Below are 288358 nucleotides of genomic sequence, written 5' to 3' on the forward strand. Positions count from 1 at the left end.
CCAGCCCAGGCCCTAACGGTGGAGTGGAGTTGGGGGGCTGGGGTTGGAGAGAATGCAGCAAACCTAAAGGTCTGGGGTTGAGGTTGCCTTCAAAACGCCAGAAAGTAGCCGCCGCCTTCCCAAGGACTCCATCCGGCCCCCAGCAGAGCTCTCTGGAGGAGTTCTGGGGAAAGCCCCTGGGGTTGATTTGTACACTGTGGGTTAACTTGGAGCTTTGAGAAAAACTGGGAGCAGCCAGGGCCAAGGATTCAGGTTACAGTATTCAGAGCAGAGTAGCTGGAAGGAGCAGCCTCGCGTCTTTCTTCCTGGTGGCAGCCAGTCCAATCACATAAAGACATCCATATGCTACACCAGAGAGTTCATTTTCTTGTTCCTACAAAAGCCAACATCAAATATTTTCATTTATCATTCATTCATTTGCAAGCTTTTGCTAGGCACAGTCACTGGTAATAGCGTGGTGAAAGATGGTCCATAACTCTCATGGAGTTTACAGTCTCGACAGCTTAAGGGAGGAAGGAGACCAGGATGAAAGGAACACCAGAGGCCCAGTGTGTTTCTCAGAATATGGTCTGAGAGACTATACACAAACAGACAATGGCCAGACTGTGTATGACAACAGAACTCTGAACCACACAAGAAGCCAAGGAAACCAAACCACAACTTCTGCAGCAACTGGACCAGAACAGTCAGGAGGTGGTCAATGACTGCCAACTTCCCTATTTTTACCCCTACTTTCAACTTGAGACCAACGCTAGAAAGCCAAATATGCTGCCCATACAAATCACATAAAAGATTCCCTGATTCTAGTAGCTGGCCTCCAGCTTTCCCAGGCCAACAACCCCCTATCCAAGCATACCTGAGACCATCCCCTCTTTTTCCACTTTTATAAAGATTTCCCCCTCCCCTACAGGCCTCTGAGTTTCTATCAAAGGCAACTGATGGTCCTGACTCTCTTGCTATAGCAAGATCTGAATAAATGGCCTCTGTTCTCATTTGGGAGATTTTAGTTCAATTCCACATGTCAGACCACCTCAGCTGAATTATGTGGGATGCTAGAATCTGCATTCTAATCAAGGGCATCAGGTGATTCTCTTGCACAATTAGAAGAATGTATGTTGGGGACTTTCCTGGTTGTCCAGTGGGTAAGACGCCGCGCTCCCAACATAGGGGGCCAGGGTTGTATCCCTGGTCGGGGAACTAGATCCCACATGCGTGCTGCAACTAAGAGCCCACATGCCACAACAAAGATCCTGGAGTGCTGCAACTAAGATCTGGCACAGCCTAAATAAATAAATAAATAAAAATATTTTTAAAAAAAGAAAGAATGTATGTTGGACCCAAAATGGAAGAAAAATGAAAGATTTACTATCTCAACATCTGGTAAACAGTTTAGTAGAGAAGAAAAGTATATGAGATTTTGTTTCAGACTTAAGATTCTTCTCTTCCACTTATCTATCATGTAGCTTAACTAAAGTTCTCTGACTCAGTTTCCTGACTTGTAAAACAGAAGATATCAGTACTTTCTCAACTAACATAAGGTTATTGGAAAGATAAAATTATGACAATGAAAGCACTTTGGATGCGGTATATAAATGTTAACTATTATATTGAAAGGATATTTATACTTAATTCTCCATCACAACCTCAATTTGGAAATTAGTATCTTAACATTTCTTCAAAAATTATGAACTTTGTAGTTAATTGTAATTATAGACAGTTTGTCCTTCATGGATAGTGATGTTATTGTTGGTATTGTCATTCAAGGACACAATTGTGACTGATTGAATATAGGGCATTCTTTCCATGGTTGTCACTGAGTGTGGCAATGGCTGTTTGTGGCTACGATGCTAGGTTTGATGTATAGTAAATATAGGCTCTACCTGACTCAGAGGAGGGGATTCTAGAATCATAACAGCGTGTAATAAATGATTCTTGAATAATAGAATCCACTATATTGTCATTTGTGCAGTTATTTCAGATTGCTGCAGAGCCCAATTAATGCTTTTGTTTTCATTCCCTGATGTTCCCTGGTTATGAATTATGGCTTAAGAGCGTATATCAGGGACTTCCCTGGTGGTGCGGTGGTTAAGAATCCGGCTGCCAATGCAGGGGACATGGGTTCGAGCCCTGATCCGAGAAGATCCCACATGCCATGGAGCGACTAAGCCCGTGTGCCACAACTATTGAGCCTGCACTCTAGAGCCTGCTCACCGCAGCTACTGAAGCCTGCGTGCCTAAAGCCTGTGCTCTGCAACAAGAGAAGCTACTGCAATGAGAAGCCCACGCACTCCAATGAAGAGTAGCCTCCGCTCACCACAACTATAGATAGCCTGTGCACAGCAACAGACCCAATGCAGCCAAAAATAAATTAATTAAAAAAGCCAACAAACACATGAAAAGATGCTCAACATCACTAATCATCAGAGAAATGCAAGTCAAAGCCACAATGAGGTATCACCTCACATGGATCAGAATGGCCATATCACAAAATCTGGAAACAACAAATGTTGGAGAGGGTGTGGAGAAAAGGGAACTCTCCTGCACTGTTGGTGGGACTGTAAGTTGGTACAGCCACTATGGAAAACAATTTGGAGGTTCCTTAAAAAACTACAAATAGAACTACCATATGATCCAGTAATCCCACTACTGGGCATATACCCAGAGAAAACCATAATCCCAAAAGAAACTTGTACCATAATGTTTATTGCAGCACTATTTACAATAGCCAGAACATGGAAGCAACCTAAATGCCCATCAACAAATGAATGGATAAAGAAGATGTGGCATATATATACAATGGAATATTACTCAGCTATAAAAAGGGATGAGATGGAGCTATATGTCATGAGGTGGATAGACCTAGAGTCTGTCATACAGAGTGAAGTATGTCAGAAAGAGAAAGACAAATATTGTATGCTAACTCACATATATGGAATCTAAAAATGGTACTGATGAACTCAGTGACAAGAACAAGGATGCAGATGCAGAGAATGGACTGGAGAACTTGAAGTTTGGGAGGGGCTGGGGGTGAAGGGGAAGCTGAGATGAAGCGAGAGAATAGCACAGACATATATAGTACCAACTGTAAAATAGATAGCCAGTGGGAAGTTGCTGTATAACAAAGGGAGTTCAACTCGAGGACGGAAGATGCCTTAGAGGACTGGAATGGGGAGGATGGGGGGGACTCGGGGGGGGGGGGAGTTGAGGGAGGGAGGGAATACGGGGATATGTGTATAAAAACAGATGATTGAACTTGCTGTATCCCCCAAAAATAATAAACAAATAAATAAAATTAAAAAAATAATAATTGAAAAAAATAAAGTTGGTTCATTTTTTTAAAAAAGTGTATATCAGCTATATGTCAATTATATCTCCAAAAAAAAAAAGACCCCAAAAAGTGCATATCAATATATATTAGACTGTGTCAACCTGCCAAGAGAAGAGCAGGTCCTGAAGGGTATGGACAAGAGCAGTTCCTCTTTACCACATGCTTTAACAAAAGGACCACTGCAAATGCTAATAGATTTGATGCACTCAGAAACATATCATTAGCATTCATAAGTTAAATAAATTAATGACACTGTTCAAGAAAACAGGTATGCTATCTGTGAATCTAAGTCTTAGGGAAATAAAGAGCCACTGTGGAGATGAGACATAAAAGACTCTTGGCAGATATTGAGCTTAGCATGGAGTTGGAGTCCTTTTGACATCATACTGCACTTTTCAAAAGACACTTGGTTTCTAAAAATAACAATTTTATTTGTTGTTTTTGCCTTAGTACATCTTTCTAATAAGTATCGCATTAAAGGTTTGGTATGCTAATTGTGATATCATTATAAATATGTGTAAATGTGCTGGTATATACAGAAAAGTTTGTATATTTCATTTAACATACTAGATAAAACAAGTTGGTGTTAGTAAGAAAATAATAGGATTAAAGACCTATATGTAAGGCCAGACACTATAAAACTCCTAGAGGAAAACACAGGCAGAACACTCTATGACATACATCAAAGCAACATCCTTTTTGACCCACCTCCTAGAATCAGGGAAATAAAATCAAGAATAAACGAATGGGACCTCATGAAACTTAAAAGCTTTTGCACAGCAAAAGAAACCATAAACAAGACTAAAAGGCAATCCTCAGAATGGGAAAAAATAATTGCCTATGAAACAACGGACAAAGGATTAACCTCCAAAATATACAAGCAGCTCAGGCAGCTTCATACCAAAAAAGCAAATAACCCAATCCACAAATGGGCAGAAGACCTAAATAGACATTTCTCCAAAGAAGACATACAGATGGCCAACAAACACATGAAAAGATGCTCAACATCACTAATCATCAGAGAAATGCAAGTCAAAGCCACAGTGAGGTATCACCTGACACCAATCAGAATGGCCATCATCACAAAGTCTGGAAACCACAAATGTTGGAGAGGGTGTGGAGAAAAGGGAACTCTCCTGCACTGTTGGTGGGACTGTAAGTTGGTACAGCCACTATGGAAAACAATTTGGAGGTTCCTTAAAAAACTACAAATAGAACTACCATATGATCCAGTAATCCCACTCCTGGGCATATACCCAAAGAAAACCATAATCCCAAAAGAAACTTGTACCATAATGTTTATTGCAGCACTCTTTACAATAGCCAGGACATGGAAGCAACCTAAATGCCCATCAACAAATGAATGGATACAGAAGGTGTGGCATATATATACAATGGAATATTACTCAGCTATAAAAAGGGATGAGATAGAGCTATATGTAATGAGGTGGATAGAACTACAATCTGTCATACAGAGTGAAGTAAGTCAGAAAGAGAAGGACAGATATTGTATGCTAACTCACATATACGGAATCTAAAAATGGTACTGATGAACTCAGTGACAAGAATAAGGATGCAGATACAGAGAATGGACTGGAGAACTCGAGGTATGGGAGGGGGCGGGGGGTGAAGGGGAAACTGAGACGAAGCGAGAGAGTAGCACAGACATATATATACTACCAACTGTAAAATAGTCAGTGGGAAGTTGTTGTATAACAAAGGGAGCCCAACTCGAGGATGGAAGATGCCTTAGAGGACTGGGGCAGGGAGGGTGGGGGGGACTCAAGGCGGGGGGAGTCAAGGAAGGGAGGGAATACGGGGATATGTGTATAAAAACAGATGATTGAACCTGGTGTACCCCCAAAAAAATAAAAAAGAAAAAAGAAAAAAAAAGAAAAAAAAAAAAAGAAAATAATAGGTATAATTTACACATACAGCTGTGTAAGTTGTGCACTGCACAACTCTAGTTCATTCCACTCAAGTAGAGTGTCATGCACTGTCTCAGGAATTGTACAGTATACAACCAGCACAGGTACATGTGGCTGCCCTGGAGTTGCTATGTCTTGGCAAAGCCTTTTGGGTATGCTTCCTGGAAAATAAACAGTCTGATGACTGGGTAACAAGTATTTTCGCAGGTCAGAGGGTTTCCGATTCCTTGTTTTCAACAAAAGTCAAAGAGCATTTTTGACAAGTAACTTGGAAAGAATCCATGAAATGAGTGGCACTGCTATAATAAAATTCCTCTCATTCCCATCTAGTTGTCGTTGTGAACACATTTTCTCAGGGATTATATCTATAGAAATGAAAAACAGGAATATCACTGATCCTAAATTCTGTCAAATGCCTGCAGAAAACAATACTCAGCCAAGGACATATGGTCTAAATGAAAGGAAAATAGCCAAATTCATCAGATTAAATTTATTTATTTATTTATTTTTGGCTGCATTGGGTCCTTGTTGCTGTGTGCGGGCTTTCTCAAGTTGCAGTGTACAACCTTCTCATTGCAGTGGCCTCTCTTGTTGCGGAGCACTGGCTTTAGCTGCACAGGCTTCAGTAGTTGTGGCATGTGGGCTCAGTAGTTGTGGCTCACGGGCTTAGTTGCTCCATGGCATGTGGGATCTTCCCCAACCAGGGATCAAACCCATGTCCCCTGCATTGGCAGACAGATTCTTAATCACTGTGCTACCTGGGAAGTCCCTGAAATAATTTTTGATAAATTTTTACTTTTGATTTAATGTAAACATTTATGTTATTTGGTCAATTATAATAATAATTGTCTTATAATTACCCCAAATGGTAAAAAATTAAAAAACCCACAAACAGGTACATTTTGTATACATATTTTAAATGAGGATTGCTTGAAATGTAAAAAAATGTATTTTACTCAGCTGTTGCTGCTTCTATTCTTTTTTAAAGAAAGGGAGATTAATTGTATAGTGCCTTGGCTTTTATATAGAGAGAATTTTTAGTTTTGAGTAGAGGCAAAAAGATGAAATAATATTATAATTAATGCTAGATTCTTTACAATTAAAAACAGAATTTGGGAACATATCGAATGAGTATTTAATACTCTAATGACTATGATTAGCATGTTCTTATTTTGTTTTATTAAAATGCCTAATACCCTTAAAAAAATAATTGTAATGTTAATCAGCCCAGAATTTTTTTACTACTTAACAATCAAGGACATAAAGCAATTAAAATTCTACTTGATGTACATTTTTGTTTCAGAGATGCTCAAGATTTTGAAGTATAAAAATACATGGGACTGGGACTTCTCTGGTGGTCCAGTGGTTAAGAATCTGTCTTTCAATACAGGGGATGTCGGTTCAATTCCTGGTTGGAGAACTAAGATCTCACATGCTGTGGGGCAACTAAGCCCTCATGCCACAACTACTGAGCATGTGGGCCAAAACTGGAGAGCCTATGTGCCACAACTTCCGAGCCTGCATGCCACAACTAGAGAGAAGCCTATGTATTACAGCAAAGGCTCCCACATGCCACAGCAAAGATCCTGCCTGCCACAACTAAGACCCGACACAGCCAAAAATAAATAAGTAAATATTTTTTTTAAATATACGAACAATCCTTTTTTTGTTTCCAATGTGCATGAATTTCAGTTACCACCATTTTGTTAAATAACACCAATCCTTCAAACAGGGTTCAAATTTCAATTACTATGGTATATTAACTGTGAGTAATTGCATAAAATAGAAATTTCACCCTCTAGTTCTTTAGTCTACAAATCACTACATAAATAACAGATGAGCATCATGGTCAGTGACCAATCATGTCTCTTCTTTCAAAGCCCTTGGTGATTGGTCTCTGTGCACCTGTCATTCAGTTCACACACAGAGAACAAAGCTTGCAGTTGTCTTACCTCCTGTATGCCAATGATAAATCTACACAGTATTTTGCAAAAATAGATGATTGAAAGAGGGCATTGGCCAACAAAAAATGAAAATGTAGCAAAGAATTAAGCGATAATGCCAAAAGTGGAATTTGAATTGAACATAATGATGCTCTAGAAGAAATAGCTGAGCATGGGGATGTTGACAGTGCCGTCAGTGAAGAGACTCTAGATCTGTAGCCAGGTGAACTTGGTGTAGGTGAACTTTGTGACTTAAAGAGGAAAGTGGTTGTTGACAAAAAGAGTAACGGTGTCCTAGAAGAAGTAATGCTGGCAAAAAATTTCATTTTAAAGGAACTCTTGGAGATACCTCACAACATTGAAAGTGTAAAGGATAAAATGTTGGAAGCTGATCCAAACTTAGAAGTATGGCAATTCACTAAGGCATAGAAAGATGATCTCTCTGTATTGTAAGTTACAGGACATAAAGAAGGTAAAAACTGTTTACTCTTAATAAGTTTTTTACAAAGAAATAAAATACTTTCATTTCTAATGTTTCTAATTTCAGTGTACTAAGTAAATATTGGTCTTACTGTTTTTCATTTTCCTATACATTTATAACTGACAGCAAGACAGTTTTTAATGTTCTGACAAAAAATTTAAAGGTCACAGGACAATCACAATTGTTCTTACTGATTACTAAGATTATTTTTCATGGTAATTTTGCACATTTTTATGCATGGACTGCCTGTATTTTCAGTAGGACAATGTTCTCTGGGAGAAGTAGAATGGAAATATGGGCTCAAGAAAAAAAGAATAAGATAAAAATTTCCCTCTGTTAAAGAACAACTTGTTTATACATTTTTAAATGAATGGTGGTTGGTTTCAAATTACTATAGTTAGCTTTTACTAAATAGATTTTAATGAGTTATATTAAAGCCTACTAAAAAGTCATTATTTACAATATTCTAGAAATTACAACCTTGGCAAATGTTTAAACTCATAATGAAAAGTTTTCAATATCAATCTGAAAATATGGAAGTGAGTGTATATGTTACTCTTGGTACTTGTTCAAAAAACATATGAAAGACCACTGATTTATTCTCAAAATAGGAACTAGGTTACTACTCTTTGGGGGAGGGACATTTAAAAGATAGCAGTTTACTAAGAATATGTTTTTGGATGCCAGAGTTAAAGCTAAATTCCAGATAAAGTTAATACAAGGCAGAAGATAATAAACTGGGACCTTCTACGATTACAAAAAAAATAAAAAATAAAAACCCAATTCTTCTGGTTAGAAACAGAATCAAAGTAAGAGCTTTGGCTCAAATCAACCAAGACAGACTGATACTCTTACCTAAGTCAGAGATGAAAACTCCCCTATCTCATTCAGTAAAAGCCAAAGTACTTACAATGGCCTCCAGGCCCCCTACACCCAGCCCGGCAATTGCCCTCACCAGGAATGACGCTGCCTCAGGGCCTTACTGCTAGCTGTTCCTTTTGCCTGCACTGCTCTTTTCCCCATACTGCTACATGACCTGATCGCTCACCTCCACTTGGTTTTTGCTCAAATACCAACTTCCAAACAAGGCCTGCTTTTTACCAACCTATTTAAATTTATCTCCGTACCCTACCTGTTATTTCTTATTCCCCTTCCCTGCTTTAATTCGTATTCCTTATTACCATTTATAATATCATATATTTTGCACATTTTTCCAGTTCACTGTGGGATTTCTCCCACTAGAATGTAAACTCCATGAAAGCAGTAATTTTGTGTTTTGTTCATGGTATATCCCCAGTTTATTCTGGTATCCCTAGAACAGTGTCTGCTACATAGCAGGTACTCAACATATATTTTTTATATCAGTGAAAATATGAGTGGATTAAAAGTAAGATTTTCAGAAATTTCTTTAAAAATCTGCTCGAGGCTCATAGTTCTCTAAGAAATTGTCTAAATGACAATCTGTAGACACTGCCCTCCTGTACCACATGATCTAAAAGTTTTGTGCTTTTTTTCAATTTCAAATTCAAAGCATCCGGCTTATCTATCCCTTCCTTTCCGTTCTGACAGCACATTTGTCTTTATCACTTCTCACTTGGCTTACTGCAAGATTTTTCTTTGTCAGTCTCTCCCCGCTCCTGCCAAGTTGTATATTACCTTTCATCTTCCACAAACACCGCCTTCTTGACATCACTTCCCTTTATTTGCTCCGAAGATGTACCTGGAAGAAATTCAAACTCCACTGATTAGCTTTCAAACCTGTCCATAAATTGGCCAAATCCTACTTACAAAGCTTTATTTCATTACTCCCCAGTTTAAACCCTTAACTTTATCAGGCCAGCCACACCATCACTATCTCAAGAACATGCTGTGCTCACCCCCATCTTGGCTCACATTATTCCCTTCATCTGGGAAGCTCTATCAAGTCCTTTCCATTTCTCCAAATCTTTTCCATCCTTTAACGTATATGTCTCAGTCTACCTCTTTCATAAAGCTTCTCTTATATCACAATTAATCAACTGACTGAGTACAAAACACAATACTACATGGCCATCTGGTCCTTCCTTGACTTAAGTACTTTTTGTTTATGCTGATTACTAAGATGTTTTATGAAGCATACTTGGGAATTATGAATTACATATGTACAAGTCCCACCTCTTCAATCAAATTGTAAATGCATTGAAGGACATCATTCTTTGTAAGACACAGTCCTACACTTATACTTCCACAAGTTTTTGTTTTGTTTAGATTTGTTTTCTTACACATAGTAGATCCTCAAAATATTTGTTTACCGTAGTATTTTATCACCCAAAATTGTGCAATAGGATATTTTTCTGGATTTAAATCTGAAAAGGGCTAAATTGTTAATAAATCCCTGAAACAACATACTCACATATTTAACTGAGGATAACAAAATATTGCATGGACCAAGTTGTGAGAAGAGTTAAGATTTTGGTATGTAACAAAATCCAGAATATGACTGTAGAGTGGTAGAAAAAAATGTGAATGAACAAGTTTTCCAGTTTGCACTCATTATAATATCCTATCTGGCAAGTGGTAGTTTAATTATAAATATTTTTACTAGTTGTTTAGACCTCCAACTGAAAATTTAGTATTGGAATATAACAGACAAACTAATTTTTTACTAAGTAACAACTTCCATAAACATGGGAGTTTCTAAGAATTTGTGTTAGGAAACATTTATGTTAATATTTTGTTTCCATATGAACCGTCATCACACAGACATTAGTTTGTATGACACAAACAAGTAAGACAGATTTAACTTTTGGCCAGGAATATATTATTCCATAAGCCTTTATAGAGCACATCGAAAGAACTCTCTACAACAGGACTATCACATTGTCCATGTGAAAAAAGAAACCCATCAGGGAGCACAAAATGATAGGGTATTAGGTAAAAGAGTTAAGGCAATTTATTATTATTTATATATTCCCTAAAACTGGCCTCATCTAAAGATGTGCTGCGGGGTTATTAGGTTAGTAAAGGACTCTCCCTCTCATCTTCTGAGGAAAAAAAAAAGCATATCTCATACTAGGGTTAGGAAGAGGCTATAAATTCCAGTCCCATTATCACACTATTAACAGAGCTACTTAATCGATAAACCTCCAGCAAGACTCATCAAGAAAAAGAGGGAGAGGACTCAAATCAAGAAAATTTGAAAGGAAACAGGAGAAGTTACAACAGACACCACAGAAATAAAAAGCACCATAAGAGACTACTACAGCAACTATATGCCAATAAAATGGACAACCTGGATGAAATGGACACATTCGTAGAAAGGTATAACCTTCCAAGACTGAATCAGGAAGAAATAGAAAATATGAACAGACCAATCACAAGTAATGAAATTGAAACTGTGATTAGAAATCTCCCAACAAATAAAAGTCCAGGACCAGATGGATTCACAGGTGAATTGTATCAAACATTTAGAGAAGAGCTAACACCCATCCTTCTCAAACTCTTCCAAAACATTGCAGAGGAAGGAACAATCCCAAACTCATTTTATGAGGCCACCATCACCCTGATACCAAAACCAGACAAAGAGACTACAAAAAAAGAAAATTACAGACCAATATCACTGATGAATTTAGATGCAAAAATCCTCAACAAAATACTAGCCAGCAGAATCCAACAACACGTTAAAAGGATCATACAACATGATCAAGTGGGGTTTATCCCTGGAATGCAAGGATTCTTCAATATGCACAAATCAATTAATGTGATACATCATATTAACACATTGAAGGATAAAAACCACATGATCATCTCAATAGATGCAGAAAAAGCTTTTGACAAAATTCAACACCCATTTATGATAAAAACTCTCCAGAAGGTGGGCATAGAGGGAACCTACCTCAACATAATAAAGGCCATATATGACAAACCCACAGCAAACATCATTCTCAATGTTGAAAAACTGGAAGCATTCCCTCTAAGATCAGGAACAAGACAAGGATGTCCACTCTCACCACTACTATTCAACATAGTTTTGGAAGTCCTTGCCACAGCAATCAGAGAAGAAAAAGAAATAAAAGGAATCCAAATTGGAAAAGAAGAAGTAAAACTGTCACTGTTCACAGATGACATGATACTATACATAGAAAATCCTCAAGATGCCACCAGAAAACTACTTGAGCTAATCAATGAATTTGGTAAAGTTGCAGGATACAAAATTAACACACAGAAATCTCTTGCATTTCTATACACTAACAATGAACGATCAGAAAGAGAAATTAAGGAAACAATCCCATTCACCACTGCAACAAAAAGAATAAAATACCTAGGAATAAACCTATCCAAGGAGGTAAAAGACCTGTACTCAGAAAACTATAAGACACTAATGAAAGAAATCAAAGATGACACAAACAGATGGAGGGACATACCATGTTCTTGGATTGGAAGAATCAACATTGTGAAAATGACTATACTACCCAAAGCCATTTACAGAGTCAATGCAATCCTGATCAAATGATCAATGGCATTTTTCACAGAACTAGAACAAGAAATTTTATGATTTGTATGGAAACACAAAAGACCCTGAATAGACAAAGCAATCTTGAGAAGGAAAGACGGAGTTGGTGGAATCAGGCTTCCTGACTTCAGGCTATACTACAAGGCCACAGTGATCAAGACAGTATGGTACTGGCACAAAAACAGAAATATAGATCAATGGAACAGGATAGAAAGCCCAGAGATAAACTATGGTCAACTAATCTATGACAAAGGAGGCAAGGATATACAATGGAGAAAAGGCAGCCTCTTCAAGAAGTGGTGCTGGGAAAATTGGTCAGCTACATGTAAAAGAATGAAATTAGAACATTCCCTAACACCATACACAAAAATAGACTCCAAATGGATTAAAGACCTAAATGTAAGGCCAGACACCATAAAACTCCTAGAGGAAAACACCGGAAGAACACTCTTCGACGTAAATCACAGCAAGATCTTTTTTGATCCACCCCCTAGAGTAATGGAAATAAAAACAAAAATAAATAAGTGGGACCTAATGATACTTCAAAGCTTCTGCACAGCAAAGGAAACTATAAGCAAGACAAAAAGACAACCCTCAGAATGGGAGAAAGTATTTGCAAATGAATCAACAGACAAAGGATTAATCTCCAAAATATATAAACAGTTCATGCAGCTCAATATCAAAAAACAAACAACCCAATCAAAAAATGGGCAGAAGACCCAAATAGGCATTTCTCCAAAGAAGACATACGGATGGCCAAAAGGCACATGAAAAGCTGCTCAACATCACTAATTATTAGAGAAATGCAAATCAAAACTACAATGAGGTATCACCTCACACCGGTTAGCATGGGCATCATCAGAAAATCGACAAACAGTAAATGCTGGAGAGGGTGTGGAGAAAAGGAAATGCTCTTGCACTGTTAGTGGGAATGTAAATTGATACAGCCACTATGGAGAACAGTATGGAGGTTCCTTGCAAAACTAAAAATAGAACTACCATATGACCCAGCAATGCCACTGCTGGGCATATACCCAGAGAACACCATAATTCAAAAAGACACATGCACTCCAATGTTCATTGCAGCACTATGTACAATAGCCAGGACACGGAAGCAACCTAAATGTCTATCAACAGATGAATGGATAAAGAAGATGTGGTACATATATACAATGGAATATTACTCAGCTGTAAAAAGCAATGAAACTGGGACATTTCTAGAGACATGGATGGACCTAGAGACTGTCACACAGAGTGAAGTGAGTCAGAAAGAGAAAAACAAATATCGTATATTAACACATATATGTGGACTATATGAAAATGGTACAAATCAACCAGTTTGCAAGGCAGAAATAGAGACACAGATGTAGAGAACAAACATATGGACACCAAGTGGGGAAAGTGGGGAGGGTTGAGGGGAAATCAACTGGGAGATTGGGATACCAAATAGTACACTCTAAATATATGCAGTTTATTGTATGTTAACTGTATCTCAATAAAAGTTCTTAAAAACAAAAACAAAAACAGAGCTACTCTACTTGGTCTGGTGCCTGCCTGCAGTTGCCCAATTGATATATCAGCTGTCCCTTGGAAGCTGCTTATGAGACCATAAATAAAAATCTTCTCTAACTCTCCTTCAGGGCTACTATAAACCATAAGCTAAAATATTCAAATGCTATAAAAGTAAATAAATATGTGAGCATATCAGATATTACATTTTTTAAAAAGTAGAATAAAGATGTAATTATAACTTGTTTTGTAAAAGGGTACACTTACACTACAAAAGCAGATTTAACTAATAGATTTGTGCCCCAGTACATATAATACCTGGGTAGGAAAAGAAGCCTAATGAGTATCTAACACAAGAAGGAAGTGATTGAGTTAGGCATCAAAAATGTTTATTAAACACTCAGGTGGTGATTGCTATCATGTGACAAGGCTGTGGACTTGGTGATAAGGAGATTATTATATGGGGGAAATATTTTGGATCTGTGGCTTTAAGAATGGCCGTATTCTGTACGTACAATTGCTATATCTTCACTTGATCCACAAATAAAACATATGGACTTTTAGGCATTAAGTAGTTCTCAAACAGGGATTGTTGGCAATGTCTAGAGATGTTTTTGGTTGTCACAACTTGCCAGGAGAATTGCTAATGGCATCTAGTGAGTAGAGGTCAAGAATGCTGCTATCCTACAATGCACAGGAAACACCCACTGCTCCCCTGGTGCCCAACAAGAAGTTATCCAGCCCAAAAGTCAATAGTGCCTAAGCCTGAGAAAGCCTATACCAGATCCCACTCTAGCAGTTAATTTCTGTGTCTAGTAATTCCTCTTTGGTGATCAAGTGCATAGGAGCTGGGGTAGGCTATTCTGTGGCAGGTAAACCTGCACATCAGCACGCTTTGGCTTCTCATTTAGATGGCACCCAGACTTGACCTATAAGACAGTCAAGATTGCTTTCTGGCTTTTACTGTCTTTATAGGAAATGCTGTTAGATTCAGCAGGTTAGTCAGTCAAGAGGCATCTAAGTATTTGAAGCATTTCATCTTTGAGTGTGTTAGAAAAGCAGAATCTCAAGTCCCACCCCAGACCTATTGAAAACAATTTGCATTTTAACATGATACCCAGAGAAGGGGATCATGTTCCATTATACATAGAGGAAAAAAGGAAGAGAGAAGAAAGACAATGCTTATAAGAGCAAAATGAGATAGATAATCAGTGACTGCATCCTTGAATATAGTACTGTGTCCAGTCCAGGGACAATCTTAAAGGTCAAGAGAGGACTGTGAGTGGGTCAGAGAGTTATGAAAATAAAAACTGCTTTCTGAGGATGAGATAAGGAAGTCATAGTTATCTAGCTCAAAGACGAGAAAACAGCAACATGAAGAGTTCAAACCTGTGATCTATTAATATGCTAAAAATTAAAAGCAAAGCTGACCCCAAAATGGTTTTGCGGTAAAATGAAAATCTCCTTCTAAAGGCCTTAAACGTAGGATGACAACTTTATTTAGAGGATAGGTTTTTTTTTTTCTTAAAATTTATTTATTTATTTGAGGCGTAGCTGTGGCATGGGGGATCTTTAGTTGCAGCATGGGAACTCTTAGTTGCGGCATGTGGGTCTAAGTTCACAGATCAGGGATCGAACCTGGGCCCCCTGCATTGGGAGCACAGAGTCTTAACCACTGGACCAGCAAGGAAGTCCCAAAACTCTCAGCTCTTTTTAATGTATGCTAACTTTTCCTCAAATTTGCTTTATTTCTATGTATCATATCAGTTCATAATAAAATAGAAGGTATGATTTGTTGAGGTGTTATATGCCATGCACTGTGCTGTGATTTTTTTTTTTATGAATTATTTCTTTTTGAGCATTTACTATAGACCAGGCACTGTGCTGGGCACTGGGGATACAGATATGGTTACAGGTTTTTAAATTAATAGACTCTATTTTTTAGTTTTAGTTTCACAGCAAAATTGAACACAAAGTACAGAGAGTTTCCTTATACCCCCTCCGAGTCAGACTCCCCCACCATCAACATTCCACAGCAGTGAGGCCCATTTGTGAGCAGTCGACGAACCTGCACATCATCATCACCCAGAGTCCATCATTTACATTAGGATTCACTCTTGGTATTGTACATTCTGTGGGTCTGGGCAAACATGCAATGCATGTATCCATTGACCATTGTATCATACAGAATAGTTTCACTGCCTTAGAAATCCCGTGTTCTTTCTACTCATCCCTCTTTTCCTCCAAATCCTTGGCAAACACAGACCTTTTTACTGTCTCCATGGTTTCTGCCTTTTCCAGAATGTTATATACTTGGAATCATACAGTTATGTAGCCTTTTCAGGCTGGCTTTTCTCACTTAGTAATATACATTTAAGGTTCCTTCTGTCTTTTCGGGGCTTGGTAGCCCATTTCTTTTTTTTAGCACTGATTAATATTCCATTGTCTGGATGTACCAGTTATTCATTCAATTATTGAAGGACATCATGATTGCTTCCAAGTTTTGGTAGTTACGAATAAAGCTGCTATCATACAGATTTTTGTGTGGATGTAAGTTTTGCACTCATTTGGCTAAATATTAAGGAGTGTGATTGCTGGATCATGTGGTCAGAGTATGTTGAAATAACTACCATTTTGCATTCCCACAAGCCATGAATGAGAATTCCTGTTCTGCTTTTCCCAGCATTTGGCATGTGTCTTTGTTTTGGATTTTAGCCATTCTAGTAGATGTGTAGTGGTATCTCATTGTTTTAATTTGCAGTTTCCTAAAGACAAATGATGTTGAGCCTCTTTTCAGATGATGTTGAGCTTGTTTGCTATCTGTACATCTTTTGTGAGGGGTCCAGAATTTTTGCTTAACTTTTAATGAGGTTGTTAATTTTCTTACTGTTTAAAGAGTGCTTTGTGTATTTTGGATAACAGGACTTTATTACATGTCTTTTGCAAGTATTTTCTCTAAATCTATGGCTGGTCTTATTCCCTTGACAGTGTCTTTCACAAACAGAGGTTTTAAATTTAATGAAATCCACCTTACAGTTATTTCTTTCGTGATCATACATTTGACGCTGTATCTAAAAATTCATTGCCATGACCCAAGCTCATCTAGATTTTCTCCTATGTTTTGCTTTAGGAGTTTTATATTTTGCATTTTTGTCTGTGGCTCATTTTTGAGTTATTTTTTAAGAAGGGTGTAAGAATTTTTTTCTTTTATTTTTGCTTGTGGATATCCAGTTGTTTCAGCGCCATCATTTGTTGAAAAGACTGTCCTTTCTCCATTGAATTGCCTTTCCTTCTTTGTCACAGATCAATCAACTGTATTTGTGTGGATCTATTTCTGGGCTCACTGTTCTGTTCCATTTATGTATTTGTTTATTCTTTCATGTATGTGATTTTAAATTTCTTAATTTTTTTTGCCTCAAAAATAACAAATGCTTGTAAAAAATTTGTAAATGTATAATATGAAAGGAAAAGTCCATATAAGCTCATAAGCTCACCCCTCAGAGATAAACACTGATAAAGGTCTGGTGTATATTTTTCTGGTTTTTTAAAAACAAATGTGTATTCTGATGACTTAAAAGTGGAATCGTGCTATATATGTTCTTCTCAACCTTCCTAGAGGATAGATTTTAAAAGCTCCTTGTAGCCAAACCTAGAGACCACTTGAATTCATAATATTAGAATTACAGAATTTTAGAACTGGAAGGTAGTTAGGGATAATACTCAGTCTAGTCATTTTACGGAAAATAAAATGAATTCCAGAGAAGCAAAATAAGTCACCAAAATCACAGAGCTACTTAGCAATTAAAGCTGGGACTAGAATTCAGGTCTCTTGACTCAACATCACCTAGTTTTGAAGAATTCTATTTTTTTTTTTTTTAATATTTATTTACTGGCTGCATTGGTTCTTCATTGCTGCAAGCAGGCTTTCTCTAGTTGCAGTGAGCGGGGGCTACTCTTCGTTGTGGTGCACAGGCTTCTCAATGTGGCCTTCTCTTGTTGCGGAGCATGGGCTCTAGGCACATGGGCTTCAGTAGTTGTGGCACGTGGGCTCAACAGTTGCGGCTCACGGGCTCTAGAGCACAGGCTCAGTAGTTGTGGCGCACAGGCTTAGTTGCTCTGCGGCAAGTGGGATCTTCCTGGACTAGGGATCGAACCCTGTCCCCTGCATTCGCAGGCAGATTTTTAACCACTGCACCACCAAGGAAGTCCCATTGAAGAATTCTTTTATTACTTAGTTCTGTGACCTCACCAAGCTTGTTTTTTTATATAAAAAATTGGAGTAATATTCCTATTTTGAAAGATATTTTAAGATGAGTTTATACTTAAATTATGTATGTAGTAATGCTTACACCTTCCTAATACAGTAACCATATCACACTTCAGTACTGTCCTCTTATTTTACTATATGAGTTCCTTAAAGTTCCTTTCCCGTCCCTTCCCTCCCCTCCCTTCCACTCCCCTCCTGTGCCCTTCCCTTCCTTTCTCCCTCTTTACAATTCTTAATTTTTTACCTATTCATTCCATTTAAAGTGCAAAAAATGTGTACTTAAATTAAAAATGTTAATCTTAAAGAATATTTATTAATGCAGGTAAATACTTATAATTTTAAGTGACAAAAGTAATATAACAATTATAAGAATAATCCATCTATGTCAGAAAGCACATATATATACATATATACCTATATGCATATATACACAGACACACACACACATGCATATATACAAACACCTTTGGAGAAAATTCTGAAAGGATTTGGTGTATGGTGACATTATGAGCCATTAGTTTGCAGATGTCACACAAGCAGTGAAGAAGCACTGAAACCTTTCGACAGTAAGCAGTGCTTGGTAAAGCTTTCATCTGGAAGTTGCTGGAGAAGGTCTGGGCACAGATCTGGCTTCATGTGTGACCTAGGCAGTCAGAAGGGCCCAACTCTTGGTTTAATGCTTTGCTGGCTTGAAATTCTTAATAAATAAGTTTCTGCAGAAAAAACTGTCACCCTTAAAACTTTCAAAGGCAGAGACATTTTCATGAGCATCTCTTCATACATCATGATGTTCAGTGTCTAGTCAGAAGAATAAAAAGCGATTCATTAATTTATAGTATGAATTGCCAAACACATAATTACAAAATAAGTATGTGTATGAAAATTAGACTATTCCTTGAGATTAACTATTGTGTTAGTTTTTTATTGCTATGTAACAAATTACCACAAATTTAGCAGTTTAAAGCAACACAAAAACACTGTCACAAGTATCTGTAGGTCAGAAATCTGGGCATGGTGTGACTGGGTTCTCTGCTCAGGGTCTTACCAGGCTGAAATCAAGGTGCCAGCTTGGGCTGTGTTTCTCATCTGGGGCTCACAGTCCTCTTCCAAACTCAAATGGTTGGTGGTAGAATTCATTTCCTTGCAGTTAAGTGCAGGACCATGGTCCCTGTTTCTCTGCTGGCCGTCAGCCAGGGGCTGCTCTCAGCTCCAGGGGCTGTCTGCATTCCTTACTATATGCCCTCTTCCACCTTTAAACCAGTCATGGCATGTTGAATCTTTCTTGTGCTTTGAATCACTGACTTCCTTTTCCGCTACCAGCCAGAAAAACTCTCTTGCTTTTAAAGGGCTTGTATGTTTAGGTCAGGTTTGCCAGACAATCTATTTTAAAGTCAATTGTGTCACAAAACATAACCTAATCATGGCAGTAAAACACATCAAATTCACTGTACTGGGGGTTATGCTTCGCATAACCAGACTGTGGGAAATCTCAGGGACTATTTTAGAATTCTGCCTACCATGGCTATCCTAGAGTCTCATTTGAAGAACAGGAGGTTCCTCTATTTCTCTATCCAATGCTGCTATGACCTTAATAGTCTTTTTCAATTCCCATTTTTAACTCTAGCATCTCTATTTTATAAGTTCACGGTTCAGCATAGTAAAACTGGTCACAAAGAATTTGCTTAGCTTTTAGGGGAACACAGAGACTCTTTTGTTTTCAAAGGAAACATTTTGGAGAACAAGAATCTTACATTTTATTGTATAAAGCCTAATTAGTGTATATCAATATATTTGTTTCATTAAATCTAACATTCTGAGACAATAAGGCACATATTAAATTTAGATGTTTATATTTTAAAATAAAGATTAAGACCAGATTATCTAGAAATAATAAAACATAAAATTTAGAAAAGATTAACATGATACAATGCCAACAGTATTTGTATCTTCCATATATGAAGTACTCAGGAGAACACATAAGCAGAACACAAGACCCTATAGAAAAATGAACAAAGTACATGTCCTGATATTTAAAAAAGAGGAAACAGAACTAACTTAATAAAGTTGGACCTCAGTGAACTAACGCCGAGTGCACAGTATATGTGTGAGGTGTTGGCATATATGGCAAGTGCAGGGTTGCCATTCAGACACAGGTGCTATTATGTTTGTGGCCAGCATCCATTCTTGTTTGGTGCTTCTGTTCTGATTGGTTGGTGCCTGTGTTGTAGTGGTTCCTAAATATATTGAATATTACCACTGAGTGTGCTAAATGTTTCATTACCTTGCAGTAGGCTGAATAATGGCCATCCAAAGATATCAGGTCCTAATCCCTGGAATCCATAAATGTTCCTTATAAGGAAAATGGGTCTTTGAAGATGTAAATTAAGGATCTTGAGTTGGGGAGTCTGTCTTGGATTATCTGGATAGGCCCTAACTGAAATTATAAGCACCCTTATAAGAAAGGGGCAGAGGAAGATCTGATGTAGACAGAAGAGGAGAAAGCAATGTGATCATAAAGGCAGAGATTGGGATGATGCAGCCACAAGCCAAAGAATGCTGCCAGCCAACAGAAGCTGAAAGAGACAAAGAACAGATTCTCCCCTAGAGCCTTTAAAGGAGGGTGGCCCTGCTTATAACCCTGATTTCAGCCCAGTGAAATTGTTTTGGATTTTTGGCCTCTGGAGCTGTGAGTGTTTTAAGCCACTGAGGTTGTGTTAATTTGTTACAGCTGCTACAGTAAACAGACTGTCCAATTCAGTAAACTTCACAATCTTAGGAGAAGTGGGTATTATTATTATCTCCATTTAACAGATCAGAAAATTGAGAGACTTCCCTGGTGGTCCAGAGGTTAAGACTCTGCACTCCCAATGCAGCGGGCCTGGGTTCGATCCCTGGTCAGGGAACTAGATCTCGCATGCTGCAATGAGGATCCCACGTTCCGCAACTAAGACCTGGCGCAGCCAAATAAATAAATTAATTAAATTAAAAAAAAAAAAAGAAAATTGAGGTGTTGAGAGGCTAGTAATTTACCCAATCCAGGGCTAGAATTCAAATTCAGGTCTTTTAATCTAGAGCAGAGCTTTTAATCACCATGTTACATTACAAATTAAAAATGAGATACTACAATTTCTGTTTGTGGAGAATGGGGACTGGACTAACCATCCCAGTGTAAACAACAAAAAAACTGAACAAAATATATGAAATAGCAATTTTCAGGCACCGGACAACAGGCAGTGCAGGAATGTGATCCTTAAGAGAAGCGAAGCAAATGAGGTGAGTCCTATAATTGCTTCTTTTCTGCCTGGAGACATTTCCCAACCTGAGGTGCAAGGAAAGGAAATCCCAAACAGACCACGGTAGCTTCACTGAGTTGAGGAGATGGAGGTAAGTTTGGGGAGGCAGAATTGGCTGCAATTTGTAGGACAGAGTACCAGATAGGAAGGAGCTACGTGGAGAAAGAGTTTCAGAAATCTGTAAGAGGGGTTGTCCCCATGAGTCTATCGTTGGATACTAAGACACACATGCACAGGGTGAAATACTAAGTCTGGGCAAAGAATGATCCCAAGAACTATAAATCAAATAGTTCAGAGCTCACATAGTGCTTGAAGATAACTGAGTCCAATCGGAGCCAGAGAAGCACACGGTTTTATAAATTGGGGAGCAAAGAAGGAAAGAGGACAAACAATGCTTATGTTAAAAAAGCAAAAAAAAAAAAAGACAAGATAGATAGAGGAACGGACAGATATGTGATAAAACAAGCAGAGTAAAATGTTAATGGTAATATCTAGACAGTAGGTATCCAAGTGTTAATTGTGAAGTGAAAGGATTAATACAGGAGTATTATGAGAAACTTTATGCCCATAAATTTCACAACTTACATGAAATGGACAAAGTCCTTGAGAGACACTATGGTGGATTAAAAGTATGTCCAACATTCTTTAACTCTCACCTCAAAGGTAGAGTCTAATTCCCCTTCCTTTGAGTGTGGGCTTGACTTTGTATTCTGTTTTAACAAATAGAATATGGTGCAATTGATGGTGTTTGATTTCTGAGACTAGGTCACTAAGGCATTGTGATTTCCTCTTTGCCCTCTCTCTTGGATTGGTCACTTGGCAGGAAACCATGTTTTTAGGACATTCAAGCAATTCTTTGGAGATGCCCATGTGGTTGGAAATTGAGGCCTCCTGCCAACAATCAGCAATAAATTGAGATTCCTTGTAACAGTCAGTGAGAAACCAAGGCCTCCTGCCAAAAGCCATGTGAGCCAGCCATGTTGTAAGCAGACCCTTAAGCTCTAGTCAAGCTTTCATATGACTAGAGCCCTAGCTGACCTCTTGACCCATTAGAGATCCTGAGCCAGAACAATCCAGTTAAGGGCTCTTCAATTCCTGAGCCACAGAAACTGTGAGACAATTAATGCTTAGTTTTAAGCTGGGGTGATTCTGCGGTAATTTATTATGCAGCAAGACATAACAAATACAGTCACAAACTACTAAAGCTTACTCAAGAAAAACTATACACCCTGAACCCATAAACTACTAAAGAAATCGAACTACCTCCCAACAAAGAAAATTCCAGGCCTAGACAGCTTCACTACTGAATTCTATCAAACACTGAAGAAAAAAATAGTATCAGCTGTTAGTTTAATTGTTGCTCCTTTCAATGTCATCTTTTTTTCCCCTCTAGCTGCTTTATGCTTTTTCCATCACTGGTTATTGGCAGTTTTACAAGGATGTGATTTCATGTGGTTTTCTTTTTATTTTCCTGTTTGGGGTTCATAAAGGCTCTTGAATCTGTGGTTTGATGTCTTTCATCAACTTTGTAACATTCTCAGTCTTAAACATTATCTCTTAAAATATTTCTTCATTTTCTTTCTCCTCTCTTTCTGGGGCACCAATTTCCTATGTTAGATCTAGCTATATCTTCTATGTCTTAATTTCTCTTCTGTATTTTCATTGTTTTGTCTCTCTCTGCATTATTCTGGATATTTTCTTCTAACTTGTGTTTATTCACAAACTCTTCAGCTATGCCTGTTCTATTGTCAAATCCAACCACTAAGATTCTAGTCTCAGTCATGCTAATTTTCAGTTCTAGTATTTCCATATTGTTTATGTAATTTTCAGTTCTTTGTCAAAATTCTCATAAGTTTAGTTTGTGTCTGTAAACTCCAACACCTGGAGGTCATGCAGATCTATTTAAATAAAAGCTTCTGCTGGTGTTCATTTATATTTCTCGGCATAGATACTTTTTACCATGTGCTCTACAATGCACTTACAAAAATGTTTAGATTCTGAAGCCTATTGTGTTAATTCTGTATCACTGCAAACAGTATTACCACAAACTTAGCATTTTCAAACAACACACATTTATTATCTCATAGGTTCTGTGGGTTGGGAGTCCAAACACAGCTCAAAGGGCCTGTTTCAGGGTCTTACAAGGATAAATCAAGGTGTCAGCTGAGCTGTGATCTCAGCTGAGGCTCCAATATGAAAGGATACACTTCCAAACTCATGTCGTTGCAGTATTCAGTTCCCTGCAGACTCCTGGACCAAGGACCTATTTCTTGCTATTGGCTAGAGACCACCCTCAGTTGCTTGCTACGTGGACCTCTCTGAAGGCCAGCTCATAACATGGCAGCTTGCTTCTCTAAAATCAGCAAGGGAGAGAGTTCCTTAACAAGATGGGCATAAGGATCTGATGTAACATAACCATATACACATAAATCATACATGCCACCATCTTTGGGAAGCAAGTCATAGATCACCTTCTCCCTACCCTCCCCCCCCCCACACACAAACAGAATAGGAGCTTATAGGGATCGTGGGGGTTACCTTAGAGTCTGCCCACTACACTAAGGATATTAACTTCCTCTTAAGAAAGTTCAGATTTGCTTTAGCCAAGCACCTGGGAGCTCTAAAAATCTTAGACAACTTCAGTCCAATTTCAGGGACTGAGAGTATGTAAAGGTGAACTGCCAGCCCTTTGAAGGCCTGTTTACTTCTGAATCACTCATGAAGGGCAGCCTCTTGGGATCCTTATTCAAAGTAAGGCGAAGGGTTTATCACTTCAGGCTTCATACTCCAGTACCTCTTCTCCCGGGGCACATTAAAATCATCAAGATAGCCACTCAGTATCTCAGACACCACTTACAGAACTAGCCAACACTTTCAGGGAGAAGCAGCTCACCTACCTAAGTTTCTGTGCTTCCCTAGCAATTGTTTATTATTGTCAGTTCTCTCCTGTCTTTAAACATATATTTTAAAAATTTTGTTCAGCTATGAGCTTTTCCAGATGTACTCTATAGAAGATCTGGTCCAAATTATTTGATCTACAACTACTATAAACAAAAGTCTTTTTTTTTTTTTTAACTTCTATAATTTATAATTTGTTACTGGCCTCAACTTGTAGAGAAATCACAATCTATGAGTGTTTCAACATAATCTAACCTATTAATTTAAAGCAAAACAAAGTTTACTCTTCCAACCTGGAAAAAAATAGAGTACCAATTTTTTTCCCATAAAATTACACTGAACATTTTTATTTCTGGAGCTTTCCATATGCAAAAGAAAATACTAACATTACAAAATGGAAATTTATGTCTAAATCATGTGGCCTAGAAATTAACACAGTACTAAAAAACTTTCTAAGTCAGTTGATATTTTGCTAATATCCCTATACAAAACCGCTTCTTAAATGTTGAGTATTCCTACAAATTATATATTGTATCACTCAATACTTTATTGCCAAACAGAAATAACATACTGATTAAATCAGCATTCTGGAGTTATAGTCTGTGATGATGATATAAATTTAAAATACTTGAAGAACACTAATTTGTATTTCATTTCAAAAGGAAGTGTGAAATTAATGAAAACTTGGGCAACAGATACTGCATCCCTATCTCTAAAATTAACTGATTTGGAAGCAGTGTATTCTAATGTGGATTAAAAATTAGGTTTATTTTGAAGATCTATAACTGCTAGACATACTTTGGAAATAAATACCTAAGAAAGTAAAATATAGAACTATTTCTCTCTGGGAATAAATTTAAAAATATAAGCTACCTATTAACCATCTTTGGTAGAGACCACTAGTTGTACTTACCTCAATTTTGTACTCCACTTTTTTCCAATTTTTCCCAGGCATACGAACATCTGGAATAAAAGCTATATTTTTCATCCTTCTTTGCAGTTAGGTAGGAGCACTGTGACTAAGTTTTGACAATGAAATTTAAATGAGAGTGCAACCTTCTCTCTCACTGTCCTCCTTGCTGGCCAGGATGCTGATGTGAGGGACGAAGCTTCTTGGATCATGAGTTGGAAGCAAAGTGCTGAGGTTGGTAGAGCAACACAGAAACCGTTAGATACTTAACTCTGAAATTCTTTTAAGTGAGAGGGAAAACTTTTATTCTTTTTTTAAAGCCACTGTTATTTGGGGTCTTAGTTTTATGCTGCTATATTTAATCTTAACTGATACACATTTCAATTGTTGGCATATTACTCCTTTATTAGAAATTGTAAGTGAGAAATTATTTCAACACCTGAAGACCAAGTTACAACAGAAGACTCCATAGGCTCAAGATTTTGAGACATCCTAGAAAGAGTTTTCTGTAAAGTATATCCTTTCCGTGGCATGGCAACATCACTCTTCTTTAAAAAGGTTACTGGACAGACATCATTTCCACCATCACCTATATAAACAATTCGTGTATAATTCACTCCTTGTTGTAACTGTTTACCTACAAATTCTACCAAAACTACATTTTTGCAAAGATTTTGGGGGCACCTAGTGCAAGAATGAGCATGATAATTTTCCACAGTGAGATGACCATTGCTATCAAAAGCTGCTGGATTTGTGAACACTTTATCAAACACATCATGAAAATTGGTAGCTTCTAAAACCCAATTTATGAAGACTGAATTTGAATCTGAAATAATGATGCAGTCAAATTTATCCTTGTTCTTTCTTATAAAGTTTAAAAGTTCCACCATCCCTGGAGTGAAAGGCATTGACATCATTGCTCTTTTCATTTCATCTTCTCTTACACCTTCATCTCCCAAATACTTAAAGACTCTGCCCATAAATTCTGTCCAAAATCCTTTTTCATAAGAATCTTGTAGTTCAATAGGAAGCTTTTTCTCTGGAGCACACTGTACAATCCAGGTGTCACTATTATCATCTATGATTGTATTGTCAAAGTCAAAAACCAACAAAATTTTCATGGTTCCAGAAACAGATTTGGGTTACCCTGGAAAAGAAGAAATATTATCCCCTAAACATACTCTGTTTTACACATCTAGCTATAGAATCTATTTAACAAAATTACTCTTAATCTGCTAAAACAAAGAGTGAATATAAACAAGTTAAAATGACTAAGCATTCTAAGACCACCATTTAAGCACCTTTTCCTAATAAGCAAAGTTCATATTTGAGTATGTTAAATGAATGGAAAACAGAATACATAAAAAGGATACTAATGGTAATTTTGTGTTCCTGAGGGGGTGATTCTTTGAGCACTCAAACTAGAGCCATCCAATAAGAGAAGTAATGAAACAATTATTCCCTTACAGTTTAATTTAGAAAAGTTATAAAATAAGACAGAAAAAAATGTAGGCTAGTCATTCTTATTGTCTTTAAATTATCAGTCATAAACTTATTAGTTTAAAATATTTATAATAATCCTCATGTTAAATAATAGGTCATGTACAATACAGATTCTCTGTAAACTAACCAAAATTCTGACCGAATATAACAATGTGAAATCTTGCAAGATTTAAATAATTTTTCTAAAAAGGTTTTTAGCTTAAAATCATCACTGCCAATGTTATAACCAAATGGCTACTTGAAGCTGAACTTGAAATTCTAAACAAATTACTTGAACTGGAGGTCAATTAAATTCTTCCAGGCTAAAAGTAACTTTTGTTAACAATTTTCACATTTTTTATATTTTCTCTTGATAGTTTAGCTCTGGAGTGCCAAATAATCTGGATATATGTGAGTAATCACACTGCTTTTGATATGACAATTACTCAAGACTCTGTTTTCATTAAAAGATAATGAAGGTCATTAACTATAAATCTCAAAAGGGAAAGAATCAACAGATGGCATGAATGAAAATTTTCACGTAAAAAAGGTAATTATACAGAATTCCTGGGAAAAGCTACAATTAGTGTCTGTAAACAAAACAAAACAAAACAAATTTTCTTTAAAGAGTAACTGATATTTTTAGAGACATCACTATATGCCAGACACTGGACTAAGAGCCTTACAATCTCATCATCTCATTTAACTGTCATAAACCCGTTTAGTAGGAATTATTATTATTCTCATCTTAAAGATATATAAATTGGAGCTTAAGTATTAAGTTAGTTAAGTATTAATTAAATGGCGGAGCTATAATTTGGACTCAGGTCTGCCGGACTCCAAAGTTCATGCTTTAGTAGCACATTCCAGTGCCTAAGAAATAGAATAAAGACTATTAATCAGTTTAAAAACAAAATATTAAGTAGGTCATTCTGACGAAAAGACACTGAACATGACAACATTCGTTAGTCTCAAAGTACACACTAACCATCTGTGATCCACTTTACAACCATTCTGAGGTTTTAATAAATTCTAAAATGAAAAGTGAATCTGCGTCCTTGTTCTTGTCTTGTCACTGAGTTCCTCAGTACCATTTTTAGATTCCGTATATATGAGTTAGCATACAATATGTGTCTTTCTCTTTCTGACATACTTCACTCTGTATGACAGACTCTAGGTCTATCTACCTCATGACATATAGCTCCATCTCATTCCTTTTTATAGCTGAGTAATATTCCATTGTATATATATGCTACATCTTCTTTATCCATTCATTTGTTGATGGGCATTTAGGTTGCTTCCATGTTCTGGCTGTTGTAAATAGTGCTGCAATAAACATTATGGCACATGTTTCTTTTGGGATTATGGTTTTCTCTGGGTATATGCCCAGTAGTGGGATTACTGGATCATATGGTAGTTCTATTTGTAGTTTTTTAAGGAACCTCCAAACTGTTTTCCACAGTGGCTATACCAACTTACATTCCCACCAACAGTGCAAGAGAGTTCCCTTTTCTCCACACCCTCTCCAACATTTGTTGTTTCCAGATTTTGTGATGATGGCCATTCTGATCGGTGTGAGGTGATACCTCATTGTGGCTTTGACTTGCATTTCTCTGATGATTAGTGATGTTGAACATCTTTTCATGACACAGATGCAGAGAATGGACTGGAGAACTTGAGGTTTGGCGGGGCGGGGGGTGAAGGGGAAGCTGAGACGAAGTGAGAGAGTAGCATAGACATATATATACCACCAACTGTAAAATAGATAGCCAGTGGGAAGTTGCTGTATAACAAAGGGAGTTCAACTCGAGGATGGATGATGCCTTAGAGGACTGGGACGGGGAGGGCGGGGGGGAGTCGAGGGAGGGAGGGAATACGGGGATTTGTGTATAAACACAGATGATTGAACTTGGTGTACCTCAAAAAATAATAATAAATACATTTTAAAAAATAAATAAAATGAAAAGTGAAGAACCCCACCAATAAGAAAAAGAAGAGATCAATTAAAATAGAAAACATGGCATTTATCTACATGTATTCTCTGGTATAAAATGACAAATATCCAGTAGGTGAAACTGAGAATAGAGCTCATGACTCATATAAAAGTACTCTGTGTCTCTCAATTTAGAATATCGGAGAATAACTAACCTAGAAGACGTATCTCCTGTTTTATGAATTTAGATTGTTCAGAATATTCTAATACTCTGGATCCTTGAATCTCTAAATGTCTTATCTAGGTGTCTCTGACTAGCTTCCAGAGATTTAAGTGCAGAAATCACTTTCCCATAGAAACAATGTAATAAATAGCAATAAAGCATAGCTGACAATCACATTAGTACTGCATCTAAGCACATTTTAAATTAAAATGCTTTTTTTCTGAATTTATACATAATTAAAAAAATTTTTCAAATGTAACTCATTGCTGGTTGAAAAGTGTTTCAACCCTAGATTTAATCAGCCACAAGTTACTAAAATTCCTGCACTATTAACCTCCAAATAAGATGTATCATAAGCCTGAAGTTAACAAAGTTCCAACTGTTAAGTTAGTTCCACTGCTGCTTATTAATTTCTATCTACGAGTGTACTTTCCTTAATTTCAGATTTTTCTCTATATTTCTCCCACCACTCAAACCCTTATTTAAAACACTTACCCAATTTAGTATCTCCAAGACAATTAATCTTACTTCAGCATGGAGCTTAGGTTAAATAGTCATGACAATCTTCTGTTTTAAACACCAGCCAGTTTCTAGCCAACATTACTCCTACTCTATATACAGGGGAAGAAGTCTTCTGGTTTGGAGCAAAGGAATGGAGCTTCCTAACTCCTAAAATTAATAAAAGTATTTAAGATATTTTAAAATTTATGTTTTCTAATATGTTTTCTCTTACATCAGAGAAGCACCCATTGGCAATGGGAGGAATAAAATTTTGTTTAAAGAAAAACCTTAAATACAAACAGAGAATGTTATGTGAATATAAGTTCTTATCCAGTGGATAAAATCATAAGTGTGAGGCTGATTATGTTGAGATTTTCAGATTCCAATTTTTCTTTTTACTTATTAAATAACAGACAAAAACTACATTCTGTTTTCAATAAACTTTCAAAGATATAGTGCTGTACTTGAAATAAAAACGTCTCTAAAAATTAAGGATGTACAGAAAGATTTAGTGAAAGTGAATCTATTTTGAAACCAATTTGTTAGAATACCAAAAGCAGTTATTAACTGTTCTCACCATAAGCATGAACAGTCTATATTTTGTATGTCTGCATGTTTCCAGAGTCTAACAATAGCCTATGTGCTTTTTTACAATAATGAAAACTAGAAACTACATAGATATCCAAGAATAGGGGATTGCTTAAATAACATATGTACATGATAGCCATATAACAGAACATTTATTTAGCAAGTAAAAGGTTAAGATGTTCAAATTAAACAAGTCACAAAACAGTGTTTACAGTATAATCTCATTTTTGTTTTTAAAAAAGAAATGTCTGTGTACAGTGGTAGCATCAATTGCAGTGCATTCTTTTTCTACACTGATTTTGTAATAAAAATTTTTCCCCAGAATAATTTAAGCTCTGTTTCAAAGTGCATATGGTACCGTCTTAATTTCACAACAAAGAAAAAAAAAAAAGGAGTGGAGGTCATAGAGGGTAAATAACTAATTCTACAAACATTTGGCTGTAAAGATCCACAGATTAGAGTTAGAACCAAGTGTTGTAAGTCAAATGATATCTGAACACTATGTCAAATTGGCAAATTACTGACAGCAAATATTATAAGAATATTTTTTGTAACCAATTTAGTTGACATACCACAGAATTTTTGTTAGGAGGTAATCTCCATGGGTCTATAGTGGCTCTGAGTATTTTACAAGCAAGGGACACACTGCCTTATGCTCTTGAAAGGCATGCTTATTGTCCCTTATAATAAAGATTTAGGACTTCCCTGATGGTGCAGTGGTTAAGAATCTGCCTGCGGGGACTTCCTAAGTTGCGCAGTGGTTAAGAAGTCGCCTGTCAATGCCGGGGACACAGACTCTATTCCTGCTCCAGGAAGATCTCACATGCCTCTGAGCAACTAAGCTCACGCACCACAACTATTGAGCCCACGCTCCGCAACTACTGAAGCCCGCAAGCCTAGAGCTGGTGCTCCACAACAAGAGAAGCCACCACAATGAGGAGTAATCCCCGCTCGCCGCAACTAGAGAAAGCCTGTGTGCAGTAATGAAGACCCAACACAGCCAATAAATAAATAAGTAAATAAATAAATTTGTTAAAAAAAAAAAAAAGAATCCACCTGCCAATGCAGGCGACATGGGTTTGAGCCCTGATCCAGGAAGATTCCAAATGCCACAGAGCAACTAAGCCCGTGTGCCACACTACTGAGCCTGTGGTCTAGAGCCCGTGAGCCATAACTACTGAAGCCTGTGCCTACAGCTTGTGCTCCACAACAAGAGAAGCCACTGCAATGAGAAGCCTGCACACCACAACGAAGAGCAGCCGCCACTCACCGCAACTAGAGAAAGCCCTCGCACAGCAACAAAGACCCAACGCAGCCAAATAAATAAATAAATAAAAAATAAATAAAATCTGGATGCCCTAAGCTCAGGGTTCCTGTCCTGTAATGCAACACACTCCATGTGACTTCTGGTGCTCTTTGCATCATCCTGTGGTAACTAGGGCAAAATTACTGATATTCTGGTTACTGCTACTGCTGTAATTCATCACTGTTCTAGGGGTCTGCATGTTCTACAAAACTGTGGCAGACTAAGTTGTCAGCATGCAAGTAGGGTAAAATCTCTGTTTCCAGTTCTTGACATTTTTAAAACTATGCTTCCAAAAAATCACCAATGTTGTATGTGCAAAAACTATATTTCTGCCAACAAATATTTTACTAATCCTTTCATACTTACCAGCATTATTACGATGGGTCATCTGATAGAAAACCTGAAGGAAAACAGTACAGCTATGTATTAGAACTTCACTGATTAAAATCTTACATCCTTTCATATTGAGCAAGTCCAATTTGATGCCTAATGTGTGTCATAGCCAACTACCTTGTAATCATTTGTACCTCCATGTGTTAGAAAAGGATCTTTTGAAACAAAGCCCATATCCACTCTTAACAGGTTTTTGTGTCCTTAGAGGTCTGACTGGTCCCCCAAATACATTCAATTTACTAGACTGTATTTACTGGGCAATTAAAGATACCTTAAACGTCCTAACATGAATGTTAAAATCCAAGTTTTAACAGTCTGATTTAAAACAAAAAAACGAAGCCCCAGGACTTCCCTGGTGGTGCAGTGGATAAGACTCCAAACTCCCAATGCAGGGAGCCCCAGTTCCTCCCTGGTCAGAGAATAGATCCCACACGCATATGGCAATTAAGAGTTTGCATGCCACGACTAAGGAGCCTATGTGCTGCAACTAAGGACCCTGCCTGCCACAACGAAGACCTGGTGCAACCAAATAAATAAATATTAAAAAAGTAAAATAAAACAACTAAGCCCCACCTAGCCCGGATCACGCCTTAGAAACCAAAGCTTTAAAAACAGCTTTTCTGTCAATTAACCCCTGAGTTTCCATAGTTGAGGGAGGAGGGCTTTGCCCTTCACCTTCCCCCCGCGAGGTCTATGGGCCACACACGCCAAGCCCAGGCCTCGCTCCCCCACACACCTGCCAGGTATATTGCGAAAACAGGGGCAGGGACCTAGTCGGGGGTCGTTCCCTGCGAGGCGCACGCTGGATGCCGATGGGAGCACCAGGTCGGGCTCTGCCGGGTCCCCAGGGCTCGTCGCTGAGCCGGGCCACAGACCCGCAGCCTTTCCGGCCTCGGCGCCGCTCCCGCGGACTCTGCCCTCCGGCCTGCTCTGGGTGCCTGCCAGGGAGCGCCGCCGCACGCGCACGTCGGGCCTCGACTTCCCGCGCAGGCGCAGCCTCCCTTCTCCAGCCCCACAGCCCACAGCTGAGGGTCCTTCGTTCCTCTACGACGACTGTTGTCACTTCCGGCGGCGTTGCTAAGCAACTGCGCGGGTTGGCTAACACTCCGCCACCTGGAGTCCGCGGAGCTTCCGCGTCGGAATCGCCTCTGTAAGCCTGAGAGCGCCACGGGCACCTCAGAAATGCTGGTGCGGTTCGGAAGGCGCTGTGGACGGGCAAAGGAAAGCACGGGTGAGCTAAACTGGCCCATCCCAGCACAGGAATTATTTCTGGCCCCCAGGCATGGGGTGAGAGGCGAGGGTGCCTCACCTTCCCAAACCGGCTCCGCTAAGTCAAAAACAGCACCGTGGGCGTTGTCGGGCTCTGTATAAATTAGACAGTTTTGCTCTTGGATGAATGGGTGGGTGGGAAAAGTTTACAGGAATAAGAGTAGAGAAAAGAAGTCAGGGACTCCCAGTTGACCAGCTGCGCATTGGCAGCTCCAAGAGTCTGGTGTTTGCTGAATTCTCTAGCACTTAAGCTTTGTTATTCACTGAGTGAATCAGAGTATATTTTGGAGATATCAGTGACCTCATTAGAGTCTTGGCTCTGCTGTGAACCTACTGAGTACTCTTAGGAAAGGGTCTGAAGGAAAATCTCAATTTCTTCAACTCTAAAATGAAGGTAGGGTCTCAGCCTAAGGCGTATAGAGTGTAAAAATAATGCTGCTTAAGGTATTGTAATTCACATGACCTTTAATAAAAATTTGATTTTGTAATAGAAGTAACCTGGTAGAACGTTTAAAGATCTCTATATTAACTCCAGTGATTTTACTTTCTTAAGGCTGTACATTCCCAATGAATGTTCTCATGGTAACAGTTAGAACCTTGGAAACTTGGACTGTCTTCCTGTCATTGCCTGAGCTTCTGTAGCAATAGAGTTCCCTGTGCCAAATGCTGAGTGAGAGCCGGCCATTCTCCCACCAGCGCACACTAGTGGGTATTTATGCTGTGGAGGACTTAAGAAGTAGCAGCAGAGGGTCATGACATGTAGGAGAGAGACAGTACCCGTGTGGCATGTATTGAAAAACCAAAATTACTCTCACATATTCACTTTCCTATATATAAAGGACTGCATTAAGTCAAAAAGAACAACGGCAAAAATTTCCAAAATCAACTTTTTGGGAACTCATGAAACCAAAGGCTTGTCACAACTGGGGAGTGGGTATCAAGAAAATAACTGAATCTTGGTAAGAACAATGAATTTTTTTTTGCATTTTAACTTGTTCTAGTCCCATACTTTCTCCCTGCCCTATGGTAGTCTAGAAAACCACTGCATTCACAGTGAAATCCAGTGGCTTAGCAGCCTGTGGAGGGAGCAAAATAGAATTGAACCCCTTCCAAAGCCCTCTTCCCAAATAACTTATTATTTGACCAGTCTGGCAGTTCCCTGGAAAATCCCGCTCGCAAGACGTGTCTTTACTTGAGTGGATTCAGAGCTCACCAGTTACGTTTGTTCAAACAATCAGTGTCAATTTTAAAAATTTTTAACTGCTTATCTTCTCCAACAACCATTACTAGCATTGTGTGAAAGCCACTGTAAGGTAGGAATCTTGGAAATAAGACTCTGATTACTGAGAACTGAACTGTGCCTCACCCTAGTGGATTAACGCATGGATATGTGAGATCATTCATAGCTCTGATGTCAGTCAGGGCTCTCCTCATCCTCAAAGTTACGAGAGAAGTTTGGCCCAACTTTTGTGGCCTGAGAGAGTGAAAGTCCTCTCTCAAACTTTCCATGGGTTCTCCTATTTTTTATGGTTCATCATCTCTGCTGCTTTTGTGGTTGTTCTCTTGGTTCTCCTCCTGTCTCAGAGTTCATGAAAAGACCTTGAGTCAAATATCTCATGAATGCAGTTACACTACAGAAGATTGGGGTGTCATGGAGGAGGGCTCACATTGTGTACTACATGGCTTTTTGACATCCTGTTTTCCTGCCGCTGCTGCCAAAGCTTGCTCACCACTGTATACTTTGTGAGGAGCAGCTCCTGCCAGGATGGGCTGTTTGGTCTACCAACCCTTGTAGTATTTTGGCAAATTAAATTGTCTCCATTTTATTTCACATATTAAAGAATTAGAATGACTCTTGGGTCAGAGAAAGAAAAGCATTTTAATATGCTTAACAATATGTTAATCAAAAGCCAGGTGATTTAACTTAGTGGCCTTTGTTTAGCCTCAAATTGTAAGTAACACAAACCAAGTTGAAATAGTTTAGGTAAAGCAAAGGAAATTTGTTACAAGGCTATAATGATGTATTGGTCAGGACCCTTTGGTTACAAGTGACTGATCTAACTCATTGTCGTTAAAAGGGGAATATTTTGGCTCACATACCTGTGAATTTAGGTATAACTTGATCCAGGACACTATTCTACTTCTCAGCTTTGCTTATCTTTATTCTGCATGTGGAGACTTGGTATATGGTAAGCAAGATGGTACCTGTGGTTCTAAACTCACATTTTAGGTTAACAACCAAGTTCTTACTCCCATCAACCTTCATTCAAACCCCAAGAAGACTCTAATTGTCCTACTAGCTTTTTTCTCAGTATCTTTCTGGAGCCACAGGATTTCTTGCTTCTGCTTTTCTACTTCTGTTTCATTCTTCTAATAAATGTAGTAAAAATAATAATAACTAATATTTATTGAGAACATATTGTGTGTCAGGCATGGTTCTAAATTCTTTACATATATTACTTCATCTAATTCTTACACCAACTATATAAAATGAAGTAGGTACCATTAGTATTTCCATTTTGCAATTAAGGAGTTAGATTTAGAGGGTTAAATAATTTTATCTAGATTCACATCGTTCATGTGTAGTGTATTCAGAAACGGTCAAGGTCATCTGTCTCCAGAGTCCACAATCTTACCCACTGTGCTTTATTACCTTTGTTAGGCCTGTGACCACCCACCATTATTCAAATGTATTTCCTATTTTGGTAAATTTTACTCCTTCCAAGTCCTACCTCCTTAAAGCAGAAGGCATTTTTTTTCTGCCTCCCTTGCAGCTAGGGTGCAGACATAGGACCAAGACTCAGCTGGTCAATTATATATGTGCTAGATTTATGTCCTTAAGAGAGCATGTGAGAAAAGAAACAGCATGTTGAATACATTTTCTGGGGAGAGTGGCAGCAAAAGTATAGCAAGTCCAGAGTACTCATGAAGGTTCAGATATATAGTGTTTGGTGGAGCAAGTTGTAAGAGGGCTAAGTTGAGGTACCTGCCCAGTGCCGGTTGCTGTGAATCTTCAGTGGAATCTCATGCTGTGGTCTGTGTGATATTCGTATGTATGTATTCTCAGGGTAACTCTCTGGTGCTCTGAGAGATTCAGTAGGCTATCTAATATCCCTTAATGAATTCTTTTTCTGCTTAAATTAACTAGAGTGAGTTTGGTTGTTTATAATTAAGAACTTCAGTTCAGTAAAAGGGTAGGAACATTTCTTAGAAAAGAGCTGTTATGAGCTCCATTGTGTCATTTAGGATGCTTGTGAATTCATTTCACAGACTACCCAACTCAATATACTTAAAAATGAGGAAATTTATTTGCTCATATAGCAGGAACTCCAGGCTTCAGGTCTGATTAATCTAGCAGCATAATGAAATCCTCATTGCCTCAGGGTCTTCCTTTGTTTCTTCTCTGTGGTTCACAGTTAACAGCTTCATCCTAAGGCTGCTTCCTCTTGTGGTTATAGGATGGTTGCTTGTCTGGTCTTCATGCTTCCTTATTCATATCTAGCTTGAGAATCCCTCTCAGATGTCTCTCCCAGAAGTACAAGGAAGAACTTTTCTAAAAGTCTCAAAGCTCTTTTCCTATTTATCTTCTTATTACAGGAATAATTATTGTCAAGGGAGATGCAAGTATTCTTAAATTAATGAGGCCCACCATGGGACTGAGACTTTAGTCAGTTCTCCATGTTACATTGCTGCTACTCAGTTAGGAAGGGGTTGAGTAGCATAGACACACACAATGTCTACAACCCCACAAGATGAGCATTCCCCAAAGTTATCTACTTATAAACTGCTACTTGATTAACTTTGAAAATGCTTTTATAACAACGTGTTGGGGTAGGTATTATTGATCTCAACTTTAAAGATGTTGATACTGAGACTCCAAGAAGTTAAATGACTTGCCCAAGTTTACATAGTAAAGAATTGACTAAGTAAGGACTCAAATCTGTGTCTTCTGACTTCAAGGTCTTGTATACTTTCCACTTAATCCCAGCTGTTCTTAAGAGAACAAGAATAAAATTATTCTTTGAAACAACTTCCAGATATCATGCCAATACAGAAATGTCTGAGAAAAAGTATCACTTAAAATCTTCTTGAAGGTTTTTAATACTCATTTTTAAAAATTTATTAGAAATAAAGAACTGCGAAGAAGATCAAGTTCTCTATCCACCTCTTCTGCCTAGCAAAGTAGATCTCCGGCAGGTCACCATAATTCCACACAATGAGTGGGAAAGGATTCGAGATAGTCTTGACAGTTTGACAAGAGAAGCAGCACATCTTCGTGCAGAAAGAAAGGCAAAGAAAGAAATGCATTTCCGATCCCAAGAAGTGGTAAAACATTGGACTAATACATATGCAGTAAGTATTAACCACCCAGGAGTATACATGCACTGAAAACTTACTCTTGTTTCTTAGTACTCCTTTATAAATATTTTTAACATGTAAAATTTCATCAAAATGCATTGAAACACATTTTCAACAGCTTTATTTAGGTATAAAGGACATATTTAAAGTGTACAATTAAGATTTGACATATTTATATACCCCTGAAACCATTATAATTAAGATAATGAACATATTAATCACCCCAAAAAGGATTCCCCATGCCCCATTTTACTCCCTCTCACTCCTCCCCATGCCTCCTCTGGTGTCTCTTGACAACCACTGATCTGCTGTCTATTATAAATTTTACTCGGCACAATTATTTTGAGATTCTTTCATGTTTTTGTATCAGTTATTCATACATTTTTATTGCTGAATGGTATTCCATTGTATGGATATACCACAATTTGTTTTTCTGCTCAGTTGTTGATGGTTTTTGTTGTTGTTGATGGTTTGACGTCAAGCAAATATTGACATTTGAGCTGTTTCCAGTTTTCAGCTATTACAAATAAAGCTGCTTATGAACATTCGTATATAAGTCTATGTATGGACATATGCTTTCATTTCTTTTGGGTAAATATGTTGGTGTAGAATCATATGATGGCTGTACATTTAACTTTGTAACATTTAACTTCCAAACTCTTTCCCAAAGTAGTTGTAATTTTACATTCCCACCAGTGGCATATGTTAGTTCTAATTTCCTCCATGTATTTGCCAAATTGCTATCATCAGTCTTTTTAATTATAGACTTTCTAATAGGTATGAAGTAATATTTCATCATAATTTTAATTTCTTTAATTACAATGATGTTGAACATCTTTTCATGAACTAATTTTCTACCTGTGTATCTTCTCTGGTGAAATGTCTGTTCAAGTCTTTTGCTGGGTTTGTTTTCTTATTATTAAGTTTAGAGAACTTTTAAAATATTTTCTAAATACAGGTCCTTTATTAGGCATTTGATTTGAAAATACCAGTTTGTGGCATGGCTTTTTATTCCATTTCAGTGTCTTTCTAAGAGCAGAGGTTTTTTTTTGTTTTTTTGTTTTTAATTAACTAATTTATTTATTGACTGCGCTGGGTCTTCGTTGCTGCACACAGGCTTTCTCTAGTTGTGATGTGCGGGGGCTGCTCTTCATTGTGTTGTGCGGGCTCCTCATTGTGGTGGCTTCTCTTGTTGCAGAGCATGGGCTCTAGGCACATGGGCTTCAGTAGCTGTGGCACATGGGTTCAGTAGTTGTGGCTCATGGGCTCTAGAGCGCAAGCTCAATAGTTGTGGCACACAGGCTTAGTTGCTCTGCGGCATGTGGTATCTTCCTGGGGCAAGGATCAAACCCATGTCCCCTGCATTGGCAGGCGGATTCTTAACTACTGCACCACCTAGGAAGTCCCAAGAGCAGAGTTTTTAATTTTAGTGAAGTCCAGTTTATCAGTTTTTCTTGTATGAATCATCCTTTTAGTGACTTACCTAAGAAATTTTTGCCTAACTCAAGATCACAAAGATTTTCTTCTGTGTTTAAGTTTAAAATTTTAGGTCTTATATATAGGTCTATCTTCTATATTTAGAAGTGAGATATGGATTGAAGTTTATTTTTTTTTTGCCTGTGAATATCCAGTTGTTTCAGCACAATTTGTTGAAAAGACTGTTCTTTCCCCCACTGAATTGCCTGTGCACCATTGTTGGAAATCTGGTTGTCCATATATGTGCAGGGAGATTTTCTGGACTGTACTCGTCCATTGATCTATTCATCTGTCTTTATTTCAATAACACACTGTCTTGAGAGTTGTAGCTTTAATAGTAAGTCTTGAGGACTTCATAGGTGGCGCAGTGGTTGAGAATCCGCCTGCCAATGCAGGGGACACTGGTTTGATCCCTGCTCCAGGAAGATCCCACATACCTCAGAGCAACTAAGCCCATACACCACAACTATTGAGCCTGTGCTCTAGAGCCCATGAGCCACAATTATTGAGCCTGTGTGCCACAGCTACTGAAGCCCACGTGCCTAGAGCCCGTGCTCCACAACAAGAGAAGCCATTACAATGAGAAGCCTGCACACCGCAATGAAGAGTAGCCCCCACTTGCCGCAACTAGAGAAAGCCTGTGTGCAGCATCGAAGACCCAACACAGCCAATAAATATATTAATTAATTTAAAAATTAACTCTTGAAATCAGGTAGTACTGGTCCTCCAACTTTGTTCTTTTTCAAAGTTGTTCTGGTTATTCTAGGTCCTTTGTGCTTCCGCATGAATTTTAGAATCAGCTTGTCAATTTCTGTGAAAAAGCCAGCTGGGATTTTGTTTGGGATTGTGTTGAATTTCTAGATCAATTTGGAGAAAACTTACATTTTGACAGTATTGAGTCTTCTAACCCATGAACACAGTGTTTTTTCCATTTGTATAGGTCTTATTTAATTTCTGTCAGTAATATTTTATAGTTTTTAGGGTATAGGTCTTATTCACCTTTTTTTCATATTTATCCCTAAGTAATTACTATTTTTTATTTATTATAAATGATTTTTTGTTTCAATTTGTTATTTATTTTTAGCTATAGAAATACAGTTAATTTTTTCTATGTTGATCTTGTATCCTGCAACATTGCTAACCTTGCTTATTAGTTCTAGTGGCTTTTTTATAGATTCCATCAGATTTTCTACTAGACAATCATGATGTCAGAAAGTAAAGACAGGGACTTCTCTGGTGGTCCAGTGGTTAAGACTCCATGCCTCCACTGCAGGGGGCACTGGTTCGGTCCTTGGTCAGGGAACTAAGATCTCTCATGCTGCAGGGCACAGCCAAAAACAAAAAAAAAAGGTGAAGAGAGTTTTACAAATTTTACTTCCTTCTTTCCAATCTGGGTTCCCTTTTAGTTCTTTTTTTCTTTTTCTTTTTGCCTTATTGTACAGAAATGGATGTTAGATTTTTTTTGGGGGGGGGGGGAGTACACCAAGTTCAGTCATCTGTTTTTATACACATATCCCTGTATTCCCTCCCTCCCTCGACTCCCTGGATGTTAGATTTTTTTAAAGTGCTTTTCTTTTGCTTATTATCTATTGAGATAATCGTGAAGTTTTAATTTTTCATTTTGTTATATGGTGAATTACATTGATTGATTTTCAAATATTGAACCAACCTTGCGTTCCTGGGATAAACATCTGCTGGTTGTGATGTATTATCTTTTTGATAGATTGTTTGTTAAAATGTTAATTTTTGTGTCTGTGTTCATGGGGGGTATTGGTCTGTAGTTTTCTTGAAATATCTTTGTCTAGTTTGGGTATCAGGGTAATGCTGGTTATTGTTATGACAGAGGATTGTACAAAAACACAGGATCTGAAACTGAGGAACCAAGGAGCTTCTTGAGGAATCAAGTCAGCTTCTTTTCAAATGCGTCTGATTTGTCTGTCTTCCTATCTTTTTCTAGAACTAGATATGTCTTTGCTGTGCCCTTCTCTGTGCTTCTGTAAGATTCTGTACCTAAGAGGTACAGTAACTTGCAGTTTAGTTCCATGTACATGAGTGGGAAACTACTTCAAAATGGGAAGATGTCCTCTGACTCCTTTTATTATCTCACCTGGGGGAAAATGCTGGGAAAAGATGTTCTCATTCTCCACTATACTTTCCTAGATCATTTGAGGAAACAAGAAGCAGAATTTTTTCCTGTTTTCTAGTAGAATTTTTAAAACTATGTGCAAGCATAATATCTGTTCAGAGAGTTCTCACCTTTTTTTTTTTTTAACGCGTATTTCCTTTGTTGCAACGTACATTATTTATCTTTGGGAGGAGACACAGAAAGCTTGTGTTACCTTGCTTTAGGAACAGTGTTCATAATTTATTAATTCTCTCTTTTCTAGAAGAGGGAAGAGTAATATCATGACTGATGTCATATATGTAATATATGTAATGTAATATATGACATTCTGAAAAAGGCAAAACGTAAAAGGAAAGAAAACAGTTCAGTGGTTGCCAGGGAATGCAGGTAGTTGACTCTAACAGGGCATGAGGCAGTTTATTTGGAGGATGGAACTGCTCTATAAGTGACTTCATGCATTTGTAAAACTGTACACTAAAAAAGCATATGCAATTTATACCCTAAAAACCTTGATTTTAGAAAAGCCCCTGGTCTATAAATAGGGGAGTAGAATACACCCCCCCTTCTTTTCCCAGAAGTACCATGATATACCTAATACTTTACACCTCCAGGGGTGTTAAAGAAGAAAAAGAAATATAGTAAATGTAGTAAAAATATGATAATAAAATCTGCAATATAGGCACAGAGATTGGCAAGATGATACATATGCAGAGAGAGCCTAGAAACAATCCTATGTTATATATGGGAGCTCGACATATGCTAGAAATGTCATTGAAAATCAGAAGGGAAAAGATGGGAATTCAGTAACAGATACTGAGATGATTGGCATATGGAAAAGATGAAATTATATCCCCATGGTACAGAATATACAAAAATGAATTTCAGCTGGATTTAAGACCTAAATGTGAAAAGTGAAATTGTAAAACTTTAAAAATAAATCATAGGATATCTTCAAGATTTCAGGGTAAGATTTTCTTAAGACATAGGAAGTGTAACCTATAAAGGAGAAAAAGACTTCTGACAGGAGACATTGGCTGCCTCCCCAGAGGTGTAGAAGAACATGTAAAATATGCCATTGTTGATTTTTTAAAGGAACAAAAGTAGTAATATATATATTTGTTACTTAAATATAGAAAAGAACCATGGAAGTAAATGCAAGAAACTAATAATGGTTATCTTTTTTTTTTTTTTTTAATAGTGGTTATCTTAGAGATTGCAGGTGGAAGTTAGAATTGGAAGGAGAGTTCCACTATATACTTTTGTAATATGTGTGTGTGTGTGTGTGTGTGTGTGTGTGTATTTTTGCCCCACCACGCAGCATACGGCATCCTAGTTCCCCAACCAGGGATCGAACCTGTGCCCCCTGCATTGGAAGTCTGGAGTCTTAACCACTGGACTGCCAGGGAAGTCCCCATGTACTTTTGTAATATTTTGGATTTTGAATGAAGTAATTGTGTTAACTACTTAAAAATTCAATTAAAGATTAGCTCATAAGTATAACCTCATATTTATTAATGATATATGCAAATACAATAAAGGCTCATAAGGAAAGCTCAAATTATCATATTATAATGTTAAATTTTGTAAAGTTAAGTTGAAAAATGAAAACAGACTACTGCTTTTTTCTTTTTGTAGGGGATGAAAGAACAGAAACTTGAAGCCAAAAAGAAACGTGATGAAGAAATAGAGGCAGAAAGACAAATTCTTGATGTGGAAGAAGCAACACACAAACAAGGAGAAAGGAAAAAGGCCATTGAATATGCAAAGCAATATCAATTTTACCAGACAGAAAGAGTGAAAAACTTTCATGTACTACTTGAGTTTTCTTGTATTTTTTATATATATTTAACATATGTATTCATAATCAGACTTTATTTTCTTAAAATATTGCAATTTTTTTTGTAGTCAGGACTTCTTCTTAGTAGAGTTATGAAAGAACGTGATGCACAGATTGAATTCCAAAAGAGTAAAATAAAATCTGATAAAAAATGGGAGGAACAAATGAAACTCAACGTTGAAAAAGCTGTTAAAGAAGAGCAAGAAAAAGCAGAAAAACAACGCAGAGATAGAGTGGCTCTTGCCAAAGATCATTTAAAACAGTATGTATACATAAATTACCATTTTTTCTTCCCCCTTTTCTCGTAATGGATATAGCTTTTTTTCCTGATTATTAAAGTAACATATGCTAATATACCTAGTAAGTAGAAAAAAATACAAAGAGGTTAAAAGTCATTATTACCACCTAACCCAGAGATAATATATTAATTACAATTGTTATAATAATAACCCAGAGATAATATAATTAGTTACAATTGTTAACAGACAACCACACAATCTAGTGGCATTCAACAATAAACATTTATTTCCTATGTATCTGTGGGTTGTTTGGGCCTGGCTGGGTAGCTTGTCTTCAAACTTTAGGACTGGCTGGATTTTCTTGTTACTGTGGGGAGGGTTCTGATCCTGTTCCATGTGGGCCTCATTCTGAGGTCCAGGACGAAGGGACAGCAAGCACCTAGGGAAAACTTTTCTCATGATATTGACAGATGCAAGAGAATGAGCCCAAGCTTGCAAGCACATGGCTAAACTCAAAGTCAAAGGGCAAAGAAATACACTTGGCCTACCATGAGTCTAAAGCAAGTCACGTGAACATGCTGACATCAGTGGGACAGAGCAATAGATTCCCATGGAAGTGGGGAATGAGAGAGTCATTCATTTTCAACAATTACCTAATTCACCACAATAATTTGTTGTTTTGGTATGTAGCCATATAGACTTTTTTTGATGTTAGTTGTGGAGAGGGTCACATTCATTGAGGTATAATTTACATTTAATAAAATTCACCTTTTAAAAACCATATTGCCGTATAACCACCCCCAAATCAAGATACAGAACACTTGATTGCCCCAAAAAAGTTCCCTTGTGCCCCTTTGCATTAAGTTCTATCCCCCACCCTCAGCCCTTGGCAAAAAAAAAATCATTGATCCACTGATACAGACTCTTTCTGAACATGTATACTCACATTTTATAAAATAAAGTTGGATCAACAGTATTTTTTCAAATTTTTTTTCACTTACCAGTATGTCATGAATTCTTGCCATGTTGGTAAATAGAAATCAAACGTGATCTTTTTTTAAAAGTAGCTAATACTGTATATATATGGGGGTGGGGGTGTATTTGTGTGTTATTTTACTTACTTTTCTAAATAACTGATGCATGCAAATATGAAAAGGCAGAAAGGGGATTTAGTGAAAAGTCTCTTCCTTGTCCACCAGCCACCTTGTTTCTCTAACGTGAGACCAGTTTCTTCACACTATAGTTTAAATGTATATATATTGTGTAAATGTATCCAAAAAATTAAACTCTGTTGGACACTTTTACCATTTTTAAAGAAAAAATTATTGTTATACTTAAACATTACATCATTAATTTATGATCATTATAGAGTTAAAAAATATGAACTAAAATGAAATATAAATTAAAAATCACCAGAAACTCTGTGATCCAGATTAGGCACTCTTAACATCTGAGTGTACATCTACTTTTCAAAATTTTAAAAAAATTTTACGAATAATAAAGGAACATATGCTTATTGTTTAAAATTCAAACAGTACAACAAAATTTGGAGTAAAATTTAGAAGCTCTTCTTTATTTCCACTCTAGTCAGTGTCTGTCTCTTTAAGTTCCATTTAACTCTTCAAAAATAGCCATTATTAAAAATTTTATAGCTATCACTTCAGAATGTTTTATTGCAGTTACTGATATTTATATTCAGGACATATTTAAGTGTGTATATATTTTTTTAACATGAATGTTATATATTTTTTGTGAGTTTATTTTTTCATTCAACAGTATACTTTGAACATTTTTTATGCCAGAAAATATGGATTTCACATCTTTTAAAATCATATTGTACACTAAGCATGTACATTATTTATTTAACTACATTATTATTGAGGGAAATTTGGATTCCACTCCCTTCCCCCCATTTCTAACAATACTGCAGTGAACATCCTTGAGCATATATCTTTTGTGCAAAGATGTACTTATATAGGATAGACTTCTTGAAGTAGACTTGGATTTACATTTGGAGAGATACTGCCAAACTGCCCTTTGAGAAGCTTTTAAGTATACATTCATTAATGATGTCTGATACAGTTTTCTTTATATTATAACCAATTTGGATAGTATTTTTTTGTGATTTAATGGACAAAAACTGGTATCTTTTAATTTCCATTTCTCTTAATTTCTAGTAAGGCAGTGCATTTTTTCATGTGTAAGTGTTGACTTGTTTGGGGTTTTGTTATCATGAATTAGTTACTCCTTTGTTCTTTTGTGTAGGTTGTTTCATATTGAAGTGTGTGTTTATCAATGATTAATTAAAAACTGACTAATAAGTGGTTTTTATGTTAGATATTAATTTATTAGAGATATTTCAGATTTTTGTCACCTTTTCTGAATGTTTTTCAGTTTTTAGAAAATATTTTTATGTGCTAAAATCTGTCTCTTTTCATTACTATGAAAAAAAGGTTTTGGTTTTTGTGTATATATTATTTCTCAAAATCACAAATGTCTAAGTGACATAGACATCAATTCTTAGCATACATGTGTTGCCAAATTATGTATTCTTCAGTTCTTTTAACCCTTAGTGAAAAGAGAAGGGAAATGTTTGGATTTATTGTTTTTTTCTTTGGCAGCGTAGAGACCCAAGGGTTTGTGCAAGTTAGGGACAGAGCTGTTGCTGGAGGGAGGCAAATGTTTGACCAGTGAGTCACCCTTGAGAAATCTCTCTTCTTGTATTGGCTGTTGCAGCTCAGGGGTAATTACAGGTAGCAGCCTGATAGTCAGCAAGCTACCTGGCCAGTGCTAAAACCTACAGGCCTTCCACCCACATATAGCCTTTGTATGTGGGCTGTGTCTGGGCCATAGGATCCCCTTTCATGTGGTCTTTGGCGATAGGATGGAGGTTCAAGCAAGTTTAGGATTTGTTTTAGTTGTTTCTTTGGATTATGTTCAGTGTATCTAGGAGATATTCATCAGGTTCTGAGGTTAGCATAAATTCCTTTACTTACTCTTCACAGTGGGCTCTGTCTTTGCGAATGGTGGCCAAGTGTTACTTATTCTCTTTACATTCTCAACTGCCCATTTTTTCCCTAAAATTTCTTGAAAATTCAGGTATGCTTTAGTTTCTAGTAGTGGTATAGAATTTTCCCCATTCCAGTGGTTGCACTGTGGGGAATTAGGAGGGGAAGGATATTTGACATGTGAGCTTGGGTTGCCATTTGGTTCCAGACGTCCTGCATCTTAAATTTATTAAGAAACATTCAGAATGAAAGTTCTTTAAAAAAAAAAAAGAAAAGAAACATTCAGGAACTTCCCTGATGGTCCAATGGTTAAGACTCTGCACTTCCACTGTAGGGGGTGCGGGTTCCATCCCTGGTTGGGGAACTAAGATCCTGCATGCCACGCAGCAAAGCCAAAAAGTAAAACAAAAACAAACAACAAAAAAAATTCAACTACAAAATTATCATCATGTTGTATTCTGTTGAATGTTGACGCATGTGTCAGTTATATACAGCTCAAAATGCATGTTACTTTAAAATACTGTTAGGAATGGTGGTGAGCCAGTAAAAAGCCTCTTTAAGACAAAAGTAAAATTGGAATCATAGCACTGGTATTAAGCTGAGTGGAAACAGAGGACTATATGGTAGAAAAGGGAGGAGAAGAAGAGGATTTTTTTCCCTGTTCTTGAATAATAAGAGTTTATTCTGGAGCAGAATTTCAAGATAGGCTATTTATTCATTCAGTCATATTCATTGTTACAAACATTTATTGAGCAATCTGTTTGCCAGCCACTATTCTAGTCACTGAGACTACAAAAATGAATATGATATAGTCTTTTTCCTTAAGAAGTTTACAATCTGGGGAGGAGGCTATAGCTATAAAACAAATAGACTATGATAGTAAATATTTTGGCAAATATATATACAGAGTGTACGGAAGCATATAAAATGGACATCTGATTCGGTCTAGAGAAAGCTTTTCAGAAGAGATCAGCTCCTGTATTTCATTCTGAAGAATGAGTAGGAATAAGTCATGCAAAGAGTAGGAGATGTAGAAGTATTTTAAGCAGAGGAAATGACATGGGTGAAGGCCCAGAGGTGAGATAGAATATGGTGAATGTGGGTAACTATAAGTAGTCAAGATGGCTGTAATATAGAGGACTAAGAGGGCGGTGTTAAAGGTGAGATTGGAGAGACAGGCAAGGGCCAGATCATGATGTGCCTTGTAGGCCATGTGTCTTAAGGTCTCCCAAAATTTGGGATGACTCTCCTCTTTAAGCAGAGACCAAATTTTAATTCTTTTAATCACTAAGAAATGGGAATTGCAGGTTCTAAGAGGCAAGACACTTTTGCATGCCCTTCTAATTATATTACCAAGTGCTACCCAGGTATCATCTGGTGGGCATTTAAAATACATCCACACATTATTTGATATTCCTCCCTTCAGAGGGTAGAGCCTAATTCCTTTCCCTCTCAAGTGTGGGCCATACGTAGTAACTCATTTCCGAAGATTAGAATGAGATAGAAGTAATGGTGTGTGACATCCTGAGATTAGGACAGAAAAGGCATTGTGGCTTCCTCCTGGGCCTCTCTCTTGGATTGCTCATTCTGGGGAAGCTAACTGCCGTATTGTAAGATACTCAGGCAGCTCTGTGGAGAGGTCCATGTGGCAAGGAGCTGAGGCCTCCTGCCAACAGATATGTGAAAATCGGTTCTCCAGCCTCTGTCAAGCCTTCAGATGATTACAGCTCCAACATCTTTTTTTTTTTTTTAATATTTATTTATTTATTTGGCTGCATTGGATCTTAGTTGCAGCACAAAGGATCTTTGTTGCAGCATGTGGGGCCTTTCATTGCGAGGTGTGGGCTTTTTGTTGCAGAGCGTGGGCTTCTCTCTAGTTGTGGCACGTGGGCGTCTCTCTAGTTGTGGTGCACAGGCTCAGTAGTTGCAGCACATGGGCTCTCTAGTTGTGGCACGTGGGCTCTAGAGCACATGGGCTTAGTTGCCGTGCGGCATGTGGGATCTTAGTTCCCTGACCAGGGATTGAACCTGTGTGCCCTGCAAGAAGGTGGATTCTCAACAACTGGACCACTAGGGAAGTCCCCAGCTCCAACATCTTGACTATAATTTCTTGAGGACCACCCAGCTAGGCCACTCTCAGATTCTTGAATCTCAAAAATGGTCTGAGATAATAAATGTTTGTTGTTTTAAGCCACTAAATTTAGGGGTAGTTACTCAACAATAGATAACTAAAACACACTATACAGCTAGCTGCAGGCCCTGTACCTGAAAGTGAGATTTTTTTCACACACTTCTTAAACAGTCTCTGGGCTGCAGGCCTGGGCAGCCTATTTCACTGTTGGTCTTTGAGCAGTATGAGAGTCAGCCTGTAACTCACAGTGGGCATGATGAGGATAGGACAAATAAGGGACTCTAGTGACACCAGAATCCCCTCAAAGAGGGATTTTGACAAACAACTTTAAACATAATTATTGAAAAGACACTTTTAAGAGTATAGACAGTGAATAATTCTATTTCCTTCTGTTGATAGGTAAGCCTTTCTCTAGGAAGGAGCCCATAGACCTTGCTTAAGAACAACTCAGTTACTGTTAATCTCATCAGCTTCCCAAACGAAGGAAAAATCACCATAGGATAGTTGCATCACTTTCTCCTGGATAAGAGAACAGGGCTTAAGTGATCTCATTTATTTCTCCTGATTAAAAGCCATCCTAAATCTTGTAACTTCCAAATTTGTAACTCTAGTCCAGACTCTCCCTTGAGTCCCAGATTCACATATCCAACCACTTTTAAGACATGTCCACTTGGATATCTCTTAGGTACCTCAGATTTAAAATGTCTAACACATAATTATTGATTCTCCACCCCCACGGTGGACTTTCCAGTGGCATCCTTACCACTCAGTCATTCAAACCAGAATGCTAGGAATCCACCTTTATTTTCCTTTATTTCCCACATCAAATCTATCAGCATTTCATGTTGATTTTTTCTCCACAACAAATCTTGAATTTACTGCTGTCATCTTAGTCCAGGCCACCCTCATATCCTGTGGATTGTTGTATCAACCTCTTAACTGACCTCCTATTCTCTCTTGCTAAATCCTTCTCCTTTCATCATCCAGAGAGATTTTATTAAAATGAAAATTGATCATAATATTCTCCTACCTAAAACATTTCAATGGCTTTCCATTCATTTAAGATAAAATGGAAACTCAGCTATCTCTTGCAAGGCCTTGTGTCATCTGGCCTCATCTACTTCTCAGATTTCTTTTCTACCACTCTTTCCCTTAGTTTTATACCTCCATCACCCTGATCTTCCAGGCCTCAGGCTCCTGTCAGACCGTTACTTGCTGCATGGCCTTTTCATATGTTTTTTCTTCTGTCTAGGATTTTACCCTCCCCTTCTTTATCCATGGGCTTCTCAACAGCTCAGAGAGGTCTTCCTTATCTTAGGGAACAGCTCTGTCCAAAGGTATATAAAATAAAATAACTCATTTGTTATTCTTTTTCTTGTTCTGTTATTTTCTTTATAAGACTTACCTGGATTTGTAATTATATTATTTGTCTATTTACTTTCTTTGTTTGTTTTTGCCTGTCTTCCCCACTGGAATGTAAACTTCTTGAGGGCAGGAACCATGTTTTTCTGTTTCATCGTTATAGTAGAAATCAATAAATAGTTGTTAAGTAAATGAATGAGAGGTCTAAAGATTACAGAAGAGTTAAGTATGATTCTTAAGTCTCTAGAATAGGCAAGAGAAAAGAAGTTGGTACTGTTCACCAAGATAAGGACAAGAGACAAAAAGGTTCAGTTTAGAAGAGGAGTATGAGTTTGGTTTTAGACATAGTGAATGTATCTATGTAATAAAATAGTCAGGTGGTGATGCCTGTTGGGTTGTCTCTTTGAGAATCAAGCATGTCTATTATAATATAGACCTCATTTTTGATGTTTGGATGCTGACTTCTTGTTAGGCCTCACCCTCCCTTCCCCTTTGGCCCCACATCTGGACAGGCTAATAAGAAGTCCCCTGGGTTTGCCTCTTCCTTTGTTGCCTGCAGGAAATTTAAATCTCCTGTGCACAGGAACTTTTCCCCAGTTTCACCCCTTAGTGACAATAAAGGCCCAGACTCACTTCCTCTGCCTTGCCCAAGTCAATCCAGACCTACTTATGCCTACACAGCTCTGTTGGGAGTCCCTTGTGTGAGTAATACTTTCTCTCAAATTCTCTTAGTGTGTGAAGTGTCAACTGAACCAAATTTTGGGTAGGGGTCCCTTTTACTTTTATAGGAGGACTATGCAACATCTATGTAAGGTCAAGTCAGATCTGAGCTATATAAACACAGATTTGGGAGCTTCAGAATGTGAATCAGGGATAGCAAAGAGGTTTCATGATACATTCTTCTCTGATTGTTTGGTAGAGGCTGCCAGTGCATTGGGCTGAGAATGACCAGGATTTTTGCATTGATTCTTGTTTTGTGTTGATTATTGATATCTGCTATGGTCATGGGTGTTGGAAGCAAAGATATAAATGTTATGTATTTCTTCCCTGAACTAGAGGATCTGGATTTTCTTCAACGTGGAGACTTTGCATTAAGTTCAATTTATGGAAAATAGTTGAGTAGTCTACTCAAACTAAGGTAAAAGTATTTATTGACAGTCTTTATTTAATAGTTATTTAAAGTTATTTGACAGTTATCTCTGTCAATATTACCTCTTCACTGACACTAGAGACATTTTTTTCTTATTCACTCTCAGAATAGGTAAATTTTTTTTGGCCAAAACAATGAATTATCCAATACATGCATAGGTATATTGTTAGTGATTTCCAGATTTGCTAAGGAATGTTAAATTGCAAATATTTTATACCTTGTTGCTTTCCCTTAAAGTAGCAATTTTAAAACTTCAAAAACTTTCTCAAAATTAGATTCATCTCTTTTTGTTATGTCTTTTTTTTTAAGTTTTTGTTTGTTTTAGTTTATTCATTTATTTTATTTATTTATTGGCTGCGTTGGGTTTTCGTTGCTGCACATAGGCTTTTTCTAGTTGCTGTGAGCGGGGGCTACTCTTCATTGTGGTGCACAGGCTCCTCATTGTAGTGGCTTCTCTTGTTGCAGAGCACAGGCTCTAGGCGTGTGGGCTTCAATAGTTGTGGCACACGGGCTCCATAGTTGTGGTTCACGGGCTCTAGAGCACAGGCTCAACAGCTGTGGTACACAGGCTTGGTTGTTCCAAGGCATGTGGAATCCTCCCAGAGTAGGGCTCGAACCCGTGTCCCCTGCATTGGCAGGCGGATTCTTAACCACTGCACCACCAGGGAAGTCGTGTTACGTCCTTTGAATCTTGATCATTGACTTGTAAATTTGCTTCTGAGATTGGTATACTATTAAATAGTTCTAACAAACTAAACAAATAAATAAGAATTTGAAAACCTAGTATTTTTAAGGCAATCATAAAGCTGATTTAGCTGTGGCCAACAGTGACCTTTTTCTTAGCTCCTCCTAAACGGAGTGACTGTGACTCTAAGTGGCTGCTTACTCACCTGTTCTGAATTGGCTTAATAATACCAAAGAGAACCTACTGGCCCCCTTAACTATATAGTCCTCCGTGGCCCTGGGAAGGGAATTTTCCCCCTCCCGGAAGCCAAGAAAAAAAATGTTTTGATTGGGTGCATATGGAAGAAAGGTTTATTCCTCAGTCTTTTTGTCTATGTCAGTGGGTTGTTGATCCACCCTGTACCCACCTGTTCAGGAAGAAGAAGAACTGGAGACAGCTGATAGCGGCAGTGGAGCAGCCTGCCCCCGTGTTGAGTGGCTGACCGGGATGCCTGGGTGCTAGACACAGACGCCTCGTGCCTGAGCTGTCTTGCCCGTGTGCTGAGGATTGACTGCCAGATGTGGGCACTCAGAGGACGCTCCTGGTTGTGATGGTGGCGGGGCTGGGAGTGTGGATTGTAGAGGCAGAGCTGGAGCTAAATCCAGATAGAGCTCTGCAGTGAGGACACTGCTCAGGCATCTTTGAAGGACTCACGCATAAGCCAGGTCAGAGAACCAGCATTTGATGGCTCACCATTTAGAAGGCATCCGTAGTTCGTCAGTGTTGGCTGGAGTGGATAACAGCCAAACTGGCCAGCTGCGTGAGGAAATTGTCGCCCTTCTTCCGTCAAAGCCCGTCTCCCGAGGGTCCGGATCCATAGCTTAGGTAGTGTCTTCTACAGCTGAAAATGAAAAGCAGTAGGGATTAGGGACTTTTCTGTAAAATACTGCCACCATTTCAGCATACTGTCTGTCATTCAGTTAACTGGTTCTTTCTAAAGGAAAGGAACATTTGAGTTTACTGTAGGACTTAATTTTGGTGAATAGTGAAAGAAATTTTGAAGAAAGGAAACTATTGGCAATCCTGGGTTAACCAAGATTGGATTTGGTTTCAGTCACTGCTCTTTGCCTATCTGTTCTTGTCTCAAAAGAAATCCACAATTTCTCCTTTACAGCTTCAAATCATCCCAGTTAAGGATCTAATTCATTCCTTTAAAGCAGATTCTATTTTTCTGCTTCACTCTCAATTATAATTATTATTTTTTCTTCAGAATAAAGGAACATGAAGAGGAAAAAGAAAGAAGGAGAAGAGAGGAGGAAAAGGATGCTGAGGAAATAAAGCGACAGAATTCATTATATGAAATAGAAATGAAAAAAAAACAAGAAAAGAAAAAAGAAGAGATCAATGAAAGCAGGACACTGTTTTTTGTAAGTTGAAAATACTTCAAAAATATATCTCTTCAAAAAATGTACAAAGTCCCATGCCAAATTTTTAGTATATTTTTAATAGACAATAGTGGAATAGAAAACAAGTTTGCTATTATGTTGGGTTTCTAAGTATACTTGAGGGGAGCTATATTTGCTGTCGTTTCATGTGGCTTGTTCTCTCATTCATGGACAGGAATTAAGAGAATGAGACTTTTTTTCAAATGAATTTTCTTATCCTTAAAATGAGAATTGTTATGAGCAATGAATGGGGTGATACATGTTTGGTATCTCCTGTACCATTAATATGTGCTCAATAAATGGTAATAATTATTTTACGGTTGTTGCAATTTCTTTTGTATTTTTTTATATTCTTTTCTTTAAAGTTATTTTTTATTCTTAAGTAGCATATGCACAGATTTAAAACATCAAACATCACCAAAATGCTTAAAAGGAGAGGAGCAGTCCTTGTTTCACTCCTTCTGCTTCTTAGAAAATTATACTCTAAATAATACATTGATATAACTTTTAAAAATATATTAAGCTTTAAAGGTATGTATCTTGATGTTTCAATTTTAAACATTTTCTGTCTCTCTGCCCTGGTAGTTGAGGATTTAGCTCTTTTTTAATACTGTCCCCTTCCCATCTTCCCCTTCCCCCCACATAATCATGGCATAATTTCAGTTTAATCATTATTATGATTGTATAAATATTGTCCTCTGAAGAGTTAAGAACTATGATTATATTTTTTTGCTTCAGTAAATGTTTTTCTGTGATTAAAATAATTATCATTGTTTTCATTTGCTCTAAAGCTGTATACCTCAAGTTTTTCCATACGTTCTATACATTCTGTCAAATGGATAATGATATTAGTTTTCAAATGTTCAACTAAGTAATATTAAATTATCTATGTTATTGGTTTTCTTGGAGCCCCCCCCCAGACAGAGCCCTCTATCCTCTTCCTTCTGGACTGTTGGCTCTCTAGGCCTGCTGCTCAGCTGTCATTTGGGGGCTTCCCTGTGCCACTTTCCTGGGCTGCAGCTCTTATTGCCTGACTCTTATGGCTTCCTCTTTCTTTGTTTATTCCTTCGTCTTGCTGAAATATATTTTTGAGTAGCCTCTGAAGAAAGGGTATAGAGGAGGTACAATTTTTGATTTCTTATCTGGAAAGGATATCATCTAAAGCAATGCTTGCTTTACAGTTTGGATGTAGAATTCTGGGTTCAGAATTCAGAGTTTTGTATTCATGATTTGGTAACCATCTAGCTTTCCGTATTGCTGTGGAGAAGTGTTATGCCATTTATGGTCTTCATCCTACGTGTGTGATCTGGTGTGTTTTGTTTTTTCTTCCCTTGTCTCTGTTTCTCTGAAAGTTCTGAGGGTCTTCTCTCTGTCTCTGCAGCTCTAAATTTCACAGGGACATACCTTGTTTAGGTCTTTTTCATTTTTGCTGAGCATGCAGTTGATGCTTCAACCCATAAATGCATCAAGTTGTCTTATTTCTTGTATAATGTTTACCTTTCTATTTTGTTTCTTCCATTCTAGAACCCCTTTGATTTCTATTGGACTTTCTGAAGTGATGCTCTAATTTAAAAAAATATTTTCTCATATTATTAGTTAGCGTATACATTATTGACACTGTATAAAATAGACAACTGATGGGAACACATTATATAGCACAGAGAACTCTACCTAATGCACTGTGGTCACCTACAGGGGAGGGAAGCCCAGAAGGGAGGGGATATCTGTATGTGTGCGGCTGATTCATTTTGTTGTGCAGTGAAGGTTAACACAACATTGTAAAGCAGCCACACTCCAGCAAAAAGTTAAAAAAAAAAAAAGACAAAAGTGTGTAACAGAAAACCCAAAATAATGTAAAAAATTACAAAATAAATTACAACAGTACCTTTATTTGAAGTGCAGAGGTAGTCATTCCAAGGCTGATATGGTATCTCCAGAATCAATGGGGAATGAAACAGCTCTTTTTTTGCTTTGCTGTTCTTGGAACATAGGTGGCTTCTGTCCTCAGGATCGCCTCATGGCCTTGAATAGCTGCTAGAGCTCCCACCCTGCTGGCCACATTCCAGGCCAAGAAGAAGAGACAATGAAGGACAAAAAAGACTGTCTTCACCGTCTGTCCTCCTTTTAAGGAACTTTTTCAGAACTCCCACCTAACAATTTCCATTACATCTCATAATGGTTTTAATTTAGTGACATCTAGCTGGAAAGAAAGCTTGGAAATATAGTCTTCTAGCTGAGCATCTTGCCGCTCTGAACAAAATCTGGGTCCTGCTACTAATGCGGAAGAGAAGAAAGACTGTTGGGTAGGCAATTAGTTGTTCCTGCTATTTTTGGTTTTTGTTTGACTTTGGGAGTTATCTTCAACTTTGTCTTCTAAATCTTCTATTGAATTTTTAATTTTAGCTATCAAAGTTTTAATTTCTAAGAGCTTTACTTGTAATATTATTATCCTTTTGCATAAAATCTTATTCCTGGTTCATGGATGTAATATTTTTATCTCTCCAAGTCACTCTGGATTAGAACAGACCTTGTTGTGAATGCTAACTGTGCTGCTTACTAGCTGTGTGATCTTGAGCTGAGGATTTCAATTTTTAAAAATCAGAATTAACTTTGTGTTAACTCTGGGCTTTTCTTATTATAAAAAATCTGTATGAACATTACAGTAAGCCTAGGAAAAAACATTAAAATAAAGTTTTTAAGAAATAATTAAAAAAATTTTTTTAAATTAGAAAAGAAATAACTCAAAACAATCACTTTTAAGAGTTTAATATTTTCATTACCTTTTCATGTTAACTAATATATCTCCTAACCAGATTACAGGCTTTTAAAAGTAATATCCTATGAAATTGAAGAGTACTTAAGAGTAGTAGGTACATAGTAGACTCTGAGTTATAAATATATTGGAATATTAAATATTACACCTAATAACTTTTACCTTGAATTGATTTCTACTTATAGTAATGGAAAGCACTGATATATCTATATATCCAGGCTGTTGTGTTCAAAGGCACGTTTTTCTATGATGGCTAACTCAGGTTGGGTTGTAGAATGTATACTGTTATGAACAGATTTTTATTTTTTGTTTAAAAAATGACCTACTTAAAATTTTTTTATTAGAATATACATCTGTATAATTTTTTGTATATGTGCAAAAAGAAAGACTGGACAAGAAAGTAGTTTCACAGTAATTGAGTCTGGTGGGTGGAATTAGGAATAAGGCAGATAGCGGATGTGGTAGGAAGAACATTTTACACTGTGTTTTTTTAAAGTATTGTAAATTTGTATAGCATATGACTATATTAACTATTCAAACATTAAATGGAATTATACATATTTACTGTATTTTCTCTGATTATAGGATTATTTTAAATTACATATTTGTAAAGAAATGAGATATTTGAAAAGAAATACAGAAAGTTAAGAGGATGTAAAAGTCATCTGTAATCTCATACCCTGGAGATAACTACTGCTAACATTTGATACATTTCTTCCAGTTATATATTCATTGTAAACTTGTACTTGTATATATTTGCAAAACTAAAATATGCCATGGTAGTGCTTTATGTTCTGCTTTTTCCTCCTACTTACTGATTGTTATTTGTATCTTCCCATGTCTTTGAGAGTATAATTTAAACCATTTCTCCATTATTAAATATTTAGAGGTTGTTTCCAGTTTTTCACTATTATAAATAACTTTGAGATGAAGTACATGGTACTTCATGCCCAGCTCTGATTATCTCCTTGGGATAAATTTCCAAGAGAGAAATAATTATATTAAAAGCCGTGACCATTTGACAGATTCTTATTAGGTATCTATATGTTGAAAGATACTTTTCTTTGTCATAGGATAATATGCAATTTTTTCCCCCAAGGAACATTTGAATGATAAAAATATCATCAAAGCTGTAGAACGGCAGCAACAAGAGGAAGAAGATGAAAAGATTAGGAAATTTATCAAAGCAAAAAAGTGTCTTATACAAATGGGGAAAGAAAAAGAAGCTGAAACACACAGGTCAGCTTCTAAAATAATTTTTGTAATTAATAAAGTACTATCTGAAATTATTTTAAGTCAGAAGTTGTGATATGAGAGTAGTCTTTAGGAATAAAGGTCTATTATTTTATATATGTCAGGGTGTTGAGTGATCTAAAACTGATGCGTGCTCTCTTCTTACTGAGTCCCCACCTCCCCTCCCTTGCTGTTTCTCTGCTTTTCCTCCTTTCTCTGGAAACGACTCCTTGGCCTTCATATTATCTTCATTCTCCATTTTAACTATGGATGGTTAACCTTTAACTATGGCTTTCCCTAGGGACTATGTCACCTTCATTTCTTACCTACTCCCCCTAGGTGAGCTCATCTGTATCCACAGTTTCAACTCCCACTTGTATATCAGTGGCTCACAAAGCCATCTCCAGCTCATACCCCTCTTCTAAAGCAGAGATTTTCAGTATTTCCAATCATCTACCACACAGATGTCACCAGTATTCCAAGGGAACATGTGAGTTGGGGTTCTAGATCACTAGAAGGATTGAGATTTTGAAAATGAAGTGCCCATCAGATTTAGAGGTCATTGCTTACCTTAGTGAGCAGTTTGGGATGAGATGAGAGAAGAGACTTACAGTACATTGTGTTTCTGTCTTGACCATGTTTTTCACTTGTGCAAAACCCTCTGATGGCTTTATATCACAAAGTCTTGACTATGGCCCATAAGGCTCTATACCCATCCTAATTCCCAGCTGACCCCAGCCCCCTCTTTCAAACCTCATCTCTTACTGTTCTCTCTTTCTCTTTGTCACTCACATTGGACTTCTGTACCCTCTATGGGGAATGCTCACCTCCTTTAACTCTTGCAGATAATTATTCAAATATTGCTTTCTCATTCAGGCTGCCCCTGACTACGTTACTTAAAATTACAACCTCACACCCTGCGTTGCTTGTCATTTTAACTGCTTTTTTTCCCCTCATTGCATGAAACAGCACTATTTTAATTATTTATTTTGCTTGCTGTCTCTCTACCCCAGCTATTGTGAAAGCTCCATGAAGGCAGAGATTTTTAATGTTTTTGTTTACTGTTACGTCCCGGTACCTGAAATAGTCCCAGGCACATAGTGAGTAATCAATAAAAGTGTTTAAAATACTGTTTTTGAAAGCCTAGATGACATGTCACCTTTTCCATGAAGCCTTCCTTTTTTCTCATTTGCCCACATCACTTTCTAGCTTTCTCATGGCATCTATCACCTTTTGCCTGCATAGTTATTTACATAATTGTCTTTTCTCCATTTTAGGTTGTCATTCCCTTGGGACATGCATTGTTTCCTTTCTCATCGTTTCTCCTGTGTTGCTTTGCAAATTCACTCAATAATCAGTGAATATGTCACAACTAAATTTAAAAAGTATTTTTTGCCCCATTTCCTAAATGAAAATGCCCCCATTCCTTTAACAAATATGTAGTTATTGTTGATGATGTGCCAGGGACCGTGCTTGGCCCTGACCTACAGAGAGGACTTCCCCTGTCTCTGACCTCAGAAATCTCAGTGTAAAAGGAGAATTATTTATCTTCATATAAACAGATGAAGTCAATAAAGTGCCACGAATAAATTGCAGACAGGGCATGGTACGGATGAATGTATTCAGGATTTTGATAACTTTTTCTATTTTTGAGATTATATTTAAAGAAAGGCCTTTGATTTATTCTTATAATCTATGCCTTCAATATTAAAGTCGGGTAGTCTAATAATGTATTTAAAAATATTTTTCATGTGGAGAATTTTACACTTTCTTTCTTATATACACATATACAAGATCATACTATATGTATTATTCCCTTTGGATTTTTAAAATAGACTTTATTCTAAAGTATTAAAAATAATTTCCACTGAATATATGTAAGGAGCGATGGAGCTCCCCTTTAGTCTTGTAAAAGACTGTAAAATATCTGACTCTAAATGAAGTATAGTGGCTCCATAATAAATCCATTCATGAAGACTTGATAAGTGATGGTTATTTTGTTATAGGCTAATGGAGGAACGGAGAGAAAGAATAAATAACTTCCTGAGTAAACTAATGAAAGAGAAATTTGACAATGAAGATTTGATTATTGCTAGAGATATTGCAGAAGCTGAGGCTGAATGGGAAAAAAGAGAAAGAGAAAAGAATGAAAAAAACAAAGCAGAATTAAAAGCAATTGCAGAACATAGAGCTCTTGTGGTAAGCAATTCAGTGATGGCAAATACAAATCAAAGAACAAATTTGAGTGCTTTACACTGTTGTTTCTCCTAACTTACTCCCTCCTAATTTAGTCCCTCTGCCTCCCTGACAAAAAACTAGCAGATATTTGAAAAACAATGTATAAATTATCTTCCTATAGTCTTGAAATCAGATCATGTTTACTTTCTAACAGAAGATGACAGGTGATTACAGATAAGATCTTTATAGATGCAAAGAACCATCCGAAATGCAAAAATGTTATTCATTTAATATACCTTTCATTTGAATGTTTTTAAGACAAATCAAGTAAAAATTGCCCCATTGCGTTTCTGTGTATTTTAGTCCTTCAGAATGTATCTCCTACATGACTGACTGCCATAAGATTTAAATTGGATAGTTTATAAATATTTTAGCAATTAATTTTTACCTACAAATATTTCCCTACTCTGAGACGATCTTGCTTTTCTGTTCCTGTGTTTTTTTTAAACCAGTATCATTCTACTTACATTTTCATTGTGTTTCTTGATATTAAAGAAATAGAACAAAGTCAAAGTAAACTGGCCATGTGGGAATCAGTCCATGTGTGTCCAGTTTTCTGCCCTTGCATTGCTCCTGGCTAACTTTCTGCTTGGAGCTTTCTAACTTCATGCCTTATTGAAGGCTGTTAGTTGCTAAAAATGGTTTTAATTTTTTCCTTTGCCTTTTATCATCTAGATGAAAAATAAAGAGGAAGAAGAAAGACAAAGAAAAACAGCGGCTAAAGAACAATTGCTAGCTATCTTGAAAGCAGACCAGATTTTCTGGGAGCATGAAAAGGAGAAAAAATGGAAAGCTGATAAAGAACGTCGAGACGTTCAAGACGCCCTTATTCAGCAAATGGTAATCATTCCTAAATGTTCATACTTATTTCAGCAATAAATAGGTAATAGAGAGTCCATCATAGTTTTCTGTTTCCCAAAGCAGTTTCCTCTATTAAGTAAGATCAGGTGGTCATTATGATTATGACACTAAAAAATGTATTAAAAATGTGAAGAGTTAGTTTTTGTTTTTATCGGTATTGAAGTTGCTGCTCTAGGTCTTTTGCACAAGTATTTATCCTTCTTTAGTTTCTATTGTGTTTTGATAAATATGAAAGAAAATACAAATGCATGTGGCAGGCCATGATGCTTCTTTTACTTTTTCCCCTCTTTAAAACCATTACCCAGAGAATATGTTGATTGGGATCTCATAGGTTTCACATTTGAGGTGAGTGGAGGTCCCAGAGACTTTAGAACATGTATGGAGGATCTGGCATCCAATCATTTGTGTCTAAAAACTGTTTTCCAGAATAGCTGTACCATTTTCCATTCCTACCAGTAATGTATGCAAGGACAAGTTGCTCTACATCCTTGCTAACACTTGTCATTGTCATCCTTTAATTTTTAACTATTCAGTGTTATCTCATGGTGTTATTTTGCATTTCCCTATTGACTAAAGATATTGAACATCTTTTCATGTACTTTTTAATTATTTGTGTGCCTTATTTTGTGAAGTGTTTATTTAAATCATTTGCCAGTTATTTAGTTGAGTTGCTTTCTTATTGAGTTTTAACTTAGTTTTTTAATGCAGTGGAATATATGTAAAATTTACCATTCTAACTATTTTTAGTCATACAGTCCAAGGGCATTAAGCACATTTACATTGAGGTGCAACTGTTAACACTGTCCATCTCTGTAACTTTTTCATCATCCTACCTTGAAACTCTGTACCCATTAAACAGTAACTGTTCCCCCTTCCTCCCAGTTCCTGGTAACCACTGTTCTACTTTTTGTTTCTGTGAACTTGCTTATTCCAGGTACCTCATATTAGTGGAATGATACAACATTTGTCCTTTTTTGTCTGTCTTATTTCACTGAGTATATGTCTTCAAGGTTCATTCATGTTGCTGCATGTATCGAGTTTCATTCCTTATTAATGCTGAATAATATTCCATTGTACATATATACAATATTTTGTTTATCCATACATCCATCAGTGGATATTTGGGTTGTTCCCATTTTTTGGCTATTGCAAATAATGCTTCTGTGCACATTGGTATACAGATTATCTGTTTGAGTCCCTGTTTATTGCTGGATCATATGGTAATTCTATGTTTATATTTTTTTCAGAACTAGTATACTGTTTTCTACAGCAACTGCCATTTAACACTCCCACCAGCAATGTTCAAGGGTTCCAGTTTCTCCAAATTCTCAACTGTTTTCTGTGCCTGTTGTTGCTTAGCATAATGGATTTGAAGTGGTATCTCATTATGGTTTTCATTTGCATTTTCCTCATGGTTAGTGATGTTGAACAACTTTTCATATGCTTATTGGCCATTTTCGTTCAGTCTGAAGACTTCTTTTAGCACGTTTTTTAGCACAGGTGGACTAGCAATAAATTCTTTCAGTGTATGTTTTTCTGGAGATGTCTTTATCTTGCCTTCATTTCATTGGGTGTGAAATTATTGGATATCATTTTTTTCAGTCTTTTGAATGTTTGTTCCAGGGTCTTCTGGCCTTTGCTGTTCATGACGAGAAATCTGCTCTTCACCATGTTGTTTGTCCCCTACACGTGATGTGTCATTTTTTTCTTGCTGGTTACAAGCTTTTTTCTTTATTTTTGGCTTCCTGCAGATTGACTATGATGTGTTTTCCTTGAGCTTTTCCTATTTAGGATTTGTGCTTCTTGGATGTGCTAGTTAATATCACCAAATATGGGGGGTTTTGACTGTTATTTCTTCAAATATTTTTCCTGCCTCTTTATCCTTTTTTTGTCAGGGACCCAGTTTGCACATAGAGACATCTGATATTGTATCGGAAATCTCTGGCATTCTCTTCATTTTTAGTAAATATTTTTCTCTTTGTTCTTCAGATGGGACACTTTATATTGACCTACCTTCAAATTCATTGGTTCTGATGTTGAGCTCAACTAGTAAATTTTTCATTTCAATGATTGAACTTTCAACTGTACAGTTTTCACTTGGTTCTTTTTTATGTTTTTATATAGTTTCTGTTTCTCTGATTAGATTCCCAATTCACTCATTCAGAGCATATTTCCTTTAATTCACCGAATATATTCATAATAACTGCTTTGAAATCTAATCGCAAAAGTCAATACACAGTTTCATTCAAAGTTAGTTTCTGTTGAACTGACTTTTTTTCCTGAGAATAACATAACACTTTCCTATGTCTTTGCAGGTCTAGTAATTTTTGGTTGAAAACGTGACATTTTATAGAATATGTTGTAGATTGATTTGTTCTGAGAGTTGTTGCTTTTATAGGCAACTGCTTTCCCTGGATGCGAGCTACGAAATCTGTTTTCACAATAGTAGGTAGCCTCTGATGTCTTTGCTCACTTTTTTTAAGTCTGGATTCCTAGGGTTCCTGACTGTACTGGTATTGTTTGACAGTCATCCAGTAATATGGGTAGAGTTTATTATGTTCAGATCCTTTGACCATCGATGCTTTTACTCCTACCCCTGCTGTGCAAGCTGTGTGCAGGTTGAGGCTGGTAGTCCAAAGAACAGCAAACTTTTAATTTCTTCCAGGCCTTTTTTGGCCAGGTTCCTGAGGTCTCTCGTGTGAATGTGTTTTATCAGTTAGGGATGTCTGTAGAATTTATCATTGCAGCTCTTCTCTGTCTCATTCTAGAATCTCCCCCTTAAATTTTTAGCTGCTTTGCCACTCAACCCAAAAAGAATCTGCCATCATTGTCTAATAAATCTGCAAGTTTCCACCATCTGAGCTGGAGGGATAGCAATGCCCTCCAGACAGGAATGCCATGAACTTGCGGTTCGTACCTTCTTAGTAGCAGTTTTTCATGAAAAAACACTTCTCAAGTAGTTGCCTGTAGATGGTCACTTACCAGTGCCCTGAAGTGGTTGATTTTAATAATTTTTAATAATACACTTGTTTTCTGTGGAGAATTGGCCAACCTCCTCATGTGGCCATTATCAGAAGTAGAATCTGCCATGTTATTTTGAAGAAAATTCCAGATATCATTTTATCAATGTGTATTTCAGTATCTATCTCTAAAACTCGGGGACTCTTTAGAAATTAACAAACACAATTATGTTATCACATCTAAAACAACTAACATTCAAGAAATATAAAACAATTAACATTCAGTGTTTAAATTTCTCCCAGATTGTCTCATGAATATTTTTTAAAATTTTTTGTTTGAGGATGAAACAGGGTCCACATATTCTGTTCGATTGATACACCTTTCAAGTTTCTTTTAACCTATAACTCCTCCTCCACCCCATTCCTGTTTTTGTCTTAAGTCCTCCCTCCTTGTCGTCATTATGTTTATCTTGCAACTTATTTGCTGAGAAACAGGGTTTCTTGTCTTTTAGAATTATTAGTCTGGATTTTGCTGATTGGATCCCTGAAGAGTAGCATAGTTCCTTACATTTCATGTAAAACCTAGTTAAGGTCAGATTCAGGTTCAGTTTTGTGGGTGAAGATTCCTAAGTGGTGTTGCATATTTCCATCAGAAGGCATGTAATAACTGTTGTCCCACCTTCCGTGATACCAACAGCCTTTGATGATTGTTGCCTAGATTTAATTCATCAGGTGGAAAAATGTTAGTACTTTTTTCCTTCCTTCTCATTGATTTGCTGAAGTTTTCAAAGAAATGTTCACAATCAGCAATTGGTTTCTCCAAAGTACAATTTTAAAAGACAGGATAAATATTGGATGCTTTCACTTTATTTTTGAGTTTTCAAAATACTTAGCTCTCTAGCCTCCTCCAAAGGTATTTGTTATTTCACCCCCATGTGTTATAATTTTTAGGATTTTAAACCAATATTTAAAGTTTCTTTACAAATTTGCATTTATGCTTAATGTATACAAAGTTTGAGGTACCAGTCATGTTCCGTTATGGTTATCCTTTCCTTCCATGCTCACTTCCTTTCTGTACTTCAGATGTTTCTCCCTGTTCCCTCAATATCTTTCTATGAAACTGCTACCAAACCAATACAGTATATCCCAATTGCTCCTTGTTAAGATCCCAAATTATGGCATTTTACCATTGATGAGGTAGACTTCAGTCTTTTCTGATTTTTTCCTAATGTTATTGAATGTCATTTTCTAGTTTTTCAAACTCCTGGTATCCTATTCCCTATTCAACAAATAGCATGAAAGCCTTAATTTTGAAGTGTAGCACTCAGTAACAAAAATTTGGTATTTTGTATTCATATGGTTATTCTATTTCCTCACAAATTTCAATTCATGGTATATCAAGATTAAGCTGCTATCTTATGCTGAAGTGTTGATTACTGAGTTTGAAAGATATTTTCATGAATTTTAAATAAATTCATAAGTAGAGAAGAATCTTAATTTTTGATACTCAGCATTTCTTAAAATGCTTCTGAGAGGACACAATGAAAAGTTGTCAACCAAAACTTCATAGAAATCTTTAAAATTATGAAATGTTAGTAAACTGGCTTTTGGTAGATTGCTTCAAGTACATTCTACCTAGCTCCTGATCAGTCTACATTGATAAATGTCACTCCTTCCAACTAGTTTCTTAGGAAAGAGAATGTAATTGGCTTAATTCAGATATTCATTGCTGATTTAATCTTATGTGGCTGGGTCACATGGTATATCTGGCTGATTTGGGACAGTGGGTTTGGGTGGGTTCCTTCAGAATAGTGGATAGATGGGGACAGTGATTGGTGTATCTTCTACGCTTGTCAAAATACACATCTTATAAATGGTAGAAACAGGATTTTAAGCTTGGTTATTTGATTTTTATCTTAATTTCATTCTGTATTGTTTGAAGATGTATCATCACATAATATTAAGGTAAGCGTCACTGAGCCACTACTTTGAACATACTATTGTGAGAAGCATGGGAAAATTTCTGAAATAAACTACAGCATATAGCTGTTAAGTCAGGACTTGTCAAATATCAGTGAGTTTATAAAGGTCTATCTACAACTTCAAATGCTACATATATTTAGAAAATTGATTTCTTTTTACCAATATGAAATATATTTTTTCTTTCCTTCCCAAATAGGCCAAAAATAAGTTTAATGCACTGCAAGCAAAACAAGCAGAATTAGAGTATTGCAGAGTTACTGAAGCTCTTGTGGCTGAAAAGGAGAAGGAATTTCAGGATTATGGCAGAGAAGTAATTGAATCTGAGTCTGAATCAACAAGCAAATATATTTATCCTCTTGTAAAAGCTGTACAGGAAGGATCTGGAGGTGGTCGTGGACCAGTTTTTGTGGACAGAGGTGGATTAAGACCCAGCTATCAGGCAAATGATATCACTGGAGTCCAGCTCCCTTTTTATAGCTCTCAGGGATCAAAATATAATAATTTTCAAAAGTCTAAGGGAAGGCTAGGTTTTACATGGTAGAAAACAGTTTATTTTTAAGGTAAAGAAGGCTAAGTTGTAGCTAATATTATGAGCTACAAATTGAAGTGAAGTATATGCTTATAATGTTAATAAAGCTGCTTTTCATCTAAGTACAATTATGCCTGACCTAATTGATTGTTCCCCACTCAAGATTCAGATTCCGTTTTTTTACTTTGATAAAAGACATACACAACAAAATGTATAATTTTAGCCATTTAAGAATATCCAGAAGCATTATGTATATTAATAATATTGTTCAACCTGTATCTATTAGTACATAACTGCTCTAATCTGCTCATTTGATAAAACAAATCATAGCTAAAATTTGTGGCAAAGATGTAAATTGGAACTAGGACATTTTGGGTATTGAGAGGACTTGGCAGTGTGGGGGAGGCATAAAAATTATAAATCGGCACTCAAAAAAGAAATACAGTATTAGGTCAGGAAATATGGTTAGGAAAGAAACCTAGAAAGCAATGAAAATAGAAAAAGCAAATTGAAACTAAAAGTAGTTTAATACACAATTTGCACACAGTCCATATGAAGCAACTCACATTTTACATGTTCTCCTGGCTTAATAAAACATTTAAAAACACTCCAGATTTTGAGAGTTTAATAATATTCAGATGCTAACACATATAAACCACTGAATGGTTAGAATGTTTTTAATTAAGCATATATATTTTCAGTGACTAACTCTCAAGTTAACTAGGTTCATCTTCCCTAAATATACCTAATTTAAATAAAAACAAAAATAAGAAACAAAAAACTAGACAATCTGTTTTACAAAACTCAGTTAACATTTATATGGCTTTACAATGGTAAGTGTTATATTAAAACTGGCAGGCACAGAATATAATACAGTGTTCCCATTGCTGAGAAATTTGGAGGAATTAAAAAGCAAATAGTAGCATTCCAGTAGACAGTAATGCAAATTCCAACGTATAACCTTAAAAGTCTGCCAAGGCAAAAGACACCTTCCAATGTGAAGCATTATGATTAAACAATTACACTAGAACTTATTCCTGAACCTGGAAATTGTCACTGCTAAATTCTTAGAAGAGGTTCAGCATTGTTAAACTCTTTGCTTAGTTTTTTCCTAGTACAATTTCTGTATCCTCATAGGTAAAATAAAAGTATTATTTTAATTGATTTATCTTCATTATTTAGCTTTTAGTAAAAATAAAGGCCAGATAAGCTAATACAATGTAAAAAATACAAAACAAACTGTTTATGATAGTATAGTTTATTTAATACAATGTTTAACTATAAAAGTTGATACAGTTTCAGTTTAAATTCTGTAAAATGCAGTTTGCAGAAAACAGTTTAACAGTTACTAGACTAATGATAAGCAGCATTTTGAAACTAATCATACAACTGCAACAACAGCTTTATTCCTAAATTTCATTAAAAAAATATACATCACAGTGACTTCTGAACTACGAAAAGAAGTGCATTAACTTCATTTGTTTTTCCCTTCCATAAAGAGAGCAGCCACAACTTTTAATATCCCCACATACAAATACCCAATTCCATTTATCCTTCAAAATACTATAAACACACAAAGGGGGAACAAAATATACAGCATGTGCTTTTGGTAAACACAGGAATTTGCTTGAAAAGGGGGCGGGTGTGTGGGTATGTGTGTGTGTGTGCGCGGCAGATACGCAAATCAATCCCACCACTCCCCCCTGTACATAATAAAAACAAACAAAATCCCTCAACAACTCCCTTCTCCAACCTTGCTGATGGAATTTTTCAAATTTATGTGATTTTTCTTTTCCTTTAATATTTACTTCTTGTGTCACACTACAAGCCAGAGTTTACATTTGCCTGAATCCTTTAAAGCAGTTGGGAACTCACTATTAGCCAATGTTCCACTCCTGGAGTTTATTTTTTAAACAAGAATTTGTAACAAAACACATCTTTTCACAATCAACAGGTTAAAACCTACAATCCTTGGGGAGTTCATTCAACAGTAAATGTAGGAATACTATACTGAACAATTACAGTAAATACAACCAAAAGGAGACAGAAAAATAAGCCATATCATTTTTCTTTATAAAAACTATACAGTGTATATTTAAAGTAGCTTCTGGTGAAGGTAAAGGAAACAAGTTTCTACAGAAATCTACTATAAAGGTTCAAGGTGTAATGAAAAAAACTGCCACCTAGTGTAAAGCAAAAATCTACTAAAAAAATACTAATTTGTTCCACACACTAACCTGAAAACAAATTAGAATTGTAGTTAATACTACTCCTCAAAATACCAGAAGCCCAAAGTGTTCCTGTCCCTAATATTAAAGAAAATTTTTACTTTTCAGTTTCATATCTTTCACTGAGTACAAGAATCAAAGGCCATTAGGCAAAGTCAATATGAATCAAGATTACACTTGTGCAAAGATAGATTTATAAGACAAATCCTCTGAAACTTTTGTGAGGGATCTGATTAAGAAACTTAGAAACTACAGTGCTCTACAAACTCACTAACTATAGAGTAATTTAAAAATGTTTTAAAGCAACCTAGTAGCTTCTCTACAAGTTCATTAACATTAATCTCTCTGCAATGTCAATTTCTATAGCAGATGGTTTACCCAAAAAAAGAATTCACATGAAATAATCATGACAAAATTTCTCAGATACTGCCAATCAAGCAAGAAAAACTAATTTAAATATCTTTAAGAGGATATGAAATCAGATACTTTGAGGTAAACTTTAAGCTCAAACATAAGTATTATATCAGTTTGGCAGGAAAGAATTAAATAGTTGACTTCAAAACTTAAAAGATTGCACAACTATTAAAAATGTAATGAAAGGATCATTTGATTGGTGCACTATTCAGACGCAAAGGCAGATGAGGTACAGTTAATGCTGCTTGATCATTTTCTAAATGTTATTTATAGTCTGAAAATAAAATCTAGCTGATTGTCATCTCTTACTTCAACTCCTTTACCATATCTGTTCTATTGTAAAAACAGCTAACAAAGATTTTTTTTTAAAGGCCTATAAATAATGCTTAGCATGGGGACTGCTTTTTTGATAACCAAAACAGAATACTACTTCAAGAAATTACTATTTTTTCCCTCTATGGTTACTTGTCTATAATTCTTAGTGGATAAAGCTCTGGGATCAGACAACATAGAAGTATTTTTACTTAGCATGTGTTTTCTTTTTTTAAAAAATATAATTGTTATTAGAAATCCTTTCTTAAACAGCACCTTTCTTGAAGCTCATATAGTTTATAACAAAGACTTTTAAAATGCAGTTTACTGAATTTAAGACAAACAATAACTAACTTAAAATGTATAACACATTATACAGCTTGGGGACTCAAGACTCAATTATCTCTAAGGTTTGCGGTCAAAGTCTCTAAGGAATCAATCACCCTGGATTATCATAAACATCTATTACTTTTACCATCAGGAAAAAAAATCTGGTAAGACTGCTATGGATATTTGTTTCAAGCTATTGCAAACAATCTTACAATCATTACCCTATTTGTTATATAAATGGCTACCACAATGCCAAATGTATCATTACTGTATTAATCAATAATGGAAAGTATTATGTTTATAAACATTGCTTTGCTCAAGTACAAATAGCACTGAGCAGCTACTGGGTTTACCAAGGAGCTGCCTTGGTAACAGAGTAGCTATTTGATGCTATATTGACAAATATTAAAGTACAAAACACTCTGGAGGTAACTACTAATTGGAATTCTGAAATTTCTTTTCAAATGAGGCAGGTTTTGTGTTTACTGGATGTTCAATATTTTGTTTAGAAGAGAAATTACAGAATAAAAGGCCACATATCACTAAAATAGCAATATACAACACAAAACTCTAAATGGACTTTGGACATCTTTAGTGTTTAACACTGTAAGCTATCAAATTTTGCAACTTTCTACTCTATGTGGCAATGTTATACATGCAAAGTTAAAATAATGATTAACAGTAATGGTATAAAGCCACCTAAGTAGAAAGAAACCAGAGTCACAAACATGCTACAGCCTACTGTGATACATATATAAAAAAGATGCATTTTCTTGCCAGTTGAAACTCACAGTTATGAGAGTTAGAGAAGTCAGTTCAAATTAAAAAAAACAACCATGCAACATTAACACTCAACTCTATACAGGTCAGTGGCCAAAAAGAGAAATTTCACAAGTTAATGTGTCAATACTAACAATTTTTAGAATCCGTCTAACATAAAGACCTGCACAAGTGGTATGTTTTAGTGAGGAAAGTATTTTTTTCATTTTAGAGAAGGGTAATGATAATAATAATAATAATAAAACATTCCCCAAAAGCAAGAGTTTCATCCCTTCAGACCAAAAGCAACATAGAATTGAGAATTACAACTTGTTCTTCAAGGTACAGTTCTTGTCAGATGCTGTATAACAGCAAGCCAACCCCAATCAGTACATCAACTGAAAAAAATACTCAACTATATTTATAGACAGTTAAGTAAAACAAAACAGTAAAAATATTAATATGAAACAAGCTACCGGTAGAACTATAAAGAATAACATAAGTGCAGTATAAATAACTAAGTATCTATTTTAAAGCACAAACTACTACAAAATCAAAAGTGATGACTTAGTGTCTCAAGTTATTAGGGTCCCAATTCTGTGTATTTAAAAGCTGCTGCTGCAAGCCTCTATTATAAATGCAATCAAAAAATCTATACAAGATTTCTTCTATCTAATGGCTTCTAAGGTTACTTTAATCATGAGAAACACAAACTTTTGTAACACATGTATTCCAACAATCAGTTATGCTTGTTTCCAACTAGCTGGTCACACAAATTAGGGTGTAGAATAGCATGTTGGCTATTGGCTGATTGTTGCAACACAAAAATGCATACGTGAAATAGTTAAACACAGCACACAGTATTACACCAAAGTGTTTTTCTCATTTCAAGTTTATTAAAACTTTAGCAGTACAAATTATCCAGGTTGCAGATTATCAAAAGATCAACTCAATAAAGTCCACATTGGGGGGAAAAAAAAAAGGGACAAACATAACCCCAAAACAACGAAAAGAGGAAAACAACATAAAGGAGATTCATCAGCAAGTCTCTAAAACTTAAAATCTGAGACAGAATGGAAGTAGGAAGTTTATATAACTCACTCATCCACTTTTGTCCTCATCTGTTCCAGGGCTTGATTCATGATCAAATTTTTTATTTTTATCATGTGCGTGGTCATTTTCTTGACCCTTTGATTTTTGGTTTTCTTTTTCCACTGAGGATCTGGTCTTCTCATCCTCTTTATTTTTCAAAGTGGAGAACTTTAATTCATTGTCCTGACTACTTTGTTTTATTTTTGAGAATGGACTTTGATCTCTATCAGCCTTTTTTTCCCTGTTACTATTTGAGCTACTATGATCACGGTTTTTAGAGTACATTCTCTTCTCACCCTCAGAATTCTCTTTTCTGTGTGAACTCTTACTTTCTTGATTTCTGTATTTTTCTTTGTTTCTGCTTTGACTTTCTTCTCTCTCTGAGCTCCGTGAATCTCTCCTCCTTCTCCGCCTATCTTTACTTCTTGATCTTCCTGGCGTTGCTCTTCTCTCACGGCTCCGTGACCTTCCCCGTCTCCTGTGCTCCTGCTCTCTGTGTCTGTGATACTCCTTGCTTCGGCTGCGATCTCGGTCATGGCTTCTAGACCGCACTCTTCTGCTCCAGTCCCTACTTCTGCTCCGTTCCCTTGTTCTACTATTGTGACTGTGTTTGCCTTTAGCTGTATCACGTTCTCTACTCCTCGACTGTGCACGTCTGTCCCTGCTTTTATTATGCTCGTGCTCATTGCTTTTGGATTCTAACTGTTTAGACTTCTCATTACTTCTACTCCTTTCCTGATCTTTCCCTTTAGAATCAGACTTTTCTTTTTCTTTAACATTCTCATGATCCCTTTCCTTACTCCTTGACCTCATCATCCTCTTCTCTTCATGTCTATTATGCTTTGTATCTCTTTCCTTACTCTTGGATTTCTCTTTGCTCTTACTCCTACTTTTCGATTTGGCCCTTTTCTTTACCTTGTTTTTATATTTATCATCTTTTTCTGAATTTCTTCTGATGTCTCTCTCTTTGCTGTTCGACTTATGGTCTTTAACTTTCTTCTCCTTTTCACTTTTTCTGTTTGGACTCTCAGACACATGCCTATGATCAGTTATTTTTTTCTCTTTTACTCTAACTGGGCTTCTTTGATTTTCTTTTACTTCATTTAATTCACTCCTAAAATATGAAGAAAAAAAAAAGTTTGGAGGAAACTTTATTAGGGAAAAGAATGGTGTCCATTATTAGCTGATACGATATTCTATTTTCCTTAAGATATTCAGAAACAATTTAAATGACTTTAAGTGAAATAATTTTAAATAGTTAAAAAAATACTTGTTACTACATTTGAAATAAGAGTTAAATCTTACTTATCCCCTTTGATCCATCTTTCACCACTTGATACCCTCATCCTCTGAGCTCTCTGCATCTCCTGCCTCCAATGTGGAGGAGTCTCACTACGTCTGAAACGATCCCTTGATCTGGATCTAGAAGGAGTTCGATAACGCTTTAAAAAAATAGAGGGAAAAAAATTAATATATAAAAATATAAAAGCACTACAATAATCGCTAAAGTGTACATATTTCTAGGTTCAAAAAACTGTCTGATGTTTCCATGCCCTCTAAAATAACTAAAATTTCCCAATCAGGTAGGAAATCAATAAGGCATGACATGGTTTGATATCTTTGTTTTCACTGCTAATGAAATGTGTGCTTAAATATTCTGGTTTTAACTATGTCTTGGGTTTAATGCTATAGCCCATATCAACAAAAGCTCTTTTAAATCAGTCATTTTTAAGAGTGTAAAGAGGTCCTAAGACAAAAAAGTTTGAAACTGCCATGAGAATAGTTAGGAGCCATTTACAGTTCAGAGAATATACAATGGTGAACTGAACTAAGATGGCAGGAGTAAAGCTTGAAAGAAGCAGACAGATTTCACAGTATTTGCGAGGTTGAACTGACAGGATTTGGTGATGTATAAGTTATACAAGGTAGGAAAGAAAGAGGAGAAACAAAATGATTCTTGGGCTTCAGGTTTAAGTAATTGCACAGGTGGTGGTGTCTATCACTGAGACCAGGAACCTAAAGGAAGGTCAGGCCTGAAGAAGTGCTTATGCCTAACACTGTATACGCTGAGTTTGAAGTGCCCATTAGGTACCTAAATGGCTGTCAAATAAGTCTTTGGTGCCAGAAAAGCAGATGACAAACTGACAGTTATCAGCATACAGGTATCCAGTGAAGTTATGAAAGTGATGAGATTGCTCAGTAAGCATATGCAGAGTGAGAAGAATTAGAACCCTGAGGTACTACAATATTTAAAGATCAGGTAGAAGAATATTAACTGGTATTGGAAATTTAAGATAGACTGGCCAGACACAGGAAGAAAAGATGATGGAAGCAAAGGGGAAAGAATATTACAAGGAGGGATATTAAGTAAGACAAAGACTGAAAGGACCCACTGGATTTTGTGACATGGAACTGACCATAAAGCAAGTGCTGTTTTCAGCAGAATGGCAGAAGACAAACTGAAATGGATGAGGAATGAGTAGAAAGTGAAGAAATTATATACCATGTACAGCCATGTTTGTTAAAAGTTTTGAAAACACAAGAAGATATTTAAATTCTGATGAGAATCCAATGAAAAGAAAGAGTATGAAATATGAGAATAGGGTTAGTTTTTCACAGCAGTAGGGACACAGTGGTCAGGAAGTAACAAAGGGGCCCAAGAAAGACCTCAATCGCATTTTATATCATGTGCATGTAAAATCCATTAACATCCCATGGATTTTCAATGTGGAAGAACCAACACAAAGAAGTTAAGATAGAAAGAGAACATATAATTTAATATCCATATATACTCTAAATTTTAACTACTAACGTGTAAAACAATACTTAAGAAACACTGTAAGATTATTTAAGATAAATGCAATACTATTAGGATTTCTGGGAAAAGAATCACCTACCCTTGGTCCTCTTCCTTTAATTTTCCTGCCAGACCTAGTAACTAAAAGTCGCCTCTGGTATGAAGCAGGCTGGGAGTTAGGTAGATTACTAGAAGGAAGCAAAGGGAAAATTAACACATTATTTTATAAAAATAAATCTGGAGAACATAGCTTTACTAATCTAAACTAATAAATTTAAAGTCTTACATATAATCAGTGGTTCTCAACCAGGAATGTTATCAATCCTAGAAGGTATCTGGAAAAGTATAGGAGCATTTTTACAGCTGTCAGTGACTAGAGGGTGCTATTGGTACTGAGTGACCACAAGTCAGGAATGCTAAAATCTTATAATGTGTGAGGATGAAGAACTATCCTGTCCCCAAACGCCAACTGTGTCCTGTTGAGAAACACTGTTATATAATCATTACTAAGATGAGGTCAACTTGATAGTGCTAAAGAACACAGAAGAACTCGGAGTAGGCTTTATGCTGTTGAGAGATCAATTTTAAAGCTATCTGATTCTACAGTACCTGACTATCCTACAAGCAGTTGTTCACTGGTAATAAAACTATAGAGAAGTATAATTAATGTGAATTAAACAGAGACAAGATTGTCTGAATTAGCAAAATGTTTAATATCATGCTTTACACCAAAAAGGGAAACTATTTTCGAATAAGTTAATATTTAATTAGCACTAAAAATATCTGTGTATTATATTTGAAAAATGCATTCAAAAGTAGTTCAAATAGCTTCTCCTTAATATTTACTTCCTTAGAAATATAATTTCCTAATAACTGAGTAAACTCAATCCAATCCATCAAAATTACCCCAATTCAAGTAACCAAGACTTATTTTTATATTTTTACTGTATTGTGACAGTATAGGGGGAATGCTCAGAATTTTATCACTTTTACGTTATTTCTGACCATAAGAGATATCCATCTTTTTTCTATTTTTAGACATAATTATTAAAATGATTCATAAAGAACCAACAGAACTACTAATACTAATAATGTGAACTTACACAGAAAAATTTTAAAAGGACTTGAATATGCTATCAATTTTCATTACCACAATAGTGTAAACTAGGAAAGAAAAACAGCATTTTCCCCCACCAGACAAATTAAAAAATATAGGTTCTTACTTGCTTAAAAGTTTAATGTATACAAATAACAGAGTAAAACACTTGTTTTAAATGGAATTTGCTTAGAATGCCACTTAACATATCTTTTTTTGCCATCTGCAGTGCTTGTTTTTTTTAAAATGTAACTTTTATTCAAAAATTTGTCTGAATTAAGTAAATTTTATCTGTTCAGCAATGTGGTTAGCAAAAAGCAGCTTTGCTAACATTATCCTATTAAGAAATTTCAGTCTTGCGACAAGGTCACCAATTAAATCTTATCTAAAATAAGCAGGGGCTTCCTAGGTGGCACAGTGGTTAAGCATCCGCCTGCCAGTGCAGGGGACATGGGTTCGATCCCTGCTCCAGGAAGATCCCATATGCCGCGGAGCAACTAAGCCCATGCGCCATAATTATTGAGCTTGCGTTCTAGAGCTTGTGAGCCACAACTATTGCGCCCATGTGCTGCAACTACTGAAGCCCACGTGCCTAGAGCCCATGCTCCGCAACAAGAGAAGCCACGACAATGAGCCCACGCACCACAACGAAGAGTAGCCCCAACTCATTACAACTAAAAGAAAGCCCGTGTGCAGCAACGAAGACCCAACACAGCCAATAAAATAAATTAAAATAAAATAAAATAAGCAAAAATGGTTTTTTAAAAAAAGAAAGGTTCTGTGGCAGAGAATGTAGGGCACTTTATAAAATAAACATATTCACATACCACTCTCTCTCTCTCTCCCTGTTCTTCCTTTCTTTTTCATCAGCTTTAGGAGGACTTTTTCTCATCAGGAATCTGTTTTCAGGTATTGGAGGGATTTCTTCTGGACGAACAGTAGACTGGGGTTGTGCTTCAAGATTTTCAGCCTCACTTTCACTAGATGCGCTTAATACAAACACAGAGAACAAGTTCCATTTGGTTATTATATACCTACCCCAATTTTCCAACTGTTGGTATTTCCATTGTAATATGCACAATATACATATCATTCTGTCCCCCATCTCTGACTAAAGATGTGATTATATGGGGAAAATACTCATTTCTCTGACAAACCAACCAAAAACTAAAACCAAAGGTTTCTGTTTTCATATTCTCAAGAAATATTTTCCAATAAAATGGAACCAAAATATGATACTCCGTGTGCAATACACTCTGATAAATTTAAAATACTTTAAAATATAGGTAAAGAAACTGCTTTAGAGCCAACAAGCTCATAAAGACAAGTTTTAGTACAAACACAGATTATTTCAGACAAAACAAAAAAGAGAAATATGCTGACATTATCTGCTCTCTACCTTATGTTCTCATAGGAGGGAAAAAAAAGGACAAAAAAGCAAGAGAGACTGCTATAGAAAATAAGGAAAACAATCACTGGTTTCCTATTGAATTCAGATAAAATGAACAGAATAGTTCTGCTGAAAATTAAAATGAATGTACTCAAATTTAATCTATAGACTGCAGAATATCAGAATGTTGTCTTATACCTCATGCTATGAAATATTTCTCACTATTTTCATGTTCCATATAACGGATCCAAAATCCCAATAGATTTATATATAAATAGAAGGGAGTAAGAATATAAAGTCAGTACTGTGAAAGTAAATTAAGACCTTTTCTTGCTTTTCTTTCTCTTCTTCTTTTCTTTCTTGTGTTTACGAGAATTTTTCCTATGTTTCTTCTTTCTTTTTTTTGATTTCTCTTCAGAAGCACTTTCAGAATCAGAAGAATCAGAAGAGGACTGAGAATCACTTGAGCTATCTGAGTCACTGGATGAGGAGGAGGAGGAGGAAGAGGATTTATGCCTTTTCTTTTCTTCTTTCTTAGCTTTAATAAAAAGCAAAAGTTTGGTCAACACTTTTTTAGACAAACGTTGTAAGTGGAAATTTAGATTTTTTGCAGATTTTCAAAGTCCAGTATTTAACCCTTAGCTCATTCAGCTATTTGAACTGAGGGGTACAGGAAAGGAGTTAAGACTCAAGATTAGAATCCAGATCTCCAGATTCATGGGTTAGAGTTATATCTATATGTGGAAGAATTCTGGAAAAGTAATAGGTAGGTCTAAAACACTAAGTTAATTTTACGAGTCATTTGAATAATATACTTTTTTGTAAAAGCACAGAAATAACATTCAGGGGTCCCAGATTCTAATCTTTTGTAGTTTTCAACTTTTTCTCTTATTATCAATATTGGAAGTAGAACTGTAAGAGGGAAGTAATAGAAAATATACTTTGCATGAATGTGGAAAGGTAAAAAACACGATTCTGTTGCCATGGGCTTATTCAATGCCTGAGCATTCCTCTAATGATTAAGAAATTTAGCTTTAGTTCAAGAGCAGACTCACATCAGGGGGTAGTGGTAGTCATTTGCCAATAATTAATAACTATGTTTTGGGGTCTCTACAAAAAGTAATTCCAAATTTAAATTTTATTTTGGGCTGAGGAAGTTTAATTTAAAAAGTGGTCCCAAAACTCAAATGCTTTAAAGACTAGGAAACTAACACAAATAAGTGAAGTTAACCAGGAATTGGAGAAAGATATGTGAGACTGGATAGAGCTTGGCCCACCACTGTTAAGTGGGCCAAGCTCTATCTTCTAATTTAAACCATGGTGGACTTAAAGCAGTGAGTTCAACAATCTAATTTAAAAAATGGGCAGAGGATCTGAATAGACATTTTCCCAAAGAAGACATACAGACGGCCAACAGGCACACGAAAAGATGCTCAACATCACTAATCATCTGAGAAATGCAAATCAAAACCACGAGATATCACCTCACACCTGTCAGAATGGCTAGTATCAAAAAAACAACACATAACAAACGTGGGTGAGGCCGTAGAGAAAAGGGATCCCCTGTGCACTGTTTGTGGGCATGTCAATTGGTATAGCCAGTATGGGGAATAGCACGGAGGTTCCTCGAAAAGTTAAAATAGCAGTGCCATACAACCCAGCAATTCTACTTCTGGGTATTTATCCAAAGAAAACAAAAACACTAATTCTAAAAGACATAATGCAACTCAACCTTCACTGCAGTAATATTTACAATAGGTCCATCAATAGGTGAAGGGATAAAGAAGATGTAGCCTGCACGTGCGTGTATACACAGACACACAGACACACACACACACTGGAATATTACTCAGCCATAAAAAAAGGAAGAACCTCTTACCCCTTGTGACAACATGGATGAATCTAGAGGGTATTATGCTAAGTGAAATAAGTCAGACAGAAAAAGACAAGTACTGTATGATTTCACTTTTATGTGGAATCTAAAAAATGAAACAAATGAACAAAAGTATAACAAAACAGAAACAGACTCATAGACACAGTGAACAAACCAGTGGTTGCCAGAGGGAGTGGAGATAAGGGGATGGGGAAATAGGTTTAGGGGATTAAGAGGTACAAATTTTCAGTTATAAAATAAATAGGTCATGGGGATGGAGTGTAGAGCATAGGGAATATAGTCAATAATATTGTGATATCTCTATGACAGAGGGTAACTAGACTTATTACGGTGATCATTATGTAATGTATAAAAATATCAAATCACCATGTATACCTGAAATCAACAGAAAATTTTAAGTCCATTATGCCTTAATTAAAAAATAAGTGAATAAGTGAATTCAGGCTCAAGCTGGGACAATACTGACATATGGATAACTACAATAAAGTGGAACACATCAAATATATTAGAATCCATCAGTTCATAATGATATTGGCAAATTAGCTTGTCGTATATGAACTGTACCACTGGCTAACTGAACAAGGGAAGATGCTCTTCATCAAAAGCACTCCAGGAACAAATAAAGAAGGAATTACAGAGTTAGAATATCACCATTTTACAACTCCTAATGAGGCACTGACCACCAACTGCCAGTGCAGAGCACAGAGACAACCTGTCCTAAGTGACTCTTGCTCCCATCAAGTAGAATTTAAAAAATCAAAACTACATCTGATCAATTTTCTAGATCTAACTACAAAGTTATATGAAATAGAAGCATAGAAGGAATACATTGCATAACACAAGGATGCAATCTGTAAAATTCAGTGTGTGCAATATGGGAAAGAAACTGAAGGACAAATGACCTAGCTTGTTCAATAAATCTCAAGAAAACATAAAAAGAAAGGGTGGGATAATCTATTAAAAACAAGAAAAATTACAAGACCAACCCAACCGTTTGCACCTGATTTGGATTCAAACTCAAAGATCAAAAAATTAACATTAACTAAACAATTAGAAATTTGAACACTGTAAGGATTTTTGACATTTAGGAATATATGTGTGTATATGTCTGCATATGATTATGGTATTTTTTTTCCCAGAAGAGTCATCTTTTAGAGATAAATAGTGAAATATTTATCAATAAAATGTTATGCCCAGAATTTGCTTCAAACAGGAAATGGAGAACTGGCCAAGGATAGGTAACATGAGATTGGCCATAAATTAACTGGTAAAGCCAAGTAATGAACATGGGTGATTTGTTATACTATTTCAATCACTACTGTATGTTAGTATTTTCCATAATTAAAAAAAAATTCAAAGAGGACAAAGAAAACATATCTTTAGACTGACTGACTGTTGGCTCTTTGTTTACAGACCTTAATTGAAAGGGCCAACGGCTGGTTTGTAATCTTTCTGTCCTCAGGAACACCTGAGGATTAGGCACTTGGCCAAATTACTTTTGAAACTCTTAATTCAGAATTTATAGGAGTGTACTGAGTTATGGAGATAAATGAGAATCTGGCTGAAGTTACTGTGTACTTGACCAAGGGTCAGTGGTTCACCGTCAAGATTGTTTTTCTAGTACCGGTGAGATGCTGCCGCACTGGAGAATGCGAACAAAGTATAAAAGCTGAAGGAACCCCAGAGGTAATAATAGCTAAGTGAACTAAGGTAGTCCTTCCTCACCCAGTCACGCTCCTCAGGACTATGAGTCTATTAAGCTGAGATGTGTGGGACATATGCAAGCTCTGCCTAGAACTTATGAGACCTCCACTATGATGCTGCTGTTCAAGCCATGCTGTTTCCAGTCCTGTATCCTTTCTTAATGATAAATAAGTGCTGAGTGAAGCCTACCTTGTCTCATGAGTCCAATTGCTAACCTGATCCCAAGACACTGTTGCTGGTGAGGCAGAGTGAGTATGCGAACTGAAAAACCTACTTGTATACACTAATAACTTGAGGGGTGGGGTTGGGAGGAGAATAAAACGTGAAGAAACCTAATGTAGAAAATAAATTCATAATGAATATGAGTAACTCTAAATACAAATATCTGAGACCATATAATATGCAGACAAAATAAAAATATTTCACATTACCAAAGAACACAGCTGTTCAAATTACTTGACAAAACATAGTAAATTTTCCCCATGATTAACAAAGCTTTATTCACCAGCTACAACTTATATTTATTTTGCACTGATTCTCTCCTGAGAAATACACTGCAGCTGGTTTCTTTAAAAAGCAAGTCCACTCTCCCCACCAAATGTATTAAATATTTCAAATAACCATTACTTAGTTTTCATATCACTTTTCATGTAAGCATTTCAGTGAAGCAAAATATCACAACAATATAGAAGACCAGAAAAAGATTTATAACTATTTTTAGGGTAAAATAATCTGCCTGAGTATCAGATGATATGAACTATAAAAGGAAAACAAACTTCTGTTTTTAGGAAAGTTGCCTTGGAAGAGAACTTAGAAAGCTCTAAGGTTGAAAAGGCTCCCTTCTTTTGATGTTTGTCAATATTATTTTTGAGTGAAATTGAATTTATGTCCCCTTTTCCTATGAATCTGCTCAGAAAAAAAGATAAAATGAGAAACAGCAGTTAAAGAACACAAGAGTAAAAAGGAAAAAACAGAGACATGACAATATCAATATTAGTTCTAAGAGAATGTAACTTGAGTTTCAAAATCAGTGTTAACCTAAATTTAAAAATATGATTTAGGCGCACTGTGAATCTCACTGAAATTTTATCCTTCTCAAATCAATAAGTATGTTTAACTGAATAGTACATAGATATACAGTAATTCAACATGATGCCAGGACATGGAGAAAAAGAATTGTAGAGTATAAAAGGGGAAGTTCCATAGGAAACTTCTGCCCTCAGAGTTTACTGTCTACTTGGAAAATAAGACTAATAAGTGTGAATTTAATAGCAAACAGCATCTGAAAATATACACTGAGACGTAATAAATTTTCTAGAAACTGACTATAAATTGTATATGGATTTATTAGTAAGAATGGTCAATAAGGACAAGAGTAAAATAGAAAGGCTTTGGAGAAGCACAGTCAGTTCTGCTGTTACACAACATATGCATTTCTTTTCAAATTTTTCTGGCTCCACCTCTCGGCATGTGGGATCTTAGTTCCCTGACCAGTGACTGAACTCGAACCCCCTGCACTGGAAGTGTGGTTCTTAACCACTGGACTGCCAGGGAAGTCCCCAACAGGTGCAATTCTATAAATCACTGTGCCATGGAAAAACTGTAAAATAAAAACCACATGGCTTATGGGAAAAATGGGGTTAGGGGCACAAAATTCAAAAACACTTCATCAGTGACACATTAAAAAAAAGAAAACTAATAAAAATAGCAGCAAAGCTTTTACGCATGTTAAATAGTTAAGAAATACATAAATACGACAATAAATAAGGCACTTTACTTTGAGAAAGTTATGGGTTTGCTTGTGGAAGTGAATATCAGTAGGGCTACAGCGTGTGAGTTATTGTAAAGTAGTGGAAGGGGGAGTGACAAGTTAGATGGAAAGTTTTCGTAGCAAACTGTACTTACACACAAGTGATGAACTGTGGGAGCTTAGAAGATGTGTGAGGTGCATAACTTTTTTTTTTGTGGCTGTGTCGCACAGCTTGCAGGATCTCAGTTCCCTAACCAGGGAATGAACCCGGGCCTCGGGGCAATGAAAGTGCCAAATCCTAACCACTACGTCACCAGGGAACTTCCCTGTGTATGTGTAATTTTTGTGTATTCCTATAAAGCTGTTCAACTGGGTATGGTTTTCTGCACTCATTTCTTGTAGATAACAGCATAAATAGGCAAAGGTGAAACTGATATTATGTTCAAATTGTCTTCTAATGTATCAGTCGAATGGAACAAACCGCACATGTTTTCAAAACAAGCAGTATAGCAGAACTGACTATATTAGGATTTGAAATAGGGGCAGGAAAAAGCAATGTGGAATAGTAGCTGTAGAGTGCTTACAAAGTGCTAGTAAGCACTGAACAAAGTCCTTTATAGGTATAATTTAAGGATAAGTAGATTCTGGATATAAAAGGGAAGATTTTGTATGACAATTTAAAAGCATAAAGAAAGGAATGGAACAACGAAAAAGCAGAAAGAGAAATTAAGGAAACTCTCCCATTTACCATTGCAACAAAAAAAATAAAGTACCCAGGAATAAACCTGCCTAAAGAGGCAAAAGACCTGTAGGCAGAAAACTGTATGACACTGATGAAAGAAATCAAAGACGATAAAAACAGATGGAGAGACATACCATGTTCTTGGATTGGAAGAATCTACATTGTGAAAATGACTATACTACCCAAAACAATCTACAGATTCAACACAATCCCCATCAAATTACCAATGGCATTTTTCACAGAACTACAACAAGAAATCTTACGATTTGTATGGAAACGCAAAAGACCCCAAATAGCCAAGGCAATCTTGAGAAGGAAAGATGGAGTAGGTGGAATTATGCTTCCTGACTTCAAACTATAGTACAAGGCCACAGTGATCAAGACAGTATGGTACTGGCACAAAAACAGAAAGGAAGATCAATGGAACAGAATAGAGAATCCAGAGGTAAACCCAAGCACATATGGGCACCTTATCTTTGACAAAGGAGGCAAGAATATACAATGGAAAAAAGCCTCTTCAATAAGTGGTGCTGGGAAAATTGGACAGCAACATGTAAAAGAATGAAATTAGAACACTTCCTAACACCATACACAAAAATAAACTCAAAATGGATTCAAGACCTAAATGCAAGGCCAGATAGTATAAAACTAGAGGAAAACACAGGCAGAACTCTATGACATCCATCAAAGCAAGATCCTTTTTGACCCACCTCCTAGAATAAAGGAAATAAAATCAAGAATAAACAAATGGGACCTAATGAAATTTAAATGCTTTTGCACAGCTAAAGAAACCATAAATGAGACAAGAAGACAATCCTCAGAATGGGAGAAAATACTTGCCAACGACGCAACAGACAAAGAATTAATCCCCAAAATATATAAGCAGCTCATGCAGCTTAAGACCAAAAAAGCAAATAACCCAACCCACAAATGGGCGGAAGACCTAAATAGACATTTCTCCAAAGAAGACATATAGATGGCCAACAAACACATGAAAAGGTGCTCAACATCACTAATCATTAGGGAAATGCAAGTCAAAGCCACAATCACCTCACACCGGTCAGAATGGCCATCATCAAAACATCTAGAAACAATAAATGTTGGAGAGGGTGTGGAGAAAAGGGAGCCCTGCTGCACTGTTGGTGGGAATGTAAGTTAGTACCACCACTATGGAAAACAGTATGGAAGTTCCTTAAAAAACTAAAAATAGAACTACCATATAACCCAGTAATCCCACTCCTGGGCATATACCCAGAGAAAACCATAATCCAAAAAGAAACATGTACCATAAGGTTCACTGCAGCACTATTTACAATAGCCAGGACACGGAAGCAGCTTAAATGCCCATCAACTGATGAATGGGTAAAGACAATGTGGCACATATATACAATGGAATATTATTCGGCCATAAAAAGGAATGAAATTGAGCTATATGTAATGAGGTGGATAGACCTAGAGTCTGTCACACAGAGTGAAGTAAGCCAGAAAGAGAAAAACAAATACCATATGCTAACTCATATATATGGAATCTAAAAAATGGTACTGATGAACTCAGTGACAGGGCAAAAATAAGGAAGCAGATGCAGAAAATGGACTGGAGGACACAGGGCTGGCGGGGAGGGGGGTGAAGGCGAAGCTGGGACGAAGTGAGAGAGTAGCACAGACATACATACACTACCAACTATAAAATAGATAGCTAGTAGGAAGTTGCTGTATAACAAAGGGAAATCAACTTGATGATGGGTGATGCCTTAGAGGGCCAGGATAGGGAGGGTGGGAGGGAGTCAGGGGAGGGAGGGGATATGGGGTCATATGTATAAATACAGCTGATTCACTGCGGTGTACCTCAAATCTGGTACAAGAGTGTAAAGCAATTATATTCCAATAAAGAGTTAAAAAAAAAAAAGGAATGGAGAAATTCTAAACAAGATGGAATAGATTCATCTCTTCGTATCCTCCTGCTAAGTATAAGTAGAAATCCTAGACATAATACAAAAACAAAAAACAAAAAATAAAAACAAACATAGGAAGACTCTGAAAGGTAGAAAGAAGGCAGAGTGGCCAGGATCTCTGGATTTGAAGATGACATGGTGTTTTTCAATCTGCTTCCCATATACACTAGACTTCATGCTGGAGAAGCCTGCAACTCAGAAATGCCAATAGGGCACAGGTTTTTAAAAGCCCCAAGAAAAGCCTGCTCTCTCCAGACAAAGGACTAGAAAAAAGATGGTTCAGCATGACAAAAAATTTGTTATCAATACCTGCTTAACTCTAAGCAAATACTAAGGGGGGAAATTAAGAAAAAAAAAAAAAAAAGGTTCACCAACTCCCTCTTGGCTCTATCAGCAGAGACAAAGTAGAGAACTTGCATTTCCAATACGCTCCCCTTCAAGCAGCTTCCCCTTCCCTTGCCAGAGTGATGTCAGTAGAGACAAGGTGGGAAGCCTGGGCTTCAGCTCCCCTCAATATACCAGCAGATGGCACAGATTTCAGAGAGAAGGAAGCTGGAGAAAAAGATTCTTTATAGTTATATACGAAGTCCTGGGGAGACCCCCAAGTTAAACTGACCAGAAACTAATATGGCAAAAGGTTTGAGAATTAAACTGCAATGCTGAATAGCAGCCAGAGGTTTTTAGTAGCATACAAATGAAAAACACCAGAATAGTACTGCAAGGGCTCTGGAAATTGAATTATCACTGAAACCACAATCCACAGAATTAGGCCAGAATCTACCTGCTAAACCTATATAAAGTGACTGCCTGCTAAAAATAGAAAACGTAAACAGAATCCAGAGTCTCATAACATACAACACCCAAAATTTCCAGGAGACAATTAAAGAGCAATCACTAATAATTCCAAGAACCAGGGAAATCACACCTTAAGAAAAAAAACAATCAAAAGATGCCAACACCCAGAAGACTCACATGGTGGAATTAACAAGGATTTTTAAAAAGCCACCTTAAATATGTTTCCACGAGCAATTATTAACATTCTTTAAACAAATGAAAAAAAGTAAAAAAAATCTCAGGAAAAAAGAAGACAAAGTATCAAAAGGAATTTTAGAACTGAAAAATACAATGATACAATAACTGAAGTAAAATGTGCTCAATATCAGAGTGGGGATGACAGAGAAAGTGTTAGCGAACCAGAGACAGACCAATAGAAATTACCCAACCAGAACATCATAGAAAACGTAAAAAACAAACAAAAAATGAGCAGAGCCTCAGAAACCTGTAGAACAATAAACAAAACATCTAACATTTATGTTATCAGAATCCCAGGAGAAAAATTTGAAATTAAAAAAATTTTTAAATAATAATGGAAGAAAATTCCCCACATTTGGCTCAAAGTATAGACTTAGTGAATCAGGAAGCTAAGCAAACCTCAAACAGGATAAACTAAGTAATTCACACCAAGACACATCAAACTCAAACTTCTAAAAGCTAGAAACAAAGAAAAAAATACTGAAAACAGCTGGAGAGGAGCAATATGTTACCTATAGGGGAACAATGACTTGAATGACAACAGACATCTCACTTGAAACCATAGAGGCCAGAAGGAAGTGGCCTAACACTTTTTTATGTGCTGAAAGAACTGCCAACCCTGAATTCTATATCTAGTGAAAATACCTATCACGAAAGAAAGGGAAATAGAGACATTTTCAGAAAACTAAGACAGTTACCAGCAGACCTACCCTTAAAAAAAAGGCTCATTTCACCAAACAAAAGGAAATAAAAGGAGGAGTCCTGGAGTTTCAGAAAGGAAGAACCGAATGGGTAAAAATAGGAGGTAAAGGAATTAATTAACAATCAGCTCATATAAAAATAGATAAAATCACTCCTGAGATGATAGCATCAAATAGCTTAGAGAAATGCTGATTTAAACTAGCTTAAAAATACGAAAAAACACTGTATTATTAGGCAAAGATTAAAGAGTTTGATATTACGTGGCTTTGCAAAGGGCGTAGGGAAATTAATTTTCCTATATCCTAGTGGCAGTGTCTACCAACATTACAAATGCATGACCCCTATAATCTGTTAATTCTATTTCTAGGAGCTTATCTTACATGATCAACATTCACATACGTGTAGAAGGATATACAAAATCTGAGAATGGGAACTGATGGGCAGAGACGGGAAAAGGATGTTTCACTGATTATCCTTTTATGCTTTCTAAATTTTGAGCAAAATGACTGTATTAAATTTTAAAATTGAAGAAATTTTAAAACTCCCAAATCTAACAATTGTTATCACCCCATTCTCCAAAAAACCCTACTTCCTGCCTAACCACTTAAATAAAATCTATTTCAAAAAATCTTTTATAAGCATATACCCATCCTTAAGATAAAATGAAACAAAAGCTAAACACAATGCAAGTTAAGAATCATAATGGATAAAAAGGAATTACAAAGAGCAACACTTTTTAAACTCTTGGGCCACTTCTGGTTAGTTTACTCTAGATTTTGTAGATTGCTTATCAATCCCTATGTAAAAGAATTTCTCAACCCTGGTCCCTGCCTTTGTTGGGAGGGGAGGCAGGGAATGGTGTAATACTAATGGGTACTGACTTTACTAGTATGATGTTAAGGTGAAAAAACAAACTTTCAGAACACTTTACTTGTAAAAACATGGTAAGAAAATGCTGTCTTACTAATTTTTTGAGAGAGATACATTTTATACTGATGAATTTCACATGAAACCGTTATATTGAATGAAACTTCCAGGCCATCATCAAAATAAGGTTTGAAATAAAGAATAGAACTATACCTAAAATAAAGCTCTTTTCATTTCAAAATTACTGGATCTCCCCTCTAAACAGTTTCTAAGTTTAACATCCCACTGCCATCGCCATGGCTCTTAATTCCACAATAAATACACTAAAATGGAATCCTGTCACCATACAAATGAGTCTCTGATCTTTTTCACTGTCTCTTGAGTACAAGATTCATCGGCTGCTTCTTCTGTTGTGCTCTTCTTTCTGTATTGCCAGGCAATCTGTTTTCTACCACATACATGCAAGATTTCTGCTCATATAACTATTTATTTATTGCCACGTTGCCATAACTCAGCACTTGTGTTTCTATGTACTTTGTAATATATCACTGGCCCCATCTCATGTCGCATGGTAAAGGTGGAGAGACCTCTCTTTAACTGCAGTGAACCCTGAAGAGACCAACATGATCTGAGATCATGGTGAGTCCTGAAAAACCAGAAAGTACCTTAATCAGGGTAGTGGTCTGTGTTCTATCCTTCACTCTGCCCCTTGATAGCCTCTACAGGGATGCAGTTTTGATTAGCCTCCAGTGTTCCCCCTCTGCATCTGTTGGAAGGATCTTTCTCTTGACTCTGAACCTTCTCAGGCACATTCAAATAGCCACAAAGAGCAGAATTTCCAGTCTCACAACAGCAAAGGGAGAAAGGCCCAAGATGATTGCCCACACTCACCAAGACCACATACAGGTGGGCCCAGACAGTCAGATTTCTTCAGAAGCCTTTTTGTTTTCTTTCAGGAAGTTAGAAAAAGAAAAAAAAAAGATTCTGTATTTATTTCTTTTTAAACTGGGGTGTGTATCTCTCAAACAAGCTTTTAAATATGCTGCTGCTGATGAGCACCACTGTGTTACACAAAGCTTTTTGACAATTTCCAACTTAAGACTGTAAGAAGGCCAACAAACTTACAAACTGGATGTAAGATATAGCTCTGCCTAAAAAAATGATTACACAGATGCATGACAAAATCCATTCTGACCAATGTTCTGAATGGTAATTGAAGGACTGTAGGGTAATAGGTGCCAAACTGTGTGATCTCAAACATAAAGATCTTTTCCTCTTTCCACAGTGTGATCCAGAACAGAGCAGGCATGGAAGGTACCACTTGAAACAAATCTGACCTTTTCAGTAACTCCTGGGCAGACAGTAACAAAGGGCCAAATCTTCCCCAACTGATGAAACATACGGCAAGATATGCTTCCTTAGCATGAGTCTGAGGAATACACACTAAAACACTACATCAACTTTCAGCACAGCTTCCTGGCCACATGGCTTGGGTAAAATTAGCATTTATCACTTCAGATGAAAATAAAGAGTGACACCCATTCACCGTCTCATCCTTTCAACAAATATTCAAACACTGACCATTTAGTACCAAAAGAATCTTTACACCAAATTTATTAGTCTCTGATAACTTTTTTGGTTTAAGATGTAAGCTTTTTAATGATCTCAATTTCTTTCTAAATATGTAAACCCTATAGTATCCTTAACTTTTATAAGCAGAGAACAGATCCTAACACAAGATCCTTAAAGTCTACAAAACACAAGAAAAAAGTCAGGGACTTCCATGGTGGTCCAGTGGTTAAGAATCCACCTTCCAAAGCAGAGGACTCGGGTTCGATCCCTGGTCAGGGAACTAAGATCCCACATGCCGTGGGGCAACTAAGCCTGCGCGCACTCTAGAGCCCATGTGTACCACAACTACTGTGAAACTAGAGAGAAGCCTGTGTGCCACAAGGAAAGATCCCCCATGCCACAACTAAGATCCCATGTGCCACAACTAAGAACCAACACAGCCAAATAAATAAACATTAAAATTAAAAAAAAAAAAGAAAAAAGCCAAAAAACAGTTAAGTACACAATAAAAGATGAAGATTTTCTAGATGATGTGGGAAGAAATAATGCCTTAAACCAAAATATTCCAATTGTACCAACAAGTGTTTGAAGAATTAAATAGCAGAAGATTCAGGGTCCAAAATTTGCAAAGATTAATACAGATTGCTTTTCAATCTCTATTTTTTCAAAAAAAGGTAAGATACTCAACATCTCATTCTTTCTGAAACATCATGAACACAAGGCATCTATTATAACTGTTGTTTGTAAATAAGGATAAATAGCCAGATCATGAACACAAGAAGTTAAACAGTCCCAGTGTGAGCTGCGGCAATATTCCTGCAGTGGTTTACAAGGTATATATTTGACATAACAGACAAGAAATTGAAATCATTAGAATCAAAGTGGAATGCGGAGAAAGAAAATTAAAAATAAGCCTTCTCCAGGGAATTCCCTGGCAGTCCAGTGGTTAGAACTCGGCACTTTCACTGCCGTGGGCTCTGGTTTGATCCCTGATCGGCGAACTAAAGAAAAGCAAAATAAAATGTGCATATTACAGAGCACATTAGTATACCTAAAACTTGAGAAAAGAATGTTCTACTTAGAGCAATTCTGAAAGGAGTATTAAAGACTTTAATGAGTTAGCAACACCTAACAGAAAAAGCTCTAGATCTGGAGCCAGCAAACTTGGGCCTGAGGTCTAGTTCCCTGATGTGGTAAATAATAATCTCCTTGACTATATCTGTAAAATGAGGAAAATAATATTGACATTATACAGTTCTTGTGAAGATAAGAAAAGCTTATAGATGACCCTCACGTTTGTTAACCATGAAAAACTAAGTACTAAATATTTATTATTTCCTGGATGATTAAGAATAGGAAGACTAGGTCAATTCAGTATTTTACTGCTTTCTACACAGATTTGAAGGTAATCTCACCCCACTACTTTTAGAGTGTCAGACTCAATACCTGTAATAAACAATAGCAGTTACATATTTCATATATAATATAAAGACTTAAAATACTCACTTAAAACAAAGTTCTTACCATTTCAGACAATATCATATAAAACTACCAGTCGTGTTAACTTCAAGTGCTCTTATCTAAGTAAAAGAAGTTTCTCAAATATGCCAGATGCTTCTGAATCTAAGCAGTGCATGAAGGGGAAATAATTTATTCCCATAAAGTTTGTCTATGTTAATTTCTTCAATTGTCATCCTGCCTCCTCCCCACTGTCTATTTCCCTAGAAGAATATTTACTTACCATGCTATTTAGACAACCACACTTTTTAAAACTCCAAAAAACAAAGTGGAAATAGAAGGATGAATTACTACAAATAATTCTAGGAAAGTTAAGCAGTTCCGTGGTAAATGAACAAAGCATGAAGTAACATAAAACACATTTAAAAAATACAAAAATACATTTAAAAACACAAAAACTTCATATTTGTATTCACTTTAGTGTAAAGTTCATGCAACTAATTAGAGTGTGTTTGTTTTGTGTGCATAGGGTTATCAGAAATATATATGTGCTTTTTACCTTTAGATTTGGGAATTAGCTCTCCACAACTGAGTATCCGCACCTCAGCAAATGGTTTGCTAGCTGCGTCTGTTTTCTGGTTTTCTATCTCTCTCACAACTTCTTGACCAGAAATCACTTGCCCAAAAACAACGTGATGCCTAAAGAGTCAAGTAAAGATGATTAAATAAAAGCTTCTTATTTTAATATTAACTTAAAGTAGGTTGTAAAATAAATTAAAATAATCTTTACCCATCTAAATGAGGAGTTGGTTTTGTTGTTCTTTTGGAAGTCATCAGATAGAAGAATAAAAACAAAGTCAGAGAAAAACAAAGTTAGCATCTCTAAAAAGGAAAAGAAAATAACTGCATTGGAAACAAAGTAGCAAATGAAGAAATCATACACATGCTGTCTTAATATTAATAGAACTTATTTACCTTAACCTTAAATAGAATCAAATGCAAGATGCTTTTGACATAATGCATTTTCAAAAACTTGTTCTGAAATACCTATACATTGTTGAAAACTTACATAAAATTAAAGTTCACATTTTGGTGTTATTTCTATCCATCCATGTTTCCTGCATGTAACTGATTTCTTATTGAATATCCATGGTTGTACAATGTTCTACTGTCTGGGCACATCATAATTTATCAAACCATTCCACCAGTTTATGGGTTTAATAACAGTGCTTTTCTTTTTTAAGAACTTTTATTGAGATATAATTGACATACAATAAACTGCATGTATTTAAAGTGTACAATTTGATTTTTTTTTCTTATTAGTAATGTATATATGGCAATCCCAATCTCCCAGTTCATCCCACCCCAACCCCCCTGCTTTCCCCACTTGGTGTCCATATGTTTAACAGTGCTTTTCAATCTTAACATTTTAAACAGTTAAAGCCCAGCTCATATTCTGATGCCCTCACACATTTCTGTTGGACCTGAACAGGAAGTCCATATAGTATTTATAAAATTTTAAATTAGCTGCCAAGACTTAAAAATTTGGATACTTCTATATAAAAATCCAGATTCCAGACCTTTTTGAAAACCTGGAAGATGTGGCACTTGGCAATAATTGGTCAGGCTGAGTATCCCTGTTTTCTCTCATACAGAGATTAATAGTTAAGTTTCTTGTCCCAGCAGTCTTTACTCCCTTATGTTACTTGCCTAAGATCTATTGGTCTTTTGAGTTTGTTATCCCTAACATAAAGTAAACTTCACACCCAAGAAAGTTATCAGCATTAAAATCTGGAAAAAACCTAAAATAAGCAACAAGGAATTTTCAAAAATCTTTTTCTCCACATCAACCTTAAAGCTTTGTAGCTAAGAAAGTTGCTATATGAGTAGCTATGAAGACATACGGTACAATAGACTGAAGATGGGCATTATGTTAGATTTATTATTTTTTAAAAATCTTACCAAAACAGGCATTAGAAATTTGGAAGAAGGAACACAATTTAAGCTAGCCTTTGGTTAAAATTAAAACATATGATACTACTAAAAAAAATTCAAACACATACGTGCATTTTTAGAAGTTCACCTTATTTTAAAAACTAATAACCTGTTATTGTTTTCTCACTATAACAGCTATGATACCTGAACTTGCTAAAACTACCTAGAAATGTAAAAACCTAGGTGTACACTATATCTGTATTTGTGTTATATTCACTGTTATAATTTGCACCAAGATATAGTCAATCCTCACTTCACAGATTACATATCTGCCCAGTGGCTTGCTCACTAGAATTTATTTGTAACCCCTAAACCAATACTTGCAGTGCTTTCACGGTCACTCTCAGATTGGTGAAAAAGTATCGATGAGAATGGAAAAACTAGAACTCTTTGTATAATGCTGGTGGGAATGTGAAATGATGTGGCCACTGTAGAAAATAGTCTGGTAGTTCCTCAAAGAGCTACCATATGATCCAACAATTCTACTCCTAGGCATATATCAAAAAGAACTGAAAACAGGGACTCAACCAAATATACGTGCCAATGTTCACTGCAGCATTATTCACAACAGCCAAAAAGTGGAAACAACCCAAGTGTCCACTAACGAATATGGATAAACAAAATGTGGTATGTACATATAATGGAATGATATTTAATCATAAAAAGGAATGAAGTTCTGATACATGCTATAAAACGTGGATGAACCTTGAAAACATGCTAAGTGAAATAAGCTAGAAACAAAAGGACAAATACTGTATGAGTCCACTTATATATACAGAATAGGCATATTCATAGAGACAGAAAGTAGAATAAAGGTTACCAGGGACTGAGGGGAAGGGAAAATTTTGGTTACTCTATGGAATGATGAAATAGTTTTGGAAATAGTGGTGGTAGTTGCATAGCACTATGAATATAATTAACACCACTAAGTTATACAGTTACAAGTGGTTAAAATGGCAAATTTTATATGTTACCACAATAAAACATTAAAAAAAAAAGATTAAAAACAAATTGTTCCCTTTAACAAACAACAGAACACAGAAGAAGTGAAAAAGAGTTATCTAGAAGTGGAAAGAGGGCAGAAGAAACCAACACTTGGAAGATTCTGAGAATATACATGAAGGATTGTATGAATTTAACACAGGGGTTCTGGTTAGCACAGGAAGCATTTTATTTTAAAAAGTGAAAATAAATAACACTCAGTGTAGCTGAGGATCTGATGAAATGGCACTTACATACTGTTGTTCTAGAGTAAACTACATACTTCCTTTTGAAAATCAATGTAGCAATATATATGGTAAAGCCTTAAAAATGTGTAAACATTTCACTAAGTAAACTTCTAGCAATTTACAGAAAAGAATTAAAAAATGTATCAAACAATAGGTACAATAATGTTCACTGCAGCAGTTTGAAAACAAAAAGCAAACCAAATGTTCAAAACTGAGATTAAATAAAACCACAGTACATTCAAACGGGTTAACATGTACTATTAAAATGTTAATTCATATTTAGTGATGTACAGAGATTTATATTACATCTAAAAGTTGATTACAGAGTATACGCAATTCTCCACCTATATTTTTTATTGCATGGAAAGATGCTCTGGAGATGGGATTGTTTTTCTTTTTATCTGCGTGTTCTAATTTTCCTACAACAAATGTGATATAAGTTGTTTTTATATAAAAAAATCAGAAACACCTATATATAGGCAATTGGCTGAACAGACTACAGTATCCACATACAAGAGAGTAACATGCATCTGTGGAAAAAAATGAGAAAGATCTCTATGAACTGATATGGAATGATTTCTAGGATACATCATTAAGTGAAAAGAAAAAAAAATTTTATACAGTATGCTATCTATTGTGTAAGAAAAAAAGGGAAAATAAGATAAAAATATATATCTGTGCTTATGTTTGTAAAAAGAAATACAGAAAATAAACCAGAAACTAATGAGGTTGGTTACTAATATGGATAGGTGGTGAAAAAAAAGGGTGAAAAAATGGGGGAATGGGAATGGAATGAAGAGTCAGGTGGGAGTGATACTTCAATGGTATTCTCTTTGCTTTGACTCTTAGAATCATGTCAATGTTTTAAAAGCTTAAAAAAAATGGAAAAAAAATAAATCAACCTGTGAAGGAGAACAAATGAATTATAACTGGAAACAAATGAATCTAACATTTTGAGTCATAAAATCATACAAAATTTACACTAAAAAGTACTAATCCAAGTCCTTTTTAATCATGATGAATTGATTACATACCCTCACTCTAAAGACAAAAGTCGCTATAAATAGTGAACTCTAGTTAGTATGGTACTTTTCTCAGTGGTATAGGATGGCAATATTTAAATATAGGATTCAACAAATGAGTAGAAATTTTGAACATAATGGGAAATTTCTCACTGTTGAAGAAGGGAGTTACAAATACGGAGGAGAAAATAGAATAGGCCACATGGTACTGGCAGATTAAGTTCTTCTGAGACCAAAAGAGTTTAGGATTAAAGAGGAGAGCAAATCTTTGCCATGGGACATGCTAAAAAGTATCAACTGCTGACAAGTGCCTTTGTAACAATGTTTTTATAGCCAGAAGTAGAAAACATTAGCTGTACCGACTTTGGGTTACAAATATATTTAGTGAGTAGGCAAATTCACAAATACAGAATCTTTGAAAATGAGGAACAACTGTATTTTACTCTTTATAATTAAGTAATTCATGAAGAGATACTCAATGCAAACATCCTGTTCCTTGTTATTAAGCTTATCCTCTAAATTTACCATTCATAGATAATTCTTTCCTGAATCAATTATTACTGAGATGACTGCAAAACAGGAACATTTCTAACTCCATAATTCCTTTTACATTTATTGGCTGCATTCTACTAAGGAACAGTTTTTCTTTCTCCCTAGTTACTTATTCATTTATCATTTATATGTGAATGGACTCCTGGATTTCTATTTTATTTGGTAATATGATACCGTCATCACTCATTTTCAAAATAATCAATGCTGAACTTGTCCTAATTTGACCAGTGGGAACCCCACCCCTTTAAGCTGGCTCCTGAGTCCTATGACAAAAGTCTTCATCATTTGAAAACTTCAGCAGTACACTTCAACTCCCCTTTCAACACTTCTTTGTTCTTCCTCCTTCAAAAATTCTCCCCCTTATGTCCCTCTCCTATTTATCAGTGATCAGTGGCAGGCACACAGAGAAATGACACACCGAAAAAGGGATATTTTAAATTATCAGATCATAAATTCTTACATGAAGAACTGTGAGCCATTTGTATCCTTCCCTCTGTTGGCCATTGACAAGAGAAATTCTTTGTTGTGTTTGACAGCAAAACTCTCATCTACAGAGGAGCAAAGTTTTCAGTTAACATTATAACTCTCCCAACCCCCTAATTCATTTTCATTCCTCTTCATATCTTGTGTTCACATCATGTGCTCAGGTTAAAAGAAGAGCAATCCAATATTAACCAATCCCCTCCCCCAACTAGTCCTATTAAAATATTTCTAATTTTCAATCCCTTGCTATAAAATCCAAATACTTTTTATCCATCCCCTTTCAATATTATTCTTAGTATAGAGAGGCACTCCTTAATCTTAATCTCTACCACAGTAGAAAGAGCAGCTTATCACCAGAAGAGCAGCGTGCCTTCAAATCTTGGATTAGAATGAGAAAAAACCAGGTGGAATGTGAAACAAAACTTCACCGTCTCCCAAAAGTGAACGATGGGAAATATGAAATTAATTCCACAATCACATGTTTATAGTCTTTCAAATGGTCTTCACATTAATAAAAAATCCCATACAGAAAACTTAAATTTGGGAAAAACATTACAGCCAAATTCAGAATATCAAAGATTAAAAAAATGGACACACAAAAATGTTGATATCGTCACTAAGAAATAGAGCTGAACCTCTTTTAATAAAGATTAAGATCAAGCTATGGAAGCTCCTATTCTAGCACAATTCTAAAAGTTTATTATAGATCATTGAAACCCTTCAAGTAATATGATGTACGAATGTTCTAAACACACAAAAAATCCTACCTTTATACTACATAAAATTTTTCACAAAAAAATTAACTTTCAGTTTAGTTCAAGGTAGCTGGATATTAGTATATCAATAATCTTATTGATTCAATAGAGAAAAATCAAATGAATAAAATACCAGAAAACATTAAAAACATTTTTACCTTCAAAAAATCCTCCATAAATGGATTCCCCTCCTCGTCCATTCCCTAAGAATGAAAAAACATGGACTCTTAGAATTGCTAAGTCAGTAATCTCCTTGAAGGTGCTAACTAAGCAAAATGCTTCTTACAAAGTAGGTACATGAATGACTTTGAATCAATAGTCAAAAATTCACAGCAAATCATAAGACATTAACTTAAAGTCAATACCGATAAGATCCCAAATTATTTTCTCTCCACTATGAGACAACAGTATGAGTGTGACAAAGACTATTAAGATCTGTAAAAAAAAAAAATTCAGATTCTAACAATGATTATGTAGGTCTTTTAACAAAAATTACTAGTAGCTTTTCAAAGTGCCTTTAAAAACGTGGTTTCAATGTTTTTACAATAAGAGAGTAGAGGTAAAAACTATACTGTAGTAAAGGATTACTGGCTGTGACAAAATCAAACATGAACACTGACAGGCTACTAAGAGATGAATAGTGTTTTGTTTTTTATCCAGAAGCAAATTTCTGAAATTAATTCATGTACCAAAGATGAAATTTTTTCCTATGTGTTTCCTTCTTTTTATCTATTTCTATGAGTACTTTTAATTCTTTTTTTTTTTGGCCAGGCCAGGCGGATTGTGGGATCTCAGTTCCCCAATCAGGGATTGAACCTGGCCCTTGGCAGTGAAGCTCCATGTCCCAACCACAGGACTGCCAGAGAATTCCCACTACTTCTAATTGTTTGACCAAAGATTAAGTGTGCTGAGAAAAAAATTGGACTAGTACATCTAGAGACTTGTCTAACTTTAAGATCCATGTATTTAAAAAAATATATAAATATATAATTTTCTTTTGTGGGAATCAAAGCCTTACCTTCACTGAAGTCACCACCTTGAACCATAAAATCTTTGACAACTCTGTGAAAGAGACAACTTTTATAATGTAATGGCTTCTGAGTTGATTTCCCTGTCCCCTTTTCACCTACAGAGAAGAAAAATTAGTAGGTCATTAGGTAGATATTAAGGAAGTAGTATTAAAACAAAATTAATGATGAAATCACAAGAAAAAATTTTTTCCCTACTTCTTTAACTTTGTATCTATATGAGATTATGGATGTTCACTAAACTTACTGTGATAATTACTTTTTTTTTTTAAAGATTTATTTTATTATTATTTATTTAATTTTTGGCTGTGTTGGGTCTTTGTTACTGCACATAGGCTTTCCCTAGTTGTGGTGAGCGGAGGCTATTCTTTGTTGTGGTGTACAGGCCTCTCCTTGCGGTGGCCTCTCTTGTTGAGGAGCAAAGGTTCTAGGTGCACAGGCTTCAGTAGCTGCAGTACATGGGCTCAGTAGTTGTGGTGCAAGGGGTTAGTTGTTCTGTAGCATGTGGGATCTTCCAGGCCCAGGATCAAACCTGTGTCCCTTGCATTGGCAGGTGGATTCTTAACTACTGTGCCACGGGGAAGCCCTGTGATAATCACTTTATGATATATGTAAATCAAATCATTATGCTGTACACCTTAAAACTTATACAGTGGTATATGTCAATTATATCTCAATAAAAGTGCAAGAAAATTTTAAATAAATAAAAAACTTTATTAAAAGTTAAAAAAAATTTAATGATGAAATGTTTTGCTCAGTAAAATATACCTTTCTTGACCTATACAGACTTCTTGCACCCATGCTTTTCTAGTGAGTGTAGAAATCAATCCCAGACACAATCCCATTACAACTAATAGGTCTAAGAATTGTTGTCATGTCTAGTCAATGTTGTATAAACAGCATGCTGGGGAAATAATACTCATGAAAAAATCTAAAACATGTTAAATAAAAAAGTAAAGCAAATTGAAGTCCAATGGGACTACTATTAGGGCAAGTAAAACTGTCAACAAACCTGTACAAAGACAACGAAAGTTCTCGCATGTTTTGGGGCACACATCAGAAAATAATTCAAAGACAACTCTTCCAGCTGAAAAAGAAGGTAGTTGGTTTAAATTTCTTTACTAATTTAAAAATATTAAATACTTATATATATAAATGTTAAATACGGATATTAGTTTCCTTACCAGGTTGATTATTAATGGCGATGTCAAAAAAACATCGAGGACGCTGAACTTTTATTCCCATGGCTTCAATACGTCAATCTATGAGTAAAACACAGTTTCAGGCAAACAGACTAAAACAGCAAAGATTTTTCATAAATTTCTGAAATCAAAACAAAACTCTGTGGAGCATAAACAAGAAACATAGTCTCAACTTATTTTTATATTTACTTCCATGACATAAATCACATGAATTACCCCCTTGTCTTCTAAGAGATTAGACTGCATCTTGTGAAGCAATCGGAAAAGACATAAAACGTTTAGCCAATATATAATACAATTCCTATTCCTAGATTGCCACCTCAAACAGAAAACTGTATGAAGTCTGTACGATTAGTGAACTAATAAACAGGCAGCTTACCTTGAAATAAAGAAAAATCAAGGACAAACTGATCCAATCTTTTTGCTCCTAGAAAATAAAAATAAATTTTGATTAAAATGGTGGAGTTTTTAAAAGAAAAACATTCAAATTCTTAAAAAATGCCAAAAATAATTCCTTGAGGAAGAAAGAAAGTGGGATAATTTAACAATAGCAATACATGGTAGATTTACACTCTGAGTAACAACTACATTACATTTTACATATAAAACTATTTTTTGATCATGAACAATAGCCTTTACTGATACGCTAGTGGAGAAACAAAAAACATCAATAAGTGAGATGCTCTATTTAAGTTTTATCTACATAGCAGATAGTTATTAGTTAAGACATTCTTTCAATAAGGCATTTATTTTAAGGACTTAGAATGTTTGAATTGTAATACTTTGTGGAGAATGACAGGGTAACGTGAAAAGCAGAAGAAACAAAGGCATTTAGTGTAAATAGCATCCAAAATGATGAACTATAAAAATTAGTTTCATCTGTTCAGAAGAGAGGCCAAAATGTTTATGCTTTTCTGAAAATTACAGTATCTAAGCTGATAGCTCAGTAAGCAGTGAATGATTATTTTGAATGCAGCGAAATTTTTAGAGACAATTTTAGATTCACAGAGTTACAGAAAATGATAGAGATACATGTTTCGCCAATGGTAACATTTTACAAAACTACAGTATAATAGCACAACTGTAGCGTAAAAGCATAACAAAGCTGATACAATCCACTTCACATTTCCCCAGTTCTACCTGTACTCATTTGTGTGTGTATTTATTTAGTTCTACACAATTTTATCACATGTATAGGTTCATATATCTACCACCATTCCTTATCAATGTTACACACACCACAAACTATGAGTCAGAACACTCAACAATAAAAGCATGGAAGACTTTGCCCAAATTACCAACAATTTGAAAAATACAAATTCTATGTATTTATTGCATGGAAAGGGGAGGAAATACCATTTTCTTACAACTTGTTCCATTTTTTATTTCTAAAAGATACAATGTATATACAAAAATTTTGTTTCACATGAAATAAAGCAGAAAAGATGTCTTTCAATCCTCCAGGAGACTACAGACATAGACTTCCTGAAAACAATAAAACAAAACTTGGCAATTTTAATATTTGCCAAGTTTGTTGCATTGTTTTTATTTATACAGAATTTCAGTTTATGCACATTTGAAGCTGAGAATACACTGAATCCATAAATCTGAAGAAACTACACTATCTTAAAGAAAAATATTAAATTACTACTTAGTACCTAATTATCTTTAATCTTCTAAATAACTTTTGCAGGCCTTCTTAAATTCTCTACTTTTGGGGGTAGAAGAAGAGAAGAGGGAATTTAGTGATTTATTTTTCTCCAAAAAAACTTCTAAAGTTATTTGTTTAGCCACAATATCCCAGGCAGAGATTTCTTTTCTTACAAAATGAGTATAGTATAGATAGCACTGCCCAAAACATATCAAATTGTTTACAATTACAGTTGATTTCCTATTTACTGTGTTCTTGAAAACAAACTCTCTGTCAAACATACACAGGGAAGACTGTTATTCAGTCACAAAAAAGAAAAAATCCTCCCACTTGTGACAACACAGATGGGCCTTAGGGGCATCAGTTAACTGAAATGAGTCAGAGAAAGACAAATACTGTACAATCTCACACAGGGAATATTAAAAAAAAAAACCCCAAAATCCAAACTTATAAAGTCCCGAGAATGTAAGGTACAGCATGGCTAATAATACTGGTATTACAATATCTAAAATCAAACACAAGACAAACATCTGGTTAATTTTTCTTTCTTTCTTTTTTATTTTCAAGAAAGAGTAAAGAGGACACAATACTGAGAGAAACCAAAAATACACTTTAGGGAAAAAATCAAACCTGTGCAATTTTCAAGTCTATGCAATTTTCAATAAAATAAGTCATAAATTTCCTAAGAATAGTACATAAAGAAAGCTTTCAGAGCAGTAGTCTGCAGGTGACCTATTCACTACAAAGCTGTTTAAATGAGTTGCAGCTATTTCTATAAAATGCAGATATAAATTTTTCTTTAAAAAAATCACCATATGTAGCAACATGTCCCATTCCTATACAGCAATCAGCACAGTGCGCCCCATTAGATGAGGTATACGTTCCAGTTTGAGTATATGTTCCAGTTTGACCGACTTTCCACTACTGCATGTTAGCTGTTACCATTTATCATCTATTTGACCTCTTGCATTCACCTCACCTGCCTGACTCCCTCAGACATGAGTATTTGATACTTAATTTCATCTATTTTATTTATAATAAAAATACTTTTAAAGATAATCAGTAAAATTAATAAGCTCACTGAAAAGAGTATACAAAATGCATAAAATCCTGACACTTAGCTACAACTTTTAATATTTTTATATATATTCTCCTTTCTTCTAAGCAGAAAGAATTACAGTATGTTGTTTTAAATGTTTATCAACACTATCATAGTCATTTTTGTATGTCAACAATACATAATGTAATAAAATTTCAAAATATTACATGCTAGGATTATAAACTTCTGCAACAAATATATTTCATAAAAGTATCAGAGATGTAACAAATGCATAAGTAGAAAGTTTAATCTTATAGTTTCATGCATAAAATAATTTCCAAATTCACCCTAAAGTAACATGAAGGATGGGGGTGGGAAGGCAGGAGAAGGACATAGGCAACTAGTTATTAAAATATATAGTAAAGAACATGGTATTTGTAATTAGGCAATAAATAATGCAGTGACTTTATTACATTCAAAGAATTACTTGGAAGTTTCACACAATATGAGGGAGTCAGCATAATAATAAATCTTGAAAAAGGAGACAGTAAATACTTTTAACCGCTTTCTGATTCCTTTGGCTAATTCCTAAGTGTCCTTAAAGATTCAACATAGCCAATGTACACTCCAGGAGTTTCACCCTCTCTAAAGTTTAAATGATTCTCATTGGTTGAATTTTATCTTCATTATCGTAAACTTGTCTGTAAACTTCTTGAACTCAGATCCTTTATATCTTCAACACCAAGCATAATGCCTGGCCCAGGACTACAAACAGAATGCTAGTTAAGCCATGAGCAGAAGCAGATTCTTACTTGGTGCCTTTTCTCCCATATGTACTGCTTCTTACATGGGATATTGCTAATACATCTCTGCAGTTAGTAAATCCTCTCAGCCTATTCCACAATTGAAATAGTCTATTCTCTAGATATGCCTACCAGGGCTGCATCCTATTAACAAAGTATCTTTTTTCTTTTTTCTTTTTCTTTAAACAGAATCCACTAATAAGAGAGAGCATCTTCAGATCAAGAGTAAGAAACTGAGATGGGAAGTTGTCATCTGCTTAAGTTTAATAAAGCAGGTAACAATTTTCATATAAGACTTCCACCTCTAAGTGCAATCATATTAAGTTTATCTAAAACTATAGCAGATCTTGAAGATTACTTTCAAATTTGGCAATCTAACATTTACATTTTACATTCACTCTTTACCCTACCTTAATGTAGTTCAGAGAGATCAAATGAGAAATAAAAATGGATTGCTTAAAAAACATTTAAAAACATTTATGAATGCCAGATTGCTAGTGAATTAAGTACAACCAAGTTAACACTCTGAGATGTCAGAAAAGGCAACTATGATCTTCCTTACAGTTCCCCTTCCCTTAATGTCTCTGACAGTCACAAACTTTTACACTGGTAAAAACATGAGTAACTGTATAGGCACTTACTAAATTCTTAAATCCTTCAGAAAACTTAAATAGAGAAAAATTGTAATGTTGCCAAGTTCAGTGTTAAATAACTGCACAATCTGAGAAACATAAAAATGTAATACAACTATGCTAGTACCAAACTAAAAAACATATAATAACTGGAAAATCTCTGCTAATAGTCTTAATATTGTACCTGCAATTATTTAAGCTCTTATAATGATAAATTTATCCCACTGGCTCCAAAGGTAGAAACACACCAGCCTAGCAATGTGTTATTCAATCCAGTAACTCCTAAATAAAAAATTACAGACCTTTGAAATTTGAAGGAAATAGATGATCTGGTCCAATCTTCTGATTTTATAGACTGAGAACAAGAGGACGAGAGAGCTGAAGTGACTACCTCAAAGTCACAAGTGGAAAAAAAAGCAAGCATTTTCTGGTGAAGACTACGGCTTCACTGTAGAAACGACCTTATTCGCAAATATTCCAGATAATGGCTTACATAATCTTACTTTTCACCATAGGACCACAATGCAATGATTTAATTATCCATAAACTTTAAGCTAAAGTTTATGTATAATTAACAATAGTTTAATATATAAACAACCAGGCTTCATGCAACTTAAAAATCAACAGGTTAAGAAATCTTTCATGTTTTAAAATTAACCATTTTAATACCAAAAATTGGTACCTATATTTATAAGCACAACGTATTTAAATTTCAAGAACAAGTTGGTAATCATTTTAAGCCACAACTCAAACTAAAAGTGCAAAAGACTTCCTGTCTGGCACTAAAAGTACAAAGTCCCAGTTAGAGCAGTTTTCTCTGAATATTTATAAAACTGCCTGTGGTAAATATCAAGATGCAAGATTTGCTCTACAGAAATAAAAATATAATGCGTTCTTTTGGAGACTATATATGCGTTAAACCAGGTCAAAACCACTGACAAATCAAATGAAAACTGAAACTTGGTGCTAATAGTAAAGTTAAACAACAGATACTACTATGTAGCAGAGATCTGCAACAAACTCCTCAAATCACTTGAATTAATTATCTATGGATTCCAACTACATATAACAAGTAAGAACCTTAGTACATTAGGATACGGAAAATAAACACATTATAATTCTGATGAAATATCCTATAAGTAAAAAAATAAGGGAAAACATCAACATGTATTTCTTAAAAGAGCAACACTTGAAGAATTAATTGCAGATGGTGTCCTGATAACTCATAGAACTAGTTCATCCTACTATGAATGGCTACCAATTTCCCTCTGCATAGAGAATGGATGCTGCCTGACAGGAAATCTAATGTAAAATATGCAAAATATCAAAAGGACAAAGACTTTACTTAGAGGCCACTGATACTGCAAGACCACAGTAACAAGCACGAAAAATGAAAGGCCTTTAATAAGTCACAATAAATGTAACGTATGCTCTTCACTTCATTCATAGGAGAACCGCTAAGTTCTTACAGAAAACTGATTTCACACAGAATTTTAACAAACCTGAATATTTATTTCTGAAGCCCACAGCTGATGAATGTCTGAAATCAAAGTATCATTTTATAGATGAAAAAAAAAATGAGGTTCAGAAAGATGGCTGGGCCGGAAACAAATCCAAAGTTTCTAACCTAGGAAGTTTGCATATTTGTTGTACACCACTGACAGCAGGGGAAGGCAACCTGACAACAGCCTGCAAAGACAAAAACCTTAAAATGGTAAACAAAATTAAAAAACAAAATCTAAACAAACAAACAAAAAAAGCACAGAATCCTACTACAAGAAAAAACCCATTAGGATCTCAGGGCACTAATAATCCTGAATCATAAAGAAAACAATGCAAAATGAGTTCTGTTTAAGACAGAAGTGTGTAATTTCTTACAGAAATAATCCCATGTCAAATGGTTAACCTAAAAAAAAGGAAGGGCGGGAGATAAAACCGGTATATTTTTGGATACGTAAAAAATATGAATGAAACTGCCATTGCAGATAACTGTGCCTTTTCTGGATTTTATATCGCGATTTCAAAGATGTTTACACACGCCCCTCTCCATCATCTGTACAAACCGGGAAGTTACCGGCCATCCTTTGCCAAACGGTAATCCACAGACGAATTCACATACTTCTCTATCTGGTTTTAGCTACCTAAAATGAACGTACCCCCTAATTTCCACAACATTTAATTGTTCCTTGGATGTATTTCTGATCACTACTGCAAAAACTTCGTCCTGCATAAAGTACTGTGGTGGGAAGAAAATAACATCAATGCACAAAATGGTTCTTTTACATTTCCAAAGCGACTGAGAGTTTTCCATTCCCGCAGACCTCGATTCAGCACCTTAAAAGACTAAAAATGAGACAAATTCGCACACTTCCCCCAAGACATATGGAGCTCCGAAGCCATCCCTTCCTCCAAAAGAGTAATTATCTCCTCCTAAAAGGCCTGTGCTGCTCACAGCTCCTCGGCAACGTGGGAGAACTTGCAGTCAGCCCTGGGATGAGAAGGGAAGAGCCTGGATTCAAGTTTTAGGAGAACTAAGTGGCCTGTGCCACTCCACCACGCACGATAACCGCCTGTGAGAGGAAAAGGTCGCAGCAGGGGGGAAGCCTGTCTTCAGTCTAATCTCAACCCCTGAGATCCAGGCTCCTCGCCTGCTACTCTCCAACCCTACTCTGACAGGACGGCTGGTAACGCCCCCCGCTTCCCCACCTATCCTCCCACCTACCCCGCATTCGTGCTTAGTCTTACGATTTTGAAGCATCAAAATCACCCCGGCTCTCTAAGAGTTCAGGCCGCCGTCGCTGCCGCCATATTACAGCTTGTGCGGCAAAATGCGTCAGGGAGGGAGGTGTGCGCCCGAGTGGAGAGGGCGGGGGCTGGCAAGGGGAGGGTCGTTTCCCAGGCCGCGGAGGCTCCACTGGAAGCCTTCTCCAGCCGCAACAGCTGGAAAGCTGGCGCCGCGGTCCTTGGGGGCTCCCTCTAGGACCGGGCATTCCCGATACCACGAGGGGAAGACGGTTTAGTCGGCCTGGGCCTACCGCGCCGGCTCCGCCCCTCGGGCCCTTCCCGCTCTCGTCCTCCGGCACGGCTGCAAAGGACACCACCGACACGGGCCCCGCGCCACCTACTTGCACCAGCACAGGCTCCTCTTCTCGGGGTCCGATCCTTTAAAGCGCTTCAAATCTGCCGCCGCCAGAAAAGGCGCTAAAGCCCACTAACCGCCTCCCTCCCCCCACAACCCAGTCCCGGCGTGGAGGCAAAGCGTCGCGTCGGAAGTACGTCACGGCCCGGTGGCCCGCATCTCCTGGTGATCCCTTGCTTGCGTCACTTCACCCTCCCTGGAGTTCTAGGATTTGGGTGCCTGTTAAACGCCTGGTTTGTAGGTAACTTAATGCTTTCTGCGTGACTTGATTGAGAACGTTTGTGACCATCAGAATGCCATGTCGTTCGTGAAATGAAGTGCTTTACTTAATAAACATTTATTGATCCTCTGCCAGGGTATTGGGAAGGAGACCCTACCTTCAAGGAGCTTCCAGGTCAGCTTCCAATTAACGCTAGGACACAGTTTTAAAAAACAGAAATGAACAAAGTGCTGTTTGAAGAAAGGAGGACATTATAAAGGGCATTGACGCTCTTTGTTGTCTTTTTAAATATTCTCACGGCAACCCCATGATATAGGTTATTATCCTTGTTTCACAGATAAATTGAGGCTCAGGGAAATAAGTGTCTCCTTCCCAAACACACTGTTCCTAAATACCAAAGCAAGGCTTTGACTCCAAATCCAGTGTTCTCTGGGGAGAACACTATTTTAGGACATGTGTTGTTATTTTAATTGTTTTAGCAGGTTAAGAATACCTAAATTGTTAGAATTAATTCCCCTTGCTATTCAGGGGAGTTGGCGGCAATCATTGTGGAGATATGGGGTGAGCGTGTTTTAAAGGAAAGAGCTAAGAGGACTTAGATTTTATTATTGTATGATAAGAACGTTCTTACAATCATTTAAAATTTTCACTCATTTACCTTAGGCAAATTACCTTAGGTAAATTAGTAATTACAATAACAGTTGGGTATGTGGTACATTTAAGGGTCTTCACCAATTTTATTAGCTGTAAAACTGAGAGGACAATCCCTGTCACTTTTAAGCCATTACCTTCATTGCAGGAGACTAGCAGCATACTCATCTTTGAACAGTTCAGAGGTTGTATGAATTTACACTTTGCGATAAGGAGGGCAATTCTGCAATACCTTTAAAAATCCGATTTATAGGGCTTCCTAGGTGGTGCAGTGGTTAAGAATCCGCCTGCCAATGCAGGGGACACGGGTTCCACCCCTACTCCAGGAAGATGCCACATGCCGCGGAGCAACTAAGCCCGTGTGCCACAACTATTGAGCCTGCTCATTACAGCCTGTGAGCCACAACTACTGAGCCCATGTGCTGCAACTACTGAAGCCCACACGCCTAGAGCCTGTGTTTCGCAACAAGAGAAGCCTCCACTCACCGCAACTAAAGAAAGCCTGCGCATAGCAAAAAAAGACCCAACACAGACAATTAAATAAATTTTTAAAAAAAAAATCCAATTTATATCGAGTACAATGTTAAGATAGATTTGTTGAGCGTTGGTTTGTATGATTTTTGTTCAGCTTCCTTCAGAATATATTTTTATTTAGCTATGATATACAGATTTATTTCTTAGATTTCTGCTTACTGGTAGAGGTAATGTGTGACATTGGTGTAACATTCGTATATTCTCCCTCTTTCTCACCCATTCAGTCAGAGACATCTTTGAGGATATACTACAGATTATACCATAGTTAACATTTTGAGATGTACAAAGGTGACATTATTAGTCTTGTTCTAGGATATACTGTCTTTGTAGAGATAGACTTTTAGATGAAGTGACTGAAGAATTATTTAATAATAAAATATTAATAAGTACTTAGATTAGTATACATTTTAAATGGTCAGATTTTAGGAGAGTCTTGTAAGAAGTTTTGAAGCAGCATTACAAATGTCCATTCAGGCACTGGTGGCTGGTGCTGAACCATGACAAAGTTTTCACTGCTCTTTTCTTAAGAAGAGTTGTTTTGGGGGGAATTCCCTGGTGGTCCAGTGGTTAGGACTCAGTGCTCTCACTGTTGGGGCCCCAGGTCCAATCCCAATTGTTTGTCACCTTTTCTTAGATGGTTACAGAAGGTGGAGGGTTTTCTTTCTCTAGATGTCCTTACTTGAACAAATGAAAAATTGGCGTGCTTTGCTGGTTCCCAAACATGTTGATATTTCATTGGTCTGTGAAATCCAAAACTTTTCCAAATAGGATTGGACATGGATTTATTGTTCCAAGAAGGAAGCTGTTGCAAGTAAAAGGAAGTATTGTTATCTCCAACAATATGATGGCTTAAAGGACAAAGGATTTATTTCTCTCTTACATAACAGATCTGAGGTGAGTGGGCCAGATCACAGGGCAGCTCTACTCCATATAGTCATTTAGGAGCTTGAGTTCCTTATATGCAATTCCAACATACTCCAGGGCCTTGACATTGTATTGCCTTGGGTTTCAGCTGGCAGGAAAAGGAAAGAGGTTATCTCTTAAGGCCTAAACCAGGAATTAATACATGCCACTTTGGCTCTAATTCCATCAACAAAAACTTAATCACATGGCCAAAGCCAATTACAAGGTACTGAGAAATGTAGTATTGGCATGTGTCCAGAAATAAGAAGAGTTATTTTAATAGAAAATTAAGTCTGGGCCACATATCCCATTAAAAGATAGTTATTTGCATAATTACTTTGTGTGACCATTCTACACTATGAGCAGACAAGATTTGCTGTGATGTTGCTAGTGTTTTGAAATACATTTAGACTCTAGTACTTATAGGTGAACTGTTACTTAGGGCTCCCCCCCTTTTATTTTTAGAAATTAACTCTTTTTTTTAAAGTCTTTATTGAATTTGTTACAATATTGCTTCTATTTTATGTTTTAGGTTTTTTGGCCAGGGATCCACAAGGCATGTGCGATCTCAGCTCCCCAACCAGGGTCGGGCCCCCCACCCGCTGCATTGGAAGGCAAAGTCCTAACCACTGGACCGCCAGGGAAGTCCCTAGGTCACTTTTATTAGCAGATTTAAAGAAAAAAATTTTGTAATCATTAAAACAGGATTTCAAGGGGGGGACTTCAGTTAGCCCTTAACTTATTTTGTATGCCTTTTTTAAAGGTAGGATTTTAAAACTAAAGTTTAACATATATTCATAAACCATAAGTATAGTTTCATACAGTTTTACAAAGTGAACGTACAGGTGTAACCTTCACTAGATTAAGACATAGAGCAATATCAGCATCCCAGAAGCCCTCCTCATACCTCCACAAATAATGCTATCACCCCACCCTCCCCCACCCATATCAAAGATAACTTCTATTCGGAGCTCCATCAGCATATATTAGTTTTGTCTGTTTTAGAAACTTATATAAATGGAATTATGCATATATATTCATTTTTAGCTGGCTTTTTTGCTCAGTGTTGTGTTTGTGAGATTATCAATATTGCTGCATGCAACAATAGTTTGTTCTTTCTAATGTTTGTATAGTACTCCATTATATGTGTGTATTAGTTGGGGTTCTCCAGAGAAACAGAAGGAACAGGATACATATATAGGAAAATAATTATTATGAAGAATTGGCTCATGTGATTATGAAGGCTGAGAATTCTTGCAATCTGCTGTCTGCAAGCTAAAGACTCTGAAAAGCCGGTGGTGTAATTCCAGTCCAAGGTCCAGATCCAGGGGAGCTGGTGGTGAAAATCCCAGTCCAAGGGCAGAGGATCAATGTCCCAAGCTTAGGCAGCCAGGTGGGAAGCAAAGGGGGTGATTCCCTCCTTCCTGTGCCTTCTTGTTCTGTTAAAGCCCTCCATGGATTGGATAATGCCCACTCACCTTGGGGAGGGCAGTCTACTTTACTGAGTCCACCAGTTCAAATGCTAATCTCATCCGGATACACAGACGCACCTAAAAACAAGGTTTATCTGGGTAGCTCTTGGCCCAGTCAAGTTGACACATAAAATTAACCACCACAATGGGCATTGCACAATTTATTTATCCATTCTACTTTAGATGGATATTTGTGGTTTTTTTGAGTTTTAGATATTATGAATAAAGTTTTTTTAAAAATAAATTTATTTTATTTATTTATTGGCTGCATTGGGTCTTCATTGCTGCACATGGGCTTTCTCTGGTTGAGGCAAGCAGGGGCTACTCTTCATTGTGGTGCATGGGCTCCTCATTGTGGTGTGGCTTCTCTTGTTGCAGAGCACGGGCTCTAGGTGTGCAGGCTTCAGTCGTTGTGGCACTTGGGCTCAATAGTTGTGGCTTACGGGCTCTAGAGCGCAGGCTCAATAGCTGTGGTGCACAGGCTTAGTTGCTCTGAGGCATGTGAGATCTTCCTGGAGCAGGGATCGAACCTGTGTCCTCTGCATTGGCAGGTGAATTCTTAACCACAGCACCACCTAGGAAGTCCATGAATAAAGTTTTTATGAACGTTCTTGAATCTGGTATATTGGAGCACATATATTTTGCATGTATGATGGGAATATACCTAGGAATGAAATTGTTAGATCTTAGGGTGTGGATAGAATCAGCTTTGGTAGATATTGCCAGTGAGTTTTCTTCTTCTTTTTCTTTTTTTTTTTTTTTGTTTATACCTTATTTTAATATTTAATTTATATTATTTATTTTTTGACAGGAATTCCCTTTCTTTTTCTTCCTTCCTTTCTTTCTTTCATTCTTTCTTTCTTTCTTTCTTTCTTTCTTTCTTTCTTTCTTTCTCTCTTTCTCTCTCTTTTTCTTTCTTTCTTTCTTTCTAATTTCTTTCTTTCTTCCTTCCTTCCTTCCTTCCTTCCTTCCTTCCTTCCTTCCTTCCTTCCTTTCTTTCCTTCTTTCTTTCCTTTCTTTCTTTATTGGAATATAATTGCCTTACACTCTTGTACCAGTTTTTTGAGTTACACCAAAGTGAATCAGCTGTATTTATACATACATCCCCATATCCCCTCCCTCCCGCGACTGCCTCCCACCCTCCCTGTCCTGGCCCTCTAAGGCATCACCCATCATCGAGTTGATCTCCCTTTGTTATACAGCAACTTCCCACTAGCTGTTTTACAGTTGGTAGCGTATATATGTCTATGCTACTCTCTGCCAATGAGTTTTCTGAAGTGGTTGTACAATACTTTTGTTGTATGTGCCTTTTGATTCCAGTATTAGTGAGAGCTCTCATTTTCAAATAAGAGAAGCCCAGATTGAAGTAGCTTAGGTAAAATTGGGAATGTATTGCTTCATGAAACAAAACTGTTGGATACTGTGGTGGCTTTAAAAACATGTCCATAAGTTCTTTAATGTGACTTTCTTCCAATGACTAAGTTTGTGATTTTGGAGACTAGGTCATAAGAGCATTTTGATTTCCTCCTTGCTGTGTTTCTTGGATCACTCACTCTAGGGGAAATCAGCTGCCATGTCTTTAAAACACTCAAGCAGACTGTGGAGAGTCCCATGTGGCAAGAAACAGGCTTCCTGGAAAAAGTCATGCAGGAACTGAGGCCTCCTGCCAACAGCCGTGTGAGTGAGCCATTTAAAAACTATCCTGGGACTTCCCTGGTGGCCCGGTGGGTAAGACTCTGTGCTCCCAATGCAGGGGGCCCAGGTTCTATCCTTGGTTTGGGAACTAGATCCCGCATGTATGCCGCAACTAACAGTCTGCATGCTGTAACGAAGATCCTGCGTGCCTCAACTAAGACCCGGCACAGCCAAAATACATAAGTAAGTAAATATTAAAAAATAAAAAAGTAAAAGCAATCCTCCAGCCTCAGCCAAGACTTCAAATAACTGCAGTCCTTGTTGACATCTGACTTCAATTACATGAGAAACTGTGAGCCAGAAGTATTTAGCTAAGCTACTTCCGAATTTCTGATCCACAGAAGCTGTGGGATAATAAATGTTATTTTTTTTCCATTAAGTTTGGGCATGTATATTATACACCAATGTGTAACTAATACAGAGAAGGAAAAAACAGATGGAATGTCATGGAACTTTTGTCCAGTTCTACTTACCTGTTTTTTGACTTCATTCTCTTGACTCCCTCAAGAGGCTACCTCACATCTTAATAATCAAAGTCTCTGCCAGATACAATTACAAAGTGCCAGAGAGGTCTTTGATTAACATTGCAGCGACATCCCCAAAATTTGTGCTTCCACTTACGAAGCGAGGGGTGTCACTGGAAAATGTCTGTCCTGCTAAGAACTGTTTTCTTGCATCTAAGTAAGGATATGTGAATACTTCTCATCAGTGGAAAGTGAATGAAAATGATGTGTATTACATCCAGACCAAGATGTTTATGAAGTGCTATGCCTTTCCATGTCATCTCTTTCTGTTTCCATCAGTTGAATCTGGAATATTTTAAGGCCTTGGGAGATTATTGAAGAAATCTAGTTTCCTGAATCTGTGTGGAGAAAAGTCCTTCACTGACCAGGGATACCCATAGTGTAATGTGATAGGATTGAGAAATCAAATTCTATAGGTTAAGCTACTGATATTTGGCTTTATTCATTACAGCAGACATCATTACCCATCGAATAGGCCATGGGCCTGAGGTAGTACAAGATTTGGTCTAGCCTGGGTCATTTTAGTCTTTGTAGTGTGAGGTATGGAGTCTGATACCAAAAGAGGGGAAGTAGGTGTGCTGGACTACTACAATTAACCTACCTTTACTTTATAACAATGAAGATTTTTGCTTCTACCCATAGATAAGTAAACGATTGTTTGTTCTAATTTTCTATTATATCACCAATATTATGTTTAACTTGTTTAAAATGCATGCCTATTGTCATATATATTTCACAGTAATATAAGCAGTTGTATAAATTTGAACATTCTGTAGAGATTTAAAATTTAGTAATAGCCCCTAACCCTTTCCAATTACATTTCCTTGAGTTATCCAGTGAAACTCTTCTCTATTCCTATTCTAACATTAAAAATCCCTATTTAGTATCCTTCTTTCCTCCCGTTGACAAAAATGAGATCACATCAGACATGTTACATATTATGCTTTCATTTGCATAAAAATATATTATGAACATCTTTGATATCTACACAGCGTTCCATAGTATGGACATACTATAATTTATCTAGCCATTCTCCTATTGGACATTTCAGTTGTTTCAAGTTTTGGTTAATACAAACAATACTGTAATAAACATGCTTTTAGGTATATGCTCATATATCGAGGCTTATAAATCTGTAGGAAAGATAGCCAGAAGTGAGATTATTGGGTCACAGAGTACGTACACTTTTACTTGTGACATGTAGGGGTGATTAGTATCCTGAAAGGTTGTAACACTTCAAGGTTGTATGAAAGTGGCTATTTTCTCCCATGGAAGTTGTTTTTGGTCTTTCCAGTTTTTGCCAATTTAATGGGTGAAAGAATGGTATCATTGTAATTTCCTGATTACCAGTGAGGTTGGCCATTTTTCTATTGAATCCTTTTTTTTTTTTTTTTATACATAAGAAGATTTATTTAGAGAGAAACACACTCCACACACAGAGTTTGGGCCATCTCAGAAGGTGAGAGAGGCCTGAATCCTTTTTTAAAAATTGTAAAATATACAAAACATAAAATTTACCATCTTAACCATTTTCAAGTGTGCAGTTTGGTAGTGTTAAGTACATTCAGGTTGTTATGCAATTAGTCTCCAGAACTTGTTTTTTCTTTCGAAACTGCAACTCCACCTATCAAAAAACTCCCCATTACCTTTTGCCTCCAACCTCTGGCAACCACTGTGTTATTTTCTGTTTCTATGAATTTGACTAATCTAGGTACCTAATATGAGTGGAATCATATTTGTTGTTTTGTGTCTTGCTTATTTCAGTTAGAATATTGTCTTCAAGGTTCATCCATACTGTAACGTGTCAAAATTTCCCTTTCAAGTTTGAATAAAAGTCTGTTGTATGTATATATGGCATTTTTTTATCCATTCATCTGTTGGTGGATACTTAGGTTGCTTCCACCTTTTGGCTATTGTAAATAATGCTGCTATGACCATTGCTGTACAAATATCTGTTCAAGTTTATGCTACAGTTCTTTTCAGTATATATCCAAAAGTAGAATTGCTAGATTACGTGATAATCCTGTGCTTAATTTTTGGAGGAACCACCATACTGTTTTCCACAGTGGCTGCACTATTTTACATTCTTATTGGTAATACACAAGGGTTCCAATTTTTCCACATCTTGCCAACGCTTTTTATTTTCTAATTTTCTTCTAATAATAGCCATGCTATTGGGTGTGAAGTGGCATCTCATTGTAGTTTTGATTGGTATTTTTGCTAATAATTAGGGATGTCGAGCATTTTTACATGTGCCTGTGGCCATGGAGTAAGGTCTATTCAAGTCCTTTGCTCATTAAAGAAATTTTTTTGTCATTGAGTTGTATGAGTTCTTTACATATTCTGGATAGTATTCCCTGAAGATACATCATTTGCAAATATTTTCTCCCATTCTGTGGGTTGCCTCTTCCCTCTATTGATAGTGTTGATGCATACAAGATTTTTTTTTTTTGATGAAGTCCAGTTAACCTATTTTTTCTCTTGGTGCCTATAATTTTGGTGTTATATCCAACAAACACATTTTTTACTGGCAGAATTACTCCAGGAGAAAAAGCATTTGTTAACTTGTGAGAAAAAAAAATGCAGTTCCTGATTCTGGGAAACTGATCTGATGTTCATAGCTAAGCCTCAATGTTATTTCAAACTAATCTGGCACAGTTTAAAGCATACTGTCCTCCTGTGGGAATAAGCAGTCTCATAGAACATTAAGATCAGACAGGTTCACTGTGCAGCACAAAATACCAAAGATTCTGCTCTTGCTAAATGAGTGAATACTACTTCTTACCAATTTTAGCTTTATCCCTGCTTCAGTCAGGCTTCTCTATAGTTAAAATTTATTAAGGTGGCCAATCATATAATTACCCTGTTACTTGACAGCACCCAAGATCAAGCAAACCTCTTTTTTCTTAGGCCCTCCCCAAAATTACCCACCAAAGCCCAAATCCTCTAATAAGTTCTTTCTAATACTTTTACTTAGCTGCCACATGGTTTCGTACAGTGTTCATTTTCCTGAGCTGTAACAAGAAATCCATCAACTGCAGGTTCCTGGTGGTCTTTGGCTGAAGGGCATTAACATTTGCTAAGAGGAAGCTGAGCCACTTTTTGCTAACCATTTGTCAGCCCTTGTAAAAGATGCTTCTTCATGATTTAAATAGCTAAAATGCAATTTTATGGTTGTGGATTTAAATTATTGCGTTAATTTTGTCTCAGGTGTGATTTGTATATAAATATATATGTTATGAGTGCCCTAGACTGCAAGTAAATAAAAAAGTTGCTAACAGTGACTAAACAAAAATGATTTTCTTTTCTCACATGAACAGTGTTTCCAGAGGAAGGCAAGCTGTTGGCATCTGTTTGTTCCTTAGGTTGGTCTCCTTGTAATTCCACAAACAGGTGTGAAGGAGACAAACAGCCCCTAACAAGTGAAGAAACTGTCTTATTATCTTTTAGGCCTTATTGTTGCCAGGAGCTGGTCGGGCATTCATAGCTGAGTCTTGGTATTTTGTTGAATGTAACAATTGCACAGAATACCAACATGAGACAAGGTCACTCTCTGACTGATGGGGGTCAAGACCAAAACAAGACCAGTCCGTAATCGTACCTGAACTCGGACAGAAACAAGAATATTGTCCAAACTGCAAAAAAATGACCACACATCCACCTATCTTGGCTAATATGATTGAGGGGTGCTTCTTTACCAATTACAGCTTCAACCTCACTTCTTCTGCCTTCTAGATAACGTTTATGAAGATACTCAGTAAAATTCTGACAGCAGCCAATCTAGAGAAAAGTCCCTCTCAGATCCCCAAATCACTTAACAAAAGGCCAAATACTATAGTAAATTCTAACACCTTCTTAATTTGACACCCTTTAGGGTGTCGTTGTAACCAATCGGTACTTCCAGGTTTTTTTAACTCTAGGTGTATTCCGGGTGGTAGTTGACTGAAGGGCACTGGCACAGGTCATGCTCAGTCTCATCCCTATGCTTTTTCTCACATTTGTTCTGAAATTCCTATTCTGTGCATGCAGATCAACCTCAGTATTCATATGTATCATCAGCGGATCTAGTTCCCAACAATCTAAATCAGTGCGACTCAAAATTGTGCTCTGCAATTGGTGGTTGCCTAGGATGCTGGGTGGGGAGAGTGACTGCTGAATTGTTACAGGGGTTTTTTTGGAGTTATAAAAATATTCGAAAATCGATTATGGTGATGTTCCACAGCTCTGAATTAAGAAAAGCCACTGGGCTTCCTAGGTGGCGCAGTGGGTTGAGAATCCGCCTGCCAATGCAGGGAACACGGGTTCGATCCCTGCTCCAGGAGGATCCCACATGCCACGGAGCAACAAAGCCTGTGTGCCACAACTACTGAGCCTATGCTCTTAAAAAAAAAAAAATAAGAAAGAAAAGCCACTGAATTGTACACTGGGTAAATCGTATGGTGTGCAAATAATTTCTCGATAAAGTTGTTAATTTTTGTGGTCTAGGACTGGTACCTGCGTGCCACGACACAAGCACAGAAACTGAGAATAGTTTGATGCTTTTATAGCCATTCGATAGTTATTCCATACGTGTTGAACACAAGAAATAAAAATCTGCACGTGTCTTTTCCATGTTTAAGTTTTCAAATTTCATTTTTATAAATATTCATTTCTATTGTATATCATAGAAATATCAGTCTTTCACGGACTGGGAGAAAGTCTTATATAGATGAGAAACACGTGCCCTAAGGACCTGTAACTTAACAACAGGTTAAGACGTGTGGCTCGGGTCTCTTTCAGCGAGGAACTACAATACCCAGAATTCCCGCCAAATGCGTAAGTGTCGTCTATTCCGCCGACCTCGCCGCGACGTCCCCTGGGGCATGTAGTGCGTGCCTTTGGCCGTGCACGCTGTGCTCGCCCGGCCTTATTTTCCTGGTCTGGGAACGGATACCACCGGAGGAAAGGTGATGTCTTTCGAGGAAAGGCTAAAAACTCTGGGATGTGAGGGAGGCGGGAGCGCGACACAGCTGAGCGTGTTGCGTCCCTGCTGGGAGACCAGGAAGAGCCTTGAGTTCTGAGCCCTCGTAACCAGCCCTCCCGGCGATCCTCCAGAAATGTTTCCTGGCGTTGAGGGAAGAACTTGCATGCAAGTCCGGGCCGGGCGGCGGCGATAGGTTTTCTTTTTGCACGCTGCACGTTCCCGGGCCGGGCACCCAGGGTTCGGTTGAGAAACGGAGGCTTCCTTTCGGGTACTGGATATCCAGGAGCACGGAGGACTAGGGCATGGCCGAGCCGTCTCCCTGCCGGCAGCCGGAGTCCACATTCATTCGTCCAGTGTCTCTGCGTGCCAAGCGCGGAGGATGCCCGCCGTTTGCCAAGGGTGTCGCTGTTCACCCTGCACTGCACTTGTTCACGGCGGGTAACCGCCTTCTCATTTATAGTCCCAAGGTCCCTTCTTTGGTTGTCCCTTCCCCAAGGTCGTTTAGCTGGGGACTTGACCTCTTGGTATTCTAACCAGTGAGCTGATTCCACTTTCAGGAGACTGCTTTGTGCAGGGTTTTTTGTGTATGTGTGTGACCAAAGTCAGCTTGGGTCAGGATGCTGTACAGATTGCGACAAAGTAGCCAACATTGTCTGAATATTTCTTGGGTACGACAGCTTGGCGTAGCCATAGAGAGGATTCTGAGGCATACCTTTAGTGTTGGTTGTTCACTACACAACTACATTACTTGATTTCTTCATGTGTCTTGATTGGGCTTTAATCATCTGACTAATTGCTTAAAACCCACATAAGGTCGATAGTAATTAAACTGTTTGAGTTCTTTTAGTGTACAAGGAAAAAGTAGAAAGAAATTATCTTGAAAGCAAATATACCAGAGATTATCCTTCTGAAAAAAACGTTTTTTATTATGGCTCTGGATTAATGGCTACTCTTTGTAGAAACTATAAAGGCAATATATTTACTTATTGCAGTTTTGTTCTTTTGTTTAAAAAGATGCTTCTTTTGATTTGAGATTTTTTTTTCCCTTCTGCTTTTATAGCCAAATTTGAAAATTTTATGTAAGTGTCAGATTTAACATTTTTAAAACGGAGTTCAGAAGGAAACCCCTTTTCCTGGACGTTTAGTTTTGGATCAGATCCTGTTCTCTGGTTCAGGCTAAGAACAAATTCTGTAGAAAATCTTGTTACTTTAATTAGAATTTTGGAATTAATTTGATGTTAATAATATAAGTATAACCATGTTAAACCAATTTCTTTACAGAAATTGCATATTGGAATGGATTTGGAGTCACCATAATGGAAGCAAAATACATGAAGGAAAAAGTTATTTTTATAACAGCATATTGCACCTGACTACTAGTTGCAAATGGTTTTCTTTACCTAAGAAAATTTGTGATGTAAATGAAAAGATAGGTTTTTCTTTCCATTCTGATTGTTTACAGTATGCTTCGCCTAAGAGCTATTTGTCCATTCTCCTGGAGAGTGTTTCAGTTTCGACCCTTTAGTTTCGAACCATTAATTATTCAGATAAATAAGTGTACAGATGAAGAGCAAATATTTGATCTTATTGAAAAAAACAAAGCTATATTTTCAGAAAAGCAAGTGGGATGTGCATTCAGTATGCTTTGGCAATTTCAAAAGCAGAAGATCAGCTTGTTAAAAAATGTGGAATATATCAGAGACCATCCCCAGTTTCTTACTCTTCATAATTTAACTACAACTAAATTGGAATTCATGAATGACGATACCTTGGTAAATGTGTTGTACATCACACAACAGTAAGTAATGTATTTTTAGATTTTATAGAAATGATTGTAGTTTATATTTTAGTTTTCTAAAAATCTCTTTAAAATGAAAAATGATGTTTTTTTTCCTTTAGTTTTTGTGATCATCTAATATTTTAAACATATCTAGAGGATATTCTTTGATTATGGGAATCATTTCACAGCATATATGTATATCAAAACCATTATGCTGTACAACCTAAATATATACAATTTTTGTTAATCACATGTCAATAAAGTTGGGAAAAAATTTAAAAAGAAATTTTACGTTGTTTACAAGGGAATCCAGCCTTCAGAAGAACTGGATGCCCTAAATGAAGGCTTCAGCATCTGTAGAAAGGAAAAAAGAACTCAAAAGTTAAAATTAGTCTGTTTATGTGTCTCATTGGTGGAAATTATCCAGGTTGCAAGGGCTGTTTAAGTAACTATAGATGACAGCACCGAACAAAGCAGAGATACAGTCGTTTTTATTAGGGAGTCAGCATATACAAGAAAGGGGCTTAAGGCTTTACTTATTTTGGGGGTGGTGGTAGACTAAAAAAGAGTGACATCCCCTTATTAGGGGTCTTTCTCAAATTTGTAAAGTTTTTTCTCTGAGGTACATGGTAGGATGGGCAAGATAATCAGTTTTGTTTTCTCAATGGTCATATTAGTTTGGAAAATGCTGAAACAGACAAAATTAAGCAGATCTTTATTGCAGGACTCTTCAGAGCCCTTACTTAATATGCTAATGTATATTGTGAACCTTTAAGCGGGGGTATTTTCCAAAGTTATATAACTACAAAACATTTTGTTGAACACATCACAAGAACACTGCACAGATGGGGAAATGCTGCTTCGTGGTGATTTGCCCCAAAACCGCATTTCTGTGTATCCCTCCTAAGTCATATTTTACTAAGGAAAGGATTTTAAGAGTAAAATATAATTTTGCTTTTAAGTTGTAAAATAGCACGTAGTTCGATTTTGTTTCATGACTCAACCTGAAAAATTTTGACTTTTAGGAGACAAAATAACGTAGCCTTAACATTATAAAGATGTTGAAATCGGTTAAAAAGAGATTTTTATATGTACAACATATATGTTGCCTAATTATGTATAGAAAATATCTATTGTTAGTGAAGGTATATGCTTTGCATTCTTAGTGAAGAAACTGCTATATGCTTCTGGTGGTACAGTATGTATCCAGAACTATAAAAATATCCTTGGACCCAAGAATTTTGCTTCTAAGATTTAGCCTAAGAAAGTAATCTGAGATACATGTAAAGATTCTTGTACATGGTTATTCATCCCAACGTTGTTTATAATATTGAAAAATTAAGATCCTAGTAAGTAGGTGAATGTTTCAATGATATTTTATTCACATAATTAATACTATATGACCATTAAAAATTATGTTTTGAAGAACGTGTAATGATATGAGCAAATGTCCACACTATAATGTTAACTTACTGAAAAAGGCAGGATATAAAAATGTAAAAGAAATATGTATATATCTTTAAGTGTGTAGGAAAATAACTGGAAATAAATGCTCCAAGTTAACAATGGTGGGTATTTATGAGTAGCAGAGTTATAAATGATTTTTATTACCCAATTAAAGTTTTTCTTTATTTTACAAACTTTTTCCTATAAAATATTTTTTGTGGCAGAGCAAAGTAATACATGTTAGGGGTACTTTTAACGTAAAATATATCATTGAATGTTTTCACTGTTCGGTGGAATGCATTGAAATATACAGATAAAAGGATGAGAAGGGTATGGGATTAAAGTATAGGTGTTTATTAGATTGTACCAAGAAATCAGAATACTGAAATGGGACCAGACCAGAAATAAGGACTGATTGTGTAAGAATATAATAACTTGAGGTTCGCTTTTGCATTATGGTTCTTACTACATATCTGTTTTTAATAACTTAAAAGTGTTTCTGCATGGAAAAGTATTTTGTCTTGATTTTTTTGAGGTTTGGTGTTAAGGTCCATGACCCACTTGTTGAAGCGCTAGTTACAGAAGCATGGAGAAGACTAGAAAGGCAAGTACTCTGGGTTTTTCAACTAAGATCAGGGTTATCCTTTTCAGGGTTACTTAGCACAATGAAATCTTGTAGGGAAAGAGTGGGGAACTGCTGCCTAACTATCAGGCTTCATTGAAAAAGGATGTATTTAAACTCAGTTGACTTTGAGGGTTTTTTGATTGTGTAAAGTGTGTTTTTTTAGCACAGCGGAATCTTGTAGGAAAAGAATGGGGAATGTGTTTTTTCCTTAAGAGAGAAAGAGAAATATTTCAAATATTCCCTCTTTAAGGGTGCAGAATGTAGTGTGCTTTTATGCATATATAATTAATCAAAATATAAATAAGGTAGAGTCACTGCTATTCGTGGACTAGGCTTTCTGAATTTTCTTTTCTGTTTTTTTTTTTTTTTGGCACATGGGCTTAGTTGCTCCGTGGCATGTGGATCTTCCTGGAGCAGGGATCAAACCTGTGTCCCCTGCATTGGCAGGCAGATTCTTAACCACTGCGCCACCTAGGAAGCCCTGAATTTTCTTTTCTGAAAGAGTGCTGCTTCAGAAGAAAAATTCTCAATGATAGGCTGTCAGTAAAAACCCTAAATGTTCAGGAGTCATAAAAGGAGAAAGAAGACACAGTTCAGGAGAAAGAAAATTTATATAGGACTTCCCTGGTGGTGCAGTGGTTAAGAAACTGCCTGCCAATGCAAGGGACATGGGTTGAAGCCCTGGTCCAGGAAGATCCCACATGCCGTGGAGCAGCTAAGCCCGTGTGCCACAACTACTGAGCCTGCGCTCTAGAGCCCTTAAGCCACAGCTACTGAGCCCAAGTGCTGCAACTATTGAAGCCTGCGCACCTAGAGCCTGTGTTCCTCAACAAGAGAAGCCACCGCAGTCAGAAGCCTGCTCATTGCAACTAGAGAAAGCCCGCACACAGCAATGAAGACCCAATACAGCCAAAAAATAAATTAATTAAATAATTTTTAAAAAAAAGAAAAGTTACAAAACTGTTTAGCAGCATCTATAGGTACTTGTCTTATCACTCCATCTTTCTGAAGAGGCAGTGAACAGAGCTCATAGGTGTCTTAGAAGCTTTCAAGTCCACTACTATGAATAGTATCAATTCAGATCTCTTTCCTACTCTATACACAGCTATATCTTTAGCATATTGCCATAATCAATAATCACCTAGAACGGGGCATGGCCAGAAAGATGGCTGTCCCCTTGCCCATTCCACACCCCACGTTCGTGGGGAACCTAGTGCTAAAACTGGTGCTAAGTCTTTAAAAACGCTATTAATAATTCTCCTTCCTGCTCTTTTGTCTTGCCATTTACTTGTTGAAGAAATTGGGTCATTTTTCCTATAGAAAAATTTTGAAGTTTTTCAAGCATGATTGTAGTAGAGGTTGTTTTGTTTGTTAATGTACAACCTTGAGTTGAAATTGTTCTGTCCGCAAGAAGTGAATAAGTAAACGAGTCAAATAATTTTGAGTGTTTTTTTTCCCTTTTTAAAATCTTCCAGTAGAATTTGGCTTTTTTTTTTATATAAATTTATTTATTTATTCATTGGCTGCGTTGGGTCTTCATTGCTGCGCACAGGCTTTCTCTAGTTGCTGAGAGCGGCGGCTGCTCTTTATTGTGGTGCGCAGGCTCCTCATTGTAGTGGCTTCTCTTGTGGAGCACGGGCCCTAGGCGTGTGGGCTTCAGTAATTGCGGCACATGGGCTCAGTAGTTGTGGCTCACAGGCTCTAGAGCACAGGCTCAATAGTTGTGGCACACGGGCTTAGTTCCTCCGTGGCATGTGGAATCTTCCCAGACCAGGGCTTGAACCCGTGTCCCCTGCATTGGCAGGTGGATTCTTTACCATCTCCGCCACCTAGGAAGTCCTAGAATTTGGCTTTTTAACTCTTAGCCTGGGTTACTTTTATAATAGTAAATAATCAACATTTTAGTAAAATTCATTTTATGTTAGTAATATATTAGTATTTTTGATTGCTTTTTATTTTATAACTGTATTATGTTTTAAGTGAAAATAAATAGCAGTGATCCCCTTTGTGTATTTCCTTTAATAGGTTTGATATTAGTGCGCTGTCAAAATTTTCCGCTTGCCTGGCAGATCAGCATTTATATTTTAGTCCATTAATGGGAAAAATAGCTGATATTGTGAATAGGAACTTGGAGACCATACAGGACTTAAGGTAAATTTACTTAGGGGCTTTGTGTCGTGGTAGAAAGATTCTCAGCTTTGAATGCACACACACTTAGACTTGCTGATTCCTAACTATGTGACTTTAATCTCTTGGAAATTCACTATCCTCATCTACAAAACAGGAATAGTAGTATCCACAATGTTGCTGTGGGAATTAGAGATAAAATATGTAAAGCATAACACAATGTTGTTGAAATCTGTGATTTTTTTTCTTACTTTCAAGCTAACATGTTTGCCTGCCTTAAGACCTCATTTAACCTTAATTACCTCCCTAAAGGCTCTACCTCTAAATATAGTCACATTGCTGGCTAGGGCTCTAACATATAAATTTTGGTGGGGGTGAGGGGGCCCACAACAGTTTGGTGTATAGCATACACCAGTGTTCATAACAGCATTAGTCACAATAGCCAAAGGGTGGAAACAACCTAAATGTCTACCGACAAATGATTGAACGATCAAAATTTGGAATGGCATATCATTCAGCCTTAAATAGGAAGGAAATTCTGATATATGCTACAACATGGATGACCCCTGAAGACATTATGCCAAGTGAAATAAGCCAGACAGAAAAGAGCAAATATTGTATGATTCCACTTTATATGAGGTACCTAGAGTAGTCAAATTCATAGAAATAAAATAGAATGGTTGTTGCCAGGGGTTGGGGGAGGGGAGAATGGGAGTTCCTGTTTACTGGGTAAGGAGTTTTAGTTTGAAAAGATGAAAAAGTCCTGCAGATGGGTGGTGGTGATGGTTGTACAACAGTGTGAGTGTACTTAATACAACTGAACTGTACATTTAAAACTCTTTAAAATGGTAAATTTTACATTATATATATTTTCACACATACGTGAAAGTAGCTTATAAAAGCAGAGACAATAAAAATCACTGTAAGTAAAATTTTTTAACTTTAAAAAATTCTTATAGACCCATTTGAGAATCTAATGAAATCTTTGGACATTTCCCCACTCCAAACTGCCATTACAAATATATATATATACAATAAAAAAAATCATATCCAAAGGGTTCATAATTAAACTAAATAGCAATGCTAGGTTACTAATTATTTATTTCTTTATTCTTTTTTTGGCTGTGTTGGGTCTTCGTTGCTGCATGCGGGCTTCCTCTAGTTGTGGAGAGTGGGGGCTGCTCTTCATTGCAGTACACGGGCTTCTCAGTGCGGTGGCTTCTCTTGTTGTGGAGCACAGGCTCTAGCCATGTGGGCTTCAGTAATTGTAGTGTGTGGGCTCAATAGTTGCTTAGTTGCTCCAAGGCATGTGGGATTTTCCCGGACCAGGGCTTGAATCCGTGTCCCCTGCATTGGCAGGTGGATTCTTAACCACTGCACCACCAGGGAAGTCCCTAGGTTACTAATTAATGTTAGTAGGTGTTAACATTAAACATTTTGATTAGAGAAGCCAAAGTATTATACAACTGGGTTTTTAAAAAATAATTTGTTTTATTGAAAAGATTGAAGAAATTTTGAAACAAAAAAATACAAATAGTCCTGCTATTCTAATGGTTGAGATAGTTTTAGACTTACATTTTTATGTCTTTTTTGTAGATTGTTTTATAATTATTATCCCCACATGTTTGTTATATATCTTTTACATTTTGCATTCTTTATTCATTATTAGGTATATTTTTGTATTTAGAGTTTTTTGATTTTTGTGTCATGTAAAAACTGTCTTTTAAAAGTAGAGACCACACTTTTATAATTTTGTTGTCTTCCACAGTGCCTAGAAGATTGATTTATGTTTCTTTCTTTTTTTAAATAAATAAATTTATTTACTCATTTATTTATTTATTTATTGGCTGTGTTGGGTCTTTGTTGCTGTGCATGGGCTTTCTCTAGTTGTGGCGAGAAGGGGCTAGTCTTCGTTGCGCTGTGCAGGCTTCTCAGTGTGGTGGCTTCTCTTGTTGTGAGCATAGACTCTAAGTGCATGGGCTTCAGTAGTTGTGGCTCTTGGCCTTTAGAGCACAGGCTCAGTAGTTGTGGCACACAGGCTTAGTTGTTCTGCAGCATGTGGGATCTTCCCGGACCAGGGCTCTTACGCATGTCCCCTGCATTGTCAGACAGATTCTTAACCACTGCGCCACCAGGGAAGTCCCTATTTGTGTTTCTTAAAAGTGTTTATTTATATTTTATATTATTTATTTATTTACTTACTTATTTTTGGCTGCATTGGGTCTCCGTTGCTGTGTGTGGGGTTTCTCTAGTTGTGGCAAGCAGGGGCTACTCTTTGTTGCAGTGTGTGGGCTTCTCATTGCAGAGCACAGGCTCTAGGCCAGAGGGCTTCAGCAGTTGTGGCACGTGGGCTTGATAGTTGTGGCAAACGGGCTTAGTTGCTCTGTGGCATGTGGGATCCTCCTGTATCAGGAATTGAACCCGTGTCCCCTACATTGGCAGGTGGATTCTTAGCTACTGTGCCACTAGGGAAATCCCCTAAGAGTGTTTATTGAGTGAAGAAATATTTATGTTCAATATTGTTCTACTGTTATATATTAATATCGATATAGCATGAAACATTAAAAAATATGAAGTCATTCATTAGTGAGTAATATTTTGCCAAGATTTTTACTGGTAAATTACAGATACACAGAGAAAGGAGTAACAAAATGAAGTCAACTTCCAAAAATATAGAATGAGACTTTCTATGTTGCATTTAATGGGCTGTTGGCCCAGTGTGATTTCTGAGTAAATTTCATTAAAATATTTTCCTTCAGAGGATTTATGTATAGAATGAAACACACTAAAAAAATGTTATTTCAATCCTTTTTTTTCCTAAAGGAGTTTAATTACCGGGAGATTAGAGTTCAAGTCCCACTAGTATTTAAAAGGAAAATTTTGTTGTATAAAACCTGTAATATTTTTATCAGTTCCTTTCTGTTTGTAAGCATTTAGTCTTAGAATTGTTCATTATTCTTAGATAATGTAAAAATTTTTGCATCTTCTTCCTTTTTCAGGTGCTTGTCTGTCTTAATGGTCAGCATATCTTCTTTAATATCACAGCGTTTTCAAGAGCAATTAGTGAACAAAGCAGAACAACTTTTTGACACCATAGATCCTTCCCAGGTCAACACTGCAAGAAGAATAGTACAATTTCTTCGAAATATTAAATGTAGTTATTACCCACTATTGGAAAGGTGCAATAAAATGTTTTTGAGCAATGTGAACCACCTTGATTTGGACTCCATCAGTAAAATACTTAGTCTGTACCACTCTCTACAGTTTCATAGTTTTGAATTTATTTTAATGACTAAGAAGAGGCTAACAGAAATGATTCCTCTGTTTGACCACCCTGCTAGCTTTGTAAAATTGTTTGTAGCATTGGGACCCGTGGCAGGACCTGAAGAAGAGAAACAGTAAGTTCAGCTAAAAATGCTTTACTTTTCTTGTTGAGACTATATGGAGAGAGCCTTCAAGCTTAGATCTCCTTGCAGTTCTGGAAGTCAGAAAAGTCACTCCACTCAACTGTAGAAGGGTGAATTATCTCTTGTGCTCTGCTCCTTGATTCTTTTTCTGATTCTTCTAATTTACATCTCAAACTCTTAGTCTCTTACTGTGTTCTTAATGGGGGCCAATAATCCCCTGGTGGCCAACACAGCAATGGATGTGGGAGAACATCATTTAAGTGCTGTTATTCTCCCTTCTTAGGCCATGTGACTGAGAGAGAGCTAAGCCTCCCTCACCCCCCAGCATAGTGTGTGGAACATTCAGAATTGTGGTAGTCCTAACAGTGGACCATTTTATGCTTTGGTGTCTTCACATTCATCATCAAAAGCATTTATTATGCACGTTGGTATATGTTCCCAATGTCAGGTTTGAGTGATTTTGATCTGATTCCTATCTTTAAGAATTTCCAGTTTTGCCAGATATTGATGTAGATAGAAATATTTGGGCTGTAAAGATAAGAAAATATTAAATTAATACATAATTACTAGATATGAGCAAACAAGTATGATTAGTAGATTCAGTTAAGCAGGGGTTCCAGGAGTTACGTAATAGAGGTATCTGCCTCATTTCTGTTAGCAAAGACTTCATGGAGAGTTTTTATTTTTAAGAGTCCTTTGAATTATATGAAGAAATTTAAGGGTGCATTTTAAGAGACTTTATCAAGATGGAAATGATGATTATTAAAAAACTTTTATTGGAATCTTTCTCTTTTTTTGTCACCATGTAATGTTAAAATCTTTTATGGTAAGGCAGTACAAAAGTTGAATTTGAGTCCCTGCCTTCAAGGAATTTTTATTCCTCTTGGGGGGATAGAAATACATAATTGAAATATGTAAATACCATGACACTTCAACATAGTTTATGAGTAAGTACTAAAGTTAGTGATATAGGTAGTAATTGCTATGGGCAAACAGAAAAGTGAGAGAAAAATGTGGACTAGAATGGTTGGTGAAAGCTATGGGGAGAAGCTGGGCTTAAAATGTTTGGTAAGGTTGCTGAAAAGGATGGTGTGGAACTATCTAGGATGAATAGGAAATTTATCTTGCTTCAGATTTCATGTTTTGGGCTTGCCTTCTAAATTATTCTAAAAGACACACTTATATTTATATATTTTTATTACTGCACTACTTTGGATGGTTTCAAAATGGACCATCTTTGTAAATTTTCAGCTTTTAGTGTTATAGTAAGTACTTAGTATATAAGCTTTCCGTTAATATGCAGGTATATTGACTTCCTGGTCAGATCTTATTCAGTTTTAAAAAATTGGGGTAGTGTTAGACTATCAATTGTTAGTTCCTTAGCTCTCTAGCTAAGGGCTACAGTGTTTACAGTGTTACAATTATTTGTTAACCCATTAATTAAAAACATTTTATCTATATTTTTTAAGAGACAGTTTAGGATTATACTGAGGCCTTAATTACTTTGAAGAAAACAATGTATTTTTCTTTATTTAGTAGCATTTTGTATTATCCCTAGTTATGTGGGGAGAAAATTATAATTATATATTGAATTCAGTTTTTGTTTATATTATTTCTTTTCTATTTGTTACCTAAGAACTCTTATGTTTTAAAAAATTTAATAAACTGATCATCAGTTTTTCAACATAAAAATATTTTTCTTTGCTTCTAGACTTAAATCCACTATATTGTTGATGTCAGAGGAGTTGAATAGTCAGCAAGCCCTGGCAGTGATGGGAGCAATGGAAGAGATGGAAAGCAGAAATTCACGTCTGATTAAAAAGTAATCTTTTCTGAAATTCATGGTGTTTAGTTGACATTCGCGAGTTGCTATTTTTTTTTGAGAAAAAACTATGTTTTTTTTCTGTAATCTTGGTTTTCAGGAAATAAGGAATTAACATTTAAGTCATTGTTTATTTTGTAAATAATTTCTTTTTCAAAATAGAGACTTTTAAATTGTTTATAGCATCTTTCATTTCATTTGCTGCTATTGTTATTCTCAAGCAGAGGATTGTAATCTAGGACAGTGGAGAGCATAGAGCGGAGCCAACTTTTTAAAAGGACAGTTTTTGCAGAACAGTTAACATCTATGTGAAGTTGAATTGCTTCACACTGCAGTTGTTACCTTGAAATCATACTGCCATATATTGCCTTTTTTGTTAACTTGAGATTTAAGAAGAAACAAAAATACGTGGTTCAGATTGTGTATGTTTCTCTCTTTATAATCTATTATATATTCCTTTAAAAAATATTCCTTCTGCTCTAGTTTTTCCAACTTACTGCCTCTTCGCATTTCCCATTGCTTTTAAGCATCTTTGTTAGAGACTGGTGGATTTAAGGAAGAAAATTAAATCAGTTTTACATTTCTGTCATCATCTTGAGGTAGTTCTTCAAGAACAGAAAACATGTGTCATTCATTGCTGTTTCTCCAGCACCAGAACATGTCTGGCATGAAACAGATCCTCAGTAAAAATTTAATAAAAGTACAGGGACTTCCCTGGTGGTACAGTGGTTAAGAATCCATCTGCCAATGCAGGGGACATGGGTTCGATCCCTGGGCCGGGAAGATCCCACATGCCACAGAACAACTAAGTCCGTGCACCACAACTACTGAGCCTGCGCTCTAGAGCCCTCAAGCCACAACTACTGAGCCCAAGTGCTGCAGTTACTGAAGCCCTGCGCCTAGAGCCCGTGCTCCACAACAAGAGAAGCCACCGCAATGAGAAGCCTGCACACCACAATGAAGAGAAACTGCTGCATGCCGCAACTAGAGACAGCCTACGCACAGCAACGAAGACCCAACGTAGCCTAAATAAATAAAAACAATATTAAAAAACTATTAAAAATTTTTTTTACAAAGGTACATGAATGAACTGATTATAATACGTGTTTCATCATTCTTTTTCAGAATTGCTTCAATTCTACATAAACATTTGGATAACTATAAACCCATAGAGTTATTGAGGATAACTCAAGCATTGATTTTTCTACATTTTCAAAGTAAAGAGCTTTTTTTGAAACTCAGAGAATTACTGCTTAGGTAAGATTAAAATAGTTGTGTTTAAGTCTTTCATTGTATAATCTAGTCTCACTGTTTTCTTTAGTTATGTATAGAGTTATTGGAACTTTTGAAAGCAGAAATGGGTAGGTTATTAAAATGTCTTAAAAATGTTAAGACACTTATCTCCCCATCATGCCCATTTTGCCAGTGCTCATGCTTGATATATTTTGAGATGGAAATGAGGTCAATAGGGTGAAGAGTTCCCTAGGACATAAATACACAGAGTCAAGCCTTCTCCTTTCCTGTTGGAATGGAATAACCATGAAAAAACTGGAGCTGCTGAAGAAGGCAAAACTCCATTTGGGAGTGCTCATGTTTGGGGACCTTTAGTCAGCTTACTTGCCTGTTTTCAGGCATATTAAATTTTTAAATTTGAAATTTTAAAAATAAAATTTGTGGGGGTAGTGTTAGTGAAAATGTGTTTTCATATAGATTTTTCCCTTTATAATTTAAGAATTTGTGCATTTCTATGCATATAGCATTCATATTTCAACTAAGAAGTTGTTCAGTTTTGATTTTTCATTATGCTAAAATGCAGTTTTCCATTAAAAATTTTTATTTTAAGCATCAGAATAATGAATGAAATTAGAAGCAGAATAATCTTTTTTTTTTCTTTTTTTTTTTAAAGCTCTTTATTGGAATATAATTGCTTTACATTGTTGTGCCAGTTTTTGCTGTACAGCAAAGTGAATCATCTGTATTTATACATATATCCTCGTAGAAGCAGATTAATCTTTTTCCCCTTCATTTTTCCATACTAGTTTGATTTCTTACTGTGATTTTTAAAAGACCAGGCAAGGGACTCTGCTGTAATCAAAAGATTGACATATAATTGAAAATAATTTTTACAATAATAAGGATATGCCATTATGGTTAAGATTTGAACTGAAGAATAAGAAGTGGCACTTTGTCAGATGAGAATTTAGCATGTTAGATATGTTATAAGAAGATTCACTGTCTTCTTAAAGAAATAATGTTCTTATCTAGGTGATTCAATACAGGATTATTGTTTCTGCACCCTTTCCATATTTAACACCGACTTTCACACAGCCTCTATTAAGAATTTTATGTTTGAAATCAGATATCATAAACTGGTCCAGCAACATGATTTATTTGGTCAGCATGATCTTTTTTAAAAGATTAAATTACACAATACCGTTTGCCTACAGGTATGCTAACAGAAAAATAAGATAGGAGTGGGTGTATCACAAGGGATTTCCCTTTACCTGTCATGTTTTATTTACTTTATTAAAAAACTTGAAGCAAATATGACAGTGTTGAAGTTTAGTAATTCTGAGTAGAGAGCCCTTACATATCTCTGTAGTTTAAAATTTTAACCCTTCCCCCACTTCAGCGCAAATTGTGCAAAGGAACATAATCTGATTAAAACAGTTCATAGAAACTGAGAAGAAGCGAGAGAGTAGCACAGACATATATATACTACCAACTGTAAAATAGTCAGTGGGAAGTTGTTGTATAACAAAGGGAGTCCAACTCGAGGATGGAAGATGCCTTAGAGGACTGGGGCAGGGAGGGTGGGGGGGACTCGAGGGGGGGGGCGTCAAGGAAGGGAAGGAATATGGGGATATGTGTATAAAAACAGTTGATTGAACCTGGTGTACCCCCAAAAAAATAAAATAAAATAATAAAAGAGCAAAAAAAAAAAAAAAAAACAGTTCATAGAAGTGTTTATATAAATAGCTCCTGAAACCATTTGGGGAACTCAGGGATTTCATGTGCTGGAATAGTATGTTCTTTTTTAAAAGATATATTGAAATATAATCTACATAAAATTTACCTCTCCCATCCTCATTACACTATTCCTTCCTCCTTCCCCCCTTCCCCCAGGTTATCTCCCATCCCTGCTTCTGACTGCATGGATTAGTTTCACCTGTTTAGTGCCTGACTTCCTTTGTTTAATATTTTATTTATGAGATTTACCCATGTTTTTGCTGTATACTCTTGTAAGAATGTAAGAATTTTTTTTTAGTCTATTCTAATGTTGATAGTTATTTATTTCCAGTTTTTGGCTATTATAAATATTGCCATTGTGAACATCCTCATATGTATCTTTTAGTGAACATATGTGTGCATTTCTGTGGATATTTACCAAGGAGTATGATCGTTGGTTCATAGGTTATACATATGTTCATCTTCAGTAGATCCTGCTAAATAGTTTTCTATTTTTTTTTTTTTCTTTTTTCTTTTCTTTTTTTAACAGTTCCCCGACTAGGGATTGAACTCAGGCCATGGCAGTGAAAGCCCAGAATCCTAACCACTAGTCCACCAGGGAACTCTAAAGAGTTTTCTAAAGTGACTGTACTAGTTTATATTACCACTAGCAAAATGTGAGCATTCCTGTTACTCTGTATCCTCACCAACACTTGGTATTTTTTTATTTTCTAATTTTAACCTTGCTGGTGGATTTGTGGTAGTGTCATAAATAAACACAATTGCATATGTAAGTTTTGGAATTTGAGGAAGCACCATAAGGAGAAGCTTCAAGTGGAAGTTGGCAAGTTTGTGTCTGTTGGGGGTTTATTTTCAGCCAAGTATCCCAAGATTGGCAAATACTGAGAGTTCCTATCCCGTGAGTCAATTCTGCAAACAGATACAGCTCTTGGGGACTTTCTTTTCTTTATATAAAATAGTATATTAATTTTTTGTAATTATAAGAATAAAATATTAATATACTATTTTATATAAAGAAAAGAATCTCATCTTTGAATTTATCTAACCCTTTTTAAATTAACTTATATTTAGACCTATCATACCTATTAATTGTAATAATTATATATTCATATTTTAATACTTATATATATATGTGTTGGGGTTTTTTTGCTGATGTATTAATTTTGTTCATTTTTCCCTCTTTCTTTACAGTTACTTGAAAGTCAGTGTCATACCTAGTGAGATTTCCCTCCTGGTTTGTGCTCTTTCAATGCTTCCTTCTCCTCACCTAGACGAAGCAAAGATATCTCAAATTGAAGCAGTTTTACCGCAGTGTGATCTAAATGACCTAAATAGTTTTGCCACATCTACTTTAAGATGTATTCAGTATGGTCACATGTATCTGGATAATACTCCTGGGAAACAGTTGAAACTACTTCAAAAATTAGATCACTATGGTCGTCAGAGACTACAAAACTGCAACAGTTTGAATCTGTTATGGGAAGAAGTTAAATCTTTAAGAGGAGACTGGTTTGCTGATTCACTTCTTGAAGAAACAGTTGTTACCTTACAGCGTTTGATGGGTGAAATTAATTACACAAATGTTGCAGGGCTTGCATCTTTTATTTCTAGAACTAACTACCTCAGTATTTCACTACTTGATAGGATCGCCTCAGTGGTCCTTCAGCAGATTGAAAAGGTGAAATTGAAATGTTATACATTAGTTTTATATAGTTGTCAACTTCTAGAAGCATAAATGTTTATCATAAGTACTTTGAGAATTGATTTGAATTTAAAGTTTAAAAATGAAGCTCTAGTGGGAATTCCCTGGTGGTCCAGTGGTTAGGACTCTGCACTTTCACTGCTAAGGGCCTGGGTTCAATCCCTGGTCAGGGAACTAAGATCCTACAAAGCCTTGGGGCGTGCCTGAAAAAAAAATTAAGCTCTCGTTTCTGGTTCAGCAATTTTGGTGTTCCTCCCCTTAAAGCCTCTTCCTCCAGCAGTGCAGATTTGGGGAGATCAGTTGTCATCTTTTGGTTCATTACAAATATTAAGATCAGCAGTCAAAATTCATTGACTAGAAGGAAATTCTTAAAATAATAATTGTATAAGGATAAAGGAGATGAATGGTTTTTCTTTTTTTCTTTTCTATAATCCTGTGATAATTAACTATTTAAAAACTATTCAAAAGAGTGAGATAAGCATGAAAACAGAAAATTATAAGGTCTCCACTGACTTCAGTATTCTTGAATTGTCAGTGTGTCTTCTTATAGATTTATTTCTGAAACTTGTAAAATGCTGCTTTATGGGTTATGTGAGAAGACAATCACTTACAAAATCTATTATACAGATCAAAATATGGCTTTTACTTAGAAGATAGTATTTCTAGTAAGTGAAAATAAAAGTCTGTCTTTTTGCTTAGCATAGTGCCTTCCAGTTATTAAATATCAGATGAGTGAATAAAAAAAAGAGTGAATGAAAGAAAAGCAAATTCTGCTTATTATTATAAACTAAGAAACTTCCTTAATTACATTATGAGTCTATAAAATTTGCTGATATCATGGAAATTAGTGATACTGTTTTCTTGTCATTTTAATGACTAAGGGATTCCAAAACAGGATTTTACACCTAACAATCAATTTGTAGCTTATCTGATTTATTTTTCTACATTAATATTTAGAGTTACTAGAAATTAGTGGTGGAATTAAATAGATTATAGCAAGGTAGAAAACTTAATAAACAGAGTGATACATGTGTCATTTAACTGTGAGCATGTTCGTTTAACTATAGGCATGTTAGTTAAAGACTTCAGCTCATGATAATACTTAGGCTAAATTTTGTTTTGTTTTGCTGAGGTTTAAGCAGTAGCTTTTTTGTTCTATTTTTACAGATTCATCCTTTTGCAATCCTTGCTATTATTCTTCCATTCAGCACCCTGAACTATGATCCACCTCAAAGGAATGAATTTTTCAGAACTTGTGTTCAACACCTTAATTCTTACTTAAGTAGGTATATTGTTTGGTACTACATTGAAGAGGAGGTTGGAGGACACTGTTGCTGCTACTCTAAGACATATCCCTTTTTTTTTTAGAGGATAATGATAATAGCCATGAGTTTTATACCTTCAAAAAAATGTTTTGGATTCATTTTCCAAACTTTTTTATTATGAAAAATATTAAACTTATGTTAAAAAGTGAAAGAATTGAACAAGTAGCACCTGTAAGCTCACTGGGTAGATTCAGTAATTTTTCACATTATCATATTTGCTTTATTGTTTGTTTCTCTTGTTTTTTTCTTTGTGACTCTAATTGCGTAGGCATGCACGTTCTAGGAATAATGTTCTCCTAAATCACCATAATACTGTTATCACACCAAAGAATATTAATAGTCCCCTAATACCTAATACACAATTCGGTTTTAAATCTCCCTCATTATTTTCAGAATACCTTATTTAGTGGTTATTTTAGACTCAGGATCCAGTCAAGGTTCACTCATTCCGTTAGGTTTTCTCTTCAGTCTTTTATGGTCTAGAATATTGTCTGGTTTTTGTTTTTTGTTGTTTGTTTTTTGTTTTGCATTGACTTAGAAAAAAGATATTTTGTAATCTAAGTTTTCAAATACACAGTAAAATTGAAAGAACAATGTAACAAACATTGGTATACTGTATACCCACAGTGTAGGTTTTGAATAATGATTAACATTTTGCCAGATTTGCTCTGTGTGTGTGTGTGTTTGGAACCATTTGAGTGTGAGCCCTAAATACTTCAGGTTATAAGGACATTCTCCTATGTAAGCACAATACCAGTATCACACTTAAGAAAATGAACAAGTACCATCTACTATCTATTCAGTCCATAATAAAAATTTCCCAATTGTCACCAAATTTTCTTTGATAAAATTTTTAAAGAAATCAACATTGAGTTGTTATGTCACTTTCTCCCTATCTTTTTTAAAAAATTAATTAACTAGTTTATTTATTGGCTGCATTGGGTCTTTGTTGCTGCACACAGGTTTTCTCTAGTTGCGAGGAGCAGAGGCTACTCTCCACTGGGCTGTGCAGGCTTCTCAGTGCAGTGGCTTCTCTTGTTGCGGAGCATGGGCTCTAGGTGCATGGGCTCCAGTCAGTTGTTGCAGCATGTGGGATCAGTAGCTGTGGCTCGCGGACTCTAGAGCATAGGCTCAGTAGTTGTGGTGCATGGGCTTAGTTTCTCTGTGGCATATGGGATCTTCACAGGCCAGGGCTCGAACCATGTCCCCTGCATTGGCAGGAGGATTCTTAACCACTGTGCCACCAGGGAAGTCCTTTTTTTTTTTCCTTGATATTTATTTTTTGTAAAAGAGATTGGACATTTATTGTGGGTTGTGCCACATTCTGGATTTGTGTGAGTGCTTTCTTTTAACTTGCTCCTCCATCTCCTGTATTCCTAGTAAACTAGAAATTAGTTATAGATGTTTAATTAGATTCAGATTAAATATTTTCAGCATTGTATATGGTACTGTATACCTGATAATTTGTATCATTTCTGGAGACATATAACATTTGATTGTTTTTGTCAATTTTAATAGTTTTTTTTTAAATAGAAAACAAATATTTCTTAAGGTCCTACATAGACGTTTATTAATTGTCAGAAAGGTTGCTGCTCTGGTGCTGATTATTATGTCTCTTTAAAAAGTCTAAATAGTGTTTCAGTACTGGAAAAAAGTGGATATTTTTTTCCTTCCTACTGTTGGTCTTAGCAGAAGCAGTATGTGAGTATAGCGGAGGCAGGAAATTTTTTTTTTCTTTTCATTCTTTAATTTGGTCCTGAATTGTATTTGTTTCTGTTTGGCCTTAAAGAAAAAGGCTTTATGGGGCTTCTCTTCTCAGATCCACACTTTTACTTGTCAGTATAATGTGGGAGTTTTAGAAGTCAAATATCTGGCTCAGTAGTCACTGCTTTTTCAGTCAACATTCACTGAGTACTTATTGTCAGGCAGTCTTTAGTCACTGGAGATACAGGAGAGAATAAAAACAGATAGACTCTACCATCATTGAGTTTACTTTCTGGTGGGTTGAAACGGGTATAGACAATAAACAAATACATAAGGTCAAATGGTGATAAGTATTTAAGACCACTAGAGCAGGATAAGTGTGTAGGATGGAGGATAGTGAGGTGAGCCAGATGGAGTGAGAAGACCATTGAATGAAGTGAGAGAGTGACTTATGTCCATAGGTGGGGAAGAGAATCCCAGGATAAAGAAAAGCAAGTGCAAAAGGTCCTGAGGTGAGAACATGCTTGGTTTCTTTCAGGAACAGCATATTCAGTGTGGCAGGAGTAGAATGAGGGAGACTGAGTTGGTGGAAGAAGAGGCTGGAGAGAGAGCCAGAGACTGGCTTCCTTAGAGCTTTTTGCTGTGCCTGGACAGTAAGAAATACCGATTCTGTCATCCAAGCAACAAATGCTTAACTGAGAGTTTCCATGTCCAGCATAAGGTGTTAGGCTCTATATTTGGGTATATTTCTCTAGGCTTGCAGACTTCTAGTTAGGCTGTGTGAGACCAGTGTAAATATATTATGTCAGTATGATGCTTATGGACTTTGCTACATTTTTGTGGGATCTGTATGCTAGATAGTGTCTAACTGGGACGGTGGTACGTGTCTTTATTCATGTATGGGTGTATGTGTGCGTGGCATTCGTATTTACCCCCTTTTAGTAATACAACTATATATAGAAAGGTGAGACTTGAAACTGAAAGATGAGACTTTGAATGTGCTCTCCTGGTTGTTCAGTTGTGTGTCAGCAACCAGAAGGAAATGAAAGTACATTCTTTTTTTTTTTTTTCTCCTTCAAATAAAGGATATGAGATGAGAGTTTAAGAAGTACAGCTTTGATTTTTTTAAGACTTACTGCGGAAATGTTTGGGAAATTCTTGGAGACCTATATAGGCAAAATTTCAAGTAACTCATGGAATACTTTATTTTGAATAAACATCAGTTGTGACAGGTCAGTTTTGCTGGTGGAGATCATCACTATTAACCTTGTTTGTGACTTGATCTTGCTTTGTTAAAGAAACTCCGCAGAACACTGAAAAGATTTAACATCTTTTTTTGTCCTTTGTAAGATCATTGCTGCTAATGGCACATTTTAGATGACCCCTTCCCTCTCATCAGAAATATCCCTTGACAGAGAAAGACAAATACCATATCGTCTCACTTACATGTGGAATCTAAAATACAATACAGATGAACTTATTGACAAAACCGAAACAGACTAACGACATAGGAAACAAACTTATGATTACCAAAGGGGAAAGGGGGTGGGGTGGGGGATAAATTAGGAGTTTAGGATTAGCAGATGCAAACTATTGATATAAAATAGATAAACAAGTTCCTACTGTATAGCAGAGGGCACTATATTCAATGTCCTGTAATAAACCATAATGGAAGAGAGTATGAAAAAGAGAATATATATATATATAACGGAATCACTTTGCTGTACACCAGAAACTAATACATTGTAAATCAACTATACGTCAATAAAAATTAAAAAAAAAAGAAATGTCTCTTGGATGAAGCAAATCAGGTAAATAACCTCAAGCCTTAGACTCTGAGACACATACTGTGTTGCTGGCTGACAGGTAAGGGAGGAGTAAGACCTGGGTTCTTACTGGGTAAGACCTGAGCTTCATATGTGTCTGTGCTCAGCCTGGAGGTCTGAGAGCCCTAGAAAGCAGCACAAGTTGGTGGTTCAGACTTGAGCTGGACTCTCCAAGTTAAATCTCACCCTCCACTTGCTAACCATGTGACTTGTTGCAAGTCATTAAACTTCTCTGCACTTCAGTGCACTCGGCTTATAAAGCTGAGATAATAATCGTTCCTACTGTACCCTGAAGTGAGGTTTAAATGAGTTAATATTTGTAAAGTGCTTATTTAGGAAGATTCCTCACACATTCTGAGCAGTATTATTATCAGTACATAGAGACTGTGATTACTTCTTATTTTTACATACTCTACTGACCTTTTGTTTTCAGTCTTTCTCTTTTCAAGGCAATTTTAAAGACTTTTAATGGAAGTGTAATAATAATACAGAAATGTCTACATATCCTTAGTGTATATATAGTGTCTGAATTCATACAGATTGAATCACCCAAGGAATCAGTACCCAGGTCAGGAAATAGAATATTAGCATAGTACCGTTCTCCCTGGTCCTCCTTCCTATTCTTCCCCCACCCAAAGGTAACCACTTTACCACTGTCCTGACTTGTGACAGTATAGATTAATTTTGTCAAAGTTTTGTTTGTATCATTTTTTAAAAACCTGGTTTTACCCGGATAAAATATATACTTACGTATATGTGAAGCAGCTGTACCTTTTAATTTTTTCTTAATCTTAATTTTGTTTTAGGTATATTGGATCCTCTCATGTTAGTGTTCCTTGGTTACTCTTTGGCCACACTTGAATATTTTCCAGAAGATCTACTGAAGGCAATTTTTAACATCAAATTCTTAGCCAAATTAGATTCTCAGATTGAACGTATGTATCTACACTTTAATAAATTATCACTTGTATTTTATATCCAAGTTTCAGCTCTACCTACATACTAAAGTATTTAAATGTTAGTAGTGGGTTTTTTTTTCTGTTTATAAAAGTATTTCCTGATTACTGTAGAAAATTTAGAATATAGAACAGTATAAAATAGAAAATAAAAGACTATTCATAATCTTACCAAGTGAAACTAATACTTTGAATGTTTTGGAGTATTTCTTTCCTGTCTCCTGCCCTCATGTATATGTTTATATATCTATATTTTAAAACAAAATTTGAATTATGTATATATATTCACTTTTGTCTGTTACTTTTGTCATTGAACTATATTTTGAACGATTTTCCATGCCATTAAATATTTTTTGATGTCATGATTTTTTAAGTCTATAGAATCTGCCATTATAAGGAAGTAATAAAATTTGTCTGTTATCATGTAGGTTGTTTACAGTTCTTGATTACTATAAATAATGATTGTTATATATGAGTCATTGCCCTCATCTTTGTTTTCTTAGGATAGATTGCTAAATGTGGAATATTAGGTCAATGAATATTCTTTGGTAGTATTTTTTAAAATGTAGTTTTAATATTCATAATTAGTGAAAACAACATAGGTGTTGGTCCTAATCATCCCACTGAATGTAATAATTTTAAAATATAAAGCATGTATATCCAAATGAAATGATTTTGTAATATGAGAATAAAAGTTACAACCATTATGGGGATGAATGTGAAAAATGAATCATCTTTGCTAAGTTCAAGCTATCAAAGTCTATTAATGTATTTTTTAAATTTCAGTTTTATGTTCATCTCTAAATATGAAGGTCCAGTTTCGTCTTATGGAATTAAATAGAGCAGTCTGCTTGGAATGTCCGGAATATCAGATTCCATGGTTTCATGACCGCTTCTGTCAGCAACAGTATAGTAAAGGTTTGAGTTTTCTTTGGGTCAGAAAGTAAAGCTTAATTCTTTTTTTTTTTTTAACTTTTTATTTGTTTATTTTTTACAATAAACTGCATATATTTAGAGTGTACAATTTGGTATCCCAGTCTCCCAATTCATTCCCCGCCCAACCCTCCCCGCTTTCCCCACTTGGTGTCCATGTGTTTGTTCTCTACATCTGTGTCTCTATTTCTGTAAAGCTTAATTCTAAAGCACATTATTATGGGGGGTGGCTTGGTTTGGGGTGGGATGAATTGGGAGATTGGGATTGCCATATATACATTACTAATAAAAAAAAAATACTAAATTGTACACTGTAAATATATGCAGTTTATTATGTGTCAATTATATGTCAATAAAATTCTTTAAAAAAATAAAACACAGTATTAAGTAGTGCACTGTTTTTAGTGTTAAACCTAACCATGACACCAGAATTCCTGACAGTGCCATAACTTGTTTAATGGAACCATTTTGCAGATGAAATTTGTGTTGTAAGAATTGCTTAATATTTAGGACACTAAATCTCGTTTGGTAGAGAGCCAACGAACTTGTGCTGAATTTAGTGTCATTGCCTATGGTATTAATACATCAAAACTCTTGTTGGAAATATTAATCTTTATTTTTCAGTTTGTAGATGTGTGATGAGTTTCATTCAAAAACTCATTATTTTAAGTGAACTGATTATTTTTATTTTCCTGAAGATTTTGGCAGCATGAATAGAGCACAACAGCAGATTTATAAAATGTTAGCAGAGGTACTGGGAGGAGTCAATTTTGTAAAAGCCTCGGTTCTTACACCTTATTACTACACAATAGGTAAGTCTTTAGTAGATTATTAGCTACTTGCAGAAAACGAGACTAAACAGAATCCTCTCATTAATTGGAATTTTAAAACTTTTTTTTGAGTTTTTTTGTTGTCTTGAAAATTTTCAGGGAGTTCCCTGGCGGTTCAGTGATTAGGACTAGGTGCTTCCACTGCGGGGGGCATGGGTTCCATCCCTGGTCAGGGAACTAGGATTATTATATCCCAAGCCCATTGTATTGCTAATATTTGTACATCATGTTGTCAAGAGGCTTATTTTTATGTGAAAATATGTATAAATTATTAAAAATAAGATTTAATTGGTAATATTTGTATATGAGGATATGGCATAATTAAGACAAAACAATAGCATGATTAAGAACAAGGATTGGAAGAAAACACTCACTTATATGATACATAATACATGCTTAGAGAAAAACCAGAAAGGACAGATAACAAAAAAAAGGAAAATCACCCATGATACAACCACTGTTTACTTTTGGTGTCTACTTTTCTCTCTGACTTTTTTTTTTAATAACATTCATTGTTTTCTTTCTAACTTTACAAGCAATACATGTTCATGTGAACAAGCAATATGTATTTTAAAAAGTTCTGACTTTTTAAAAACCAAAATGGCTTATTTTATAGTGTTTGTAACTTTGTTTATATATTGTGAATATTTTTCTGTGCCAACAGATATGATTATACAACATTATTTTTAGTGACTGCATGCTGTTTCATTGAATGAGTATCCCATGATTTGTTAAGGTTTTTTGCTGGTATATGCATCTTTCAAACAATGCTGTAATTTCGTATAACAACAATAGTAATTGATATACTTACATATTATTATGTTACATATTATTATGTGTTAGATATTACTGTAGGTGTTTTATATATAATAAACATTATGTCCCTATAAGTTTTGCAAATTATTCCTTTTTATAGATAAGGAAACTGAGGCCCAGAGACATTGTTGTTTGCCCAAGGTTATATAGCCAGCAGATGGTAAAGCCAGGATGACCTAGGCATTCTAGCTCCAGAATTCATTCTCTTTATGAGAAAAGTATATTTCATGTTTGATAATTAACTTGAAGATGCTACAGTGGCCCAATTTCCCTTATATGTAAAGAATAGGTAATTAAACCTACTCTTTCTTCCTTTTCATTCATTGTTTCTTTTTTCATTCTTCTTTTTTTTCTTGGTTTAAATACTTTTGATTGTTTTTATTACGTAAAAATTTCATACATATACAAAAATAGACAGAATAATATAATGAACCCTCATCCAGCATTAAAAATTATTAATGCACACTAACCAGAGTCCCACCTGATCCTTTTCAAGCAAATCACAGATAATATATCTTTTCAGAATGTATAGCTAAAAGGATATATAACCACAGTGCCATCATTTTCACCTCTACAACTATTCATAATAATTTCTTAATATTATATGGCTTGTCCACATTCAAGTGTCTCTATTATCTTTTATATGTTTTATTTTACTGTTTGTTGGTCTTTTCTAGTTGCAATCCTGTGGTGTCATTCAACATGCTCCTATTTTTCCTGTAAACCAGTAGTTAGATCTAGAGGCTTGATTAGATGAAGGTTAGTTTTGGGGTGGCAGTGGTGGGTTTTTTTGGCCAGCTGTTTCTTAGGTGGTATGTGCTTCTTATTGCATCTTATCAGAAGACATACAATTCTGCTTGTCTTCTTTTTATTATATTAAGATTCATCAGTATGTTTGTATGTTGTCAGTTCATCCATTAGGAAGTTCTCCCATCAGCTTTTCACCTATTGATTTTAGCAGCCATTAAAATTATTGTCTAAATGCATTATTCATCAGGGGTGGCAAAGTAGTGATATTCTACATCTATCATCTTTCTGCATTTATTAGCTGGAATTTGTCTAAAAAGAACCTTCTTATGTCACTGTTTAGTTACCCTATGTAAAGTCCATACAGGAAAGACAGGATACATGTTTGCATCTTTGTCTTTACTAATTTTCAAATGAGTTGGTTTAGCTTCCTCGCAATGTGACCAAGAGATTTAAGGGGATTAAAATAAAACTCTTTAATGCGATTTGGCTTAGTGCAGTGCTAAATATAGCCCCCATGCTAAATAATAGTTTAGTAATACTTGCTGGTTGATTTTTATTGATTGATTTTCAAAGAGAGGTGCTCTTGGCCTAGATCATATATATAAAATAAGTTGGATAGGGACTTCCCTGGCCAGGGTCCATTGGTTAAGACGCCAAGCTTCCAACGCAGGGGGTGCAGGTTCAATCCCTGGTCAGGGAACTAAGATCCCACATGCCATGTGGTGAGGCCAAAATAAATAAATAAAGGAAATAAGTTGGATAATTAAGGAGGTACCTCATTCTTCATGTTTGTGAGTGTATGTGTGTAGCTTTATATATATATGTATATATTTAAATACATTAATTAATTTTAAATAAATATTCATAAATATCTTAAAATTTTACCTATAAGAATTTACCTAATTCATATTGTTGGTTCTGGTACTTCCTTACAGATTTTGAGTGTATCTTGGATAAAAGGAAAAAACCTCTTCCATATGGAAGCCATAATACAACTTTGGGAAAACTGCCAAAAATACACTCGGAATCAAATACGCAAATAGCTGGATCAAGACTGCCACCAGGAACTGAAAAGTACCTTTCTTAGTTTCAGATTTTGTTATCTACATGTTAAATTTGGCACAGTTTAATGAACTTAGCTATCAAGGATACTTTATAGTAAAAATCTGCTCCTCATATATCTCACGCATGCTACCCACATACCTTTGCTTTTCTTGTGCTTTCTGCCGTAATCTCCATTCTTCACTGTCCAAAGCCTAGCAGTCTCTAAAGCACTAACCTTCAGGTTGGTCCTCGGTGGAAAATAGTATCTTCTTTGGACATCCCATGCCTCTACTTTTCTGATAGCACATAGCTGCTTCCTACACTGCATTATAGTTACTTGCCGTGTTTCATATGTTCTCTGTTAGACTATAAAGTGTGTCTTTTTATTTTTGTATCCCTCACAGTGCCTTACATATGGTAGATGCATAATAAATATATATTGAACAAAGAAACAAATAGATAGAAGCATAGGGATACTATAATTTGGTTTAATTCTAATGAATAGGGTTACTTGTCATTAACTACTAATTTAAGTAGAAAAATAACTTAGTATACTCATTTATTCATTTGACTTTTTTTAGTTTATAAAGGTGCACCCTTGCTCCTGAAAGGCTTATAATGATTTAGTTTCTCATTTTAATTTCAGAAGTAAATCTTTATTTTTATCTTATGTAGGATTGCTTTCGAATTTTTGGATTCAAGAGCATTTTGTAGAAACATCCCTCATTTAAAAGGAAAATCTGCTATGAAAAAACGACATTTGGAAATTTTGGGCTATCATGTAATTCAGGTATGAAATACTTATGTAATTCAGCTTCTGTAAAACCCAGAGACACTGGCTTTACATGAATCCCCTTTTAAGGTGAAAGTTATAGAATTACCTTTTTAAAAAGAAATATTAAAAAAAAACTATATTAAATATCTCTGAAATAGAATACCCTCCGGTTTTTTGTTTTTGTTTTTTTTTGAATAGTAAATAAAAATCACTTTTAAAATTGTCTCTGGAAGATCTCTTGATTTTAATATTCATCTTACAATAAAGAGAGGCACTATGGACATGGAGTTATAAGAGAAAAAGGCTAGTGTATAAATATAAGAAAGGCACGTGGGAAAGAATGTCCATTGTTGGTATTGTAGGAACAGGAGGATAAAAGGAGATGTGAGGCAGAAAAGAGTCTTCCAGGTGTTGTCATGAACCCCAAAAAGGGTTCAAAGTCTATGTTTATGTAAACTACTAATGTTTTAGGGTTCTTATAGCTCTTCTCAATATTCTTAGAAGTCTTCCCTGATGTTATTTGTTGCTGCTTTTGATCTTTCATTCAGACTACATTACTTATTTTACAGATCCCTCATTTTGAATGGAATTCTATGGCACTGTCAATAAAGGATGCTCGAACAGACTATCTGAGAGAACGGATATTTGGAGAAGGCAAATCATGATCATAGTTTTTATTGAAAATTAGTTATGGTGTGTCATATTTGGACTTATTTTAAGTGGCTTGACTCAATTAAAAAATAATAATGTGGAATTGACTGATTTCTAGGGCATTTAATACCTATTAAAATAAACAGACATTTTATAATGGAATACTTTCTCTACTATCTAATTGGGAAATTGCTTAAAATTCTTAATATAAAAGACATGTAGCTTTTTGAGTGTATACTATGTGCCAGGAACTATTTTAGATGCTGGGGATTCTGCAGTGAATACAGTATATCTTTCATTGGGTTGAATCAAACACAATAAATGAATACAATTCATTATACCTTAGATGATATTAAATGCTATGTAGAAAAATTTGGACCCGGGTTGGGGGGGAGGGGCGGCAATAGGAGTATTGTGGGTGGGTGTAATTTTACATAGGGTAATCTGGGAAAGGCTCACTGAGGTGATCTTTGAGTAACGACTTAAGGAGCTATCTGGGAGAAGAGTACTTTAGGCAGAAGGACCAGTAGATGCAAATATTCTGGCATGTTTGAAAATAACGATGAATCTACTGTGGCTGGAGCAGAACAAGTGGGAGGTGGGGGGTAGAAGCATATTAAAAGGTAAGATTGATAACAGTGTCAGATATATACTACCTTATGGCTACCCTGAGGTGGTAAAGTTTCTAGTAAAGAAATAAAAACTCATATATTTGAACTGGATCACTTTTGCTACTCTGTTCAGCTGATGAGAAAAGACTGCAGTGGGGCAAGTATATAAGCAGGGAAACCCATTAAAGGGTCATTGCAATAATCCAGACAAGAAATGGATGTTAGCTTGGAGAGAGTAGTAGCAGTGGAGGTATTGAGAAGTGGTCAGTCTTTTTAATGTATTTTGAAGGAAGAGGCAACAGCATTTGCTCACTGATTGGATAATGAGGTATGAGAGAAAGGAATCAAGGATAGATAATTCTAAGTTTTTGTCCTGAGCAACTAAAAGGATGTCATTGCCATTGACTGAGATGGGAAAGTCTATGGAAAGAGGAAGATGGGGGTTAGGAGGAGATCACGGGTTTGGTTTTAGACATGTTGAGTTTGTGATGCCTTTTAAACATTTAAGAGAAGATATCACATGGGCAATTAAATAAATGGTTTGGAGGTCATGGGAGTGGTCTAGGCCTCAGATATAAATTTATAAGGTGACAGCAGTGTTTAATGTGATGAGAGTTGATGACGTCACTAAAATGTGATTATAGGAGAGTGTGAACGGAGGAGAGGTCTGAAGATTGAAGCCCTGGGTGCCCCAACATGAGGTCAGAAAGAAGAGGAAGAGCCAGATGCTGCTGATGGTTTAGTACGATGAGAACTGGGAAGTGTCCATTAAACTTAGTAACATGCAAATCACTGGTAACCTTGACAAGAGTCGTTTTGGTGAAGTGGTGTCAGTGAAAGCCTGACTGATTCAAAAGAAAGTGGGAGGAGACAGGAGTTTTCTTTTTCTTTCTTTCTTTTTTTTTTTAATAATCAATATAGTCTCTTTTTTTTAATAAGAACTTTTGTTGAGATATAATTGACATACAATAAACTGCATGTATTTAAAGTGTACAATTTTTTTTCTTGTTAGTAATGTGTATATGGCAATCCCAATCTCCAAGTTCATCCCACCCCAACACCCCCCTCCTTTCCCCACTTGGTGTCCATATGTTTGTTGTCTACATCTGTGTCTCTATTTCTGCCTTGCAAACCGGTTGATTTATACCATTTTTCTATATTCCGCATATATGTGTTAATATACGATATTTGTTTTTCTCTTTCTGAATTACTTCACTCTGTGTGACAGTCTCTAGGTCCATCCATGTCTCTACAAATGTCCCAATCTCATTCCTTTTTATAGCTGAGTAATATTCCATTGTATATATGTGCCACATCTTCTTTATCCATTCATCCGTTGATGGACATTTAGGTTGCTTCCATGACCTGGCTGTTGTAAATAGTGCTGCAGTGAACATTGGAGTGCAGGTGTCTCTTTGAATTATGGTTTTCTCTGGGTATGTGCCCAGTGGTGGGATTGCTGGGTCATATGGTAATTCTAATTTTTAGTTTTTCGAGGAACCTTCATACTGTTCTCCATAGTGGCTGTATCAATTTACATTCCCACCAACAGCGCAAGGGGTTCCCTTTTCTCCACACCCTCTCCAGCATTTATTGTTTATAGATTTTCTGATGATGCCCATTCTAACCAGTGTGAGGTGATACCTCATTGTAGTTTTGATTTGCATTTCCCTAATAATTAGTGATGTTGAGCAGCTTTTCATGTGCCTGTTGGCCATGAGACAGGAGTTTTCTTACAAATGGAAGCAAAGAAATGGGATAGTAGCTAAGGGGGAAGTAGACCAATCTTGACCTGGTCTGATGCTACACATACTGAGGGAATAATGATTTTCTGTTCTGTCTTACAATGCTCTTATTTCATAACACAATTTCTAAGGGCCTACTGCGTGATAAAACTCCCTAGCCCCTCTTCCAAGAGTGATTTATTTGTGCTTAGCAGAGAGCTGTATTATAGGTACCCATAGGCCACCTGGTGGGGAGTACAGGTACTTGGCCATCTGAAGCTTATCTTCTGACTCTATGACTCTCTAAATTTATTCTGTCCCCAAATAAGTTGGTAGCCAGAGTGCCTTGCATCTTAAGCATAGCTTTAGAATGTGTGTCCTGCATGTATTTTGGTCCATTGATATTTGATTTAGGCTTAGTTGAAGTACTTGTTTAATATCCAGTTACTTTTCATGACTTGAGCTCTAGTACTTAATGAATTTGCAAAATTTGAAATTCACAGAACCGTCTATGAAAAACAGAATCAGAATTGGAAGCAAATGAAAGATATCTCCCTGTAACCAGTCTCCCTCATTGTGAATTTCCTCAGGATACTCATTTGTGGTTGCTGAAATGCTGTATTCTAAGTGTCTATTATCCGCTTTCATGAGTGTGTTTTATTTCCCAAGTAAATGATTACAAGAACTAAACCCCCAAGTAGGTTAAAATATTTTACTATCCAACTTTTAGAATTAAATGATTAGGCTGATGAGGGTTATAAGTGGTTTCCTTTGTATATAAATGAAAACCCAGTTTTTGTATAATTAATATACATGGAAATCTTGATTAAATGACCCTGATGTACCTTTCACTTACTGTTACACATAATGTGACTTCTCATGTACCACATCTCTTACTTTCCTTTCTCTAGGCTGCCTGATTCAAATAGTTTTATTTATATATATATCCTTATATTTTTGTTTGATGGATTTTCTATCTAAATAACTGTGGTTGTTATAAACAAAAGTGTCCTTTATTTTCATTGAGATATAGTTCACATTCCATAAAATCCACCCCTTTAATGTATGTCAGTGGTTTTTAGTATATTCACAAGGTTGTGTAACCATCACCACTATCTAATTCTAGAACATTTTCATCATCCCAAAGCATTATTCTTACTTGATCTCATGTCTACATAGATCAGCACTCTCTCCCCCGAAGTAACACTGTCATGCTTTTATAGTAAAGACGTGCCCGTAATAATTCTATCACCCAGGTTTGCATCTCTAGACACCGTAATTCCCCACCCCACCCCTGCTTTTAAGTCTGTCTTAATCTATTAGCATCTCCCCTCCAAGCCTTTCTCTTCCTAACAATTTATCTGCTAAACAGCCTTTAGTTTCCCACCTTTGGGATTTGCTGATTGTATACTCAGGGTAAAGTTCAGTATTTCTCAATATAGAAAAATACTCAAGATTCTACTTCAGAGACCCATAGTGTGACTGAATTTTGTTGAATATGTTTCCGTATTTATGGTAGAGAAAATAAAGCTGTGTGAACATTCATATTTTTATGCAATTGCTTGACAAATAATAATGGAATACTCCAAGTCACGTCTCAGAAAATAACACATGTAAGGCTAGAAATCAAACATGCCTATGAAAGCACGTGAGACCCATAAGTGATGATTAGTTGATGACTTGCAGAGTGATCGTTTTAGACAGACTGAGGTGTCCACTTATTGTGTATGCTAAGAACAAACAGCTTGAATGCAGGGTTTTACATCCCAGAAAACAGAATAATACAGTCACCCTTCTTTCTATCAGAAATTTGCAAATAGGTAGCTCTTTCATTGAAAGTATAGATAAAGCTTAAACTGATGAATACACACCCTTCATACCACCCACTGGCTCCAAATTCTGCCCCAGCAGTTAAGGAATCAATCCATTTCCTAAGAATGCCTCCCAGCCCTCCAAGCACAGATGCTGCAGTTAAGGACTTGAAGACTGTGATTTACTGGTTTTAAATTTTAAAAACTTTAAATTTGATTTCAATCACAAAAAGATATACCAGTGTTGCAAAAAGAATGGAGGAAAAAGACAGCTTGGATTTGACTATTTTTACTTAGAGACTTTTCCCTTTCAAATGAGATCCATTTATTAAACTCCTTAAGTAGCATTTCCAAGGTTTTCTCACAGCATATAATCTTTAATATAATGCATAGGATTCTTGTTATATCTTGAAGCATGAGGAAAGGTTTTTGCTGTTTTAAACATATTTTAAAAATGTAGATGTACCTATTTCATTCTCCAATTTCATTTGTAATAGGAAATGAGTGTAAAGGTACCTTAGTGCAAATGAAAGGATTAGAAATTCAAATTTAGGAAGCTTCTTTACAATTGATTGAGACAGATTAACAAAAGAAGTAATCTGTTCAATTTAATATTTAATTTCTTATTAGAAAATGGTTTAAGCTCTATTATTACATTGAAGATTCAATAACTTAGGTTTTGATGCCCACTGCTAATGTCTTGGACAATAACATAGTCAATAATTTCTACATGAATCTCTGTATAGGCGTTTTAAAAACAATAAATTAAAGCCCTATTATCTAAACAGACCACCTCCCTGTTATGTTTTTTCACCTTCTTGTTTATAGCTTAGACAGTTTGAAGAGATTTAACTGTGTTGCTAAGCAACTAACTCCTGAAGCATAGTGTATTTCCTTCAACATCCCAGCCCATTCTTTTTTTATCATCTTCATACCTGATGGAGAAAAAGAAAGTAATGGATTGTTTTTAAGTAGATAGTTCTATAGATTTCCCTGTGTTAAATATACTAATGTTTTTCTCTGAGAAAACCCTACTGGCTCGTACGCAGAGGAGGATGCATCTGACTCATAGATTAACACTTCAATTCCTCTAAAAATATGCATTCTCTGAGCCTATGCCCAAATTACTGACATAGTATTTAATATGGATGCTTAGGCAGTTAAGCCTTCTCTGGGAATTGAACACTGTCCAGACAGGCAATTAATCCTTCACCTTTGGACTGCTAAAGATGGCTGGTCCCCATAAGTCAAGGTCAGGAGAGAGTAAGAACTGGGAAGAACAGGGACTTTTAGTCACTTTGATTCTGATTTCAGCTGTTCCTGTACACTAGTGCCCAGCATGGCACCTGACACTCGTGGTCACTGTAAGAAGCCGTTCTCCTCCCCCTTATTGTCCTGCGTGAGTACTACTCTTAGACTTTGCACTTGATATTAGGTAAGAACTAGTCATCCTCTCTGAATATTCAGGGTTATAAATTACACAGACAACTTGAGTTCCTTTGAGACCTGTGTGCTTTTCCTCTGCCGGATGCCTGGAATACCATCTCTGCATGAGAAACTCCTCAACGCTGCCTTCTCTCTGAAGCCTTTCTCGCATTCCTCAAGCAGAGTTTGTTGTTTTCTCTTCATTTCTCACAGTGTCCTTTGTATGGGAACAATTATCATTCTAATTTTTTTCCCTATATTTATGTCCTCAACAAGCTCAAAGGTACACGTGTCTCATTCACGTTAGTATCTTCCCTCCTCCAGAAGCTATCAATACTTGGCACATAGGAAATACCCCCAAATCATTCTATGATGAGTGAATGAGATTTAAAATAATTTCAAAATTAGCTGTTGCCTATGTAAGAGAGACACTATCTGACTTAATTTCATCAATGGTCCACATTTAACTCTTCATAGCTGTACTGTGCATGGAGTGATTTTTATGTAGAGAAAAGTAGACAAAAAATATTTTACCACTAATAAGGAAAAGAACCTTGATAATTTGTATAAAATTTGGAGCCACATTAAAAGATAAAGAACAGTTTTAAATGACCTAATGAAAAATGACCACATTTATGCAATAGGAGGTTGAGGTTAAATGAGGCCTAAAAGCATTTGCTTCCTGGCAGTTGTATTTTTTACCTTCAGATTGGTCAGTCCTACATAATAGAATGATTTCAAGAAAAAATATGAGAATGGAAATTTTCTTTTACATATCACAGTAAGAGGGTCTATAGGTTTAGAATGTAGTACATTGTTATTTTCATCTCTGCATGTGTGAATAGAGATTCACTAGGAAGTTAAGGGCAAGTGGGCAGCCACTTCTCTGTAGGTCAGTGGCTTTCAACTTATGGCACATCCAAGTCACTTGGAGGCCTTGTTAGAGTTCAGATTGCTGGCCCCCATCCCTAGAGATTCAGTAGGTCTGAGGGGTGAGGCCTAAAGATACGCACGTCTAACAAGTACTCAGGTGGTGCTGATGCTGCCTTTGGAACCACTGCAGGTCACTGGTTCTCAAACTTGACTTGCACATTGGGGAACTACTTGGAGACATTGAAAAAAAATACTGATGCCCGGGTCCCACCCCTAGAGATTGACTTAATTGGTATGGAGTATGGCCTGGTTGTGAGGATTTTTTAACTTCCTGAAGTGATTCTAATATGCAGCAAGGTTTGAGAATTATTACCCCAGATTTTATTACCGAAATGAAAAACACCAGTAGCTAAACTTAAAATTTTATAGCCGAGCAGATAATGATGAATGCCCCCTCCTCTTGCCTTTCCCAAATCCAGTGGTTCCCAAATTTGTCTGCACGTTAGAATCTTCTGGAGATCTTTCAAAAGTTCCAGTGCCCAGACCAAACCCCAGGTCAATTAAATCACAATAGCGGGGAACAGAGGCAGCATCAGCACTTTTTGACGTGCCCTCGGTGATTCCAATGAGCAAGCAGTTTTGAGAACCATGGCTCTAATCACAGAAATAAACCATGATCAGAGAGAATCCCTCATTCAGGTTCCTCTCAGAGATATAAGAGGTACTTGTAGCAGGAATGCTGAACTTTCCTTTACTGCCTGCAGTTTCCTCCTGTTGAAGCAACTTGGCTTTTGACCACCATTAGAATCCGGAGTGGCTCATGCGGGGCTCAGCTGATAGCACCATTCCTTAACATCAGTGTTTCTCCAGCCTTGCTGCATATTAGAATCACCGGGGAGGTTTTAGGAACTAGTGATGTGCAGACTCTACCTGCAGAAGTTCTGATTTAATGGGTCTTCATGAAGGCCCAGGCACTGGTATATTTTAAAAGCAGCTAGGGGATTTCCCTGGTGGTGCAGTGGTTAAAATTCCGTGCTCCTAATGCAGGGGGCGTGGGTTTGATCCCTGGTTGGGGAACTAAAGTCCCACATGCTGTGCAGCGCAGCCAGAAAAAACAAAAACAAAAAACAAAACAAAAAAACCCCGCCAGGGTTAAGAATCACTGCCTGTTCTCTCTTGGTACCTATTCCTGTTTTCTAAAGACCCTCACTTTCACAGCCCATCTTTTTTTTTTCTGCCGCTTCCAGGCTTTCCCTATCTCACCCTCTTGCTAAAGCTAACCTCTTTCCTCCCTGGAAATCTCCAGTTTCTTTATCTTCTTCCCTCTTTTTTGGAGGGAGAAAGGTAATAGTTAACTTCCTTTTTATAGCCACTTTTTCTTGTCCTCTACACAGCTAGTTACTGTTACAACAATATAAGGAAATGATATCTGATGCACAAAATAATTGTTTGGTTAACCTGACAGCCTTTCAGCCTTCCAGCTGGGAATAAGGCATATGCTGGTTCAGGGATAGAACAAACGTTACCCACGTTTCACTCTCAGGCTCAGTAGTATGCCTTCACTGATCACTCTTCCAAAGCTATACTTATAAACTTAAATGTGCAAGCAAATCATCTGGGAATCTTGTTAAAATTAAGATTCTGATTGAGTAGGTCTAGATTGGGGCTTGGGATTCTGCATTTCTAAGAAGCTCTCAGGAGATGCCAACACAGCTGGTCCACAGACCATACTTTGAGTACCAAGGTTCTGGAAAATCTGGTGACGGGCCAGGTAAGGGCATCCAGACTTGAGAGTAGGGTTGGCCTTTAAGCTGAGAGCTAAAGCGTAAGTCTGGCAGTTTCTGGATGAGTATATAGCATGCTCACCTCAGGCAACTGAGATCTACCTCCTGTAAAACTTAGATCAGCAAGCACAGTGGCTGCGCTGAAGACAGCAGGTGGGGACCTGATAGTGACCAGACATGTATACACTGTATGCCCTGCACAACTATGTTACTATGTGACTCTCTTCCATGACACAAGTTATGCTTCCGCTCCCAAGACTGCTGGATACACTGATCTCATTCATTGCACACACACACACACACACACACACACCTTCTTTTTAAATACATTCATTTTAAGCTGAACTGTAAAATAGTTCGAGTAACAGCTGCAAATGTCATACCTGGGAGACCTGCCCAGCACCTATCTTGGAGGTCAAGTAGATTGCTACTTTTCACTTTTTTCTTTTTTAAAAAGCTTTTATAACTGAATCCTCAGAAAATTGGGAAAGTATTTAAATTAGATTCAAAATAGAATTAATGTATCATGGAAAACTCAAGAGGTTAAATGTTTCTTCAGAACTCTGTTTTCTTAGGAGATAAAGTACTCTCTGGGGAAAAGGTAAGTGGTTTGGAAGCCTTTGCTCTCCTGGATGCCTAGAGCATTCATTATACTTTTAAAGCTGGAAAGGAGCTTAAAGGATCAGTCATCCAACTCTCAATTACTGATTAAGAAATAGGCCCTGATAAATTCTTTCCCAAGCTCGCAGCTGATTAGAAGCAGTACTTGATTAAGTAAGTAGCAATGTCAAAAAGTTCAACAGGTTCTAAGAGTGTTTAGTGTTTAGTCTACCACCAAGAAGTAGCATACATTTTGGGAAAGTATGGCTTCCTATTTACTTCAAAATTGTTTTATATTATTTGATTTAATATTTGGTTCAGAAAATTGAGGTGAAGAAAACTTACTTCCATATGTCATTGACTTCAGTGGGTGCAAATCCTTTAGAATCCAGCTGAATCATGGCAAAACCACCAATGGCATACAGGGATCCAGCCAGGCTGACCAAACTGATGGAACTTCTTTCTTGGGGAAATTCAATCACTACTTCCCACCTAGGAATTATTGAAGATATAGTTAATGTAAAACTGTTAAAAATGCCAAATGTATTTACTGACCAATTATAAGACATTACAATTGAAAAATTCAAGTAGTATAGGCATCCAAAATTAGATTAAATTTGCTACTGGAAAAATATCTAAATATGCCTTTATTTGAAAGATGTAACCAGATTAGATTTTAAAGCCCTCAATATGTCAATCTGAGAATACTTCACTTTTATCAGTAAGCACCTTCAAGCAGAGGTTATCAAACTGTGTTCCATAAATAGTGGAGTTCTGAGGGACTTCCCTGGTGGTCCAGTGGTTAAGACTGTGCTTCCCTGCAGGGGCACAGGTTCAATCCCAGGTTGGGGAACTAAGATCCCACATGCTGCATAGCGTGGCAAAAAAAAAAAAAAAAAAAAAAAAAAAAAAGTGGAGTTCTGGGAGGAAGTTCTAGGGCTCCTAGGCCTACTGTGTTGGATTTTGTTTGAATGCTCAAATTTTTAAAAACTCTGATCTCCATTGTGTCTCAAGAAATCTCCAAACCCTTTTTAATAAAACATGTGCTAAAAATAGTTTACAAATGAGGATTGGAAATTTTCTTTTTAATAATTTATACTTCATCCTTTCAAATAAAGGATTTAGGGGAGATTTAAGGGAACATTTTAATGTTAATAGCTATATGAAATAGGACCACTAAAGATAAAATCAATCACATTAGTTGCAAGTATCAAGAGTCTAGAATGAGTTAGTCATCTTGGTTGCTCTCTTTCATTACTCTAGCCTTAAAGGTGGATCTCATAGTTCTTCTCTCATTATAAAAACAATATATATACATAGTAGAAAATCTGGAGAAACATAAAGTTATAGACAAAAACAAATATCACCCATGATCATATCCTTCAGACATAATCATAAGCAATATTTGCTATAATTTTATAATCAAAAAATGCATATAAATTTAAACATCCATCTATACATATGAATAAAACTAAGAATATAGAGTATTTACAGTTTTGTGTGCTGCTTCTTTAACAATAGCAAAGATCTATAAAACTAAAAGCTGGTTCTTTGAGAAGATAAACAAAATTGATAAACCATTAGCCAGACTCATCAGGAAAAAAGATGCAAATCGACAGAATTAGAAATGAAAAAGAAGCAAAAACTGACACCGCAGAAATACAAAAGATCCATGAGAGACTACTACAAGCAACTATATGCCAATAAATTGGATAACCTGGAAGAAATGGATAAATTCTTAGGAAAGTATAATCTTCCAAGACTGAACCAGGAAGAAGTAGAAAATATGAGCAGACCAATCACAAGTATGGAAATTGAGACTGTGATTCAAAATCTCCCAACAAACAAAAGCCCAGGGCCAGATGGCTTCACAGGCGAATTCTATCAAACATTTTGAGAAGAGCTAACACCTATCCTTCTCAAATTCTTCCAAAAGATAGCAGAAGGAGGAACACTTCCAAACTCATTCTATGAGGCCACCATCACCCTGATACCAAAACCAGGCAAAGATGTCACATAAAAAGAAAATTACAGGCCGATATCACTGATGAATTTAGATGCAAAAGTCCTCAACAAAATACTAGCAAACAGAATCCAACAGCACATTAAAAAGATCATACACGATGATCAAGTGGGGTTTATCCCTGGAATGCAAGGATTCTTCAATATACACAAATCAATCAATGTGATACATCATATTAACAAGCTGAAGGATAAAAACCATATGATCATCTCAAAAGATGCAGAAAAAGCTTTTGACAAAATTCAACATCCATTTATGATAAAAACTCTCCAGGAAATGGGCATAGAAGGAAATTACCTCAACATAATAAAAGCCATATATGACAAACCAAAAGCCAACATAATTGTAAATGGTGAAAAACTGAAAACATTCCCTCTAAGAACAGGAACAAGACAAGGGTGCCCACTCTCACCACTATTATTCAACATAGTTTTGGAAGTGTTAGCCACAGCAATCAGAGAAGAAAATGAAATCAAAAGAATCCAAATTGGAAAAGAAGTAAAACTGTCACTCTTTGCAGATGGCATGATATTATACATAGAAAACCCTAAAGATGCTACCAGAAAACTGCTAGCACTAATTGATGAATTTAGTAAAGTAGCAGGATACAAAATTAATGCACAGAAATCTCTTCTATTCCTATACACTAAGAATGAAAAAGCAGAAAGAGAAATTAAGGAAACACTCCCATTTATCATTGCAACACAAAGACTAAAATAGCTAGGAATAAACCTGCCTAAGGAGGCAAAAGACCTGTATGCAGAAAACTATAAGACACTGATGAAAGAAATCAAAGATGACACTAACAGATGGAGAGACATACCATGTTCTTGGATTGGAAGAATCAACATTGTGAAAATGACTATACTCCCCAAAACAATCTACAGATTCAACGCAATCCCTATCAAATTACCAATGGCATTTTTCACAGAACTGGAAGAAGAAATCTTACGATTCGTATGGAAATGCAAAAGACCCTGAATAGCCAAAGCAATCTTGAGAAGGAAAGACGGAGTAGGTGGAATTAGGCTTCCTGACTTCAAACTATACTACAAGGGCACAGTGATCAAGACAGTATGGTACTGGCACAAAAACAGAAAGGAAGATCAATGGAACAGAATAGAGAATCCAGAGGTAAACCCAAGCACATATGGGCACCTTATCTTTGACAAAGGAGGCAAGAATATACAATGGAAAAAAGACAGTCTCTTCAATAAGTGGTGCTGGGAAAATTGGACAGTAACATGTAAAAGAATGAAATTAGAACACTTCCTAACACCATACACAAAAATAAACTCAACATGGATTCAAGACCTACATGGAAGGCCAGACACTCTAAAACTCCTCGAGGAAAACATAGGCAGAACACTCTATGACATGCATCAAAGCAAGATCCTTTTGGACCCACCTCCTAGAATCATGGAAATAAAATCAAGAATAAACAAATGGGACCTCATGAAACTTAAAAGCTTTTGCACAGCTAAAGAAACCATAAATGAGACAAGAAGGCAACCCTCAGAATGGGAGAAAATACTTGCCAACGAAGCAATGGACAAAGGATTAATCTCCAAAATATACAAGCAGCTCATGCAGCTTAACACCAAAAAAGCAAATAACCCAATCCACAAATGGGGGGAAGACCTAAATAGACATTTCTCCAAAGAAGACATGCAGATGGCCAACAAACACATGAAAAGTTGCTCAACATCACTCATCATTAGAGAAATGCAAGTCAAGGCCATAATGAGGTATCACCTCACACCGATCAGAATGGCCATCATCAAACAATCTAGAAACAATAAATGCTGGAGAGGGCGCAGAGAAAAGGGAACCCTCCTGCACTGTTGGTGGGAATGTAAATTGGTACAGCCACTATGGAAAAGAGTATGGAGTTTCCTTAAAAAACTAAAAAATAGAACTACCATATGACCCAGCAACCCCACTCCTGAGCATATACCCAAAGAAAACCATAATCCAAAAAGAAACATGTACCATAATGTTCATTGAAGCACTATTTACAATAGCCAGGACATGGAAGCAACCCAAATGGCCATCAACAAATGAATGGATAAAGAAGATGTGGCACATATATACAATGGAATATTACTCAGCCATAAAAATGAATGAAATTGAGTTAATTGTAGGAAGGTGGATGGACCTAGAGTCTGTCATACAGAGCAAAGTAAGCCAGAAAGGGAAAAACAAATACCGTATGCTAACTCATATATGTGGAATCTAAAGAAATGGTACTGAAGAACCCAGTGACAGGGCAAGAATAAAGATGCAGATGTAGAGAATGGACTTGAGGACGTGGTACAGGGGGATGGGGGTGAAGGGGAAGCTGAGACAAAGTGAGCTATTCTAGCATTGACATATATATACTACCGAATGTAAAATAGAGAGCTAGTGGGAAGCTGCTGCATAACACAGGGGGATCAACTCCAAGATGGGTGTTGACTTAGAGGGCTGGGGTAGGGAAGGTGGTAAGGAGTCACGGGAGGGAGAGAATATGGGGATATGTATATAAATACAGCTGATTCACTTTGTTGTACAGCAAAAACTGGCACAACAGTGTAAAGCAATTATACTTCAATAAAGAGCTTAAAAAAAAAAAAAGGCACCACTCTTCAAAAAAAAAAAAAAATCCAATCCATAAAACTTCCTTGTAATTTTCAGATTAACTGAAGTCTATTTTGTAATCAGGCATACATGGTTCCTTAAAAAAGTAATAATAGTGCTCTAATTTTTTCTTGATTGCTAAATTAGAAGCATAAAAACTATATACTCATCTAGATGTGTGAGCTCAAAAACTTGAAAAAGACTAATTCTATATAAAGAATATCTGTCAAATATCTTTTCACATTAACTTTAAGCCCATACAAGCTTAAAAGTGAAAACAAATAAGAAAGTTATAAAGAACACAAAAGAATCAAACATCTGAATCATTCATGCTTTACAAATATCACAAACTAAGTGGAGGTCTTTTCATCCTTAAGAAACTACATATTTCAAATCAAATAACCTTCTAGAGAGACGTATATCCATTTATGTGTATATAATTATTCAGAAGTATTATCTTTGCATGACTAAACTTACAAAGTTAATAACAAGGAAGGATAAACTGATCACTCCAACATTAACTTGAGGGTCATGTGTTCCAAATTACAAACACACATAACACATCAAAATATCAGGCATTTCACACTCACAACACCAAAAGAAACATAAACAAAGATACTTCCTCTTCAATCCTTGCCTCCCTGCTCTCCTATCCCCATAGCCTAACTAAAAAGCTAAATTTTTATCCAAAGTTAGAAATTAACGTGGATAGTGATTCATATTCCTAGTAAGAGATAGCAGCTCACTTATTGGTGGTGAGGTCAAAAGCTTCAACTGAACCTGAAAGACCATCTTCAGTGGTGCCTCCAGGAATCACAATTTTGCCTTTAGGAACTGCCACTCCAGACGTGGAACGAGGGGTTTTCACTGGAGCCAGATCTTTCCAATCTCCTTTTTTAGGGTTATAGATAAACACTCTGTACACTTTCTGTCAACATAAAACACAACAAAATGGTCCTTTTAGAAGCTTCCTTTTTTGAAAGAAGCAACTTCACTAGTCATTTACCTTTGCTTCTTGTTTGAAATATGTAGTATAGCGAGGGTCGGAAAAATTCTTAATCTAAACATGCCACCAAACAAAGGACAATTCCAAATATGAGGACTAAAACTATTTTATATCTTAATTATACTACTGGAAGGTAGGGTCGTTTACTTTTGGCAATTGTCTAGAAGCCCAGGCAGAGTAGATTTTGATCGTATCTGCTACTAAATTGAATGGAAAACACAGAGTTAACAAAATTCATAAACCCTTTATTGCGCCTCAGTAACAAAAACGGTTATTCATTTCATTATCTGAATATCCTAAGAATGAGTCAGTTAACTTAAGAAATAATTAGGTGTGAATGTACCTATTTTAAATTTAACTGTAACATGATGGCTCATTTTATTTTAGTCTACCATTAATGAATTTCAAGAAATCTGCGACTAATGATTAGACAACTAGTCATCTGCGCTGATGAGTAATGAGAATAATTTTATATGCTAAATGCTACCAGAAAAACCTGGGCTGATCTGAATTATCCTTCTCAGTATGCTCTTAAGATCCCATAATTTATTGATGGGAGTTCGAATTCCAAAGAATAATTGATTAACCAGATATATTTGATAAAGCCAAAAAGCAACCAAACAAAACCTCAGCTTTTTGTGAGGACAGTTTTTTTCCTTAGTTTTATAGAAGACCAGATATCGGAAGTAGAAGCATTTCCTCTAATATATGACTGTGAGTATTATCTTAAAACTTCTCCATAAGAACACGATCCAAAATCATGTTCTTCAAATTCAGTGGGGATAACTCCTATAATTCAGTGCTTACTGTAGTTAATGACTCATTTCAAAGTTCTTGACTTTGGCATTTGTCAAGCAGTGTTGTCTTGGTTAATCATATTCTCAAGATTCATGTACTCTTACTGACAAGACCTGTATGGTTCTTACTGACATATCAATTTCCTAGTTACTAACACTACTTGAAGGAAACGATTTAAATCATTTGGCAGAGTCACTACATTTCCAGAGTCATAACACTGCCTAATACAGATTTTCCATTCTATTTACTCAGGAAAAGTGCCCCCAATAAGATTTTTCACTGAGTGTGTTTATAATATGGGCTTCCTTTTTTTTTTTTGTAGACAGAAGAACTAATTTAATTTTTTTTTTACAATACACTGCATATATTTACAGTGTACAATTTGGTATTTTTTTTCTTATTAGTATTGCATATATGGCAATCCTAATCTCCCAATTTATTCCCCAAACCTATTCCTTTTTAAAATCACATTTGCTGTAATATATGTCATTTTAATTGAACAATAACCATTAAATATTAATTCCAGAATATACAGTTCTTTAATTCTAGCACATTCCATATTTTACTCTCCTTTCCTGCTTTGCCCTTAAATTCTTAATTCTGACTCCCTTTCCAGGATTGGGCATCTCTTAGACAAACTGGGCCAAATTAGGCAGCATTTTAGGGGGTAGGAAGTTTGTTCTCACTATTGAAACTAAAAATCTTCATTTTACCAGACAGACTACTGGCTTAACTGATTTCTGGAGCAATCTGAACTCACTTCTCCCTTGGAGGTATAAGATCTCTTTCCTAATTATCTATCCCTTGAGAAGTACCTAGAAATCAAGTTATGTGAAAGTTCATCCTCTTTTTCTCATAAGATACTAGTCGCTACTGGGTATATTGGGTATATCTATTCTGTTTGATCAGTGGCTATTTGTGACCAGTAGTTAAATATTTTGAATATCACCTGTCCAGCAGTAAATAAGTGAAACATTGCTGAGGAAAGAACTGCCCCCTTTTAAGTCACCAGTCACCAGTTTCCAACTCAACTATCTAAATTCTCTCTGATGAATATAACATACAAATCCATGATGTTTTTACACACTATTGTTTTAAGTTATATTTAAAATATTACATTAAAGAGATATACTTAAGTTTTATCTACTTATGGCTAAATGAATAAAAAGGCTACTGGTTTTAATGTAGTAAAATATAAATCAGGCCAAATAAAAGGCTTGATTATGTTCCTAAATGCTGCTTTTCCACTGTAAGAATGCCTGTGATGGAATATTATCTTCATTCCTAGCAACATGCTGGGCATATACAAACTGACTTTAGCAACTTTTAAGTTGTATGCAGTTTCCCTTCATCAATCATTTTTAATATCCTCCAATAACTTTTCAAAATTTTATTTTGAAATTTTACTTCCAAAATGTTATATGGATGAGAACCAAGTCCCATTTCAACATGTAGATTCAAATGAAAACAGGAAGGAACACTTGTAATAAAAAATCACTTGGACATAAACCATAAGGAGATTTCAGGGTACTTACTCATCATTTGTCTTTCCTCTGAGACAATATATCATCCCCTTATGTGAAATTACACTATGGCCCTATGGTGTAATTTTTTTTTTTTAAAGACATTAAATGAGTATAATATTTATCATAATGAGAAAATACCCCAAATATGTTGTTGAAGTAGATTCTCCCAATTGTGAACAATATTTTTTTTTTTATAATTTTTTTTTTGGGGGGTACACCAGGTTCAATCAACTGTTTTTATACACATATCCCCATATTCCCTCCCTTCCTTGACGCCCCCCCCCCTCGAGTCCCCCCCACCCTCCCTGCCCCAGTCCTCTAAGGCATCTTCCATCCTCGAGTTGGACTCCCTTTGTTATACAACTTCCCACTGACTATTTTACAGTTGGTAGTATATATATGTCTGTGCTACTCTCTCGCTTCTTCTCAGTTTCCCCTTCACCCCCCGCCCCCTCCCATACCTCGAGTTCTCCAGTCCATTCTCTGTATCTGCTTCCTTGTTCTTGTCACTGAGTTCATCAGTACCATTTTTAGATTCCGTATATGTGAGTTAGCATACAATATTTGTCCTTCTCTTTCTGACTTACTTCACTATGTATGACAGATTGTAGTTCTATCCACCTCATTACATATAGTTCCATCTCATCCCTTTTTATAGCTGAGTAATATTCCATTGTATATATATGCCACATCTTCTGTATCCATTCATTTGTTGATGGGCATTTAGGTTGCTTCCATGTCCTGGCTATTGTAAAGAGTGCTGCAATAAACATGATGGTACAAGTTTCTTTTGGGATTATGGTTTTCTTTGGGTATATGCCCAGCAGTGGGATTGCTAGATCATATGGTAGTTCTATTTGTAGTTTTTTAAGGAACCTCCAAATTGTTTTCCATAGTGGCTGTACCAACTTACAGTCCCACCAACAGTGCAGGAGAGTTCCCTTTTCTCCACACCCTCTCCAACATTTGTTGTTTCCAGACTTTGTGATGATGGCCATTCTGATTGGTGTGAGGTGATACCTCATTGTGGCTTTGACTTGCATTTCTCTGATGATTAGTGATGTTGAGCATCTTTTCATGTGTGTGTTGGCCATCTGTATGTCGTCTTTGGAGAAATGTCTATTTAGGTCTTCTGCCCATTTGTGGATTGGGTTATTTGCTTTTTTGGTATTAAGCTTCATGAGCTGCTTGTAAATTTTGGAGGTTAATCCTTTGTCCGTTGTTTCATAGGCAACTATTTTTTCCCATTCTGAGGGTTGCCTTTTAGTCTTGTTTATGGTTTCTTTTGCTGTGCAAAAGCTTTTAAGTTTCATGAGGTCCCATTCGTTTATTCTTGATTTTATTTCCATGATTCTAGGAGGTGGGTCAAAAAGGATGTTGCTTTGATGTATGTCAAAGAGTGTTCTGCCTATGTTTTCCTCTAGGAGTTTGATAGTGTCTGGCCTTACATGGAGGTCTTTAATCCATTTGGAGTTTATTTTTGTGTATGGTGTTAGGAAGTGTTCTAATTTCATTCTTTGACATGTTGCTGTCCAATTTTCCCAGCACCACTTATTGAAGAGGCTGTCTTTTTTCCATTGTATACTCTTGCCTCCTTTGTCAAAGATAAGGTGCCCATATGTGTTTGGGCTTACTTCTGAGTTCTCTATTCTATTCCATTGATCTTCCTTTCTATTTTTGTGCCAGTACCATACTGTCTTGATCACTATGGCCTTGTAGTATAGTTTGAAGTCAGGAAGCCTGATTCCACCAACTCCATTTTTCCTTCTCAAGATTGCTTTGGCTATTCGGGGTCTTTTGCGTTTCCATACAAATCGTAAGATTTCTTGCTCTAGTTCTGTGAAAAATGCCATTGGTAATTTGATCGGGATTGCATTGAATCTGTAAATTGCTTTGGGTAGTACAGTCATTTTCACGATGTTGATTCTTCCAATCCAGGAACATGGTATGTCCCTCCATCTGTTTGTGTCATCTTTGATTTCTTTCATCAATGTCTTAAAGTTTTCTGCATACAGATCTTTTGCCTCCTTAGGCAGGTTTATTCCTAGGTATTTTATTCTTTTGGTTGCAATGGTGAATGGGAGAGTTTCCTTAATTTCTCTTTCTGCTCTTCCGTTGTTAGTATATAGGAATGCAAGAGATTTCTGTGCATTAATTTTGTATCCTGCTACTTTACTAAACTCATCAATTAGTGCTAGCAGTTTTCTGGTAGAGTCTTTAGGGTTTTCTATATATAATATCATGTCATCTGCAAAGAGTGACAATTTTACTTCTTCTTTTCCAATTTGGATTCCTTTAATTTCTTTTTCTTCTCTGATTGCTGTGGCTAACACTTCCAAAACTATGTTGAATAACAGTGGTGAGAGTGGACACCCTTGTCTTGTTCCTGTGCTTAGAGGGAATTCTTCCAGTTTTTCTCCATTGAGAACAATGTTGGCTTTTGGTTTGTCATATATGGCTTTTATGATGTTGAGGTAATTTCCTTCTATGCCCATTTTCTGGAGAGCTTTTATCATAAATGGATGTTGAACTTTGTCAAAAGCTTTTTCTGCATCTATTGAAATGATCATATGGTTTTTATCCTTCAATTTGTTGATATGATGTATCACGTTGATTGATTTGCGTATATTGAAGAATCCTTGCATCCCAGGGATAAACCCCACTTGATCGTGGTGTATGATTTTTTTAATGTGCTGTTGCAGTCTGTTAGCTAGTATTTTGTTGAGGATTTTTGCATCTATATTCATCAGTGATATTGGTCTGTAGTTTTCTTTTTTTGTGACATCTTTGCCTGGTTTTGGTATCAGGGTGATGGTAGCCTCATAGAATGAGTTTGGGAGTGCTCCGCCTTCTGCAATATTTTGGAAGAGTTTGAGAAGGATAGGTGTTAACTCTTCTCGAAATGTTTGATAGAATTCGCCTGTGAATCCATCTGGTCCTGGGCTTTTGTGTGTTGGGAGATTTTTAATCACTGCCTCAATTTCCGTACTTGTGATTGGTCTGTTCATGGTTTCTATTTCTTCCTGGTTCAGTCTTGGAAGATTGTATTTTTCTAAGAATGTATCCATTTCTTCCAGGTTATCCAATTGATTGGCATATAGTTGCTTGTAGTAGTCTCTCATGATCTTTTGTATTTCTGAGGTGTCCGTTGTGACTTCTCCTTTTTCATTTCTAATTCTGTAGATTTGCATCTTCTCCCTTTTTTTCTTGATGAGTATGGCTAATGGTTTATCAATTTTGTTAATCTTCTCAAAGAACCAACTTTTAGTTTCATTTATTTTTCTTATGGTTTCTTTCCTTTCTTTTTCATTTATTTCTGCTCTGATCTTTATGATTTCTTTCCTTCTGCTCACTTTGGGGTTTCTTTGTTCTTCTTTCTCTAGTTGTTTGAGGTGTAAGGTTAGGTTGTTTATTCGATCATTTTCTTGTTTCTTAAGGTAGGACTGTATTGCTATAAACTTCCCTCTTAGAACTGCTTTTGCTGCATCCCATAGGTTTTGGGTTGTTGTGTTTTTGTTGTCATTTGTTTCTAGATACTTTTTGATTTCCTCTTTGATTTCTGTAGTGATTCCTTGGTTGTTTAAGAGTGAATTGTTTAGCCTCCATGTGTTTGTATTTTTTGCAGTTTTTTTCCTGTAATTGATATCTAGTCTTATGGCGTTGTGGTCTGAGAAGATGCTTGATATGATTTCAATTTTCTTGAATTTGCTGAGGTTTGATTTGTGACCCAAGATGTGATCTATCCTGGAAAATGTTCCGTGTGCACTTGAGAAGAAAGCGTAGTCTGTCATTTTTGGATGGAATGTCCTATAAATATCAATTAAGTCAAGATGGTCTAATGTGTCATTTAAAGCTTGTGTGTCTTTATTTATTTTCTGTTTGGATGATCTGTCCATTGATGTAAGTGGGGTGTTCAAGTCTCCCACTATTATTGTGTTACTGTCGATGTCCCCTTTTATAGCTGTTAGCATTTTCCTTATGTATTGAGGTGCTCCTATATTGGGGGCATAGATATTTACCATTGTGATATGTTCTTCTTGGATGGATCCCTTGAACATTATGTAGTGTCCTTCCTTGTCTCTTTTAATAGTCTTTACTTTCAAGTCTAATTTGTCTGATATGAGTATTGCTACTCCAGCTTTCTTTTGACTTCCATTTGTATGGAATATCTTTTTCCATCCCTTCACTTTCAGTCTATATGTATCCCTTGGTCTGAAGTGGGTTTCTTGTAGGCAGCATCTAGAAGGGTCTTGTTTTTGTATCCATTCAGCCAGTCTGTGTCTTTTGGTTGGAGCATTTAATCCATTTACATTTAAAGTGATTATTGACATGTGTGTTCCTATTACCATTTTCTTAATTGTTTTGGGTTTGTATTTGTAGGTGTTTTCCTTTTCTTGTGTTTCCTACTTAGAGAAGTTCCTTTAGCACTTGTTGTAAGGCTGGTTTGGTGGTGCTGAATTCTCTTAACTTTTGCTTGTCTGGAAAGCTTTTGATTTCTCCCTCAAATCTGAATGAGATTCTTGCTGGGTAGGGTATTCTTGGCTGTAGGTTTCTCTCTTTCAGGACTTTCAGTATATCCTGCCATTCCCTTCTGGCCTGCAGAGTTTCTGTAGAAAGGTCAGCTGTTATCCTGATGGGTTTTCCCTTATATGTTGTTTGTTGCTTTTCTCTTGCTGCTTTTAATATTTTTTCTTTGTGTTTAATTGTCATTAGTTTGATTAATATGTGTCTTGGTGTATTTCTCCTTGGGTTTATTCTGTATGGGACTCTCTGTGCTTCTTGGACTTGGTTCATTATTTCCTTTCCCATGTTGGGGAAGTTTTCCACTATAACCTCTTCAAATATTTTCTCAGACCCTTTCTTGTTTTCTTCTTCTTCTGGGATGCCTATAATTCGAATGTTGGTACGTTTAAGGTTATCACTGAGGTCTCTGAGGCTGTCTTCTAGTCTTTTTATTTTTTTATCTTTTTCCTGCTCTGTGGCGTTTATTTCTCCCATTCTATCTTCCAACTCACTTATTCGTTCTTCTGCCTCAGTCATTCTGCTGGTTAGAGCATCTAGAGTATTTTTAATTTCAGTTATTTTGTTATCCATTGCTGTTTGTTTTTCTGAGTTCTTATGAACTGTTTCTTGTACTTTCTCTATTTTGTTATCGAGATTTTGTATCATTTTTACTATCATTACTCTGAATTCTTTTTCAGGCATTTTTCCTATTTCCTCCTCATTTATTTGGTCTTGTGGGTTTTTTTCCTGCTCCTTTGCCTGCATGGTGTTTCTTTGTTTCCTCATGGTCGTCCAAGCTTTTGGGGTTGCTTGTCCTGGTGATAGAGGTGTTTATAGAAGACTGTCCAAGCCTCAGACTAATGTCCAAGTATTGGATTAGACGAATATTCAGTCTAGGAAACACATACATGTATAAGACACACAATTATTGAATCCGTTAGGACATAAGGCTCTAGAAAGACCTGACAGAACCCCAGTGTGCTATCAGATATTCAGAGAGAAACCCAGCAGAAATTGACAACTGAAACAGAACAAATCAGAGACAAAAGCAAAAGCAAACAAACAACAAATAACACCCTACACATATAAACATCAATCCAGGGACATTTTGTAAGCTAGGATCAAATATAGAAATGAGCTGGAGTACCACCAGAGAGAATGGAGATTCTCAGAATGTAATTAGACAACTGTACTAAGAACTAAGATACAGACAAAAGCCTAATATTAATACCAAGGCAGTGCATCATCTGGAGAATAGAGCAAGGAGTCTGAGCAGACCGATAGTGTTGCTTATAAGTATGTTAAGATAAAATACACTTAAAATGGCTGGAAGAAAGGGGAACAGAAGAGCGTAATGTGGTTGGAAATATGCAAAGAAAAAGAAAGGAATAGAAGTGTATAAAAGAAAGGGATGAAAGGAAAGTATGAAAGATATTTTGTCCATACTACCAAAAACTTAGCTAGATATAGAAGTATATAAAAAGGCAAAAAAAAAAAAAAAAAAAGAATAAAAAATATCCTTAAAAAATTATGTTGTAAAACTTGTAGATCCCTTAGGGCTAAGATCGTATTTAATAAATCAAAAAAAAAAAAAAAAAGAGAGAGAGAGAGAAAAAAAGAAAAAAAATCCAGAACTGATCCCAGAATGGACCAGTTCAATAGGTATTGATACTACTATTTCTGTTTCCTTAACGTCTCAGCTGTAAGTGTCCTTCTCCTTGCCTTGGGGTTTTTTTTTTTGCGTTATTCTGTGACCAGCAGAGTTTCCTTTATTGTTCGTCTGTAAGCCTCGGTGTGTGGGGAGGGAGAGGGTACAATAGTGGCTCCTTCTCCTGGGAGTGAGTGAGCAGTGGCGCCCTGTTGTTTCAGTCAGGCTTGGAGGTGCCTGTTGCAGAGGGCGCTGGTGGCTCAGGCGTACACAGAAAGTCTTAGAGTTGGGCCTCTCTCAGGGTTTTTTCTTTTTGATGCTGATTTTTTTTTTCTCTCGGCAGCCTCCCTGCTGCTGGCGTTGCAAGGAGTTTTAATCTAGCCCCGCCCGAGCGCCTGAGGGTGCTTGTTATCCCTGAGCGCCTTAGGTGGCCCGCAGGGCGTCTCTCCGCTGCCTGTTGCAGAGGCACCGAAAGAGAGGGAGAGGCTATGCGCACGGCTCCTCCCCCCCCCGCCCGGGAGCCTGCAGCCTCCAGCCGCCATCATGGCCGGGCAGCTCTCAGGGACCGGCACTCCTCTCCGCGGACCTCCTCCCTCCTGTCCTCTCGGTCCGTCACCCTACCGGCAACAATGTTTCTCCCCCTGAACCAGCTCTCCGGTTCCCACGCTCCCGCTCCTGGACCCTCCGTTCAGCCGCGGATCGATGTTTCGGTCCGGGAACCTGAGCTGCGCTGCGGACCCTCCGTATGTTTCTCACTCCCTCCCGTCTGCCACAGCTCCGCCGCTTCACCCTCTTTGAGCCCTCGTAGATGCCTCCCTACTGGCTATGTCGGGCTCCCCGCAGCCCTTTCTGGTGTCCGAGGCCGTCTGCTGGTGTTCAGCTGGTTCTCTGTGGGAATGACTGCGTCCTTCCGTGCATTCCCAATGCATCTGTGGAGAGGGATGCACTCCACGTCTCTCTACTTCGCCGCCATCTTTTTCTCCCTATGGTGTAATTTTGATAGGAAGTTTTTTAACTTCATTCCATTTGGCCATCCTAAAATCAGAAAATGATAGAATTTATATGCTTTCAGTGAATTTTAGGTTCTAAAATTATGACTTTGATATAGGCACTCATATACCTGAATGCTTAGGAAATGAGAATGTCATGACAACTTACACAAGATCATAGCATAATACTGAATCCCGTGAAGCCTCTGTTTGAAGCTCTTTGCCTGCACCTACATAGGTTTTGTCATCTACCTCTCCCAGACCAAAGAGACACCTGGCTGAGGGCAGAGGTGGAAGTCCAACCTACTCAGATGCTATGTTATCAAGCTGAAAGAAAAAAATATATGAGGAATTGTGAGGTTGTTACAGGTGTGCCAAAAATATGCTCTACTTTGTTTAGAATTCATTGAGATAGTCAAAGATCTGACAAGTAAAACTACAAGCCCAAAAGGATCATATTTCACCTTTGAATTATCAAGAAAAATGAGAAAATCTACTTGGCCTACCAAAATAGCTAAAAGTACTCAAATTTGCAGAACTTGAAGAAAGGAAAGAGAAAATGAAATAGTCACAAGAAATCAGTTAAGAACTGTGAGATTTCTTGTCAAAATTTCTTCCCACATTGCCTTGTTTAGGTTTGAACAAGGACTCATAATACTTTTAGAACACTGGGAAGAAGGAGGTTGCCACCGCAGGGAGGGTCACAGGATGTGAGTGGACCCTGCGTGCTGCATTTAACATTTAACATGCCCCCAAGCTGCGCCCAGGACAGCTGGACCTATCGCTCAGCTCACAGACAACTGGGGCACTAGGCATTATCTTTTTTCTCCCCTTCAACATTTTTGGGTGTCCATGCTTCACTTTATTACTTCAAATATAAGCAGGTGTTATAGCCTATAACCTCCTAGCCTTTTGTTGGGAGTCGTTTAAAATACTCTCTCTCTCTCTCATTTATATTAGGAGGTATCTTTGTTTTTGCTACTGCCAATTCTACAAACCTAAGACAGCCCTCCAAGAGCCCATGCTCTGCGATAGGTAATTCTGATATGGCTAGCATCAGCTTTAGCACTTATTATTGGTAATTTTTAAGATTTTCCTCTTTGCATTTTAGGACACCAGTGCACAAGAAAACTTTTTTCTGAAGGCGTGCAGTCACAGATTTGTTGGTCTCTCTAGTGCTACTTTTGTGCAGTGGAAGAAAAAGGAATAAAACCCAGAATAATTAGATACCAAGAATAGATGCAGATATTAAAGTCTGTGGTATTGGGAGAGGTCCCTATGGAAGCCTATCTCTATGTGATTTAGTAACCTTGGTTACAGCAAAGCACTAATTAAAACTAGCTGAGATGAGGGGCTTCCCTGGTGGCACAGTGGTCAAGAATCCGCCTGCCAGTGCAGGGGACACAGGTTTGAGCCCTGGGCCAGGAAGATCCTACATGCCACACAGCAACTAAGCCCATGTGCCACAACTACTGAACCTGTGCTCTAGAGCCCACGAGCTGCAACTACTGAGCCCGTGTGCTGCAACTACTGAGCCTCTGTGTAGCAACTACTGAAGCCTGTGTGCCTAGAGCCCATGCTCCGCAACAAGAGAAGTGACTGCAATGAGAAGCCCACGCACTGCAGTGAAGAGTAGCCCCTGCTCTCCTCAACTAGAGAAAAAGCCCTCATGCATCAATGAAGACCCAACGCAGCCAATTAATTAATTAATTAATTTTAAAAAAACTAGCTGAGATGAGCAGTTTAATCCCCACACACGCGTTGTTAGTTTGCAGTCACAAATTTCAACATCCAGATTGTGATCACTACTGTTTTCATTACTCTTTTCATTTTTGAAAAAAAAATTCTTTATCAAGAAAGTGGTATGTAGTATAGTAGCAATAATAATGAACATTTATGGAGTTTTTACTCTGTGATAGGCTTCATACTAAATGCTTTTACACAGGTAATCTCATCTAGTCCTCCAGGATAGGGACTTGTATGATCTCCATTTTACAGATGAGGAAACTGAGGCACAGAAAGGTTAAATAATTTGCCCAAGTTCACAGAGCTTTTAAGTGATACTCAATGCAAGCTATACAAATTCATAGTTTTTTTTAATAAATTTATTTATTTATCCTTTTTTTTTATTGGCTGCGTTGGGTCTTCATTGCTGCACATGGGCTTTCTCCAGTTGTGGTGAGCAGGGGCCACTCTTCGTTGCAGTGTACAGTCTCCTCACTGTGGTGGTCCCCCCTGTCACAGAGCACGGGCTCTAGGCGCATGGGCCTCAGTAGTTGTGGCACATGGGCTAAATAGTTTTGGCTCACGGACTCCAGAGTGCAGGCTCAGCAGCTGTGGCGCAATCAACAGCTGTGGCGCACCGGCTTAGTTGCTCCACGGTACGTGGTATCCTCCTGGGGCAGGGCTCGAACCTGTGTCCCCTGCATTGGCAGGCGGATTTTTAACCACTTCACCACCTAGGAAGTCCCATAGGTTTTTTAAAATGGGAACAGCAGCCATCATAATCCCAAACCAGAGGGTTTACTGCCCACACTACACAATACTGTCTCCATCCCCGTACTACCCCTGATAATCAGGGCAATTCCTACAGCACATGAGACAGTAGACTGCCTGTCAGGCTTTTTTTACAGATGAGCTGTCAAGCTATTTAACCTCTCTGGCTTCAGTTTTCTCACCCTTAAAATTAGAGTTTGGACCTAGATTTCTTGAACATGTGGTGCTGTTCAAATATTTGGTGAAACTATTAATTCTATGAAAAAAACTCTTTTACCTAGGTAAAAAAATTCTCATAATCTAATTCTAGTATACAATCAAAGGTGATATGAATCCTAACTTAATACATTTTAAATAGAGGTGGCCAAGCAGAAAATACAAAACCTGCAATGCTCATACACATATTTTTTTGTGAGTCATAACCCTTTTTATAACCAGGTGTTTTTATCCTGGCATCTTGCCCCACTATTTGTGCCTTTTAAAAGGAGCAATGCATGGGAAATGATAGGCAGTTGACCTTTTCAACTTTGCATAACTGTTTTGTAGTTAAAAGGAACATCAAGCAAATTTCTTGAACCAAAAACGAGAGGCTGTGTTAATAAAAGTAAGGATAGTAACAGGATGGAAGAGGATAAAGATAAGGCTATAAGTATTCTTTGGATCTATGATTTCCAGGTATCTATCTGTCTGTCTGTCTGTATTTTGATGTCATTTTTACTTCCTAGATATAATTATTGCCTTTTAAATTGAATTTACCCTTTCTAAAATTTATCTGAATTTAAAGTTAGGACTTAGGAAATTTTCTGGCCCACATTCAAATACTTATGATTATAGCTTCTATTTTATTTTTATATTTCATAGTTAACATTCTTTAATGGAACTTGGAAAGTTAAGAAGCATGATTAACATGTATTATTACATTTTTCAAAATTAGAAGAAGCCAGCTATAGAGTGTGTCACACACTTGGAAAGCAATCAGTGACTGTGGTATGTATGACATTCTACATTCACTTCTCTTTGGCCTTTCCAACTCAAGTTCCTATAAACCCCAAGCCATGAGTAGCCATAACCTAAAAAGACTCTTTTGAACTATTTGTAAGCTACAAAGTACTAGTACTGGCATAGTTAAAGATGGAGGTTATGCCACTGATTCCTTCATAAACTGATAACGTATAGTGCGCTGATAATATGAAACAAACTCCTTTCAAACAAACTACAAAGAGTTTCTTAGTTTAGTAGGATTTGTTTTCTTGGAAACTTATATGGCTTCATAAAACAGATTAAGTTGCCAGTATGTCTAAGTACAACTTTCATCCAAATAAATTTGATCATTCATAAGTAAAAATTATTGCCGAGACCAGCTCGGCAACTCGGGACGAATGACGGGTGCTGCAAGCTTAAAGAAACACAGACACAGATTTAAGAGAAAGATGGGACTGGGGGACTCAAGACCTCTAGGATCAAAAGCCCCATGACTTCATCCCACGTTGTTTTTATTGAGCTCTCGGCATTCCAGAAGCAAGATAGCATAAGGTTCTCACACTTTCAGTTTCGTTCCACAATCAAGGTTTTTCTTTGAAAAAAACAAACAAAGGCCTCACATGATTGGGGGCAGTGGTCTTTTGCAAGAACAGCAGAAGGAGGGCAGCTGCTATTAGCCGGGTCTCTGTTTGCCTCCTGGGTCCCGATCTGAGCTGGGCGTGGGAAGTGAAGCAGCCATGGGGGCAGGAGACCTCTCTCAGAAGGAGTAAGGGTCTGTGCCCCACCCCTGTTGGCCCCTCTGCGACTGTGCCTGTCTTAGGTTGTTCCTTTCCTGAGGAATCTTACCCATCTCTGGCTAACCAGCCATCGTCCTGGGCCAAACAGGGTGATATGAGGTGTGCAAGTGAGGAAGGGGCGGCACCCCCAGAGAGGGTCAATATCCTGTTTCCACGGTAGCCTATGCCCCCATGGCCTCCACGCCCAGCACCCTTAGTTTCTCTGCTGCTCAAGCAGGACATCCTGCACCCAGTCGCTGGGCCCACATACTTTAATTACTTTTAGCCATATTTATTATAAGATTTTCAAGGTTTCAGAAAGATTTCTGAATGTTTTCCCACATTTCCCCCTTTTTGTTTTTGTAGGAGAAGATAAGCCATTCGAGCTACTTCTTTTTTCCATCATTCCTTGGAGCGTTTTTCTTGCGCATCTGAGAACTAAACATAAGATAATTAAAAGCAACAAAAGAATATAAAAATGTCTAGGAGACTGCTACTCATGCTTTTTATCCAGTCCGATGGATGCAATGCTTTTAATCCATCTGCTATACTTTGCAAAGTAGCAGTTTGGTGTAGAGATTGCAAAGATGCATACTGCATGCCAGTTATTTTAGCTTGTAATTGTTGTATGTCCAGTGTGACATTATCTGCTTTATATCCCAGTAGATGTGTCACTGGCATTATGGCCATCCCAGATTTGTAATGTTTTTAAACTTAAGGGAAGTTTCCATATTTCTATTTGAGCTCTGCCATTCTCTAATTGAGGCCAAGGAGGTACCACTCCGGTCCCAAGCCATAAGATGGGATAGGGCGAGTGCGTGGCAATATTGGTATAATTATGTTTAGATATATGCCATTGCAACCTTTTACAGGGATTGCAGGAGGAGTTTTCGGTGTCAACAAATAGAGACTGCATACCCCTTAGGGGACCAGTCCTATACTGTTCCATAGGAACCATTAAGTAGTATCACACCCTCCGTCCCACGGCAAACATCCCAAAGCATCTGATCTTGTCTGTCAGCCCATATCCGTTTTATTTCACACAAAAGTCTATCAGGGATGGCCTAATTAGTAAACTTAGTTTCTTGATAACAGGTCTTAATAATGGGGGCTTCGGCACATAAGCCCCATAGGTATAATCCTTTTCATTTGCTGTGACAAGGGGCATACTCTCTGCAATAGTAATCAGAGCAAACATCATCCGTGTTTGTGGCAAAGGGCCTGTGATTCTGGTTGTCTTTAAAGTCAGACCTTCAAAGTTCATCACCGGAGGTTCCACGTCCCATTCAAAACGGTGTCTCTTTGGGGCGCTCATGATATGGCTTGACTCTCCGAGATGGAATCCACACAGGTTCCAGGCCTGGTCCTGGTGACACACAAGCAAACCCTCTTCCCCATGTGATTAACCTTCCCGATGACCCGATATTAGTCCATGGGTCCTGCCACCATATCAGTGGCTGTGCATCATAAAGATGAGTCACATTCCTAGACGAGGCTCGAAAATGCCTCTCAGCTGCTGTATCTGTAGCCTGTGCAGATACATTCAAAAAATTAATAGTGAATAAGGCTTTCTTTAAAGTTGTTTGTTGCCCTTGGGTGATTCCCCTTTTTTGTTTTTGGAGCATGCTTTTAAGTAGTTGATTTGCTCTTTCAACTACTGCTTATCCCTGGGGGTTGTGAGGAAGTCCTGTAGAATGTGATATGGACCACATAGCAAGAAATTGTTGAAATGCTTTACTAAGATATGCAGGGCCATTATCTGTTTTAATGGCTTGTGGCAACCCCATGACTGTGAAGCATGCATATAAATGCTTTTGCACATGCTTTGCAGTTTCACCAGACTGAGCAGTAGCCCATATGAATTTAGAAAATGTATCAATGGTTACATGGATATAGGCGAGCTTATCAAAGGATGAGATGTGAGTAACATCTATTTGCCATAAAGAATTAGGGTGCAAGCCCCGTGGGTTTACACCAGGTTCAGATTGCTGAGGATTATTAATAATTTGGCATGATGGACATGTTCTTAATATATCTTTGGCTTGATTCCAGGTAATATGAAACTTCATTTTTAAGCCTTTAGCATTTACATGAGTTAATTGGTGGAAATGTTTAGCCTCATCCAATACGGGTGCAACAAGTCGATCAGCAGCTCTGTTACCTGTTGCCAGAGGCCCAGGCAAAGTAGTATGGGCCCGAATATTGGTAATATAAAAAGGAGCATTTCTAGAATGAACAACTCGTTGAAGTAATAGAAAAGGATCATAAAGAGGCTGTGGAATAGACTGCTTGATAGTAGCCATTTCTATCATGTTAGTGGCTTGAACCACATAGGCAGAATCAGATAAAATATTAATGGCCTGAGATATGTCTTGCAAAGTGCAGATAATTGCATATAATTCTGCTTGCTGAGCTGAAAAGTGAGGGACGGGGTTTGTCGTGTTTTAAATCCCATATATCCTGCTCGGCCCTTACTAGAGCCATCAGTAAAAATTATAGGAGCATCTGGTATAGGATCAGATTTTGTTATTCGAGGTAGAATCCACTGAGTTCTTTTAAGAAACTGCAAAATGGGATTTTTTGGATAGTGATTATCAATTTTCCCAATATAATCAGCAAAGGCAATTTGCCAACTTACACAATTTTGGAAACAAGCCTGAATTTCTTTAGTAGTTAAATTAATAATTATATGTGAAGGGTCAGTTCCAATTAAATGCTTACTTCGAGTTCTTCCCTTCAGAACCAACAGTTATTAATTCCAAATAAGGTGACAAGGATTTTACCATAGTATTTGCTAAAAACAACTATTCCACAATTCCTTCATTTTGCATTAATGTCCTCGTAGGTGAATGAGGAAAAGGTAATATAATTAATTACAATGGTTGATGAACAGTTACTCTCTGTAATTGAGAAGAATGAATTTTATTTTCTGCAAGTTTTAGTTCCTTTAAAGCAGCTGATGTTAAAGTTCTTGGACTACTTAATTTTGAATCCCCTTTCAACAGTGCAAATAGGTTAGACAATGCGTATGTGGGGATCCCTATGCATGGGCGAAGCCAATTAATATCTCCTAAGAGTTTTTGCAAATCATTAAGAGTTTGGATTTGATCTGTCCTCAGTTCCACCTTTTGTGGTCTAATAGTCATTCTATCAATTATTGATATGGGCTATGCATCTGTACTTTTTCTGGAGCTATTTTAAGACCTGCTTTATCAAGGCAAAGCTGCATGTTAGTGTATGCAGAAGTAAGTAAATCTTGATTAGGAGCAGCACACAAGATATCATCCATGTAATGAATAAGATAACAACTAGGAAATTCTAGTCGTACTGGTTTAAGGGCTTTAGCAACAAAATTCTGACAAATAGTAGGGCTATTCAACATGCCTTGAGATAACACCTTCCATTGAAACCTTTTTCTAGGTTCTTTATTATTTAATGCAGGCACAGAAAAAGCAAATTTTTCTTTATCTTTGGGATGTAATGGAATGGTGAAAAAGCAGTCTTTCAGATCAATAATTAAAGGCCAATTAGCAGGGACCATATTAGGTGATGGGAGGCCTGGTTGTAATGCCCCCATTGGTTGTATGACTGCATTGACTGCCCTTTACCATTTTTTTTCTTTATTGGAAATACTGGAGAGTTCCATGGGCTAAAAGATTCTTCAATATATCCCTTTTCTAACCATTCAGTCACTAATTCTGTTAGAGGTTCTAACTTTTCTATGGTTAAAGGCCACTGCTCAACCCAAACAGGTGTATCAGTTTTCCAGGTCAATGGGATTGGTGCTGGGGGAAGCAGTAAACTTTTATGAACAGTGGCCACTAGTGAAAAGACTGAAATCCAAATCTCTATTTACATGACCTTCAGCTGGAATGGGAAATAGTTTCCCTTGATGATATTTACCAAGACCTAACCCTGGCTGATATCCTTCATTTACTAGCATTTCTTTTTTTTTTTTTCTTTTTTTTTTTTTTAAGTAGCAATTTTTTTTTATTTTATTTTTTTTGGGGGTACACCAGGTTCAATCAACTGTTTTTATACACATATCCCCATATTCCCTCCCCTCCTTGACGCCCCCCCCCTCGATTCCCCCCCACCCTCCCTGCCCCAGTCCTCTAAGGCATCTTCCATCCTCGAGTTGGACTCCCTTTGTTATACAACAACTTCCCACTGACTATTTTACAGTTGGTAGTATATATATGTCTGTACTACTCTCCCGCTTCTTCTCAGTTTCCCCTTCACCCCCCGCCCCCTCCCATACCTCGAGATCTCCAGTCCATTCCCTGTATCTGCTTCCCTGTTCTTGTCACTGAGTTCATCAGTACCATTTTTAGATTCCGTATATGTGAGTTAGCATACAATATTTGTCTTTCTCTTTCTGACTTACTTCACTCTGTATGACAGATTGTAGTTCTATCCACCTCATTACATATAGCTCCATCTCATCCCTTTTTATAGCTGAGTAATATTCCATTGTATATATATGCCACATCTTCTGTATCCATTCATTTGTTGATGGGCATTTAGGTTGCTTCCATGTCCTGGCTATTGTAAATAGTGCTGCAATAAACATTATGGTACAAGTTTCTTTTGGGATTATGGTTTTCTTTGGGTATATGCCCAGGAGTGGGATTACTGGATCATATGGTAGTTCTATTTGTAGTTTTTTAAGGAACCTCCAAATTGTTTTCCATAGTGGCTGTACCAACTTACAGTCCCACCAACAGTGCAGGAGAGTTCCCTTTTCTCCACACCCTCTCCAACATTTGTGGTTTCCAGACTTTGTGATGATGGCCATTCTGATGGGTGTGAGGTGATACCTCATTGTGGCTTTGACTTGCATTTCTCTGATGATGAGTGATGTTGAGCATCTTTTCATGTGTTTGTTGGCCATCTGTATGTCTTCTTTGGAGAAATGTCTATTTAGGTCTTCCGCCCATTTGTGGATTGGGTTATTTGCTTTTTTGGTATTCAGCTGCATGAGCTGCTTGTATATTTTGGAGGTTAATCCTTTGTCCGTTGTTTCATAGGCAATTATTTTTTCCCATTCTGAGGGTTGCCTTTTAGTCTTGTTTATGGTTTCTTTTGCTGTGCAAAAGCTTTTAAGTTTCATGAGGTCCCATTCGTTTATTCTTGATTTTATTTCCATGATTCTAGGAGGTGGGTCAAAAAGGATGTTGCTTTGATGTATGTCAAAGAGTGTTCTGCCTATGTTTTCCTCTAGGAGTTTGATAGTGTCTGGCCTTACATGGAGGTCTTTAATCCATTTGGAGTTTATTTTTGTGTATGGTGTTAGGAAGTGTTCTAATTTCATTCTTTTACATGTTGCTGTCCAATTTTCCCAGCACCACTTATTGAAGAGGCTGTCTTTTTTCCATTGTATACTCGTGCCTCCTTTGTCAAAGATAAGGTGCCCATATGTGTTTGGGCTTACTTCTGAGTTCTCTATTCTGTTCCATTGATCTTCCTTTCTATTTTTGTGCCAGTACCATACTGTCTTGATCACTATGGCCTTGTAGTATAGTTTGAAGTCAGGAAGCCTGATTCCACCAACTCCATTTTTCCTTCTCAAGATTGCTTTGGCTATTCGGGGTCTTTTGCGTTTCCATACAAATCGTAAGATTTCTTGCTCTAGTTCTGTGAAAAATGCCATTGGTAATCTGATCGGGATTGCATTAAATCTGTAAATTGCTTTGGGTAGTACAGTCATTTTCACGATGTTGATTCTTCCAATCCAGGAACATGCTATATCCCTCCATCTGTTTATGTCATCTTTGATTTCTTTCATCAATGTCTTAAAGTTTTCTGCATATAGATCTTTTGCCTCCTTAGGCAGGTTTATTCCTAGGTATTTTATTCTTTTGGTTGCAATGGTGAATGGGAGAGTTTCCTTAATTTCTCTTTCTGCTCTTCCGTTGTTAGTGTATAGGAATGCAAGAGATTTCTGTGCATTAATTTTGTATCCTGCTACTTTACTAAACTCATCAATGAGTGCTAGCAGTTTTCTGGTAGAGTCTTTAGGGTTTTCTATATATAGTATCATGTCATCTGCAAAGAGTGATAATTTTACTTCTTCTTTTCCAATTTGGATTCCTTTAATTTCTTTTTCTTCTCTGATTGCTGTGGCTAACACTTCCAAAACTATGTTGAATAACAGTGGTGAGAGTGGACACCCTTGTCTTGTTCCTGTGCTTAGAGGGAATTCTTCCAGTTTTTCTCCATTGAGAACAATGTTGGCTTTTGGTTTGTCATATATGGCTTTTATGATGTTGAGGTAATTTCCTTCTATGCCCATTTTCTGGAGAGCTTTTATCATAAATGGATGTTGAACTTTGTCAAAAGCTTTTTCTGCATCTATTGAAATGATCATATGGTTTTTATCCTTCAATTTGTTGATATGATGTATCACGTTGATTGATTTGCGTATATTGAAGAATCCTTGCATCCCAGGGATAAACCCCACTTGATCGTGGTGTATGATTTTTTTAATGTGCTGTTGCAGTCTGTTAGCTAGTATTTTGTTGAGGATTTTTGCATCTATATTCATCAGTGATATTGGTCTGTAGTTTTCTTTTTTTGTGACATCTTTGCCTGGTTTTGGTATCAGGGTGATGGTAGCCTCATAGAATGAGTTTGGGAGTGCTCCGCCTTCTGCAATATTTTGGAAGAGTTTGAGAAGGATAGGTGTTAACTCTTCTCGAAATGTTTGATAGAATTCGCCTGTGAATCCATCTGGTCCTGGGCTTTTGTGTGTTGGGAGATTTTTAATCACTGCCTCAATTTCCGTACTTGTGATTGGTCTGTTCATGGTTTCTATTTCTTCCTGGTTCAGTCTTGGAAGATTGTATTTTTCTAAGAATGTATCCATTTCTTCCAGGTTATCCAATTTATTGGCATATAGTTGCTTGTAGTAGTCTCTCATGATGTTTTGTATTTCTGAGGTGTCCGTTGTGACTTCTCCTTTTTCATTTCTAATTCTGTTGATTTGCATCTTCTCCCTTTTTTTCTTGATGAGTCTGGCTAATGGTTTATCAATTTTGTTAATCTTCTCAAAGAACCAGCTTTTAGTTTCATTTATTTTTCTTATGGTTTCTTTCCTTTCTTTTTCATTTATTTCTGCTCTGATCTTTACGATTTCTTTCCTTCTGCTCACTTTGGGGTTTCTTTGTTCTTCTTTCTCTAGTTGTTTGAGGTGTAAGGTTAGGTTGTTTATTCGATCATTTTCTTGTTTCTTAAGGTAGGACTGTATTGCTATAAACTTCCCTCTTAGAACTGCTTTTGCTGCGTCCCATAGGTTTTGGGTTGTTGTGTTTTCGTTGTCATTTGTTTCTAGATACTTTTTGATTTCCTCTTTGATTTCTGTAGTGATGCCTTGGTTGTTTAATAGTGAATTGTTTAGCCTCCATGTGTTTGTATTTTTTGCAGTTTTTTTCCTGTAATTGATATCTAGTCTCATGGCGTTGTGGTCTGAGAAGATGCTTGATATGATTTCAATTTTCTTGAATTTGCTGAGGTTTGATTTGTGACCCAAGATGTGATCTATCCTGGAAAATGTTCCGTGTGCACTTGAGAAGAACGTGTAGTCTGTTGTTTTTGGATGGAATGTCCTATAAATATCAATTAAGTCGAGATGGTCTAATGTGTCATTTAAAGCTTGTGTGTCTTTATTTATTTTCTGTTTGGATGATCTGTCCATTGATGTAAGTGGGGTGTTCAAGTCTCCCACTATAATTGTGTTACTGTCGATGTCCCCTTTTATAGCTGTTAGCATTTGCCTTATGTATTGAGGTGCTCCTATATTGGGGGCATAGATATTTACCATTGTGATATGTTCTTCTTGGATGGATCCCTTGATCATTATGTAGTGCCCTTCCTTGTCTCTTGTAATAGTCTTTACTTTCAAGTCTAATTTGTCTGATATGAGTATTGCTACTCCAGCTTTCTTTTGACTTCCATTTGCATGGAATATCTTTTTCCATCCCTTCACTTTCAGTCTATATGTATCCCTTGGTCTGAAGTGGGTTTCTTGTAGGCAGCATCTAGAAGGGTCTTGTTTTTGTATCCATTCAGCCAGTCTGTGTCTTTTGGTTGGAGCATTTAATCCATTTACATTTAAAGTGATTATTGACATGTGTGTTCCTATTACCATTTTCTTAATTGTTTTGGGTTTGTATTTGTAGGTGTTTTCCTTTTCTTGTGTTTCCTACTTAGAGAAGTTCCTTTAGCACTTGTTGTAAGGCTGGTTTGGTGGTGCTGAATTCTCTTAACTTTTGCTTGTCTGGAAAGCTTTTGATTTCTCCCTCAAATCTGAATGAGATTCTTGCTGGGTAAAGTATTGTTGGCTGTAGGTTTCTCTCTTTCAGGACTTTCAGGATATCCTGCCATTCCCTTCTGGCCTGCAGAGTTTCTGTAGAAAGGTCAGCTGTTATCCTGATGGGTTTTCCCTTATATGTTATTTGTTGCTTTTCTCTTGCTGCTTTTAATATTTTTTCTTTGTGTTGAATTGTCGTTAGTTTGATTAATATGTGTCTCGGTGTATTTCTCCTTGGGTTTATTCTGTATGGGACTCTCTGTGCTTCTTGGACTTGGTTCATTATTTCCTTTCCCATGTTGGGGAAGTTTTCCACTAGAACCTCTTCAAATATTTTCACAGACCCTTTCTTGTTTTCTTCTTCTTCTGGGATGCCTATAATTCGAATGTTGGTACGTTTAAGGTTATCACTGAGGTCTCTGAGGCTGTCTTCTAGTCTTTTTATTTTTTTATCTTTTTCCTGCTCTGTGGCGTTTATTTCTCCCATTCTATCTTCCAACTCACTTATTCGTTCTTCTGCCTCAGTCATTCTGCTGGTTAGAGCATCTAGAGTATTTTTAATTTCAGTTATTTTGTTATCCATTGCTGTTTGTTTTTCTGAGTTCTTATGAACTGTTTCTTGTACTTTCTCTAATTTGTTATCGAGATTTTGTATCATTTTTACTATCATTACTCTAAATTCTTTTTCAGGCATTTTTCCTATTTCCTCCTCATTTATTTGGTCTTGTGGGTTTTTTTCCTGCTCCTTTGCCTGCATGGTGTTTCTTTGTTTCCTCATGGTTGTCCAAGCTTTTGGGGTTGCTTGTCCTGGTGATAGAGGTGTTTATAGAAGACTGTCCAAGCCTCAGACTAATGTCCAAGTATTGGATTAGACGAATATTCAGTCTAGGAAACACATACATGTATAAGACACACAATTATTGAATCCGTTAGGACATAAGGCTCTAGAAAGACCTGACAGAACCCCAGTGTGCTATCAGATATTCAGAGAGAAACCCAGCAGAAATTGACAACTGAAACAGAACAAATCAGAGACAAAAGCAAAAGCAAACAAACAACAAATAACACCCTACACATACAAACATCAATCCAGGGAGATTTTGTAAGCTAGGATCAAATATAGAAATGAGCTGGAGTACCACCAGAGAGAATGGAGATTCTCAGAATGTAATTAGACAACTGTACTAACAACTAAGATAAAGACAAAAGCCTAATATTAATACCAAGGCAGTGCATCATCTGGAGAATAGAGCAAGGAGTCTGAGCAGACCGATAGTGTTGCTTATAGGTATGTTAAGATAAAATACACTTAAAATGGCTGGAAGAAAGGGGAACAGAAGAGTGTAATGTGGTTGGAAATATGCAAAGAAAAAGAAAGGAATAGAAGTGTATAAAAGAAAGGGATGAAAGGAAAGTATGAAAGATATTTTGTCCGTACTACCAAAAACTTAGCTAGATATAGAAGTATTTTAAAAGGCAAAAAAAAGAAAAAAAAAAAAAAAAAAAAAGAGTAAAAAATATCCTTATAAAATTATGTTGTAAAACTTGTAGATCCCTTAGGGCTAAGATCGTATTTAATAAATCAAAAAAAAAAAAAAAGAGAAAGGAAAAAAAAAAAAAAAATCCAGAACTGATCTCTGAATGGACCAGTTCAATAGGTATTGATACTACTATTTCTGTTTCCTTAGCGTCTCAGCTGTAAGTGTCCTTTTCCTTGCCTTGGGTTTTTTTTTTTTTTGCGTTATTCTGTGACCAGCAGAGTTTCCTTTATTGTTCGTCTGTAAGCCTCGGTGTGTGGGGAGGGAGAGGGTGCAATAGTGGCTCCTTCTCCTGGGAGGGAGTGAGCAGTGGCGCACTGTTGCTTCAGTCAGGCTTGGAGGTGCCTGTTGCAGAGGGCGCTGGTGGCTCAGGCGTACACAGAAAGTCTTAGAGTTGGGCCTCTCTCGGGGTTTTTTCTTTTTGATGCTGGTTTTTTTTTTTTTTTTTTTTCTCTCGGCAGCCTCCCTGCTGCTGGCGTTGCAAGGAGTTTTAATCTAGCCCCGCCCGAGCGCCTGAGGGTGCTTGTTATCCCTGAGCGGCTTATGTGGCCCCGCAGGGCGTCTCTCCGCTGCCTGTTGCAGAGGCGCAGAAAGAGAGAGAGAGGCTATGCGTGCGGCTCCTCCCCCCCGCCCGGGAGCCTGCAGCCTCCAGCCGCCATCATGGCCGGGCAGCTCTCAGGGATCGGCACTCCTCTCCGCGGACCTCCTCCCTCCTGTCCTCTCGGTCCGTCACCCTACCGGCAACAATGTTTCTCCCCCTGAACCAGCTCTCCGGTTCCCACGCTCCCGCTCCTGGACCCTCCGTTCAGCCGCGGATCGATGTCTCGGTCCGGGAACGCTGAGCTGCGCTGCGGACCCTCCGTATGTTTCTCACTCCCTCCCGTCTGCCACAGCTCCGCCGCTTCACCCTCTTTGAGCCCTCGTAGATGCCTCCCTACCGGCTATGTCAGGTTCTCCGCAGCCCTTTCCGGTGTCCGAGGCCGTCTGCTGGTGTTCAGCTGGTTCTCTGTGGGAATGACTGTGTCCTTCCGTGCATTCCCAATGCATCTGTGGAGAGGGATGCACTCCACGTCTCTCTACTTCGCCGCCATCTTTTTCTCTCTCTACTAGCATTTCTTGACTTTGCATATTATAAGTATCTAACATTGGAATGGGGATTTCAGCTTTCCATTATTGCAATAAATCCCTTCCCCATAAATTAATGGGAAGGTCTGCTATACAGGGTTGTAAGTGGGCTGGCTGCCCATCTGGGCCAATACAAGGCAATATTTTAGCACTTTGCTGCAAGCAATGAGCTCTACCTAAACCTACTGCTGTAATGTCTGCAGGACAAGTAGGCCAGCGAGAAGGCCAATGATCACTGCTTATAACTGAAACATCAGCACCTGTATCTATTAATCCTCTAAAAGCTTTTCCATTTATAGTTACGTCAGACATGTTTCTAAAATTTTTTCAGAGAGGAAAACTCCGGCCTCTCCTGTGCTTCCAAAGCCTTTCATTCCCCTTACTTTTGTACTATTGCCAGTCTTATAATATGGCAGAATAAGCAACTGTGCTATTCTATCACCTGGATGGGCTTTCCATGGAACCGAAGTTGATATCATCACCTTAATTTCTCCAGTATAATCATTATCAATCACTCCAGTATGAATTCTAATTCCTTTTGATGTTAAACCAGACCTTCCTAGTATTAAGCCAAAGGTTTCTTTTGGCAAAGGTCCAGTAATTCCTGTTCTGACCAATGTTGGAGTTTCTCCAGGCAGTATAATACTAGATTCTGCACAAGGAAGGTCTAAGGCTGCACTGCCTGCTGTGGCTGGTGATAATTCCATGGCACTGTGGAGTATTGGGCCACTTCTTCCTGTTTCTGGATTTGATAGGTTCCCTTTGGTTGTGGGGCTAGGAGTGAGCCCTGTTGATAGTTTCCCGACAATGGGGTTCCATCCTTATGGAAGTTAGATTTACACTGGCTTGACCAGTGAAATCCTTTTCCACATCTTGGACAAAGTCCAGGCTGTTTTTGTCCTTTGGTTACATTATCTTGAAAATTAACAGCCCTTCTATCCACTTTCTTTCTACATTGTTTCTTTGTATGTTCTTGTTTACCACAGTTAAAGCATTTCCCTGAAAATTTGGTACTTATTTTCAGTCCAGCCATAGCTTGTGCCATTATTGTTGCTTTAAAGCTCTCAGTTCCCACTCCCTGACACACTCTAATATAATTATTTAATGTTCTCTGTTCTTTCATAAGTCCAATGGCCTTCTTACAATCTATATTTGCATTTTCAAAAGCCATTAATTGTAAAATAGTATCATAAGTAAAAAAAGAAAAATGCTGATGTTTATTCACAGCTTTTGAATTACTTTTTAATCCAGATTGCAACATTGGACGCTATATGAAGGAGATCACAGCTTGATTAATCAGAAAATAGGAAAATACATATATAAATAAAATCTATCTGAAGGCATAATCTTTATTGCTGGTCTCTGTTCTTCTCAGGATTTGATAAAATCTCCAACTGGTTTTGCCTAATTTAGGTCATAATTTAATTCCCCCAGCAGTCATTTCTCTGTTAAAGAAAATAAGCAGGAAACTCTCCAAATGTCACTATTATCAATTTATAACATACACTGATTCCTGCAGATTGAAGGAGCTGTCAACATTGAAACAAACTGCCAAGTCCTTATCTGCAGACCAGCTAGCTCTCCTAGCTTTTCACCTGTATGTGTAACTCTATTGAAATCTCAAGTAACATTCTCAATAGACCACTCACTGATTTAATTACCCTTCATTTATCCCCCGTGTACAAAATACCCGATTCTCCTATATTGTCCATCTCGATTCCCTTCCTCTCCACCACACTTCATGTGATTCTGACAGCCAGATCCTATCCCTACACATCCTAGTATCTCTTGATTCCTTCAACTCTTTGTCATCTCTGCTGTCACTACCTTAGTTCATGGCACCATTGTCTCCAACCCGGTTTAACTGGGTCCCTGCCTTCTAAGCAGACTTTAAGAAACACATGATTGTGAATCTTGTTATACAATTCACTCAAGGTATCACAGAGTAAGTATCACTTTCATGGACTGAAAGCACCCCCTGCTGTACACAGCTTGCAACTTACTTGTAAGAAGCTTCTTTACTGAAGTCTTATTAAATACTTGAGACTGTGAACAGTAGATCGTGTATCTCTTCCCTTCACTGAGAGAACATGAACGCAGTTTGTAACTGATTTTATTTTATTTTTTTGGTGTCACTCTGATAAATTTATTTATTCATTCAAAAATAAAATTTTTTATTAATCTATTTTATATGTATTAGCATATATATGTCAACCCCAATCTCACTGTAACTGACATTTAAGAAGATTCCTTAACAGAACTTTTGTGAACATTTCAGTGCACATATCACAGAATTAGTATCATTTTCATTCACTGAAACAAGGTTGTACTGACCACAACCTGCAAGTACTTGTGAGAAAATCTTTATCATAGTTCTGCTTATACAACACAGTAAATGAACTACAAAGTGGGTATCAGTTCCTTTCAGAGAAGGAACAGTGAGCTGAATGGAGCTGGTAAGTGTGAGGAATGTCTTCAATGCCTTTTAAACACATCAGTACATGCTCACAGAATGGGTTTTCACTCCCTCCCATACAGGATGGATATTACTGCCACTCATTGAGAGGGCTCTGTTGTGAATGCACCTTGCAGATAGACTTAAAAGAAACATCTTATTAGAATCCTTGGTAAGCCCATCACTACATGCACTTTGGAAGATGTACCATTCTCATTCTCTGGAAGAACTCTGTAGTCAATGCATTCACAAGGAGTTGGTTAGAGACATTTTATTACAAGGCTTGTTAAATACTTTACTGCAAGGACACTGAGTAGTATCCTTTCCACTGACTTAAAGCACCCTCTGTTGTATGTAGTTTACAACTTGCTTATAGGAAACTTCTCTAATGAAGTTTTATTAAGCACTTGACTGCATGAACAACAGAAAAGTATATCTCATGCATTCACTGAGAGAACACTCTGCTGAATCCAGTCTGTAACTGGCCTGTAAGAAATTTCCTTAACACAAGTTCAGTGAATCACATGTTCAGTACATGTCTTGTAGATGAGTGTCATTTCCTGCCGAGACCAGCTCCGCGACTCGAGGTGAGTGACGGGTGCCGCAAGCTTGAAGAAGACACAGACACAGACTGAAGAGAAAAGTGGGACCGGGGGGCTCAAGACCTCTTGGATCAAGAGCCCCGCTGACTCATCCCAGGCTGCTTTTATTGAGTTCGTGGGCTTACATTCTCAGGTTACACTCATAAACAATCAAAAGCCTCACATGACTGAGGCAATTATCTTTGTTTGCTTCCTGGGTCCTAGTTGAGCAGGTGTGGATTTGAGCTGGGGGTGGAGAGCAAAACAGCCCTGGGGGCAGGAGACCTCTCTCAGATATTAGGGGTCTGTGCCCCACCCGTGTTGGCCCCTCTGCGACTGTGCCTGTCTTAGGTTGTTCCTCCCTTGAGGAATCTTACCCGTCTCTGGCTAACCAGTCATCCTCCAGGGCCAAACACGGTGATATAAGGAAGGTTCTATGCACCACCCCTGTTGGCCCCTCTGCGGCTGTGCCTGTCTTAGGTTGTTCCTCCTCTGAGGAATCTTACCCGTCTTTGGCTAACCAGCCATCCCTCAGGACCAAACAGGGTGATATTAGTCTCCATGCCCCACACCCTCAGCTCCTCCACTGCTCAAGCAGGACATTATGAATCCCATTGCTCGGCCCCCATACTTCAACATTTTCAAGGTTTCAGAAAGGTTCCAGAAAGTCTTCCCACAATTTCCATTCACTGAAACAATGCTGTGCTAAACACAATCTATAAGTACTTGTCAGAAGAATCTTTATTGCAGGTTTGCTTATATACTACAATAAATGCATTCCACAGTGAGGGTCAATTCATTGCACAGAAAGAACACTGGGCTGAACACAGCTTGCAAGTAGCTTATAAGAAATGTCTTCAATATCTTGTTAAACACATCAGTACATGCTCACAGAATGGGTATCAATGACCTACCCTACAGGATGGTTATCATTTCCACTCACTCACAGAACCCTGCTGTAAATGCACCTTGCTAGAGGTCTTAAAGGAATGCCTTATTACAAGTCTTGTGAAGCACATCACTCCATGCATGACAGAAGCAGTATCACCTCCCTGCACTGGAAGAATTCTGTGTTTAGTGCCATCTGCCAGGAGTTGGTAAGAAACATTTCCTTACTAGTCTTGTTAAACACTTCACAATATACATTATAAAATACTATCGGGAGGACGAAAAATGGCAACGAAGTAGAAGGATGTGGAATGCATCCCTCTCCACAGATGCAACAGGAATACATCAAAAGAGGCAATAATTCCCATGGAGAACAAGCTGAACACCAGCAGATGACCTCGGACACCAGAAAGGACTGCAAAGATTCCGACATAACTGGTATTTGTTTGACTCAACACTCTGCCATTAGTCTGGGGTTTGGACAGTCTTCTTTAAACCCCTTTATTGCCGGGACAAGCAACCTCTGAAGTCTGGACTACTGAATCATAAGTCAAGTAGGAGGCTCTGGGGAGGGAGCACTGAATCCAGGATGCTAGACTACTAGGGAGTCCTCAGACACAGGGAAGATTAACTGCAGAGAACTCTTGCAGAGCCCTGTATCAGAGTCTAAGACCCAGCTTCGTCCAAATGTTTGCAACTGCCAGTGCTGGACACCTCACACCAAACTACAAATAAGACAGAAACACAAACCCACCCATCAGCACACAGACTACCTAAAGCCATATTAACCTCACAGATACCCTAAAACACACCACCTGACATGGCCCTACTCATCAGAGAGAAAAGACACACAGCCACACACTGGAAAGCAGACACCAGACACCCTACCAGGAAGCCTACTCAAGACACTGGACAAACCCTACCACAAGGGGCAGAGGGCAGAAACAAGAGGAATTACTCCTAGGCAGCATAGGGAAAGGAGACAGCAAATCCTACAAATTAGTCAAAATGAGAAAACAAAGAAACACCAAGCAGGCAAAGGAGCAGGAAAAAACCCCACAAGACCAAATAAATGAAGAGGAAATAGGAAAATTGCCTGAAAAAGAATTCAGAGTAATGGTAGTAAAGATGATAAAAAAATCTCAAAAACAAAATAGAGAAAATACAAGAAATGGTTAATGACTCAGAAGAACTAAAGAGCAAACAAACAGTAATGGACAACAAAATAACCAAAATTAAAAATACTCTAGATTGTATAAACAGCAGAATAACGGAGGCAGAAGAACAAGTAAGTGAGTTGGAAGATAGAATGGGAGAAATAACTGCCACAGAGCAGGAAAGAGAAAAGAGAATAAAAAGAATGGAAGACACCTCACACCAATCAGAATGGCCATCATCACAAAGTCTGGAAACCACAAATGTTGGAGAGGGTGTGGAGAAAAGGGAACTCTCCTGCACTGTTGGTGGGAATGTAAGTTGGTACAGCCACTATGGAAAACAATTTGGAGGTTCCTTAAAAAACTACAAATAGAACTACCATATGATCCAGCAATCCCACTCCTGGGCATATACCCAAAGAAAACCATAATCCCAAAAGAAACTTGTACCATAATGTTTATTGCAGCACTATTTACAATAGCCAGGACATGGAAGCAACCTAAATGCCCATCAACAAATGAATGGATACAGAAGATGTGGCATATATATACAATGGAATATTACTCAGCTATAAAAAGGGATGAGATGGAGCTATATGTAATGAGGTGGATAGAACTACAATCTGTCATACAGAGTGAAGTAAGTCAGAAAGAGAAGGACAAATATTGTATGCTAACTCACATATACGGAATCTAAAAATGGTACTGATGAACTCAGTGACAAGAACAAGGAAGCAGATACAGAGAATGGACTGGAGAACTCGAGGTATGGGAGGGGGCGGGGGGTGAAGGGGAAACTGAGATGAAGCGAGAGAGTAGCACAGACATATATATATACTACCAACTGTAAAATAGTCAGTGGGAAGTTGTTGTATAACAAAGGGAGTCCAACTCGAGGATGGAAGATGCCTTAGAGGACTGGGGCAGGGAGGGTGGGGGGGACTCGAGGGGGGGGAGTAAAGGAAGGGAGGGAATACGGGGATATGTGTATAAAAACAGATGATTGAACCTGGTGTACCCCCAAAAAAATAAAAAAATAAAAAATAAAAAAAAAAAGAATAGAAGACAGCCTCAGAGACCTTGATGACAACATTAAGCACACAAACATTCAAATCATAGGCATCCAAGAGTAAGAAGAAAAAAAGAAAAAGTCTGAGAAAATATTTGAAGAGGTTATAGTGGAAAACTTCCCCAACACGGGAAAGGAAATAATTAATCAATTCCAAGAAGCACAGAGAATCCCATACAGAATAAACTGAAGGAGAAATACACCGAGGCACATATTAATCAAACTGATGAAAATTAAACACAAAGAAAAATTATCAAAAGCAGCAAGAGAAAAGCAACAAATAACATATGAGGGAAAACCCATAAGGATAACAGCTGATCTTTCTGAAGAAACTCTGCAGGCCAGAAGGAAATGGCAGGATATACTGAAAGTCCTGAAAGAGAAAAACTTACAGCCAAGAATACTCTACCCAGCAAGAATCTCATTCAGATTTGACAGAGAAATCAAAAGCTTCACAGACAAGCAAAAGTTAAGAGAATTCAGCACCACCAAACCAGCCTTACAACAATTGCTAAAGGAACTTTTCTAAGTAGGAAACATAAAAGAAGGAAAAGACCTACAAAAACAAACCCCAAACAATTAAGAAAATGGTAATAGGAACACACATGTCAATAATCACCTTAAATGTACGTGGATTAAATGCTCCAAACAAAAGACACAGACTGGCTGAATGTATTCAAAAACAAAACCCTTCTATAAGCTGCCTACAAGAAACCCATTTCAGACCAAGGGACAAATATAGACTGAAAGTAAAGGGGTGGGGATACCAAATTGTATGCTCTAAATATATGTAATTTATCGTATGTTAACTGTATCTCAATAAAAGTTCTAAAAATAAAGAAAGAAAGTAAAGGGATGGAAAAAGATATTCCATGCAAATGGAAGTCAAAAGAAAGCTGGAGTAGCAATACTCATATCAGACAAATTAGACTTTAAAGTAAAGACTATTACAAGAGACAAGGAAGGACACTACCTAATGATCAAGGGATCCATCCAGGAAGAACATATAACAATTTTAAATATCTGTGCACCCAACATAGGAGCACCTCAATACATAATAAGGCAAATGCTAACAGCCATAAAAGGAGAAATCGACAGTAACACAGTAATAGTAGGAGACTTTAACACCCCACTTACAGCAATGGACAGATCATCCAAATAGAAAATAAATAAGGACACACAAGCTTTAAATGACACATTAGACCATCTCGACTTAATTGATATTTATAGGACAATCCATCCAAAAACTACAGAATACACTTTCTTCTCAAGTGCACACAGAACATTTTTCAGGATAGATCACATCTTGGGTCACAAATCAAGCCTTGGTAAATTCAAGAAAATTGAAATCATATCAAGCATCTTCTCAGACCACAATGCCATGAGACTAGATATCAATTACAGGAAAAAAACTGTAAAAAATACAAACACATGAAGGCTAAACAATACACTATTAAATAACCAAGAGATCACTAAAGAAATCACAGAGGAAGTCAAAAAATATCTAGAAACAAATGACAATGAAAACACAAGAACCCAAAACCTATGGGAGGCAGCAAAAGCAGTTCTAAGAGGGAAGTTTATAGCAATACAGTCTGACCTCAAGAAACAAGAAAATTATCGAATAAACAACCTAAACTTAAACCTTAAATAATTAGAGAAGGAAGAACAAAAAACCCCAAAGTGAGCAGAAGGAAGGAAATCATAAAGATCAGATCAGAAATAAATGAAAAAGAAACGAAGGAAACAATAGCAAAGATCAATGAAACTAAAAGCTGTTTCTTTGAAAAGATAAACAAAATTGATAAACCATTAGCCAGACTCATTAGGAAAAAAGGGAGAAGATGCAAATCAACAGAATTAGAAATGAAAAAGGAGAAGTAAGAACCGACACCACAGATGAAAAGATCATGAGAGACTGATATAAGCAACCATATGCCAATAAACTGGATAACCTGGAAGAAATGGATAAATTGTTAGAGAAGTATAATCTTCCAAGACTGAACCAGGAAGAAATAGAAAATATGACCAGACCAATCACAAGTATGGAAATTGAGACTGTGATTCAAAATCTCCCAACAAACAAAAGCCCAGGGCCAGATGGCTTCACAGGCGAATTCTATCAAACATTTTGAGAAGAGCTAACACCTATCCTTCTCAAATTCTTCCAAAATATAGAAGAAGGAGGAACACTTCCAAACTCATTTTACGAGGCCTGCATCACCCTGATACCAAAACCAGGCAAAGATGTCACATAAAAAGAAAATTACAGACCAGTATCACTGATGAATATAGATGGAAAATCCTCAACAAAATACTAGCTAACAGAATCCAACAGCACATTAAAAAGATCATACACCATGATCAAGTGGGGTTTATCCCTGGAATGCAAGGATTCTTCAATATACACAAATCAATCAATATGATACATCATATTAACAAGCTGAAGGATAAAAACCATATGATCATCTCAAAAGATGCAGAAAAAGCTTTTGACAAAATTCAACATCCATTTATGATAAAAACTCTCCAGGAAATGGGCATAGAAGGAAATTACCTCAACATAATAAAAGCCATATATGACAAACCAAAAGCCAACATAATTGTAAATGGTGAAAAACTGAAAACATTCCCTCTAAGAACAGGAACAAGACAAGGGTGCCCACTCTCACTATTATTATTCAACATAGTTTTGGAAGTGTTAGCCACAGCAATCAGAGAAAAAAATGAAATCAAAAGAATCCAAATTGGAAAAGAAGTAAAACTGTCACTCTTTGCAGATGGCATGATATTATACATAGAAAACCCTAAAGATGCTACCAGAAAACTGCTAGCACTAATTGATGAATTTAGTAAAGTAGCAGGATACAAAATTAATGCACAGAAATCTCTTCTATTCCTATACACTAAGAATGAAAAAGCAGAAAGAGAAATTAAGGAAACACTCCCATTTATCACTGCAACAGAAACAATAAAATACCTAGGAATAAACCTGCCTAAGGAGGCAAAAGACCTGTATGCAGAAAACTATAAGACACTGATGAAAGAAATCAAAGATGACACTAACAGATGGAGAGACATACCATGTTCTTGGATTGGAAGAATCAACATTGTGAAAATGACTATACTCCCCAAAACAATCTACAGATTCAACGCAATCCCTATCAAATTACCAATGGCATTTTTCACAGAACTGGAAGAAGAAATCCTACAATTCGTATGGAAATGCAAAAGACCCTGAATAGCCAAAGCAATCTTGAGAAGGAAAGACGGAGTAGGTGGAATTAGGCTTCCTGACTTCAAACTATACTACAAGGGCACAGTGATCAAGACAGTATGGTACTGGCACAAAAACAGAAAGGAAGATCAATGGAACAGAATAGAGAACTCAGAGATAAACCCAAGCACATATGGGCACCTTATCTTTGACAAAGGAGGCAAGAATATACAATGGAAAAAAGACAGTCTCTTCAATAAGTGGTGCTGGGAAAATTGGACAGCAACATGTCAAAGAATGAAATTAGAACACTTCCTAACACCATACACAAAAATAAACTCAACATGGATTCAAGACCTACATGGAAGGCCAGACACTCTAAAACTCCTCGAGGAAAACATAGGCAGAACACTCTATGACATGCATCAAAGCAACATCCTTTTGGACCCACCTCCTAGAATCATGGACATAAAATCAAGAATAAACAAATGGGACCTAATGAAACTTAAAGGCTTTTGCACAGCAAAAGAAACCATAAACAAGACAAGAGGCAACCCTCAGAATGGGAGAAAATACTTGCCAACGAAGCAATGGACAAAGGATTAATCTCCAAAATATACAAGCAGCTCATGCAGCTTAATACCAAAAAAGCAAATAACCCAATCCACAAATGGGGGGAAGACTTAAATAGACATTTCTCCAAAGAAGACATGCAGATGGCCAACAAACACATGAAAAGATGCTCAACATCACTCATCATTAGAGAAATGCAAGTCAAGGCCACAATGAGGTATCACCTCACACCGATCAGAATGGCCATCATCAAACAATCTAGAAACAATAAATGTTGGAGAGGGTGTGGAGAAGAAGGAACTCTCCTGCACTGTTGGTGGGAATGTAAGTTGGTACAGCCACTATGGAAAACAGCTTGGAGATTCCTTAAAAAACTAAAAATAGAACTACCATATGATCTAGTAATCCCACTCCTGGGCATATACCCAGAGAAAACTATAATCCAAAGAGAAACATGTTCCACAATGTTCACTGCAACTATTTACAATAGGCAGGATATGGAAGCAACCTAAATGCCCATCAGCAGATGAATGGATAAAGAAGATGTGGCACATACATACAATGGAATATTACTCAGCCATAAAAAGGAATGAAATGGAGCTATATGTCATGAGCTGGATAGACCTAGAGTTTGTCCTACAGAGTGAACTAAACCGGAAAGAGAAAAATAAATACTGTACGCTATCTCATATATACGGAATCTAAAAAAAAAAAAACATGGTACTGATGAACCCAGTGACAGGGCAAGAATAAGGATGCAGATGCAGAGAATGGACTGGAGGACATGGGGTTGGGGGGGCGGGGGGTGAAGGGGAAGTTGGGATGATGTGAGAGAGTAGCATAGACATATATATACTACCAACTGTAAAACAGATAGCCAGTGGGAAGCTGCTGTATAACAAAGGGAGATCAACTTGATGATGGGTGATGCCTTAGAGCGCCAGGATAGGGAGGGTGGGAGGGAGTCATGGGAGGGAGGGGATATGGGGATATATGTATAAATACAGCTGATTCACTTTGGGTGTACCTCAAAAGCTGGTTAAAAAGTGTAAAGCAATTATATTTCAATAAAGAGCTTAAACAAAACAAAACAAAAAAAACCACAACAAAAAAACAACAACAATACTTATCTATATGAGATGATGAATGTTAATGAAACATTATGGTAATTATTTCACAATATCTGTAAGTTAAGTCATTACACTGTACACTTTAATCACTATTTATTTTTATTATATTTTTTAAATTAATTAATTAATTTTGTTGGCTGTGTTGGATCTTTTTTGCTGTGCATGGGCTTTCTTTAATTGTGGTGGGTGGGGGCTACTCTTTGTTGTGGTCTGTGGTCTCCTCATTGTTGAGGCTTCTCTTGCTGCGGAGCACAGGCTCTAGGCATGTGGGCTTCAGTAGTTGCAGCACATGGGCTCAATAGTTGTGGCACACGGGCTTAGTTGCTCCGTGGCATGTTGGATCTTCCTGGAGCAGGGATCGAACCCATGTCCCCTGCATTGGCAGGCGGATACTTAACCACTGCGTCACCTAGGAAGCCCTACACTGTACACTTTCATCTTAGTGTTGTATGTCAATTGTATCTCAATAAAACAGGACAAATTTAAAAAAAAGAATACTATCACTTCCATTTGCTGAAAACACGCTCTGCTGTACTCAGCTTGCAACTTGCTTGTAACAAATGCAGGGGACATGGGTTCAATCCCTGCTCCAGGTAGATCCCACATGCTGCGGAGCAACTAAGCCCGTGCTCCACAACTATTGAGCCTGTGCTCTAGAGCCCATGAGCCACAACTATCAACTATTGAGCCCATGTGCTGCAACTACTGAAGCCCACGCGCCTAGAACCTATGTTCCGCAACAAGAGAAGCCACGGCAATGAGAAGCCCGCGCACCACAACGAAGAGTAGCCCCCACTCACTGCAACTAAAAGAAAGCCCGCGCACAGCAACAAAGACCCAACACAGCCAATGAAATAAATAAATAAATTTATAAAAAAAAGAAGTTTTATTAAACACTTCACTGAGAGAACACTGTGCCTAATGCAGACTGTAAAGGGCTTCTAAGAAGTTTTCTTAACACAAGTAATTTAAATTTTCTTAATACTTCAGTACACACATCATAAATGAGTATCATTTCTAGTCATTGAAACAGTGCTGTGTTGGACACAGCTTGCAAGTAACTGGCATGAGACACTTTTTTTTATGAGTCTGGTTAAATGCTACACTATGTGCATTACCAAAGGGTGAGCTTCCAATCACTGAACGATAATTGTGCTTCATACAGCTTGCAAGTAGATAGTGGTAACAAAAAGAAAAAAAAAATCACAGGGTTTATATTGCATCTTTAGTGCTAAAGCCCCAATACCAAACCTAGACTCAAAACCTAACCTAAGTGTAGTTTCCACCTTCACCAGAAATGTATACTTAGTCCAACTAGGGAATATTCTGGTCAGCACCAGTGAGGCGAACTGCCATGTAGGTCCTCTCCAGCCCTTAGAGGAGGAAAAGACAACATGCATGATGAAACACCTGCCCTGCCCTCCCCCCTGTAAAAGTTGTCCGCCCTTAAAAATAATCTTTTCTTTTCTCTTGCTAATCGCTTCTTTGTCTCACCATGAATTCTTTTCATTTTGTACAACCCCTGGGAGACTTTTAGTTTCTAGATGGGGAGGCTGTCCACTTCATGCATCACCTAACGAAGCCAATGACATCTTCAAATGTACTCAGTTGAATTTTGTTTTCTAACAGGTTGGTGGCAGCGGCAAGCTCCAAAGTGGTTTTCTGACCACATTCAGCGACAAGAAGTAACACAGGCATCCTGCCCTACAAACCTCGTTTGGAGTTGACTGTCTTTCTTGCAATTTTGAGAGCCCTTGGTATATTCCTGATTGAGTTCTGCTTTTTTCGTGTTTGAACGCCTAATCCAATTGGCTTTAGACCACAGTTCCCCAGGGAAAAACCCTAGCCCTAAGCACTGTCCCTGGATTCTCTGCTGGGCACTGGTGACTGTTTTGTCTGCATTTCCCTGTTTGTTTGGAATCCTTCCCTGAATTCCATCATAGGAATTGTGGGTGGCAGCTGCAGTGCTCCATTCATGTGGAATCAGCCTGCAGCCCCCTTTCTCTGAGGTCTGCTGGTCACTCCTCACCCTCCATCCACAGTTCCATGGCAATTATTGGTGTTACCAGTGGAGATGGAACTGGGTCCAGGATCAAATTGTGTCCAATTTGAGCTCGACTGGGTCAAGTGGGAGGCCTTGGGTGGATATTAAGTAAAGGCCAGTTGCTGCGCATGGAGATCTTGGATATACTGGAAGCTGATTGGTTTGGCTCCAAGAAACCCAATAGCTTCATTAAATGACTCATTGCAAAAGTCTAATGTAAAATTAAACACACAAGATGTACCTAAAACAAAATACAAGGGACTGACGTGAACCCTACTGACGCCCCCTTTCCATTTTCACCTGAGGACTCATGTTTCACGAGTTCTCTGGCCGAACTGCATTTCTACTCTGGAGGGACTATTACACAGCTATCATTTACAACAAAACTACCCAAAGCTGCAAAGTAACTGGCCTAGATTGTTTTCACACCTCGGTCAAAGTGTGAACTAAGGGCTATGGTTAAAGAATTTCATAAACTTAGGGAGTAATCAACCTTCTTACTCCCACCATATGTAGCCTCTGTTTTGATCTGTATAAGCATACATCCGTTTGGCCAGTTCTTGAAGTTCATGAAAATGAAATGAATCAAAATGTACACATTTGTGTCCGACACTTTTACTTAGTGTTTTTGAGTGCCATCCAATTTGTGGTGTGGATAAGCAGTTCAATCTGTCTTAATGGCTAAGTAATTGACATTGTAAGATTATATAAAAAATATCATACCCCTCAAGACTGGGGTGTGAGATATCTCAAAGGGGGATCTTTTAAGCAGATGGGGTAAGGTGTCCCCAGAGGAAGAAAACCAGTCCTGACATTCTTGACAGAAGAGAAGGGATTTTTGGCCCAAGCCATTTTGTTATCTTAGCCTGGTCACAATGCTTGCCCTTGAACAGGTCTCAGTAATTAATATCTTAAGGGAAAAAAAAAAAGAGAATGCAAAAACAAATGACTATTAATCAGGCAAAAGAAGTAACAATGGCAAAGATAACGTATCAGCTGTGAGGACCCCCAGTTCTCTTTCAATGTAAAGATTAGCCTGAAGTCCTCAATCACCAGGTCTGCTGGAACCTAAGGGATGATGTTGACCTTTTCTTACCCTCCTGACTTCAAGCAACTGAAGTTTGGACTCTACAGACTGCCAAGCCCCTTCGTGAATATGCATATATCCTCAGTTTAAAACTTCCCCAATTTTCCTTTTCAGAGAGACACTGCTTTGGGAAAGGTCCCCAGTGTTCTCCTCACTTGCTGTAAGTAGTAAATCCTTCCTTCTCCCCATCTTTGGCTCAGTTGTGTCTTCTGCCTTGGTGCCCACCAAGAGGGGAACCCACTGTCAACTTAAAAAAATTGCACAACATGAGAGTTGCAAGTTGAGTTTATTTGGGGCAAAATGAGGACTGAAGCCCAGGAGACAGCATCCCAGATACCCCTGAGAAACTGTTCCAAAGAGGCAAGGGGAAGATTAGTATACATGTATTCTTGGTAAAGGAGGAGTACATGTGATGTAATACATTTTTTTTGTAAGGGGTTTCTGCTAGTCACGAGGAGCAGACATCACCATGTAGGGATTTAGTGTTTTTCTAGATCTGAAGGGATGCAAGGGTTGGGCTCATAAAATCAGCTCCTGAAAACATCTAACTATCTGAAGACCTGTTCCTCCCATCCTCCAAAGCACAGAGTGTCTCATTTCCAATCTCCACCCTGAATTCCCTTCAGGGGATGTGGAAGGTCAACAGCTACTGCAGCACAAAGTGATTTAATTCTTATACAGGCAGATGGCAAGTTCCAATTTATAGTTGACACCAGTTTTCAGGTAACAGTTCTAATAGGTAAAGAGTGATATATCACTGCTGTATTAATTGGTAATTACCGATGGTATATGATATTGAGCATATTTGTGTGTACTATCTATCTATATATTTTTGGCCAGGTGTCTGTTTAGTTCTCTACATAATTTTAATGGGGTTATTGCTGTTAGAGGTCTTTGTATATTTGAGACAAATCCATTAATAGACACGTGTTTGCAAATATTTTTCTCCCATTTTGTGGCTTGTGTTGACTTAAAATGCACAGCCTGAGAGTTGTGAGTTGAGTTTATTTGGGACAAAACGAGGACTGCAGCCCAGGAGACAGCATCCCAGATAGCTCTGAGTAACTGTTCCAAAGAGGCAAGGGGAAGATTAGTATATATGTATTCTTGGTAAAGGAGGAGTACATGTGATGAAATATATTTTTTTGTATGGGGTTTCTGCTAGTCATGAGCAGCAGACATCACCATGTAGGGATTTAGTGCTTTTCTAGGTGTGAGGGGATGCAAGGGTTGGGCTCATAAAATCAGCTCCTGAAAACATCTAACTATCTGAAGACCTGTTCCGCCCATCCTCCAAAGCACAGAGTGTCTCATTCCTGATCTCCACCCCGAATTGCCTTCAGGGGATGTGGAAGGTCAGCAGGTACAGCAGCACAATGTGATTTAATCCTTGTACAGGCAGATGGCAAGTTCCAATTTATAGTTGACACTTGTCTTTTGATTTTCTGAATAAGGTCTTTCACAGAGTAGAAATCTTTAATTTTATAAACTTCACAATATTATTTATTTTTCTTTGTGGACTGCCCTTTCAGTGTTCTGTGTTAAAACTCAGTGCTCACGTTTCTTGCTTCAGCAACCATAGGCTAAATTTGGAACGATGCAGAGAGGATGAGCATGACCCCTGCACAAGGCACTCAAATTGGAGAAGTGGTCCCTAGTTTTTAAATACTGTAAGAAATTCAATAAAGACTTTAAAATGGTCCACATCAAAAAATCTTTAAAAAAATTAAGATGTGTGACTGTATAAAAAACAAAACAAAACTCAGTGCTCAAACAAAACTCAGTGCTCATGATCTACAAGACCAACCGCAAGCTCGTGTGTTTTTCTTTCTACGTTTTCTCCTATAATTTTGAATCATTTTGCATTTAAAATTTGTCTATGAATAATTTTTGAGTGAATTTGGTGTAAGTTGTAAACTTTGCATCTGCATTCATTTCACACCAAATGGTTTCCAATTAATTGTTTGTTAACTCTTTTTGGAGAAGTTATGGGATATAGTCTCCATTTCAGCTTGAATTTCCCCCAGGTAACCGCGTTCAGCAGTTCTGCGAGCGGCAGCGCTGTCTCCATTCACCTGTGAGGGAGGTGCAGCCTGCACTTCCCGCACTGACCACACAGGGGCGCAGAGCCCGCGTCTCCGACCCGCAGCGCCTGCGCGGTCCCCGAGGCCTGGGCTCTGAGCGCGGACGAGAGTTGTGTCTCCTCAGGCGCCGCCGGGGCTTCGTTGGGTCGCGTGCGTCAGCGTCTCTGCTGACAGGAGCTCAGTCTCCTTAGGACTCGCTGGGCTTTTGGCTTCAGGACAACATGGGGCCACGTCCACGTGGATGGGAGTTGGGTTTCCCGAGGATGCAGATGACACCGGGAGGAAAAGGGGAGGAGAAGCTTCCTGTGGGCGACTGACTGCTGAGGGGGGCCTGTGTTTAGGAGCCTCACTTCACTGGCTCCTCCGCGCGCTGCCCGCCCCCATTCAGTGCTATTATTAGTCTCACTTCACAGGCTAGATGCTCAGTAACTTGCCTCAGGTCATGCGGCCATGAGGTGTCAGAGCCGGTTCTGTGTGACACTAGGGCTCGGGTCCGGACCGTGGCGGTTGCGCGGGCGGCACCCGGAGGACGGGAGGGGGAGGGGGAGGGCTGAGCCGCGCAGGGGTCGTGCGTGCGGGGAGCAGCAGCGCTCCCCGCAGCCCCCCGCATGCCTGTGGGATGACCCCTCAGAGCTGCACATCCCCCCCACCCGCAGCCTCCCTGGCGAGCGTTCTCCCCCCCCCCCCCCAACCCCGGACCCCACGGCGCGCTGTTGGGGAGGGCCCGCTCCTCTGCTCCGCTGGGCTGCCCCGGGTGTGTGGCCCCCACGTCACCTCCCAGACCTGGAGATGCACAGGCAGCTGAGTGTGGTCTGTGCCTTCAAAGGGCCTCTGGGCTAGAGGGTGGGGCAGAGAGGTGGGGGTGATAGTGAGCGGACTTGAGGTGCGGCGCGGGCAGGGTGGAGGTGGAATGGCTGAGACTGCTGTTGATGGGGTGGGGGGGGGGGGGTTGAGAGAAAGGGAGGAGCCTGACTGGGATGCGGAGGTGGATGGTGATGATACTGATTGAAATACGGAAGAGAACACTTTACCGATGCTGGTACCGTGTTTTTATATCACACACTTATTAGGGATTACTAATTTGATGGAATGGTTTTTCTGGAAAAAAAAATCACCCAATTCCTTTACATGATAGGAAGATACAACTATATGTAACTTTCCAGAACATGTAGGGCAGAAATATTATTATTTGGCTCATAAATTCATGTTAAATTCCTGCCTATTTCAATATATTACTTTTCCTCCCTTCCCATCATTCTCTTATACTCTTCTCACTAGAGTAAGAAAACACAGTTCTTGCTCTCTGTATGATTGGCTTGGGAGGTTCTTCTTGAGTTCTTTGGACCCCAGGTGGAGGGGCACACATTTCTCATTGGCGATATCCTATGAGCATAGTGGAATGAAACCTCATCACTGGCAAAACATTTCACTTGCACTCTTATTAGAGCTGCCCTGTTAGACAGACCCAGCTGGACTGTATCTTGGTTACATCACAGGTGAATGAGTTGTCCACTCAGGATGACCCATGGTAATGCATACAGTTGGAGATCACTGTTGATTTCCTTACCCAACACCATGCTGTGCAATGGTAAAAAGGCACAGGATTTCCCTGGGCCCAACTCTTGTTACCCTGGCAACCATAGCCTTAGGGGAAATCCTATATTGTAAATTAGAGAGGAATGTGCCAGTACAAACATTCAAAACAGTGTGTCTCATTACCACTTTCAAAGTTAGATTTTTATTTTCTATCAAAGTAACATTGATATACAATGTTGTGTATGTTGTAGTTGTAGAGAATCATTCTCATTTATACATGTACATGTATCTGTGCATGTTTGGCTTCTTTTCCCACATGGATTATTAGAGAGTGATGATAGCCCTTGTTATACATAGATCTATGATGAATATCTGTTTTCCATGAAATAGTTTGTATTTGATGCTCCCATCCTCCAAATTGAACCCTTGACCACTTCTGTCCACTTTGGTAACCATATGTTTGTGTTTTACTTCCCTGAGTCTGTTTATGTTTTCTCAGTTATTTCAATGGTGTGTATTTTTAGATTCCACCTACAAGTGATATATAATATTTGACTTTCCGATTCAGACTAACTTTAGTTTTATTAACTCTAGGTTTCTCTATGTTCTTGCCAATGGCGTTATTCTTATACATGGCAGAGTCGTATGCCATTGTGTACACGTATCACTTCTTTGTTATCTGTTCCTCTGTCTAAAGATACTTTGTAGATCTCCATATCTTGGGTCTTGTATAGGGTGCTGCAGTGCATACTAGGTGCCGTGTGTTTACGAATTCTGGTTTCAGCGCAAATACTCTCAGGTGTGGGACTCTCAGATCATTCGGTACCTCAATGTTTACTTTTTAAAGGAACTTCCATACTGTTCCCTAGAGTGGCTTTCACAATTTCCATCCCAACAACATGAAAGGAGGGACCCCCTTTTTTAACCCCCACTCTAGAAAATACTGTCAACTCACTTTGTGATAATGGCCATTTTGACTGTTGGCAGATGTTATTTTGTCATAGTTTTGATTTGCCTGTCTCTAATAACCCACCATAAAAAACCTCTTTATTTTTAAACAATATGAGTAGAATTTATCTGTTGAAGTTATCTTCTTGAAAGTCTGCCCTGTTTTTCTTTTTTTTCGATTACTTTAATCTGGAAAGATTTTGAGTCCAGGTATCATTTACCTCCCTAGAGTCCTTCTCATTATTAAGTAAACTTAAGTAGTTATCAGGTTGCTGTTGGGAGAAAAGGCCACAAAGGGGCAGGATTTATTCATGCCCTACTCTTGTTAATATGGTAACCAGAGCCTTAGGGGTACTTAGGTTCCCTGATTGTAGATTACAGTGAAATGTATTTGAAACAGACAGCAAAAGATTGTGTCTCATTATTCCTTGAGTTTTTAAAAAGTTAATGTTACTTTTTAGTGGAATAAACTTGATTTACAATGTTGTCTGTTAGGTGTACAAAATCTTACTCACTTATACATATATGTATTCCATGTCAGTGACTTTTCACATACAAGTTATTCTAGAGGGTTTGGTACACCTCCCGTTTTGTAGAGTAAGGCCTTGTTGATTACCTCTTTTCTATGTATTCCTGTGGATATGTTAACCAAAACTCCAGATATATCCCTTTCACACACCTTTCCCCTTTGGTAAAACTATAAGTTTGTTTACTAATTTTTTGTGTCCGTTTCACTTTTGTTAACTAGTTCATTGGTATCTATTGCTCCATTGTACCTGAAAGCAATATCATGTGATATTTGTCTGTCTCTTTCTGACATCACTTATATGATAATCTCTAGGGCCAAAGGTTACTTCAAAGGTCCTTTTTTCATTCTTTTCCTGGCAGAGTCATGTTTCGTTGTATACATATCTCACTTCTGTATCCACAGATCTGTGGATTTACATTTTGTGTGCTCCCTTGTGTTGGCTACTATAAATTGTGCTGCAGTGCATGCTTGGGTGTCTGTGCATTTTTGAAATCTGGTTTCAATGCATATACTCTTAGGTGTAGCACTGCCTGATCATATGGTAGCTCTATTTTTACCTTTTAATGGCACTTCCATAATGTTCTCTATAGGGGCTGTAAGCATTTACATCCCACTAGCACCATGAAAGGATTTCATTTTCTCCATGCCCTCTTCGCCATTTATTGATTGTAAATTTTCGTGATGGCGTTTTAGACTGGAGGCAGGTTATCCCTATTTGTAGATTTGATTTGCAAGTGTCTGCCAGTTGTTATGTTGAGCATGTTTTTATGGGCTGGTTTTCTTCATAAAATTGTGATTTGGATTCACCTGTAGAAATTGCCTTCTTGAAAGTCAGTCCTGATTTCAATTACTTTCCGAGAACTTACCCCTGGACGTTGTTTGAGGGAAGGTATCATTTAGAGCCTAGAGTCCTTGAGAATAAAAAGGGCCCATAAGGACTTGTTTTAAGGATGCTTTTCCAGGAAATGGTCCAAAGGCACAGAATTTCCTCGGGCTCAATTCTGGTTACCCTGGAATCCACAGCCTTAGGGGAAAGCCTCTTTAGGCTTGTAATTTAGAGAGGAATGTGTCAAACACCCAAAACACTGTGTCTCCTTACCACTTTTAAAATTAGACTAATTTTCATTGTTTATAGGAGTAACATTGGTATACAATGTTGTGTATGTTTTAGGTGTAGAGAATAATTTTCATTTCTACATCTACATATATCTGTGCAAGTTTGGCATCTTTTCCCAAATAGGTTATTAGAGAGTGTTGATAGTCTTCCCTTGGTATACGTAGATCCATGCTTAACATCTGTTTTCTATGAAAGAGTATGTGTTTGTTAATCCCATCCTCCTAATGGGTTTCTTGACCCCTTCTGTCACCTTTGACAAACATATTTTTGTGTTTTATGTCCTTGAGTCTCTTTATGTTTTCTCAGGTATTTCAATGGTGTGTATTTTTAGATTCTCCTAGAAGTGACATCACGTAATATTTGACTTTCTGATTCTCACTAACATGATGTAGTTTTATTAACTATAGGTTGATCTATGTTCCTGCTAATGGCATTCTTTCATTCTTGTACATGGTGAAGTCATACTCCAGTGTATACCTGTATTTCTTCTTTGCTTTCTGCTCATCTGTCCCAGGACATTTTGTATGCCTCCACATCTCGGGTCTTGTATATGGTGCTGCAGTGTACACATGGGTGTCTGTGTGTTTTCGAATTCTGGTTTCAACATGTTTACTCTCAGGAGTCAGACTCTCAGCTCATTTGTACACCAATGTTTCCTTTTTAATGGCACTTCCGTCATGTTCTCTGTAGTGGCTTTTACAGTGTCCATCCCACCAGCACAAAAGAAGGGTCCCCAGTTATGTAATCCCCTCTCTAGAATATATTGTCTACCTAATTTGTGACAATCACCATTTTCACTAGTGGCAGGTGATATTTTAGTTATGATAAACTAGATATTTATCATAGTTTTGATTTGGCCTTATCTCCAATAATTTACCAAAAAGAACATCTTTTGGTGTTTTTTTTTTTTAATTTTTATTCTTAAACAATATGTGTAGAATTTACCTGTTGAAATTATCTTCTTGAAAGTCTGCCCTGTTTTTATTTTTGATTACTTTATCCTAGAAATTTTGAGGCCAGGTGTCATTTACCTCCCCACAGTCCTTGGGATCATTAAGTAACCTTAAGCAATTTTTATTAGGTTGCTTTTGTGAGAAAAGGCCACAAGGGGGCATGATTTCTTCATTCGCTACTCTTGTCAGTATGATAGCCAGAGCCTTAGGGGTAGTCTGGTTCTCTGATTGTAGATTAGAGTGAAATGTGTAAGAAAAAGAGCAAAAGATTGTGTCTCATTATTCCTCGCTGTTTTTTTAAAAACTTAACGTTAATTTTGATTGGAATTACGTTGATTTAGGATGTTGTCTTAGGTGTACAAAATTTTCTTCAGTTATAGATATACACATATATATTCAATGTCAGTGACTTTTCACACATAAGTTATCCTGGAGGGTTTGGTACACCTTCCTTGCTCTAGGGTGAGGCCTTGTCAATTATCTCTTTTACATGTGTTTCTGCGGATATGTTAATCAAAACTCCAGATATATCCCTTTCACATACCTTTCCCCTCTGGTAAAACTCTAAGTTTGTCTACTGATTTTCTGTGCCTGTTTCACTTTTGTTAACTAGTTCATTGGTATCTATTGCTCCATTGCACCTAAAATGATACCATAGGATATTTGTGTCTCTTTCTGACTTACTTATATGATAATCTCTAGGGCCAAAGGTTACTGCAAATGTCATTTTTTCATTCTTTTTCCTGGCAGAGTCATGTTTCATTGTGTACATGTCCCAGTTCTTTATCCACATTTCTGTGGATTTACATTTTGTGTGCTTCCTTGTGTTGGCTATTGTAAATTGTGCTGCAGTGTATGCTTGGGTGTCTGCGTTTTTGTTTGTTTGTTTGTTTTGTTTTTACTGTCTCCCTAAGGCCTTTTATTTTTTTTTTATTTTTAAGAACTTTTATTGAGATACAGTTAACATACAATAATCTCCCAATTCATTCCCTCCCAACTCTCTCCGCTTTCCCCACTTGGTGTCCATATGTTTGTTCTCTACATCTGTGTCTCTATTTCTGCCTTGCAAACCAGTTGATTTGTACCATTTTTCTATATTCCGCATATATGTGTTAATATACGATATTTGTTTTTCTCTTTCTGACTCACTTCACTTTGTATGACAGTCTCTAGGTCCATCCATGTCTCTACAAACGTCCCAGTTTCATTCCTTTTTACAGTTGAGTAATATTCCATCTGTGTGTTTTTGAATTCTACTTTCAACGCATAGACTCTTATCTGTAGCACTGCCTGATGCTGTGGTAGCTCTATTTTTACCTTTCAAGACACCTCCATTCTTTCTCATTGGTTGCCCTTTGCAATTTACACCCCACCAACAGAATAGAGTGAACCCACATATCCAGAACCTCTTCATCACGTATTTTAGTACACTTTTTCTTGAATACCATGCTGGCTGGTGTGAGGTGATACCTTTTTGTAGTTTGAGTTTGCATATCTCTAACTATTGGTGGTACTGAGAATTTTTTCAGGTGTTTTCTTTAAAATAATAGTGTGAATTAAATTTACCTCTGTGAGGTGTCTTCTTGAAAGTTTGCCTTTTTTGCATTTTTTCCTTCAATTCCTGACCCAGGAGATTTTTTGTGGGCTGGTATCTTCTACAAACCTGCAGTCCTTGTGAATATTAAGTGACCATTAGCACTGGGTTTAAATCTGCTCTTGGGGGAAATGTCCACAAAGCAGCAGGATTTCTCCATTCCCATATTTGGTTACTAGTGCAACAGAGCCTTTCTGGAGGTTGTATTCCTCGTTTCTGAATTAGGGTGGAATGTGCCAGGAGACAGCACCAAAGATTAGGTTTCCTTATTTCTTCTTTGTTCTTTTAAATTAATCTCCTAATTTCTATTTGCAGAACTTTACTTACAATGTTGTGTTTGTTTTACGTGTAAAGACTCTGGTTCATTTATACATACACACACACATACACACACACACACACATATGTAGTCATCTTAGGATCCTATTCTCACTTAGCTTAGTACAGAGTGTTGTGTAGACCTTTATTGGGATACCGTGGTCTTCGGTGGTTATATACTTTATATGTATTATTATATACATGTTACTCCAATATCCTAATTTATACATTCCTCTAAACTTTCCACTTGATTAAGCATAAGTTTGTTTTCTGAGTGTGTGTGTGTCTTCTCTGTGGAAATATGTTCATTGGTTTTAATTTTTAGATAAACTATGATATTTATAGGTGTTATTTGTTTTTGTTTTCATTTTAAAGCTCTTTATTGGAATATAATTGCTTTACATTGTTGTGCCAGTTTTTGCTGTACAACAAAGTGAATCAGCTATATATATCCCCGTATCCTCTCCCTCCCGTGACTTCCCCCCACCCTCCCTATCCCATCCCTCTAAGTCATCACCCATCAATTAGTTGATCTCCCTGTTTTATGCAGCAGTTTCCTACTAGCTATCTGTTTTACAGTTGGCAGTGTATACACGTCAGTACTATTCTCTTGCTTCGTCCCAGCTTCCCCTTCGCCCCCAAACCCATGTCCTCAAGTCCGTTCTCTACAACTGAATCTTTATTCTTGCCCTGTCACTGGGTTCATGAGAATCATTTTTTTAGATTCTATATTTATGAGTTAGCATACGGTGTTTGTTTTTCTCTTTCTGGCTTACTTCGCTCTGTATGACAGACTCTAGGTCCATCCACCTCACTATATATAATTCAATTTCATTCCTTTTTATGGCTGAGTAATATTCCATTGTATATATGTGCCACATCTTCTTTATCCATTCATCTGTCGATGGGCATTTAGGTTACTTCCATGTCCTGGCTATTGTAAATAGTGCTGCAATGAACATTGTGGTACATGTTTCTTTTTGGATTATGGTTTTCTCAGGGTATATGCCCAGGAGTGGGTTTGCTGGGTCATATGGTAGTTCTGTTTGTAGTTTTTTAAGGAATGTCCACACTGTTTTCCATAATGGCTGTACCAATTTGCATTCCCACCAACAGTGCAGGAGGGTTCCCTTTTCTCCACACCCCCTCCAGCATTTATTGTTTCTAGATTTTTTGATGATGGCCATTCTGACTGGTGTGAGGTGATACCTCATTATGGCCTTGACTTGCATTTCTCTAATGATTAGTGATGTTGAGCATCGTTTCATGTGTTTGTTAGCCATCTGCGTGTCTTCTTTGGAGAAATGTCTATTTAGGTCTTCCGCCAGCTTGTGGATTGGGTCATTTGCTTTTTTGGTATGAAGCTGCTTGAGCTGCTTGTATATTTTGGAGATTAATCCTTTATAGGTATTATTTGTTTTTCACTTTCCTACTTACTTCGCATAGTCCGATTATTACTAGGCTGATCTATGGTGCTGCAAAGTGTACTGTTTTATTCTTTTTGTGGCTCATATTCCATTGTGGATGTATATCCCTCCTTCTGTGTCCATTCGTCTGTTGATGGACATTTTGTTTACTTCCATACTTGGCTATTTTTTACAATGCTACAGTCCAGATTTAGTTGCCTTTGTCTTTTCCTTTCTGGTCTTCTCAGGTTAGAGGTCAAGTAGTGGGTCTCCCAGAGCATATGGCAGCTCAATTTTTTCCTTTAAAAGGCACCTCCATTTTTATCTCATTAGTGGCTCTTACCAATTTACACCCCACCAACAGCCGAGAAGTTACCCACTTCTCCACAACCGCTTCAGCATGTATTGTTAGTAGACTTTTTGCTAAATGCCATACCGAGTGGTGTGATGTGATAACTTTTTGTCATTTGGATTAGCATATCTCTAATAATTTGTGAAGCTGAGCATTTTTTCATGTCTTTTTAAAAAAAATTGTGAGCAAAATTAACCTTTGTAAATTGTCGTCTTGAAAGTTTGCCCTCTTTGCATTTTTATGTTGATTCTCAACACAGGGGATTTTTTGAGGGCAGGTGTCTTTTACAAACCTGCAGTCCTTGTGAATATTAAGTAACCATAAGCACTGGGTTTAAAGTTGTTGTGGGAAACGTCCACAGGCGGCAGGATTTCTCCATTCCCGAATTCGGTTGCTAGGGCAACAGAACATTTTTGGAGGTCATGTTCTTAAGTTCTAAGAGAGGAATATGCGAGGACAAAATCCAAAAAGCTTAAGTCATGAGTTCCTGCATATTTTTGATTGTAATTTTTATTTTTTATAGGAGTAAATTTGCTTCAATGTTGTGCTTTTCCTAAGTGTTCAGAATCTGGTTAATTTATATATATACACAGAGCTATTCATGTTAGGATCCTGTTCTTATACAGCTTATTACAGACTGTTGTGTAGACCCTTTTGATATACAGTGGTGTTTGGTGACCAACTACTGGGCCTATAACCACGAAGAACCTAATACAAAACACGCGGGCAAACAAGAAGTGTACTACAGGAATATTTTAAAAAGAAAAAAAAGTAAAGTAAACAAATGTCCATCAATCGATGAATGGAAACAGAAGATGGGGTATATGTTCACAAATAAATATTAGCCCCTCAAAGCAATACCCTTTGCAGCAGCATAGATAATATAGGCTAGAAATAATCAGACTACGTGAAGAAAGTCAGAAGGAGAAAGACAAATATCCTATGATATCATTTACAGGTGTCATTATAATGTAGACCCCAACGAAGACATTTCCATAGAGACAGACACTCAAAGACTTAGAAAACAAACATGTTTAACCAAGAGGAAAGGTGGGAGGAATGGATAAATTAGTATAATTGGGTTAACACATATATACTAATACATGTTAAATATATAATCACAAAAGACCACCATATACCAAAAAAGCTCTACACAACCTTCTGTAACAAGCTATGTGAGAACAAGACCCTAAGATAAATAGATACATGTATATGTATAAATGAACCAGATACTGTATACCAAGAAAAGACACACTATTGTAAGCAAATTTACGCTAATAGAAGACAAAAATTGATACCTAAGATTTGGGGCTTTGTCCTGGCACATTCCACTCTAATTCAGAATTTAGGAACATGACCTCCAGGAAGGCTCTGTTGCCCTAGTAACCAGAGCTGGGAATGCAGAAATCCTGCCACCTTGTGGACATTTCCCATAACACAAGGTTTAAACCCAGTGCTAATTGACCTTCCTATTCACAAGGACTGCAGGTTTGTAAAAGAAAACTGCCCTCAAAAATTTCCTGGGTTGAGAATCGACATAACAATGCAAAAAGGGCAAACATTCAAGAAGACAATTTACACACGGGTAAATTTTACTCACAGTTTGATTTCAAAAGGACTTGAAAAAATGCTCATCAGCATTATTACACATATGCAACTAGAAACTACAAAAAGGTATCCGCTTACACCACTCACTATGGCATTCAGCAAAAAGTCTACTAACAATAAATGCTGAAGGGGTTGTGGATAATTGTATACCCTCTATTCTGTTGCTGGGGTGTAAATTGGTAAGAGCTAGCAATGAGAAAAGAATGCAGTTGCCTTTAAAAGGTAAAAGTTGAGCTACCATATGATCTGGCTGACCCACTACTGGACCTACAACATGAGAAGACCAGAATAAAAAGACACAGGAATCCTACCTTGGACTGCAGGAATATTTACAATAAAAAGACATGGTACTAAACAAAATGTCCATCAACAAATGAATGGACACAGAAGAAGTGGTGTGTGTTCACAAATTTATCCATGAAAAAAAAAAACCATACCCTTGGCAGAACAATACATGAGCCTAGTGAAAATCAGACTATGCGAAGTAAGTAGGAAAGTGAAACACACATAAACTATGATATCGTATATAGGTGTTATCTAAAAATTAAAGGCAATGAACATATTACAACAGAGAAAGACACTCACAGACTTACAAAGCAAACTTATGGTTATCCAAGTGGAAAATACAGAGCAATACATAAATTAGAATATTGGGGTTAACACATTTATAATAAGAGATATAAAATATAAAATCACCAAAGATCACCATATAGCAAAAGGGGTCTTCACAGCACACTGTATTAAGATATATGAGGACAGGACCTAAGGTGAATAGATACATGCATATGTAAAATGATTCTGTACACCTAGAACAAACACAACATTGTAAGCAAATTTACTCTGATATAAAATAACAATTAAATTAAAAAAACAAACAGGAATTAATAAGGCTTCAGCTATTGGGGGTTTGTCCTGATACATTCCACTCTACTTTAGAACGTATACATAAGGTATATAATCACCAAAGACCACCCTATAGGAAAAGATGTCTACACAGCAACCTGAAATACACTATATGACAACAGGATCCTAAGTTAATTTATATACACATATATATATATATAAATGAAACATTGTGTACACTTAAAAGAAACACAATATTGTAAGAAAATTTACTCTGATATACAATAACAATTAAATTCAAAAAACAAAGTAATAAGGCCTAAGCATTTGAGGGTTTCTGCTGGCACATTCCACTCTAATTCAGACCTCGGAACAGGAACTCCAGGAAGGCTCTGTTGCCTTAGGAACCAGAGTTGGGAATGGAGAATTCCTGCCACCTTGTAAACATTCCCTGAAACACCAGCTTTGAAGACAGTGCTAATGGTCACTTAATATTCACCAGGACTGCAGGGGTGTAAATGACACAGCCCTCAAAATATGTCTTGGGGTTGGAATGGACAAAAACTTCAAAACATGCAAAGTTTCAAGAAAACAATTTCATGAGGTAAAGTTTACTCACATATTTAAAAACAAACAAATGACATGGAATAATGCACACATCACAAAGTATTGGAGACATGGATATTGAAACTACAAAAAGCTATCACCTCACACCTGTCAGAAAGGCCAGTAGCAAAAATTCCATAAACAATACTTGCTGAAGGGCTTGTGGAAAAATGCGTACTCCTATGCTGTTGGTCAGATGTAAACTGGTAAGGGCCACTAATGAGAACAGAATGGAGGTGCCTTAAAAGGCAAACATTGAGCTACCATATGATCTGGCTGACCCACGAGTGGGCCTATCAGCCAGGAAGACCAGAATGGAAAAGAAACACACACCCAAACTCGGACTGCAGCAATATCACAGTAGTCAAGTCACGGAAGCAACGAAACTATCCATCAACAGACGAATGGACACATAAAGTGGTACATGTACACAGTGGAATATTAGCCACAAAAAAAGAATGAAACAACAATACCTTTTGCAGCACCATAGACGAGTCTAGAGATAATCAGACTACATGAAGTCAATCAGAGAGAGAAAGACAAGGAATCTATATTATTAATAGCAGTTACCTAAAACTGATACCAATGAACACGTTTCCAGAGAAAAAGACGCTCATAGAAAGAGAAAACAAACTTATGGTTCACCAATAGGAATGCTGGAAAGAACAGATAAATTAGGATATTGGGATTAACATACATACACTAATACATGTAAAATATTTAATCACCAAAGACCACCATACAGGAAGAAAGGTCTACACAGTGCTCTATAATAAGCTGCATGGGAACTGCACAGAAAGATATATATATATGTGTGTGTGTGTATATACACACACATTTATACGCATAAACATATATATGTATAAATGAAGCCGATTCTGTACACCTAGAACAAACACAATATTGTAATCCAATTTACTCCAATAAAAAATAAAAATTAAATTAAAACAACAAGCAAGAAGTATGAGACATAAGCTTTTGGGGGTTTGTCCCGGCACATTCTACTCTAAATCAGAACCTAGAAACTGGTCCTGCAGAAAGGCTGTTTTGCCCTAGTAAACAGAGTTTGGAATGCAGAAATCCTGCCTCTTGGTGGATGTTTCCCACCACAGCCACTTTAAAACCAGAGCTAATTGTCATTTAATATTAAAAAGGACTGCAGTTTGGTAAAAGACATCTGCCCTCAAGAAATCTCCTCAGTTGGGAATCAACTAAAAAATGCAAAATGGGAAACTTTCAAGAAGACAATTTACAGAGGAAAGGTTACTCACACATTTGAAAAAAAAAAAAAGGACGTGAAAAAATTCTCAACATCATCAATTTTTGGAGCTATGCAAGTGCAAAGTACAAAAAGGTATCCTCTCACATCACTCAGTATGGTATTCAGCAAAAAGTATCCCTACAGTACATGCTGAAGTGGTTGTGGAGGAATGTGTACCCTCTATTCCATTGGTGGGGTGTAAATTGTCAAGAGCCAGTAATGAGAAAAGAATGGAGGCACCTTTAAAAGATAAACATTGAGGTACCATATGATGTGGCAGACACACTATTGGACCTATAACCTGAGAAGACCAGAATGGAAAAAACACAGGCACCCAAATGTTGACTGCAATAATACTTACAATAGCCTAGACATGGAAATAACAAAAAGGTCCATCAACACATGAATGGACACAGAAGTGGTATATGTTCACAAAGAAATATTAGCCACAAAGAAAAATAATAAAACAATACCCTTTGCAGCCCCATAGCTAAGCCTGGAGACTACATGAAGAAAGTCAGAAGGAGAAAGACAAATATTCTAGGATATCATTTAGAGATGTTACTTAAAAATTGACACTAAGGAACACATTTTCACAGAGATAGACACTCACAGACTTAGAAAAGAAACTTATGGTTAACCAAGTGGAAAGGTGGGAGGAATGGATAAATTAGCATAATGGAATTAACACATATGGAAATACACAGTATATATATAATCAGCAAAGACAAACATATACCAAAAAAGCTCTGCACAACATTCTATAATAAGCTATATGAGAACAGGATCCTAAGAGGAATAGATATATGTACATGTATAAATGAACCAGATTCTCTACACCTAGAATAAATACAACATTGGAAGCAAATTTATGCCAATAGAAAACAAAATTTAAATTCAAAAAACAAACAGGAAGTAATGCGACCTAAGGTTTGGGGCTTTGTCCTGCCACATTCCACTCTAATTCAGACCTAGGAACAAGACTTCCAGGAAGGCTCTGTTGCCTCAGTAACCAGAGTTGGGAATGGAGAAATGCTGCTGCCTTGTGGACGTTTCCTGAAACAACAGATTTGAAGACAGTGGTAATGGTCACTTAATATTTACAAGGATGGCAGGTTTGTAAAAGACACCTGCCCTCAAAAATACTCCTGGGTCATTTATCGACAAAGAACTTCTAAAAGGGCAAACATTCAAGAAGACAATTTACAGAGGTACATTTTACTCACACATTAAAAAAAAAAAAGAAAGAATTCTCAACATCAGCAGTTGCTGCAGATATGCAAATGCAAACTATAAAAAAAGTTTCAGGTCATACCAGTTAGTATGGCATCTACCCAAATGTCTACTAAGCACACATGCTGAAGTGGTTGTGGAGAAGTGAGGACCCTCTATGCTATTGGTAGATTATAAATTGGTAAAAGCCACTAATGAGAAAAGAATGTAGGTGCCTTTAAAAAGTAAAAAATGAGCTACCATAGGAACTGCCTGACCCACTACTGGGCCAATAACCTGAGAAGACCATAATGGAAAAGACACAGGAACCCAAACGATGACTGCGGTAATATTTACAATATTTACAATAGCCAAGACATGAAAGAAAACAAAACGTCCATCAACAGATGAATGGACACAGAAAAAGTGGTATATGTTCACAAACGAATATTGCTCACAAAACCCCCCAAACAATAAAACAATACCCTTTGCAGCACCATAGATGAGCCTAGAGATCATCAGACAATGTGAAGTAAGTAGGAAAGTTAAACATAAACTATGATACCATTAATAGGTGTTATCTAAAAATTAAAACCAATGAACATATTACCACAGATAAAGACACTCACAGACTTACAAAAACAAACTTATGGTTAATCAAATGGAAAGTTTGCAGGAATGGATAAATTAACATATTGGGTTTGAGACATATATAATACTACATATAAAATATATAATCACCAAAGACACCCAATAGCAAAAGATGTCTACACAGCAACCTGTAATGAGAACAGGAGCCTAAGATGAATAGATTTATATGTGTATGTATAAATGAACCAGATTTTGTATACCTAGAACAAACATGATGTTGTAAGCTAACTTACTCCAATATAAAATAACATTTAAATTCAAAAAGCAAACAGAAACTAATAAGGCCTAAGCATTTGGGGGTTTGTCCTGGTACATTCCACTCTAATTTTGAAGCTAGAAACACAGCCTCCAGGAAGGCTTTGTTGCCCTAGTAACCAGAGATGGAAATGGAGAAATCCTGCTGCCTTGTAGACATTTCCCGCCACAGCAGCTTCAATCCCAGAGCTAATGGTCACTTAATATTCACAAGGACTCCAGGTTTTTAAAAGACACCTGCCCTCAAGAAATCTCCTTGTTTGGGAATCAACAAAAAAAATGCAAAATGGCAAACTTTCAAGAAGACAATTTACAGAGGTAAGTTTTACTCACACTTTGTTTTCAAAAAGGACATGAAAAAATGCTCATCACCAGTTATTACACATATGCAAATACAAACTACAATAAGGTATCTGCTCACACCACTCAGTATGGCATTCAGCAATAGCTTAGTAACAGTACACACTGAAGGGGTTGTGGAGAAGTGTGTACTCTGTATTCTGTAGGTGAGGTGTAAATTGGTAAGAGCCAGAAATGAGAATAGAATGGAGGTACCTTTTGAAGGTAAAAATTCAGCTACCATATGATGTGGCAGACCCACTACTGGACCTATAACCTGAGAAGACCAGAATGGAAACGAAACAGGCACCTGAATGTGGAATGAAGCAATATTTACAATAGGTAAGACATGGAAGTAAACAAAATGTCCATCAAGAGATGAATGGACACAGAAGAAGTGGTGTATGTTCACAAACAAATATTACCCACAAAAAACAATAAAACAATACCCTTTCCAGCACTGTAGTTAAGCCTATAAATCATCGGACTACTTGAAGTAAGTAGGAAAGTGAAACACAAATAACATCTATAAATATAATCATAGTTTATCTTAAAATTAAAGCCAATGAACATATTTCCACAGGGAAAGAAAGTCACAGAATTACAAAGCAAACTTATGGTTAACCAAATGGAAAGTTTAGAGGAATGGATAAATTAACATATTGGGCTTAAGACATATATAATACTACATATAAAATACATAATCACCAAAGACCACCCTATAGCAAAAACATCTGCACAGCAACCTGTAATACGCTATATGAGAACAGGATCCTAAGATGAATAGATAGATATATGTATAAATGAACCAGATTATGTACACCCAGAACAAACACAATATTGTAAGCAAATTTACTCAGATATAAAATAACAAATTCAAAAAACAAACAGAAACTAATAAGGCCTAAGCATTTGGGGATTTGTCTTGGTATATTCCACTCTTAGAGCCTAGAAACAGGACCTCCAGGAAGGCTCTGTTGCCCTAGCAACCGAATTCAGGAATGGAGAAATCCTGCCGCCTTGTGGACGTTTCCCACAACAACAACTTTAAATCCAGTGCTTATGGTTACTTAATATTAACAAGGACTGCAGGTTTGTAAGACACCTGCCCTCAAGAAATCTCCTCTGTCGGTAATTAACAACAACAATAACAATAAAAAATGCAAAAAGGGCAAACTTCCAAGAAGACAATTTACAGCGGTAAATTTTACTCACTTTGTTTTCAAAAAGGACATGAAAAAATGCTCAGCACCAATTATTACACATATTGAAATCCAAACTACAAAAAGGTATCCTCTCACAGCACTCAGTATGGCAATCAGCAAAAAGTCTACTAACAATACATGCTGAAGGGGTTGTGGAGAAAGAAGTCTGTACCCTCTATTCTGTTGGTGGGTTGTAAATTGGTAAGAGCCAGTAACAGCCAATAAGCCTTTGGAGTTTGTTTTGCCACATTCTACTCGAATTGACAACCTAAGAAACACCACTTCCAGGAAACCTCTGTTGCCCTAGTAACCAGAGTTAGAATGGAGAAATCCTGCTGGCTTATGGCAGTTCCAGCAGCAGCAGCAGCAGCAGCTTTAAACTCAGGGCTAATGGTCTCAATATTCAGCAGGACTGCAGAGCTATAAATGACACCAGCTCTCAAAAAATGTCCTGGGGTTGGGAATCGACAAAAACTTCAAAACAGGTCAAACTTTCAAGAATACAGTTTCAAGAGGTAAAGTTTACTCACATATTTTTTAAAACAAACAAACAAAAAATGACATGGAATAATGTACAAATCACAAATTATTGGAGACGTGGATATCGAAACTACAAAAAGCTATCACCTCACACCTGTCAGAATGGCTATCAGCAAAACGTCTACAAACAGTACTTGCTGAAGGGCTTCTGGGGAAATGCGTACTCACGCCAATGCTATTGATCAGGTGTAGACTGCTAAGGGCCACTGATGAGAACAGAATGGAGGTGCCTTTAAAAGGCGAACATTGAGCTACCATATGATCTGGCTGACCCAATACTGGACCTATAAGCTGAGAAGACCACAATGGAAAAGAAACAGGCACTTAAACTGGGACTGCAGCAATATTTACAACAGCCAAGACATGGAAGCAACAAAATTGTTCATCAACAGATGAATGGACACAGAAAAAGTGGTACATGTACACAATGGAATATTAGCCACAGAAAACAGATGAACCAATACCTTTTGCAGCACCATAGACGAGTCTAGAGATAATCAGACTACGTGAAGTCAATCAGAGAGAGAAAGACAAAGGATCTATATTATTAATAGCAGTTATCTAAAACTGATACCAATGAACACGTTTTCAGAGAAAAAGACACAGAAAGAGAAAACAAACATGGTTCACCAATAGGAATGGTAGAAAGAATAGATAAATTAGGATATTGGGATTAACATACATACACATGTAAAATATATAATCACCAAAGACCACCATATGCGAAGAAAGGTCTACACAACGCTCTGTAATAAGCTACATGGGAACAGGACTCGAAGATCGATAGATAGATATAGGCGATTCTGTACACCTAGAACAAACACAACATTGTATTCCAATTTACTCCGATAAAAAATAAAAATTAAAACAAAAAGCAATAAGTATGAGACATAAGCTTTTGGGGGGTTTGTCCTGGCACATTCTACTCTAAATCAGAACCTACAAATTCGACTTCCAGGAAGGCTGTGTTGCCCTAGTAATCAGAGTTGGGAATGGAGAAATCATGCCGCCTTGTGGCTATTTCCTGCAACGGTAGCTTTAAAGCTAGTGCTAATGTCACTTAATATTCACAAGGACTTCAGGGTTGTGAATAACACCTGTCCTCAAAAAATGTCCTGGGTAGTGAATCCATAAATAAATTCAAAATAGGGCAAAGGTTCAAGAAGACAATTTCCAGAAGTAAATTTTACTCATTCTTTTTTTCTTCCTTAAAAATAAGGACATGGAAAAATGCTCAATGTCACCACTTATTCAGAACAGGCATATCAAAACTATAAAAAGGTATCACCTCACACCTATCAGAAGGCCATCAGCAAAAAGTCTACAAACAGTATGTGCTAAATTGGTTGTGCAGAAATGCATACCATATATGCTGTTGGTCAGATGTATACTAGTAACAGCCACTAACGAGAACAGAATGGGGGTGCCTTTAAAAGGTAAAAACTGAGCTACCGTATGATCTCAAAGACCCATTACTGGGCCTATAATCTGAAAATACCAGAATGGAAAAACACAGGCACCCAAACTGGACTGCAGCGATATTTACAGCAGCCAAGACATAGAAGGAACCAAAATGTCCATCAACAGATGAATGGACACATAAGAAGTGGTCCATGTCCACAATGGAATATTAGCCACAAGAAAGAATGAAACAATTCCCTTTGCAGCACCACAGGTGAGCCTAGAGATAATGAGACTCCGTGAAGTTAGAAAGAGAAACACAGATATCCTATGATACCATTTAAAGGTGTAAGCTAAAAACATAGCAATAAACACATTTCCCCAGAGAAAGACTCAAAGAAAGAGAAAACAAACTTACGATTAACCAATAGGAAAGCTGGGGAAAATAGATGAATTACGATATTGGGGTTAACATACATATACTAATACGTGTAAAATATATAATCACCAAAGACCACTGTATACCAAGGAAGGTCTACACAACACTCCGCAATAAGCTATGTGAGAACAGGACCCTTAGAGGAATAGATATATATATATATATATATATATATGCATAAATCAGCCAGATTCTGTACAGCTAGAACACACACAACATTGTAAGCAAATTTACTCTGATAAAAAGTAAAAATTAAATTAGAAAAACAATCAAGAAGTAATGAGACATAAGCTTCTGGGGGTTTGTCCTGGCACATTCTTCTCTATTCTATAACTTAGTAAAAGGAGTTCCAGGAAGTCTGTGTTGCCCTAGTAATCAGAGTTGGCATAAGAGAAATCCTGCTTCCTTGTGGCCATTTCCCACAACAGCATCTTTAAATGTAGTGCTAATGGTCACTTAATATTCACAGGGACTGCAGAGTTGTAAAAGACATCTGCCCTCAAAAAATGTCCTGGGGTAGGGAATCGACAAAAAGTTCAAAACAGGGCAAAGTTTCAAGAAGACAATTTCCAAAGGTAAATTTTAGTCACTCTTTCTTTTTTTTTTTAAGGACATAGAAAAATGCTCAACATCACAAATTATTAGAGACAAGCAAATCCAAACTACAAAAAGGTATCACCTTACGCGTGTCAGAATGACTATAAACTCAACCAATATGATTCAAAATGGAGTAACACCTGCCAAGGGTCCCTATCAAGTCTCTTTCAGACACCCAAGAACTGGAAAATTACTGTGAACAGCAGGATTACTCTTGGAACAACGACATCCTACAGAGATACAGCAAGCCCAGATACTGGTGTGCACCAGAATAGACAGGAGCTCACCCCCTCTTTCCTGCACCGTGCCCTTAAACCTCAATAAAAGACTCGAACCCCCACCCTTTGGGGCCAATGCCACTGTATGTGTCTGGCCCGTTTTCTCCCTTGGAAAGTGAATAAAAACTTTCCTTCCTTCCATTGTTAATATTTCTGTGAATTCTTTTACCACCTGTGTGGGCTCACCTAACATTCTGGGGACCTGTATGGGGAGAATCTTCACTAATCAAACTCCTTTTGTCTCCACCTCTGGCTTGATCTTCCTTGTCATCCACTAAAACATTTGCCAAACTGTAAGTTATTCTCTTGGACGGGTCTTTCTTGGGAGAATAGTGGCAGCATCTAGGCGGCAGAAAACTCGATATTGGGTCTGTCACTATCTGGGTCGGAACTTGGCCTCTGGGGACACCCCCTGCCCATCTTCCTCTGGTCACCGATTCACCTCTGAGACTCAGGAACACCAGACTCCAGAGTGACTCCTTCTAGGTCAGCCAGAGCGGGGGACACTTCTTCTGAACTCTGGGATCCCAGGACGGCCCTGTCCGCAAAATTTTCTCTTTAACTCTTCCTCCTAGTTGTCATTATGGGCAACTGTCAATCTGCCCTGGCGAAGGACTCCCCCCTTCGGATGTCTTCTCAAACACGGGAAAAATCTCAAATTAGATGACCTCAAATCCAAATGAACGGTTTTTCTGCAACGTGGCTTGGCCTCAATGTAAATGGGGTGACCAGGAGGTCTGGCCCCAGGTTGGCTCTCTCAACTATAATACTATTCTCCAACTTGAACTTTACTGTGGCCACCTTGGCAAATGGTCTGAAGTTCCTTAAGTCCAGGTCTTCTTTCAACTTACTCAAGACCCCAAACTGGGGTCCTCTTGCTGCATGCTGCTACTAACACCCCCTCCTACCCTAGCACCAACCTCCCCTCTGCCGGCCCCTAGTTCTCCTCCTTCTCCCCATCACACCCAGTCTGGATGTCCCCTTTAGCCTACTCTTGAGCCAGCCACCAAATTTCTTTTATGTGAAGTGGTCCCAAAGGAATCATTTGCCGTTAATGTCCCTTTTTCTATGTCAGATCTCTCCCAAATTGAACTCAAGCTAGACAATTTTTCAGAAAACCCCCTTCTTCTCCTGTCTCACCTTTCAGACACTACGCCTTTTCACTAATTTAGATTTAACCTCTGAGGAAGGCAAAACAATCTCGGCGATACATTTCATCTCCTGGTCAGCCCCTGATATCTGTCGCAAACTCCAAAAATTAGAACAGGGTTCGCAGACTCCCCAATCCAAACTCACTGACCTGGGCTTTAAGGTCTTTAATAACTGAGATGAGACTAGACTAGGGAAAACAGGGAACGAGACTGACAATGGTCTCGAGAGCAGAAACATCTTCCCAAATGATTGCCTCTGTGATGGGAGGCTCCCTCACCCTTCAGGATAAGACTTATCCAAGGTCCCCCAACCAACAACAAGAAAACAGCCACTGGGCCCCAATGCCAGCTCCTACTTCAACTGCAAACAAGTGGGGCCCTGGAGTCAAGAATGCCCCAGGAAAAGGTTACCCCCAGGACTGTGCCCACTTTGTAAACTAAAGGGGCACTGGAAATGAGATTGCTCTCTCCTGGATAAGACGGGACAAAATCCCCTTCCAGAAGCAGGGAACCCTCCTGAGAGGATCTCCTCCATTCCCAGAGATCTTCAAGGACTTCTGCAATCTTCGGACTGATGGCCCCGACTCTGGACCTGGCTCCACGACGTAAGATCCACTTGGCCGAGCCTCGGGTAGCTCTGTCCACAGCAGGTAAGAAAATCATGTTCTTAACTGATACTGGAGCCGCTTACTCTGCACTTCCTGAGTTCTCGGGTCCCTTAATTCTCTCACCTACCACCATTACTGGAAGAGAAGACAAACCTCAACCTACACTCCAGATCTTTGACTTACCATGCTCACTGGGAGATCAAATCCTTTCACATTCCTTCCTCATCCTTCCCAATTGTCCCACCCCCCTCCTAGACAGGGACCTTATGACCAAACTAGGGACTCAACTAATTCTCCAGCCGCAAGCCTCCTTCCTTGGAATCTTAGGTGACTCTCCCTCTGATGCTCAGCCTCCCCCTCTCCCACCAGAAGTACTTAAACAGGTTCCCTCAACTGTATGGGACATTAACACCCCTGGGAGAGCGTCTCACCTAACTCCTGTCACTATCACCATGAGGGATCCTCTCACTTTCCCCGCCACTCTCAATAGCCTTCGAAACTGGAAGATCTTAGGGGACTCAAACCCCTCACTGACAAATTTCTAAACGCTGGACTCCTTGCACCCACCAACTCCCCTTATAAAACCCCTATTTTGCCTGTTAAAAAGGCAGATGGCACCTATCGTCTAGTACAGGACCTACGCATAATTAACAAGGCAGTGGTCCCTCTCCACCCGGCAGTCCCAAATCCCTGTACCATCTTCAGTTCAGTTCCTCCTAGCACTCACGTCGTTACAGTCCTCGATCTAAAAGATGCTTTTTTCACTATCCCTCTCTCCAGAGATTCCCAAGACATATTTGCTTTTACATGGGTGGACCCCGACACTCACATCTCTCAACAACTCACCTGGACCTCCCTTCTCCAAGGATTTAGAGACAGCCCCCACCTCTTTAGTCAGGCCCTAGCCTCTGATTCATCCACCCTGTCACTTCTGGGCAGCACTCTCATTCAATACGTTGATGACCTCCTCCTCTGCAGCCTGGATCACAACACCACCCTTACCAACATCACAGCCCTCCCCACCCACTTAGCTCTATGAGGCTACCGAGTTCCTCCTTCCAAAGCACAAATTCATCTGGTCACAGTCAAATATCTAGGATTTCTGTGTCCCCAGGACAACGAGCAATCACTCCTCAATGCAAAGAGCTTATAGCCTCTCTCCTTCCACCTCATAACAAAAAGGAATTAAAGGCCTTTCTGGGCCTCACTGGTTACTTTTGCATCTGCATCCCTGACTATGGCCTTATAGAAAAACCTCTTTATGAGGCCCTCCAGGGACCCAAAAATGAACCCCTGGAATGGAAACCCCCTCCAGTAAGACTTTACCTCACTCCAGACAGCCCTCACATCTGCTCTGGCCCTGGCCCTCCCAAACTTAGATAAGCCCTTCCTACTATACACCCATGAACACAGAGGGATCGACCTAGGAGTCTTAGGACAAAAAATATGGCCCTGACTTTAAAGCTGTAGCTTACTTCTCAAAGGACCTAGACACCACAGCTAAAGGTTGGCCTCCTTGCTTGAGGGCACTAGCCGTGGTTGCCCTCCTTGTAACAGAGGCCAACAAACTCACATATGGACAGACACCTCATGTTCTTACACTTCACTGGGTGATGGACATTCTAAACAGTAAGGCCCATCACGTTCTCACCAACAACGGAATTACTCCATATCAAAGTCTTTTACTTGACAGTCCGTCACTCACTCTCTCTACTTGCTCAGTTCTCAATCTTGCCACACTACTGCCAGACTCTTCTCAACCCCCAAACCCAGATCCCTCTTGTTTAGGAATCCTACAACAGTCCACCGATGTCTGATCTGATTTAACAGACACCTCCACACCCTCCCCGGATCACACTTGGTTTATTGACGGCAGCAGCTGTATGGTCAGCAGGGTTTGGTATGGTCGCCACCACCCAAGTAATAGAGAGCTCCTCACTGCCACCCAATACCTCTGCCCAAAAGGCTGAATTAATAGCCTTAATTAGAGCTTTACAACTAGCCAGAGACCTTAAAGTCAACATATACACACATTCTAAATAAGCCTTCCATATCCTTCACTCACACACTGCTGTTTGGAAAGGGAGAGGCTGACTCACGACCCAGGGTACTTCAATTAAGCACGCTGATATTATCCTAAAACTCATACAGGCAGCTTAATTACCTGCTCAGATGTCAGTCATGCACTGCAAAGGACATCAACGGACTCAATCCTTGGAGTTATAGGTAACAACAAAGCTGACAAAGAAGCCAAACTGGCCACTTCACAGCCTCTCCCTTCTACCCAGGCTCTCTCTATCCCTTATCTCTCTGAAATCACCCCTAAGTACTCACCTATTGAGGCTGAGCTATATTAAAACCAGGAGCCATTTGGGAGGGACCATGGCTTTTACTCTCAGGAAAATTTATCTTACCCCAACAACAACAACAGGCCCTTCTGAAAGACCTACATAACTCTCTCCACATTGGCACAAAGCCCTGAAAGGTTCTTTTAGCCCCTCTTCTCCACTCCAACAGCTTAGAAGTAGCCCTAAGAGAAATCACCACACACTGTCCCTGATGGTATCAATAACTAAGGTCCTAACAATATCTGGAGTTAATGTCCAGATGCATCCCTTACAAAGCCCCTGGCACTGTCCCTAAGTAAGCCACGACATTGTCCCTAACTAAGGCCCTTATACTGCCTTTAATAAAGATCCTATCACTGCTGCTAACTAAGGCCCTGACCCTGGCCCTAACTAAGGACATGATGCTTTCAATAACTAAGGTCGTAACTCTGTCCCTAGCTACCATCCTGAAGCTGCCCATCACTAATGTCCTGACGCTATCCCTAAGGCCCTGACGCCTGTCCAAACTAAGGCACGGATGGTGATCTTAACTAAGGCTCTGAGGCTGGTCCTAACTCGGGCCCTGACACTGGTCCTGATGCTGAGTCTATCTTAAGCCCTGATGCTGTCAATAACTAAGGTCCGGGCACTATCCCTAGCTAATGTCCTGACTCTAACCCTAATGAAGGCCCTGCTGCTGTCCCTAATAAGGACCCTGACACTGTCCCTAACTAGGCCCTGATACTATCAATCACTAAGTTCCTGACACTATGTTTAGTCCATATGCATCCCTTACCAAGGCCCTGACACTGATCCTAGGTAAGCCCTGATACTGTCTCTAACTAAGGCCCTGACACTGACTTTAACAAAGACCCTGTTACTGCTCCTAACAAAGCCCTGACACTGTCCCTAACTCAGGCCCTGACGCTGGTCCTAACTACGGCCCTGTCACTGGCCCTACTGAATGCCCTGATGCTGTCCCTAAGGAATAGCCTAAACTGTGTCTAAATAAGGCCCTCAAGTTATCTCTAACTGAAGACTGCACACTGTCCTTAACTAAGGCCCTGACATTGTCCCTAGCTATGGCCTGAGCTGTAAATTATGAAAGCACTACCCTGTCCCTAAGACCCTGAAACTGTCCCTAACTTAGGCCCTGACACTGTCCCTTATAGCCTAAGCTGTCCCTAACACCCTGATTCTGCCCATAACGAAGGCCCTGAATATGTCCCTAAGAAAGTCTCTGAAGTGTCCCTAACTAATGGCCTGAACTGTCTCTTACTAAGGACCTCAAGTTACCTCTGAGGTCCTGACACTGTCCCTAGCTAAGACCCCGTTGCTGGCCCTAACTAACGTCCTTATGCTGAACCTAACTGAGGCCCTGATGCTCTTCCTAACTAAGGCCTTGAGGATGACTCGACCTGAGGCCCTAACACTGTTTGTAACTAATGACCCGACACTTTCCCTAACTAACACACTAATTTTGTCCCTCATTAATGCCCTGACACTGGTTGACACCAGAGCCCTTACGCTGGCCCAATCTAAGGCCTTGATGATGTCCCTAATAGCCTTAGATGTCCCTCACTGTTGGCCTGACCCTGTTCCTAACTAAGGCCCTGACACTCTTCCTAAGGTTGTGATGATGTCTCTGCCTGAGGCACTGACACTGTCTATAATAATGGCCTGACTTTTTCCCTAACACCCGGATGCTGTCCCTAATAGCTTCATATATATCCCAATAATGCTCTGACCCTGTCCATAACTAAGGCCCTGAATATGTCCCTAAGTACGTCTCTGATGACGTCCCTAACTAACAGCCTGAACTGTCTCTTACTAAGGCCTTCAGGTTATCTCCGAGGCTTTGACACTGTCCCTAACTAAGGCCCTGACGCTGGCCCTAACTAATGACCTGACGATGGCCCTTAATAAGGCCTCACTCCAGGGTTATCCCAGGCTGTTGGGCAGTTTTCTCTTGTCCACATCTCTAGCCAGCTGCCTGCCATTGGCCAATCTAAGATTCTGCCATGAAGTGGTCCTGCGTGGGATGTGCTGGAGTAGGCTTACCTGCGGGAGGAGGGTCACGGACAGTCCACCTTCCAAGGGACCATGGCTCAGGGTGGGAATCTCTCAGCCAATGTCTGAACACAGGGTTCTGTGTCCTTGTTTGTTGTAAAACCCTTAGAGTTACCTCTAACATTTTAAAAATGGACCTCCCCTATTGGCATATTTATAATATAAATTTCAGGAACAACATTATCAGAAGGAACAGGAAGACACAGAATGCCCCCTAATGATCTATTATTTGGAGGATCCTAAAATTCAAATAAGAAAACACTCACTCTCATCACCCTCTCGGGCATCAGCTGCATTCATTATTTATCCCTCTGATTTTTCCAGAAACTTTCCTGCAAGGAGAAATCTCTGGGCTCTGCAGGAACTGTAAGTGGTGACCATCAGGTAAATCTGCGACTGAAAAGCAAGAGGAAAAGAGATGGGAAGAGATGAGAATTGGGGACGGGGGGATGCAGGGGCATCCACGTTCAACCTCAGGCTAAGAGTCTGGGTTAATTTCCAACAAAGGTCAACCAGGAGCTGGTCCCACTGGCCTTGTCACCTGGTGTGGGGATTGGGGACAGCCAAACCACCATGGCCACTGTCAGAGAAATAAAGAAGGTGGGAAGGTGCCCCTGGGAGCCAGATTGTAAATGCCCATGCTGTGAAATAAGATACACTTTTCAGAAAAGTGAAGACTATTCTCTTGGTTTTCAAAGACTTGCAAACACTCTGTGTTCTTCTGGAGGCATGATGAAGCCTTCAGCCTTTGAGGGCAGTAATGGAAGGAATCTGGGCTCAAAACAATCCAGCACTCACCCTTGAGGGTGCTGAGGATGACCAGTGTCCACCCCTTAGGTGCAGTGGGGCCTGAAATCCCCTTATCATCTAGGATGCGAGGGGCCACACAGACACACCACTGGCCCAGCATGGGGCTTGGCTGGTGGGCTACAGACCTTTATCAGATATATGATTTGCAAACATCTTGTACCATTTTGGATGATGGACTATCTTTTCCTTGCTCCTTTTATGAACAACTGTTTTTCATTTTGAGGGAGTCCAATTCATCTATTTTGTCTTTTGTTGCTTATGCTTTTGGTAGAAGATCTAAGATATCATGGCCAAATCCAAGGTCATGAAGATTTACTCTTATGTTTTTTGTCTCTGAGTTTTATAATTTTGGTTCTTATACATAGGCCATTGACATTTTGTGTTAATTATGTTTATGGGGGAGGTAAGGGTCCAAATTTATTCTTTTGTGTGTAGGTACCCAGTTGTCCCAGAACCTGTGCTAATTGTTTGGGAGAAAATATCTGCAAATGATGTGACAGACAAGGGCCTAATTTCCAAAAAATACAAGTAGCTCATACAACTCAAAAAAAAAAAATAAAAAAATAGGCATAAGGTCTAAATAGACATTTCTCCAAAGACAACGTACAGATGGCCAAAGGCACATGAAAAGATGCTCCACATCACTAATTAATATAGCAATGCAAATCAAAACTACAGTGAGTTATCACCTCATAGTGGTCAGAATGGTCATCAATAAAAATCTGTAAATAACAAATGCTGGAGGGTATGTGGAGAAAAGAAACCCTCCTACACTGTTGGTGAGAGTGTAAATTGGTGCAGCCACTATGGAATACAGTATGGCGGTTCCTCAAAAAACTAAACATAGAGTTGGTATATGAACTCTAAACATAGAGTCAGCAATCCCACTCCTGAGCATATATCCAGACAAAACTATAACTTGAAAAGATCCATGCACCTCAATGTTCATAGCAGCACTATTCACAATAGCCAGGACATGGAAACAGCCTGAATGTCCATCAACAGATGAATGGATAAAGAAGATGCGGTACATATATACATTGGAATATTACTGAGCCATAAAATGGAATGAAATAATGCCATTTGCAGCTACATGGATGGACTCAGAGGTTATCATACTAAGTAAGTCAGAAAAAGAATGACAAATACCATATGATATCACTTATATGTGGAATTTAAAATGAGACCCAAATGAACCTATCTACAAAACAGAAACAGACTCACAGATATACAAAACACACTTGTGGTTGCCAAGGGGAAGATGAGGGGGAGGGATGATTTGGGAGTTTGGGATTAGCAGACACAATTATATATAGGATGGATAAACAACAAGGTCTTACTGTATAGCACAGGAAACTATATTCAATACCTTGTCATAAACCATACTGGAAAAGAATATGAAAAATTGTGTGTGTGTGTGTGTGTGTGTGTGTGTGTAAAATCGCTTTGCATGCAGCAGAAATTAACACAACATTGTATGTCAACTATACTTCAATAAAATAAATTCTTAAAAAATTAGTTTGAGATTATACCATCAATTAGTTTGAAGGCACTTTTATAAAGAGAAATAATCTCTTTCCCCTTCATACTGGATCAAATGTTTAACAGATAGAAACTAACCAGGATTACTCCAGTCTGAACTCATATCACACAGAACTTTAATTGTTGCACAAACCAGTTATGCCATTGGGATGTCCTGATCCAATATCAAGGTTGTAAACCTTGTATCAGGCCTGCAGGATCCACTAAATTTGGAAATTCAAACTGAAATGGAGCCAAATATCCCATGACCTCTACAAAACTAGTTACACAACAATCAACTGGAAACCATATGCAATCAAATGAATGTAGACAGAAACAACTATACCCTTCCTTTTTTTTCTTTTTAGATGAACATGGTATTTAAGGTGATGTCTTGGGCCATTTCAGGGTGTTACTCAATTTCCTGAGTATCTCCCATACACACAGGAGGTACACATGTTATTTAATTTGTCCAACTATATGAAGGTAGTTAATATCACAAAACTGTATGTGTAAAATGAGTTAAATGGTAAATGCCATGTTTTGTATTTTTAATGACAATGAAAAAAAGCATAGTGCTGATATTTGCTACAACATAAATGAACATTAAAAACATCCTTAGTGAAAAAAGCTATACAGAAAAGGCCACCCAGATCCCATACTCATCTGCTTTAAATACACCAAGGTTGTCCAAATGAGGGAAAAACTCAGTAACAGTTCCAGAAAAAGAACACTGGATCAGGATGGAAAAAGACATTTTCATACAATTGAGACAACAGGTGAGAGTTGAAGTGGGCCTGTGTATTAAATTATAATGTGGACATCATGATTTCCTCACTTAGGAGTCATGTGCTGGTTCCTCAGGAGAGCTTCCCTGTTTTGGGTAAAACACACTGAGCATTTTGTGTGAAGTGGCAAATGTGAGTATGCTTTTTCATTATTGAAACTTTTCTGTACATTTTAAATCACTGGAAAGAAAATTACTTTACAAAACAACCATGTCAGTACCAAGCCAGAAAAATCAGAGAAAACATCCATCAAACTTTGTTATAGAGGCCAAGACTTAGTTACTCAGACCAAGTTCAATTTCAACTTGTGATTCTTATTTCCCTTGTAGGAGTCTACATGGTATTAAAGTCACTGTGGGAAGAATATTTTAGTAGCTACCATGTCTTGGGTCCTGTGGATTACCTGGGATGCAATCAATAGAAACAGTGAGATCCTAGATTACAATTTTTCACATTACTTCAAAAAAATGTTAAAAAAAATTCAGTAAAGTTGCAAAATATGGAATCAATATGCACAAATCGGTTTTGTTTCTATCCACTAAAAAAACCCAAAACACCAGAAAGAAAAATTAAGAAAAGAATCCCATTTACAATTCGATCAAAAAGAACAGACCATTTAGGAATAAGTTTAACCAAGGACATGAAAGACCTATACTCAGAAAACTATAGGGCATTGATAAAAAAAATTGAAGACACAATAGAAAAAAATATTTCATGCTCATGCATTAGAAAAATTATTAAAATGTTTTTTTCTACCCAAATCCAACAACAAACTGTGCCAGGAAAACTAGACACCATGCTCCAAAGGATGACACTGGTCACCATCTATACTGCACATACAACTAACTAAAAATACACAATATTCCACATTAAACCCTTTCTCTTCTGAGTACCCTGCAGATGGACCCCCGTCCCCTCACCCAGCAGTCAGCTGCACACAGGAAGCTTCTCCCAAACTTCTCACTTTTTCCTCTTGTGGAGTCTCCTCACAGGTGGGTGCTAAGAAAACGCAGGTCCTGTCCACACTGTCCAGAAACCTAAGCCCTGACAGGTTCTCAGGAGACAAAGCTCCTGTCTGCTTGTCACAGAGCAAAGTCTGTGGGTGGGATGCACTTGTACTCCTGTAGCAGGAATCAGCAGCAGCAGACAGGGTACTGAGGCTATAAGCAGGAAGCAATGTTTATGGTACTGGCACAGGCTCAGCGGATTCATATCCAAAGGCTGAGCCCCAAACACAGCAGGGCACCCCCTTATATACTTTATATAAACTCCTATACATTGGAATTTTTTGTCTCCCAAATAAGCAAAGGAGCATATAACCTGATTGGGTACTTCCCCTTCTATGGCCTCTGGGCCGTTGCTAAGTTACAGAGTTAGGCAGGAGTTACATAGCAACAGATTTATGCAGGAATCATGTGAGAGGGGCTTCAGAGTTAATGGGCACATAAAGATAATGGCAGGATCCAACTGCATTCCTTTCTAGTTGAGTTATGGCCTTTGGGCCCTCGTGTTACTTTGTTCTGGGGGAGCTCCCACCACATTCCCCCCTTTGATGCTCGGACCCTCCCTTCTAGGGTCCAAGAGTATCATTGTGGCTCAGGGGTTTATATTTCCATAGCATCATTGCGTGTGTGGCCATTTTTCTTTCAATCACAGCCTCGATGAAACTTGAGACAAGTCATAACCAGGGGAGCCAGGCAGGGCAAGATTAGGCAAGCTCCCAAGATTAAGAGCACACTAATTATGAGGGTCTTGAAGCCCCCACAGGTTGAAAACCATCCTCCAAATAAGTCTCTGGGGTCCCAGCCTTTCTTTTCCAAGTGGCCCATAAAACACAGCTCCAATAAGGACAATAGAAATAGTCCTCGGCAGTACATGACAAAAAGTGTATGGACCCTTCACACATATATTTATCAGCAGGTCCATACTTTTGTTCCCAATGTAGACCCCCACATGGTTCACTATAGGTCGACCAGGTACCACTGATGGCCTCACGTACATCAAAAGTACCGACACTGGCAGGCGGGGATTAGTAATCTGGGTCCGATTAATTAAACACCCCCTTTCCTGAGAGTGCCTAACTTCTAGTCATTCTTCATAAGGGGAAGACTGTGGGTCAAAACATGTATATTGGTCTCTGTTCTGGCAGATGGAGTAAGTGGTCTTATTGTGGGTGCAAGTCCCATGTACTTGTCCCTGGCATGAGAAGTGGGTGTGGTAAAGCAAGGTGCAAGTAACTCCCTGACCTGACCGGGTTATGCGGATGCATGGGTCGCAAGACAGGGAGTCTAAGCCTACTAGAGGGGTCCAGATTAGAAACATCCAACAGTAATAAAACACCCTGCCCACAGGGAAAATAGGAGTGCTAGTAAAATCTCTTGGCTCCATTTCCAGTCGGCTGGAGCAGTCGCTGTCAGCCATAAAGCGAAAACCAAGGTAAGAATTACAGCAACAGCTAGGGATAAAGGGTGACAATTTTATAGGAAACAAGAACAGTTTGTTTTGCCTGACAGTTGATTCCTCAAGCTTCTGCTGTGCATAGATCAGTCATCTTCTGGAGTGAATGAAGCAGGGCTGTTGTCCTCCAGGTCCCCAGGTGCCACAACTTGCTTCTTCCTGATGGTCAGTTTACACTGTGTCAGTGGATCAGGGATGCACTTCCAGTCTTGAGAGGCCCGCTTCCCTCTGCTGTGGTGAATCCAAGGAGTCACCTCAGACACCTTTACCGCAGTGGGAGTGGGCAGAATGACAGTGAATGGTCTCCTCCAGAGGGGCTTGAGGGGTTGGACATTCCATTCTTTTACCCATACAGCATCTCTGGGTTTAAAGGAATGGACATCAGCGGTTAGGCTTACGGGTAGTTGTGCCCTAACCCAATGATGTATATCGGCTAGGGTCGAGCCGAGAGCCTGCATTTGCTGCCTTAGGGTTACACTGCCCAATTCTTTTAAGTCTCCCTGTATACCCCTAATAATGGGATGTGGACACCCGTAAAGAATTTCATAAGGGGAAAATCCCATCTGTCTAGTGGGGTTAGATCTAATCCTCAACAAAGCAATCAGCAGCAACTGGTCCCAGTGTAGGTGAGTCTCTTGGCAGAATTTACTCAGTTGTAACTTTAAAGTTCGGTTAATTCGCTCTACCTTCCCAGAGCTCTGGGGACGATATGCTGTGTGCAACTTCCAGGTGATCCGTAACCCCTTTGCCACCAACTGCACCAACTCAGCTACAAACGCTGACCCATTATCTGATCCTATGGTGACTGGAATTCTGAATCTGGGAATGGTTTCTTTCAAAAGAAATTGGGCCACTTCATGTGCCTTTTCTGAGCGGGTGGGAAAAGCTTCTACCCAACCTGAGAATATGCACACAAAAACTAGTAGATAGGGCTTCCTAGGTGGTGCAGTGGTTAAGAATCCACCTGTCAATGCAGGGGATGTGGGTTCGATCCCTGCTCCAGGAAGATCCCACATGCCGCAGAGCAACTAAGCCCATGTGCCACAACTATTGAGCCTGCGCTTTAGAGCCCGTGAGCCACAACTATTGAGCCCATGTGCTGCAACTACTGAAGCCCATGCACCTAGAGCCCGTGCTCTGCAACAAGAGAAGCCACGGCAATGAGGAGCCCACGCACCACAATGAAGAGTAGCCCCCACTCACCGCAACTAGAGAAAGCCTGCGCACAGCAAGAAACAAACAAACAAAAAGCCCCCAAACAAACAAAAAACAAACAAAATACAAAAAAAAAAAAAAACTAGTAGATACTTATAGCCCTGGACTCGGGGAAATTCAGTGAAGTCCACCACAACATTTTCAAATGGGGCTGCCCCAATGCTCTGTACCCCAGGGGTGGTCTTGGGTCCCTGGCATGGATTATTTTGAGCACGTTTCACACTGTTCGCGTACCACTTGGGCTATGCTAGAAAGTCAGGGAACATAGAAGTGCTGGCTCAATGTGGCTTCCAAGGCCATTCAGCCACTGTGGGTTCCCTGGTGGAACTGTTTAACAGAAGTTGGGGCTAGGGCCTCAGGAATTAATATTCGGCCATCTTCAAATTTCCACCATCCACCTTGGAGATAGCTCCCCTTTTCAGTCTTAAACCAAGTGTTTTCACGCTGTAATTGCAGTCCCATCCTGCCAGGGGATCAGGAAACAGCGCAGCGGTCAGAGTCGCTGTTTCCAGTGTTCACTTGGAAGCTGCAAGCTTGGCCTGTCGGTCTGCTTTAAGGTTTCCCCGGGCGACCATAGTATCTCCCTTTTGATGTCCCCAACAATGTATAACTGCCACCCTTTTAGGGGCTCATACAGCGTCTAAGAGTTCAAGGATTTCTTTGCCATATTTTATGTCCTTTCCTCCTGAGTTAATTAGCCCCTTTTCTTTATATAGAGCCCTGTGCACATGGAGGGTGGTGAAGACATATATAGAATCTGTGTAGCTGCCAATTGACCCGTACTCCCGCTGCCAACTGGAGGGCCCGAATTAGCACAATGAGCTCTGCTTTTTGTGCAGAGGCTCCTTTTGGCAGAGGTTTTGCCTCGATGGTGGAATTTAGTGTCAGTACTGAGTATCCAGCAAGGCGTTCTCCCTCTCTCACGAAACTGCTGCCATCAGTGAAATATTCAACATCAGAGTGCTTGAGAGGCTGGTCTGTTAGGTCTGCTCAGCTGGAGAATGCCTCATCCATGACCTTGATGCAGTCATGGTCTGGCTGACCCAGCCCGACCGGTAGTAAGGTTGCCAGGTTTAGAGTCCATATACTACTTCCAGGTGAATGCATGGGTTTTCACATAGCATTCCTTGGTGTTTAACCATTCAGGTGTTAGTCAGCCAATATTGTCCCTCATATTCCATCAAGGTTAACACTGAGTGGGGCACTCGGATGGTTAGGTCTTGTCCCATTGTAAGTTTGTCAGCCTCAGACACCAGGAGCGCTGTGGCTGCGAGTGCCCGCAGGCAAGGTGGCCACCCTTGGGCAACAGAATCCAGCTGTTTGGAGAGGTATGCCAGTGGGCGGTGCCACGACCCCAACATTTGTGTCAGGACCCCTACCGCAATGCCTGTATGCTCATGCACGTACGAGAAGTGTTTAGAAATGTCTGGGAGTCCTAAGCCAGGCGTGTTGGTGAGGGCCCGCTTGATCTCATCAAATGCCTTTTGGTGTGCTCATTCCCACAACAGTGGTTCCTGTTCCCCCCTCTTTGTAGCCTCATGTAGGGGTGGTGCTAGAATAGAGAAGTTGGGTACTCAGATTCTACAGAAGCTGGCGGCGCCAAGGTACTCCCGAACTGGGCACCAGGTTGATGGAACTGGGATCGAGTAGACAGTCTGCTTCCTTTCTAGGCCAAGTTGCCGTTGCCCTTGGGAGAGGTGAAAGCCAAGGTATTTGACTTTTTCTTGACAGATGTGGCCTTTTTCCTTGAAACCTTGTAGCCAGCCTCCCACAGGAGAGTGAAGAGCTGCCGTGTCCCTTCCACACAGTCCTCCCGAGTCTGTCCAGCTAGCATCTACATACTGGAGTAGTGTGCAGCCCAGCTGGTCGGCTGGAGAGGCTTTTAAATGCGAGGCTAATGCCGTGCCGAAGATGGTTGGAGGATTTTTGAAACCTTGCGGCAGCCTAGTCCAGGTGCGTTGGACTTTGTTACCGTTTTCAAAATTTTCCCACTGGAAGGTGAAGATTGGTTGACTTGGAGGGGCCAGGTGAATATAGAAGAAGGCATCTTTGAGATCTGTGGGAAAACATTCAGAAGTCTTTCTGAAGCCTTGAAAATGTAACAGAAAATATGGCTAAAAGTAATTAAAGTATGTGGGCCAAGCAACTGGGTGCAGGATGTCCTGCTTGCGCAGTGGAGGAGCTAAGGGTGCAGACTTAGGAATGCCGGGTCAGGACAAGTTAGAATGCTGCTTGCACACGCACTGTTGGTTCTTCTGCTGTTCTTGCAAAAGACCACTGCCCCCAATCATGTGAGGCCCTTTGTGCAAAAAGATGTACAAAAGAAATTTGGTTACTTCAAAGAAAACATTGATTGTGGGACGGAACTGGGAGTGTGAGAACCTTATGATATCTAACTTCCTGAATGCCGAGAGCTCAATAAAAGCAACGTGGGATGAATTAGCGGGCCTCTTGATCCTAGAGGTCTTGAGTCCCCCGGTCCCATCTTTCTCTTAAGTCTGTCTTTGTGTTTCTTTAAGCTTGCAGTACCCGTCATTCACCCCGAGTCACCGAGATGGTCTTGGCAGAGGTCCAGACGTGCAGAAGGCAGCTTCGGCAGGGATAAGACCCAAGAGTGTATAGGGATTGGGAACGACTGGGTGAAGGGTGACAGTGGCTTGGTTTACTGCTCGTAGGTCCTGAACTGGCTGGTAGTCGTCTGTTCCTGGTTTCTGGACTGGCAGGAGAGGCGTGTTCCAAGCCGACTGGCAGGGTTGGAGGATCCTGACTTTAGAAGTCTCTCCAAATGCTTCTGGATTCCAATTTGTGCCATGCAAGGGAATGACATACTGCTTTTGGCAAGCAGGCTTTGCCCCAGGTTTCAGTTCCACTATTATTGGGGGTATATTCCTGGCCAGCCCCAGGGGTTGTCCTCAGCCCATACTCCAGGTACCTTAAAAGGGGGCTCAGGATCTTGTTGTGGCTTTTCTATAAGGGCCATGACTTTTGCTCCTGGTTTCCCCAGGGTCAGAGTTGCTTGGTCAGAGGAGCTGAAAGTTATTTGGGCTTGTAGCTTTCCCAATAAGTCTCGTCCCATCAAAGCTACAGGACAGTCAGGAATGTAGAGGAATTCACGAACGACCTCATGGCTGCCTAGGTTACATCATCAAGACAGCAAAAAGGGGCAATGTGCTCGGCTACCCATGGCTCCCACAATGGTGGCCTATCTCGGTGAGAGGGGGCCCACGGATTGAGTCACTACAGAATGTTCTGCCCTGGTATCTACCATGAAGTCAATGGGCCCGCCCCCTACAGTCATTCAGACCATGGGCTCCTGGGGGCCTAGGAGAATGGAGCCTAGTCTGTCCTAATCTTCCTCATAGCCTCCCATGGCAGCTAGACCCACAAAATCATTTGTAGGGGTCTCATTTGTCTGCTGCGTGGGTTGGTACCACCCTTGAACCACTCGGCCTTTTCCCCTCTTTCCAGGACCGGAGTAAGAAGAACTCTACTCTGATCGGTAGGGGCACTCATTCTTCCAGTGACCTTCTTGGAGGCAATGGGCACACTGGTTTCATCCTAATCGTCCCTCTGAGCAAGGCGGTCCTCCCACTGATTTCCCTGACCGCGGCCTTGGCCCCAACCTGACGTGCCACCTTTCCAGGAGTGTCCTGACTGCTCCATCAGGGCAGCTGTGAACAGATCCACTTTTTTCTTCAATTATCGCTCTGCCTCTCGTTTAGCTTCCTGGTCTCGGTTGACAAATACCTTGGTGGCGACGTCCAGCAACTGGCTAGCATTTATTCTGTCAAAGCCCTCTAGCTTTTGTAATTTGCGTTGAATATCTCCCTGAGCCTGGCTGACAAAGGCTGTGTTGATCATCCGCTGATTCTCAGCTGCTTCCGGGTCAAAGGGGGTATAGAGGCGGAATGATTCGCATAACCTCTCATAGAATTGGCTTGGGTTCTCCCCAGGTTCCTGGAGCATCTCTGTGATTTTGCTCATGTTCATAGCCTTCTTCACTCCCTCTTTCATACCATGTAAAAGAGCCTCTTGATAGTGTTCGAGCATTTGGAGTTCCTGGGCCTCATTAGGGTTCCATTGGGGGTCTTCCTCAGGGAAGTGGCGTTGGGTATGGGCCTGTGTATTCAGTGGCACTTCTAGGGCATGCTCTTCCAAACATTTTAAAGTGGCCTGAGGTAACTTGGTGGCACTCTTCAGTATTAAACTGTGTCAGGAGAAGCTGGTGGCAGTCCACCCAAGTGGGCTTGTGGGTCTGGATAATGGACTGCATCAAATCAATCATAGCCTGAGGCTTCTTGGTGAGTAAGGGGGTATGATTTTTACAGTTTAGGAGATCAGTAGTGGTGAAAGGCTGATATATGAAAGTACATTGTCCCCCTTGTATTTGTCCATCTTGGTCATAATAGGGGGGTCCCAGGGTCTCCCTCAGTGGCATCTGTAAGGCACCTTGGTTTCTACAAAGAGGAGGGCTGCCAACAGGATTTCCCTGATGTGTTTTGGCTGGGTGTAAGGGGTTAAGATTGGCAGCTCTGGAGTAGCCACAGGCAGAGCTCTCACGGGTTGCTTGGGGGGAGGGGAGGCCTCTGGAGTGCAAACAGCCTCTGGCAGGGTTTTGGCTGCTGCGGGTGTGGAATGTGCTGGTGACAGCAGGGGATACAGTGTGACCTGAGGTGGGGGAGTCTCTTCTGACTCCCCAGACAAAATGGGCTTTTCTGGTTCCGGTTGGCATTTTGAAGAAGCCGTGATCCAAGCTATCATGATTTTACAGTTTTCTTCTAGACAGGATTTTAGCCAAAGTGGCCAAGAAAGGACTGTGTCTTGCCAGTGTAAGGGAATTGGTCAGGGTGGCCTGGGTCCCCTGTGACAACCCTGAACACTTGCTGACCAGCTCTTTGTCTAGTGACCCCTCAGGGGTCATGCCACCCCAAATGAAGGCCAATCCACCTCACAAAATGTACAGAGCTTTTCAGGGGTCAGTTTAACACCATAGTCACTAGAATGTCCCTTCTTGAAATTCTTTACCATACACTCTAAAGGGGTAGGTTTACTCTGTTTGCCACCCATTTCCTCCCATCCTAACAGATGACAGGCACACACACAAGGAAGGTTGGGGGGTGGGAAATACAAGGTTTAGGAATTTTGCTTCGTCCTCCTCCACCCATCCACCTTTCAGAGATATTTCAGGCACCGCTTACCATCGGTGGGATGGTATAAACCCCCGTAAGGACTTCTCTGGAGAGACCCACCCTAAGCCATATGAGGATTGCCATGGAATCACGGATCGGGACTCCACACTCGCTTTGGCCCTTGGTCAAGTCGGAACTCTCCTGTTGTCCATCTCATTCACTTACACTCATGCAACAAACTCCAATTCTCTGCCCAAGCCTTATCCTTAGAGTCACGGTTTCGCCTCCTCCTCTCCCCTAGAGAGGGTCTTAGAGGCTGCTCGGGCGACTCTTGGGAGGTGATCAGGCTCCCCTTCCATCACTTAGGGATGGGCCTATTAACCAAAATGAACCCAGGTTCTTACCAGTCCGTCAGGCATTGCTCCCTGTACTGGTTCCTGTGCCCCTCTGGGTTCTGTTGTGCTTCCGGAGGTCTCACCCCAAAACACTGGGAGGGCTAGTCCCCTATGGATCAACTGGTCTGCTGGCGCCAGGTGATGTCACCACTTCTGGTGTCCCGGGGGTCGTACCCTGGAGACAAGGGAGGTGAAAACACCATCTCTGTGTACCTTCTCCTGATCCTGGACAAGCCCCCAATAAATGTAGCAGGAATTGGCAGTGGCAGACAGGACACCGAGGCTATAAGCAGGAAGCAATGTTTATTGTACTGGCACAAGCTCAGATGATTCATATACAAAGGCTGAGCCCCAAACACAGCGGGGCACCCCCTTATATACTTTCATTAAACTCCTATACATTGGAAATTTTTGTCTCCCAAATAAGGTAACAAGCAAAGGAGCATATAACCTGATTGGGTACTTCCCCTTCTATGGCCTCTGGGCCATTGCTAAGTTACAGAGTTAGGCAGGAGTTACATAGCAACAGATTTATGCAAGAACCATACGGGAGGGGCTTCAGAGTTAATGGGCATGTAAAGATAATGGCAGGATCCAACTGCATTCCTTTCTAGTTGAGTTATGGCCTCTGGACCCTCATGTTACTTTTGGCTGGGGGGAGCTCCCACCACACTCCAAGCATCAGAGAGGTGGATTCTGTGCCCCCTGTGGGACGTCAGAGAAGTACCAGGAGCACAGCATTCAGAAGCCCAGAGGCCTCATCCCAAATGCAGTTCTGCTGTGCATACTAAGTTTGGAAATCCAAACTGAAATGGAGCCAAGTATCTCACTGTATCTCCTCAAAAGATGGTTAAGGAACAATTAATTAGGGACCATATGTAATGAAATTAATGTAGACACAAACTTTACAACTTAAACCAAAATTCACTTAAAATTGTCCATAGACAAATTTAAATTACCAAACTATAAAAAGTCTAGAAGAAAAAAAATCTACATGACCTTGGATCTGGTAATGAATTTTATTTATTTATTTATTTTTTTTCTTGAGGTACACTTTATTTTTTTTTCTTTAAGAACTTTTATTGAGATACAATTGACATACAATAAACTGCATATATTTAAAGCATATATGGTAATGCATTTTAAACACACAATACCAAGAGTCTATCAACAAAAGAAAAATAAATAATATGGACTTTATAAAATTAAAAATTTCTTCTCTATAAAAGACTATTCAGAAAACCAAAAGACAAACCACAAACTGGAAGAAACTATTTCCAAAACACATATCTGATAAAGGAGTTGTACTCAAATTAAACCAAACAATGCTAGTAAAATTTGATCAAGATTGAAACACACATCTGGCCAAAGAAGATAAACAGTAAATAAACATACAAGAATATACTCAAGATGCTGGTGGAATGCATGTCCAACCAACTTTGGAAGACAGTTTGGCAATTTTTTCCAAATCTAAACAGTCTTACCTTAGGATCCAAGAAGCACATCTCTTGTATTTAGACAATTGCTTTCAAAAACTGTGTACAAACAAAAACTAGCATCAAGTCTTGCCTAGCAGCTCTATTCATAATGGCTAAAAACTTAAAGACATTGGGATGTCCTTCTGTAGATGAATTCATAAGGAAATTAGGGCACACACATGTCAAGGGGTGCAGAATACACCACCCCAAAATATGCCCAGTTTACAAAAGGACTATTTTGGACACATTAGTTTAAAAAACAGCAGACCCAGGCAAATCTTTTAAAACCAAGTAGAAAATGCCCTTTTATGAGAAATTTACATTAATTAAGAATATCTCCATTTGTAAGGGTGTGTCCCTCTCTGGACTGGGAATTGAATGATGACTAAATATCAAGAAAATCTTGTTGGGACTTCCCTGGTGGTCCTGTGGTTAAGACTCTGCACTCCCAATGCAGGGGAGTCTGGGTTTGATCCCTGGTCAGGGAACTAGATCCCACATGTCACAACTAAGATCCAGCACAGCCAAATAAATAAATAAATTAAAAAAAAAAAAAGCTTATCAATGAAATAGGCCTGGATGTAAATCTGCATAACAACTATACCCTTGTTTACTGTGCCTTGCCTAATTACCTCTCTTAAATGGCTTCCTCCATTCCCTAACATCTTTCTTTTGTTCTTAGCTGAAGACAGCATTTAAAGTAATGGCTTGGGCCATTTCAGGGAGTGACTCAGTTTTCCTGGGTATCTTTCAAGTATACAAGAGGTATTCATGGTATATATTAAACTCCTGGTTGTTTTTCTCAAGTTCATCTCCTTTTCATTACAAGGGGGAATCTCAATGAAGAACACAGAAGAGTAGAGGGAAAATTATTTTTCCTCTCATATACATGCAATGCAATAGTATTCAGAGTTATAAAGGAATGAACCATAAACCCATGCCAAAAAAACAAAAAAAAAGAGGATGAATCTAACGCTTATATTGTTAAGTGGAAGAATCCAGTTTGAAGTGCTACACACTGTACGACCTCATTTATGTGACATTCTAGAACAGGCAAACAGACATGGTAAACAGTTTATGGAATACGTGGTTGAAATAGTCCGTATGATACTTTTGTGGTGAATACCTGTCACTATGCATTTGTCTACACCCACAGATTTTTTTACAATCCAACAAATAAATTATAATCTATTCAAATTTAGTTACTTAAGATATGGGAGTGTCAAAGACTGGAATAGAGAATGTAACAAAGAATCTAACTGATTTAGAAATGTATGAAAAAACTCACTGTTGGTGGTGGGACAAAATGGGCTGACCTAAGTTAATTTTGGAAATGACCAGAATCTGTAGGCCAAAGGCAGGCTGTACCATACAGAAACAGTGGACTCCAAATTCTTTCCCATGGGGGTAGTAGCTAACAGTACTGAAACAACTGTATCGGTAATTGAATGAACAAGCACTGAATTCAATAAATGACAAATGGTAGAAGCCAGGTTCCTTACCACTGGAGTGGGAAGTTACAGACAAACAAAGGGAGAAGGTTACAATATTCATGTCATAACAGATCAGGTTGGAGACATCAGTATAAACTATCTTTAGCCTGATAGCGAGATACACAGTTCCACATGGAAATCTTTATAATTATGTGTATATGCATAGACTGGGATACATGCATATATTTCCATGCACTGTCAGCTGAGCATATTTAGCTTCCACATGTAAGTTTTTAATACCATTTTCTAATAAAAGGAACAAGGGCTCTTTGAAGAAAGGGCTGATACTAGGACTGAGACAGTAAGTATGCAAAGCAGAAGATAATCTTCAAACATCAGAAAGTAAAGAAGGACCAAAAAAAAAAAAAAAAAAACTCACAGAAGAAAAATTATGTAAAATGAAAACAGGAGCAAATGCAAAAAGCTCTCAATAGTCAAAGCAAGAATGAATTAAGCAGTCTGATAATGTAGTGCTGGATTATAACCAAAAGTTTAAAATGCTTATTTATGTGTCCAAACTGGTAATAATATATTACATAGTTTTTGATGAATGGTGTTAAATAGAAATCTCCTCCGTAGAAAGATTCTAAACAATTCATATACACACTCAGCTGTCCATCAAGTATGTGAAACTAACTCCCCTCTCTTCAAGTCTGAGTTCTCCATTATGACTTCCTCCTAAATAAGACACACAGGATGGACATGGAAAAAAATTAACTTCACTGTGAGAAAACGTGAAAAACACTACCTCAGCTAGGCGACCAAAGTTAAGAATGTAAGTGATAAGTTCCCTTGAGAGGCTGTTCTCTTGATATATAGTGAAGAGGAAGCACTTTACCTCTGTGATCTGCTTTTGTAAAGCCAAGTCTAATCATGACAAAATCACTAAGCAAATCCCAGTGCAGGGCAGTCTACGAAATACCTGACCAGTCCTCTTCCACACTGTCAAGGTCATAGGAACAAGGAGAGTCTGAGAAAATGTCAAAGCCCAGAAGTGACTAAACAGACATGATGACCACATGCCCTTTGTGATCTGGAACAAGGAACTGGTATAACAAAGGGAACATGAATATGGACTTCAGTTAATAATAAAGTATCAATATTTGTTTATTATTTGTGATGATTCGGTAGAAAATCAGGAAAAATTAAAAGTCAAATAAGAGAAACCTATTGTAACAAACTGGAAATCTAGAGGACACGGGGGATTTCTTTGTAAAAACACATTACCAAAATGGACCCTAAATTAAGGAAAATACAAAAAGACCAATTAACCACTGAGGAACCTCTTCCCTCTACTCGTTATCCTATCACTGTTCCAGGGTTTCCCTCTCCCAGGATAGGGAAGGAACAGGGACAGAGCTGTTTGGAAGCTCCCCTAATATCTCACCCTGCCCAGTGTCTTCATCTCCCACAGGCATGCCCCACCCAGTGAGGACACCTGAGGAAGGATCAGGGATTACTGATTTGGATGTGTCAACTAGGACTTTTTTTTGTTCCCAGTGACTGGACACACTTACTGAAGTAAAATAAATTAGTATTTATTGTAATGATAGAAATAAATTAATACTTACAAGTGGCAAGTGGCAACTGTATCTCAATAAAAGTTCTTAAAGAAAAAAAGAATTTGAGTAAAAAATTAAAATTAAAAAAAAAGAAAAAAAAAGAATGGGTTTAGACCCAGCAAGTCCAGTGGCTCACACTATCTCAGTGTGACCTTGCTCCTCTCCAAAGCTTTGTCCTGCTCAGTGCCTTTGGGGGACCCCACTCACAGGCACAGTCTCTCTCACTGCCTCTTGGGCCAACAGCAATTCTAGGCTGACAACTACTCACCATCCATTTTCCAAGAGAGTTTCTCCTTTTCTTGGGTTCTGAGAAAAGTCATGGTTTTAAATGCCTTTGGCCTGGATTGGGTTACATTCTCATCCTTGACCCATCACAGGAACCAGAAGATGGAAAATGGGACTGGGTAGATGTGGGCTGTAAACCCATCTTTAAGCTGGGTGGAACATGGGGTCATCCTTCTGGAACTTTTTGAACTGGAAGCAGGTGAGATGTAATTCCGAAAGGAAAACTGAGGCACTAGACTTGGGCATGAGAACAGATGCTTGCTGGGAGAAAGCAGCAGATTCTATGTCAATGACAGCTCACTGCACAGCATAGAATCTGACACAAAAGGAAGAAAGGGGTTCACTCAGGGGCTGCAGCTACTCATTCAGTGCTCTTACTGTTCACCCAAGACCTCAAGAAGCTCTTTCACTGCTAAAAAGGCAGAATCGCCATTGGTGGTAAACTCAAGTCTCCAGCATTAGGCATTGAGTCCTCACATCTCAGAGGTTGGCCCAGAATAGCCCATGTGCCCTCAGAAGACACACAGACCTCATTCCTGCCCCTGAGAGGTGGGAGCCCTTGAGTCATGCCAGCTCCCTGGCCATATTCATTACCCCTCCCTGAAGAACAATACTGCTCATTTTCCAGTTTCTTCTGTCTCCTTCAGTGAGAGAAGAAACCAAATGCTAGGGTGGTAAGGAAACTCTTGTGCAATGAAGCAATGGGAGGCTCAAGAATTATTCCAGGCCATGGTGAAGAGGAAAATTAGAAGTTTGCGCTCAGCTAGAAGTAACTTTATGTTAGCTCTGTTTCTGTAAAATCTGCTTGCTGTGCCGCGATAAGAACAAGATGACCTAGTAATCAACTGTAATATTAAGATGTTCTGATAAATATGGAATGTCCTGCTCCTACTCCTGCAAGTTTCTGTTTGGAAACCACCCCCCCTTGTGTGTAACCCATAGCAACTCCCGCGCTCTGTAACTGCCCATAACCTATAGTAATTGTGTAACCAGTCAGTCGGTGCCAAACGCAACTAGAGCCTTGTTTAAACCAACCAATCAGTCTGTGCCAATTATAGTTATATGCCTTAACCTATATAAGGAAAAGATTCTCCTGAAATGGGGCCCAGAATTTTGGATTGTTAGCTCATCTGGGTCCACCGGCTCAATAAACCTGAGTTCTCCAACCCTCTGAGTGTGGTGCTTGGTTTCTCGTGGGATCGGTTTTCTGTAACAATGGAATCCATAATTTGTAGGTTTCCAGAGGCCACATGGATGCACAAGGCTCTCCAAGACCATGCAGCCTCAGTGTGAACCTCCCATATCTTTGATACTTAATGAATATGAGCAAAAGTTTCTAACAACTGAAAGGCCAAAGGATTGCCGGACCATGGTCTGTGGTAGGGTTGTTGTGTCAGGGACACACTCGAATGTTTAGAGAGTTATTACCTTTCTTGGCAGGCTATGAGGCTGTGAGGGGGGAGGCCTTTTTCTCAACCACATGGACATTGGTAGTTGAAACATCTCAAAGGAATGTCTACGCTGCCCAGGTAGCTGTTGAATTGCCCAGCAGCATGGTCAGCTCAGTAACTGTACATGAGGGCCTGACAATGCCTAGGCTGGACTGAGCTAGAGGACCACAGATGCCTGCCTGGATAGTCAGAGGTCAAGGGCTGTCCTGTCTGAGACTTGATTGTGTATTGATGCCCACTCAGATGGGACAAAAGGGCCCACCAGCCCTCGAGAAGACAGCATCTGGGGGCTGTCAGGTCACTGCACCCAGGCCTCTATAAATCCACACATGTCCACCGAGTGCCCTCCTGTCTGGTCTGTGCTGGAACCCGGGGCTGCTCAGGCAGAGTAGGGCCAGCATTACCCTTCCCAGGTGGGAGGGCAGAAGGAAACCATGCAGGACTTCTGACACCCTCCCCGATCCTTGACTGAGGTTGAGTTGGATAAGAAACAGTTTGAGACAAGAACAGACATTTCACTCTTCTCTCAGAGCCCAGGACTGGGGGAGGGGAGGCCAGAAAACCAGTTATCGAGCTCAGCTGCCTGACTCCAGTGTGACCCTGGGCAAATCCTATTCACCTTGGAGTCCTCAGAGAGAAGGAGAGGGGAGGGCAATGAGGGCCAGTTGTGCTTAAACCTAACTCTAACCTTATTCCTAAGAACCCCAACCTCTAACCTTAACACCCTAAGCCCCAGACCCCTAGACCCTTGTCCCTGACCCCCAAACTCTAATCCCTAACCCTTTAACTACAACCCTCCACCATGACTCTCCTACAATGACCTGTAACCCTAAACTGTGACCCCTAAACCTTCACACTGACTCAAACCCCAGTCCCAAAGCCTGGGTTACTGGGTACCGAGGAAGGACTGTATGAACTCTCAGATAAACCAACGAATTAAGTCTTCATGACCGTGCTTTTAGCAATGGCTTCTTCGATTTGACAGTAAAGCATAAGGAATGAAAGAATACAATAGCTAAATTAGATTTCCTCAAAATTACAAACCTTCGTGCATCAAAAGTGGCTATCCAGAAAGTAAAAAGACAGCCCACAGAATGGAAGAAAATATTGGCACATTATATATCTGCTAAGACTCTTCACCTAGAATATATCCAGAACTTTTACAACTCATCAACAAAAAAGGCAAACAATACAATTCTTGAAATGGACAAATGACTTGCAAGGACTGTTCTCCAGGCAAGACATACAAATGGTCACCAAGGGCATGAAAAGATGTCAAACATCAGTAGTCATGATGGAAATGCAAATTAAAGCCACAATGTGATACCCCTTCACACACACTAGAATAGTTATGTTAAAAATAAATAAAAATTACAAACACTGGCAACACTGTAAAGAAATTGGAACCCTTAAAAGTTACTTGTGGAGGGACTTCTTAGGTGATTAAGAATCCGACTGCCAATGCAGGGGATACGGGTTCTATCCCTGCTCCAGGAAGTTCCCACATGCTGAAGAATGGCTAAGCCCGTGAGCCACAAGTATTGAGCCTGTGTGTCACAACTACTGAAGCACGCGGGCTTAGAGCCCATGCTCTGCAACAGGAGAAGCCACCGCAATGAGGAGCCCTGTGCACCACAATGAAGAGTAGCCACCCATTCGCCACAACTAGAGAAAGCTCATGTACAGCAATGAAGACCCAACGCAGCCAATAAATACATAAATAAATTTATTTTAAAAAAAGTTACTTGTGGAGATATACAAGGGTGCCGTCTATGTGTACAAACCGTTAGCATTTACTCAAAAATATAAAATACAATTACCATGTGGTTCAGCAACTCCACTCCTAGATATATACCCAAACAAGGGAAAACAGGAGTTCAAACAAAAACTTGTACACCAATATACATAGCAGCACTGTTCACCATAGTCCAAGGTAGAAAAGATTTAAATGTCCATCAACAGGTAAACGGATAAGCAAAATAAGGTAGATTCATAAGCTGCATGACTCTCTCTTATAAAGGAATAAAGTAAAGCTGTGCAGCTGCTGTGGAAAACAGTATGGTGGCTCCTCAAAAACAGAAACATGGAAATAACATGATCCCTCAATTCCGCTCCAGGGTATACACCCAAAATATTAGAAGTCAAGGACTGGAACAGATGTTTGTACCCAATATTCATAGCAACATTATTCACAAGAGGCAAAAGGTGGAAGCAACACAGTGTCCTTCAACAATGAATGGATAAGCACAATGTAGCATATATGCTATGGAATATGATTCAACCTTTAAAACTAAGGTAATTCTCACACATGCTACAATGTGGATGAACCCTGAAGTCATTATGTTAAGTGAAACAAGCCAGACACAGTAGGGCAAATATTCTATGATTCCACTAGTGTAAGGTGTCCAGATAAGTCAAATTCAAAGAAAACGCAGAATAAGATTGCCAGGGACTGAGGGGAGTTAGTGTTTAATGTTTATGGTTTCACATGGGGAAAATGAAAAAGTTCTGGAGATGGATGGTGAAGATATTTGTAAAACAGTGTGAATGTAGTTAATGCCATAGAAGTGTATACTTAAAATGGTTTAAATGATAAATGTTATGTGTTTTTAATCACAATGAAAAAAATGAAATAATGATAAAGGTGACAATGCGGATAAACACTGAAAACATCCTAAGTGAAAGAAGCCATAGAGGAAAAGCCACCCAGATCATGCTCCTCTTGTACACTTTAAATCCAATTTAAATTTTTATTTATTTATTGGTTGCGTTGGGTCTTTGTTGCTGTACATGGGCTTTCCCTAGTTGCAGTGAGCGGGGGCTGCCCTTCATTGTGGTGCACGGGCTCCTCATTGCAGTGGCTTCTCTTATTGCAGAGCACAGGCTCTAGGTGCATGGCTTTGGTAGTTGTGGCTCACGGGCTCTAAAGCGCAGGCTCAGTAGTTGTGGCACACGGGCTTAGTTGCTCCTCGGCATGTGGGATCTTCCTGGAGCAGGGATTGAACTTGTGTCTCCTGCATTTGCAGGCAGATTCTTAACCACTGTGCCACCTAGGAAGTCCCTAAATCCAACAAGGTTTTAAAATGAAAATCCCTGTAATGGTTCCAGGAAAAGAAAACTGAATTAGAATGGAAAAAGACATTTCCACAAATTGGGGCAGCTGGTGAAAGTTGCAGTCAGTCTGTGGATAGGATTATAATGTGGAAACCATAATTATTCCCCATTTGGGGTTATGTGCTGGTTCTCTGGGAGAGTGGCCCTCCCACTCTCTCAGGGTAAAACACCCTGGAGTATTTTGTGAATGTGGAAAATTTTGTACTGCTATTTAAAGTTTTTTATCCACTTGAAATTTACTAGAAAACAAACTACTTTATCAAAACAACCATGTCATACCACGTCAGAAAAACAGACATCAAACTTTGTTATAGCGGCCAAGCCTTACCCAGATCCAGTTCACCCACAGTGGTGATGCTAATCGCCCTTGTAGGAGACCACATATTATAAGAGGCACCACAGGAAGATTATATTAGGAGCCGCTGTGTCTTGGGTGCTGTGCGTGAGGTAGCTGGAGGTAGCTGAAACAGTGGGATTTCTGAATTCTAGTTTTCCACATCCAACCACCAAAAAACCGTTAGAACTAAAAAATGAATTCAGTAAAGCTGCAGGGTACAAAAAAGTCAATACCCCAAAATCATTTGTGACTCTATACACTAATAATGAGCCATCAGAAAGAGAGACTTAAAAAAAAATCCCACTTACAATTGCATCCGAAAAGATTACTAGGAGTACATTTAACCAAGGACGTGAAGGATCTGCACACTGAAAACTGTAAGACACTGATAAAAGAAAAATGAACAGAAAAAAATAAATGGAAAGCTGCCCCGTGCTCATGGATGAAAAGAATATTGTTAAAATACGCATTCTAAGGTGGGACTTCCCTGGCGGTCCAGTGGTTAGGGCTCTGCGCTTCCACTGCAGGGACCACGGGTTCAATCCCTTGTTGGGGAACTAAAATCCCACATCCTGCATGCCGCATGGTGTGGCCAAAACAATTAAAAAAAATGCATTCTATCCAAATTAATGTACACATTCACTGCAATTGCTGCAAAAATTCCAATGACATTTTTTCATAGAAACATTTTCAAAGCGACCCTGAGAAAGGAGAACAGGCTGGAGGCATCTCGCTCCCTGACTTCACACTACATTACAAAGCTACAGTCCCCAAAAAGTGTGGAATCGGTACAAAAACAGGCATACAGACCAGAGGAACAGAACAGAGAGTCCAGAAATAAAGCTACCGTTCCGTGGTCAGTTAATTCACAAGAAAGGAGCCAAGAACATACACCGGGGAAAGGACAGTCTCCTCAATAAGCAGTGCTGGGAAAACTGGACACCACACACCAAAGAACAACACTGCACTCTGTCTACACCACACACACACACACACACACACACACACACACACACACACACACACACACAGAAAATGGCTAAAAACCCAGCTTTCCTCACCAAGCCCTTCCTCTCCTGGGTCCTCTGAAGACAGACACACTCAGCGGTCAGCCACGCACAGGAACCTTCTCCTCCCAACTTTTCCGCACCTTTTCCTTCAGCGGTGCCGCCTCCCGGCAGGTTCTGAGGGGACCGGGCTCCTGTCAGAGAGAACTGGACCCCACAATGTCCCAAAGCTGAAGCCCCAGCGGGTCCTGTGGACTCGGCCCCGGGCTGTCCCGAAGCCCAGGCGGTCAGCATGGACTCAGCCCTGCATGTTCCAGAAGCCAAAGCCCCAGCAGGTCCTGAGGAGATGAGGCTCCTGTCAGGTGTGTACGGAGCCAAGTCCAGCGCAACACGCACATTCCCACGGAGGCTCGGGGAGGCGGGTCCACGTTCCCTGCCAGCCAATGGGAGCGTGCACACCAGGCCGCCCGCAGGGTTCAGCAGAGGCCCCGCCCTCTGAGGGTAGTTCAGCTAGACTCCCTGAATTGTGAGATGCGAATTGAGACAGTTCGATATCCCATGACCTCTCCAAAATAGTTAAGGAACAATTAACTGGAAACTGTTTGAAATAAAATGATTGTAGACACAAACTTTAAAACCTACACCAAATTCACTCAAATTTATTAACAGACATTTAGGGGGAATGAATTGGGAGATTGGGATTGCCGTATATACGTTACTAAGAAGAAAAAAAAAATACCAAATTGTACACTCTAAATATATGCAGTTTATTGTCTGTTAACTGTATCTCAATAAAAATTCTTTAAAAAATTTATTAACAGACATTTAAAATGCGAAATTATCAAAATTATAAACACAGAAAACCTACATGGCCTTGGATTTGGTTTGTAGATCATAAGCTTTGGGTTTTAACGCACCACATAAAAAGCCTATCCACAAAAGAAAAAAGTCGTATTACGGACTTTATAAAAGAGAAAATGACAGAGTAACTTTTTGAAACTATGTCAGAACTAAAAAAAAAAAGGCTGCTGGCACTCCCTCTCTGACTCCTTCTCTCCCTCTGCTCCTCCCACAAATCCTTTTCTATCAGAATTGCCTGGCCCAGGAGCTCTTCTTCTAACTTTTCCACCTTCTGCTGCTCCCTCTTCCTCAATATAGGAAGACTAAAAAAAAAAAAAAAAAAAATTCAGAAGTGATCATAGCTCTCTTTAAGAAGAAACCTATTACAGGGAGAGTTGAACCAGTCTCGATGCTTACTTACACACCCTGGACCCGAGCAGAACTTAGAGCCTTGGCTAAGGAATTTCCTGATTGATTGAGATTTGCTAAGGAATTTGAGTTAACCATCCAGACTTACGAGCTTCTATATCAAATAGTATTTACTTTATTGGAACTTAAGGAAATCTCACCCTAAAAATGAGGAGGCTCTTTTTATTGTGCACACAGTTAAGGTTAAAAAGCTGGCTAGATAAAAACATATTTTTGGAATTCTGACTGTAAAGAAAGGCCTTATAGCAGGAAACTTACATTTCTCTTCCTGTGTCTTTGAGACATAAATGTTCTACCTGATCTTCCTAGGATGTTCTGTGTAAATGTGTGTGTATTTTATTAATGGCCAAATGATGGATCCTTTTAAACTGGAGAAACTAACAAACTGGTGAATCTAGAGGACTCTCATAAACAGCTGTTTTATTGGTAACTGTAAAACAAAAATCAAACTAAAGATGGGAAAAAAAAAGGATAGATATATCTAATGGTTAACCTAAGAACTTTAGTTTAAAACAAGAAAAACTGGGTTGGGAAGCTTCATTTATGGTCCTTGCTTCCCCTCAAAGGGTCTTACAGATGCTAAGAAAGTATTAGAATAATTAATGTTAACAGGAAAATCCTGTAAGGAAAGTCTAGATGCTATCTCCAACAAGGTAGAAATTTTGAAGAATTGTCTCAAGTGAATAAAGAAATCTTTAGATGGCTATTTAAAATAGAATAAATAAAATGAATGTTTGTGTGATTAAAACACAAGGTTTTGATATTACTACACAACCTAAGGTTAAATGGGCCAAATGGGAGCCCCTACCAGGCCCCAACTTAAAAGCCAAACAAGTTTGTTCTATTTACCCCAGTTTTAAAATACACATTTAAGGGGCTAGAAAAATTTTACACTGAGATACCTGACAAGCTATTATTTGTGAGCAACAGTTAGGCCAAAGAGCCTGACTTCCTCAGCTCAACCCCACTCTGTGGATCCCAGAGCCTTCTATATAAAAAGACATAAAATGGACAAAGAACAAAAAGAAGAAAAACTTTTAGAACTCCTCCTGTAAGATAATAGCTTGTTGATTGGATCCTAATAATAGCTAAAGTTAAAGGTATAACTGACAGAATTGAGATGAAATTGTATAAAATGGGTATATTTAAATGGGGTTTTGTATAAGGTGGTCACATCTCTTTTGTTTAATTATATTGTGGGATAGACATGTTTCATTGGGAAATACTTTCCCTGTCTGGTATTACAAGACAGGCATATAGATTGTCCCTCAGAAAATATTAGACATACTAAAGGAAACCAATAGGGTTACCTGAGCCATACAATAAGTAAAAACTGGGAGCTAACATTTAAGGGTTAATAAAAAATAAAAATATTGATTTTGCTCTGGGCTTAACTTGTGAACGCAAAATGAAGGTCTTTGCTGAATACCTTATACAAACTTTTGAAGGCATAATAAATTAAACTCTAAAGTCTTAGAACATAGAGCTTGTAAAATAAATTTCAGTTCGGTTAGAAATCTTGTCACTGATGAAATCTTTAGTATCATTTAGGTGACAGACCAGTTCTTTGGGGAACTAAAAACAACTGTCTTTCTCCTGCAAATCTCTATGAACCAGAATGTAAATACAGGCCACAAGGACCTGAGACTGAGCCTAATTGGCTCAATCAGGCAAGACCTGAAACCAAGAGAAAAAAAACAAGTGGCAGAATTAAAGAGAGAGTAGCATAGACATATATATACTACCAACTGTAAAATAGATAGCCAGTGGGAAGTTGCTCTATAACAAAGGGAGATCAACTCTATGACGGGTGATGCCTTAGAGGGCCGGGATGGGGAGGGTGAGGGGGGAGTTGCGGGAGGGAGGGAATGTGTATAAATACAGCTGATTCACTTTGGTGTACCTCAAAAATTGGTACAAGAGTGTAAAGCAATTATATTCCAATAAAGAGCCTAAAAAAAAAAGAAAAAAATAGTTATTAAAAAAATTATATTTTAGAAATATCTACTGAAAATGATCTTTACAGATATTTGGTAACCCAAAGTTCTAGAGTTATGCTAGTTTAAGTAATGAAAGTTTATTGAATAGATAATTTCCAAAAAAAGAAAATTAAGTTTCTGAGACATCAGTTACTAAATAGAGAAACTAAAGGTATTTAAGACGAATAATGAAAATGTTTGGTGCCATCATGAGATGTTTTCTATAAGAAAAGAAATGTTTTTAGCAATTATCACTGATATTTATGTTCCCCAATCTACAACTAATGTAAAAAAAAGTTCATAATTGCTTACTTCTTAACTTTCACAAGAAATTAAGGTTTTTAAGAGTTGAGGATTCTAATTTAAACATGTAATTAAAGCCAATAGAAATAGTATGGAAACATTTCAGTGTACAGTAGGAAAATAAAATGTGTGTTTTCAGTAAAGAAAGTATGAGGAGGGACCTCCTTGGTGACACAGTGGTTAAGAATCCACCTGCCAATCCCACATGCCATGGAGCAGCTAAGCCCACGCACCACAGCCACTGAGCTGCCTCAATCTTAATCTCTGGTGTTGACCAAGTAAAGTGTATAAAGATTAATGTCCTGTGTATTATCATGGTGTTATTTAAATTGGGCAAAATACGGAAACAACCTAAATGTTCCTCAAGAGTGGGTCACTTAGATAAATAAATGTACATTAATAGAATTTAGTTAAATTTACCTTTAAAAATAATATAGATCTGTGTTAATTGTCAAGGAAAGATGTGATGGTACAAATATTCAGGCATTCATTTTTTAACAAATATGTATTGAACACCTACTGTATATTTGGTAATGTAATAGATACTGACAAGGACAAAATAGAAGTATTTCTACCAATTAAATAAATTAATATTTATAAATTCATAAGATATCTTTAAATGAAAAATGTTGTGAACAATATGAACAACAATAATCTATCATTAAAAACATACCTGTTTGCATATTCATAGAAAAATACCTAGGAATGATTTACTAAATATTAACAGTGGATATTTCTAAACTATATAGCAAAAGCTACTACCTTATTTCACATTTTGTTTTTTTGTGTCACACTTTTATTGTTTGTGTAAGCAGAGGAAAGAAATTATTTCCGTTTTAAAGTGGAATGATTTACATATTTGTGATATACTTATAAATCTCCTTTATCTGTAATACACTATTTCTTCTCAAGTTTAGCTTGTGTGATATGTGAATAGATAGTCTTTATATACACATATGTATATACCTGTTTCCTTATATGTGTGTTATATTTTATATATCTCTTATTGATGAAGTTAATATAATATGCCTTTTTAAGTTGCAACAGGAATAAAAAGAATCAGGTAAGTACAATTCTAAGTATGTTGTAAAAATTCCAATATGCGTTTCTTCCAAATGGCTATGCTTTATCGAGCGTTTCTAATGTGCAAGACATGGTTCTAAGTACTTTAGATGAATTCCCTTAATGAATCCTTACCACAACCCAATATGCTGGATCCAAAACCTAGGCCTCTTTTCAAATAGGAAACTATCACTCAGAGAAGCAAAGTGCCTTACCCAGTGTAAATGGCCAGTACATGATAGTTTGTTGACCTGAAAAAAATCCCACAACATAGGAGCTGTGAGTTGAGTCTATTCAGTGTCTTACTGAAGACTATAGCTCGAGAGACAGCTTCTCGGCTAGCTCTGAGAAATTGTTCTGAAGAGGTAAGGGAGGAACTGGGTAAATATGAACTGTTTTGCTGGGAAAAACATATAGTCAAATATAGAAAGCGTACTTACTGCTAATCACAAAGAACAGACATCTCGAGTAAACCATTTTAGTGCTTTTCTATGTACGGGAAGATGCATGAGTCTAGGATTGTTTAAATTTTTTCTTAGATATGTATGTTAACTATCTAGGGGCCAGTACATCTAAAGCACATGGCACTTCCTGTTTTTCTGCATCCTGGATTCCCCTCAGGCACCCTGTCAGTGGGCAGTTGCAGTGGCTAATGTCTTGATCCTTACCGAACTGCAATGGTAGGCAACATTTTTTTTATAGGGCATAGAGTTGAAAAGAGTTTTCTAGAACCTCTGAGTCCATGTTTTAAGATACTATATCTTTTCATTTTATTTTATTTTTGGTACTTCAAAATTATCTTCCAAAAGACTGTTCTTTCATCCTGCAAGAAATATAAAGATTCTAATAAGCTTGCTTACACCATTATCGATACTAATTAGCTCAACATGATTTCAGTTGCAGGCTATGTGCTAGTATAGTGTAAGCCCTGACAGTTTGCTTTTCTTTTTGTAATGCAGGTGCCTTGACTTATACTTTGATTGCCCAGGCATTCACTTCAAAGAAGCATTCACTTCAAAGAAGCATCCACTTCAAAGATGGCTCTCTCCAATGAACACAACACCAGCCACAAGACTATGTAAAGAGCTAAGACACTTTGTTTCAAAGGTCTTGGTTGCTTTTGATATCTGACCTTTGGACCATTTGTTTCTTCTCCTTCTGTGTTTTAAATTTCCAATCTTATGTTTTAAATTCACCAATAAAGAGTGAGATTTTGAAACCCTATGCCCCCACCCTTGACCCCAATAAAAGTAGAACCTCAGACTCATGCATTCTCTCTCTTTCTCTTTCTCTGTACATGTGACCTCCCTATGGAGGGAGCTGAGTTTATTTGGGGCAAAATTAGGTCTGCAGTCCAGGGGACACTATCCAAGATAGCTCTGAGAAACTGTTCCAAAGAGGCAAGGGGGAAGATTAGTATATATGTATTCTTGGTAAAGGAGGAGTACATGATATCAAACACATTTTTTTTTTTTTTTTGGTAAGGGGTTTTGCTAATCACCATGTAGGGACTTAGTGCTTTTCTAGATGTGAGGGGATGCAAGGGTTGGGGTCATAAAATCAGCTCCTGAAAACATCTATCTGAAGACCTGTTCCACCCATCCTCCAAAGCACAGAATGCCTCATTCCTGGTCCCCACCCTGAATTCCCTTCAGGGGATGTGGAAGGTCAGCAGCAGTAGCAGCACAATGTGATTTAGTCTTTACAGGCAGATGGCAAGTTCCAATTTATAGTTGACAGCTATGTGAATCTAAGGGAAAGATTAACATACATCTTGAAGGTGTGCAGTAAAGATTTGTCTGTCTTTTCTGTACAACATCTAATTAGCCTTCTTGTTTCTAATTGTCTGTGTGATTCTTAGGAAGTCATATCCTTTTAAAGAAAAAGTTGATGATTGAAAGTTACCATCCTATTAGCCAAGTGACTGATGTTAGATAATTGTATTGTGAAAGATAACAGTTACAAATAAAAGCCTTCTTATTTTCACCAGCTTAGCACACTTTCTTAATAAAGCACCAAAATTTTACCTCCCAAATGTTATTATTCACATTTTGTTTTATAACTAAACATCATATAATAAAAGAACAAAGGTGACAGTAGGATATGAACAATGCTAGTGTTGAACTTGAATGTGGTTATATTTTTTTCCCTGAATTTGCAAAAACGCTGACTATTTTAGTGCAGATCTAAGGCAAATGCAACCAGATGAACTTTAAACATAATATACAGAAAAGTAATCTTTATGAATTCCACAACCAATGAGAATATGTTTATTAATACAATTAATAAAATACGGTGTTCTATGATTTCTAGACGGTGCGATTCAGGTAATTTAAAAATACATGTGATAAACTATGCATTGTACCACATTGCACTAAGTACTTAAGAATCAAAATTGAAAAGATGAAATCTCTGCCCTCAATGTAGGAAACGTGCCTTCTAACAGATGAGAGCGTCAATGCCATGGGCTGCAGTCCTGTATGCAAATTCTTTACACAAACTGTGATTAAAGGAATTTCAAAGAAGGTGCTATAAGAGCTAAACTTTACGGATCAATAGAATTTTGTTAAACTCATTGGGAAAAAAAAGAGATTAATTCCAGGCAGAGAAAATAGTATAAAAGAAGCAGACATGGTGAAACTATCAGGAGCATTCACATAATAATTTGCAAACCAGTGTAACTAACATGGACAGTGCACAGCAGCAAGTGGTGGAAGACCAAACTAAAGGTAGACTGGAGATACATTATGCAATTTAAATTATCAGCTCCGTTTTAGAAAGATACCTTCAGCAGCAATTGGGGGTGTGGGGGCAGGGTAGGAACAAAGTCCCAGGATCATTTTCGACTCTATTGCAGGAATCTAAAAGAGAGATGATGAGGGAGTCTGAGCAAGTGCAGTGGAGGCAGAATGTGGGGCAGAGGAAGATCCAGAGAGGTATGGAGGGAAGGTCAACATCAAGGTGTTCTGCTTCATGGGATCATTTAGGAAGGAGACAGGAAAACTTCAGCTTTAAAGATGTGTAATGCTTTAAAAACTTTCATTCATTTCATCCGATAACATCTGTATTAGACCGTCAGCACCATGCCTGTCTTGTAGATAAAACAGCTGAAACACTGATGTCAAGTAGTTTATCTAGTTCACAAAGAAGATGCAAATCTAAAAACAATAGCTTTCTTGGCTATTATCTTGACACTCTTTTTGTAGAATAGCTTAAGTAATTTTTTATGTAACCATGAAGATTTCTAGGAAATGTTAGTTTTCCATTTGAAAATATATCTATATCTATCTACGTCAACATCTATATCTGCATAACTATCATCCATCTATTTATCTTCAGCATAATCCTTAAGAATAGGAGAAATTTTAATCAAATTCTGCAATAAATTTCTTCAAAGTAACAGTTTTATTATTTTTATATATTTTATTCTAACGGTGGGACTCCTGATTTCTTCTGTATGATTCCTTGCCCAGGCTAGACAACCATGTTCAGAAACTTAAGGAATGTCCTGACAAACATTCCATATAGCCTACTTCTAGCATTAACTTCTGCCACTCTAAACTAAAATTACCAAAAGTACACTTCTCCTTCCACTTCTCACAGAGTTTTTGTCAAGAAACAAGGGACAGGGGAAAAGATGGCGGCGAAGTAGAGAGACGTGGAGTGCATCCCTCCCCACAGATGCATTGGGAATGCACGGAAGGACGCAGTAATTCTCACAGAGAACCAGCTGAACACCAGCAGACGGCCTCGGACACCGGATGGGACTGCAGGGAGCCCGACATAGCCGGTAGGGAGGCATCTACGAGGGCTCAAAGAGGGTGAAGCGGCGGAGCTGTGGCAGACGGGAGGGAGTGAGAAACATTCGGAGGGTCCGCAGCGCAGCTCAGCGTTCCCGGACCAAGACATCGATCCGCGGCTGAACGGAGGGTCCAGGAGCGGGAGTGTGGGAGCAGGAGAGCTGGTTCAGTGTGGGAAACACTGTTGCCGGTAGGGTGACGGACCGAGAGGACAGGAGGGAGGAGGCCCGCGGAGAGGAGTGCCCGTTCCTGAGAGCTGCCCGGCCATGATGGCGGCTGGAGGCTGCAGGCTCACTGGCGGCTGGGAGGAGCCACGCGCATAGCCTCTCTCTCTCTTTCCGCGCCTCTGCAACAGGCAGTGGAGAGACACCCTGCGGGCCACCTAAGGCGCTCAGGGATAACAAGTACCCTCAGGCACTCGGGTGGGGCTAGATTAAAACCCCTTGCAACGCCAGCAGCACGGAGGCTGCCGAGAGAAAAAAAAAGAAAAAAAGAAAAGAAAAAAACCCCCGAGAGAGGCCCAACTCTAAGACTTTCTGTTTACGCCTGAGCCACCGGCGCCCTCTGCAACAGGCACCTCCAAGCCTGACTGAGACATCAGTGCGCCACTGCTCACTCCCTCCCAGGAGAAGGAGCCACTGTTGTACCCTCTCCCTCCCCACACACCGATGCTTACAGACGAACAATAAAGGAACCTCTGCTGGTCACAGAATAACGCAAAAAAACCCAAGGACAAGCAACCCCAAAAGTTTGGACAACCATGAGGAAACAAAGAAACACCATGCAGGCAAAGGAGCAAGAAAAAAACCCACAAGACCAAATAAATGAGGAGGAAATAGGAAAAATGCCTGAAAAGGAATTTAGAGTAATGATAGTAAAAATGATACAAAATCTCAATAACAAAATAAAGTACAAGAAACAGTTCATAAGAACTCAGAAAAACAAACAGCAATGGATAACAAAATAACTGAAATTAAAAATACTCTAGATGCTATAACCAGCAGAATGACTGAGGCAGAGGAACGAATAAGTGAGTTGGAAGATAGAATGGGGGAAATAACTGCCATGGAGCAGGAAAAAGAAAAAATAATAAAAAGATTAGAAGACAGTCTCAGAGACCTCACTGATAACATTAAGCGTAACAACATTCGAATTATAGGCATCCCAGAAGAAGAAGAAAACAAGAAAGGGTCTGAGAAAATATTTGAAGAGGTTCTAGTGGAAAACTTCCCCAACATGGGAAAGGAAATAATGAACCAAGTCCAAGAAGCACAGAGAGTCCCATACAGAATAAACCCAAGGAGAAATACACCGAGACACATATTAATCAAACTAACGACAACTAAACACAAAGAAAAAATATTAAAAGCAGCAAGAGAAAAGCAACAAACAACATATAAGGGAAAACCCATCAGGATAACAGCTGACCTTTCCACAGAAACTCTGCAGGCCAGAAGGGAATGGCAGGATATCCTGAAAGTCCTGAAAGAGAGAAACCTACAGCCAAGAATACTCTACCCAGCAAGAATCTCATTCAGATTTGAGGGAGAAATCAAAAGCTTTCCAGACAAGCAAAAGTTAAGAGAATTCAGCACCACCAAACCAGCCTTACAACAAGTGCTAAAGGAACGTCTCTAAGTAGGAAACACAAGAAAAGGGAAACACAAGAAAAGTAAAACACCTACAAATACAAACCCAAAACAATTAAGAAAATGGTACTTGGAACACACATGTCAATAATCACCTTAAATGTAAATGGATTAAATGCTCCAACCAAAAGACACAGACTGGCTGAATGGATACAAAAACAAGACCCTTCTATATGCTGCCTACAAGAAACCCACTTCAGACCAAGGGATACATATAGACTGAAAGTAAAGGGATGGAAAAAGATATTCCATGCAAATGGAAGTCAAAAGAAAGCTGGAGTAGCAATACTCATATCAGACAAATTAGACTTGAAAGTAAAGACTATTACAAGAGACAAGGAAGGACACTCCATAATGATCAAGGGATCCATCCAAGAAGAACATATCACAATGGTAAATATCTATGCCCCCAATATAGGAGCACCTCAATACATAAGGCAAATGCTAACAGCTATAAAAGGGGACATCGACAGGAACACAATAATAGTGGGAGACTTGAACACCCCACTTACATCAATGGACAGATCATCCAAACAGAAAATAAATAAAGACACACAAGCTTTAAATGACACATTAGACCATCTCGACTTAATTGATGTTTATAGGACATTCCATCCAAAAACAACAGAATACACGTTCTTCTCAAGTGCACACGGAACATTTTCCAGGATAGATCACATCTTGGGTCACAAATCAAACCTCAGCAAATTCAAGAAAATTGAAATCATATCAAGCATCTTCTCAGACCACAACGCCATGAGACTAGATATCAATTACAGGAAAAAAACTGCAAAAAAGACAAACACATGGAGGCTAAACAATTCACTCTTAAACAACCAAGGAATCACTAAAGAAATCAAAGAGGAAATCAAAAAATATCTAGAAACAAATGACAATGAAAACACAACAACCCAAAACCTATGGGATGCAGCAAAAGCAGTTCTAAGGGGGAAGTTTATAGCAATACAGTCCTACCTTAAGAAACAAGAAAATGATCGAATAAACAACCTAAACTTACACCTAAAACAACTAGAGAAAGAAGAACAAAGAAACCCTAAAGTGAGCAGAAGAAAAGAAATCATAAAGATCAGAGCAGAAATAAATGAAAAAGAAAGGAAAGAAACCATAAGAAAAATAAATGAAACTAAAAGCTGGTTCTTTGAGAAGATTAACAAAATTGATAAACCATTAGCCAGACTCATCAAGAAAAAAAGGGAGAAGATGCAAATCAACAGAATTAGAAATGAAAAAGGAGAAGTCACAACGGACACCTCAGAAATACAAAAGATCATGAGAGACTACTACAAGCAACTATATGCCAATCAATTGGATAACCTGGAAGAAATGGATAAATTCTTAGAAAAATACAATCTTCCAAGACTGAACCAGGAAGAAATAGAAACCATGAACAGACCAATCACAAGTACGGAAATTGAGGCAGTGATTAAAAATCTCCCAACACACAAAAGCCCAGGACCAGATGGGTTCACAGGCGAATTCTATCAAACATTTCGAGAAGAGTTAACACCTATCCTTCTCAAACTCTTCCAAAATATTGCAGAAGGTGGAGCACTCCCAAACTCATTCTACGAGGCTACCATCACCCTGATACCAAAACCAGGCAAAGATGTCACAAAAAAAGAAAACTACAGACCAATATCACTGATGAATATAGATGCAAAAATCCTCAACAAAATACTAGCTAACAGACTGCAACAGCACATTAAAAAAATCATACACCATGATCAAGTGGGGTTTATCCCTGGGATGCAAGGATTCTTCAATATACGCAAATCAATCAATGTGATACATCATATCAACAAATTGAAGGATAAAAACCATATGATCATTTCAATAGATGCAGAAAAAGCTTTTGGCAAAGTTCAACATCCATTTATGATAAAAGCTCTCCAGAAAATGGGCATAGAAGGAAATTACCTCAACATAATAAAAGCCATATATGCAAAACCAAAAGCCAACATTGTTCTCAATGGAGAAAAACTGGAAGAATTCCCCCTAAAAACAGGAACAAGACAAGGGTGTCCACTCTCACCACTATTATTCCACATAGTTTTGGAAGTTTTAGCCACAGCAATCAGAGAAGAAAAAGAAATCAAAGGAATCCAAATTGGAAAAGAAGAAGTAAAATTGTCACTCTTTGCAGATGACATGATATTATATATAGAAAACCCTAAAGACTCTACCAGAAAACTGCTAGCACTCATTGATGAGTTTAGTAAAGTAGCAGGATACAAAATTAATGCACAGAAATCTCTTGCATTCCTATACACTAACAACGGAAGAGCAGAAAGAGAAATTAAGGAAACTCTCCCATTCACCATTGCAACCAAAAGAATAAAATACCTAGGAATAAACCTGCCTAAGGAGGCAAAAGATCTGTATGCAGAAAACTTTAAGACATTGATGAAAGAAATCAAAGACGACACAAACAGATGGAGGGACATACCATGTTCCTGGATTGGAAGAATCAACATCGTGAAAATGTCTGTACTACCCAAAGCAATTTACAGATTCAATGCAATCCCGATCAAATTACCAATGGCATTTTTCACAGAACTAGAGCAAGAAATCTTACGATTTGTATGGAAACGCAAAAGACCCCGAATAGCCAAAGCAATCTTGAGAAGGAAAAATGGAGTGGGTGGAATCAGGCTTGCTGACTTCAAACTATACTACAAGGCCATAGTGATCAAGACAGTATGGTACTGGCACAAAAATAGAAAGGAAGATCAATGGAATAGAATAGAGAACTCAGAAGTAAGCCCAAACACATATGGGCACCTTATCTTTGACAAAGGAGGCAAGAATATACAATGGAAAAAAGACAGCCTCTTCCATAAGTGGTGCTGGGAGAACTGGGCAGCAACATGCAAAAGAATGAAATTAGAACACTTCCTAACACCATACACAAAAGTAAACTCCAAATGGATTAAAGACCTACATGTAAGGCCAGACACTATCAAACTCCTAGAGGAAAACATAGGCAGAACACTCTATGACATCCATCAAAGCGCCATCCTTTTTGACCCACCTCCTAGAATCATGGAAATAAAATCAAGAATAAATGAATGGGACCTCATGAAACTTAAAAGCTTTTGCACAGCAAAAGAAACCATAAACAAGACTAAAAGGCAACCCTCAGAGTGGGAAAAAATAATTGCCTATGAAACAACGGACAAAGGATTAACCTCCAAAATATACAAGCAGCTCATGAAGCTTAATACCAAAAAAGCAAATAACCCAATCCACAAATGGGCAGAAGACCTAAATAGACATTTCTCCAAAGAAGACATACAGATGGCCAACAAACACATGAAAAGATGCTCCACATCACTAATCATCAGAGAAATGCAAGTCAAAGCCACAATGAGGTATCACCTCACACCAGTCAGAATGGCCATCATCACAAAGTCTGGAAACAACAAATGTTGGAGAGGGTGTGGAGAAAAAGGAACTCTCCTGCACTGTTGGTGGGACTGTAAATTGGTACAGCCACTATGGAAAACAATTTGGAGGTTCCTTAAAAAACTACAAATAGAACTACCATATGATCCAGTAATCCCACTACTGGGCATATACCCAAAGAAAACCATAATCCCAAAAGAAACTTGTACCATCATGTTTATTGCAGCACTATTTACAATAGCCAGGACATGGAAGCAACCTAAATGCCCATCAACAAATGAATGGATACAGAAGATGTGGCATATATATACAATGGAATATTACTCAGCTATAAAAAGGGATGAGATGGAGCTATATGTAATGAGGTGGATAGAACTACAGTCTGTCATACAGAGTGAAGTAAGTCAGAAAGAGAAGGACAAATATTGTATGCTAACTCACATATACGGAATCTAAAAATGGTACTGTTGGACTCAGTGACCAGAACAAGGATGCAGATACAGAGAATGGACTGGAGAACTCGAGGTATGGGAGGGGGCGGGGGGTGAAGGGGAAACTGAGACGAAGCGAGAGAGTAACACAGACATATATATACTACCAACTGTAAAATAGTCAGTGGGAAGTTGTTGTATAACAAAGGGAGTCCAACTCGAGGATGGAAGATGCCTTTGAGGACTGGGGCGGGGAGGGTGGGGGGGGCTTGGGGGGGGCGTCAAGGAAGGGAGGGAAGATGGGGATATGTGTATAAAAATGGATGATTGAACCTGGTGTACCCCCCAAAAAAATAAATAAATAAAAAAAAAAAAAAAAAAAAAAGAAACAAGGGACAGTTTAGACCCAGCCCACTAAAAGCATAACATTTTATTTCAATTATTTCCTTGTTTTGGTCTGGAAATTCTTATAGTTGTCAATCAATGTACCTAAAATAATTTTAAACCTAGAATGTAAAATGGAGTTTTTAAGCTATTACATTACTATTGTAATAATAATAATAAACAACTAGTGTTTGTTGAGTATTTTCAAGTTGTCAAACAGTGTTGTAAATGCTTTGCCTGTATTATCTCATTTAACCCTCACAATGGATACATTATTATTGTTATTATTATACAACCAGAGATGCAGAGGTTTAGAAATATTAAACACATATGTCAAGGTCACAGAACCATTAGCTGTCAAAATTAGAACTCAAACCCACTTCTGTTTGAACCTAAAGTTAATTGTCATATTATATTACACTAATATTATTGTCTATCAAGGGTCCTCATTCAAAGTTCCTACCATGCTGCATAGTAAAACACAGGCACTAAAACTAGCTTTGATTGAATGTCACAGTTGCTTAAGTAAGGAAAGAAATTTGTTGAAATAAACACAAAAATATTGAAAACAAGAAGGCAAGAGGTTTAATAAAAGTATTATTAATTGGGAGATGCATGTACAAAAATTAACTTTTAAAATTAAAATCCAATGGGCCTAACTGCTTTCCTCACTCCTCTCTATCCAAGAAGTCCTTGAAATGATATATTAGACTTTACACATTTTTAAAGAGTAAACTCATAATCATGATGGAAAATCAGACAATATGCAAATAGCAGATCCTGTATTTCAAGAAATTCTTGGAAAATAGAAGGTAGATGAGGTATTATTTACTGATAAGGAGAGAAGGGAACACAAGCAAAGCCATATCATGGAAGATTCTAGAGGAACTCTCAAATGAAGGTAAAGCATCAAAAGCAAGAGGGGAAGTGCAAAGATATCGGATCTTCTTTAGCATTTTTTGAGATCTTTATCCTGAGAAGATGCCCATGGACAGCATGGGTGATCTTCACTCTCAACTGCCCTTGAACATATTCTAAATAGATGAAACTATCTGCTAAGAGAGAGCTCCTATTGTAATCATGAAGGCTGGAGATCTGCAGGAGCACAGGTAACTCCAGACCACTACAAGGACCACTGAGGCAGAAACAAAAGGAGAAGAAACAGGGCTGACTCCGGCTTCCATTCTGAAACAGTGACTCTGAAGCAAGACCAGACATGCCAGGCTCTGGCTTGAGAAAGAAAATAGAGAAACCCCACAACTCTTGAGCCTAAGAAGGATGGGCAGTTGCCAGAGCTGGAATACAAACTAACTGCGCACTCTCCCTTCTTAGTAACCATGCACAGTTTTTAGCTACAATAAGAACACAGATCCACTGTCAAGGAAATATCAATAATCAAAGGCAATTAGGAAAAACAACACTGAATCAACAGATAGTTGGGAAAATCACGTTTTGTGTGAAGACAAGAATCCCTACAAAATGTTTTACGTGAAGACAAGAATCCCTACAAAAGCACTACACCAAAGTGACTGAGTTTAAAGAAAATGCATATTCAGTATCTTCAATAAAAATGCACAGCTAACAAATGAAAAGTCTTTCTTTTAAAAAGAAATTGAAACAATGTATTTCAAAATAAATATGATTGAATATTGTCTTAGTAAACTGGAAAATGTAATTGAGAGTTTCTACCTGAATCCTGAGCCAAGGATGAAGTGGTAGAATTTATGAGAAAACTTAGCAAAAATGAAAAGATGTATTCACATGTTCCAAGATGCATCTAAGATAAGTAAGTAAAAAGAGTACCAAAAGAGAAAACAAAAGAAAATAATAACATGGCTGAATAAGTTTCCCAGGGTCTTCTTTAGATTGAAAGGGCTTACACGGCTCTAATTTAAAAAAATGGGAAAATACAGTGACTTGCCCACGATCACTCTATTTTCGTTATGTTACAGTAGGTTACAAAATCTACTTGTTATGAAGATGAATGAAATGTATATGAAGTGCTTAGCCTAGTGCCAGGTTCATAGGATGTTTAATAATTAGATTTTTTTTTCCCTAAAGGGCTTGAAACAAGGTGTATGTACATGTGTGTGCTCATGAGCACATGTAGTAGGCACTGAAGAAATATGTATTGAGTGAACAAAAAAAAAAAAGAAAAAAAAAAAAAACCCCAAAACAACAATAACACAATGTATTTTTACAAGACAAATTAGTCATATCCTTGTCCAATTTCGGAACTCCAAAAGCGAATTGAAATAAAAACAACAGCAGAAAATTTTTGGCATAGGTTTTTTTTTTAATTTTTAATTTTTAATTTTTTTTTAATCACTGCTAAAAGACAATGACAGCTTGAAAGGAAATTATTTTAAACCTGTCATCTTATGCCAGGAAAAACTAGCATTTCAATATAAAGACTAATTAAAGGTATTATCTGAAAATTTCTGGTAAAATTCAAAGATGATTAAGAAAACAGAAAACAAATCCAAAAAAATGTGGGATATAAGACACATTGTTGAGGGGAATAAAGCAAAACATAACTATATATAAATGACTATCAAAATACACATCAATAAAAATTATGAAACGATATTGTAGATAACACTACCTCGAGGCTAGATATGGGGAGAGAATAACATATAATGAGAAATTTATTAAAGCATTCTGATCTATCAGTGAAAATAGAATTTAAGATGTACAGAAGCTGTTAGAATTTATACTTACCTGAAACTAATGAATTAATGAGCTATTTTTCCATTTTGGCCTAAACAGTGAAGAGTTTGTCACTAGAGTTATTCAATTAAATGTCTGTTATATGCATACTAACATGCAAAGTTTACATTTTTTGCCAAAACTTATGACTGACTTTCCTTTGGTTGGAATCACAAACTGAAATAAATGCTTCCCTGATGTTAACATGCACTAATGAATCTCTTGATTGCTTTGCCCATGATCTCTTTTTTTTTTCATTTTATTTATTTATTTATTATTTTTTTTGAGGTACACCAAGTTCAATCATCTGTTTTTATACACATATGCCCACATTCCTTCCCTCCCTTGACTCCCCCCCACCCTCCCCGTCCCAGTCCTCCAAGGCATCATCCATCCTTGAGTTGAACTCCCTTTGCTATACAGCAACTTCCCACTGGCTCTTCATTTTATAGTTGGTAGTATATATATGTCTATGCTACTCTCTCACTTCGTCTCATCTTCCCCTTCTCCCCCCGCCTTCCCAAACCTCGAGTTCTCCAGTCCATTCTCTGCATCTGCGTCCTTGTTCTTGTCTTGTCACTGAGTTCATCAGTACCATTTTTAGATTCCGTATATGTGAGTTAGCATACAATATTTGTCTTTCTCTTTCTGACTTACTTCACTCTGTATGACAGACTCTAGGTCTATCCACCTCATTACATATAGCTCCATCTCATTCCTTTTTATAGCTGAGTAATATTCCATTGTATATATATGCCACATCTTCTTTATCTGTTCATTTGTTGATGGGCATTTAGGTTGCTTCCATGTCCTGGCTATTGTAAATAGTGCTGCAACAAACATGATGGTTCATGTTTCTTTTGGGATTATGGTTTTCTTTGGGTATATGCCCAGGAGTGGGATTACTGGATCATATGGTAGTTCTATTTGTAGTTTTTTAAGGAATGTCCACACTGTTTTCCATAGTGGCTGTACCAACTTACATTCCCACCAAGAGTGCAGGAGAGTTCCCTTTTCTCCACACCTTCTCCAACATTTGTTGTTTCCAGATTTTGTGATGATGGCCATTCTGGTCAGTGTGAGGTGATACCTCATCCATGATCTCTTAATAAGCTGTTAATGTAGGAGTCAGATATTTTGACTGTCTTCTGAGACAAAAGAGAAAAACAAGTAAATGATGCAAATTTTTTGCTTAAACAGTGTTTTTATTACTCTTCATCCAGTTTGTTAAAAGACACTGACATTTTCTTGAGAATGAAATTCTACAGAAAATATTTCTTCTTAATTATATATATATTAGATAATTTAAAAATATGTTTTTTAAGTGATACAAAGATCCAAAAATTATCAGCCTGTTGGATACAATCATATTTTAAAGGTTTATTCTATATACTCTTTTATATTTAAGTTTTTGTTCTATTAGGGATTTTGAATAGAGATGGATAACTCAAAGGAAAGAGTCAAGGAAATACATGAGCAATGGATTTGAAAAAAATCTAGGAAAGTTATTGATAACAGGTTACAGGTTCAATAGCTCCCTCTTCTCTGGGTATCTCTGCAAGATATCAAGAAACTTCAAACAAACAATTCTATGAACAACGTGACTGTCGTGTACCCAATCTGTCCTTATCATCCAGAGCATATAGAAATGTTTAAATGTGTTTAAATGAATAAAGAAATAAATGTTTGCCTAAATGAATTAATAAATAAATTGATTACCTGGAACACAAGAGAAAAAATAACTTACCTTTAAGTACACATATATACAATGAAATAATTATTTATAAAATATTCATTACATTTAATATACTAAATATGGTACTAAATATTGGGGCAGGACATTGAATAAGGCAGAATCACCCCTGCCATCAAGATGTAAATGTCAGAAAAATGAAACTAAAAAAAGAATTGAAAGATAAGCTAAATATTAGCATAAGTGAAGACTAATTTAGATGCAAAGAGAGAGTACAGAACCTGGAGAAATCTGAAGGATAAATATGAGTTACCAAGGATTAGAAGGATGGGGAAGGAATAGCTTGTAAACATAATAGGTAGAGAAATACAACTGACCATCAAAAAACAAGGGTTTAAACTATGTGGGTCCACTTACATGGGTTTTTTTTTTCAATAGTAAATACTACAGTACTACACGATCCGAGGATGATGGAATCAGTGGATGGAAAACCATGGACACAGAAGAACTGCAGATATGGAGGGCCATCTAAGTTATGCACAAATGTTTGACTGTGCAGAAGGTCAGTGCCCCAGGCCCCCAAGTTGTTCAAGTGTCAACCGTATTTCCTTTAAAGTCATCTTGGTCTTCTCAGATGTGCAGGTTAAGTCTCTGGACTTCTTTTTTCTTAATACAGCAACTAAAAAGTCACGCAGGAAGTTGAATTATTTTTTTTATGATGTGAATTGTATGTAACACAACTGTTAAAAATATTTATTCTGACATTGCCCTAATTTTGACACTTTGCATTATGTCTTGGATTCTTGCAGTAGCTTCTAATCTCATCTTCACCCTCTAACAAAGAACTTCTTTAGAGCATCCTTTTCATTAGTGATTGGTATTTTCCTACAAGAGCATACTGATCATATAACACCTGTCTTTCAGATAGTGTTAGGGATGTACATGTTTACATCCTTACCATGGCAACCACAACTGCTATTAGGTGATGTTAACTGATCTTTCTACTGCGTTTTTTAACCAACCTCTCCATAAAATCTCTGATACAATTATAGTAGAAAGAGCACGTATTAGTACTGGCACAAAAACAGACACATAGATCAATGCAGTAAAATAGAGAGCATGGAAATAAATCCATGCTTGTATGGTCAATTCATCTACAACAAAGAAGGCAAGAATAAGCAAGGGGAAAATACAACCTCTTCAATAAATGGTACAAAATTCTCAGACAAACAGGCTACTCACAGATACTGAGCCACAACTACTGAGCCTGCGCTTTGGAGCCTGTGAGCCACAGCTGTTGGGCCTGTGTGTCGCAACTAATGAAGTCCACAAGCCTAGAGCCTGTGCTTCGCAGTGGGAGAGGCCAGGGCAGTGAAGAGGCCATGCATCACAATGAAAATAGCCCCCGCTCGCAGCAACTGGAGAGAGCCCGTGTGCAGCAATGGAGACTCAACACAGCCAATAAATAAATAAATAAATATTTTAAAAAATTAAAAATATATTCAGAAAAACAAATGTTCATGCATTTCTCTCTCTTAACCAGAGTCATCTAATGCATTATACTTAACTTTGTGTTTTGCAATTGAAGAGTCCTATTGAAAAAAAATGAAATGCATGCAAAAACACATAAACAGAATGCTGAAGCTTTGGGATATTAGGTTATAGGAGAAGAGTTGGAAAGTTAGAGAAATGGGATATATCTGTGGAAAATTAATCACAGTAGGGAGAGGGGAAGGTAGTATAAGTATGGCATTGAACTAGACAATTTCTGAGGTTCCTTTTTAAGTTATGAGTCAAGGATACTTCACACATCCAGTCATATTCCAATTTTCCATTTTTTTCTTTATTTTAGGATTTCATTGTTTACCCTGTAGATAGAAAGAATGGCGTGTAAGTGAATATAAGTACTAAATGTTTGTGCTAAGTAATGGTTTAGAAAGTAAAAATATTTCTGAAGCATAGATTTCCAGAGATTTAAAAAATTATTTTCAAATGTTTAAAAATTAACAGGTCATCAAGAATTTGGGGGCTTACACAGTGTTCATAAACTGTATAATCATTTATAAATGCAGGTCCATTTTGGTTTCACATACAACTTTCTTTTTTAATTTATTCTTATTTTTGAAAATTTTTATTGGAGTATAGTTGCTTTACGATGTTGTGTTTGTTTCTACTGTACAGCAAAGTGGATAAGCTATACATATATATATATTCCCTCTTTTTTGGATTTCATTCCCATTTAGATCACCCCAGGGCATTGAGTAGAGTTTCCTGAGCTATACAGTAGGTTCTCATTAGTTAGCTATTTTACACATAGTATCAATAGTGTATATATGTCAATCCCCATCTCCCAATTCATCCCACCACCCCTGCTTCCCTTGGTGTCCGTACATTTATTCTCTATGTCTGTGTCTCTTTTTCTGCTCTGCCAATAAGATCATCTATACCATTTTTCTAGATTCCACATATACATGTTAATATATGATTTTTTTTCTCTTTCTGACTTACTTCACTCTGTATGAAAGACTCTAGGTGAATCCAAAATGGAAAAGAAGAAGTAAAAGTCACTGTTTGCAGATGACATGATACTAAACATAGAAAATCCTAAAGATGCCACCAGAAAACTACTAGAGCTAATCAATGAATTTAGTAATATCGCAGTATACAAAATTAATACACAAAAATCGCTTGCATTCCTATACACGAACAATGAAAGATCAGAAAGAGAAATTAAAGAAACAATCCCATTCACCATTGCAACCAAAAGAATAAAATACCTAGGAATAAACCTACCTAAGGAGGCAAAGTATGCAGAAAACTATGATGAAAGAAGTCAAAGATGACACAAACAGATGGAGAGATATACCATGTTCTTGGATTGGAAGAATCAATATTGTGAAAGTGTACCATCCAAAGCAATCTACAGATTCAATGGAATCCCTATTAAATTACCAGGGGCATTTTTCACAGAACTAAAACAAAAAATTTTACAATTTGTATGGAAACACAAAAGACAACGAATAGCCAAAGCAATCTTGAGAAAGAAAAACGGAACTGGAGGAATCAGGTTCCCTGACTTCAGACTATTTTTACTTTTTTTAAATTGAAGTATAGTTAATTTATGATGTAGTTTCAGGTGTACAGCAAAGTGATTCAGTTGTATATATACGTATGTGCATGTATATGTATATATATATTCTTTTTCAGATTCTTTTCCCTCATAGATTATTATAAAATATTGAGTACAGTTCCTTGTGCTATACAGCTGGTCCTTGTTGGTTGTCTATTTTATGTTTAGTAATGTGTATATAAGTTTGGGGTTAAGGCATATAACTTTCTTAATGGAAGTACAATTCTATTTGTGAAGATCGAGCATATTTAACATAATTAAATGATAAAGCTATGCATGGGCTCACATACTTTATGTATTCGAGGTTTTTTTGGTATTTTCTCCACTCTTAGCCATAACATTTATAACATTTATAAAATGCCAAGACAAGCCCTATTTAAAAAACACGATTATAAACTATAAAATTTATTTTAGTATGACATGTGACTGATATGTTTAATAAAGAAAATTAATGTAAGGCCTCAAAAAGGAAAGAAAAATGCAAGCAAAGTGTAATAAAGACATTTGTAAAAAAGAATTAGTGACACATGTTTCAAAAATCCAGAGAAGGGGCAATTCACCCAGTCACTCTGCTAATTACCTTGATTGGAGTAGGCCACATAACCACCATGATTTCAATTTTCTTATCTCTTCAGTGAGGATATTGGTGCAGATAATCCAAAAGGTCCCTCTGAACTCTAAACATATGGTTTTATAAAATTCCTCACCTATTTATTACCAAATAAAGTGCATTTCAAATGCTTTGGAAAGCAGGCAGCCTTTCTTTTAATGAAAGGAAGGATATAGTTGTGGCTTTGGGAGTATTTGTCAACTCTCAAATATCTGGTTTTGGACTTACCATTTTCTTTATCTCATCTTTCCATTGTACACCTTTCAGTCTTTTAGCTACTTATTAATATCAGAGGGCTTGTGAGGAATTGGGAAACTTAAATCAGCAAATGCTGCTATTATATCATCCTTTTAAAAACGTAAGGAAGAAAAAGGATTAAGATTAGGCCTTTGAATTAACCATGGATTGAAGAATTCTTCTTATTACAGCAGATCATCAGGACTCTCCTGTTAAGACTACAAAACATCTTGGTGAGAAATTCATTCTTAACACATAAGGATAATGTCAACAAAAAACACCACTATATAACAATAATTACATAATTATTGATAGATCAAGTGATTAGAACCCTACCTAATAGAAATATTAGTATGGTCCCTAAAGATGGCCATGTATTTAAAGATTCATTGTAATTGAATCCCTGAGGCTGGAACAAAGTAATAAAATTATAGAAGAATTTATTTCAAGAAAATTTGATTTCATCTCAGTATAAGATAGTATAAAATATAGATGTTATGTAAATATCCAAATTAATTAGTGATTAATGTATTCATGAATTCAATTAATATGTGTAACATAATTATATTTGAGTATAGTGTAGAAAAATAAAATATAACATTCTAACATATGCTTGTATGTAGAGGAAGCTGTAATACAAATTTTAAACAAATATTTTCTTTTTATAAAGCAAGATTTGCAATGGCAAAACATTTTATGTTCACATAATTTGAATGGCTGTTAATCACAATTAAAGAATTATAAAAATAACTACTTATTTTCCAAATAGACAGAAAAATGTTTACTAATCTTTGTGTGCCATATTAGCATCTAAAATATGTGTAAAAATAGAAGATACTCCTAAAAGTTTTTTCGTTGTTGTACAAGGATCGTATAAACCAATGTCTAAACAACGTCTATTTGCAAAGGTCTATTTGTTCCTTTATTACTATTTAACTGGTAATTTTTATCATGAATGGGTATTGGTTTTAGCCAGAAACTTTTTTTGTATTGTCATTTTGCAAAATGTGCTTTATATTTTCTAAAGATGGCTGCAAAAATATTTCCCATCCAACATGCTTTCCACAGTGTGACCTTGCCAGTTGGAAATTATTTCTCTAGTCTCTTGAATGTGAGCAGACTTTGGTACCATTTTGTTTAATGAAGTATGGTGGCAATGATGCTACAATGGTTGATTCTGGAGGTAGCCATTTACCATTCAGACAGTTTCTTCTACTTCACACCTGGAAGACAACCAAGATGTACAGCAACCCTAAAACTGCAATGCTGTGAGAAGTCAGGCCACAAGGAGAGGTCCTGGAGAATGAAGGGGTAAGGGCATCTGGGTATCAGACATGTGAGTGATGATGTCATCATGGTAGTGGATTTTCCAGCCTCAGCCATCTCAACTAAAGCCAAATGAATCAAAGAATCACTTAGCTAAGTCTTTCCTGAGTTCCTGACCCAGAGAACAGGAGCAAAATGAAGTATGGCTTTAAGCAACTAAATATGGTAATGTAGCAGTAAAAAACCAAATATATACCTCTTGAGATGATAATATAGACTTTTCTCTTTTTATTTGGTTAATGTGGTCAAAAACTACATTGTTTGAATTTTGTAAGAAATAAACTTATATTCCTGAAATATACCAAAGGTGGTTTGTGGGCAGATGATTACTAAAAAAAGAAATCAAGAGTAAGGGGATTCTTAATGAAGATAGGCAGGTGGATAAGATATCAAGTGTTGGGGGGAGGGATGAGGAATTTGATCAGATATCCAGTGTGATCACATATCCAAGGTGGGGAATTCTCTCTAAACTGACTTAGTAGGATTCCTGCTACAACTGGACAATGCAGGCTCATCAAGGAAAGGGGCCAAGGTCAAGGCCTAGTTGAGAAGAGGGTTTGGCTAAGGAGAGAGCTTTTTTTAGGGTCTAGACTTTAGAAACACATTACAAGCTTGATCATTACTCTATCTCTTTGATTTTATTATGTGCAGTATTATGTAGCTTCTGTTGATATCTTTTACATTTTAACATTTTTCAAACAGAGTTGCAGCTAAACATTGAAGACTATACTTAATGCTATAGTCTTTTTTCTCCTGAAAAACATAACATCACAACACATTATAAATGAATATATTTTTAGAATTAAGAAAATATGATACCTATCCAGTTTCATAAGCTTCTCATTCTCCACTGAAATGTAAGATAACCCTAAGAAATTAGAAAGCTTATCACTTAATATAATAAATAGATATTTTGCTATTCAGCAAAATGATTTTTTAAATAAATTCAAGGTCAGATTCTTTCTTCAAGTGAGAAGAGTAAGCACAGTAAGTAGTTAAGAATAGTCTTTAGAGTCATAAAGACCAAGTTTGAAAGTCTTCATCTGACAAGTGTCTCTAAAGACATGTAAACAACGATCTTGAAAGGTTCCTCAACCATTCTTAGTATCATATATAAAGATAATAACACGTACTTTGTAAGATTATGGTGAAATTAAACATGATTCCCCCCCATATCATCATAGTATGTAGTTAATACTAAAAATTCAGTATATATTAAATTATTACGATCAAACTTTGATGGTATTTTTTTTGACAGTGTTAAAAATGTGTGTCCTTAAACTTCTAAAGAATCATTGTGGTATAGAAGTTAATTGCTGCTTCATACCTGTGGCTATGGGAAAAAATAGATAACATAATCTGAATCTAGAAGTAGTAGAATATACTGAGAGAATGATTAAACATTGAAAGACTAACTAATTCACCAACTCTTCCTCCAGAAACTATTTACATTAAAAGATATCCCTCCATCTAGAAAGATTTATGTCGTACATTTTTAGATGGATGCCTGGACCAGTGCATTGCATTTTCTTTCTGCTAAGTGTGCAATATACCTGATATTCTCTTCTGAGTGAGGATGAGTGGGGATGAAGTGGAGGCTGGATCTGGTCTGTGGTATACTGCACCGTAGATGCAAAGGTTGGCTAGGATATAAAGGAACATACAAAAAATAAATCAATCCAAGGAGTAAAGGCATGTTCAGCAACTAGCAACTGGAAGTAAGTTCTGAAGTAAGTAAGAGCTGGAAAAATCTCCTGAGGCAATGTTACAAGATCTAGATTTGGAGTAGAGAGTCTTTTATAAAATGCCAGTGGAGGAGCTCTTGGTCAGAAAGAGGGTTGTTAAGGGCCCTGAGCTAGTCAGCAAATTAAAAATGCGTTAGTGTTAGCAAAAAGGGGTAAGAATTAGAACTGCAAGGTATTGAGAAATGTTTCACTCATCACTTAACAAGAGAGACTTTAAAGAATAGGGAACAGTTGTAAAGTTACATTTTGTGAGTCTAGTAAGAAACATCAAGGAGATGCATTTGTCTTAAGCAAAAAATTAAGGAAGACTTGCCTGTTATTAGCTGACAAGACTGAAACTAAGAAGAAAGCATTGACCTTGCTTTAGTGTATTTATAATTTATAATAATTTATAGAAAGCTTTTAGCTTAAAAAAGAGAGGTTAGTTTTGTTTTGATTTGTAAATTTCAATTGTGTTCTTGGGTATCCCCAGGCCTATACTTATTCTCAATTTCTAAATTAGATAAGTTAATGAAGGGGCGTCTCACTTTAACTCTACCCCTGATGTTCATATTAATGCAGATTCCTAACTTGCCACTTACGTGGATTTAATTTAATTTGATTTAACTTAATTTAATTTTAGACAGCTTTATTAAAGTGCAATTCATATACCAAAAAGGATGTGTTTAATGTATATAATTTGATGAGTTTGGAGATATGCAAACACACATGAAACCATCACCACAACATAGCCAGCCCCCCCAAAAGTATCCTTCTGTCTCTTTGGATGCTTTTGTTTGTTTTTTGTTGTTGTTCTTGAGTGGCAAAAGCTCTTGCTTTTAACATGAGATCCACCCCTTTAACAAATTTTCAAGTATACTACAATACTGACTTGTTAACTAACAGGCATTCCTCGGAGATATCTCAGGTTCTGCTCCAGACCACTGCAGTAAAGTGAATATCACAAGAAAGTGAGTCAAATGAATTTTTTTGGTTTCCCAGTGCATATAAAGGTATGTTTACACTATCCTGTAGTCTATTAAATGTGCAGTAGCTTTATGTCTAAAAAAACAGTGTACATCCCTTTACTGAAAGATACTTTATTGCTAAAAAATGCTAGCCATCTTCTGAGCCTTCGGTGAGTCATAATCCTTTTGCAACACTACTATCAAACAAAGACCACTATCACAGATCACCATAACAAATATAATAATTATGAAATAGTTTGAAATGTTGCAAGAATTACCAAAATGTGACACAGAGACACAAAGCGAACAAATGCCATTGGAAAAATGGTGCCGATAGACCTGCTTGAGGCAGGGTTGTCACAACCCTTCAATTTGTAAAAAACACAGTATCTGCAAAGAGTAATAAAGTGAAGGACAATAAAACAAGGTATGCCTGTATGACACTGTTGTACAACAGATCTCTGGAATTTATTCATCTTGCATAACTAAAATTTCAAACCCATTGAACAACTCTCCATTTCTCTCTACCTCCAGGACCTGGCAACCATCATTCTATTCTTTGTTTCCATCAGTTGGAGAATTTTTAGATACTTCATATGCTGAATCATGCAGTATTTGTCCTTTCGTGACTGATTTATTTCAGTTAGCATAATGTTCTTCAGTTTGACTCGTTGAATATGGCAGGAATTCCTTTTTTTTCATGGCTGGCTAATATTCCATTTTGTGTGAATATCATATTTTATTCATCAGTCAATGGAAATTTAGATTGTTTCCATATTTTGGCTATTGTAAATAATGCTGCAATGACATGGAGATGCAAATATTGCTTCAAAATTCTGATATCAATTCTTTTGGTTAAATATCCAGAAGTGGAATTACTGAATCATGTGGTGATTCTATTTTAATTTTTTGAGGAACCTCTATCCTCTTTCCATAGTGGCTGTACTACTTTACCTTCCACCAACAGTGTACAAGTATTCCAGTTTCTCTACATTTTTACCAACACTTGTTATCCTTTGTTAAGACTGTAAATAATTTCTCCCGTTTATCAGAGTGTTTCTTTAAGAGGTGAATTTTATTTCTGTATCTTCAGGTAAATTTCCTTCTTCGGAATATTTATATATGCCTGACATTTTTTTCTTTCAAAAGAAAGTGCGCATTTGTTCTCATTATAATTAAGACCATCCTATTAGTTTTTTTTTATGGATCCGGTTTAAAAATTTTTAGTCTTAAGGAAAGAAGGAAGAGAAAGAGTTATATTGTTTGCATTCTCATATTGTTGACTGGGAACTGTGTTTTTATGTGAAGCACAGAGAGAGAACTCCTCAGAGAACAGTGTGGCAATGGAAGGAACAGTTACCGCCATGGGAATTAATTGTAATAGTTGGGAGTTAGCTTGGGGCAATACTCTTCTTTCCAACTGGTATACCTGGTCTTACTGAGAGCCTGTCCCAGCAATAACAGCTTTCACAAGTCTCTTTGTGTCTCTACATGAGAATGCACAGGAGCTCCCCTCCTGGTGCTGACACTTACTCACCATCCTTCTGTCCTTGGTGTTGATGTATGCCTAACACCTCCCCCCTGATTCTGTCATGGCCACCCCTCAATGTCAGCACCGAACACTCTAATTTGAAGTATTTTTGTGTTCTCATAGAAGAGTCTGTTCAACTCATCCCAGAGACTTGGTCATATTTCCCTTTATTCAATCCTTTCTACATTTTATTTTGCACAACAATTTCACATGTGTGGCATTTCACTGAGAATTTTAAAGGAAGGAAATAACTCAAATGTGTTGGTTCAAGCCATCAGCTTGAAGTGGAGGACTCTTCTATTCTGGCATAGCATGTCACCCATGAAAAGTAGCAAATTAGAGTCTGACAGCACTTTTGAATTTCTCTAGTATGTTCTGTGAAATAATAAAATGTCTGCACAGGGCTTTGACCTTTTGTAGGAAAATGCTACATAAGTGCAAAGACCAACTTTTCCTCATGTTGAAAGGTTTTTTTGCATAGCTTCATAATGATTTATAAGTACCCTTGTGAAAACTGTAGTGTAACCTGGATAATACAGGATAATCTTCCCACCTCAGGAATCTTAATTTAATCAAATCTGCAGAGTCTGTTTTACCATGAAAGGTAACAGTCATAGGTTTCAGGGAGTTAGTAGGTGGACATCTTTGGGAGACCATTATTCTGTCTGCCACAGAGACATTTTACAAAATACCTGGTTGTATTTTGTAACATAAATGTCAGTTTCATAAAACAAATAAAATTTGATGAATCACCCCCATTAAAGGAGACTAAAGGTAAATAAAAACTAAATGCAGCGCCCGATCCTGGTTTGGGTTTTGGATAAGAAAAAATTGCTCTAAAGATACTATTGGGATAATCTACAGAATTTGAGTAATTAAACTCTGACTATGTAAGTGAATGTCCTTGTTTTGAGGACACACACATCGAAATATTTAGAAGTAAAGCAGCATGTTGCTGCGACATATTCTCAAGTGAATTAATACTAATACTAATAACAATAATGATAATAATGAAATGATAAAGATAGGGCAAAATATAAGCAATTGGCTAATCTGTTAAAGAGAGAACAGATTTCTTTGTAAGAGTCTTGCTAAGTTTTATGTACTTGTGAAATTATTTCTAAATAAAACAATATTAAAGTATACTTCTGAAAGATCTCTTCCAGTATCATCTTATCAGCTGGGCTCTTCATCATCAGCACCTATATTAACAGAGTCACCCAGAAATTGCCTTCATGCCATGTCAAATGAGGACAGTAGGAAGACATATTTGAGACTCCGGTGAGAAAATACTGGAGGCAAATGTTCAGTGTTGATCCCTAAAATGAGCCCGCATTCAAGTACAATGGGATGGCAATACATAGAACTTTAAAGTCAGTGGTGAATTAAAATTCCTGTCTGAGCTACATAGCATTTCAGAAGATATTTTAGCTATGGGGTAACACGATGCAAGCAATAATTAAGGCAAAAATGTACATGATGGATGGGAAGCAAATTACTTTGGAATTTAGCAGCAAAAGGAATTTGCAACATGTTACAAGGCTTTTCTAGCATTTCAATTTTGAGATGGTAGAGATTAAAACTGGAATATTAGCAGGTGGCCTGGGGAGGAAGAGATAGAGGGTTATTGCAAAAAAAGAAGTCTACAGGACTTGACAACAAGCAAGGTAGAGCAAGATAAAGAGAAAGATGAAACTAAGAACAAGACATATTTGTTTTTTTTAGTTTGGGTAACTAAACAAATAATGGAAACTTTTCAGGAAAATTGATGTGTGAAAATGACTAATTCAACATTTGGCATAATTAGTCTGATTACATAGTAAGATAAACATTAAGAAATAACCAGTAAGAAATTGTAGTTTTAGCTTGGTGTACCCCCCAAAAAATAATAAAAAATAAAATAAAAAAAAAAAAAAAAAAAAGAAATTGTAGTTTTAGGACTAGATCTCAGTAGACACAAAAAGAAGTTCAGTTGTAAAATTTAGTTATGGGAACATGTCTATTGATTCTAATATCCTACATTAACATTGGATCTAGAGTTATTTGATGTTATGGAAACATGGAAAATCTAATATAGTAAGAAGAGAAATCTATTTTAACTTCATCTAGTTCCATACTCATACAACAATAAGCTGTCAGTTTATGCACTTGCAAATTTTCATTTCCTTTCAAGATAAAATGAATTTTGTATGCATAATTTGTCTCTAATTTTATGACATACTGTTATTTTAAGGCAATGCAACAGATCTTTTTGTCAAGATAGCATCATAATTTTAGAACCTGTGTGAAAATTAACTTCAAAATCTATAAAATCACATTCAAATTGTCATGATTAATTCCTCCTGGTACTTTTCAAAAAAAAAAAAAAAAAGCCATTCACTCCCTCAAAATATGCAATATAAATTCAATGTTACTTGATTTTGCAAAACTGATGATTACCACTCACTGCTTACACACTCAGGATTTTTTTTTCTTTTTTACATTTTCAGGTGCTATAACCTTCTGAAGAATTCCCAGTTGAAAAATCTTTCTTCTTTTTGATAGCCTCTCTATCTATACTCTATCTAATGTCCGTAAGCTGCATCCCATTGGATCCTATATTTGTGTATCATCCTTTAGAAAAATAACCCTTATTATCATAGATAATATTTATTGAGCATTTGCAATGCCCTAAATGTTAAATGAAGTAGGTAATCTTTTAAACAGACGAGGAAGCATGATATATTAGTTTCCTATTACTTTTGGAACAAAGCACCACAAATTTAATGCCTTGAGAAATGCAAATTTATTTTCTTACAGTTCTGGAAGTCAAAAGTCTTCTATTTAAAAAGAAGAAAGAAAGAAAGAAAAGGATGTTGGCTGGGCTGTGTTCCTTCCAGTAGCTTCATGGGAGAATGTTTCCTTGTCTTTTTCAGCTTCTAAAGGCCAGCCACATTCTTCATGCCTTCCTCTGTCTTCAAAGGGCATTATTCCAACCACTGCTTCTCTGGTCCCAACTCCTTCTGCCTTTGAACTTCTTGCCTTCTCCTATAAGAATTTTCTAATTGTATTGGCCCCACTCAAATTCAGGATAATTTCCTCATCTCAAAATTCTTACTTAATCATCTTCAAAGATGCTTTTGCCACATAAGGTGATAGACTCAGGTTTTGGGGATTAGGAGGTGGGCATTTTGGAGAGGCCATTATTCTGTCCACCACTCAAGATTCAAGGAGATAAATATCTTTACAATGTCACTCAGCTTGTTAAGTGGCAGAGGTCAGAATAAACCCAGAATTTTCTGACTCTGAATGCAATCCCTACACTACTATACTATGTTGCCTTCCCAGATAACCCTTACACCCTCTATCCTTCTTTTTTTTTTTTAAGAACTTTTATTGAGATACAGTTAACAGACAATAAACAGCATATATTTAGAGTGTACGATTTGGTATCCCAATCTCCCAGTTCATTCCCCCCCAACCCTCCCTGCTTTCCCCACTTGGTGTCCATGTGTTTGTTCTCTACACCTGTGTCTCTGTTTCTGTCTTGCAGTTCCTCTTTCATAGTTGCTAGCATTTGCCTTATGTATTGAGGTGTTCCTATATTGGGTGCATATATATTTATAATTGTTATCTCCTCTTCTTGGATGGATCCCTTGATCTTTATGTAATGTCCTTTCTTGTCTCTTGTAACAGTTGTTATTTTAAAGTCTATTTTATCTGATATGAGTATTGTGACTCCAGCTTTCTTTTGATTTCCATTTGCATGGAATATCTTTTTCCATCCCCTCACTTTCCATCTGTATGTGTCCCTAGGTCTGAAGTGGGTCTCTTGGAGACAGCATATATATGGGTCTTGTGTTTGTATCCATTCAGCCAGTCTGTGTCTTTTGGTTGGTGCATTTAGTCCATTTACATTCAAGGTAATTATCGATATGTATGTTCCCATTACCATGTTCTTAATTGTTTTGTTTTTGTTTCTGTAGGTGCTTCTCTTCTCTTATGTTTCCCACTTAGAGAAGTTCCTTTAGCATTTGTTGTAGGGCTGGTTTGGTGGTGCTGAATTCTCTTAGCTGTTGCTTGTTTGTAAAGCTTTGATTTCTCTGGCGAATCTGAATGAGATCCTTGCTGGGTAGAGGATTTTTGATTGTAGGTTCTTCCCTTTCATCGCTTGAAATATATCATGTCACTCCCTTCTGGCTTGCAGAGTTTCTGCTGAGAAATCAGCTGTTAACCTGATGGGAGTTCCCTTGTATGTTATTTGTCGTTTTTCCCTTGTTGCTTTTAATAACATTTCTCTGTCTTTAATGTTTGTCAGCTTGACTACTATATGTCTTGGTGTGTTTCTCCTTGGGTTTATCCTGCCTGGGACTCTCTGTGCTTCCTGAACTTGTGTAGCTATTTCCTTTCCCATGTTAGGGAAGTTTTCAACTATAATCTCTTCCAATATTTTCTTGGGTCCTTTCTCTCTCTCGTCTCCTTCTGGGACTCCTGTAATGTGAATGTTGGTGCATTTAACATTGTCCCAGAGGTCTCTTAGGCTGTCTTCCGTTCTTTTCATTCTGTTTTCCTTATTCTTTTCCACATCAGTGATTATCACCATTCTGTCTTCCAGCTCACTTATTCGCCCTTCTGACTCAGTTAATCTGCTATTGGTTCCTTCTAGTGTATTTGTCATTTCAGTTATTGTGTCACATGTGTCTGTTTGTTTGCTCTTTAATTCTTCTAGGTCTTTGGTAAACTTTTCGATCTTTGCATCCAGTCTTTTTTCAAAGTCCTGGATCATCTTCATCATCCTTATTCTGAATCCTTTTTCTGGAAGGGTGCCTATCTCCTCTTCATTTAGTTGTTTTCCTGGGGTTTTATCTTGTCCCTTCATTTGGTACAAAGTCTTTTGCCTTTTCATTTTCTGTGTTTTTCTGTGGCTGTGGTTTTCAGTTCCACAAGTCGAAATACTGCTGATACTGCTTGATACTGCTGTCTGCCCTCTTGTGGAGGAAGCTATCTAGGAGGCTTGTGCATGTTCCTGATGGGAGGGACTGATGGTGGGTAGGGCTGGGTGGGCGGAACTCAGTAAGGCTTTAATCTGATTTGGTGGGTGGAGCTCAGTAAAACTTTAATCTGCTTGTCTGCTAATGCATGGGGCTGTGTTCACACCTTGTTGGTTGTTTGGCCTAAGGCTACCTAGCACTGGTGCTTACAGGCTCTTTGGTGGGGCTAATGGCAGACTCTGGGAGGGCTCACACCAATGAGCACTTCCCAGAATCCCCACCTCCAGTGCCCCTGTCTCCTTGGTGAGCCACCACTGCCACCCACCTCTGCAGGCAACCCTCCAACACCAGCAGGTAGGTCTGGTTCAGTCTCCTATGGGGTCACTGCTCCTTCCCCCTCGGTCCTGGTGAGCACATTTTTTTGTGTGCCCTCCAAGAATGGAGTCTCTGTTTCCCCCAGTCCTGTGGAGGTCCTGCAATCAAACCCCGCTGGCTTTCAGAGTCTGATTCTCTGGGGATTCCTCCTCCCGTTGCTGGACCCCCAGGTTGGGAAGCCTGACGTGGGGCTCAGAACCCTCACTCGAGTGGGTGGACTTCTGCAGTATAACTGTTCTCCAATTTGTGAGTCACCCACCCAGCATTTATGGGATTTGATTTCAAGGGCGATAGCACCCCTCCTACCATCTCATTGTGGCTTCTCCTTTGTCTCTGGGTGTGGGGTGTCTTTTTTGGTGAGTTCCAGTGTCTTTCTGTCGATAATTGTTCAGCAGTTAGTTGTAATTCCGGTGCTCTTGCAAGAGGGAGTGAGTGCACGTCCTCCTACTCCGCCATCTTAATCCTATCCCTCTATCCTTCTTAAGTCTCCTATTTACTTTAAATTCTAACATGACTACCAGGGAACACACATACTTCACATATTAAAAGTTGTGGAACTGAAATCACCATAAGAATATCTGTGTTATTCTCTTAAAAATAAGTGAACATATATTACTTCTCCTTAAGCCTTGGTAAACTTTTTATATTTAACAATTTTTACTGCTAGACAAAGTAAAACTTCTAGAATAGGGTTGTTTGATTTTGATTCTAAAAAAAATCTCTTTGCCACATGTTCTCCTCACTTGTATTTCCATATAAAGCCAGTGAGCTATATCCCTTTGTATACCATACTCATGTGACAACCTTGAAAATATATTGAAAGGATATTAGCTATTTCAGAGTGATGGGTATTCACTTTAAAGTAAGTGAATGAGAAGCAGTAAAGAATTGATTTAAACACTAAAGCAAACACAATATACAACTCTAGAACTCCAGTCTACTACTTCACTTTACTATGTTAGAGTACATCTCATTATTATAGCTGACTTAATCTCCTTGTCTATATATGTTCTTTGGGGGCCATGAAAATCTTTATGTGCTCAGCAGAATCTCAAATCTAGAAAACAAGAGCAGCAAGATAATATCAATTAAGAAAACAATTTAAAAATTGCTACTTTAGAATGGAGGTCTTCAAATATATTTTTAAATATATTCCTAGCTATATGAAACTTTGAAACAATATTTATAGACACTTACATTAGAAATTAATCTGCATATAGATAAAATATCTCATTATTTACAAGTTTATAAAACCCAGCTTCCTACTTCTCAGTTTCTGAGGGTTGGTTCTTTTTCATATTTTAAATATTCCCATCTTTAATATATCATTCTGTAATTAAGGAAAAAAATCAGTCCCTAAAATGAGTCTACACAATCACATTGCACTTAACAAACATGAACTTACTCATTATGTTATCTAAGCCTTATGAATTGTTTTAGTTTATTCTCCTCCACCACCTTGCATTTTCAACACCAACTGTGAAAAGAATACTTTCAAATGTGGTAATGGCAAATTATTCCTTGGCAATAACTCATGAATGTATGTGTATTTTGATACTTTATGTCCTAATACTTTATGCATCATGGTTCAACATGTTTTGTAAGCCCAGACTGTATTTGCTGTCCTAGCACTAATTTCAAATAGTTCCACTTATTTCTCCTCTTGCATAATTTTTTCATAATTACTTAGAACAACAAATTCTTAATACTTCTATTTTCTACTTATACTACTATGGCAGGTCATTGTAAACTGACAGTATGAAATGCAAGTTTCTTCATGACTTTTTTTTTAAAAGATAAGAAATAAAATTCTCCTATAATTTCTTTTGAATATAATGATATTTATCATTTTATCTGAAAGAGTAATAAATAAGTTTAAAATATGTCACAGGCTTGATACAAATAATCTTGGATGTACTTCATGCTATAATAGCTCAGCTCTTCATTGCATTAGTAACATTATAATTTAGAGTTTGGTATATTTTCTTTGGTTTATTGAATAAAGACATCAGATACAATATGCCTCTTTCCTGCATATAACAGAGAAGAGAAACAATATGATACTCAGTTGGCTCACATTGAGTTCTTGGGTTTTATCTTTCAGATTTAGATAAGCATATTTATTATCATGCTTGAGAAAGAGGACAAACAAAAAGACTGTGATTCTTCCATTGAAGAAACACTTCCATGCTATTTTACAAGGCTTTTTATTAAGTATATGTTTATTTTCTAGAAGGAGTTTGTAATAAGAAAAGAAGCACATATTCAAATGTAGTGTAGTTACTTATTAGTCTGTTTCATAATCTTGTTTTTAAAGGAAACAATATTATTAATTCTTAGCAGAAGTTCTTACATTGCATTTAAGGGCATTGTCAGGACTAAGTAAATTGTATAATATACTGACGTGTTGCCAAAAAAAGTTCAATTAATTTTTCTAGCACATAATTTTCCCTTATACAGTATTTACTTATAAATCTCATTTGTATGTAAATAATTAAAGTTTCTTTGAGCCACTATGCAAATAGCTCTTGCCAAAAGATCAGTTGATAATTAGCTGGCGGAATATATTATAAAAGGTATTTTGTAAAAATTATATGTTTAAATATAACATAGATATCATTTTTGAGCAGTTTATAGGTATTCAGTATTGTAATAAATGCTGATACTGACAGTTACCCTTTGAAGTAATGGTTTCTTCATTTTATAGAGTCATGGGTTGAAGCTCAAGGAATTTAACCTGAGTGATCAAACTTACAGAGGTTATTTTATTGTGTCACGTTTTTCGAGCAACATTAAAGAAACTAGTATTTCCAAACGGTGGTTACCATAATGAAAAATGGGCTCAAACCTTTAATATATAAACAGCAGCTAAAGGCTTCATCATATTTAGCGTGCATAATAATGACTGTCTTCCGATATTTTAAAGGCTTGTATGTTTAAGAAGATCTTGATCTGTTCTGTATATGCCTAGGAGATATTCACATTTTAAACAGATATTTACTGAATATTTTGTTAGTCACTATGCTAAATGCTGAGACATACTACAGGGGACCACAAAGATCATTTCTATAGTTCCATAGGAGAAGAAAGACATCAAAGAGAGAAATTTACAAATAGTTATTAACTGTAATTTCGACTAATGGAGAAAACATCCCATCAGTTGAAGCTAAAGAAAGATAACATTTGTCCAAAAATAGATAATGCTGTTTAAAAAATAAAAGATTCTAAAGCATCTATGATAGGTATTGAGAGGATTCTGTCACCTGAGGTGTTCGTGTAGTGGCTGGATGTTATATATTCAGGGTTTGCAGATATGACTTGAATAGAGTTCGTCAAAACCTTGGCTCATTTGAGATTTTCTGTAGAATTATCCTTACCTTTCTATGCACTCATTAGCCATACGCATTAGGGGTGGTAAAACCAACACAATGATTAAATACAATAAGTAGTAGGACTGAATGAAAAAGGTTATACATGTATTTTTTAATAATGTTTTTTGGGCTTCCTAGGTGGCGTAGTGGTTAAAAATTTGCCTGCCAATGCAGAGGTCACAGGTTCGATCCCAGCTCCAGGAAGACCCCACATGCCGCGGAGCAACTAAGCCCGTGTGCCAAAAAAAAAAAAAAAAAAATAATGTTTTTTGTTTGTAATTGTTGAGTCACAACCTCCTGAGGAGCTTCCTTGGTATAACTTGAATTGGCTCTCATTCTTGGAGGGCAGGGAGAGACCGAAGAAAGAGGCAGGTCACTCCAGATTGGTAGATGGCAGGTTTAATAACCAAGGGAACTTATGAAATTTGATTTGGATGGCTGCACGATGAGTAGATCTCTGCACTTGCCTGTTGGCATCTTAAAAGTTTATATAGAGGTCTTAACTGATTTCAGTCACATATGAGGTCGAAATAGTCTCATTACCACATTACTCTGTCCAAGCTGTGCCTTTGGGGCAGCTTCTGGGAATCAAGAAAAGCAATGATTCTTGTAATATGTAATCACCATGTTTATGAAGCAAAAATCTACAAGAGGTGCAAAAAGACATAGACATAAACACAATAGTAATAGGAGACTTTAAAACATCTTTTTGGAACAATGGTTCAAAAACTCATTAGCAAAAACAATTATATATATATAATTGTTCTTGTCTTTTTATATTAATATAAATACTAACGTAATACAAATGGAACTCAGATGAAAGAATGTTCAAACTTCATCATAATTAGAAAAATGTAAATTAAAAAATAAATAAATATATAATTTCTCATCTATCAGACTGGCAACGATTAAAATGTATGACCACCTATCCTTTTGACAAATTTGTAGGGGAGCAGCCATGTTCCTATAATGTTGGTTGAAAGCAAACTGGTACAGTCCTTCCAGAGAATCATGTGGCAACATTTAACAAAATTACAATGCACTTACCTTTTTATTCAGTAACCCCACTGCTAAGGAACTCCTTGAAGATATACTTGCAACCATCTATGTGCACCAAGTTATTCACTGCAGCATTGTTTTAATTAAATACGATTGGAAACAATCAAAATGGCCATCCCTAGAATAATGGTTGAATAAACCATGGTATATCCACACCAAAGAATATTATGTGGCTATACAAATAATGAAGAAATCTTGATAAACAGATTTGGAGTCTTTTCCAGGATATACAAAAAACAAAATGTTTAAAGCGTATAGATATATGATATTTTTGTGTAAGAAAGAAGGGAATATAAGGAAAAAAATATATGCATATGTCATCGTCTGTCTGGGCTGCTATTACAAAATACCAGACTGGGGGGCTTATAAATAGCAGAAATTTTTCGCAGTTCTGGATGTTGGAATTCCTAGATCAGAGTGCCAGATCATGGTTGGATGAAGGTCCTCTTCCGGAAAGCAGACTTTTTGTGTCCTCACATAATGGAAGGAACTAGGGAGCTTTGTAGGATCTCTTTCACAGGAGACAATATCCATTCATGAGGGCTCCATCTTCATGACCTAGTTACCTCCCAAAGGCTTTACTTCCTGATACCATCACCTTGGGCATTAGGATTTCAACATATAACATATACATTTCGGGGGAGCTCAAGCATTCAGACTATATATATACACGTTTGTGCGAAAGAAAATTAGGAAGGTTAAACCACAAACTAACGAGATTTGTTATAGGGACTGGATGAGAAAAGGGTAGGAAGAAAATTTGGGAATTGAATGATAGGGATGAGAAGGAGGGGATACTACTATGAGTATACATTGTATAGCTTTTACTCTTAGAACCATATTAATGTTCATCTGGCCCCTAATAAGTAAATAATTAAACTAGGATGTGGTGGGAACCCAAAATGGAATACAAATGATAAAAAAAATGAACTTAACTATAAAAATACAACCATATTGGAGAAGGTAAGGAATGTTTAAGGTTAAAAAATGTTTGGATAAATCTTTGAAAGATTTATCAGTTCTTTAAATTAGGCTTGTTCAACAAAGTGGTGATCTGTCTCTGGTATTCAAAAAGGCACTGTACAAAAATTTAAAAAAATTTTTTTTAAATTTAAAAAATTAAAAAAAATTTTAATTAAAAATGGTTGTATCATCCTTGTTACAGAGCGTATGCTCAAAAATGGATGAATCAATGATGAATTTGAAATGTAAATGGTTATTCAATCCTCAATTTAGGACTAGTTTTCAACTGGGTGTGATTTTTGCCCCCTAGAATACATTTGACTTTGTCCGGAACAATGGTTTTGTCACAACTGTGAGAGAGGAGTTGCTACTTCCATCTAGTGCGTAGATACTGGCATCTAGCGGGTAAAAGTCAGACTATCGCTAAACACCCCACACTGTGTAGACTACTCTCTGTCTACAAAGAATTATCTAGTCCATGATATTAAAACTGCTGAGGTTGAGAAACTCTGTTTTAGACTAATACAGTTGTAATAAATAAAAGGGGATTAATGAGAATCTGTACCATTCCAATATGTAAATAAAACAGTGTTCAAGATAGTGTATAAATTAATATAAACACATGCAAGTATTAGCACAAAAACTATTTATGTAACATCTAGAGAGCAACGGTAATTGTACTGATGTTGAATAAAGTGGAAAACAACTCCCTTTCTGTTGTTTCAGTGTTATGGAGAAAATCACAGATATTAAGTCAGGTTTGCCCAACATTTGATCAGAGAACTATATGTTCTCTTTTGGGAAGTGAAAATATCTTTAAAAAACTCATCAGACACTCTAATTTTTCTATTCTTTGTTCTGCACAAAAATTAGTCACAGCTTCCTGCAGAAGACAAGGATGCAGATATTGCTTTTACACTCATCCAGATGATTTCATTAAAACCAAATAGTAAACTCAAATATGTTTCAATCTCTTCTCTCCCTTGTAGCTGCAGCATTTTAAGGCCTAGATTATCAACTTTGTATAAAATAAAGGCTAAGAAGAAATGTGCTTGAGATATCACATTAAAATCAATTTGAGGAAAAGAATTTTCATTTTTTTAATCTATTTTTTCACTTATTATACTATTAAGTATAATTCTTAAGTGGAATTTCTGGAAGTTTGGAGGACTTTATTGAATTCAAACATCATGCCACTACTTTGTAAATCTCTTCCTATACCAAGAATGGCCAATTTTTTCCTGACAGATATATTATTTACTTTTCACCATCTTACTGTGTTAGTCAGCCATGTTTATTGAGTGAATCAGTGAATTCTTTACACTTCAGTTTTAGTATCTCTTATCTCATGTCATCTAGTACATTTTATAGTCTCCCTATCTAAGTGATATAAAAGTAACTTGCTACAATTCATATTTTTTTTTATTTTTTTATTTCTTTTTATTTTTTATTTTTTTGGGGGTACACCAGGTTCAATCATCTGTTTTTATACACATATCCCCATATTCCCTCCCTTCCTTGACCCCCCCCTCGAGTCCCCCCCACCCTCCCTGCCCCAGTCC

The 288358-nt window shown here is 37.7% G+C and overlaps 4 protein-coding genes and 1 pseudogene across 17 annotated transcripts; 3 read left to right on the forward strand and 2 right to left on the reverse strand.

The window, feature by feature from the left end:
* Positions 1-18247: 18247 nt before the first annotated feature.
* PHOSPHO2 (phosphatase, orphan 2) lies at positions 18248-32306 on the reverse strand. 7 transcript variants are annotated; one of them, XR_009055117.1, is made up of 4 exons: positions 32212-32237; positions 31449-31482; positions 25053-25278; positions 18248-18746 (listed from the first exon to the last, which is right to left on the reverse strand). XR_009055117.1 is itself a non-coding variant. In XM_057745759.1 (3 exons), exon 3 carries the CDS (start codon positions 26168-26170, stop codon positions 25445-25447), a length of 726 nt encoding a protein of 241 aa, XP_057601742.1. In that variant the 5' UTR covers positions 26171-26196; positions 31449-31482; positions 32212-32306; the 3' UTR covers positions 25434-25444. The 7 variants fall into 7 exon arrangements, 4 of the variants coding, with proteins under 4 accessions (XP_057601742.1, XP_057601741.1, XP_057601743.1 ...); XR_009055118.1 differs by lacking the exons at positions 31449-31482; positions 32212-32237 and adding an exon at positions 29183-31438; XR_009055119.1 differs by lacking the exons at positions 18248-18746; positions 31449-31482; positions 32212-32237 and adding an exon at positions 19206-20899 and having other exon boundaries at positions 25053-25102; positions 25196-25213.
* A 220-nt stretch (positions 32307-32526) lies between these two features.
* Positions 32527-65233, forward strand: CFAP210 (cilia and flagella associated protein 210). Of its 2 annotated transcripts, XM_057745756.1 has the most exons (9): positions 32527-32706; positions 36871-37097; positions 42340-42513; positions 42610-42803; positions 52366-52522; positions 56413-56552; positions 58553-58745; positions 59460-59624; positions 64785-65233. In XM_057745756.1, exons 1-9 carry the CDS (start codon positions 32658-32660, stop codon positions 65127-65129), a joined length of 1644 nt encoding a protein of 547 aa, XP_057601739.1. In that variant the 5' UTR covers positions 32527-32657; the 3' UTR covers positions 65130-65233. The 2 variants fall into 2 exon arrangements, with proteins under 2 accessions (XP_057601739.1, XP_057601740.1); XM_057745757.1 differs by lacking the exon at positions 36871-37097 and having other exon boundaries at positions 32570-32706; positions 64785-65231.
* A 392-nt stretch (positions 65234-65625) lies between these two features.
* PPIG (peptidylprolyl isomerase G) lies at positions 65626-104860 on the reverse strand. 6 transcript variants are annotated; one of them, XM_057745749.1, is made up of 17 exons: positions 104725-104849; positions 103883-104087; positions 103102-103288; positions 101902-101954; positions 97854-97901; positions 97457-97534; positions 97285-97359; positions 96263-96370; positions 95403-95447; positions 94467-94554; positions 89999-90028; positions 89768-89907; positions 75860-76073; positions 74973-75134; positions 73150-73237; positions 71558-71694; positions 65626-71366 (listed from the first exon to the last, which is right to left on the reverse strand). In XM_057745749.1, exons 6-17 carry the CDS (start codon positions 97515-97517, stop codon positions 70262-70264), a joined length of 2253 nt encoding a protein of 750 aa, XP_057601732.1. In that variant the 5' UTR covers positions 97518-97534; positions 97854-97901; positions 101902-101954; positions 103102-103288; positions 103883-104087; positions 104725-104849; the 3' UTR covers positions 65626-70261. The 6 variants fall into 6 exon arrangements, with proteins under 6 accessions (XP_057601732.1, XP_057601735.1, XP_057601737.1 ...); XM_057745752.1 differs by lacking the exon at positions 103883-104087 and having other exon boundaries at positions 104725-104845; XM_057745754.1 differs by lacking the exons at positions 103102-103288; positions 103883-104087 and having other exon boundaries at positions 104725-104845.
* Positions 104857-144771, forward strand: FASTKD1 (FAST kinase domains 1). Of its 2 annotated transcripts, XM_057745748.1 has the most exons (18): positions 104857-104975; positions 110077-110195; positions 110306-110396; positions 116982-117498; positions 119462-119530; positions 121577-121702; positions 124678-125076; positions 126797-126907; positions 128033-128164; positions 131069-131555; positions 132747-132861; positions 137241-137369; positions 138177-138308; positions 139022-139135; positions 141655-141793; positions 142439-142553; positions 143108-143231; positions 144445-144771. In XM_057745748.1, exons 4-17 carry the CDS (start codon positions 117164-117166, stop codon positions 143201-143203), a joined length of 2499 nt encoding a protein of 832 aa, XP_057601731.1. In that variant the 5' UTR covers positions 104857-104975; positions 110077-110195; positions 110306-110396; positions 116982-117163; the 3' UTR covers positions 143204-143231; positions 144445-144771. The 2 variants fall into 2 exon arrangements, with proteins under 2 accessions (XP_057601731.1, XP_057601730.1); XM_057745747.1 differs by lacking the exons at positions 104857-104975; positions 110077-110195; positions 110306-110396; positions 144445-144771 and adding an exon at positions 115612-115683 and having other exon boundaries at positions 143108-143343.
* Positions 144772-198119: 53348 nt separating this feature from the next.
* On the forward strand, positions 198120-198219 carry LOC130859696 (U6 spliceosomal RNA; annotated as a pseudogene).
* The last annotated feature ends 90139 nt before the right edge of the window (positions 198220-288358 follow it).

This window comes from Hippopotamus amphibius, chromosome 8 (genome assembly GCF_030028045.1).
Source record: "Hippopotamus amphibius kiboko isolate mHipAmp2 chromosome 8, mHipAmp2.hap2, whole genome shotgun sequence".
Taxonomy (NCBI): domain Eukaryota; kingdom Metazoa; phylum Chordata; class Mammalia; order Artiodactyla; family Hippopotamidae; genus Hippopotamus; species Hippopotamus amphibius.

What these genes read in the sequence shown, in the direction of transcription:
- PHOSPHO2 (XM_057745759.1), bottom strand. Translation starts at nt 26,170, where the DNA reads ATGAAAATTTTGTTGGTTTTTGACTTTGACAATACAATCATAGATGAT.
- CFAP210 (XM_057745756.1), top strand. Translation starts at nt 32,658, where the DNA reads ATGCTGGTGCGGTTCGGAAGGCGCTGTGGACGGGCAAAGGAAAGCACG. An exon ending in GCCAAAGATCATTTAAAACA is followed by an intron (nt 42,804 to 52,365) that starts GTATGTATACAT and finishes TTTTTTCTTCAG; the next exon opens with AATAAAGGAACATGAAGAGG. An exon ending in AAAGCAGGACACTGTTTTTT is followed by an intron (nt 52,523 to 56,412) that starts GTAAGTTGAAAA and finishes TTTTCCCCCAAG; the next exon opens with GAACATTTGAATGATAAAAA.
- PPIG (XM_057745750.1), bottom strand. Translation starts at nt 97,517, where the DNA reads ATGGGAATAAAAGTTCAGCGTCCTCGATGTTTTTTTGACATCGCCATT. An exon ending in CGCCATTAATAATCAACCTG is followed by an intron (nt 97,360 to 97,456) that starts GTAAGGAAACTA and finishes CTTCTTTTTCAG; the next exon opens with CTGGAAGAGTTGTCTTTGAA. An exon ending in AGATGGATCAAAGGGGATAA is followed by an intron (nt 71,367 to 71,557) that starts GTAAGATTTAAC and finishes TTCATATTTTAG; the next exon opens with GAGTGAATTAAATGAAGTAA.
- FASTKD1 (XM_057745748.1), top strand. Translation starts at nt 117,164, where the DNA reads ATGCTTCGCCTAAGAGCTATTTGTCCATTCTCCTGGAGAGTGTTTCAG. An exon ending in GCATGGAGAAGACTAGAAAG is followed by an intron (nt 119,531 to 121,576) that starts GCAAGTACTCTG and finishes TTCCTTTAATAG; the next exon opens with GTTTGATATTAGTGCGCTGT. An exon ending in TGGGCTATCATGTAATTCAG is followed by an intron (nt 142,554 to 143,107) that starts GTATGAAATACT and finishes CTTATTTTACAG; the next exon opens with ATCCCTCATTTTGAATGGAA.